Consider the following 288,358-nt stretch of genomic DNA (forward strand, 5'->3'; position numbering starts at 1 on the left):
GTCGAAAAAAACAAAATACTAAAAATGCATCTTCAGTGATCTAGGATCTAAGGATGTACTCACCTGAGCACTTCACGGGTCACCAGCTCCGGTCTGTGAGGGCACCTATCCTACATAATTTAGATGACTCCCTCCTCCAACATCATGCTTCTGCAGAGCTTGCAGATGAGCTGATGATTTGATTTTATGCATAATGATTACTAAACATTTGCTGCAGCATTAAGAGCTTTCTAATGGATAGTATACAATTTACTACTCTGTGTACTTTGATGATATGCAATAATTCTTAAAAATGCAAATTATTCTCCTAAATACTAATGCATGGGTAAACCAGATTAGACCAAAGTCTAATAAAACATAAAAAGGGTTGTTTAGTACAGAGAAAAAAAACAAGACCAAATTGTTGAAGTCAGTATTATGTGTGGAGAAGAAGAACAACTCATGAAGGCATACCACACAATAAACATGATGTAAGTTTATGTCATTTATTTGCCCTACATTGCTGATTGTCTTAAAGACCAAAACAACAGATGTAATCAGTGCAAAAGTTTATTTTTTTATTTTTTTAAAAACAGGAACTAATACTTGATTATGACTCATAGTTTCCAAATGATGGTAGTTTCTAGCTTTGTGAGCTCTGTTTTTGCTCAGTGTCTTTCAGTCATCCATCAATCTGTCGACTATCACCTCTGTCTTCCGTTGCATTCTTTTCGATTGTACCTTTTCATCAGCCTAATCACAAAGCTCTCCTGAACTTTCTTTCACCTTGTAGAAAGTTAAACTTACCCTATTCCTCATGCTTACTAGCCACCATATCAGATTAGTGGTGCAGAATCACACTGTATCACACTAAAAGGTGAACATGCTGTTGAATTAATCATTGTAATTACTTTGTATTACTTTTATAAAGGTGGAATTATGGAAAGCTCTTCTGATATTCTATCCTATGGCCACGAAAGTGTATGTTACAAAAAGTCAACAAAACTTGAGAATTGAGAACAAAGACTGCTGTGTTGCAAGTACTGTATATCTGGCCCGGCTGTTTAATTTATCTGAGGCCCACCATTGAGGTACACACACTGGAGAGAGCGAGCAGAGGTCGATGTAATTGTGGCGCCCTTGGTCAATATACTCATGTGCCGCTGTGGCAGACAGCCACCACTGAACCATTACGTTGTGTATCATACATATTGTTTTAAGACAATCATCTCAGCAGCCCCGATGGTTCCTAACCTCCGGACCAAGGTTGGGCCCTCAGAGTCCTGTTGTTGATGATTGATGCGCTGTCCGGTTTGCTTGCTTGCATACTTGACAAAGTACCAATTTGCCACTGATGGTTAGCAGGAACTAACTATCAACACACAAGTATGAAGTATGTCAGGTTGGACGTATCGAGGTCTAAAAATAACCTGGATGCGTAATACCGCCTACTCAACGTTGAGGAAAAGGAAGTCACAGGCAGCCATCTTGTGTTGCTACTCGCAAATAAAGTGGCTCACTGTAGGGTTTGTAGACCCTCTTGTTTTTTTAGCAAAATGGTAACAAATTTACATACAATACTAATGGAATTTTAAATGTTTTCACCCAAGAATGTTCACAGTGTCAAAAAATTTGAACGTTAACCGGTTTATCGTCTTTATGGGACTCCCAGAGAACGTACGTCTTATATACAGTATTTAACAAAGATTTTATTTTGGCAACAGTTTGACATTTCCAATACTTAATGTGAGTTCAACTAGCATCCCGCCAAGTATTGGCTTTTCCCTCAGAGGTTCTACTTTTCTATTCAATGTCTTCTTCATTAAACTATTCAATATAGAGGCTTTAATGATGGCGTTAGGAAAATTCCAGGAATTCTCAGACCTTGCGACATGGCCTTGAACAATAAAAATATGGAAATACAGAAAGCAGACACGGGAAATGGGATCTCCCTGATCTTTGCCACTGATGTCGAGTTTGCAGATTATTATCTCATTATCCATCGCTTGCAACACAGGAAATCCAAACATTGTCCCCTTTTTTTCCCCTTTCTTTTATTCCTTCCTTCTCAGCTTACCCCCAAGACCAGTATGTCAACGTGGAGGCAAGCGGGGAGACGGGTAATTATGGAAGCATTATGCAAATCACTGCCGCTTGTGGGAATCGTGTGTATTTAAACCTTCATGCTGTTCCCTTGTTTTGCCTCTATGTGCGCTTGCTCATTAGTGAGGGAAATGCTCTAAATTGGGTCGCACAGGAAGGAGTAACAACATTTGCAACATCAGTTGGCTTGTTGGCTTTTTATTTTTGTTTCTTTAAATCTATCGCTGTCTTTGGTCAGGCTACCAAAACTGTGGGGCACTGTGTGACTGCTTTTACCGTAATGGGGTGGGTCCCTGTGCATGGCACATGTGTAGCTCTAATGAAAGGTAGACTCTATCAGAGGAGAAACAGACATAGAAAAAAGCTCTCCTGTAAAGGTGCTACACCAAAAGTTAAAATTGGTATGTGTGCACAGGTCTTGTAGCTCAGAAACACTTCTCTGTTTCCCCTTGGTACACCTTCGCCATCACCTCATCTTGCTTTTGATCACTGCCCTTTTTATTCACAGGATTCACTCCTGTGATTTTACACACCCACACAAACACAGAAGCACGGTGTTTTCTCCTCTTTCTTTTTTCCTTACTCCCTGGGTATCAGACTTTGATCTTCATCACAGACCAAGACATCTTTCCCCTCTTTCTTGATGCCCCTATGTTATTCATCGTCTGCGATACATCACATGAACCTCTCTCTGAGTTCCTCTGACTCTTGTGTTGTATACTTTTACTCCATAAACAGTTTTGATGATTGCGGTGAGTCAAACTACAGCATCACATACAGTAGCTGAACCTTTAAGTTTTGGATCTAATCACATAAATTTAACTACAATCACAATGCAACTTAAAAACAAGGTACACTTGCACATTTAATTTACTTTTGAGTGTCCTTATGAGTCTCCATCCCAGCAAGTTTAGAAGTAACAATTTAAATTCACCCAAAGGGAGAGGAAAATATGAATGAATGAATTTTATTTGCTTCAAACATGTAAACTATACATCATCAATCAAATAAAGACAAAAATAAAAAGCAAAAACAAGGTGAAAGTAATTTAAATGATGACTTTGTATAAATACTCGGTATAAACTTTGCAAACTGAAATATTTACTGCTGTTGGAGGAAGCCTCTGAAATCTTGTGAATATATATTTTTTTTAAAAAACAGGCTGTGAATAGAATCCAGATTCCAGCTAATCTTGCCATTGCAGATTTAAATAATCACATTTTGCACTGTTGCAACTTTGTGTGTACATGCAGCACTCCTTCCTTAATTAGGAAACGCTTATCATTTGAGCCGCTGAGGGATCACTGCAGGTACCTGACACATACACTCCGCATTGTGTTTATTTATTCTCTTATCTAACAAGCAAAACACAGCTTCGGATCAGAGTCAAGGGTGGATAAAGTCCTCCCAGATACGATGTAGGCATGATTTGCACAATAATATGAACTTCAATTGTGATGTTTTTGATTTGCATGCATTGATTCAATGCAAAATATGTGCATGTTAAGATGTCATACTTTCAACATCACTGGCTGAGAAAATTACAACAACAGGCTTTGTACTACTTTTCAGAAAGTTGAATAACCGACTGGAGGTTACCAAAAATACATTATGATTTTATTTTAAAATTCCTCCCAAAATGAGAGAAGTCTGCCTTTGAATTAGCTCTGCCAAATGCCTGTGTTGCTTTACTTGACGGGAAACAATCAATGAACGAATAGAGTGAATCTGGCACAAGCTCAAATGACTTTCCTCTAGCAGCATTTAAATGAGGCCTAAAAAAAGTTAAGGAATTAAGAGGTGAGCAAGCAGGATGGAGATGAATGGAACGAATATCACAGGGTGCTGTGTTTTACATCAGTCCCTCTAATTCCCCAAAGCGTTAGACATTGCCAGTAACCATGGTAACAATGACATGGCAGGGCAGAGCAAGAAGTACATATAAAAGTGAGCGGTGGGCAAGAATGAAAATTGAGTTGAAGGTATGAAGACAGAGGCAAACTCTTTCAGACAAAAATGAGGGGAATGACCCAAAGAGAAACGGTCTGAGAAGGCAGGCGTAAACAAGCAGAGGCATGACACAGACAGGTAATCACCTCAAAGGCCTGACCCAGAGCTAACACCGGGTTTTTCCGGCTGTGGGGAAACTTGAGCCCTATGAGGACACTTGAATGTGTCAAGTCTGAAGAGAAGCAGTTTCACAGACACCCCTGAGCTGCGGAAAGGTCCTCTATTTGACAAATTTGCCTCTCTTGGATGCAAAAAGGGATCTCCAAGTACCCACTTCACAGCCTAGATATGCTTCTGCCATGGCAAGACTCTGGTGCGTGACACATATTGAAAGGGGATGAAACAAGCCACTTTAATTAGCCTTGACTGAAGTCGAATGTGACAACTACTGTAGCACAAGCGAGCAGATCAAAATTGCCAACATCCGGTCTGCGCATCCATGGCTAATATCAGCAAGTATACAGTGCACGCCTTTTCTTGCACTGCTACTCTGGTCATTGTAATATACCATAGTAAACATCATAGACACATTCCATTTACATTTGAAGCAATAAACTGAAATAAATATTGATTTGAAATCCAATCACTCCTGCTTTGCCGTTCCTGCTTCCCTGTGTTTAGTTCCAACTATCTCATAGGTGTCAAACTCAAGGGCCGGGGGCCAGCTACGGCCCGGCACATCATTTTATGTGGCCCCCAAAGACAAATACTAAAACTACAAATTGTCTTCACTTTTATAGAAATAGATATTGCTTGAAATTTTTCTTAGCATTCATCTTTTAAAAGTTTTTTAACAGTTTTCGTCTCCAGTTTCAAACCTAGTCATTTATCAGTTTGTTGTGTAGCCTATACTGTATATAATAAAAGGCGTTGACGGTCATAATGGCCTTCCGAAGAAAATTATGACTACGATGCAGCCCGTGACAAAAATGAGTTTGACTTCCCTGAACTATCTGCACCCCAACCCCACACACCCATTCCGTGTTACAGACAGTCTTGACAAAATTACTATGGGATGAGCTTCTGAATGACAATGGAAAAAAAAAAAAAAAATCATAAGGTCTTTGTAACATCAGAAAGCCTTTGATATACAAACTAGCACAAGTAATGCTGCTTTTATTTTTATGGAGGGACAAATAACCATAAAAGCTTGTGAAACTACAAATTTTCCCGAGTTTTGTTTAACTGAAGGTCATCTGTGATAGCTGGAAGGCTCAATATGGATCCTGGATAAGTTCTATATGCAGAAGGAGTAAGCCTTGCTTCTAGCCCTTGCCGATAGATTTTCTGACTCTTTGACTCTAGTCATCCAAAACTTATTTCTGGACCTAAATTAATGAATCAATCAAATTATTATAGTTTTGATCAGTTTGTTCTAACATGTCACCGATTGACCTCATTGCTTAACAACGATTCCATTTTACAAGGGCTAACATAATGATGGTTTCCATAGTGTGACGCCAGTGTGACCGCAAAAGCCAGATAAATGAGTGGAATGGAGAAGGCTGGAGATAGATTAGGATAAGTGTATCTAATGATGAGCACCTAAAGCATGCTCTCCTCCTCACACATACACACATACGGATGCATGAGTTGATACACACATTTTGTGCAAGCCTGGTGAATGCGCCCAGGGCTGTCAAATACTTGCTTAGCAGTTTGCTGCTAACTTCCTTCTCCAGCTCTTAATCCTCTCCTTTCCTCATCTGGCAGGACTGGGATCTTTCAGTAATTCGTCTGCAGTATTTTCCAGTAAGGTGTGTACTCTTGCATGCGCTTGTGTGTTTGAGTACATTCGTTATTTTAACCACATTCAGAGGCATTGTAAAAAAGAATGCACATTTCTTTCTAGGTCCTTGTAAATGCTGCAGAACTGAACAATCTCACTCATTTAACTGAATGCAGTCATATTCCACTGCAGTCATTTACATTATGGACATTATAACGCGGGTGCCAACAGCCACATAGAATACTAATTGTTTTTTTTCCTAATGCAGATGAAGGTTTACTGCCCCACTTGACCCTGATTGGATTGGTCATGCACACTCTCCTGCTAAAATGAGGTGATAGTAAATATTTTACACAATGAATCTACCTTTATTTTATTTTTGTTTCATTTATTGAAGTTTGATAGTAAATAAACGTATTTTTAAAATATTATTTACCAGTGATCTGCAGTTAGTGTGAATAAAATAATCCTACTGTGCTTTTGTCTAAAAAGGAGAATGGACAGTATCTTACATTGCCATTCAAATTTCCATTAGAGCGACAATCGATGTGTTCCATTTAATGGTTTAACGGTTTATAACTAAAATGAGTCCAGATTATAATTAGTATCATATGGAAGACCTAGTAATATTGAGTAACTGCTGTGACATGCCTTTGAGCCACATATCCTAAACACTTTGATGGACACAGAGAGCCTGTCAGCTTGACAAACAGATGTGTCTTTGTCAAGTCACTCACTCACAATCACAGGATCACACTATTTGAAGGACTCCTCTTTTGAAAAATACATCAGTCAGCAGACAGCCCATTTTTAAGTTGCTTGTGATTGATTGATTTAAAAAAAAAAAGGTTGCTCTCATTTATGGTAGCTCAATTAGTTCGTACTGATCATAGTTTCAATACAAAAAGTATCTTGATCCAATTACAACACTCTTCCAGTAAGAAATAAAACATTTATTGGGTGTTGTCTGAAAATAGCAAAAGCATATTTTCCTAGAGATTTCAGTCATAGGTGCCAGATTCTTCAAGGTCCAAGGTTCCAGTGTGCAATCCACCACATCTAATTGTTTTCAATAGCCGGGTGCATTACACTGATCCTTAATGTCCATTTTTTGGGACAAGTGTGAAGGTAATTTAACTGTACCACCACATGCAAGTAGGCTGTTAACAATGAATATATGAGAGGTGGAGTTAAGGGTTGGAAATGCTTTAAGACACATTTAAGTCTTTATGCAGTTTGCTTTGTGTACTAGAGAAACATAGATATAATTAGAAATAGAATTAGCCCAGTCGTTTTGGTATGATTGATCCCTGTGGCATGTTTGATCGTTTTATTTATTAATTCAAGATAAGGTTAATGTACATCTAATGTAGATGTGACTATGCTTTTTGATTGTCATCGACTCCAGATTACAATCATTAATGCGTTCTCTTATGCGGGTCACTCTATATGCGGCTGATGTTAGTCATTTAATTCTCGAGTGGAGACGACTGAGTGATATGGGAATAGTCCACGCTCATCTCCATACCTCTCATGCCTGTAGCGGATGATTACCTTTCTCATTCTCCCCCCATGTTCAGCCTCTTTCGATGTCAAGTTGTCAGTGGGAAACTCTCAAGGGAGATGTATCGCTCAAGGCAGTACAAGAAGCGATGTATAATACTCAGTGTCTCGTTCTCACTCCCCTCATCTTCTCTTGTTCTGTTGTTGTCACTTTTCCTCTCAATGAGAACAATAGGTACCGGACTGATAGGAGTGCCACTGAACTGGGAGTTTACACTGATAACGATTTTATGTTCATGCTGTTTGCCGGATTTGCTGAGCTCCTCCATTTAGTAAGGAGCGTTTAAATCAGCAAATCAAGAATATGCTTCATAACATATTGTATAACAGAGGACAGTATGATAAAAATATACAAAGATTAAGGAGAAGCACCAGAAGCATTTTCTTTCCAAGAGACACCCTGAGGGTTGTAATTACTAGATACTCTCCAAAACAACAAATACACAAAAACAATGTATGAAGGTGTTATGAATAACCAAAAAACGAGTGACGGGTAGACAACAAAATTCAACAATCGGCAAAACAGAACGAAGCACTTTTTTTCCGGCTCAGAAATGCCTCGACTATAATAACCGGGGATATTTTAGTTGAGGGAGGAGGCTCATTAGAAAGTGTTACCAAAATACATTTTGAATAAGTCAAGATTGTAGGCAACAAAAAACAAGTCCAATCAACCACAGCACCAACAAGACTGGATTCCATTTCTCAACCCTTGCATTATACGTTTTTCTTTACTCTCTTTCTTTCACAAGGCTTCTAGCTTTTTTTGTCACTGGCTATTTTGCTGTGCTACAATGAAACATTTGCAGATACTGTACTATGTTCAAAGAAATGGTGAATGGGGAGGGGGGATGAAGCAAGACTCAGTGATTGCTTGATAGAGGAATGTTGATGCACCAACAAATTCCACGCTTAAAGTCAAATAAAACAAGTAATTAATCCCTTTGATTTTTTTTATTCCTTAGACAGTTTTGGGACTTTGAAATTCTTTATGTACTTGACCCTGTGATGATATGGGTCATTTAAGTTTAATCAATTTATTATCTAAAGTGTTTCTGTGATACGTCAACATGAAAAACAAGCACAATGCCCATGGGGAAACTAAAAGATGTGCTTTACTGAGAAATGCTACAGACTTTTTTACCTTAAGATTTTATAAAGATTTAGGTCACATTAATAAAGAACATATGGTCGTTAGATTTTCTGCAGAAGTGAATGTCATTGCTAATAACATAAAGCTCACATTAGAGCTGTATATTCTCAAAATCCCATAAACAGATGGCGGCTGGAGTGAGTGCAGTCATTAACACATAACTGGAACTTTCACCGTTGGAAAAAGAGGAACTCGGTTATAAATAAAATGAATGTGAATCTGTGCTAGGTCCGTTTTCCAACCTGACAAGCAGTTGAATCATGGAATACATAGTGATCCAATGGACCTACTTAATTTTATAGGGAAAAAATTTTGGATTTTCTCCTTGTAGACACATCAAACATTGAAACACATGAATTGTTTTAGATTTCATTTTATAAAATCTTAATGCTTCCCTGCATATTGTGTTTTTCAGTCCGAGACCTCTTCAACTGACAATAAAGACAATCCGAAAGACAACTGCAGCTCAGCAGCACATCTTATTTCGGATTTTCATGTGGAAAACCTTTAAATTTGTTATGCTTATTTGCAGATGTGGGCATGACAGTAAATTTGTCCGTGGCCAGACTATCTGTTTGTCATGTTCAGTTCATTATTTAAACCGTATTTACGTGATCACCAAATTCGACTTCGTCAGGCCCATCCGATTTTCCTCTTATTCGCCCGCGGTGCTTCAGTGTTCAAGAATCAGGGAGGAGGATGTCTCAACACTGGAATGCAGCTGACTGATTTACTAAATTTTGCAGACACCTGACCTAGAGAAGGTTCACAAACCATTTTTGCAACAGTTTGGTACAGAAAAGGTAAACATTTTTCCCTACTGATTTACAATATTACATTTTATTGGCAATGATGGTGCAAAATAACATATTTTCGGCATGATCGCTTGACATTTTGTCATAAAGAGCGAAAATGATAGTGACAATGGCCAGCTATATATCATGTTGCAAAATTCTTGATAGCGATGTTCTCGTCAGTCGGCCAAGTCAAACAGAGCAGTTTGGGGCCTGGAGCGTACAGATAGCTCCAGCATTGCTCCAGCCTATAACCTCACATCATTATTCCTCCCTTTCCTCACTGCCTGTCTGATGTATCACCCTCATAGCTGGAATCACAAGGACTGGGGAGTGTCCCACAGCTAGAGATGACACCAGATAAGCTGAAATCATAGCCTCCCTATATATTAGGGAGTCAAAAACATACTGGGCTTATTCTGAGGTCTAAATTTGCGTTTTAAATTAAACAGACCGGGATGGGCTAGTGAGACGTGAATGGCTTAAAACAAGGATATATTAATCAAGATGAGAGGGGGAACTACTGTGATGCAGATTGGTGTTTTAGACTCGGAACACAGAAACAAACTGGCTACTACCTTAGAGAAATAAGCTTATGCATTATGCAGCATTTGGACGAGTTAGTGTTTTCTCTCGCTGTATAATGAAGCAGCAAGGCAGAAAAACTAGGAAGCCATACTACAGTGTTTCAAACAGGTACTGTATTTAATCTCACTTGTATTGAAATAATTTGTCAGTCCTATGGTCATATTTTTTTTTCTGTAGTTTACATCATTGAATGTTATTTTTTTTATGTCTAATGCAGTTTTAGTGTTCAGCAAATACAGAGTCATTTTACAAGTGAGTCACTGATGGTGTAGTGGTCGACTGTCTGCCTGCGCCTTTTCTATAGACAGGCCAGTATCACAGCAAAGAAAGAAAAAAAAAATCCAGCACAAGCTTTGTGTCCCTTCTGAAATACAGTGTTAGTTCTAAGGAGTTTGCCTTAACTCTTTCACCGTAGAAAAGGACTTCCGTCATGATTACTCAAGATGGTCATGGATATTTAACATGCATCTCAGTGGTTATGCTTTGGGCTCTATGTCAAATTTGAACATGAGTCCAGATTTAACAAATAAACAAACACGGTGCTAACGCAACCTCCAATGGCATTGAAGCAGTTTATCATAATGCTTCTGGTATTTTTATTGAATAAAAAGAAACTGTTGCACAACATTTATTCCTTCAAAAGAAGGCAAAGTGTGGTTCTGAATTTCCCCCCGGAGATCAATTAAGGATCTATCTATCTATCTATCTATCTATCTATCTATCTATCTATCTATCTATCTATCTATCTATCTATCTATCTATCTATCTATCTATCTATCTATCTATCTATCTATCCATCTATCTATCCATCTATCTATCCATCTATCCATCTATCCATCTATCTATCCATCCATCTATCCATCCATCCATCTATCCATCTATCCATCTATCCATCTATCTATCTTGAACATTCATAAAAACAAGACATCGTGTCAAGGTATACATGACATTTGGTGGCAATAATGTGATATGAAGTTATAATATTTAATTTAATTATACTGTATTTCTTTTTGCATATATTCACCCACAGTTTATTTTCTTTCAATGTGAACGCATCTGTTCTCTTGAAAGCGTGATGTACTGTGCAATTGTTTTCAAAGGATATGTTTGAACTATTCAATTTCTTTGTTGATTCTAACTTTTATTCATGTGGGTTGGGACACTAGTAAAATGCAGACCCCAGCTTGACAACAGCTGAGCACCACTCAAACCAAATGACACTATTGTTAAGACGATGAAAGGATTCTGAAGAAGTTGATGCACCATTTTTTCCATGTCAAGCTTTTTGCAGTTTTTTTTCCCATAGTATTTTTATTTGTGACTATCTGATATTCTCTCGATTAAATGTTGGTCATTATCTAAATAACACTGTGTTCTGGTAAAACACCAAGCTACTTTTCTTGACCCTTTTCAAGCATCAAGGCCCATCACGGCTTGTTTGCCTGTGTCTGAAAATGTGGGAGGAAACAAACAAATTCGAGTTAACTTGTTTATATTTTTGGCATTGTGTTTAACTAATAACTACGACATTCATAATGTAGTCTGACAACTCTGTCTTCATAAGTGGTGCAAATCATAACGATGTAAATCTGTTAGATCGGGTGTTGCAAATTTTTAAGAATACACGGTTAGTTACTTGATACTGCATTTACCATATTTCATCAGGATTTTTTTTTTTTTTTTTTTTTTTTTATGGCTTGGATGTTATGCACAATACATCCATCCATTACTGGGAACATTTTTGAGAAACCCATAAGGTATAACTTTCTCATCCTAATGAAGGCAATAAATTGCTTCTAAAAACGCAAACAAATTCCAACTGTTTGTGACCCAGAGTTGAGTTGAAGAGTAACTCCAACAACAATTGCTTCTGTTCCAACAGAAACTATAGCACATGAGGTTTGCTCATAGACTGGCTTCTTCATGTCCCTCTGGTTTCCTGTCCTCATGACGATAAACTATTAAATTGCAAAATGGACATAAATCTTTGAACTCGAAAGGAAATGTTACGTTTATTTCGTGTTGAGCAGATAGAGTTCCTAACAGTGATCTGCAGACAGACTTGCGGGTTATATTATATTTAGGAGCTAGACTATCACAGTAATAACTTAGTGACTATATGTGGACATGATTGTTTCTACATGTGTTGGCTTTACCATTTATGCAGAGAGTAGAGGACTGACTGGTTTGATGTGACATTTGTCATCTACAAATGATATTCACCTGTAGACAGTAGTGTGGGGGACTGACGAGCTATCGATCACATTCCGGAGCAGGACGGAGGAAACGCAGTCAAGGCTGTCAGATGAGTGGGCGAGGAGACAGATAGGCCTTCTTGACATATTGCAGACCATTAAGGCATGCTGCTAATGTGAGAAAAGTTTCTACGGATATGGTCAGAGCCATGCGAGACAATGTGAGGGTGACGCTGAAAAAGCGGGAAGATCAGAGAAGCTACTTTGTTAACTTTCAGGTTCTCAATCTCAAAGGGATGAAAAATAAAATAGCAGTGGGACATGAAATGATGAGTTGGAAGGGGTTTGGGGAGCTGGTTGGTTTTTTTCTTTTGAAAACAGTGTCAGTTCAAACGGAATGCGGAATAAAAGAGACTTTCTGCTGGCTTACATTGTGGGATGTTTCATACTTTCAGTTACTGGACATCAATAAAAGATAATACGATAAGACATCGAGGGCACACTGATTAAGATCATATGTTAATGTGACATTTTCACATTTAATTCCTTCGAAAAATGTTATACACTTGTGAGTTATCGTACAGAGGTACACATGCAAAGACGGCGTAAATGGCGGTAGTCCAACTTTGATGGCCAGATCCTATGTGGGGTTTGCCTGGCTCTTTTTATCAAGCACCTCCTTCAAGCAGCACAAAAATCACTTTCAGAATTGATTGGTTGTCAACATGCAGAGTAATAGCTCTGATCCATTTGCAGGGGGAAATACATATTTTTGTCCTCTTTGCGCAGTGAGACCGATGCAGAGATGAGGGTGAGCACAGTGATCGATGACTTTCAACCTCTCTAAGGATGAATGTAGAGTGTGAGGATGGAGCATTGATTCTCACATTAACTCCACTTGGGATATTTGGTGCCCCTTCAGTAAAGCGTGCAACCAGCTAATGTCCAATCCTTCAGTAAGTTTAAGACCTTGAACAATAATGGATATTTGATGAAATATGCAGCTAAGATGAGGTGGGAAAACGAGTATGGTCACACTTCTCAGGTAATTTCAGCAAGTACTGCACTTTATTATCTCCATTTACCAGTCAATTAAACTTCATGATTCTATAAGTCCTAGTGGTGTTTTTCTGCAACTATCCTGCAGTCAAAAAATGCTTCATATTCATTCCGCAACACCATTTCCTTCATGATGATGGCACAAATTAAAGTGGTGTTCAGTTCATTACTGGCTGGGGCAGCAAAACATAAAAAAAAAAAAAACATTATGGCTGTAGGCAAAATTTTGTCAAAAATTTTGTCAAAATTTCTAAAGCCTAAATAGGTCAGATTACTATATTGTTGTCATGTAATTCCCCTCATAAATTTTACTCTCGTCATCAATATAGTAATGGGGCACAACAGGCAAACAGATATCTAAAGATGCACTTAAAACATTTTCTGTGGTTACTGGAGTATGACTAAGCCACGCAGAGCCAAATAATTATTAGCAGAATAGCGTCTGGTGCCGAATATTGGACAGATTTGCGACTTCAAAGTGGAGTTCTCATAGTGTGTATACCCACGCGAAAACCTTCTTCACAGACAATGTTGAAATAATTAGCTTCCCATTGTCGCGTGAGAAACAGAGACAGTGTCTTTAAACATGTTTTTTATAAACCCTGCAAGTGAATTGGCTTGTTATTAGTGACGTGCAGAATGGTTTTATGTGTTTGTGTACAGTTGAAAAATGATCATTAGTAGCCAAGTAAAAAGTGCAGGGGATTAAAGCAATCATGGCTTGCTCAAGACTTAAATGCTATTGAAGTTACTTTGAGGAAAGCTATTAACTGCAGCGACTGAGGCCGCTTGGAGTGATATATATTTTGATGTTAGGGGCCCTATTTCCGTGCCCAGCTGATTGCCCAAAGCGCAGTCTAACTGCGTGTGTGTGCGTCTGCGTGTGTGTGTGCGTGTGTGTGTGTGTGTGTGTGTGGTGTTTATTTTCTTTTAGTATTTATGTACACATGCGCAGGTTGTGCTTACTTATTGGAGTGAATACAGCCAACTTGCTTCCTGGCAAATGGTTCCTGTATGATATATTATATATGATCTCTTTGGTTGTGTCACTTGAGACCACACATCACAAAAGTGTCCACTGATGGTGTCCTAGTGGAACAGTGAGATGATGACATAGACCGTATGCTGATGGAAATACTATTGAGGCCCCTTCCTGGCAGAGCTCAGAGGCTAATTGTGAATAATCTTCACCAATAGCGAGGGCAAGTATTTTTGGGTCATTTTCAAAGAAAAACTGCTGGGCAATTTGCTTTTGAATAAGGAAAGACAGAGGGATTTATAAGATGTCAAGGAGAACACGAAGGGTAAGGCATGGAAGTCATTATATGGAGGAAACGTAAGATACTACTTGTCCTACAAGCTAAAATAGGCAAAGGCACTAACGTCCTTGCCATTATTGTTTTTTAGCCTCAAAAATAAGTTTGTATTAGTTCTGAAGAATTTACAAACTGTAACTTTTTTTTATTGATTTTAGACTGCATTATAAGCCAAACAAAGATGATAATTGAACTGCCTTACTGTTCAGCACCCACAAAATATTTTCCAACTTCAAAATGAATTGCACCAGTGACTCAGTCACATCCAATTCAACGGAAACACGCAGATCGAATGAAAAATCCAGTTTAACTAGCGTACTGTACTTTTCTACTTACTGCCAAATGAAATATACTGCAGCTGTAATGAGTTTGTGAAGTGTTGTCAATGAGAAATTTATCCTGCAGCCACACTCCTCAGAGAGATGGCCAGCACATTGCTGCTGTCATTCTCTTGGAAGAAGTTAAAAACAATGTCCAGACTTTCTTATTCCAATGTGAATATTCATTCCCATGAGGGGTGACTCTTCGTTCTCTAATTTACTCTGCAGATAGTGTCCCATTTTCCATTGATTTTTTTCCCACCAACACCTCTTAATCTCATCTAAGAAATTTCAACTCATTTTGTGACCTAATACACTATTACTATAAAACTGATAATACTCTATTTTCATACCATGTAGTATGTACACATGATTTACATAATCATTAGTTATGTGAAAGCTCAGTCAAAAGGATATCTTATTTTATCATTGTGTTTACTATTGATTCAGCGCTAGAGATTTTAAATGCATAAAAACAAGACAAATGTCATTGACTCGGATTTCCTCAGCTATATTTTCTTACTGCTAATTAAAGTCTTTAAGCTTTGGCCTAAAATAATCACATTTCTCACACCGACTGGGAAAAGGTGTGTTTGTCTCTTCAATCTGTCTCTGCCAGGAACGCCTGACAAGTTAGAACAGCTCTGCAGCTTCCAGTTCCCCAAAATAGTGACTAAATAACTCAGGTGCTTTCTTAGGTCTGGCTGAGTAATTATTTTTCACACCCGAATGGAACTCAGTGGATCATATCTACTTAAGATCCACATTACACGGTTGGATTCATACACAAAGTGACATAATTATCACCTGTGTTATTATCATTTTTTACTGGGCATTTCTTTCCTTGGAAGCGAGGAGTGATTACATTAATTAGATTTTAGTCTAAATTGTACGTAATGGGGATTTTACCATTCAGATGCAATGACAATAAAGATTCTAATTCTGTCTGGTCATGGAATTCTGGTCACCTTGATTTATGTGCCAAATTGACCTTTGTTTTTATTTGTTATGACTATAATTGAATTGCTCATCTCCTCTCTGTCTGAGACACATCATTGTTGGCCTCTGTGAATGCCCAAGGTATGTGTGCCTGCTTGGTCTGGGCTTGCCTTTTGCAGACTTTGAAAAAAGTATCCTCTTTAACTTTATATATAAGAGACAAAGGGATTCCTTTGTCTCCATTATAACAGTTGCAGATGAATTCAGCCAGACTAAGGTCCCAGTTTTTTTCCCGAGAAGTTAACCGTCTAAAAACAACAATCTCAATAATAACATTAGATAAGTGATATGACAGGAACACTTAACTGAGGCAATAGGCACCATTATCATTCATCATTGCCTCAGGGCGGTGGTCCCCCTAACAGCTTGCAGGTAAGGGCTGCATTAGAGGAGGCCATTCTACCTGGCCACCTCTCAGTCTAGTCTAGAGGATGGTTACTTTAAGAGGTTAACAATGAGACTAACTACACACATGTCAAGGATGATTGAAGTCGTAATAAACCATTCTGTCCATTAGATGGTTGTTTATGCTATTAACTGGCGCAGGAACCACTTTTTAGTCTGTCAGTGCCATCAGCAATCTCATATTGCCACAATGAATTGATGGGTGGGAGGAAATTGCTGGATCCGCGGAGTTAAAAATGCACAAGGGGGTGATTTGGAGTTTAGTTCGGGGGTGAATCTCGTCCGTCTTTCCTTCTGACATGGGGTATTGAAGGAGAAGGGGACAGGATGCAAACAAACGCCACTAAACGTCCTGTGTGTGTTGTGTTATCCTCCACCACCGCCTTGGTGATCTGTCTCCCCTGTGTCAAACTGAGTTGAGATGACTCCCAGGCCATGTTGACCCACAGGGATGCTTCCCCAAAGCATGCGGACAAACACACATTCGTACACACAAATGCACAAACACTCTCACAACACTCCCAAACTTCCAGAAAAACACAATTAAATGACCCCACCCTCCGTTGTCAGTGTTATCTTATCTTACCCTCTAACCTTAAACTCCCCCCTTCTACATACTACACCCTAGAATAGGCCCTGAGGTGGCCCCTGAATCATCACCTTCCTCCAGACACACAGACAGCCAAACCTAAATTATTACCCCTTAGTCACTGAACTCCTGAAATGTTTTGTATCTTTCTTTTCCTTAAAGTACATGTTTTTCTTTCGAAAGGGAGTAATAAGTGTTGGCAATCTACCGTGTGCAAATTTTACAAGTTTATGAAGTGTGTCTGCTGGATATTTTCATCCATATATCCAGAACATTTGTGAGGTCAGAGGTCACTGAAAAGGACGTGGAAAGTTCTAGTTTATCGCAAAGGTGTTTAATGGTCAGGGTGCTGGCCAGGCCTCTCAAGTTCTTCAAATGCACACATCCAGCAGGAGACAACACACAGACACAAAACAACTTCCCTTTTGACACCCTTACAAAAAACTTTAGTGTAGATCCCTTTTTAGTTTCTTACAGGAATTGCTTCATTACCCACTTGTGAATAATTGTGCATTTCGTGTGTTTCTGAAAAGTAGACTTGAACTATGCATTTCTATCCTCTTGGGTTTACCCATGTTTGGGTCATCAAAATGTAACCGAATGCTGCTAATGACAGTCAAATTGCTTGTTCAGTTTGTTACCTTTCTGGTTGGTCAAGCTAGACAGGAGTTCAAGGTTTTCTATGTGACACTCTTTATGTCTCTGTTGAACAAAGACTCCTTATCTGCTGGTGGCTTTCCATTTCCTTCGTCCTCAGGCTCCCCAGACACTACTGAGACGAAGAGTGTAAATCACCCACTGTATAACGTCTCTTCTCGTTTTCATTTCTTCTTTTAAATCTTCCCCTCCCTCCGTAGCACTCTGGGGGAAATAGCCAGAAATTTCAAGCTGTTCATGCGCCCTTTTGTCCTCTCTACATGCCAAAACAATGCATCATTTCCGACTTAGTATCTTCTCAATTACTTTTGCTCTGTTGATACGCCCATGTTGCCTCTTCCTTGTTTTTCCTGGCCTGCTTCCTGTCCCTTTGCCTCCTTACTATAATGGTTTAATTGGAGGCTATGACACTGGTTGCGTTAGATATGGACAATTGGGGTAATAGGCTGTTGCTGATGCCGCTGCTGCTGCTGCTGGGATATCCATTCGAGCGTGGTGTGGCCAGACAGAGATAAAGCAACACTATGTTTATCTGAGAGAGCAGCAATTAGTAGCCACTGCAATACAGAGAATAAGTGCAGACGTCACCTGATGTTCAACCACATTGGTTCTAGAGTAATGGCAGGATGTTCACTCTGAAAAAGGAATACATAGCTAGAGAGAGGAAAGGACATGGCGTATTCACAAATGTTCCCTCTTTTAGAAAATGTGTGGCTTTGTGGTGGAGCCAGTGATCTTGTCACACATTAGCATACTTTGGGTTGTGAAGAAAAGAGCCACCAGTTAGGTCCATCCAAAGTCAGCTTTGATAGGCTCCAGCTTTCCCGTGACCCTGAAAAAGTAGCTGTCTAGTGCGGAGTCAGGTATGAAACATGAAGTAGTAACAGGTGGAAAGGAAAGAGGAGCTCCAGCAAACTTCCAAACGGAAACATAAATCTGATAGATAGACAGGAAGTTAACATGTAATGATGCATAAGGTATGCACGTATTTGCTGTGGCTGGATTCCTACCTCGTTGAAAAACAAAACTTGCCTTAAAAATACAATTTCTACAATATGCTTAGAAAATGTATTCAGATATAGATACTTGCATAGCTATAATAGTAGCTTACAAATAATTAAAAAAATAGGGCTGACCATTAAAAGAGGAAGCAATATTAATATACATATGCTAACTTAATTTACTTTCACTCCTCTTGGTCGTACAAAACAAATTCTCAAGATGGCTGATCACATTCTCTCTGAAGTAAACATCTGCTTAGGCCACCATGATACATAACACGCCATCTGTTCTTTTTCTCACCTTCTCTCCCTTATGTCCCTTGATCCCTTTTCCATCTTCTGAAATTCAGTAACTGACAGCTTTTCGTAAAAATGTCTGCAGAGACTGGAATATGTGTGAAAATAATTGAGCTACAAGGATATAATGTTGCTGTCACACTGAGATTCCATCCTGGATGTTGCTAAGTAGTGGGTTGACCCAAAATGAGTTAGTGTAGATTTGGATAGCAGTTTGAACACTTGGTGGAAAATGTAGACAATCGCAAATCTGCAACGCAAAGCCTACTTCAGATTTTTAGGTGTGAGTAAACTTGATTTAACACTTCCCTGGTATTTTCCTTATTCTGTCTCCTATGCACTCCCATTTGTTAGTCACCTTCACTGCTGGCTGAAAGAGGAAGAGGTGGGCCGACAGAGACAGGATATGTTGTTTGTCAGCCAGCAGCGGACGTTGCTGACAGAGCTCTGCTTTCGGCTGAGGTGTCAAACAAAGAGTGAGCCAGGCCAGGAACTGCAGGACAAGCTGTGAGTTTGTCCATCCTCCTGCCACCTTTTTCAGCTCTGTGATCGCTTATGCTTTCACTCTCCATGCCGTCGCCTTTTTATCCAGTGCTGGCCCGAATCCAGGAAATCCAACAACAAGGCATACCATCAAATACTATGAGGCCGTGAAAATGAATAGAACAGTGTTGTTTTTGCTTTTTGTTGTCATATCAACTATGTGTTTGGATACTCAAAGTGCAGACAAAAGCTCACAGAAATGTTAAAAAAATGTTGGTCTTTGAATAGTAATGCAAAAAGCCTTCAAAACAATCAACACTTCACCAGTTTATTGGAATATTGGGCTCAAAACATACTACAACAACTTTTAATGTATGTATGTTTCATTTTCTAAATGGCATGCTAAAAAAAATTGTACATAAGATACAATTAAAGGGCATAGTCAATGCCTCGCTTTTGAGATTTTTAAGCTAATTTTAAGCAAGGAAAATGCTAATAACGTTCAGGGTTAAACTGTTCATCCCTAAAAAGTATCTATATATTATAGTGGTTCAGAAAATGGATGAATAGATGTATTATTATTATTATTATTATTATTATTATTATTATTATAACTCTCAGTTTTAATTAAGTGCAAATGTAATGCCTGTTACAGGTTCACCTCACCTTTTTAACCTTTTGTCACACAAGTGTAAAGCGAGATTTCCCAGTGCAAAATGCAAACATTCCACCTCAACTTGCATAACAAGTGGCAACTTGTATGGTAACGCTGGCATCCGTGTTTATAAACACCTGGCTGAACACAGCTGAGTATGCGGCTGCACATGCAAGTACACATCAATGGAGCATCAGCCCTCATTAGTTTCACACCACTCATGTTTGTTGAAGCTTTGACAGCAACACGCCATGGATATCAGAGCTGTCACAAAAGGAAGCAAATCATTGTCATGTTGACCGAACACTGGAGCAATAACTACAAAAGAGCAGCATCAACACATCAACGCTGTACCGGGTCATTGTGTCATAGGGTTTAAAGACACACGCCTGCAGAGCTGACTCCTTTTTACAGTTCTGTCAACACAAGCCATACAAGTGTAGAGTGGGAGTTGGGGATGACTTTCTACCACCTGGCATCTTTTTAACCTAGTCAATTTCCAGTCAGCTATGAATCATTGCATTGTTACACAAGCAAAAGGGGAGTCTCACGAATTCTGGCACACCCCCTCCACTTGTGCATTCCTTGCTAAATCCCTCCATTGTTTAACTACAGTAGAGTGTTTAATCCCCACATCTTGTACAGATTAATTCATATGCCAACATAGCAAAAATGACAGAAAAAGCGTTCATGTTTAAGCAATTAGAGGTGTTTAGTGCCTTGCTCAAGGGCACCTCAATAATTTCTATACCCATTAGGAAAATCAGACCAGAGGTTCTTTTGATCGCACTCCTCCATTCTTAACTACATGGGGTCCGCCAATGAGTTCTAGGCCCATGGTAGAATTCTTTGAAATTTTAACGTAAAAAGTGAACAAATGCATTTTCAAATGTTTTCATTGTCTGGGTCCAAAATACTGCTGTCATTTAAAAGAAAGGCAAAAAACAGTGAATGTAAAATAATTAAAATGCTTTGCATTACCTTGTGCCTCTCTCCTCTAGATATGGTGAGAACAGACACCTGTAGGAGGCACAAAAGACGCCAGATGAGGGCAATGATTGTGCAAGTAAACATTGCACACTGACAAAACAATGTTACACACCCTGCTAAAAAAAACATTCCTCATGTGCCCACATAGATTTCTGCAGTAAACAGTAGCCCTGTAGGGATTCCTTAGATTTTAGGACAAGTTGCACAACATACACACAAAATGTCAATGAAAACAATCAAAGAATAAAAATCTCTCTCTTAGGACAAGAAAACAAGAAATAAATCTAAATGCAATGTAGACATATACAAATCATGACAGTTTGTCTATTAAATGACATGCTATTTTAAACATTTACTTTCCATTTCAAGTCAGATCATTTAAATAATGTTCATTAAAACCTTAAATACATTTTTATTAAAATGTTAAAAACAACTGACTGACAGTTGGATTTGGAGTATGGAAAGCTCATGTTTCGACGCTGACAGAAGAGTGTTAAGGCTTAGAAGTGCTGGACAACCAAATCGGTTTTATGCAATGGGGTTAGGGATTTCTAAAGTGTGTGCTGGCAGGGACCAACCAGATTAACATTCCTGGTGGAATTTTAACACTCTGGGTGACAATTTCTGCAACACTGTGGCCCTTATGCTCCTCCTGTGTGTTAAGGCCAGGACCCCAAGTTAAGAATATGTCATCTGGAAAGTGAGCACGACCTTGTCTTCAAGGAGTATCAATGGACTGCATGATGGTAGTGTGTGTGTGTGTGCGTGTGTGCATGCGTGCGTGTGTGTGTGTGTGTGCGCGTGTGTGTGCGCACGTGTGTAGTGGGCAGGAAATAATCACCATTGAGGGAGGGGATATTTTTCTGCCTCACTGTTCCCACTGACTGAAACTGAGCCTCCTTGTGGAGGTGGCTCCTTCCGTGTGCCAGAAAGTAAAAAAAAAAAAAAATACCGCTCAAAAATTTCACTTCATACTCCTCAAAACCAGATTGTATCAACCCAACCTTTTCAGTAAAACTGACCTTGAAATATTTACTCTCAGCTATGAAACTGCTGTGCTCACAGTGGAACATGTCAGGCTGGTCTTCCAAGTAGTATAAGAACTCTGCAGGGCCCCCACTGCTTATCTGTTAGCAGCTCCTGTGTGAGTCTGGGCAGGGCAGGCGTGGGAGGCGAGACCCGGTAGTGTCATCAATCCACACCAGAAAATGCAGGTATCTAAATAAAGCACAAAGAGAAACGTTGGCATGTGCATAGATAGGCACCCACATGTACTGCAGTCCATATTGGGAGGCCAAACATTCAAAGAACAAAACAACGTTCAGAATGTGTTTTTCCAACAAGATATGCAGTAACTGTTTGCATCGATAGTTATTTTACAAGTCAAAATTATTAAGAAAAAACTCATCATGCCGTATTTTGTTGGTTTCGTAAAACTGCAATTGCAATTTTAAATTCACATCAATAATGCCATGTTTTAGGAAAGACTTTGTTGTCGTGGGCGGGATAATTCAGTAAAAGTGCTCGCTTAATGGTGGTAAAATGCAATCTTTCACGTGCGGTGATTAGGGAGCTTCAATTACATAAAAATGGCGATAAAAATGTTACACACCATGCCCTCATGCTCCAACTCATATAGTCCTCATTTTCTACTTTTGCATTTAAGTTATTCATTAGTCAGGGAACTATTCACCTGCAAGCTCTCGGGTTCAGTGTTATTCGCTAAGCTGACTTTATTGCGTCTCGAACAAGAGGACCTTGCGTTGAAAATCAGATTTTGAAATGCCCATCATATATCTTAAGAGTAAAATGACCTGCTGTAGCACAAAAAAATGATGAAAGCCTGTCTGCTAACAGAGGAAAACACACACACACACACACACCTGTATAAACATGGGCTATTTCAGAACGGTGTGCAGACCAATGACTGATGGGTCATTCATTGCCAGATGCAGACAGTAAACTAGAATGAGGCAAACTGCAATGAATGACCTTTCTACACCGTCTAAACATGTGACAAACATTAAAAATGGTTTGCAGCTACAAAAAACATTGCTAATTTACATAAAACGTAGAGTTGCCAACAAACAAACTGAACCCCAAAAATATGTTAAACACCAATTATAATGACCATTTATTGAAAAATGTCATATGTACTACCATAACTATAAGCCACTACATTTTGCAAAAGCTTTGAACCCTGGATGGTATAATCCGGTGCATTTTATGTGTCGATGGATTTTTCATTATTTTTATGATGTTGGAAAAGGATTTGTTTTGGTAATACAGGTTATAGAGATGAGGACATTTCATTTAAAACCCCTGCAACTTATATGTGAACAAAACAGGATTTTCCCCTAATTTTAGCTGGTGCTTGTAGTCCGGAAATTACGGTAATTTGCAATAGCGAGTGCAACTCTACATAGTATGATGATCGAGAAGAAAACCTGCAGTAATTAAGTTCACTTATCACCAATCAAATATCAATTGGAAAACTAAAATATCAGGGGCAACACGGTGGTGTATCTCCTTTGCATATGATTGATCTAAGAGTGAAAATAAATAAATTCATGCTCAAAAGTACTCACTTCACATTAGGATAAAAAGCTTCATCAAGAATCCTTATGAAAAATAATAAGAGCATACTAATTCATTTAGCCCTCTCTAGGAAAATCAAGGGCACTGGTTTTGTACTTAGGAATCCCAATGGATTAAATTTACATTCTTTGCTAGCTGAAGTCAAATAATCAGGTACTTGAGGCTTTGAAAGGAAATGAAAGCGGGTTATAGAAAGGAAATATGTCCATTGAATTTATATCACAATTACTTTATTAAAAGAAACAACAGATGTAGCAGTATTAAGTTGGTCTGTTTAATGCGTCATGGAAATAGAAGAACCATGATTTCACATAATCCACATGACCTAGAATAGTTGCACAAGGTATAAAAGACACAATCACAGTAAGTGAAGAATACTGATACTGTCTTGAAGCTGCCCATCTATGATTGAGTCATCAATACCACTTTAGCTCTCACCACCATTATCATAGCACTAACGTTATTAATTCATAAGCCGTGGCTCTATCCATTAATCAACGGAGCCAAGGGAAGATAAATAAATGTATTTGGGGACATAGGTAGAGGATGATACTGCAACTGTTGAAATGGGGTTTGACAGCAGGATCTTCACGACTTATTGTATTTTCCTTTATTCTAATTTAATTTTTCATTTTCTATTCATTTTTGCCAAAGCATTGTGGGAAAAGGTGATCACTTACATTTTCTTTTTTTTATCTCAACTGGCTCCTGAAGCTGCTCAAAACTTAACAACCGCCAAAATGTCAACCACTCCCTTAACTTGCAACTCTGCAGATACTCTTTCCCACCGAAGCACACGCGTAACAGAATACCAGCACATAAAATAAAGGTTAACTCTGGAGACAATGGTGTGACACAGTCCAGAGACAGAGTCTTTATAGTATACTGGAGAAAGACCAAGGCTACATGTGGCCCTTTGAACTTAACACCCCGTGTAGTTTGGTGCTTGGTTCTGAACAGCCAAAGAGAAGTTTGTATCCGCCCTTAGCTGTAAATACGTTAGAATATTGGGAAACCGTCAAAAAGAGTTACTAAATTGAATTAATGGTGTGTGTATTATGGCCAAAAATGTGTTGTTTTAAAAAGATGTCCACACTCTAGTCTGAACGTTTCATGCGCACTTGGAAAATTGCACTCGAGTTTGTTTTAAAACAATTAAACATTTTTAGTTAATAAACGGTCACTCTGAAATGTCTTTAATTTAATGCAAAAGTTGTTGCCTGTTCTCACAGTAGTAGTAGTTGAGGAAGATTCCCATATGGTAGGTGCTCTACATTTTAGACTCCTTGAAAAATGACTGTTAAATTATTGAATATGTCTCAAAAAACATGAATTGAAAGTATTCCACAATACGACCAATATAGTCTCTTATGACCAGTATGTCTACCATGTTTGTGGAATATGTTGCAGGTAATTAATAATACTCGAATTCTTAATTCTTAATTCAGAAAACCTTGAATTCTTGAATTCTTAATTCAGAAAACCATGATTTATTGTTAACTTGTAGAACTGCACTTGAAATATGGAGGTGATTTCTTTCTATTGTTTCCCTTTACAGGTTACTTTTAGGCGAGTCCAATTTATTTCAATTCTAAGTTTGAGAACCTTACATTTCATACGTACCTGTATGAAACTTTTAATTGACAGGCCACTCGACCAGGGTTATATAAGTTTCAAATGAAAACATACCCACTCTTGAAAAAGTGGACTGGATACAAGGCCAATAAATTGAGTCAGTGATATATTTCAGTCTTTGTTCCTCCATTCTGTTTGTTATTTCCGTAAATAGAACTGTTGCACGGTGCTGTGTAGCCTGACTTGCAACAAGCACTTCAACCTGACGGTTAAGCCGAGCAGTAAGTCGCTCCCCGGCTCCTTTGCCATTAACATGCACTTAGTCATACAAGTTTACGACCACTCTATTTAGGACAGCCTCTCTCTGACAAATAAAGTCCAGACACGCTATAAGACCGTCAAAGTTTTATGTTGTAATAAACCATGTTTACATGCTGTTTTGCCTGTTTGCAACCCAAGGGCCGAGGGTGAAAGGGTTATCATGGAGCCACCATCTTTGCCTTACTTCAAAAGGAATCTTTTTGTTTCACATACTAGTTGCTTCGGGCCATTTTGATTTCCTCTATTTTTGCCTCCTTTTAATTTTCATCCCAATTTGTTTGCAGAAATTATCTTTAGGACTAATCTCATCTGAAACTTTTCAAGTGTTTGAGAGGAAAGCAGAAGATTTTGACTCATTCTTGCACAAAAAAATATTTGTGTTACAAGGGATAATGATTAGAAATTCAAGGCGGTCTATCTTTCAAGCAAAAGCATTTTTGGTATGGCAAATGAGTAGAGAATCTGTTTGCCTGAGTTTGTTTTAGCTTCTTTCCAATTTTCTATCCTTAACCAGTTCCCCCCTTGTGTGTCAGTAAATTGCTAACATTCTCCAATTACCTCTCCACTCCATGTTCTGCACACTTTTCTAAATTTGCAAAGATATTAGTTAATCTACGTGGTGTTTGACCAGAGTATAGTCCGTCATAATTTAACACCACATTAACTCTGCATTATACTGAATACAAAATGAGCAAAGGAGGAGGAATATCTCCTGAGTTGTTGAATAAAAAAGATTATTATACAAAATAAGCATACACATTAATTGGAAAATAGATATAATTAGAGGTTTCATTTCAACTAATCGTCAGCCCATTTCACAAATTTTAAGTACAAAACCAATTTCGTTGTAATTAGTAAATCTGTTGTTGCAAATATCTACAAGTGATTTATTTTTACCCTTTCAACTGACATTTTTATGCCCATTTTAAAGTGAACATTAATCTTCTCTTGATAAAATATTATAACAGTTCCCTAACACTTTTAATTTGAAGCTGTTTGGAGGCATATTTGGGGGGGGGGGGGGGGGGGATTAAATGTTTATATGGTTAATCTAGATGCAAAGTTAAAACTTCTAAGTATATGATATCTGAAAATTATAGCGAATAAATGCATTTCACATATAAAATATCATCACATGACATTTCACATATAAAATATCACCAGATGACTGTTCTTAAAGTTGACAATATCGTTATTTTCCTTTTTCTCATGTGGCCACTCGTTAGACAAGATATCAAGAAAGTATGCAAATCCAGCATTTCTGCCTGATTGCATTCTCAGACACTAATGTGGGAATGACAGTTTTAATCTGTGCTACTGGCTGAAGACATAACTTCACAAAAGGCCCATCCACTTCTGCAATCTACCTGACATCTCAATTATATAGATAGATGCACAGAGATTGACAGATGAGATGTTTTTACTTTTGCTTGAAAAACAATACACATTTTCCCACTCCTATATCCTTTGCACTCACATCGTTTGACAGTTGGTATGTTGAACTACATTCACATTGCTTAGTGTAGCGCTAAATTTAAGAAAATAAACAGTGCTTCCGTCTGTTTATTAATTTATCAAATTGCTTAACCCAGTGTATTTCCTAGCTGCATATTAGAATTTATGTCAAAACAAATTGCTTTCACCTCATTCACCTTGACTTGACTGCCAAGTTTCAAGGTGCCCTTCCGCTCTAAACAATGTTCACATTTGGCTGCAAAATTGAGATAAAAGCTGATCTGAGCCCAGCACAGGTTTCAATCCCATGTTTGAAGAGAATTCAGAAATTTTGCTCAAATTTCTGCCACTGTGACCCCTCTGTCACCTTTCCTACATATGCTGACTTCTGATATCTTCTTGTGCACCAAGAGGATTTTGGTTAGTGATAATTCTGCAGGCCTCTATCATGGCCACACATGTGCACCCTCACAATATATCCTCCTACTAACATCATCCCTCTTTCTCTTCCTCCCCCATGTGTAATGCTGTCCCCAAGCCAGAATGAGGTCAGGAGAGTAATAGCAAGACATATTGTGCATTTTGGCTGTCGGCAAATGGTCCATCAATGATGAAAAGCCGTGCAGTAAAGGATGTATTGTGTCTTTTCATTTTCACCAAAATTGATTGTGTTGTCTACTTATAACAAAAACACAATATATTAAGACTGTTACTACCATCATCGAATGTCAGCCAAAAATAACTTGTACTTGGCAATTAAAAAAAGACCAAAATCATTACATATCCATACATTGTTGTCTCAGACAAGTGGAAGCGTATGGCACTTGACAAATTGGTTGTTTTTTCTGCAGTTAAAGTGATGAAGTGACACATCTCTGCCGGGAGACTGTTTGACCCCCACTGTTGGCACATCAACAACACAACTTGTCATCAAAGTTCGTTTCAGCCCAAAGAGTTGCAGTTAACCTCTGACATCTCACCTCCTCTGCCCTGTTGTAAAGTGGGTGCCCTTAACTTTGGGAGCCTGACAGCTTTCTAAAAGCGTATTTGCGGCCGGTGGTTCTGGGTCACCGATATTCTGAATGTGTGGGAGTGGGGGGAAGGGGTGGATGAGGGCGGGGGGTGTTTTATGGTGACTCGCTTTTGTGGTTCAAGTCCTAATTATTCCCTCCAGAAAGTTCTTGCTCTGTGCTCTTTTACAAACCACTGATTTAAATATTTACAAACAAGCCAGCACCGCAGCTTCATGTTAGTCCATTTGCTAGTAATTAGAAAGTGCTTGTTTGTGACACAAAACGTCGCTCAGAGTGAAACCTTCCTCCCCAATTCCCCTTGCCAATCTCAGTTTGCGCCCAAGTCACATTCCTTTTTTTATCACCTCTGCAATTATCTCTCCTTTCAGCATTTGACCCCCATGGAGACAGGCAAACATCAAAATTAAACCTAAGCACAACTCCAGAGTTAACGCATTAACAACTTTTCAAATGATTCAACAAAGTTTAACCGTCTCCTCCAGACAACCCTGACCATAAGTACACAACTGATTAAAAGTTGTAAAAACCGCAGAGCTTCCAGGCTGAGATGGAATGAAAGCTGGCATTCGAGACATCAATGAGCGTGGCGGGCCTCTAACAGGAGTGCAGTCTGGGGCTGCTACACAGCAAGATGACGCTCCTTCAAATAGCATGTGATCTGGTTCTGCTTCCCTGACCAAGCTTAGCCAATCAATATTATTCATTTCAAGGCATGTCTTGCCTCTTGCATGCACATGGTTTTATCCATCAGTGTGTGTGTTACATCAACACAACTGTTGTGTGTGCAATACAAAGCAGAAACAAACCAAAATAGAACCTCTGTGGTATGCATATCAGATTCAATTTAAAATTTGTCATAGTTATATTGACTTTAGTGTAGAGTATATTGGATGTAGAGTCCATACCAGCTAGATTGTGACCTCACCTACGTATACACCGTTTCTCATCAAATTTGTAATACAAACAACTCCTCAAAGTGAAGCTGTAGTTATAGCTGGTTCTGGATATCAATCCGACCATCTGGGTGATTCCAACTATGCCTCGCCGGAACCACTCACACACTTGCACACATTCTCTACTAAAGAGATAAAATGCTTCACATCCTTAAAGCTAACCTCTGCAGTTGAGGATTGGATTGCAAGGTCACGCTGCACTTGACTCTCTCCAGCCCTTCCTGCAACTGGTGAGCATATTAAGGTGAAAATTGTTTTGGGCTTTTTTATTTTTACGTTTTTTTTTCTAAATTAATTTTAATTTCGTTATTTTTTAGAGAAGGTTAGCTTATTGTATGCTGAGCACAGTTTTCATTTCTCTTAGTCTTTTTGTAATGTGTTTCTTGTCAGGTATCGTATTAAAAAACATCTCATTATTCTACCTGAACACAACGTAGGCTGGATAAAAAAAAAAAGATTCACCTTGAAAGGTAAACTGCTATCTAAGCCCAAACATTCCAGTCCACACGATAGAAACATTAAGTGCAATATGAGTTTAAAAGGTGTAAAGTGTATTATGCAGTTTCGACCCTGAGGTCGTACACAACTTTTGGGAAACCAGCAAACTCACATTAAATGGATTAAAACGTAAAAACTGCAGAATAGGCAGGAGCAGGAACTTTCTTCTAATCAGTTTTCTTTATTCTTGACTGTGTAATAGACCAAACACAGTTATTTTCCAGCATTTACGCTTATATTTTTTAGGAGAGAATTAATGTGTCCTGCAAGAATAATCTTGTTTCAATTTGTCTGTTCAGCAAGTTCCAAGTGTACGTTAATGACTGTGCTCAAAAATTGAATTAGAACTGACCTACTTCAAGCACAAATAAGCAACAAGGATTGTTTTCAGAAGCCTGCTGTTAGCCAAGCATGACTGAATCAAGATAACTACTGTGGATCATTATGACTAATCGTGCCTTACTTCAGTTTTGCACATTGGAAGCCCGAGCTGCATCATACGTAACAGTAGGTGTCTTGCTGACCTAAGACAGCTGTCAAAATTTCATCATTTGATCGAAAGTCTGTTTTGCTTTGAAAAGGACTGCACATACGTATAACAGGGAAAAAAAATCACCTCAATATCATAAATGGTGATTGGATCACATCTTAACTTGTAGTTATTTTTCTATATTCCTGGTTAGAGGGCGTTTCAATGCTAGTGTAATTCCTAAGGTCAAGTCACAATTAATTTTGGGATGCTGGTCGACCAATATTTCTGTGATTGGCTGGCGGCCAGGCCAGGATGTTCCCCGCATCTCGCTCAATGTCAGCTAGGTTCGCCTCTAACTCACTCACATGATAAAAAATGGACAGGTGGGCGGACAGACGAATGACGCTATGTTTCAAATACAAATAGCAATGTTAATCATTGCAAAACAGATACACACAAAAAATAAATTAATAAGAAGTGACATGTAATGGGACTGCAGCTAGCCAGTCAACCTTCTGCTTTCAGGTTTGCACATTTTAGGAGAAATGAGGTTGCCTGTTTCGACTGCTATATTTTGTGCAACTGAAGATGCTTATTCCACTTCCACCTTTTGATTTTATTATATTCAGTCTTGTGATCATCAGTAAATCTGCTGAGCATACTATATGATTTGATTCTACTGCGATAATAAAGTCATTTTCACCAGAATACCAACATCTATCAGTGCATCAAATTTACTCACCAAAGCCAGACATGAAAATGCAAAGAGGGAGAAAATGTGTTTCTCTTATCTTTCTGCTCACTTGATTTCTTTCACACAAAAAGAGGCCTGCATACAGTGCATGTCGAAGATGCGCTGTTGTTCAAAGAGTCTCAGGAACACAGGTGGGCTATAATGAGGCATCTGTCCACACACATGATGCTGACTTTTAAGTGTTACGTTAATATTGGATGTTGGTGTTTATGTATGTTGGTGTATGTGACTGTGTGTCAGTTTAGGTATACATGTATTCTGCTGGCCAGAAATTTAGTAAACAATGAAGCAGAATAACAGCTGGCATCGAGAGGTCAACATCAGGTCGATGCCAAATTCTAATTATTTTAAAACTAATGATTTATTAATTATTATTATTATTATTAATTAATTTCATTTTAAATCCGGGGTGTATTTTCTGATTTCTACAAAAAAATATACATGATCCCTTTCTTAGTCCTTTCATTACTTGTTTAAATGTTTAATGTTTTTCCAATGGGATAAAAATTAAGGAGATGGTCTGTCTTAGAAATGCACCCTCCACCCTCCTCCCCATCCAGATTTTAAATCTTCTTTGACAACACCCATTTCAAAGATATCACTCGTACCGCACCTTCTTCTCCCTTGTACACATCACACACTATATATAAACTGTCTATCCTTGGAGTGGGGGAAAAAAAAGAAGACTACATTCTTTGGAGAGTGCACAAGATCAATGTTTCAGAACATGAAGCAAATCCTATGTCTGGTTTTAATAATCTTTAACGATATAAATTTATTTATTTTTTACCTTGCACAAAAATAATGTAATGTAATGTAAATAACTCATAGAGCACGTTTTGCTTGAATTTTTAAGGTCAGGTCAATATGAGATCACTCGACTATACAAGAGGATTCTTTAGACTGGTAAAGCAATTTGCATTTGACATTTTCCATACAACATTCAACAGTTGTCTATGACCTTTCACCTAAATCACATTTCAATCAATATTTTCTTTTCTTTAATTCATTTATTTTGACAGGGACACATGGACACTTAGTAAATTAACCCCTGCTCGTCCTCAGGAGCGGAAGCGAGACTTCAGATTCCGATTCATTTATTTGAATCTGTTGTGGTGTATTATTGGATTACCTGACTAAGCAAAGACAGACTGTACAAAGGATCAAAGATGTTTGTCTTGTTCGCATTTTTCCTATTTACATGTTACTTATGTGTGGAATAATTACTTAAATTTAAATCATGTTTAATTAGAATCATCTTCAATTACGGTCATTTTATTTAAATTTATGAAATTTGACATTCCAAAACAACACCAAAAACAAGTAAACAAATCAATATTTTATGTCACTGCTGCAGTTACCTGTAATGTTAAATTACAGACTCACCAATTAACAAAAGTAGACATTTTATTTGACCAATAGGCAGCAGCGATAAATGCCCCACTCCCAAAAATCTTAAAACTGTGTTTTACTCTGTGAAGGACAATCTTCTATGATGATACCGAAAGTTTGCATGTTGTGCGGCATCGCTTCACCGCTGCCAAAGAGACTCTTTATTTTCACAGGTCTCAGTGGAGCATAAACTCAGATGGCTGAATGGGGAGAAGCCCATTTTCATGCCAAGTCTGCCAAGTTTTGAAAGCAGCTCCAACCACATGTTGTTCTAGAACGAAACAAGGTATTCTCTTTGGTCCAGCTCGGATTCACCTCATTTCATGTCAACAAGGCCCTTCAAACACGCAATGGAGGTGTGGGAAAGAAAACAGAAACCCTCATGACTCACAGTTGACAAAAGTGCGTCTTCCTCAGACAGGAAATAGAAAAAATGTGATTTGTGTTGTAAAAACAAATGGGCTCACTTTTTCCTAGCAATACATGCTGTCATAGGAAGCTGGGATTTTTATTTGTGATTCTACGATACCACCACATACTATACTACGTGTTGTTCTCATTATCGCCACTAAGCCTGAAGGTATGCGGCATCATGTTCATGCTTGTTGCTTGGCTGGTGTGTTCGTTATCAGAATTACACTCCAACTACCCCACTCATTTCCATGACATTTTGAGACTATAGGTGGCACACCTCAATAGCAAGTGACAATAAACTTTTTGGACCACATTAGAATACAAATGTGGGAAAATGGAATCAGACATACAGATACTTTGCATCAAAACATGAATACTGTCATACAGATTAAATTAATTGTTAGTTGTAGCCACATTTGCCAACATTGCTAATTCCAGGGAGACGTTCGTAAGGAGGATACAGTGAAAAATAGTTTAATCGTGTCATTGCACAATTTGATTATATCTTCATGTTGGTCTGACTGTGCTATGTTGAAACAGCAGGTCTGAATTTTGTCCATTCATCCTTCACCAGTCATTGCTCTTGGCCTGTCAGCCTTAAATGCACAAGCTTGGCTTTTGCCATTTAATCAATCACATGTAAATGGTGGTCTGGTGGGCGGGGTTGTGTACATTGGGAGATACGTAGATGTCAGGGACAGGTGGCCAGGCTCAGTTTCATTCTCTCGCCTTGGCAGCTTGCTTCCATGTATTTCTACCTGGACAAGGCCCCAGGTACACACATCCACAAATCCTCTCCATATACTCAAACATATTGTCCCATATTTCTGATTGTCCTTCCGACAAAAATCTAACTTTCGTCCGCTTCTATTATTACCTGTTTTTCAGTTCACTAAGAACACCTCTGAAATTTAAACGTAATTCTAAATCAGGGGTCACCAACCTGGGTACTGATTAAGGTAAAAGGCTACCAGTTTGACACACACTCCTGAAATAGCCAATTTGCTCAATTTTGTTTTAACTGTGTGTTATTATTAATTGTCATTTCCAGTTCACTTGTTAGAGTGATTTAAACAAGAATAGCAAAAATAAAATAAAATAAATAGATACAGTTCACTGATAAGTGCGGCTATTTGAGCTAATTTAAGAGCAGTCCTGCAGGCGACTCACGCGGTCCTCACAGGCACCCTGGTGCCCACGGGCACCGTGTTGGTGACCCCTGTTCTAAATGATCACCTCTTCATTATAAAAGTAACTACCAGTAATCATATCACTGGCCCCATATGCAATATTTGTAAGCTCTCCTTAGAAACTTTAAAAAAAATTAACAATAATAATAGTAACCATTATATTCACCTGCAGATCAATAATATATACTTAATAATTATGATCATTAATATGATTACTAGTCTTCAAAATTTTCAGGTTGATGTAACTTGTATTAAATATAACCCTTGTGAGAAATTATTGTAGAAATCATGGATGCATGGAGTAATTCATTTTTGTAGCCAAGGTAAGAACCCAGGTGAAGCAGCAGGAGGAAATACAGAACAAAAAAGAAATGAGTAGGATGTTCATAATTTCCTACTCAAACTAAAACTACAGTGCAACAATTGCACCGTAATGCTATTACAATTTTTCATCTAAAGTGTATTGATTCGGAGAGTGGCTACCAGTCATCATTTTAAATGAGAATTGGTTCTCAGCTATCTTAGATTCAAGATTCAAGATTCAAGAGTTTTTTATTCGCCATGTTTGAGCGTGCCAAACAAGGAATTTGACTTCGGTAAATCACAGCCTCTGTTCAACATTTAGGTGACTAACAACAACACTCAGGACATGTGAAGAACGAAAGATATTCTCAAACACCCCCTGATCTTAAACTCCCAAGAGGGCAAGGAAAAAACTCAAAACTCCAGCTAGGGGAAATGAGAAACCTTGAGAAGAGACCACAGATGGGAGGGTCCCTCTTCTAGGATGACCAGGCTGCAATGGATGCAGAGAGGACACATAGTACAAACAGTGTAGACAAAAAAGGTGTGGCAAGCGGGATGTTATTGCACAGTAATGACTCTGAGACTCTAAGAGTGGTGTGAGTTCATCAGAGCGACAGCCTGGGGAAAGAAGCTGTCTCTGTGTCTGCTGGTTTTAGTGTACAGAGCTCTATAACGGCGTCCGGAGGGGAGTAGTTCAAACAGGCTGCAACCTGGGTGCGAAGGGTCTGTTGAGATGTCACTTGCACGTTTCCTGGTCCTGGACAGGTACAAGTCTTGGATAGATGGGAGGTTGATTCCAATTATCTTTTCTGCAGTCCTTATTGTCCGTTGCAGTCTGTGCTTGTCTTGTTTGGAGGCCGATCCAAACCAGACAGTGATGGAGGTGCAGAGGACAGACTGGATGATGGCAGTGTAGAAGGTCTTCAGCAGCTCCCGTGGCAGGTTGAACTTCTTGAGCTGTCTCAGGAAGTACAGCCTCTGCTGGGCCTTCTTGCGGACAGAGTCTATGTGGCCGGTCCATTTCAGGTCCCGAGAGATTGTGGTTCCCAGGAACTTGAAGGTGTCTGTGGAGAGAATAGTATTACTGCGGATAGCTGGTTAAGTGAGGGTTTAAAGCAGGACGTGAACACAGACAAGTGTACGCTCATGCACACAAACACAGATGCTCACACGGACGCACAAGCAAAAAAGCCTGGGAGGCTTTCGGCTACAGGAATCCCCTGAGGGACCACTCAAAACTATGCAAATGCATGCCAGTCCAACAGTTTCGACCAAGACTGTATTCAGTTGCTTGACTGCCTGGGCATGCTTATTTCCCAAGGTTAAAAAGCAATTAGAGATAAGATAGATACTTCTTTGTGAATGAATCTCCATATCATGAAAGGAAAATCAATACCTGGAGCAAATAATGTGGCAGATGGAGCCAAATGCATCAGTCGCACAAAATCCACCAGCTGTGTGGCATCTTGTGACTGTGCAAATCAAAGGAAGGTGCAATTTATGTAATAATGCATTTGTACATTTTGCTTTTGCTAAAATATGATCTCAGGCACAGTTGCCATGCTCCAAAGCTCGACATGTATATACAAAGAAGGGATTGAAAAATGATTCATATTTAATGTTTATCATATAAGTAGCAAGAAAAACATTAAAAATGCATAGTCCACATACTGCTGCATTTAAAATGAGATTGCAATTAGACTGACAGGCAGGAGAGGGCTGAAGTGATTGACACTGACACTCCTTTTTACACTTGAAAAAAACCCATATTATGGAAGTCTGTCTTTTTCCTTACGAGGAACAAATAATCCTCCACCCCACAAGTATTTACTTGACCTGCCATGTTTTGTTTTTTTTTTTTTTAAACTTGAGTTATATGGATTGGCATAGGCTCAAAAGTGCAAGCTGCTATCTTAAATACTGCATTAATTTCCCTACCAATTAAGTCTTAGCTGTATCTTAACCATATCCCCCTGCTATATGCTTTTACTGACATGTCAGCATATTTTTCATTTTAATTCCCTTCATCAGTGAATTTGTGCATTAAATCCTGCCATCTCCATCTCTATCTCAACATAAGACGTCCCCAACCCAAGACATTAATCACTTTAGCCCTCTGATAGTGGATTTAGTGCCTGTAATGATGCTGAAAATGAGAGTAAGTAGAGAAAGGAGGAGAAAAAAACAGAAAAGTTAAAGAGAAAAGCTCCCTTGTTTCGATTCTGCATAAAAATAATGAGCATATGCATAATTTAGCCTTTTAGTTAAGACGTGATAAAATGTCATCAGGAATCTTTTTCTGAATTAAAAAGGACACAAAGGAGAAATGCATTTTTAAGTCACAATAATTAATGACCTAAGCGCATGTGTCAAACCCAAGGCCTGGGGGCCCGATCCAACATTTTATGTGGCCTGTGAAAGCAAATCTTGTCAACTTCTATGATCCTTGTTATAATCTTTACTTAAATTCCAAATGGGTGATAAATAACCGAGATTTTGCAATAATTTACGCTTCGAATATTATCCTTTGCAAGGGATTGAGATTGTAAACCGTTACAGTAGTTAGCCTTGAGGTGTGTATACATAGTCTATCGAAATAGAATAATGCAGGCCACAAAATAACATGATTTATGTTGAAAAAAACTTCGCTTTAAAATGTCTAAATCCTGAACTGGAAGCAAACCAAAGAGCTCCATACTGTAGGTCCATGGGTCAAAACATAATTTTTATTGCGGAATATGTTACCTTAACGTGAAATTCCTACATTAATCTATAATAACTATTCCCATGTGATTATGATGGGTTCTAATCCCAGAGATACCGGAGCACATTTTAAACAAGGATTACTGCAACCTTTTAGATTCCTGGGGTTTCTCAAACGATTGTTCACTTAGCTGTGACTATTAATCATACGCAATGCAAAGAAGACCCTTTGACAACTGCCCTAGTAATTACCGCACTTACTGTACTTAACATTCTCCCTGTGAACATCATGCATAAAGTGACAAATCACAGCATAAGTGGGCCAATTCTCCATTTTTTGCATAAAATTAGAAGTAGTTATTAGCCTAGGATTGCTTCATGATTCCTTCAGCAATTCTGCAGAAAAAAAATCCCAAAGAGAGCAAAGTCTCAGCTTTAGCAGTGAATGGAGTAGTCTGTATTTAAACCCAGCATGACCCTCATGATTATTTATGAATAAAGTGGTCATCTCAGAACATATTTGCTAATTTACTAACTCAGCCTCGCTTATTGTAGTATGGATGTTAATTACAGAGCGAACGAGCAATTAGATGTTTGAATTTTCATTCTTTCCACACCAAGTGGATGTTCTTTGTGCATGTGTTGAGGTATTAGTTTAGATTGGCACCATGCCCAACATTTGAAAATGAGCCGCTGTTTTCTTTAGAACATGAATGGCAGTTTTTAGGTTTTTCTTTTTTTATTCCATGCAGTGATCCAGTCCATCAAAACTTCCTCTTAGTGGCCACAGATTTCTTGTTGTAGACGGGGTTGCAGCTTTTAAACTGTAATAGAATTTATGAGTGCCGAACTCTTTCAAAGTGAAACAATCTTCAGCTAAAATGTTTGATTAAAAACTGACAAGCAATAGCTATCAATCACCCTCCAGTCTTATGCATGGTTAGAACTTGCAAACAATGAAAACAGGTTGTAAAAGTACCACCCTTCATTTGGAATTAAATGGAAATCAGTCATCCAATACTGAAAAGCTGGGATAACACTGAGTTTTTTTTATTTAAATCAAGTCTAATAGTAATCATTTTGTTTGCTTTTCCTCACGTTAGTGGGCACCAGCTGTTTGATTTATAATTGTGAAGAAGAAAACAGCCTTCTGTTTAAAAGTATAAATCCTCCAGGGAATCTTCCAAATCATTATTTCTGTGAGCTGCGACTAACCTCAAATCCATATGAGGTTAACATATCGCTGCCAAGGTCAAAATGATTTAGTCGACTTTTTGAGATGCTTTCAGAAGAAAAGAGAACTATACTATATAATGGTTTTGTAGAAAAGCTTTTCTCAGCAGTGTTCTGTATGGATTTAATGGTTCAGGTCTGCACTACCAATAACAGTTAGGTCAATTGAGGTCTGCCATAGTTGGGTAATCACAGATGTGATGTGGTTATCTACAATAGCTCATTTTGAGGTACTGTACTGTGTAGAGTATGCAGCGACTGTTGTAAGGTCAAGGAAAGATTATATTAATGACCATATAAAGGTGAGGACTCAGCCGCAGGCTGCCGTGGCATATGACGATAAAGGGTTCATAAAGCTTTCAGGGTGTAAAAAAACAAAACTATGTTCCCAACTTAAAGTTTCACTGTAGTACTTATCAGGTAGTCCGTATTTATTTTTTTTTATTTTTTGGGGGGGGGAGTGTAGATGGTGAAAGCAGTTCGGATCACAGTCAAATGTTTCGAGGTTCATATATTTGGTTCTGCAAGTTGTACTAAGTTTTGAGTTTAAACAACGGGTGAAAATAAATCAAAAACAGCCACTGGGTTCTTTCTTAGTTTTACCCTTTGCACCAGCTTAAAACATTTTCTACAAATGTCAGAAAATGGCCTATGAATCCGAACTGAAGTTACCTGAAGCTTATTTTTTTTCCCAAACGATTTCTATGTACAAGTTAGATTGTCTTGGAATGCAGTTGCAGCATGTTCCTTTAGCGTGCCTAGTTGACACGCCAGACTTAAAAATACATTAAATGAGCTGATTTTCATGCAAATTTAAGATGCATTAATGATTTTCTTCAGGGACTTTTGTCTTTTCTTATGCCAGGGGTGAGCAAATATTTTTGCAAAGGGGCCACTTGAGAATATGGAATGCTAGCGAATAGCCAAAGCCAACATGCTAACCTCAGTTTTTTTTTTTTAGAAAATACATATTGTCTTGCTTTGATAATTTGCTAGATGTGAGGGCAGTGAGTTGTGGAGAACCCAGTAGCTGAGACGGATTGACAGAAAAGGTACCTATTGAACCAATACTGGTGGTGATTGCAGTGATCCAAAGCAGTTCCAGGTCACGGGAATCCAACTAGTAGAAGGGGACAGATCTGCTTCTCAAAGAGCTGGACACCTTCCTAGCAAGCAAGGATCAGGGGAATAAACAGTCGCAGGAATGCTGGGAACAAGGGAGAGTCAGACAAACCAAAGCTCTTGGCGGAAACATTATAAAACTGGTTTGCTGCACACACTCGTGGTGGAGTGTGATGACCTGGCAACAAGGTAGAGCCTGGGACTAGCTTAAATACTACACTGATGATGATTGTTTGCACCTTGCCCCAGTACCACTCATTCCACCAATCCAGCAAGATGACAACCCCTGCCCAAAGCCCGCCTCCACAAACACACAAGAAAGGTGCAGAGCCATGAGACCTGACATAGTAAAATGAGAAGAATGTAAAATGATACAATACTAACTTATAATGCACCCAATATGTATTATTGTAATTTGTAATGCAGTGTATCATGCATCATGCATTTGTCATCTTTCCAGTTTTACCTGCATGAGAATGATAATGGAATTCTAATGCATTCCTTCCAATCCCTTAGCAAAGCATGCATTCATTCAAAGCATCCATCCCACATAAGCTGTTTTATCAGCTTTTTAGCAGCATCCTATGTCAAGTGGCGCTGCACAGGCTGCAGCTCTGTCTGTATCCCATCTTTGAACTGTTGTGCTCTCGCTAATTCTGGGGCACCAGCTCCCAGCTTGCATTGTCTGAACCCTGCCACTGAAAGTTGGGATGCCAGTTTTAGGCATGTCAGGCCTCTGGGCATTGGGCTTGGGTTTCCCCAGACCTCTTGTTAAAGGATTAGCTTTCACTCCGATCGTCTGGTATGCAAAACCGTTTTCTGCTCTGCTGTTTCATTGTTGTTTCCAGTTTGGTGAAATTTAGTCAAATGTTTGTTAGAAGTCTTACTTTGTAAAAAACTATTTCTACATTGGTTTAACCGGACTCTCACACCTCCTTCACTCCTGTCTTCTTTCTCCATCACTTCCTCTCTACTTCAGTCATGTGTTGATTAGCTTCTGCAATGTTTTTTTCTTTTTTTTTTTTTTTCCCAATGAAGGAAGAGGGATTATGCTAAGCCCTAACTCGGGGAAACCAGTCTTATCTTGCCTGTAGCAGCTCCATGCACCAGAGAAAAACAGTCCGGAAGAGCGTAGCTATAGGCTAGGATGGAACAGTAGAGGATAGAACAGGCAGAAAATGGCGAGTGAAAAGTAGCTCCTCCAATGTTTGGTCGATTTGGTAAAAATCATATAGTTTTTTTTAATGGTGTCTAAATTGTTGCTATTCTCCAAGTCTTATGGTCTAGTAGGTGTTTTTCCTTTGCCATTATTAGGTGGTTTTTTTTTTTAGCTGTGTGTTTTCTAACATCGGGCAGCCAATGTCACTCCAGAATGCTTTGATGGTTTTGAGATTTGCACAGATTCAAAACAGGGCTTGTTCATGCAAGATACAAGTAGAAAAACATTATTCTTGCACTTCTTACATTTTGCCTTCTTTAAGTGGATTTTCCAATTATATCCAATTACGGTGGCTCTAATAAAGTCCCAGTCACTGTTTCATTTCCTGACAGAACGTTTCGTCTTTTATCCCATTTTTTCCAACAATGGGCTCTGCGACAGAAGGGAACAAGACTCCACTGTAAACAGGCCGGTGGCCTATTCACCTGGCCTAATTACCCTTACCTGATGGGAATGCATGCTCCTGGGAAAGACTCTGACTCTAGGGGATCCCACTCTGAACTCAGATATCACTGCGGGTGCAGATGGGCATCTGCCCAAAGACAAAAACTGGCTTCCAAGACAAAAAGGGCAAGACTTAATTAGTATTACAATGGAAAGGGTTATATATCTAACACATGGATTAATGTTACAATTTATGAGGGTCTTACATCATATCTAGCTAATTCCTTTTTGTCAGGCTAAAAGTGCTGGAGTGTCAGAGCTGCAGTTCACCAAGAAATCCAAAGCGGCAAGATTAGTGAGCACTTGGGAAGCACTAGAGCTAACAGTAAATAAGCCTCCATAAACCCAAGAACGACATTAGGAAGCCAACTAGGGATTTTGTCTTTCTGACTTTTGAGCAGATGGGGAGAAATCACAATTTGTATAAGCTTGAACATTGTTTCATATGCATTTGCTATTGCAAAGACAGAATCACTGCTGATAACTTAATTCCCTCCAATGTTTCGGACCACTGAGTTCTATTGCGGAAAACTGAATTTTGCAGAACAATTACCCATAGTGTCACTCTCTGAGAAATTAAGGAGAATATTGATTTAACTTTTATACTGTTAGAAGTTGAAACATTTGAAAGTACCGGTAATTATTGAAAGTGTCTTATTTAAAGACATAATATATATTTTTAAAAAGGCTTGGAGGGCCAGGCAACAATCTCAAGAGGGCCCATACATAATTGCAGGTTATTAGAGGGCCAGGGTGTGGTATTGGACAGGTAAGGTAAAGGGCAACAGAGCTTCTTTCTCCAGTCGTCATCTCGATCCCATCACTCTATTCCTTGGACATGTGGATGAAAGACTCGTCTGTAACTAGAGAGGACAGAGCAAGTGGAGGTAATGAGAATGTATAAAAGCGGAATGCAAGAGAATGTTTTGGCAGTAGACAGGGGAGAGTGAAAGAAGGAATACCTTTGATTTCCTCAAATTAAGAGAAGAAAACAGTCCTGGCTCACTTCTCTAACTGGCTTGTTTGATTGACATTGAAGCAATGTGAGGCTCTTGGCTGTAATAACTTGCCTTTGTGAGGAGAATTCAGTTCTTTGTCTTCCTTGGCGGTGGGGCCCGGGGTCCACGGATCAGCCTTGACTTATTATGACTGGCTTTTGTCCTTCAAGATCAGTGGGAAACTTGACTTGCCCTTTGGTCTGTCATCGAAATAGGGCCCCCATACTGGGGTTGTTCCCTAGCAAGGGAATGATGGAATGACAGAAGAAGACAAGGCCAAAGTTTGTAGTTGCCTATTATGTTGCGAGGCACATTAACGGATATAATAGATGTTTGTGGTTAGTAGTTCAGTCTTTAAAACCAAACACTGTACTTTTACTTACTCATTTTCATTTGATGGAGGAAAACGTTTTCATCATATTTTTATCATTACAGTTATTCATTGACATGTATCACGACGATGCTATTAGGATAAAACTTACACTAAGGTCAGACGGAGGCGTCTGATTTGATTCATGTGGCGTAATATATGCTGATAAATTTTACTAAGTTAGTGTAATTAGGGTCACTTAAACTGTATAATGTGGCATTGACATTCTGCCAGTTTATTAGGAACATTTCAGTTGAGGATGATGCATTTTAATGGTACAAAGGGGTGTTAATTTAATTGCTGTGTTTTCATGTTTTCAGCTGCCGGAAGAGATATTTTCCATCACTCAAAATACATTCACTTATAAATGATGGCACAAATCTCAATCAAGTTGTTTTTATCTCTACAGTCAACCTGTAATGATGTAAGTAGTGAAAATAATGACTTTCGAAGCGAGTCAGCGGAACTAGACCACTCTTCAAAAACTACCCATATAGATGTACACAGGCTGTTGTCAACACTGTTGACTTTGAAAGTGAAATGAGTGGGGAAAACAAAATAAAGCTCCCAACCTGGCTCTCTTCCACTCCACCACCTTTATTTCATTTGCATTCAGGTGTCTTCACATCCTATCAAACTAAACGTTAAGGTGTAATTACCTTTGAAGTGACTATCAAGTGGGGAATGGCAAAGTTACAGGGACAAACACAGAAGCTTGAAACAGCGACAGGTGTTTCCTCCTGGGTCAGACTGAAATGAACATGGAAATGAATGTCTGAAACGCTTTCAGCAGGTAGTGGGGCGAAAACGGGAAGGATTGGCGCTACAGAGGTAATTATTCTGCAACTTCTTCACCTGTGACAAGAGGTGGCCAGTGGGGGTTTGTGCACGGGGAGCTGATTGTCGCGTCCTAGAAAGCAACTTCTACTAACCTCCACAATGATTGGATAAGCCCTTCAGCTGTCTATTTTTGAGTTTCTTACACATGCATACACGTTTTTTTTTTTTTTCAATATTTTCATTTTGGCCGTCTCATGCATACGAATAAACGGTCCAGGAGCCATCCGTGTCATAATTATTCAAAGGGGATAAAGAACCCTGTAGCTTGCTGGTTATAATTAAGTGGCTGGGTTAAAATAGTTCAAACTGTTTTTTTTTTCACCCAAGTAATTCACAACTGAATGTAATCACATATGCAGAAAAATTTGAGGGTATCTGTATCGAGTCAATGCCGAGTAACATCATATTTATGGAGAGAAGATAATTGGAATAAAGGAAAATAAAGTTGCTACAAAGAATTATAGTACAGCCCAAACCGTGACCTTGGTCATTAAATTGGAAAACGGACTCAAGTTACACTCAAGCAAAAGAAAAGAACAAAGCTCTGAAACTGAATTTATATTCAGAATTATCCATTTACGTTCAAGTGTTCCAATAACAACATGCTGATATTAATAGAAAACAGAGAACATGTGCATGAGTTCAGCCGGAACGCAGGTAAACAAGTACACAAAGCTACAAACATATTTTATTTATATTGTAATTTGTTACACATATGCATATTATATGATGCTTTACATTTACAGATTCATAATTAATAATTTTGTATCCACATAGTATGATTCAGACATGCATTCAATTCTATGTAGGGGTGAGAAAGGATTAAAAAAATCTACTAAACTAGGTCAATGGAAATATACAGCAAAAAAAAAAAAGAAAAAAGGAAAACAACTACAAACAAACTTTTTAAAATCACTCCATACAATTCTTCCAATTGGAAACGTGAGCAGAATGATCAAGTCAGGTTTAACAGTTCGCAGTGCCCAAAGAAAGGACAGAAGTCCCGTGATGAATTTAATCACCAAATGGAATATGGAGAAACATTATGTAGGGGAAAAGAAGTGAACTCTCGGGGGTGTTTTTCATCCACTTATACAAACACTGAGGTTTTCAATAACTTGAGTGGATTTGTACTGAAATTGTCACAAGAGTGAATTTAATTTAATTTCCCCTCAGCCCAACGCCATGTATGATAAACCGAGCACTTTCTTTTGCAATAGGGAGCTGCATGTTAAGTTAGACAATTACATTGTAAGACAATGGTTATACAAACATTGGCCTTCAAAAAAAAAAAAAATCTCATGGCAATTATTATTTATCACCATAAGTGCTATATGCATAACAAATACTTTAGGAAGTTTACTCCCTACGTACCTGACAACCTCTTTTGATTTTATTGTAATGAATGACCTGCAAACTTAATCTCGGCCCTTCACTGCGTAGAAGTAAAGACCCCTTCTGAGTAAGTGCTGCTGTAAATCCAAACAGTAAGTTGAACAGTAAATCACATAGTGCAAGTTGCCAGAGCACCTTGGTCGAAGTGTATTATCTATGTAAATTATACTGTCACTCTCGTAGGCAAAAGGGCTTGTGTTACCGCTGTTGGTGCCGTATGGAACTTTGTAAGAATACATATAAATGGAGACAGACGGGCATGCAGGGTTGAGACCGAATGTGACCAGAGAGCGGGACACGCAGGGGGGATGGCTTAGGCGTTACTTAGCTTCTAGTTAAACTCTAAGTGCGTGAAGGATCTCATAGTTGGCTAGAAGTGAATATATCAGGTCATAAAACAGGAGAGAGGAATTGCTTTGGATTTAAATAATTTCCCTGTTTCTTTTTAAATCATGAACAATTTGTGCCTCAATGCAAAAGCAAATCTTTGACCTCTCACAAGTGTCTGTCTGCAAAGAATTATATGAGGAAGGGGGAAAAAGTGACAGGGAGTTTTGACACCACAATGTGGAGGGAGAAAAGGGATTCTTCTCTTACTATGCTTCTTCTTTGTTCCCAAAATCAACAGACTCATGTCTAGCCTCGCTCTGAATCTCAGCCTGCTTGTCTTTGGTGCGGCCAACACCTGATTCATGATGTTGGCTCACTGCATTGCATGTGTGCTAACACAATACACTTTCACACCACTTTAGCAGAAATTTTAAGTTTCTATGCACATGGAAACCTTTTTTTAGTCTTTATGTCAATACTTTGCTAGGTTGTATTCTTTTCCCCTTCACGTGCAGACTATAAATCAACCTTGGAATTCACTTTAGACAGTCACACGTATGGAAACTGGAATGGAATCTTTATAAAAGGGAATTACAAGCCATAGATGTACGCACCCATGCACCTGTGCTGTAGACAGATGTGTGAATTAAAGCCCATCCAATTGCATTAAGCTGATCAGTCTGACGGCGGTGATTACCTCTGATTGGGTACCACAACATTGGCAATGGGGAGAAACAACTGTTTCCCCTGGATACATCGCACTGCCGACCATTCAATTTCAATTATACCCACCATATTAGCAGATTAGCAGACAAGCTGACCCCACCATGAATCGGAGCCAAAGCTTCACCCTGACAAGTTACGAGGCAGGTGTTAAAATTCCCCCCTCATTTTTCCTCCCAGGACACAATGGTGGAGCTGCTGCTGGCCTGCAGCTGTAGCAGTGACACTCCATGTGTTAATGATGCATGGCAGAGAGATTCCAAGAGCTTTTAGCAGCTAAAACGGATGCAAAAAGATTCCATCGCTGGTCTACGGCATGTGAGGGAAATAAGAGCCAAATTGTCGATAAACCACTAAAAACTCATCCTGACATGGAGAATGAGCACATTATTGAAGTGTAAAAAAAAGTTTGTTGTAAGAATGTCTGGTTGCAAATCTGCTTTCCAGAAATTAAAGTCGGTGTAAACCCAAAATAGATGTCTTGTAAATTTGACAAAAAACAGAGAGGAGTGGTGTTAATAACCCTGCCAAATTTGAATGATTTGTAAAATGGGAATTCAAAATCGTGTGTGTGTGTGTCACACACACACACACACACACACACACACACACACACACACACACACAAGGTCTTGGAACCAATTATCCGCGATAAACAAGGGATTACTGTATATACATATTATATATATTTTTTTTCCATTACACCAGTATGGAAAGTATAATGAGGCATTGTTTATGCTCTGTTTTCTGTTAGGAACCCATCATAATGAAACTTCACTGTCTCTGTCAGTTTAAAATAATCCATGTACGTATTTCTACATTTCAGAGAGATTCATATAATACAGCAAAATCTAATGGGGGTACGAAAAGCAATTGTCTTGCTAATCCTGATGTGATATAATAAAGGGTCATAGTGCCAACTACATATTAATATTTGGGAAAATAAGATGCAAGTAGTATAAAATTAATTTAGTAAATTAATGAAAATCTTTTTTTATACATGTTTTATAATACTGTGTCACAATATGATCTAGCAGGCAGCAGATTTGATAAATTCATCCAAAAACAAAATTCTGCATTGTTGCAAGTGCAAATTTGAATATTCTGTCATGATCATTCTCTTAGCCTCCATTAATATCTCCCTTTGCCTTTCCTTTTTTTTTTTAAAGCATCTTCATTCATCAGCTGATTTTACCTGTTGCTATAGGATGTTTTATTTTTTATTTTTTTTACAATGGCCTCCTCTTGTTTTTTTTATGTTCGCATATGGGGTGTCTGTAGCATTCATGAGGCTTCAAGAATACAATTCGATGTATTCGATAAAACATAATAAACATTCCATTCAATGTTATCCCTCTGACCCCCCCCCCTTTTTTTTAATACAAAAATCCATCTGTGTTTGCACCCTGTGACTCCTCAGCTTTGACCCATCCTCGACAGTTTCACGTTTCACCGATCACAGTTATTTGACAGACTGTTAAAAAAACACACACACACACACACAAACGCACACACACACACTTTGCAATAAGTGCACCATCTCTAGTGTTGCAACGAAATAAATTATTATCGGACAGCAGGTTAAGGCATAACTCGTCTAGTGGTTTGATACTGAAATCCCTTGGTGGAATATAAATATTAATCCTTTGTAAACAACTGTAAGCTTAATAAACAAGTGATTTTATGCTTATTGTAATGTATTGAATCGTATTATTAATCTTATCACTTAGTCAACCAATTCTGCCTGAAACTAAACCCATTTCTCAGAGACTGAGACTGCTCTCTAAGCAGTAGCACCACCACAGCCCAAAAAATACAGTGTGTGCAGTGAAGCATTTAGAGTCATTTTATTGGGTAGAAATTCCAGCTTGGCTCTTCCAAGCCTGCTTGCCGGGAATGATTTCAGCTGCTTTTATAAGATGCCCATGCGGAGCTGATGTGGTCTGACATGTCTTTCCTGATAACCACCACCCAACTTACTGAACATCTAAGATGGAAGTCTGGTATAGGGGCCCCACATTTGAGCCAACATGGGTGACATGTGAAAAGAGCCAGATGCTTGAGCAGAAAGAACCAAGGCAGTGCTGAGCCCGACCGCTTCGTTCATTTAGCGGGTGAACAGCAGGAGGGGATCATTGGGGGGAGCCAAGATCCCAGGTGATGGGCAGCCGAGACAAAATCCCAGTGGTGAGTTCATAGAAAGATGTCAGGTTGTTTTGTGGATACAGTCTACCCCAGGACATGAAAGTAATTAGAACACAGTTGAAAGGTCAAGGCACTACTGAACTCTGCAAGGGATTGATGTACGATGGAGAGCGAGACTTCCTGGTGCCCAATCAATTCCCTCTGCCTTTATATCAAAAAGTACACAATAGAATGTAAAATTATCTTTGTGAGTATGTCACAGCATTGGCTAGAGTAACTTTATATTCATGTGTGTTGTAGAGAACAGATTGTGTGGGAAGCAGCCTATATTAGGCTGGCAGCCATTGGTTGACTGGTTAAGCAAAGAAATTATTTGACTCTGCCCAATCAAACTGTTGTTGGTATTCTATCATAAATTTAATTCATATTATTACTATCCTCAATATTTTTGGATGGAAACATGTTGAGAAACAAAATAGTTGAAAATAAAATGTGTTTAATTTTAAGACAATATGGTAGCAAAAATTAGCCATATTAAAAATGAGCTATATTAAATATGTAATTTGCTCATTAGCACTGTTAGTGCACAAAGTCTTTTTCCGATGTGTGAGATTGGATATTGAGTCACACAGTGCATCTGCTGGACTATGACCACAATGGGGGCAGAATAGTAACAATGTATCTTAGTCTTGCATCGGACAATTTGTCAGCTTGATCATCATTGAAGAACTGGCAAAGAATAGAGCTAATTGCTCAATTTTATCAAATGAGGCAATTACAAAAGATGCCTGAATGGAGTCTGGGCTTCACTGTGTTACTAAGAAATGAGAAAGAGTCAGAGGAGTAGAGAGGCGAAGCTTTTTACACTTCCATTGATTCCTTTTAGACCAAAAGCATTCGAGCCCCTGTGAAAAATCGATCAGCGCAAGAAGCCTTCTTCTACATTGATAAAAGTAAACCGAGATGCTCCCAAAAAAACAAGAAAACTTTCAAAGACATGAGAAAGAAAAGGGCCAGAAAATTTGACAACATGCAGACATACTCTCATACAACCATGTAAAGAGAGTTTACCAGTGTAATAAAGGATGCCAGCAAATCAAGGGATCATATTACACACAAGTACACAGAAAGAAAATATTTTTAAGGGTGATTTTGGTGGAATGTATTTATACTGGGGTGTGTATTATTCACAGGATTTTACGGTATGTTTTGGATGACATGCTTCTTGATAATGGCAGCAAGTCACCAACAAGACACCTCGGCACAGACTCCTCCATGAAGATGAGTTCTTTTTCTTTGAGGATGACACCTCTGCTGCTGAAAGTCAAGTTACACTGATTTACTTTAATGCAATGCATTTAGAGCAGTGTTAGATTTGTTTCATGATTTTCAACAATTCATTACATTTTAGGGCTTAAGGAACCAAGTAATACCGTCACAAAAATAGGGTTGGTAAAAAGAGAAGTGCATATGTATAATAGCCTACAGGCGTCATTAAGCTATTGTAAAAAAATAAAATAAAATCCAGATTGCAGTCAAATTTGGTTCCAACTTTTTCTTTGTGAACTGATAACATCACAAGCATACATATCCTTAATTGAACCTTAAATGAATTTTCAAACAAATACATCTGTATCTAATGTGGGAACCAGCTGGTTGGCAGCTTGCTGTTGGCTAATCAGTAACACATTTAATTGAGAAGGGTATGATCAGAGATATAATCAGCGACTCTTAAAATAAAGCCTGTTGAGTAAATTGCTGTTTCGTCGTAAAAGCGGTTAACGGCTTGATTTAGAACGCTGATATGCCACATTCCAAAACTTATTTCTTCTCTTAGATTTGCTGAATATTGACTATAATAGAATATCTTGTCCACAAAGAATTTTGTGGTTTATTAATTTATTAAAATAGGCAATGATTACTATTTAAGAGAAGAATGTTGGGTAGTGGAAACTTACCTATGATACTAAATCATAAAAGGCGATTTGTATTAAAAATTCAAGAATTTTTATTGGCCATGTTTGAGCATGCCAAACAAGGAACTTGACTTCAGTACAGCCTCTGTTCAATATTTCTTTATTCAACATTATTTGACCAGGGATTTTATGTTTCACCCTGAAAGTGTATTGATATTTTTTGCAGTAGTAGAGCACAAAAAGCCTGTCACTCAGCACATTTTTCTATTTTGAGTAGCAGTAGGTTCTTTCTGTACCAGTGTTTGCAATAATACATTATGCTCGTCAGTCTGATTTTTTATTATTTGCTGTGAGTAGCGCAGGAAATTCCAGAACTGGTATCTTCTGAACTTCACAAAAACAGTCCAACCTTAGTGATGCGCATTGTGCCAGAAGCTCATTTTAGCAGCTCTTGGCGCTTGGCAGGTGAATATGTTGGACCTGCATGGCAGGAAATGGCTGATAGCCAAGTGGCTTTGTGTGTGAGAAAGAAGACTCTTGAATTATAATGAAAATCTATTCTCTCCCTCTCTCACTCTGGTTTTTTTTTTTTTTTTTACTTTCTGGTCTGCAAGAAAGAACCAAGGGTGGTTCTGCAAAGAACTGAAAAGCATTCATTTTGATTACCGGGGTTTTGGTGCCGCCACCACAGCGGGAGAACTGTGGACATCCTCCTATCCATCTGAAGGCGTACAGAGAATTAAGCCCATCATCACACCATCACTGTCCAGATGGCATCAAGCCCTCATATTAACACTTATACTACCCATTCCAGGGTTCTGGCTTGCCCTCACCAATAAGCGGGAGCACGGATTGACCATGCCAGCAACAGTCAGGACCCAGGATACAAAATAATAGACAAAACCCACTTCCAAATTCCCTCCCGAGCTTTCCCTATCGACAAAATGAATCCACTTCATGGGGTGCCTTAGCTGAATTTATGGCCGGATAAAGTACACAATCTTGATTTTAAACTTGGTACACTGAAAGGAATGTGACAATTTTCCTCATAATATGGGAAATGACACGGATATGAATTTCTTATGCCTTGATAGATTGTCGCAATAAAAATTAGACTTTAATCAGGTGGTCATGAAAAACATGAGTGTAAGTGCTTGTAAAGTAAAGAGCATATTAATGACAGAATGGAACAAATCTCTAATGAAATTCAAGTCCAACATTCCCAGTGGTTAAATCAACCTTGGTTACAAGGGAGGACATTTCAGCCATGGAAGGTGTAACCCAGACTTCCATAAAAAAAAAAAAAAGATAATTTGCTTAATAAAATTTCTAGCTGTCTAACACACACTAAATCCATCTTTGAATCTTCAAATGCTGAATAAGGGATGAAGTTGATTGGAGAAAATATATGTACTTATTTTTCTTGCGGAAAAAGATGGCTATTTTCACACTGCTTTCAAACTTTGCCTCTATATGTGCGATAGCAAAATGCTTTTAGATAGAACTGCTGAAGCAAGACATGACCTTGTCCAAAATTCATACACAAATTTAAGCTTACCCTGGTACAATAATTAGATGTGTGTCAAAGTCATTGTGACAGCAATAATTACTTCAAATCCAAAAGTGGAATGAGAAGTGAGTCTCAGGTGTTAATCTTCACACTTTGCATTTCACCTTTTTTTGCACCTCTGCAAAAAGATTATGGTGGGTGTCTGTGTGTGTCACCGGGGCAAGTTGTGACAAAGAATGGCAAATTGGGGTGAAGGCTTCCTGCTGCTTGCTACCCATGCCAACAAAGGATCAGAGGAATGGAAGCAGCTGAGAACAGACACTTTCACACCAACTGACACACTCATCTTTGAGGTGTGTCATTTCTCTGTGTTTGATGTACAGTGAATAGAAAACAAGCCTCTAAATGAGAAATCGGAAGATCTTATTGATCCATTATGCATTGTATGTTTCCAGAATATTGTACTTTCAATAATATTGACTGTATAGCCTGCTGCAACATCGCCAACATCTTGCTGCACACATTGAGAACGATCTATGCTTCCTTGGGAAATTACAGTCTGCTCAATTCCTTCTAGTAAACAGCATCCTTGTTAGTGCTCCAATCCATTGTTCAATTGTACTTCCAAGTAGTTGTACAGTTGCACAAACTCAATCCCCTCGCTCCTGATGGAGATGGTCTTAGTGGTAACACTAGTCCTCGTAAAGTTTAGAACTACCGTATTTTCCGCACTATAAAGTGCACCTAAAAACCTCAAATTTTCTCAAAAGCCGACAGTGCGCCTTATAATCCGGTGCGCCTTATATATGGACCAATATGGATTCGTGGACGAGGACTGATTTATTAAAGTAAGCTTTACGTGTTTATTTTGTGTGTTGTGTGATATTAACGTTTGAGCAACGTTGAGTTATTGATATATTGTTATTGTTTTCACTATTTCGAGTGTTACTATATTGTGATTGCATTAACGTTTGAGCAACGTTGAGTTATTTATTTCATGCGCCTTATAATCCGGTGCGCCTTATATATGAAGAAAGTTTTAAAATGGGCCATTCATTGAAGGTGTGCCTTATAATCCGGTGCGCCTTATAGTGCGGAAAATACGGTACCTCTTTAGTTTTGCTATTACCTAACTAGATCTCGAAAGATGATTCCCTCTACACCAGCCCCTGAGAGTCCACTAGTTCCCTGTACTCCATTTCACAATGTTGATTGAGGCTAGATGAGATGGGTTTCTTTGATACCGTATGAGCAGGTTTCAGAGGTTCATTACTCACTTTTAGCTGTTAAAGTACCTCTTCTGCTCACAGCTTAATGAACGCTGGCATTCCAAAAGCATTAATTGAGATGGTCGGCAGACATCCTTGAATCTGGCAGCGCGTCGGCTGAAAGAAAGACCACTGAGCAATTTAGGATCTAGTACCTCCAGCTTTTGAGGTTGAGTCTGCTGCAAATTGAGTCTTGCTTTTGGTGGTTACAAAGCAATTAGCCTGAAGGGGTACGGATCTTAGCATTGATCAAAAACTTGACGCCACTGGAGGAAATTCCGTAACCAATCTATCATTGTGAAACGTAATTGGTTTGTGGTCAGAAAAAAACGTGTCTCTGCAAGGGTAAAATGGTTAATATTTGTTATTGTCTTTTTAGAGGGGCTATATTTGATGTTTGTTTTGGACTGGAACTGTCAATATGAGTTTGTAAAGAGTCATCTTAGTATCCCTTTCTATGAGAATACAAGCAACAATATTTATATGCTACGTTTCACACTGGTAAAGCTGTGAAATGTCAAAAAACAGCTTCAGATTGTTTTGGGTATCTCAATGTCTTCAAACTAAGAGTCAGTATGAGTTCTCCCACATTTTATTTTATTAGATCATAAATATGTTGGCAAACTGAATAGTTGGCCTGCCTATTGTGTTCCAATAAGCTGCCATCATCCATCATTCGGGGAGAGACCCAAATGGATTCGTCAAACAAACACCTCAATTTTGAAAAACAAATAAGGCCACACTTTTATGTCAACAATAATTTGCTGCAGATCTAAAATAAAGCTCTTGACATCTCAAGGTAGGTTCAAGGCTATTTCAAGTGGTGACCTCTCCTGGTCCTTCTTGCTTACTTAAATGGTCACAGGGGGACTGTGAATCTATCTTCGCCTAATGGATATATGAATCTTACTACTCGCCTCAGTGATGAATGGCTAGGAATGGATGGCTAAAGTATCACTCTCAGCGGGTTCTGGAGCTTCCTTCGTTCTGATAGGAATCATAAAGCCGTGCAGGAATGCTCTGCTTGGGTCAATATCCTGTTCAAGTAGCCATTAAGCCACGTGCTACAATGAGCACTAATATCATCAAGGTGTACCGCTATCCCACTGTCATTGCATTCATTTCAAGGTGAATTATAAATGGTCGTCGAGCTCCCAATCTGTTCATGATCTAGCCTTCAAGACGGATCGCGATGACGTGCTAAATCACACCATCCATCATGTTTCAATATGAACGTGTGTGATGAGCATACAGTGAAAGTGTAACATTAACCATTCTTCCTGACAGATAAAAGAAGCAGCCATTTCGAGTTTCCTAACATCCATTTGTAGTCAAAGGATGTGATGAGATACCTTTTATCAGTTAGATGTCGACTGCACTAATAAGGCCATTTGCTGAACTTTGCAGCTAAAAATATATAGTATGTCTAGTTTCAAAATTTGAGAAATTTAGAGATTTTGAGGAATTTAGAGCCCCACCCCGTAGCACTAATAAAAATTGCTCCCCCTCCAGCATTTAAGTGGCCCATCCCAGCACAAGAGCAACAAAATTTACTTACTAATGTGCCACCATTCCCAGGGTTGATAAAACCCAAATCCATAAGGCGCCCGGAGGAAACCGTAGCTAATGGTAGGTGGGATTTTGCTCGCGATGTGATGGATTAAACTCAGCGGGATCAACTCGGAGGAAAGAGCCGCCCAAAAGAGATTGCTTCATTTCCGATGCTTCACCCTCACCCCTACATTAATGCATCCACCCTGCACCTGATTCGCAATACCCACCCAATTCAGTGGTACTTTAAATTTCACCATGAATACTCTGGGAAATGTATTCACATCCTGAGCCCTTTTGGATAATGGTAAAGTAGAGGTTACCGGGGCAGTGATGAGAAGCAAACCAGCTGTCAAGAATATTGTGAATGACAAGAAATACCAGTTTGCTGGGAACTAGGTCATCTGTAAGCAAACATATGCAACACAATTCAAGCATTAATGCAACCTATTCAATTTGTCGGTAAGTATTACATGGCACATTGCTCTGAAGCTCTAAAGATGTAGAACTCAGACAGACAGGGACTAATAACTATGTTTCAGTAATTGTAGGCATTTTACCAACATCTTGCATGTTACTTAAAGAATTATGCCTAATATTTCTAGTCAGTGGCAGTTTTTTAAGTTGTACCCAAAACCTTCCTACCCCTTCAATTATGGTGCTGAGCTATAGCGCAAGTTCTGAGTTGGATGGACGCTGCAAAATAAAACGCAAGTGTGTACGTATATTCGCTGCCAATCGAGGATGAACACGTATTCAGCAATGATTTGGGTGCTTGGTCTCCCTGACAAGGACCTTGTTCCCCTCTCGCTTAGGCCAGACTAAAAAAAGTAAAGCTTTCAAGATGTGATAACTAAATCTGTATTCAGGTCTCAGTGAATTCACTAAAAATGCAACAGAAGCAGCAGAGTGGCAGCAAGGGGACTCAGAATCGCAGGGTAGAAATATTTGATCAAAACCCAAACCGACATCCAATATGTTGTCTTGATTATATGATTTTAAGCTGCTCCATAAATACGATGTATTTAAATATTCACCCTCTAACAAATGAATGAGGTTAGTAGGCTACTGTCTATATTAAAGTGGCCAATCTTGGTGTTTACGATATTGCTGAGTTGGGAATATAGATCAAAAGATTCTGTTCTATAATTTTACAACTTTTTCTGTTGAGTTTTTTCTTACCGCAGAGTTTAAAGAAATTAATTGAAAACTAAAATTGCAGTTGACTGTAAAATGCTAAACAGGAATACTGCAGGCAATTTGGAAAACATTATTTATATTAATGTAATGGGCTCGTTCATAAGCATTACAGAGTATAATTGACAGCTCAGATTTGGTGATTAACATTCACTGAATTTTAGTATGTTTAGTATAAAATTTGCATTTGCTCAAGGCGAAGTGTGCCTCTTGCTAACATTGCAACAGTCAACCCGTTATTGTTGCGAAACTAGTGAACACACAAATTTTCCTTTGTCAATTATGAATGAGGGAATTTCCAGTACATAAGAGAGTAGTTATGTTTGACAATGGAATGAGAGAACTATGCAAAATTTATAGCAGTTTGGGGTCAGAGAACACATTTGAGAGAAGCTCTTCTGACTCAGTCTGAGAGCAAGTGTCATCTCAGACACAAGACTTGTCACAGAATATTACCGGGTGAAGGGCAAATACATAGATATGGACATAATACAGTGTAAAAGAACGACTTTTAACTTCATGAGCAGGGAAAGTCATTGCCAGAGGAGCCTCAGAACTTCAGTGGTTCAGCATTTGAAAGAGCACAAAATTAAACCCTAAAAAACGGAGATGGAAACAGCAAAACGATAAGACGGAATAAAACAAGGCAGCTGATGATAAGCTAATGTCCCTCCCTTCCTTGTCCCCCTTACCTCCAGCTCCAGACCAAGTCTTTATGTGCTAACATTTGACACCTCCTTGTCCAAGGTTATGTGATTATTGATAAAAAGTTAACGATGACTTAAAAAAAATGGACGTCGTTTCAATTGGCAGTGTTTGTCAACAATTATCAGTACATACAATGTAAGGGGTTACTGTCACTTCTCACTCTCACACATTGCATATTCACATCGCCAAGAGTGATCCTATTTTATCTCTCTATTGTCAAACATGGATAAAGATGGCCTGTGCTGCTCGGCTGGACGGCAGACAGAGCTTACTGAAGGAGTCTTTTGTCCTGCGACCAAAGACAAGTTCATAGGAAGTAGTGGGAGGGCAAACGGCAGACAGTGGCTGTCCTCTGTCATTAGACACACTCACAGACACACATAAGGCTTACTCAGTGCCGTATTGCATGTCACAACACTTTCCTTACAAAGGCCCATATTTCCTCCTGTGACAACTGTTATAACCCTCACTCAAACACACACACATACACAACTATCTGAATAGTGCATAGAACTAAAGAAGGCCGGTTAACTATCATCAGAGGGAGAAAGGTATAATTTGTCATCAGGCTTCATTTTTCATTTAACAATAAACTAATAAGGCTCGGCCAGATACTGCTGCAAAGAACAAAGCGCAAAAAATTCCCCTTTGTGGGTATTATACTTGTTTTGACATACATGAACTGATTTTTATGTGTAAAACAACGTAGGAATCCGATTAAGATCTCCCTCTCCATTACATCCTGTTAGTGAGGCAATTCCCCGGAGACAAGCTCTCTCATAGCTCTTGCTGCTCTTCATACTGTAGCATCCCAAGAATTTTAATCTCCCCTCTTGCCTGGGAATGCAGTGTCCTGGCACCTCATCTCTCCTGAGAGAATCACACATAGCGATTGAAGTACTTCAGGATGGCTTCACTGATAGCCCCTGTCCTTCGCTTTCTTTCCCATCTTATACTCCAGTGTTCAGCTTAGCACTCTTTTTCACTACTCTGCAACACAATATGCCCCTCCACATGAGCAGACACTTTTTAAAAATATTGCTTTATAATTCAAACAAATCATATTTGGAGAGATTTTGACCCATAGTCTGATTTTAAAGACAAAAATATGACACCTTTGATTGATTTGGTGCTTCATCTGACTAATTTCTTCCATGAGTTTAGTAGTTGTGTTCAAATAGGGGAAAGGCAACCTCGTATTAAGAGAACAGATGCTCTGATAAAGCTGGCGGTTGAAATTGTGTATTCAAGGGAAGGCACATGGAAGAGTCTAGTCTTAAAGCCGAGTTTGCTTTTCTATTTTTTTTGTATCCACTGCACCTGAGGAAGAACAATCTTATTGCTACCATCCTCACCAGTTAAGAGCAAACAGAATCAGAGCTACCAACCCACCCTGCGTTCAAGGCAGTAAATCCCAATTGAGCTGATGAATGCAGATGCTGTCTGTTTAAATATCAGGATTGCCATATAGATTGGCCTTTTCTTTATTTACATCTCATCTTAAATTGGAATAACAAAACTGGATGTCTCTGCACAACTCTATTGGCCACAATAAGGGGGTACATTTTCTTTGCGAGAAGGCTCATGTCAGCAACAAAACAGATTGCCATTTTAAAGTGGAGTTGATTCAAATAAAGCTGCAATGACAAATCTGGTCACCAAACGAGCAGCCAGCACTGGTTTATGTTACAAATACAAAAACAGCCCACTTGGACTACCAGCTTTTCAGTCTGAATTTGACATATTGCACGTGACATCACTTCATATCACTGGCATTAGGCCGAAACCTCCGATGTCACAATTTTTTTTATTTTAATCAAATCTATATTATTAGTCAGTCCACACATGTGGGTATTATTCATAGAAATTATGACTTGCTCCCTTTGATGACCCAACTTTACTGATTAAATAAATGTGAATTTTTTGGGGTCTCCTGGAAACAGATCATTTTGGAGGTAGAAGGATTCCGCACAACTTGAAAATCCCGCAACATGAGTACGAGATTAAACTGTAAACTTATTGAGTTTACAGAAAAGCTGATGACATAGTGCCACTATGTCCTACAAGCAGAAAAAAAAAGTCATGATAAGACTGGCCTCAGCCTCAGGGAGGAGAACATCTTGCCCATGCATAACCTTAGGCTTAAGAGCCCTCTTCCTCAACGATTGCAGTTTAATCCATCTTGGGAGCAGTTCCTGGGCCAGGGCTGGCCTTGAGGGTTAACAAGGAATATGCTGCGTGTGTATGTGTGTGTACCTACCAAAGTTTTGGTTCATTTTTAGAGTTTCTAGTATGTGGAAAAAGTAATCACAATAGGAATTGATTGTTGCAAGCTACTAATTTCTTTGTTTCGTGGTTCTCATGAAAAAGAAAGTGGAGTTAATTTTGAGTCATGTTGGGAAAGTGTATTGAGTGTGGGAAGACTCCAAATGGTCTATCAGAAAGATATGCACAAAAGACTCCCCTGTTCATCTTATCTCAACGAGAGGCTGGAAATAGCAAAGCAATGTGATTCCCCTTGTGTGCTCTCAGCTCCATGACACATCAACACTCGTCTAACGCTGATGCAAGCTCCTCTTCTTGACATTTGCTCGTTTCCCACCCCTCTCATTATTATGCCCACAACTAGTCCTACATTTTCTTGTTTTTAGGAGGGAAGGAGGTGAAGCTCAAACATACTCCCATTAGGTAAAGCATACAAAGCTAATACTGTGAGCAGAATAGTTCTTATTAAGCAAACTAAATCCAGAAAATTTAGTCAAATAAATGTTTGGTTATCTCAATTCATTAACTAATAATACTTGTATTTGCCCCTTGACTGCCAAATTAATGCTATCTATCTGGACATTCATAAGTAGGGGAATTTAAATGATTATTTTCCTGCCACGATAAATATGCAAAATGGGCCTCTCGAGCTTTTTCAGTCAAGCACAGTCTTGTAATTCTGCTTCGGAAAGAGCATTTTTCTTTAATAATACATTAAAATGTGCTGAGTGTAAAAGGAAGAACAATTTATTGAGTTATTTGTGCAGAATGAAGTCAAGTCACAAATGGAACTATATACGTATATATTCTTAAGGTAACTCATACTCTGACTGGATCAGAGCAATACTGGAACAATTCTATTGTTGAGCTTCCTCCTTGAGCTGGTATTTACTCTATGGGGAGGTTGTCCTCCATTTTAGGGGTGGGGGGCAAAAGGCGGATTAGCTGGAATACCATCCCACCCATCTGTCCTCCACATGAGGACCAGACCCAAAGTTCCAAAGATCCTGCCAATTAACCTGTCACTCACTGTGCTGTTTTTTTCTTCATCCCTTTCTGAGACAACATGGCTTTCAGTGGTGAAAGGACATAAGCCCCTTTTGCTTCCCACCCAAAAACTCTAGCATGTCTTTGCATATAGCCAGAATTCTTTCACATAAATTCCACAATCCTGTTTTAGAAATTATCACACTATCATTGGATTTTACTTGTTCTTAGCTGACTGACAGAAACAGACCCAGCGAATGAATATTCTCGAGACAAAACCGTAGTCCACCATAGACATGTGCAACTATATCAGTTTTCCAGAATAGTGTAAATTTACTGCTCTGCCACTGTGTCCCCTCAGAGATGCATTCCTTTTTTATGTTAAATTATTGAGCAAGACATTCACTGCCAAAAGGGGTTCCAAAAATGAGTGGAAGACACACCCCTAGAGCATTCGTGAGCATATTTATAGAGGTCTGTGTGATTGCCGAACATTTTGGTGACATTGCTTACTTGCATTTTTTATGAAACCAAAAGGAAGATCATTAAATAATAACAACCCATATCGCACCTCCAAAGCGTATGTTTACAGTCTAGTTGCCAAATTGAGGTGTGAAATGAGAGCGAGGGGAAACAAATCAATTAAGAACTTTCTTCTAGAACTATGACTTGTAATTAACCGTGAATTAATTCACTTTGTAATTAACCGCCTATCATCAAGGTCTTCCATAGCAGTTCACTGCTTCGTGATATCACATACAACGATAAGCAGTATAAATCATCTGCCAAGCTGTCTTTTCCCAATACTTTTTCTGTTTGCTCACATGCCAACTGAACCTGCCTCCAACAGTATCAGTTTTGATGAATCTCATTTGTGCTTTCTTTCACCCCTCATTTGGGTAAATTTGACTTTTCCTAAGATTGGCAGAACCTTTTAAGTGCTGCTAATTTCTGTTGTACTCAGGCCATTTAAATATTTTGCTCTTTTGGCCATTTCTAGTCTACTGGACTGAACTATTCAAGTGAATGTTGGTCATTTCTAGTCGACTGGACTGAACTATTCAAGTGCATGTTTTTTTTTTTTTTTTTTTTTTATGTCAAGCAATCTGCTTTAGAACACAAGGTTCTAGTTGACCCTTGGTTCTTTTTTACCGTCACCTCATTTCACTCTCACAGTAAACAACCAGAACTACTTGCCAAGCCATCAAGTGTTTGCACTGTTTGCTGTGTGTAAGATGGCCTCACCTCAGCAAGCCACAGCTGTAATATAATTTCATATTGATTCCTTGTTGACCTCCCATGAAGCAGTCATCATTCTGTAATGTGTGCCAACATCGTCCTAATGAAATCAATAGCCCTCCTGCCAAGTAGACGTCCAATAAGACTCTCTTGGAACTCAATGCTATTACTGGGGGAGTATCGGGAACAATTCAGGGTTACAAACACATACACATTAAGGTTACTTTATTTCAAAGGAAACATAGCCAGTGATTGTTTTGCTTTCATTATATCTGTTGTACTTTGTAGCTGAAAAACGGTCCTGGTCTCAAGACCAGACTCAAGCAAACATTTTAAAGATAATTAATCATGAATTAATCATGGGTAGCTTTAGCCCAGACTTTCCTTTCCCCAGGTCTTGGTCTTATTTCAGTTTCAGCTTTTCTCGCTCTTGGTCGTGACTCGGTCTTAATTCTCCAAGGTCTTGGCCTTCTGAGTTCTGCTCGTAGGCAAGTTTTGGTGTCGGGTAGTGTGAACACAACACAAGTACTATGCTACTTGATGAAAATGTTTATTGTCATTTTTGCTTTCATACTCACTTGTCGTGTTGACATATTCAGAACTTTAATACAAATAATGTTTTGATAGTGGGATTAGTCAGAGGCCTGCATACACTGCACTCATATCTCTGTCAAATCTTATTTGGGAACTTTTACGAGGCAAAACGAAGTGCACATTAAGATTATATATCATTCTGGTGAGATTCACTAAATATATCAGTATGACTTATTTATTGCTTTCCAATAATATGGGTGAGATATAGGGCCTATAGGGACAGATGGTGGAAGGGACTTGATGTGTTTAGGTGAGAACCAATATTTCGGTTTTCGGTATATTGCTGAATAAATAAGGGTTTCATTCGGCTGAACACGTGTTAGAGGAACTGAAAATGCAGCCTACACCTGCACTACAATGCCTAATATGATGATATTGCCCACAGATATTGCAATATCTGGCAAAACAATGTCACCTCTGTTTCAATGTTTAAAGTGGCACCCCAGGACCATGTGTGATGTCCTTTAACACGCTTAACACCCCACATCTATTTGGACAGTATTGTTGGCTACCAATAACAACAACACTGTAGCAAAACTTGTGAAGGTGACTTTTGTTCATTGGATCTGATTAAGCCTGTGGTACCAGCTAAGCCAATGTTGACCGTTGGGCTTTTATTTTCTCCTCAGAGTTTAATAATGAAGAGAGGTTCGGCGGTTTATACAACATTGACAAACATGCTTCACAATGTTGAAGTTGACTTAGAGTGTTGATGCTTGGTTCAATCACATTATTACTAATATTACAAATTATATTTACTAAATAATGTACAATACGTATGACTAATATGATACTTCATAACAACTTCATACAGGGTATACAAATAAAATGAAAAAATGCAAGCGCTGATTCTATTCTGTCTTTGACAAAAATATGGGACTTAAGTGGGCTGATAATAAGTCTTAATATACCCAACTGCAACAACAGAATATTAACAAAGCATGTAGAATAAAAATCATTAAATCTTCTATGGCAGAATTGACTCAAATATGGTAATTGCATTGGATGGGAATGTACTTTGTATGCATGTGCAGTAGTGTGAACGCCTCGTGGTATAGACAAAGTGGGGCTCCATGTTGCAGCAGCCTGACACATTAAATGGATATAAAGTGAACAATAGCAGAAAACTGCCATGGTTGACCAAGTCTGATAACATATTTTACATGTCAGTCACAGTCACGGGTGCTTTAAACATAACCCGATGCAGGTTCACAGCCCTTGCACCACAATGCTCCAGATTTGCAATGGAGGTTGGTGATAGAAAACACGAGACGGCGAGGGCACAGGACGAACACCCAATGGTGCACGGTTGATGGGGGAAGGCAGCGGGGTGGGTGGAGGGAGTGTTGAGGGTGGGGGGGAGGTGGCTGAAAGAGCTGGCGTGAAAAATGAAAAGCACAAATAAAGGTGACAGAAGCACTAAAGAGGAAGAGGTAAACGTCTGAATTCTTAATGAGTTTCCTCTAAATACAGAAAGACTAGCTGTGGTAAATTCCTAGATGCATCATTACAATGCAGTCAAAGCAAACATATAAAATGCAATGTTTACATGTGTCTTAAATAAATGGAAAGTGTTGCATGTTGATAATCAGAGTTGACCAAAAGGAAAGAAACGCTCAACCATGAGAGAGAGAGACAGACATTTACAAGGAGGCGTGTGGCAAACTCTTTAAAATGGGAAACAGATAGGAGGAGATAAAGCAGTCACTCGCTGCCAGCGTAATGAGCCACAACGCCGTTGCCTATCAGAGTGCACACACAATAAATCTGGGAGAATTAGATGGAGTATTTTTTTTCCAAATGTAAATTCACTTGAATTAATCCTCAGTACTTTGCCATATTTAACAGGTGAACAGGGTAAAAACTTTCAGCTGTTTACATGATGATTTCTTTAATTAAAAATATTTTGTTAAGTAAATACCTAGATTATTTAAAAAAAAAGGAGAAAAATATTTTTTGTAGAAAATACATATTAAAATATGCAATTTTCTTTATTTCTGAATTTAAAGGCATCCTTTCAGGGGGGGAAATATTGTAAATAAGCAATGTCTGCTTCATCCACACTATACAGACACGAACCAGCTCAGAGATAACAGTGCAACAAAGACCGATGACCTGTGTGATTTCAAATACTACTTTACACAATCGACATTAGATACAATTACCCGACTTTGCCAAAGGTGCTTCAAACCACATGCAGATGCATACTTTACCTCAGGCTGAATATTTTCTTTTGCATGAAGATGTTTAAGCATCCACAACAGTTGCGTCAATAGCTTAATTTCATATCGACCTTAATAAACCAAAGAAGAGCTTTAGTTCTTCCCTAAATGCTTGAACACATCAAATATCTTTACAATACTGGAATCTCTGAATAACCCTTTCTTTATAGTGTTTATTCATAGCATGTAGTTGACATGTTTGCCCTGTAGTTCGAAAGAGGTCAGAGGAATGTTGTATCCTCAATAGCATTGAGCAGTATGTACTTAGTTGCGCACTTAAACATTGTTGGTATCCAGTGGTCACTTATTGAGAAAAGGGTTGAGTGTGTGTGGGGGGGGTAAAACAGATACATTCCCTTTTGTTTTTCAAGTGGGTTCTCATGCTCAGTCAGAAGCGGGAAATCCTTGTGCATTCATGAATGTCATTACCGGTACAAATTTATATTTGGAGACTGTTGCATAAACTGTAAGTATAAATAAGTCGTAAGGAATATCCAAGTGTCGTGGAAAATAGGTTACTCCACTTGAAATTGTAACAAAAGCAAAGTTGTGATAACTGAATATTGATGTGACAACATCTTAGTGCCTGATTACCATTTAGAAGAGTACAGTCAAGGTGACATTGATAGCTATACATTACTCCACCTCAGTGGGCTGATACAAACAAAACTTTAACCAAAACACCATTACTGAGTGGAGATTGCTACATGGCATGTCAACCATATTAATGCAAAAATACACTGTGCCTCTAATGTAAGTTTATTCTATTCCCAACGTATTCTCAGAACTGTGTCCTGAAGTTGTTTTTAAAGAGCACAAGAAGGAGAGAGAGGCACTTAGAGAGAAAACAAGGTCCCTGGAACGTGAGGTCATGGCTCCCCCTATAGTTTGTTGAATGTAAGGTACAATAAGTTGTCTAGGTCTGAAGGAGGCTTTCCTCCTGGGCCTTGCTTTCGCTGTCAGTTGTGCTCCCTTATAGGTATGCCTTATCTGTAACGCTGGCTCCAGACGTTTTTAAACTCAAGTTTTGGCAGGCTGTAACTGGACACAAACATATCTCATCATACTAGATAAAGCTCACATTTTGAGCTGAGCACAAACATGTACATGAGAAATACTGTAAACGGGGAGATTCAAGGAATGGCTTCTTTGATCCTCTGTCAGTAGGAATCTGGCTGCAGAGAAAAAGTGCAAAAGTGTTGCGGTAAAGAGATCAGAGTCTATTTTGGGCCTCAAATATGTCTAACAAGGAGTAACTTTTACCGCCCCTCTGAACACTTCTTGGATTAGTACAGTAGAATGTCAGCTCTTAAATGTGTTGAAGCTCACAACATGAGCAAACAGGGATTTTAAAAGAAGATGCACAATAATGCCCCATCAAATAGAGCAATTGGACTTATTTATCACTGCCGTGACCCAACAGGTAACAATTTAAATATCTATCTACTTTCCTTCAAGGTCACATTTTGGAATGACTATAGTTAATGTTGAAATGTGCATACAGGTAATAAGATGGTGACAGTTTTGACTGTGATTTCAAATAATAGTATTTATGTCATGAAGCATGTTTAACTACGACTAATTCGCTCACCCAAAGTTAGCATGCTGATAGTGATATTGAAAATTTAGTGCTCCAATTTCTTATCTTCCCTCACCATGCCCGTGCTAAAACAACATAAAATAAGGTTATTCAGAGCTGAGTGGAATTTGAACCATATGTTAGAAAGCTTGGGACTTTTATCTTAGCCCTGGTCAGGTATCCCCCATCCACAAAACCAGGTCAAAAGGTTATGCAGGTTGCCATCAAGTCCCATGCCCCCTCCCCATTATCCTTTCACAGAGCTACCTTTTCTGACATATGTATTCAAGAAAAGGCTAACACGGGTTTTTGTCCCCCAATGCACCTTTTACGAGTGGTGTGCGATACTGCATAATTCAGTATAGATCAAATACCAAATAAATACAGCGCAATAAATACCGCAACTTTTATTTTAACGCATCATCAAATTGATAGATTGCAAATCATTTTAGGTGTTTTGTGATGTTTCCTATTTATTATTTAACAGATAAAAAGCAGGAAAAAAGTTTTCTTAAATAAAGTGCACAAGTAGAACACCAGATTTTTTTTCCTTGTACAAATTGTTCAGGATTATCACTCAACAACAAATATGCTAAAATATTTAAGAAACCTATTTTTTTTTAAGTATAATGCATGTTCAGGGAATCCAATACACACACTTCTTAGTTCATGTCCTTTCTCTTCCTGAAAAATACAAACAAACTGGTGATACAATGTATTAAGAGCAAACTAATCAACAATCCCCAAAGGCTTTAGGTTCACAAAGAAGCCACCTTGTGCAGAACAAAGCTTTTGGTTCCATCTTCTTTTTTTTTTTTTTTTTAATGGGAAAGTCCGCCAAGATGCTGCTTACGTCTGTGAATGCATGTGTGTGCTTGTGGGCGGGCGGATCCGAGGCGGTGGCTTGCTTGCTTGTCCGCTCAGTGACATACTAGAGACCGCACAACACAAGAGGAGAGAGGGGGGTGAAAGGGAGGGCGACTGGGAAGGGTGCCGCGAATCTGCCAAGCTGTCGCTGTCACTGTCGCCTGTGTGAGCGAAACTGAAAGTACTGATCTCATTGAGTAAATATTGATCCGATATTAATACAGACTTGGCATGGAGATTATTAATATTTGACTGGTGACCAAGTTCTGTTTTTTGTCATGTCTAAAATCACCTGAGAGGTGATCACTCGCAACTCTGATGAATATAGAAAATGCTGCATCTGCTTAATAAATACCAAGCACATCACAAATCTCTTTCCCACATATTCCGCTATGTCATTTAAACAGCAATTCAAAAGAACAAGCACTTTTTTTACTACGATGTGTTCTCTTTTTTGTAACCAGGCATAGAGAATGGGATAACAACAACAACAACAAAAACAGGAATATGGCCAAAACAAGAACAAGACCAGGCATCTACTCTGTATTCCAGACTGAAAACCAGAAAGAGCAAGAAATTAATTCAACAGCTATATCAATACGTGAGAGAGAGAGCGAGAGAGAGAGAGAGAGAGAGAGAGAGAGAGAGAGAGAGAGAGAGAGAGAGAGAGAGAGAGAGAGAGAGAGCAGACTTTCTTATGAGTGGAGCAGAATTTACTGCTCTTACGCTTCATCAGTGTGCTGCAGGGCTGGCTGTAAATCTGCAGATTGATCAAACTGTAGAGCCAAGAGGATCCAAAGCCTTATCTCCCAGTAAGGGCTCTGCAAAGTCGAAAACAGTGTGAGTGAGTGAGTGAGTGATGGTGGTGGCTAATCTAGCTTCTGCTTGGAAGCCTTGGCAACACAACACTACTGGACATGGCATGGTCACTTCACATGCCTCTGCCTCATGAACAAAAATGGAAATACATGACATTTAAGACAGGGTTCCCTGGTTTGAATATTTGAAGGATATATTCAAGAGATATTCTTATAGTATCTCTTCTTACCCGGAGTAAAAATGACCCCGTCCTGTTCTAATCCATATCGTTGTGTCCACCACACCTGACACGTGTGCCAAAAAAAGGTATAATCTACTACGTCTGGATCTTGGGGGGATTACCTTTATTGGTTATCTGGAGCCTGAAGGCACAGGATACAGGCAATCGACTGTATCTGTATTTGAGGGTACCTCTCTAGTTAACAGCAGTCTTTGCCTCTAGTATCACACAAGGAGTATCTAGAGGGAGGGAAGAAGGTCACAGGTTGGAGGAATACACACCAACAGTCTGCTCCCCCAAGGCTATGCTACTGCCAATCGTACTTGTTAGTGGAAAAAAGCTCCATTATAAGAACTGAAAATAGCTCAGGCACACGGAAGTTCGATAGTATTTATTATTTGTGGGGTATGGGGTGCATTTGGGGCACATTCATAACCTCTGAAAATCCAGTAATATAAATTAACACTTCAAAAGCAGGCATAGCGGTTTAGTGTTCATTGTTGTTTATACAGTAAAGAGGTACAGAATGTTCTTATTTTTCATTACTCCTCTTATTTCTTGTCATCTATTGTGCTGTGCACTATGAAGGGGTCTCTTTTATAATGTGATTGATTATGCAATATTACAGAAATGAGCAAAGCACCCCAGTTGAAAAATATTCCAATTGAAGGCAACTGTCAAACGCATCAAATAATGATTGCACCAAAATATTTGAACCTCGTAAGCAATGAATATTTCATAGACACCCGCTGTGGTTCTCATTCCTAACATCTTCCCCAAATAAGCATAGTACTTCTAATGGAGTGATGTTCCCTTCTTATGGGAGAAAGGTGACTGTAACTCGTTCCAGCTGTATAACAGTAAATAATGGATAGTTGCATGGGGTGAGAAAACCTGAACAAGAAGAAACAAAGAGCTAGAAGATGAGCTCACTTTTCAATTTGTTGCCTATAAATAAAGAACACGTGCTGGGAAAATAGGATTCTCTTTCTATATCGTTGCTATAAATCAGCAATGCCAAGGATAGATGTGTGGATGTATTTCCTAAGCAGAGGGAGAAGGGGGAGACTGGAACTTGAGAAGAGAAAAGCCAGGCCAGGATTTTTCAAATGGATAAAATCCTCCAGAAACATGCTACTCTGCTTCTCCGCCCCTCTTAAAGAGACTCTGCCAGGAGTCTGTTGACGCCATATAGAAGATCCTCTCAAATTTCTTAGTCTAAATCGTTGGTCTGTTTCCTGGACAGCGTATGAAGAAGCATGTCACGGCTAGACTTAAAAGTTGTGAGAGTTTCTTGATCACTGAGATGAATGAGAATGTCATTCACACAACAGAAGCAATTTTCTCACAAATTGTAACATTCTCAGGGCTCTACCCCAGACTTATGATATGCAGACATTCACCGGTCTGAGGATAATCTCAGTTAGAGGTCTCAGATGTCCGGGCCATCTGCTAGAAAAGGGAGCAATTCGTGTCAGAATGAACTATTACAAAGTCCAGAAATCACCGAGGGGGTGGCGAGGGACAGGACTTAAGTCTTGGAGACTTTGGTAGAGATCTGTAGACAAATTTGCACATATGCTGTCGGGGTTTGACAGGCTTCCTAAAATCTTTGGCCTTACAAAGTGACAGTACATACGTCACTGCTTCCTTTCTGTTGTGTCCTCTAGTCTGTATCTTATAATGCTCCTATTTTCAAAGGGATATCCCAGAGGACCATTTGTCAAATAAGAAACCGGGCATTTACTGGCAGCACATCAGAGGAACGAGAAGAAGACATGACACACAACAATAAACAGAAGAGCAGTAGAGGTTACTTTTTGGGCTGTGTGCCTACGTCATTTGGCACCCAATGTTGCCCTTTACTGGTTTTCAGACAATTTAAAACCTGTTATTTTGTCACACCACATTGCTTAGGTCCACTATTTTAGATTCTGTCTGTTTTTTTTTGTCGGCTTGGTTTGAAGGAGAGAAAAAATGTCTCTGGTGAAGTGGAGTTCAAAGAATTTCTTTCTCTTCAAAAAAGAACCAAACAATCAGAATCAGAATCAGAATCAGAATCAGAAAACCTTTATTGTCATTCTACATAGTACAATGAAATTGGAGACCTCCATCCAGTGCATAGTCAAGTAATCGACTAGTAGAAAAGTAGATGAAATAATCAGAAACAGTAGTGCGGACAAAGTGCAGCAATAGTGCAGGAGGAAAGTGTCATCAGTGTCGGCTGGAGTTGAGGGCGGCTATGGCTTGGGGAAAGAAACTGTTTCTGAGTCTGTTTGTCCTGGTCTTCATTTGCCTGTAGCGTCTTCCAGAGGGCAACAAAAAAGAGCACTGGCGTGGAGAGCCGTAAGCCGCTGCGTCCGTGCGCGCCGCCATCCTGATGACAATTATGAGGGACCACAAGACGGCGTGCACTCCGCGATGCGCATGTCAGCAGTTGAAGAAAAAAAAATATTAAAGAGTGGTAAGCCACAGTAATGCAGAATTGATATCGATGTTCGTCTTCTAAAAAATAAAATGCCGGTTTTGGTATACAGAAAATTGCACACGTAAATAACTCAAAGGCTCATGGGGCAAAAGGTGGATTAAAAACATAAAAAGTTATTATTTTTACACAACGCTATTCATTTTGATGTAAATCTTTTGGGATGCTGCCGCCAGGTTTCCATAGCAACCAGCAGTGGCAATGATTTTAGAGAAAGTGTGCAGGTCAACGTGATTTATAAACAAAAGTACAACCCTGTTTACTTAGCTGTAAAATTCACCTGCTATTGTAAATTACATGAGAAAAGAAGAGCATTTTTAATATACTATCCAAATGTACACTGCCGTGTATCATACAAATATGTTGAGCTATGTAGATTTTTGTTAGGTTCTTTCATTTCAAACTACTCCAGGTTTGTAACCAATGTAAGTAAATACCGTATTTCCCGGACTATAAGGCGCACTGGATTATAAGGCGCACCTTCAATGAATGGCCCATTTTAAAACTTTGTCCTTATATAAGGCGCACCGGACTATAAGGCGCACCATTAATGCATCATGTCAGATTTTTAATACAAATCAAATCATTCTCCATTTTATCTTTTTTATTTCAACTTCAGACGCAACAAATTACTTTATAATCACAAAATAATGATCCGTAGTCTTTTTGATTCATGATTCATAGTCTTCAGCGGGCCACTTGTGATTGATTTCATGACACAATGTTTCGGGCCATTTTAAATTTAAGAATTTGGTCCATATACGGAGTATAAGGCGCACCGGACTATAAGGCGCACTGCCGGCTTGTGAGAAAATTTTAGGTTTTTAGGTGTGCCTTATAGTCCGGAAAATACGGTAACGATTCGGATGGTGTATTCCCCCCCAAGTAAAGAGTCAAGACAAAAATAGATGGCATTTATTGACTAATGCATAACAGGTCCCAACTTTTTGTGTCTGCAAGGTATGTCTGTGATTTTCTGAGAACTGAAATGAAAGTCTGCCAAAAGCAGCCAGATGGTTCTGTGGCTACATCCCCACTCTCTCACTTTCAGCACCTCACATTCACACTCTCTGCTCTCCTTCACATGTCACTTTTTTGATATGCAGGGGTGAGGGCCAAATAACAGGCAGAGATTTGGCTCAGTGCGATGTTTGCTTTATTATGATCAATTTTCTTAATCCAAAGCTTCTTCATGGATAAAACCTTGCCAAACTCTCCCATATCAGTTCTTTCTCAAGGCATTTAGCCAATCAGTAGTTAATCAAGGTCTGCAGGTTGTCAAAATACAGTTTGGGAGTATCTACTTGGCCTATATTTCACACAATAATGAGCACGAGGCTACAACAGAAAGCGATATTTCAGTAACAATTTGACTCTTGTTTGTATTGATAAATGATACCATTCTTAGAGGTTTTATCAAAACTATGGCCAGTAAAAAGAGATTATGTGGTGTTCGCAGTTATTTCCTTCAATAATACAATACTGCAGTTTGGTAGATCCTATGGCCCCCTGAGTAGAGTAGTTTTTAAAATGTTATCAAAACAAAATTTCTTAACCATAACCGCTTTGAAAAAAATGGAAAGAGGACTGCAAGTGAACGTAAAAGAATAAAAGAAATCCAAGATTTCCCATTCCTCTGGGAATAATTTCTACAAGATTTTGAGTATTTTGTCCATTTATCCAAAACAACATTTCTCAGGAGGTCATTAATATTGGATAAGAGGATCTGCATTAATCTCTGTTCCAGTCAATCCTTCAGGCCATTCACATCAAACTCATCCAGCCAAATCTCCAAATTTACTTTGTGAAAAGATTTACCATATTTTAATTGGGATTTGAAGGTATTAGGCGCAGCCAAGCTTGGTGGCCACAGAATTAAGGTTAATTCGACTTTTTAACTAATGATGTTACTTCCCAACACCTGGCATACACAAGAAACTAGATGTCTGTATTCAGTCTATACACTTTGGGAATTTTGTTTAACATGTGATATGCACGATACAATATCTGGTTGTTAAACTCTCTTTTGTAGTTTTGATTATCACCCAACAAATAACTTTACGTAAGTCAATTATTTGAATTATTGGCATCAATATTTGCTGTCACAAAAAGCTAACTTATAGAATACCCATCGAAATTTTTTTATCATGCACTATACCATCCATCCATCCATCCATCCATTTTCTGAACCGCTTAGTCCCCACGGGGGTCGCGGGCGTGCTGGAGCCTATCCCAGCCGTCATCGGGCAGTAGGCGGGGGACACCCTGAACCGGTTGCCAGCCAATCGCAGGGCACACAAAGACAAACAACCATTCGCACTCGCACTCACACCTAGGGACAATTTGGAGTGATCAATCGGCCTACCAAGCATGTTTTTGGGACGTGGGAGGAAACCGGAGTGCCCGGAGAAAACCCACGCGGGCTCGGGGAGAACATGCAAACTCCGCACAGGGAGGGCCGGAGGTGGAATCGAACCCGCACCCTCCTAACTGTGAGGCGGACGTGCTACCCAGTGCGCCACCGAGCCGCCATCATGCACTATACCATATAATATAATTTTCTGTGAGTGTATCTGCATTGTTTAAACTGTACTGGGCAAAATGAACAAGATTGTCCACACGTGTTGATCTGGGGCCGTAATATTGTATGTACATAAGTCTCCAGTATATATTCGAGTGTGTGTTCAAGTATTTGAAATCATCTGAATGTGTCATTACGGTTATCTACGTGAGATACTTTGTTTAATAGTACTGTCAGATATGGATGAGATATTATCTGGAATCCTCAACTAAGACTTTCCGATGGGTGTGATTGACTGAAGACCAGTCACTCAAAGTCAGCACGGCTAGGCTATAGCTCGCTCATGACTCTAATGATGAAATTCTGAGGGGGAAAAAAAGTGGACAGGTTATTGATTTGATGATTGTTGAGCATTTAGCTGCTTTTGACCACTAGCCTGATGGGTTTCTCAGTTTCATCGCATTATCTGCTATTCCAATGCACATTTTGGCAGATAGCTGAAGGGTTGGGTCAGTTTCAGCAGCGAGCAGGAGATCAACAAAGTTGGGACCACATTTCTATTTCAATCATTCTCAGCACTGGCAATGCATTTAAATTGAATAATGTCTCTGATTTCCATAAAAATACATTTTTAAAACCAATGTTCAAGATTTTACAAACTGCCTTATGCCCTCTTTAACACAAAGCGGCACACTCTTGTATTGGAAGGAGCCACACACACACGCACACACACACGTAAGTACTTCAATAAACTAAAAGTTCATATTCAAGAGGCGTTTAAAAGTTTCCCTTACAAATGTGAAATCAGCAGCTCTTCATGGTCTTCCCCAGGCAGTCTAGAGGTGCAACTTAAAAATGAGAAGTGCTTTATTAGGAAGACACAGATTGATTTCCTGTCAGAAAGCATTCATGTTGATTAGATCGATGCAGACTTGGTGGAAGGTTGAAATGAAGAAAGCTTGAAGAACAGAATGAACGCTCTTTCCATCCTTGGAGTTGTCTCGCATTGCCTTTGGGTGTAGACAGCCAAGTGACTGGAGCTGTCTTAAGTAATTACCAGTTGGTGTCTATGCATAGTTGATGAAGACCTACGATACAATTAAGGCATAGCCCCGTCTGTAGACGCGTAATTTAAAGTTCTTACCAAAGGGTACCAAATACTGGGTGAGTGAGCTGATGGCTTCTTCTGCAAGATATACTTTAACCCCCGCCTCCCCATTCAGAGCCAGATATGGAAAGGCTACAACTGCTTGTTAAGAGTGAAAAGACAGTTCTGCTCTCCTTGGCTCCCAGAGGAAATGATCGTATCTCCTTAATTGTGGGCTTCATGAACTCAACAAAGAATCGTCACAAATGTATCATGTATAAAGCCATCAGAGAATATTATTAAGTATGAAAAGTTAGCAGTTCCAAAGAGGTAAATGCCCAAAGTTAGAATAAGCCTCTTCATATCATCGTAAATTAGGGGGTTTTTTTGGGTGCAGTTTGAAGAGTAAAATGTGTCATCCAAATTTTATTGGAGCTCTAAAAGATCTCTCTCTGTTTAAAAACCATGTTCAAACTGACTGTGCTGCTAGACTTTCTGAAATATTGACACATGATTTACAGCAGGAAGGCAAATTTCCTTCCACAAAGGTACAATGGAAGATAGGACATTATGTCTTCTCAAATAATAACTAAAATCTCTGGAAAAGGAAGTTCCTCCACTATCACTGTATGAGGTCTGGCAGATCCAAAACCGCAACAAGAAATATTTCTGACAGGCACATGATTAGTGGCGTGTGTGAAAACAAGTAACAGATTGCAAGAGTTATTTGTAGCCAAAAGGAGAACACATTAAAGGATTTAAATGACATTTTGCAGGGGAATCTCAGGGAATTTAAGAAAGGGTTTTAGTAAACGATGAATATGTCAATATAATGGGGGAGTTGAATATATGGCTGCAGCTTTTGAATGTTTCAGCATTCAATGATCATAATGAAATTTTTATTGAATAATTGTGTATTCAGATGAACTATATTTTTCTTAACAACATTTCACTTAAAAACAAATCACTAATTAGTTTCCTGTTTTTTACAGTCAACTGTTTTAGTTCTTAAATTCGCATTTGCACAGCAGCAAACGTTTTCTCGTCTTTAAACATTTTCAGTGGGGCAATTTCAAACACAAATATAAATTTTAGTCTAAACTACGCCTGTCTTGTATCAAGAACATGGAAAAAGACATAAACAGCCTTTGAAGAGTTCAAATGCATGTAAATTATACAAGAATATATATTTTTTGAAGTAGCCTGCTTATAAATGAACCAAAATAAATCATCTCACCATGTTCTTCATGTAGGGAAAACATGAAGCAGAAAATATGATTCATAATCATAATAATATCATAATCAGTTATGCCCATGTTAGTTTGTCCATGTAGTATTTGAGTGTGTGTTGGTTCACTGTAATGTATAACAAAGCAATATTTAAAATGACATCAAACATCAAAATTAATCTATAATAGAGACAAAAATACAACTCTTTCGAGCGAGTAATTGGATAAAACTTTGCAGCACGTGGAGCTTCTCTGGCCTCACTTCACTTCATGATAATGATAATTAAAAAGATGGGGGAGGAAAGACTACATTACAAAACGGGATTAGTAAAATGCCAGTGCTGAGTGCTCCATTCAAAGTCGTTACACTTATTGGAGCAGCAACAGGCCTCTGGATACGGCACACTGACTCAATCGGCCCCCTCTTAATCAACTTCTTCCTTTTCGATTGCATTTACAGTGGTTTAGAATAAATGTGCTTCGTTCTTCACACTATTAAAGTTTCACACATTAAGGCCATGATAAGTTTCAGTTATAGAACAGTGCCTTGGGTTTAAATCAAAACTTCAATAGTTCAATAATATTCAGCCAACCCTGATAATTTTTCACCTCGAGTCACATCAAATGTGTTCTATTGTTCATTTAATCTTAACTTGTATATTTGGGATACCTCAGCATTGTAGTATCAGAAACACTGATGCAAATAAATCTTCAAATATGTAATTTTCTCTCAGTTACATTTCACATAATGCTTTGCTGTACGTGCTGAACTAAATGATAACTTGATGTATGACATTAGTGATGAGACAAGTTTTGGGTACTTCAATTAAGATCTTATAATTTCTACATTATTTTCGTGAGATATTTTTCTTAAGGTTGTAGGCTTGTCTAAGATCATCAACTAATAACTGGGCTCGCTGGTTTGCCGAATGGATGTACAGGCAAGTTAAAATAAATCATCTAACAAGGCTGAGATGAATAACTAAATGAGGACAATTTTCCCAAAGTCTGAGAACATATACTAGGGGTGGAAAATAGCTACACCTTAGAGGCTTAAATGGCTGTCTTTATGTCTGGTCTGAGCGCAGATCATGTCATGCATGTGACAACATTAAGGGAACCCGCAGAGTGTTGCTCTTCAAAAGTGTTATGCTTTGTCATGATGCTTGTATGCTCACTGACCTGAACACAAAGGTCTTGTTCAAAAGAAAGCAAACCCTTCAATAACAGACTGTCGAAGGGAAGCTACAGTTAAAATGTGAAATTATTTAGCTTGGTGTATTTATTTTTTAAACACAGCATTCAAAGCATGCAGTATGTCACTTAGCTATAATTACTCTTTAAGCCGTTAATCTTTATATGAAGTCATGCAAGCTACTTGTTTACACAATGTCTAGGCCTCCTTTGAATCATTTTAGAAAGCTCTTAACACGATTATAATCCATATTTAATGAGTGCATTAAAAAATTAGGCATTTTTTAATATGTTGCTGGGGGTTCTATTGTTCACCACAGACAAAAATTAAGAATTAGTTGTTTCCCAGTTGGCTAAAATTTCCGATATGTAGGAGTTCAGGCGGGTCTAAATAAATGAATCCATCTAGTCTATGTTCTAAACCAGTACAAAGACATAAAAATAAGAGTAATAAGATTTACACCTCGCAAGTCAAACATGATTTGCTCTCTAAATTGTAATTTTAAAAAAAAATAATCCACAGCAATTTTGGAGGTTCGACTTTATCAAGATAAATCATAATACGCATATATCTGTCACTCACTCCAAATTCATTTAATCTGAAGTGATTTTGATTAAGTACTCAAATACTGTCTCAAGATCTGGGGAACAATTTTTAAGAAAATATAGATGATGACCAAGCAAACAGCTGAGAACATTCGGTTGATGGAAAGAACCTGATCAGACTTTGTTGAAAAGCACAAGAGTACCCTCAGGCATTGTTTTAACCAAGCTTGCACAAATGGCCTCTTTGTAGTCTAGCCACATTCTTTTTCACGGACTTTGTTCAAGTTTTGAATTTCACGTTAGTATGAAAAGAACGTCCAGTTGTCATAGTTACTAAAGAGAGATTTGTTTCACAGGGTCAGTGACTTAAAAAAAGACCAAATGCATTCGTATTTGCATATATATAGTCTTAAGACATGCAAGATTGCTTCTAAGTCTTTACATGGATGTTTCCTAACAACCCAATTGTGTTTCGTGTAGCAATTTCATGCTACTCTGAAAAGCCCACAGCTACCTGTGTTTCAGGTGTAACCTGGTCTTCTAACAAGTAACAAACATCTGCCCCTCTAATCCTACTAATTAACCTGCAGAATGGCAACAAGCTAGGGTTACATCAAGCAAGGCGTGTCGATCCTTTATCCTTGCGCGTCAGTCTATGCAATCTTCTAAATCAGGGAAACTGAAGCCGGGACTTCCACCCCCAGCTTTAGCCAAAAAGGAACCGTCACGACAAGGGAGACAGACCAAGCCTTAGTATGTCTGCCACCACTTGTGTTTTAACCTTCATTCAAAACGTTCTCCAAATTTCCCTGCACCAACCTCCCTTTTGTCCAACTTTATGGAAACCCTATGCTTCACATTTGACTTAGTAAGTCTATATTCCAGCCAAAAATAGCATGACGGAATTACATAGAACAGGTGTGATTTACTTTTTGGAGATTAAAAACCAGACCAGTGCCTGGAGCCAGTCATGAGATCTCATAGCTCATTGTTCGAATCATAGTCATACACAACAGGGCACTTACATCAAATAGGGTCATATCCCCAAAAACAAAACTCATTCATATTGATCTGTAGAATATCATCTTTAAAAGGCTCCCTATGGTTCTTATGAATAAATGCAGAAAACCTCCCTTGGGACTGCAGCAAAACAATAAAAGAACAATGTAAGTACACATAGGTACTGTACCTTGCCTTGAACCAAACTTGTCCCCACATTCCTCATGCCAGATCATGTGTGTGGTTATTCCTTATTAAATCATAAGATAAACGGTGTAGAATAAATCAGCAGGTATGGAGTAGATTGGCTGACAGAAAAATCAGAACACTTTTTTGATAGCTGACAAATCCAATAAAGCCTGCAAGCATCGCAAACATTCATTATATATTAGCAAAGGAGTCCAGAACATAAAACCATCCAACTTGGTGTCGCTTTTGTCCAAAGAAATGGGATTAAAGTAAAGCAGCATATTTCCTTAAATGGAAAGATCTTAGTTCTTCTAAAGGGCAGCCTCCACCTGTTGTTTATAATGCTTTACCCATAGAGGAAATGTGATCCACAATCATTAATTTTACAGTGCGTACCATGGCCACTCTGCTTTTATACAGTGTTTTATGTTCACAAGTCAGATAGTCTTGTTCTATAAAAACACATAGGACTCAGCATCTTATCTCCTCAGCCATCGCATAATGAATCAGACCTGCACTTAGGAAGAAAGAAGTATTAGCCATTGTGGCCATCGTGCAATATTATAGTAAACAATTTTTATGAAGCCATTTTAGAGATGAAATTGTGCAAATGGGAACTATGCTGAGCAAAGGCAAAAAGTAGAACCGCCTGACAGTGATTTTTGTTTTGTTTCCTAGTCTCCAATACATAAATATAACATTTCAATGATATCAATGCCTGTAGTATTTGTGTTGTCCAATGTCAACAAAAACTCAGCATTCTTCTTAATTGGGAAAACCACAAGACCCAGCAAAACGAAGAGCTGAAATGCAAACAGTATTAACATAATTCATTATTTTGTTGTTGTTTTTTATACTCCTGCCAAGGATATTTGTTATGCTTATATTTCCATTTCCAATATTAGGCATAAAAAGTGGGAAATTGAGAAATACTTGAGTGAGTAAAAGTGCTGCTATTATGCATGGTTTTAATACTGTGAGTCACAATTGCATTGTTGGGAATGCTTGTCTCACAGCATTCACACAATTACCCCATTTAATTTGCATGCTGTGAAGGAGACAGGAGAGGTGTTGCACTTATCAGTGGCATGGGAGGACTGCCTCTCAAGCCAGGATCATTTGTTTTAGAGGACTCACTGGATCCAGCGGTTGGATAGCCACCCACCAGGGTGACCCTGCTGCCGTTGAATTTGACTACCTGCTGATTTGTCCTCCTGGATATTTATTCTTTCTTGGCTAGGTCGCTGTTATCATCCCTGTAGGCACTTATATTCCTTTTGGCTACTTGCCCTTACTCCAGCTTGCATGTGACCATAAAGCTCGCTGCTATAGACCCCCAGGAGATCATCCAACATGCAGGCACAGTGCCTTCCTTGGTTGCTTGTCAATACAAAATTGTATCTCTGTTTAAAGGATGCAGCATTGCAGCCTACACTATGTTGATTATATTTTGTTGAATATTTTAACTGACCTTTCTGCTCCTTTAAATACTGGGCCTCCAAAGTCCACCATAGTCAGGAACACTGTAAACATACACTAAATCCATTTGATTTGTTAGCTCCTGTTAATTCTCCTCTAGTTAAACCAAGTATTCCCTGTGTCTGTGCACTTTTAAACTTTCAATCTGTCTAATAAATGTTTAATTCTTGCAGATATAATTACATCCCATAACCTTGAGTCCCTATTCTTCACCAAGAAGTACGCCCCACCCCCCCCCCTCCCTTTCCCGATGGCTCTCATCCCACTCTTATAAATTTTTTAATGCTGTTGGAACTTTTAAGAAAAGTTTTCTAAAGCTGTGCATGCTTATACGCTCCTGATTCAAGCATTTCTGTCTGATTCTGCGCTCGAATATAATAAGAAAGTTTTTTTGCTTGCTCAAATGAAAACAGTCATGTGATTCTGACAATGTGTCACCAGACTGCCTTGTGAACTCTGGAAACAGGTTAATTTGCATCATTCCCGCCCTCTCCCATGTCACTCGATACACAACGCATCCTCCCAAGTCGCCAACCTTTGTCTGACAAATTTTCCCAGTGACCCTCCATCCTTTACTTGTTTCACAAACACATGCTTCTTCTCTCCTCATCTCCCTTGTCCTGACCATGGAGGGATTAAATGATAAGTCACCCTTTATTCTCCTTTGGTATAGTTAAGGGCCTGATTCCACTCTTGCATGTCTGATCCTCTTATATCAATGCATTCACCGAGGTGTTTTCGAAATTCCTCTTTTCCCTACTTTTTCTGCTGCTACTTAAGCCCACGTAGGCTTTGATGTGCCAACAAGTTGTAGACATGCAAGGCATGGTGTAAAACAGGATTCTATTGGTTTGGAGTGAACTTCAGACTGGTATTCATTGTACCATTAAAGAGCCAGTACGTTTAGGGCTAAACTATCTTTAGAGGGACAGTAACCACAAGGGTAGAATCTGTACCAGACATTTACAGACTCTATTTAAACCCTAACTCTCCAAAAATATATATTTTCCAATATTTCCATATTTGGGGCATATGACAAAGGTCATATTTTTCTGAATAACTTTCTAATTTGATGTATTTAATTTAAATAATCCCAATCTGTCAGTACTCTAATGCTGCTCACAGCTCTAGTGTTAAATTGCATCTATCATTATTATTAAAATGCTTGTCCTGTCTCTTAATGACAAAAATGTTTAAAAGGCAATATAATAATACCTAATATCAATAAAGTTGATGTTCTGGTTCAATGGTTGAGAAATTGGAAAATATGTGCTATTTATTTTGTAATATTTTGGTTTTTTGTTCTTATGTTATAATCTTTTGAGTTTTTATTATAAGAAATGTAATTTAGTCATGAAATATTCTGGATATCAGTACAATAACCTCCAGATGCAGTGTAATTCCATCTACCTTAAAACTCAACTCAACATGTTTATATGACAGAAATTGAATCTAGCACAATTTGCCTTGACTCCATGTGACCGTCCTATTGTAAAAGGAGGTTGGTGAGTGAAAAAATATTGTAAATCAAGGAAGCTCATTGGAATAGTGCTCAGTGAGAGTGGTTGTACTCAATTTTAGCTAATACCGCTTCGCAATTTCTGAATATTTTATTTTTGCAGCTCAGATATGAATGAGTTGGTGTCGGAGAATGAGCGCCACAATTACCAAGCAGTGAGTAAAGACTAGGAAATAGGGAGGTAGAGGAGGAGGCAGTTGCCATGGAGATGATGGTAATCCTGGACATGCTCGGATGGTATTTTGTTCTCCCCGATTTACAGGCAGCCTGGATGTACACACGATGCAAACATAAACATTTCTGGTTAATCTTCATTTGCCTCACTGACTTCAGACAAATGTGTAGACACAGGGGCTTACATATGGAATAAAGGCTGGGCGTGTCTCCAAAAGCACTAGAGACTTGCTTTGTTCCAATAAATGAGGACATGCGGTTTGAAAAATAAAAGGCTATATGGACAGACAAAATTCCCACAAACGCCCCAAAATGTTGTCCTCGGAAAAGGAGCTACACACTTGTTTTTTTTTTTTTTTTTTTCAAGTAGGTGTAATGCAATTAGCAAACTACTGCCGGAGATTTTATTATAGCACATTCTGTAAGAGCAATAATTTATTCCAGGCATTATGCCTTTAAATAATTTGAGATGAAAGATTGGAAACTCGTCTTACAGACAAAAGTTACATTTCTGTGCTTCTGTGTCATTTTTTTATGTCAAAAAACAATCAAATTCAAATGTATGTGCATCCCGCTATGTGCCCTACCTCATCAAATACTTGCCCCCAGCTCCAAGCCCCCCATCTTTTCATCACAATGTCTTTCAGGCCAGGCAGAATGAGGCACACAAGGAGAAAGCGAGTGGGGGAGAAATGGAGAAACCCCACCGCATCCCAATCAGCCCAGCTCACTGAGGCAGAACTCTGGCTAAAGTACTGGAACTGAGATGGCCTCAGCTTCACATCCTATTTCCAATTCACAGGCAACACAGTCCAATTCAATTCAAATACTAATAATAACAAATGAGGTACAACTGGATAGTTACGTGCGACATGCTGAGCTTATTCAATGTATTGTGTAAACCTATTTTCACACCCAGCGCAATTCAAATTACAGTCTAACTGCATATGGGTGGAGTTTTCTTTCTTTTGATACTTTCAGGTGCTTTTAGAAAGGGATGTTTGCGCCGTTGGGAGAGTGAAAACAGACTATTTGCTTCCCGGCCGGCCAATGAAAGAGACTCCTCTTAGTCCCTTTAAATTCAGCGCAAGAGAGGTGCAGACAAGCTTTGACGTGACAGAGACTCTTTGGAGTCCATGCAGGAGATTGACACAAGCAAAGGACATTTAAGTACCATGTTTTTTTGCATTTTAAAGTATTTGTCGGGTGGAAATCAGAGGGAGAATGTCATGTGACCCACTGTAAAACTGAACATGATGATGTTAAACACTCAGTCGTTCAGGCATGAGCTAATGCTAACAGGTCTGCACGTATCAAACAAAAACAAATGTGTTACAAATGACACAATTATCATGGCGAGAGCGAAAGTGTTTAATCCTGTCAAACTTCAGAGTGCACAACACAGAGCCCCTCTCCACGTGCACAATCAGGCATGACCAAATGCAATCCAAGTGCATGGCAAATTGAAAACAAATTTCTGGGCAATTTTCACACAATGAAACGATGATAATCTGGTCTAACTGCAGAACACAAAGCGAGGATAAATCTCCTCTCTAATCCTATTGTGTTTCGCCTACCTGCTCACAATGACTATGGTTTGCATCTTCCATTTCCACAGCATTTTGTTTTCAATAATAAAAACCTGTTAGAACAAGTACATTTACTCAATCCACTTCATTGTTGCGACTCAAAACACTGCCATTATGACAGTCTCGTTCTAAAATCCCCAATCCAACACAATTTGCAGCATAGTGTTCACCTTCAACGTTTTCTGTACCGTATGAACTGGACGTTCTCATTGTTCTATTGTTTTTAGTTGTACACTCATCAACAAGCGGAACAAAGCTACACAGCCCAATGACTTCAAAACCCACACAACCTTTTTCTCCGTGTGCAGATGCGTTCCTTCAAGTGGCACAGGAGCTTACAACAAGGTGCTGCATCTGTCTGGCAGGGGCAAGGCCAGGGTTGGCACTGTTAGGAGCATCAGGTATAGTACTCCATCAATGTGTTGGTCCTGATAATGCTGCAGCAGGCAAGGTTAAGCTGTGCTCAGCGAAGCTGCCAAGGCCCTAACCGTTTGGCTTGTTTAGTGTGTTGTGCACTCAGCGATATCTTTCGGCTGAGGGAAAAGAGGGTTTAGATTTTCATTATGAACCATTTTGTTTGAAGCACATAAGTGCAATATCTGTGGTGGGTTTTTAAATATTAGTATGGGTTATAATATCATAAATACAGAGCGGAGTTTCAGAACTCAAAGGAAGTCACTGGATAACCAAGTTGAAATAGAATTTAAGAAGGCAATGAAAATGATCCAAAAGAGACCATATTGGGAAAGCACTGATTTTTCTGGCTGTTTTGTCAATCTGATGAGACTCTTGTTGAATGATTGCCAGTGTGCTGTAAATCATTGCTGTTTGTTTAGTATATAATTAAAGGCCTGGCCAAACCATTGACTAATTCATGATTAGCGTTTATCTACAAAAGAACAGGCAAAACTACAAACTGAATGTAATTCACAGGGGTTGCCAAGTTTATCAACAACAAAAAACAAATATCAGGGCTAATGTTGAGAAGATAATAACTGCAACTTCTGGTCAGTCTCTTTGATATTATATAAATGAATTCATTTGAGATTCAAATTAAGTTAGGTTTGTCTCTGACTTTTCTGCTCCTGGAAAAGGATTCCAAACCAATTCTCATGGACAAGCTCGAGTCCCTGCAGTGATCTTGAAGGTCATAAATGGTTATGTCTCAACCAAATGAATTAAATAAAAGACAAACTCACGGCAAAAACTTTTATATATACATGTTAGTCAGTGCATCCTGAAGTTATCATTGACCTAAATAAAAATGTAGCTTTTAGTGGCTTTACTAAGCTTCAGGGCTTTCGGGCTTGTGTCCTAGATTAGAGGCATCATCTGTGAGCATCTCAAGACTGATCATGTCATAATAAGCTTGGCGTCTTTATCTGCTCCTATTAGAAATTAAGCATGCTTTTCTGCACTATATTCATTTGCTTAAGGCTCAGATGACATAACTAGTTTCCACATTCCTGGGTATACAGGATTATAATAAAACATTCTAGACAATACTTTAATCCAACTTTGCTTGCAGTTTGCTGGATGTCCTTCTTTGTTTCAGCATGACTATTCCCCTATACGAAAAACAAAGTCCCCTGCCATTATGGTTAAGGGTTATAGGCTTTGAGATAAGCTTTTTTGTTTTTGCCTACAAAAAGAGATAGCCGCTGAACTGGATCAGTTTTTGCCAAAAAGAGATTAGTCATGGGGAGAAATGAGAACCACAGGCATTGCAAAAAATTAGATGGCATATCAGTGTATTATTATATTATAATCCCCCTTAATTCAAAAAGCATTTAGTTGCTATAATTACAATTTTTTTGTTGATTGGTGAGTGCTATATAATTCAAATGATTTGTTTTCCCCTTTTAGGTATCTGAAGAAAATATCTTTCGAAGTCTGTTTCTAAAGAGGTTAGTTTTGGCTTTCATTTCCCGCCTTTGTTGATGGAGAGTATATTTTCACTCTTTGTAAAGACAGCTGACTGATCTTTGATGCCATAAAACAAAACTTTATCTTTGTTAACAAATAGTGCTGGAGGCTACTAAAAAAATTCCTTTGAAAAGGCAGCATGGTGGTGCTGATGTTGTTCGAGGTAACACATTTGTGTTCTCTTTGTGCATGGGTTTTACTCCTGTTTTATCCCATGTTCCATAAACATGTACGTTCAATTAATGATTGTTTATGTTGCCTGAGATTCTGAAATACAATAAATATTAACTTGGGCAGGAGCATCAATGTAAAATAAACTCAAAATGACTCTTTACTTTTTATCACAAAGGAATGCAAGATAGTTTCTTTCTTCAAAAGTGTATGTTTTGCCAAGGAAACACATTAATTGTTTAGTGGAGCCTTTTGTTGCAAGTCCCACTGACTGCAAAATTGTATTTCAACTGTGCCTAGGCACCCGTTTATTTTCCATACATTAATTATTTCTACAGTTTCTGCTTAAATTAATTAGTGATTTCTACTGAATCCCACAATGTCTTGAATACTAAGCCTCAATTAATTAGTTTAGAAATGTTCTCAGAGTATAAATGTACTCTTGTGAGCTTAGCTCAGTAGGAGAAATGCTGCACCCTTCTTCATAATTTATCCGGCAGTGAGATCAATAAAGGCCGGCTGTTATGAGTGTTGGCTGACACTGCCAAATGCCGTCTGCCATCACTTAGATCCAACACTTTGGCTAATTGACTCACAGCGATGTCAGGTGCAGTGTCATTTTGAAGTCCGTTGTGACCTACATGAATGTCAGATATTAGATGGCTCAAATGATCATTTCGGGATGTGTGACCATGCCTTTATTTCGATTTAATACGTACTGAGATTGAAAGAAAATATGCTTTCATCTGTTGGAACTGAGCGTACTTTGAGGAAGCTGAAAAAAGAAGGGGGAAAAAAGAAGCTGCTGAATATCATTTTTTGAGCTTTTCATTGAATTTCACTTTGTCTTGTAATGTATAGTGGCATTGTTAATTTAGAAGTGCTGAAACTGAGCCAGCGCTGGAGTTAAAAAAAAGACTGTGTCTCAAAGACAAAACTGTCAGTGCTCATTGACCTTGGAGAGAGATGATCCTGATTTATCTTTCCCTAATTATTGGCAACTTTCCACAGAACTGATGTTAATCACATATCTATCTTGGTGGAATTCACCTCAGGTCAGTCTCCTCTGGGGTTATTCAGTCTGAGAAAACAGCGAATGGGCCATTCCTCATGTTATGATGGCGGTACTGCTTAAATTTTGGCGGTTAAACATCTGAGGTTAAAGGTCACAGAGTGGCTGTAATTATATAAGCCAGCTACTGTTAGAAAATTGTTGAGGTGTGGCATCGTGTATATGACAGGAACCGTGCCGTGCTTTTATTAACTACCCTTTAAATCAGTTGAACATTTATATTTTATTTCCTTATAAGTAGTTGCCTGTGGTGCTTATTTCAAATGTAGAGAGGACCAGACATCCTACGGGTGGGGGGATGGTGACGTTATTTGATTATATGACATTCATTGTCATTTTGACTTTACTATTGCATTAGCATAGATTAGTGATGGTGACTTTGTGTGGGACAACCTTCATACAAAATCATACATTGTTGTCCGAATGGAAAACCTGTATTCGAGGAAATACGGTAACTAACAGCTGACACACATCACTAGAGACTTTCCTGAATCGTAACATTTTACCAAACCAACCACACTTTTATACTGAACACAAATAAGGCTTTGCGATTGACCACATCTGCCAGTGTTATAGTCTGTGTCTGTAATGAAAATGTCCAGGCAAGGATATTGCACGCCCACAATGCCTCAGCACAGTGACTGTGAATCAATGCAAGCAAGGTCAAGAAAGACAGGACATCAGCAGGACATTCCTCTGTCGGATCAGACAACTTGATGTCGTCACACTGCGATTCCCGAAAGGCTCTGGCAAATTACAAAGTTGACGATGGGTACAGTTTATGGTCTGTGTCAGTAGCGTGTCATTAGCATTTACCGCCTGGTCCTAAAATGGCTGATTGAACATAAAAGTGAGTGTGGAAAAAAATCATGTTTACTACCGAATTACATCCCTAAGTTTTGTCTGATAGTTAAAAATGGATTAGTTGTAAAGTGATGGATTGATAGCTTATTGCTTTTTAGACGATAACAACCTTGTGAATGAAATAGAAAGCATAATGTGTACAGGTGCATGGCGAGGGATGTGAACTGAATTCAGGTTGCAGGAGGTAAGGGAGGGGTGCAACGTGCAAGTTTTATATGCCCCTTCATTAGCATCGGAGGCTAGCTCTAACCCACAGGTATCAAACTCAAGGCCCGGGGGCCAGATACGGCCCACCACATCATTTTATGTGTCCTGCGAAGACAAATTGTGCATCAAGTTCGTGTGTCATTACTAGAATTGTAAATTGTCTTCACTTTTAATAATATCTTTTTTTTTAAATATTTGACCAGTTTTTACTCATCTGATTTGAAAATGAGTTATTTGTCAGTTTGTTTTGTAGCTTTCACTGTATATAACATGGTGCTCATACATTTATTTGGGTTGGCAGTCATAATGGCCCTCCAAAAGAAGCTATGACTACAATGCGGCCCGTGAAAAAAATGAGTTTGACACCCCTGCTCTAACCTATATCAGCTAGATTTTGGGCATCACTAATATTTATAAATCAATCTCACCCTTGTATTTTTAAATTTGTGTTGAAGTTATTCACTTCAACACAAATTTAAAAAAACATTTCCAAGTAAAGATTTACAGTTTAAATTTAAGTAGACAGTGGCTGATGATCAGAAAAAAATGTGTGATGATCAATATACTGTTTGAATTTCCTTCAATAAAACATGCATGCTTTAATCACTACAACCATGTCTAGGTGAAATAAATGTAGTCATTTAGGTATTTAACTATGCGATTGTCAGCATTTGCAAGAATATCCATATCATAATTGGCAGAGCTTTAGGAGTAACATGCTTTCTTCCGCCTTGACTTTTAAACTGAACTCAGCACCCTGCAGAGCTCAGTATAAATCAGAGGTTATAGATCAAGATAGAGTCACGCAATTATCAGCACAGAGTCCAGGACCTGAGATGAATGCCGCAATAATCTGCTGATGCATGAAGATGGGAGTTAAAATCTCCTTCTCCATTTCAAAGCATTTTTAGATGTTGAGTTTAATCACTTTAATTGTGAATGTGCTGTTCGAAAGACAATTATTTTCAAACTAATTACTATGAGATACTATTCAAATTATCATTGAAGTTTCATTGTAATTAAAAGTTAATGTGGTAAACACACACACCGTTTATTCCAAAACCATACAATAAAAAAGGGGTTTAAGAGGAATTTTAAAAAATGGACATAGAACGGGTTTTCCCATTGTTTCGCAAGAAATCATTCCAAAAAGAGGAACTGGCAATGTGCATTTGTAATTGTTACTGAGGAAGAAATGTGAATTTCCTAAACAAGCGATGCTGCCAAGGTAATTGCGCTGAGCTCTCTTTGCTGATGTTTTCTCCCATCTGTGCAACACAAGTAAAAGCAAGATAGAGTGTTTGGCTCACTCAGAAGAGAGCCACAAAAGGAAGGGGCGAACGGGGTCAATTACCTGAACACAATTACGGAGACTAACAACTGTCATCCATCACTTGCATCCTCTCTCAGCACCTCGCCAACGATCTCATCCCCACATTTTGGTTGGCCTTCCCGCTAGATCCTCGAGACACTCTGTCATCCCAAAGAGGCCCCTCCTCTTTCCAATTGAAAACCTGAGTGGCATTCTTAAACAACCTGCTCCTCCTCACCCACTTCCCTGTCTTCTTTTCACCCACATGTCTCTCACTTGAGCCACCCCTGCCGGCAGAGGTAAGCTACCCTTGACAGTGAAGTCTTCCCGAGGGGGAAAAGGCCAAACCTGCCAGGGTCTGTCAGCGGAGGCTGCTATAACATCTCACTGCCAGCATATCAGGTCTGGAATTAAGACAGGGCAAATTATTGCCGGTGGAATAACTGACCTGATCGCTGTGAATGATAAAATAAATTGGAGATAATAGACATTATCCCAACGTACAGTAATCAGAAACAAATACAATTGATCCAGCAAAATTAGGCTAAATAAATTTCAGTATTCTTGTTCTAAAGCTAAAGTTTTATGGCAGTTGTGAACATTGAAAGACACATTTGAATTTAAAAAGCACATCAAACTGGAATAGAGTGTGTTTGTTTTATTTTGTCTTACCTAGATGGCTGGTTGAGCGCATTGAATTTTATATAAAATCATTATTATAATGCTTCAATATTTGAAGTGTCTCTCTTGGGTAAAGCTGTTGTAATGATTTTTTTTTTAAATCATTAATGATTAATAAGAGACAGGCTGTTCCTTGCTGTTTGGATTGCAGTGAAGTTTGAATGACCATAACAATCTGCTCTGAAAGAAACACCCAAGGACAATTGGGTATACAAACCACAGAGAAGCCACTCAGATTGTTTAATCTGTAATAAAACAATGAATGCTCCCCCTGGATCATGTGCCGGGCCATTCCAGCAATATTAAATTGATATTACATTGGAAGCAAAACTCATTTTTAAATGAGCCAAGAGGAAAGATGTAAACATTCTTCGGCTCCAATTTCCCATTTTATTTCCCTAAATATATTCTAATACACAAACCCATACCACAGCAGGCTATGGAAAGAATAGGAGGTGATAAGCATGATTGGAAATGTGATGAGCAGCCAAAAAGACAAAGCTCATGCTGCTGCAAGACAGAAGAGTCTGGCAAGAGGAGTGTCTTGAGTCCAAGGTTAAGGATTTGCATGACTAATATGTGTCTGGAGTAGCAGTCTTAGGGTTACTGAGGTTACATGCTGGTTACATGCTGGGTTCACTGATTAGTCATTACACCCATCAGTGTGTGTGGATGTTTTTGTTTTTGTATTTTTTTTTTTTCACCATGGTTGCCCTTGTGAAAGGTGCTGACTCAAATAATAATAATAATAATAATAATAATAATAATAATAATAATAATAATAATAATAATAATAATAATAATAATTACAAGGCACCTTTCAAGGCACTCAAGGTCGCCAAATGTAAATGTGATTTTCACAACAGTGTTTATGTGCAGGCTTATTCCAACTTCCCTCAAACAAAGTGAAAGATTCCTCTACAATTCCAACTATAAAAGCTAAACTCAAAGATCTTAGCAAGAAAAGTTGAATGACACTGAGGTTGTTACCCTCTCAGAGACCAGCCAATCTAAAAAAAAACACCTTAAGGCCTACCAGTCTTTTATTTTCGTACTGGCTTTTGGCTCGTCTTCTGACAAGCTCTTACTTTACCTTTCTTCGAGTTTGGATGTAGCCCCGGAGGCCAATTACTCAGCGTGAGCACAAGATCCTATTACAAAGCCAGGTCACGGTCCAATGTTCTCCATACACAATATACTGGTCTGCAAAATTCCCAAAATACCTGCTTCTACCTCAGCCGTGGAGTTGACGAAACAGCAGCCAACACACCTGCAACCAGGCATTGTGTCCAAATTCAACTACCACTTGCATGTAATTTCCATTTGCTTCATAAATATTTATTCAGGCAACACTAATACAGCATCAATTAAAGCCTTGTGTTTGGTGAGTCAGAGTTATCGCTGACGCTGTTGTATAAGGATAGATGTTGTGACTACAGAAAAATAAAATACAGTAAAAGAACAAAAACATGAGATTACAAAACAAGCTAAAAAAAAAAAGCTAAAGATTGTCAAACATTCAAACACAAAGGAGCCCAATGAGGTGGGAAGAATCTGTTTTTGACACCTCCCTGGGACTACCCTGGACAGGCTGGGATGCATGGATGAACGAACGAATGGATGGACAGACTGGCGGATGGGCGGACGGAGATACTTATCACAGAGGAAATTATTTGGAAAATCTTGTGCACCGTGCTTTGAAAAACAGGTCTATTTGAAACAAATTCTTTTTGAGAACAAATAATCATTAGAATGATTTAGCTGTAAAAGTTCAGGCTTGCCGACCTCTAGTGACACCGGAGCCTTGGGTATATGCCAGATGATGTCACATTCAACAAACTCGGGAGCCTGTGTACACTGACACAAGAACACTAAATTGTAATCAGGCTTGACAGTCCACCGGCTGCCAGAAAGGTCATCTCCCAAGGCTATTCAGCATCAAGCTTGAAGAGAGCCAAAAAGACAAATGTGGGGGTTGAGTGGTAGTTCAGAGTCCAAAGTGTGAGGTCCAACGAAAGCAACAAGAGCAAGCGTGGAGAGATAGCAACAAAATTGAGAAAGCCAAGGAACCAGATTGCTCTCATGGCTTGAGGCTGCTCACTAACAGCTGACTGTATATAGGTCAACTGCATCTCTTCCGGGTCAGAGCATGACAGTACATTTAATGGACCAAAAATGGTAAGCAGCCAGTGGCAGAGGGTCAAACCTAAACAAGTATTTTGCTTAAAGTTATGTGGGTGTGACTGGTTATTTGTCTCAATATGTGCCCTGTGACTGAATAGCAACCAGTTCAGAGTTCTGTCTGCCTTTCGCCCGATGTCAGCTGGGAGAGGCTCCAGCACCCCGCGCGACCTTGAACAGGATAAGCAGTGTTGAAGATGGATGGATGGACGGACGGACGGATGGACGGATGGATGGAACACAAAATTTGCTATCTTCCATAGGAACTAGAATCTGTGATATTTTTATTTATCATTATTTATTTTTTATTGTTATTACTTTTGCTTTTGATGACACATCATACATGCTGCAAATTAAAAACTTGCTGAGATACTTCAACACTGCGTAGTCAATGGAACCGCTGACAATCATTTCAAGTTGAACTGTAACAGCATTGCTTTCCTGATGCTTACACATCAAATAAAGGCCTCGATGAATAGTTATGTTGTCAAGAAGGAATAATTGTGTTGTTAAATACATAACCCTAAAGCGACTCGAATGAGAGAGGAGTAATTAAATGTAGTAGTGATAGGAGGGGTTGTGATTGCTACCACATGAACATTAAAAACCAGAAGGTCTCTAAAAGACATTGAACTGGAGCACGGAGAGGTAAGTAGAGTACATGCAATTTTGTATTTATGGTGTCTGGGGACAAATCTTCTCTAGTGTAGTAAGTAGCTACCCTGTGATTTGCACATCTGTACCACAGTGATAATCTTTGTGGTCCCTTGCTTTGATTTAAACCCACTTCCACAATACACAAACCACTTGCACCCATATTTGGAGGCCACCTCCCAGGCATCTTCTTTTACAAAGACACAAGTGATATATCACTATTACAGCAGCGGTGGGTCGATTACCTCCATGAAGTAAAAGAAAAAAAAAACAAACAGAAAAGTTTTCCAGAGTCCATACCTCACTAACTGCTACACTTTGATATTGAAACAAGAATTTGTCAATTTTACGAGAACACTTCTTTGGCCTCTGTTTGTATGGTCTTATAACCCCAGGTCTTAGTTTGGACAAGGAAGGTTTTTCACTTTAAAACCACATAATGACCATGGACTTTCTCTGATGGAGTAAGTGAGTCATGTTTTCTCTCGTGCAAATAAGATACTCTTGAGTGAACCATTTACACCCAAATCACTGCACTGGAATAAAAAAATACGTGGGAGTCGATACAACTACTGACTATTTAATATATAAACATTGTATTTTTCTTTTAAAAGTAAGATTACTAAAGAAACAAGGGAAATTGGGACATAATGAGACGTGACAGCACATATTTACAAATATAGCAACAAAAGGATTAAGTCGAGGATGACCATATGAAATACGTACTTTGGTTCCTCAACCACCTTTTTCCAATTTACTTTATTCTCTTACCTTTTCTTGTGAGCGTCATCATTTTCTTATCTTGCAGATTCTGTGTGGGCGAGTAAGCAAGCATTCACACCACCTTGAAAATACATTCTCCATCCTGACAGGACCATGATCAGATATTGCGTAGAGTTGTCCCTGTCGTCGTGCAGGATTAATCAATCCTGTGAGGGAAAGTTAGAATAAAATGCACATAATACACTTTCGCACTTTCCATTAATTTATTATAACTGACTATTATAGTGTCAAACACACAGCAAAAAATTCCACTCTTTTGACAAACTTTTGTCCTCATAAAACAGCTCTGATTTCGTCTTTGCAGCTTTTCTAAAAGATTCAAGGCTCAGTGGACCAATATTTAATTTTATGCTATCTTTCAAACAATATTGATTCTAAAATCCATGGTTTTATTCCAGTGCCTACACAGCTACCGCTGGCCTTTCTAGAATGGTACAGTGTATCTATGCTGGTGGGGCTGGGGTGATATGTGACAAACCAGTGCACAAACAAACCATCTTAAACACACTGTTAGGATTGGATCACAGCGCCTTATCAAGGATGTGACCAAACAACCTTAGAATTGAGACAGTCTGCTGCCTGAGAGTATCTTGGTGTATAATGCCCTCAGCAAGACTGGTGATGCATGGGGCAAACTATTACGCAAGATTGTGATCTGGGTGAAGCTCAAGATAAACTCGTGTTTAAACAAGGCCAAAGTTGTTGAGTCAAAGTGGTTAAGTCAAAAGAACATAGCATTTCTAATCACATATTTTGTTAGATTGGCATTAACCTTTTTTTACTGTTTTAAAAAGTTGAACTTTCTGTATTTTGACAGTAATATACTGTAGCCTCTTTCTGCTGCTTTGAATGGAATCCTCAGCCTTTACTATGAAAATTGAATGAAGCGTCTATGAGCAACATGCTGAAGCAAAAACGTTGCTGCATTATCATGCAGCTATGATGTCAGCCTCCCTCATTAAATAAATATGTTATCAGATTCTGCTTGATTGGAAAAGGCTGGCGTTCTTGGGCGGCGATACCTTGAGGCCTTGATCAGAGAGCCATATGTGCTTTATGTCCCTTGTGAGACAGTTTTGTAAGTTTTCCGCAACCTAATAGCTTTATTTATGTGTTCCAGTGCATGTTGAAAGAGGCAGCATGAATATAAAAGTGCAGCAGCTGAAAATAGTTTTTGTTCTTTGGAGGCCAAATTCCAAACAATAGGCATCTGTGATATGTGAGACTTTCTGGGGTTTATTGGGGAAGATTATTTTCAGTCTCTAAATGGGCTGCACATTAAATCAGATTGGGCAATATATCAAATGCCTGATAATCTGATATGAACAAACGTACAGTGTCGAGTCTTTCTTCACTGGTTGTTAGAACAGTACCCTCCACAAAGCAATTTCACAATTTTAGGGTTTGAGGTTGAAATTCTGAATCACGGCCAAAGTCTAGCAATTAAAGAAGGGCAGTTTGTGCTGTTGTGGACATAAATACAGTCAAAGCCATTGCCACTAATCATTCCATTGAACTGTGGTGTACTCACATCTTGCATGGTGACATCTCTTTATGGGATTTGATGCAGCAATCCATTTGTAACCTGAGCATTGTGCCAATAGACAAATACTATAAATACTATAACTGTGTTCAATCAATCTGTTTCTACAAAGTTTCAAAGGGTGTAGCTATACATGGAAACGGAAAAGGACAACTTTAGAAGTCAAGAAGAGGTAGGAAGCAAGTGCTCAAGTGGCAAATTAAGGTACCTTGGAAGTATCTGTTGTTTGTTGCTCCAACAACTGCCGCCAGTCAAGAATTCCACAAATTACTTTCTGCTCCAAATTAGTTCTGTTTGCTCGTCATACCCTGGAGTTCTGTCCATGTCTTTCTCTTCAGTTTCATTTTCTTTGAGCTTTGCTCCATTTTTCTTTGTCACCCTTAGCAACCAATTATTAATATTGCTGTGTGCCTTCCAGAGCCTTGCTATGTCATTCCAGTTGTACCACTTGTTAAGTACAGCAATGATAATGATGCAGCTTTAAAACATAAAGGGAAATTGAAGAAAAAATAACTAATATTAAATTAATGACATGTTACAAGAAGTAAGGTGTAAGACAGACACAAAGTTGACTACGGTATATACAAACAGATTGGGGAATACTATTCGTAGACAAAGTTTTAGATCAAGTGAAACATACGTATATAGTACATTGGACGTTTAGAAGACTCTTAGCAACAGCAGAAAGACACTAAAATAAGGAGAGAGATGGCAAGGGCTGTTCCGTTCATCCTATATCCGAGCCGCCTGCTAAGCAGATGATGATGAATGAGGCGGCGGGGAGGCCAGCTCCCCTCTCTGTTTGCCGGATGGAGAGTTGCGCATGAGTCGTTTTCTCTCTAATTACCTCTCACTTACCATTAACGCTGCCATAGCCACTCCGTTCCACCATCAGTTGCTGGCCTATAGGCTGCCACTTCCCATTGGGAGCCGCTAACAGAGCAATGGTATGTCGCTCACTTTTGATGCCTATGTAAAATAACTTGACTTCCACTGAGGTCATTTCTCTTCAAGTTCTGGTTTTAAAGCTCTGGACTGTGCCTTGAATAATTATTTTTTCATCGTACTATATCATTGTGTAGAGTTGAAATCAGATGAGGCAAAATGGTCACGTAATGAATTAAAATCCAGTGTCAATATGTTCTGGTCCAATTTGATAGATTTAATAGAATCTGCAATTGATTAGCTGCATAAAACTAAGTCATGTGATCCACAGTGCTAGCAATGGGAAACACAGAGTCATGGACAGATTTCTTCTACAGTGTCAATGTTCAGTGACATAAGGAATATTTCTTCAAACTCCACAGACACTTTTCTCGAAGTACCTCTGTCAAAATGGGATTGGTTGATTTAAACGAATTAGGACATTGAGTATAATTAAACAAAACTAGACATGTAAAATTAACATCTACGTCATTACAATTTAATGGCAGAGAGAAAAAAAGAATGGGTGCACCATTGAGGACTAATGGCTGAAGGACAATTTAAAAGGAAGGAACTTGGAGAGATTAAGGCACATTGTAGATGCGTCTGAAACGTAAATGGCCTCATCAATTCTTTTATGAACCACAATACGCCAATAAGCCAATTACTTATTTACTGAACTGTTGGATTTTATCCATTTATCCATCCGGCCCTCCGTCCGTCCATCCATCCATCCATCCATCCATCTTAAAGGCAATATCCTTTCAAATCAAAAAGACAAAGTGCACTTGTGCCATGTTATCAGTCATCTTAGATCCTACTGAAAACGATTTATCCTTCATACAGCATACTTGTAGGTGGCCAGGAATTGTTGACAAACATATCCACTGAAAACCAATAGTCTTTCAATTTTAACTTGCCCTCTAGCTCTTAATCACCAAAGATAATTAAGAAACACAAAAGGAACTTTGTAATTTGGGATTGATTTCATACATTTTTTCTCAGTTTACTAAAAATACATTTAATTTCAAATACATTTGCACAATCACAGAGATATTATTTCACCTCTATAGTCATTTTCTACTGAAACCTTAAGTAAACCCAGTGCCGAAGGCAATGGAGGCTTATTAATATTACAGGACCGTCTTTATTCATTATGAATGAGAACAAGTGTGAAGACTGAGAACAGGCTGCAAAACAGTAAGACCGTGGCTGTAACAATTCGGGTCACACCAATAATCAATACGCAAGACCGTGGCTGTAACAATTCGGGTCACACCAATAATCAATACGTCTTGCTCGCCTTAGTTTAACTGACAGCAAGCCTACTTATTTTTTATCCTCTTTGTCACATGCAATCACATACATTTTTTGTTGCATCTCTTCTGTAAAAACAGGAATAATCAATTAAAATCTTTTGAATATCAGTGTCAGTTTTAATTGATATATCTATGTACACTATAAATGTGTGTGTCTGTATTTGAAAAGCTGACTATGTGGATTTTTTCAGCTTCTGTAACATTGCTTTATAAATGATTAATCTTTTTCCATTAAAATGTCGTGTGACATCTGAGATGCCTGACCTGGCAAAGCAGATGGCGGCAGAGGAGTGCCACAAGGTGCTGAACCAGGACCACTTGCACTTGGCCCACGTGCATGTCAACGAGAGCTCCAACAACTGTGTTAAAGTGCTTCCCAATTTAGACTTCCTTAAAGATGGTGAGGATAAAATAGTATAAAAGCCTCCAATACTTCAATTTGACAGTAGCACACAGCAGTACAGTGGTAGCTTCACTTACAAGTGCAACAAATCACCAACTTTCATCCGGTGGATTTCTCTCGCTTTATTTAATAGCATTACATTAGATTTTTTTTCAACTATTAACAGCATAATGTTTTATACACTTACATGACAATTTGTTTAAAGCTTGAGTTTAAGCTAAAGTAGTTCTTTAAAAAAATGTGTATATTATTTCAAAGTTTTAGAATGGTGATAGCAATTTAAATGGGAGAATTCATTTGAAATCAAAACAACATGAAGGTTGAACAGCCAGCCTACATAAACGGATTACTCCAATGGTGGAGAACTTGCATTAGCTACGGCCGGTCTATTTGAGAGGTGATTTCAAGGTTTTGTTACACATAAAATATTACACAGCTTAGCACCTTCCTATCTTTCCAATGGCCTTTCTGAAACCGTTTGTTCAAAACACTGAACATTCAAACCTGGTAAATGCCCTTTACCTTCACCAGCTGAAAACTGTAACCTCGCACCTTGAGTATTCATCCGACTTCAGCCTGTATGAATGCATTCATGAGTGCACAGTCTCCCTTGTTTTGCCTTCACCCTTGCCTTCTTCGAACTCTAATGTGGAGATTAATTCCTTGTTGCCATCTGTCCCTTAAGCACATCCATATATTGGTTTGTATGGGTGTGCCGTTAGTTCTCCGCTGTAGGAAATAAACATGTATGTGGTGCCAGGTGTGCTCTCAGCAGTGGCTGTGACCCCAAACAGAAGTCTTTCTGCTGCATGACACAACCACATGACACATTTTCCCATCTGTGATTGCAGCCGTCTTTGATAACTTTTAATGACAGGAATGGCTTCTTAAGATCCTTTTATATCACTTAAATAATATATGCAGTTTGAAATTGGGTTTTTGTAACAGCATAAAGAAGGAAGGGCTTTGGCACTGCTTAAAATATTTGTCTGCATTTTGAATGATTGCGTCTCTTTGTAGTGACAGATGATTGTATGTTTCCACTTTGGTTCCCAGGCCGTGATCTGAGAAATTAACATACTCAGGCTGGTAAAATCTTTTTCTATGCAACAAGTGTCTTTTACTAGCAATTTGCCAAGTGAATAATTCACATAGCTCTTCCACCTCTAAAGACACCTATCGTATTCATTATTTAGTTGCCTTTTCACTGGGGCAAGAGGGATGTTCAATTATTTAACAACAATATCGAGCACTGCAAGGGGTTAATAGGTCTTTTGCTGGCAGTGAGCACAAGAGGTAAAATGGAGAGTGGAGGTGATGACATGAGTAAAGAGTAGAAGATTTGTGATAAAGGTCTTGTGACCGAGAAAGCTTTTAAGTGGAAATTTTGAGTTTATGCAGATCATGATCATATTAATCACACTTGGTTTGTTTCTCTCAAGTGACATGCATCCCTTAATCTGTTACATTTATATAGATGATGATCTGCACTATAACTGACCAAAAGCTATAATTTTGTAATGTTGGCATTATCATCACTAATTGATTCTATGAGCCATAGGTCCTATTAATATTGCAGTGTGGGGTGAATTAAGAATTTAACTGCCCATGGTCATTAGTGTGATTGATCAAGATGTAATAAATGATTGAGCTAGATTTAATCTAATCAAAGTCACTAAGGCTCTCTTGTTTCAAATCGTATATCGTCGTTGGTAGGCGGAAACCTCTTGCCCAAATATGGTCAAATTTCTCAATTCTCACGATCCTTCTCCACGTCTTCTGCAATTGAAGTACCCGCTGCTACCAGGTGCTGTTTGGACTATTTTAATCAACGCCAGTGTCATTCTTATAAATAATACAAGTTGAATATATATACATATATTTATTTAAATATATTTTTGTAATGAGTGCCCATTAGAATACTGCGATTGAGTTGAATACACCTACTTTAATGAATGCAGTCTGTTTCAAGAAGATGATTCATAAACAAATGATGGTTAAAGCCAAAAATGAGGAAATTGCTGGAACCACATTGTGCCTTCTCTATGCTGTTACAAAGGTTGCAGCGCCCCCAGTTGGCATAAAGCAAAAAAAAAAAAAAAACTGGTTGGACCTCATCTAACAAAGTCGTGGCTTGTAATGGTCACAGCCACCAGGAAAGCTTTTTTCTTTTCTTTGTACTGCACAATGTATGGACTTGTGTGAAGTGACCATTATCATCAGTGATCTGAGATCTGTGGTTTCTGTAGAGGCTCGGCAGTGCCTGACTTGTCTCCCAAATATTCCATGTAATGAAGTCAATTTAATCTCAAATGCCATCAATAATTGCCTCAGTCTCACCCTACAGCCTGGAATATTTTTTTACATGATCATTTTCATCAGTTGAAATACATCAAAGAGCAGAGGAAATACTTTATCTTGTTTAATTAGTGAGACAAAGAAAAAATCCTTTTTACCTTAACATTTGAATCTCAAGTGCTCCAAACATGAGCTCTCTTTGAGGCTGCTGCCTGCTTGCCTGTCATCCACGTTGAGGACACTTCTTGAGAGGCTGACACCTTTCTTGCGTGACATCTCCAGAGAAACCTCACACGGGTTCATCCTAGGAAGTGGACACAATTGATGCTCTTTACATCGGACTCCATTCAAACTTGAAACTAACAGGCGAGCAATCCAAACAGACTCTCCACTCCACCACTTTCCTGTCGTTTTTCCTCTGTGCTGAAAAAGCAGATGGTAAACCTTGATAGCAGTACATTTGTCTGTCTGAATGTATATTTGTCAGCACAGACTTGGAGTAGAATAAAAAAAATAAGTCATTGCAGGGAGAGGGGGGCCAACAACTGAAATTTGCCCCAGGTGATGGTGTGCATAAACTCACACAAAACCTACTGTCAGGAGAGTTGCATATCGCAGAAACACAGAGAAACAATGAACTAATTAAGATGAAGCTCTCGATGCAGGGTTCATCGCAAGTCCTTCAATGGATGTTGGCCAGACTGTGGAATGAGCAGAGACAATTTTTGTTCTTATGAATTCAGATCAAGGGAGCTGTCATAGTCCGCCTTTGTTTATATTTTTTATGAATGTTTCCAATTATTACGTAGACTTTCACTGCAGTAAGAAGATGCATCCAATTTGTGTGAATTTTTGAGAAGACATGTTTCTTTCCAGAATGAGAGTGCCCCAGTTGTGGAAGAAACTCACATCATGACCTCAACCCATTTAAACACTGCAGCGAGAAGGACAAGGTGAAGTCTCACAACCCAAAATTTTGAAGATAGTCGCCTATGAAGAATATAATAATATACACTGTCCTCCATTTTCACTTTTTGTTGGTCTTATAGACATGGTGCTGAATATTTTTGTGCATAAAGAAAATAACTATTATACAAAAGCTCATGTATTGTATTAGTCCCTCATAAAACGAAATCAGGTGAGTGTGCATTGGTGTTTGCATTCAAAAAAATGTCCAGTAAATCGTTAAATTGAGCAAATAAACCCCCAGATTACATCTATAGACCCGATTTATCAAGAGGAAAGATGGATTTGGAATGCAAACAGCGGCATATGGTAAGCATTTAGAGATTATGCTCTGTTATGCATTACAGGTGTGTGAAAGTAGAGAGGCGAGAATATGTACACAAATCTAATGAGCCCAGATTTGAATCTGAAGATAGAGTCTATGAAGTTTTCATGTGTAAAATTTTAATGTATCCCCATTAAAATCTTTGAAATTAGTCAACCGGAATACCGTATAGGCCACGTTGACTAAATGAAAAACAGCAGTTTGAGCAATGAACAGTGATATGGTCAAGTTTAGAGAAACTAAAGAAACCGAAAATTATTCTCAGTTGTTATTGTAATAGAAAAGGGGAAAGCTAAATGAGACTTTTGAGATTTTTTTAGTGTGAATAGTTTATGCTAGTTTCATTCTTTTATTATCTGAATGACTTTACCACAGTGTCCCTCAGAGAAGAGACCAATCTTTGGTGCACATTCAGCAAAGAGGAAGCATGAGTCACTAGTATTTGCTGAGGCAGAATGAAAAAAAAAAAAAAAAGGAATACTTTTCTTGTTTCTACACAAGAAATTAAAAGCTTCGTGTAATGTCTTTCAGTCAACCTGATTTTCAGTACAGTAGTCCGCAAATGTTTCATTGTTTCAAGGTATGTGAGCAAAATTGATAACTGACATATTAACTTGGATGAATTCTTAATGCAGTGAAACTGTGGATAAGTGTAATTATGTCTGTTTCAATTCAAACTGAATTATTAATTACACCTAGTTCAAAATTAGCCTTGGTAGACCTTGAACAGATAAATATAGCATTCTACTAGAGCTACGTATAATGATGGCAGAAAAATGGGTGTTTACAAAAAAGAACCCTTGTGATGAAAAGAGGAAAGCAAAGCATGGAAATGAACTGTGGAAATACTAACTCAAGAGGGAAACCTAAAAGTAATAGCTCCTTGTGGTGCATCTCAGGCTTTGTCTTGTTGGCCTGGCGGGATTTAGCATCACTTCCCTGTCAGCGTTTTGTTTCCGGCAAGGAATTACATTTTGAAAGCACAAATACAACTGCATCTATTATTTAAGAGAATGAAAGTATACAAATATTATTTTTGCAGCTGAAAAAAAAATGCATCAATTTGGTTAGAGGGGCCTCTTTGTTGTGTGATTAAGTGGCGTTGCACCAGGGCTAGGGAAAGATTATAGCTCTGTCAAAAATCTGTGTAGCTCCATTTTAGCCGCTAAGCATTTTAAGGGAGGATTTCAGTGTGAGCTATGGTCAGCTAAAAGTAATGCTTTTTTACAGAATTTTGCCTCTGGCCCCAGGGAGGTCAGCAACAGCTCCACTTGGCACTAACATCCACTCAGCCGGGGCAGGCCTGGGAAATATACACAGGCTGTCTGTCCACTTGCTTCATGAGGTTCCTCACAAGTGACAGCTTTCCGTTCAGCAATCTGCAGCTGATTTGAATGAGATTGTTGTGTGTGTGTGTGTGTGTGTGTGTGTGTGTGTGTGTGTGTGTGTGTGTGTGTGCGTGTGTGTGTGTGTGTGTGTGTGTGTGTGTGTGTGTGTGTGTGTGTGTGTGTGTGTGTGTGTGTGTGTGCGTGTGTGTGTGTGTGCGTGCGTGCGTGTATGTGCCTAGCAGACTGAATTAGCAAAATATTTTCAGATTCTTGACTTCATCTGGCAGAAACGAGTGACTTTCATTGCCAAAAATAACACAAGTTAGCCGGATAGAGGGGGAGACGTCATCACAAATAATTTCATGAACTATAAATCATTTGTCCCCTTCAATTATGTCCATCACCTGTCACATTTCCCAATTTTAATGTATTAGAGGGTAAAACAGTTTGCACATCGTTCACACATCAATTTGATTAATTGTGGACGTTTCTACACTGCAGACCAGGCAATTTATCAAGGATGCAATTTGACGTGGCTTGCTATTTGTCTATTTTGAAAATCTTATTATGCTCATGACGCTAGATTACTTTTCTCTGAATATGCATGCAAATTATAAGAGATATGAGTCACACGGAATCTGAAAGATAAACCTCCCCTGGAATGAAAGCAGCCACACTATAAACACAGCTGCTGGAAAATAGTAGACAGTAAGTTTGCATGTCCAATTTTGTATCTTAGGCAAGCAGGCAGCCAAAGCTATTGTTTCGACATCGCAGTTGATCCGACCAACATTGTAGACTGAAAAATCATGGATGACTTTGTTGTTTTAAGGATCTCACATATACGTACAAAACAAAGGCTTCAGGAATTTTTTCTAGAACAGGCTCCAGATTAGCTGTCTGAAATGTCTCAAACACTTTGTCAGCATGACTCATCTTTGCAACTGCTGGATGTATTGGCTGTCACTCTGCAGGCACCGTTGCCATTTCTCTAGGTGGTGGAGAAAACCAAGATCAAGGCTCGCGTAACCAAGATGGATTTAAACGGCTGCTACGTGAATAAAAGTCAAGTCTGATTCGGAGAGATCAAAGAAGAGTTCAAACCCTTTCGACTTTTATTAGGAACAAGGAGCAAATCTAGAGAGACCTTGTATTGTCTTCTACTCTGGTGTTCAAGGGCTACACTCACTTTGAGGTACTTCTTTGCTTGGGCCACGACCATGAAAAGGTGAAGGTTGGGGACTAACCGGGCAAATTTAAATTAATTAATTTAATTTAAATTTACCGTATTCGGCAGGTCTGTGTTGGCAATGATGGGCTACCGTTTCCAAGCGTCTTCGGGCTTTGGAAATATAATGCTAAAGCAGTCACACAAACAAGACTTTCTGTAGGGGCCCATTTTGTTTGCACCTTCCATTTTAGCTGATAGTTTGTCCTTGACAAATAAAATGTTAGCATAAAAGCACAGCTGGCTCTTGTCAAATTGCAAATACAAGCGGACTTTTGTAAATGTCCTCCTTAGGTCAGCCTCACAGCTTTATATAAACAATTGGTAAAACTGGCCACTGTAAAAGATGTTGCAGACTGCAACACAATCCAAAATATATGAAGATCCTCCCTAAATATCTGTGCACTAAAAAAGTGTACTCCTTGAATGCATACACTTTAAAATACTTAAACGCACAGTGCACTTCTTTCTCTCTCTTTCTCATGCTTCACTTCAGAAAGGATTTCTGGTGCTCATAGACATCCCTTTCTCCCTTCCACTCTTTTTATCTGTTTGTTTTTTTTCCCATGAAGAGGTTCCTGACAGGCAGTAAAAGAGCTGCTCAATTCCCCCAAAATCGGACTGATGTATTCTGTCATGATTGGTTTGTTTGCCATCCTTTTTCAGTTATTTGCTCCAGTTTTAAGCCTCTGCATGGCGATTCCTCTAAACAGGCAAATATTCCCTTCCCACATTAAAAAAAAAAATGAAACTATTTTTTGAATACTTCGATTTCATGCATTAGCAAGCAACTTCAAATCAAGTGAGACAATAGCAGCACCATGGAGCAGCAAGAACAAAGCTGCATGATGAGAAACCGACGACGCTCCCCTTAAAAACTGTGAAATCCTCAATGTCCTGTGAATTCAAGTGCAACCTTTCATGAGGCCCATGAATATTTTCTAGCAGAAAGCTTCAAAAGACTCTCAGGGGGGTTGTTTGTTGTTTTTGTTACCATTTTATTTGTCATTTGGCTTCCCTTTTGGACCTGAGCTCGAGCTACATCACTACATACAGCGCTTTTGTTCTTTGGTCTTTTGAGTCAAGTTATGAGTGGTGGTCCATTGAGAAGAAAACCCTTGAGCCAGAGACATCACATTTCTAATTGTTATTCTGCGTACAATGTGTTTGTTCAGTGGAGTTGCCAAGAAAAACAAGATGGGATATATATGGGACATGACATGAACTGCCACAAATCCGCCAAATGCGACTTACTTTCATGCGGGTAGAATTGCCACTCTGACTAGCCACTTTGGCTAGCCTAGTTTATATGTATTGTGGCGATGGTGAGTCATAAAGATGACAAAGAGGCACTGTTATTTCTGTGAGGCACATGGAAAAAGGACGTTTCACCATGCTGGAACTGTCTGTATTAGTCGTCATCAAAAGTCGTTTTTTTGTGTTTATTAAATGTCAATTGCTGTTGTTTTTATTGTTGGTGTCAAGTGAATTTCTTTATTTAACCAAGTTGTAAAGCAAGTAAAATCAAACTGATTAAAACCAATTATTTAGAGAACCTACTGATGCCCACTCATTAATAAAAGACAACTACATTGTTGTTTTGGAATATTTTGCCTTTCCACACTTCATCCGGCAAGAATTTGAACAATTATAAAAACCACACCTCAAGAGAAATCATTCAGTCGTTCATTATCAGTATAAAAAAAAGTTAAACTAAGGTTGCAACACTAATTTGCACTACCTGTCACCCTTGAACTTTCCCTTTTAAGATGCATGTATCGAATATGGATAATCTGCGGTGCTGCTGAGTCAGCAATCAGCACTGGTTTATAGCCAAACACAATCAGGGAAGATAAAATGCTGATGGAGTGAGAAAAAGGAAGCTGTGAGCTTGGATACATTTTGATAACAGAAACAGAAATGCTGAGTGAGCTGGTGATCACAAGAGAATGACAAAATCTGAAAAATGTTAGGATTATTATTGTTCTCTATCGCTGAAGGCACTGTACTGAGATAATGATTATGTCATTTTAATTTACTCATTAATTCACAGTTGCAGTGGCAACAAATCCAAACTGTCTGGTCACTTTTAACTCACAACGCTGACAGTAGACATCCAGGATCAAATTTGAGTAACGAATCGCATTTGCCTCAATGCTTTAGAAACTTTCTTCCACTTTGCAACCGGTACACTAACACAGATTTTGATACTTCCTAATCTTTAAAGCTTCTTGATGCTTATATTGTACATTTAACCCTTCCCCAAGGAGCATCGGCCACCAACCGTGTCCCGCCATGTGATCTTACATCAACACCTTGCTTGGTCGACTGGAAATAAACTTACAATTCATTGTGGGAGGAAAACCTACACAGACCCACAAGGCAGAGTAAAAATGTCAATCAATGCAAGAGAACCGGCCATTTTAAAACAGCTCTTTCATTGATGTATGAAGTAACCTCATTTTGCACTTTATATTCTCTGACAATGCGGGCACCAAAGTAGAACACTTTCGTAGTTTTTACTCAGTTGCGGTGATGGAGGTGAAGATCATCTGACCCTTGCAGCATAAAGGCTACTTCTATCTTTTATTACTACAGACACATAAAGATAACAAATCCAACCACAAAGTCTAAAATAGAGTGCTTGTAATGAAAGATTTAAGGTGTTTTTATGCTCTCTGTTAAGCTCAAGAGTCAAACGTCTCCTTCAGTGATCTCTCGCAACTGGTTTACTGCCCTCAGTTTTATTGCTTCTATGAATTGTTTCTAGGGTGATTCAGTCAAAGATGTTCATACATAAAAACATTATTTTTATTCCTAGGACGTTTTACTTCATGGTTCAAGGGGGACTTACTGACTTCTCGGTCTTATACTTAAGGGAAATGCTGCGGGGTGGTCGATTGGGGACCAGTGCAAGTGTGCGGTTAAAAAAAAAAAAAAAAACAGGACTCACTTCACAACAAAAGCAATATTTGTGAGAACAGCATGAAAGCAAACTATTCCTCTGGATCTAATTCACTGCAGTGTCCCCAAACATGTTGCTTAAACTTTGGATGCACTCTTTCCTTTTTAAGTCACAAATAAAAATAATCAATGTTTCCAAAAAGAATACAACAAAGTTTTATAGTTTTAACTTCCAATTTGTTTGTCAGACTGATGATTAATTTATTGGAGAAGGCCAGAGCTTCTCTGGAAAATTAAATACAAATGATAGAATGGCACAAAGATTTCAAAACTGATTGAGAATTATGATGATTGACCAAATGGGCCCACAAAAAATGTTTTATGAATGCATTTTTGTTTGTTTGTCTTTCCCATTTAAAGTTACTCTTCACTAGAGGTCAGGAATTCAAAGGTGAACGGTCTGAGCCATGTCCAATAAAATCTACCATGACTTCCTGAGAGGAAAGCTTTGACCTGACCTCAAGTTCTTTTTGAGCTTGCCAGGCACTTTACACATTCTACACATAGATCTTATTCAGCCATCAAACTACTGTCTGCTGACTGTATTTACGCCTGTGTAATTACTAAAACCAGATGACAAATCGTCGTCAGAGGGTAGAAAGATGGGCCGCATCCTTGAGTTTGTTGGACTGTTCATCACAAATGTACAATGCGGTAGTGCCAAAATGCACTCACTCGTATAGATTCCTCACGCAAGGACAAAGACATTGCAAATATTGCAGCAGTATTACACAGCCAAAATTTAACAACATGGCAGTTTTGACTGGAGAAGCAATCTTGTACTGGCACTTTCCTTGAACAATAATAAAGTATTAGGACAGAAGATTGGCCATTACACAATCACACAGGAAGTTAAAAGGTCTGGCTTAAAATGTTTCAGTTAATCCTTCAACACCAAGCTCAACCAACTCTGCATTTATGCACATTCATGTGCACAAAAGCACAGGTAGAGAAATAACTGTTTGGATTAGCAATTATTTAACATAATGCTAAACAACCGTACTGCAGCCACAACTTGACTTAAGAGTGCCCAACATGAGGGAACGTAGGAGCAAGGCAGACAGTTAAACATACGCAAATGCAGTAATACATCATTTGATATAATCAATTCAAAACATTACGGCTGTCATACCAAATAGATATTAATATAAAAAATGTGTTAAGTTTGTATCCATAACGTCATGGGTGCCATATGTTTCTGTTATGGCGGCAGTGATGCAAAGCCTACCGTGCAGTTTCTGCTATGAGCTGGGCAAACTGAATTCAGGCAGTTTTGACTTAGATAGTCAACTGTAACCCATCCATGACATTGCAGGAACTAGCTCATAAACCCATCATAATCGCGTCACTGCTGTATTATTTCAGCTGCGAAGGTCATACGCAGGAGAGCGGAGATGTAAAAAAACAACAGCGGACCGGATCAAGAATTGTAAAGGTCTGTGCCAAAAGACAATACACCTCTACATAGCTTTCACTTCCCGGGCCATAGACATTGATTATTACCAGTCACGTGATTGATGATTTACTTGTCATTTATGTGGCCGTGAAGAATTCATATGTACAATAATGGAAAAATAATGAAAAAATATTTGAAAAAGAATGCACTTTGACAAAGTTATTTTTATGTGTCTTTTTAAATAAAAAGTTCTGTTGAGCATCACACATCACATATGTGATTACAAAGAGAAAATGAGGAAATATAAGCAGGCTTCTTTTGACTCTATTTGCATTCAATCAAATGTAAAATATTTACCAGTGACCTTTTAATTTGCTGCTTGGTTTCAGGAAATCTAAAAGTTTAGACAGCCCTTTGTTTTATTGCTGTTATGGTTCAAGGAATTCATCTGGCTGGAAGATTATTAGTTCTGCTTCCAGAAACATAATGCAGAGTGTTGGCTATTGGAATGATGGGTAATCTATTTTATGATGAAATATTGTCTTCTGACAATCTCGCAATTCTGTCATGACATCAGCAACGAAGAGGACGGGTTTCATTATGTCAAGTTTGAAAGCGAAATTACATGTCGTCATTCACATTGTAAATGCTTGCCCGTATTGACCCGCCATTGTGTAAGATTTTAACACATACTATAGTGAGGAGATAGATAAAAACAGGTAAGATAAAGTAAAAAAAAAATAAAAAAATGTGGAAATTATGATTGGCTGGTAACTTTAGATAGTCACCAGCCACGCAGTTAATTCTGAACCTGGATGATAACCAAAGAAATATGTATAGGGGCTTGACGCTGTCATTCCATAAGGTCTAAACTTGAGCTACAATCTGACACATGCAGTTTATGGACTTTACAAACAATAAAGCAGAATGAAACACAATTTAAAATAACCCTACAGCTCCTGCTGGCCCCATAAAATGGTATGCGGGCTGGATTGTGTCTGCGGGCCTTTACTGTTTGACGTCTCTTTTTTGAATTACATGTTAAAGCAGTCATGTAAGTCAGACTGAATTTCCGAAAGCTTTTTTTGCAAATTTGAAAATTGGTGGCTGCAAGTACATGCATAAACATAGTAACCAGAAGATTAAATTAGAGGATGGAAAACAATATATTAAATAATCACCAAAAATGCAAATTGATCAATTCCGACACTCTCTTCCTCCACAGCATACTTTATGCTTGCTGGATACAATTTTGCTTAACGCTTAAATACAAACTGACGTTTCATGCACGGGCCTCACTGTTAATTGCAACAGCTGCAGGCTAATGTTGACTAAAAGTACATTATTAAGCTCTCTGCCCGTGAATGGTTGCACTGTATGAACAGCAGTCTCATATGTCAATCTACAGGGGCAGTTTCTACTTAGCCACTAAGCCTCATCATTGTTACAGTTGCTACTGTTGGACAGGGACACGCTGCCTGCCTGCTGGGTGTGTGCACATTTGTGTGCATGTGTGTGCATGATACGCTCATGGGCACAGTTGTACATCAGCACTGTTCAAATGTTCATATCTAAAGGTTCCACTTTCCACTAAGTGTGTTTTGGCAGAAGATCAGATCTTACGCCAACAACAACAGGACCCCAAGTTTTAGAGCCAAGTCACACAGTGTCCCCCTTTAATTCCCCATGATCCACCCTGACTCCAGACAGGTGATCCATGTGTCTGTGTGTGTGTGTGTGTGTGTGTGTGTGTGTGCATGCTATGCCCAACTCTTAATCAAAAGTATACTTCAGCGCTCTCGCTCATAGAGCATTAGAGGTTAATTTTCCTATTGGCCGATCACTCTTTACAGTAACCAATGAGGTAAGTCTGTCATAGAACCACTTTTGGGCACTTCGTCTCTCAGTGGGAGAGTACTGAGGATTGGATATCAAAACAAGGCCATTTTGGTACTGACATCAGTCAATGTGTCAACATGTAATGCACTGCTAGTGTAGAATTACCTTATAGAGTCTATGCACTGCAAATCTGCATTTAGCTATTAGTAGTTAAGTGTCACCCATAGTGTGACGTTTCCAAATGTCTTCACCATTACAGATAAAATGTAAAATGTTGCTATGTATAGAGGGGCTCGCCATATGGGCTCCAGCTCCCCACGACCCTAACAATGTGAGTAGGGTTGTAACCATACACCAAAGTTAAGATTATATTCATAATAATATATTATTTTTAAATTTTTTCATTGAGAACAAGGATGTATTATTTATGTAATTTATTAATGATGAATAAATGCGTCAATGCAGACTGTGCATGTGTTCCATGACCCACTTAAATTTAATTTTAAAATAATTAAAGATGGTCTGGGACACTGTTCCATCTCAGTTCCGATCTCTGTTCCCACCTGGGAACTGCGTCAACTGATTCAATAAAGAACTCTTGTGGCAAGGAAGACATAACTTTTCATATTTACCCTTCAATTAAGGTTGTCGCTTTGGTAGAGTAGTTTAGTTACTTCAGTGGTTTGGTTTGTTTTGGTTTGGTTTGGTTTGGTTGCTGTGAAATAAAAAAAAAAGAGCTAATATGGTACTTGAATTTGGCTTTGTGAGTTACTTTAAATTCCTCCAACAAGTGCAAAACAACTGAAAGTAAAACTATACAGCCCTTGTTTGTCCATTTTCACTATTCACTGTACGTATCGTTTTACTTACCACTACTTTCCAAGCTCTCCACATTGATACACTTTGTATATGACAGCCATGCTGCCTTTCTCCCGACCTTTGGCAAGAAAGTGAATAAATACATTTCCAAAACGATGAAATTATTCCTTAAATGGTGTCAAAAAAATTAACCTTGTTCTGTTCTGTTAAGATGATCATCCAGCATTCACTATTAATATTATGTACAGCAAAATTGCATTTGGCCTGTCAGAGGATGTGTTACATTACCTGAAAGTACTTTCTTGTTTAAAATCTTTCCAGATGTGGAAGAGAAGCTGAGCCGCATGGGGGCTTTGGCTTAAGCTCATAATGTTCTCTCCCAAACCCTGAGTCTTTTTGTTTTTAAAATAGCTTCAACTTAGTGTCATTTCCCATGAGTCTCTCTGCCTGGAACGGCAAACACAGAGCAACAGTTACAAAACATAGCGTGGAGACTCTATGAATTATAATAACGATTTTAAATGGTTTGGGAAAGCGCAGTCTCAGCAGGCCTCACAGCCAAACAATCAATCACAGCACAGCGAGATGAAGAAGACGGCAGGAAAATGATGAGAATGATGATGATGAGGAGGAGGAGGTGAGTTGGAGAAAAATAAGCAAAGGGGGTTTTGTAATTCAGGGGTTGAGAAAGCAAAGGGCAAAACACATGAATGAAAGCTTCTACTCGTCTAATAAAGGTTCAACTTACCACAGCATCGTTTCCTTTTGGGGTGTACAAAGGATAGTTCTTCAAATCTTATCCAAATACGTCGGCTGGGTTCTGGCCACTGTCAGAAAAAGATACAATGGAGTAAAATACACAGTATTTAATATTCAACAGGCGAATCAAATAATGAATCAATACAGGGCGAGGGATAGACCTCTTGTTACCCCTGGAATTTAACTACTGTATTTTCCGCACTATAAGACGCGCCGGATTATAAGGCGCACCTTCAATAAATGGCCCATTTTAAAACTTTGTCCATTTATAAGGCGCACCAGATTATAAGGCGCACCTTCAATGAATGGCCCATTTTAAAACTTTGTCCATATACTATAAGATATATACATTTGGCCCGCGGGCCGGGCTTTGGACACGTCTGGTGTAGTGGCTCAATATTGGTCCATATATAAAGTGCACCTGATTATAAGGCGCACTGTCGGCTTTTTAGAAAATTTGAGGTTTTTAGGTGCGCCTTATAGTGCGGAAAATACGGTCTTTGTTTTATTGAAATATTTTAGGGAATTGTATGCTTCCAGGGAACAGGTATTGATTGATCAAGTTCTATGCCTCGGTGACATCTTGAGAGCTTTGCAGACATAGCCATTAAATTGTATTTTCTCAGGGTGGATTGATCAGGTACCCCAATAAATTTGAATTTAACAATTTGAAAACACATTGTGCATAGAAAGTAACTCACTGTAAACTCTCGGTAAACATCCTCATCCTTGACACCTGAACAACTTTTTGCTCTGATTGCTGCAGGCAAGAATAGTGTTTAGCTTCCTAGTGCAATGGAGCTGCAAATGTCACTCTATGCTCTTTCGGGCAGGCTCGACAGCAAACAGAGGAATGTTTATTTTATTTTCCATCCTGTTTCCATCTGAATATTAACATCAAAATGTATTAACATATAGTGTAGGGAGTATTACTGCATTTGTTATGGACCCGGTTTGCCTCCAAAGGGATGATTTAATACAGATTAGAGTTAATACAGTTATTTTGAGATGTGCCAAGTCAAGACATTGGAGAAACATCTCCAGGCTGTCTTTTTATATAGCATTTTATTATTGGTGACATATTGGATTATTTCAACATTTATCAAACTGAAACCATGGGGAGGTGAAAAAACACTTATGGGTGGAGTAGCTCATTGATCGGAAAAATGACTAAAACTGCACACTGACTTATTTGAAAAGCTTCTCCTGCATCAGTTTGCAGGAAAACCTTTGGTATTTGAGTGTCCAGTTATAAATCTGTATAGTATGTAAATTAATTCCTTCTGAAATTATCCAGAGAATGGTACTGTCGACGTATATAGATTAATGAAGTTCAGGTCACAGGTGAGTCACACATCTCAATCTCAAAACTCAATCTCAGAATCCTAAACAATTCTCATCATCCATTGGAATTTCAATCTGAATTTCTCGATCAAGCCATGAGTCCTGCAATGTATCAATCATCAAACTGACGAGGCAGTGCAGAGGCCAGCCAGGGTGCACAAAAGCTTCCCTGCTGCATTCTAGTGTGAACTCCTCACCCATAATGCACTTGGCCTTCATCCAGTCCTCCCACCGCCTCCCAACTTTATCTTTTTCTCTCATGGGTCACAACAGCAGCATTTATGGACTCTGATCCATCACTCAAAGCTCCTCAGCGCATCCCCCGCCCTTGTCTCATTTAGGCTCTCATCCAACAATTTCAGGTATTTATCCTGAGTGACAGGGTTTAATCTTGTGCCTCTGATGAAATTGACATTGGTGGGAATTTAAAAACAATCCATGAGCAAAGGGGCTAAAAAAGGACAGCAAAGTGAGCAAATGTGTTTTTCGACCTTTTAAGCGGACATGGAAGCGTGATAGCATCCACTTGCATACCCAATCAACAATTTTGCCATTGAAAGACTTGCATTCTTCTTACTTTGATGATTTCAGTACTGATAATGAATCAAATAACAGATGGATAGTAAGTTTGTGTGTAAGAGTGACACCAAGTGAACATCATAAAAGGCATTACTCCCCTGTCTAGGAATGTGTGCTCACAGTTGATGGTAGCCAATGATAAGGCACCATCTGTTACCCATGAGTGCAACTTGTGTGCCGTCCACGCACACAAATACACATAAAGGCCAGTCTTGTCACTTGTTCCAAAGCCTCCCTCCATGCCCGAGATTATGGAAGGGTTTTGGTGTATCAGGCTGCTTGGTTTCCATTCTGTTATTGTAACGTCTTTGGGCGTCACATGTTGCCTTTCTTCCTCTCTTCGGTTTCTTACTGGGATTACATGAAATAAAAAAAGGGGGTAAAGGGCTGGTGACAAGTGGAGCCACGTCTCTGGTGATCCTCTTCTATGAATCGAAGGCCGCAGTAGAGCAATTTGGCTCCGCTTTCCTCAGGTTTAATTTGATCGGATGTGCCAGCAGGGGTGAAAGACAGAAAGGGAGAATGACAATAAAAGTTTAAAAATAAAAGAGAGATATTATGAGTGTTTTCTTAACGCCGTGTACGGTGTCCTCTTGTTGTGTTTGGATGGCGTTCAGAATGTGAGATGGCTGCAATGGGGCACACAGTGAGGATAAGGTGACTCCAGTTTAGTAAAATGGCCATGGGATTGTATTTCTACAAAAAAGCTTTTACAAAATAACATGCCGATCTGTCTGACCTCACTGGAGTTTAATTAAAATGTAAGCGAAATGACTGTCAGTCCAACCAAATGGAAACGTTTTAAGAGAACCCGCACCCCCCTCCCCTCCGTGCCCACGCCTTGCCTTGTAGTCGTGCATGAAAGCCAACAGAGAACTTGTCTTTCATAAAATCAAAGTGCCTGATTTGCATTGTTCTCTTATCTGATGCTGTTTCACAATAAAAAGGCTGTTCTCAAAGAGCTAGAAAAGTCGAGTTGGAAATAACAGCACACTTAATAGCTGGACTGTATGCTGGCCTGGATGTATATGGAAATGTAATATGGAGACTAATTAGGTTACTCTTAGTCTGTTTCAATGATGCTATATCACTTGGTTGTTAGAACAAAATGTCAACACCTCATCATCTCGCAAGAATAATATGCGTATTGACAAGTAACCTACATATGTTTTAATACTTTTGTGTTAACCAATTCAAAACTTATTTTGGTTTGATGAGAAAACCTTTCAAGACCACATTTCAGTCAGGGTTTTTCTTGACCCACATACAGATTGGGATGGATTTTAAGACTTGATACATTTGGGGAGAGTGTCTTTTTCTTTTTTAAGACATTACACTTTCTTACAGTTGAACCTCTACAGTCAGACACATCATAAAAGGTAGCTACACTGGATTTTTTTCTATAAGAAATCATGAATATTGAAATGATCCGAACTAGAAGGCAAACCATGCTGAAAACCTTTATTTATTGCAAAGGCTGTATTGTATGTGACATTCTAAACCATTCATGCAGAGGGAAGATATTTCCTTTGAAGGAAAGTCATCTCATAAATGAATGACATTTGGAATAATCTACAAAAAAAGTGCAATCAATCCTTTACATGCCCACTGAAGTCAGGTCACTCAAGAGATGGGTGGTGGCTATTGCGGGATTTTTGTACAAGGAAGAAATTTACCAGCATTCAATACAGATGTTTTTTCCTATTATTTCAATTCTAAATCTATGAGTAATACTTTATTTTTGGACATCTTAAAATAGTATGAAATATAACATAATGGAAAAATAAATATAATGGTAATGCAAATATTAATTTTGTGGAAATAGCTGTTTTAACTTCCCCCTGAAACGTTTTTGCACAATCAAGCTTCGTTTCCCATCTCACATTTCACCTGGAAGATATTCAAGGTATTCTCAGTGGATCTCATTCCCAGTATCTTTCCCCAAAGTGCTGGCTGCCAAAACCTGCCAACAGGGGAAAAGAGTGCTTGGCAAAGGAACAACAAGGTCCTGACTCATGAAGGTTTCAGGTATTGGAAGAGAGGTTTGCGAGAGGTTTGGAAAAGAGCTGTTAAAAATTCTCCTGTGGTCAAAACTGAGAGGTTGTCACAACTAACTTTCAGCTATATATGGGAGAAGAAATCAAAAAGGAACTGAAGACTGTTCTGAATGAATACATCTGCATTACGTATAATGTTTGTTTTTCCAAACGAGACTGAGGTTACTAAAGCCACATTTCAATCAAGAAGTACAGTATACAATGTGGAGAACATTCATTGTGTTCTAATCGTTCTTCTGGCTGTTATTTCTAAGATCTATTTGAGAAGTTCATTTTCCTAGCGATTGGAAACGACAGTATGTGAGTTCTGTTCTTCCAGTAAATCATTCATTTTCTGGAAAATTTGTTGTACAAGTTCAAATAAATAGAAACATTACTGGAAAAAGAAAATGTGGGTGATAATTAGAAGTGTCAAGTTTTGGGGGTTTTCTTTTTGAGAATATTCCCTCACTATCTTTCATACACTCTAATTTCTAAAAAAAAAATATATATATATATATCCAATTTGTCACCCCACAGTACTAATTCAAATCCACAACCAATTTCAGGATTCAGCAAACACACAACAACAAAAAACCCACAAATCCCCCCCCCCTAAAAAAAAAAAAATTTGATAGGATGTTTTTGAAATTACAAGCACAAGTGCATATCAGCATTTCATGAGATTGTAGAAATGAGCTATCGGGTGCCATAAAAGCAGAAAATATGGGAAGCGGATCAACTCGCTCAGCCCATTCGGTTCATTCTCACCTCAAACCACAGACAACTCAGCTGTCCTGCTTCGTCTCTGCTAAGGTGCTAACCACCCGTGAGAGGAGATCCCCTGACCAGATTTTGGCGTTCACGTGAAACCTGTCATGCATGTGCACATTTTGGGGCCATCTGGGCTAGGAAGCAATGCGCGTGATTGCAGGCCCAGCGCTCTGTGAGGGGAACCTGATGGTGGGCCAAACAGTTTGAAACACTTGGATAGTCAGAATCTCACTCTCTGCAGATGTGTGCAGCACTTTGAGATACAAAATGGTGCCTATCCAAACCTGACAATCTGATAGCAATTAACAACAACCATTTACAATGAAACGGTGATTGAGAAAAGACAGAGACAAAAAAAGTTGAGGTGTAGGAAAAAGCATCAAGTGGAACAAGAAACAAATGGGCCAGGAGGTTCCCTTTTTTCACGGTCAAGACATTTTTATATGAACCGGACCGGCCACCTACTGCACGTAACTAAGCATAAAAATGTGTATAATAAATGCAAACACACCTTAAGGTAGAATTGTTTCAGTGTGTAAATCACCTGTTGGAATAGCCAACAATTGAAGTACTTTTGGAATTTTGGTATTTTCTTTTCTTTGTTCTTGGCAGTATATTAAAGTTGTTTGCTTTCTTTTAGTTTTCAACAAAAAACTGCCTCAAAAATCAAATGTCTCTAAGTTTTAGAATTTGACTGAACCACTGCTATGCCTCACTTTAGCTTTGTGAGTATTAATTTCAACAAGATCATTTTGCTTTTTTTTTACACTACCACAGAACATGTGCCAGTAAGAGTTTTTTAAAAATGTGAAAAACCAGAGCCAAAAATGGAACTTGGTGCAACATAATGAGTGAGCTGCATTATTTTTTTAGGATGTGACAGTGACAATACTATAATGTAGCCCCATTGATGATTGATATATATCAATCAATGTCTATACTATTTCTTATATTATATTTTACCTTTAAATGTTGTCAATTATTAGAATGTGAAAATAATGGTCTTTTTGGCGTTGAATAATATTGTATTATTCATGTCTGTTAAAAATGTATCGCAACAGAGAACAAGTGTATTTATGATGCATTATTTTTTGCTCCTCTTATTTATTTATTTATTTATTTATTTATTTATTTATTTATTTATTTATTTATTTATTTATTTATTGTGTTATTTATTCATTATTTATTCAGCACGCTGCTGTTATACTTATTTACTTGTTTGTCTGTTGTGGGCCATGTCTTGTCACCGTGGGATAGGGGGGAACGAAATTTCGGTTTCTTTGTGTGTCTTTGGCATGTGGAGAAATTGACAATAAAGCTGACTTTGACTATTGACTTATTTCCTCTACATTTAAACAAAAATTGCAACTTGAGTAATTTATTTGAACGTTTTAGTACCTTTCTGTTGTGAGTTTCCTGAATGAGACATCAAAATTAATTGCGATATTGAGATGAGGTTGTCAGTTTTGGAACCAAAAACCCAGCAGAGCTTGATTTTTCATGAAGTGGTAGGTTTTTGTTCGTTTGTTAGTTTACAATTTGCTGGTTTGTTTGGGCATTTTACCATTTAACAGTGGTTAACTTCTTTCCCACCACTCCTCTCTTTCTCAACATCATAAGCACCCAAAATCTACGGTGATATACTGCCTTCTTGTGGTCAGAATATGCAGAATACTATAGACATGAGTTTTTCCAGCTCTTTTAGCTAATTTCAACCAGTGACCTCGCTGTGAACCTTGAGTCATTCAGAGTTCATGGTGTCTGAGTTGTTGTGTAAGCTTCTTTTATAATAATAAAGCATCAAACACTTGTGACAGGCCTTGTTTGGTGGAATCATCATTTGGGTTTATGATCATGTCTGGCTTGGATACAGATGGAACAAAGAAAAATATGGTTTGCAAAAATGTAGGAAAGCTTGTTTTTATCTGGAGGGTTTTTTTTTTGCTGCATAAAGAAAAATGTATATGTATTTTTTTTCTGTTAAATTGTACTGGTTGACAATGAAATGTTCTAAAAACTGCAATATGGACTCGATGAACATACATTACCCGTTGTCTTTATTTGTGTTATTGTTATCACAAACTTAAATTACAAAGAAACTATGTCCTTCAGTTTTTTGTCTTTTTTTTTGTCTTACATGCACATTAGGTGTTTTGTTGTTGTTGTTTTTCGTTAACATGCAGTAAGTAAGGCATTGAAAGGGGCTATACAAAAAGAAAAAAAAAACCTAAATTAAAAAAATACAATAAATTATTTTTGCATCGATGAAACAAAAGGTTTAAAACCAAGAAAAGCAAGAAAAAGAGATTTTAGAATTAATTGCCCTCATTGAATATACTTGTTTTTATTAATTAAAATTTCATCAACTTAAAGTGAATTAAAATATGCATAATTTTTTTTTATGGAAATGAATAAATGCAGTCAAATTAAATGTTAAACGTGTGCACATAATGACAATTTTGAAAAGAACAAATTATATTTCATATTAAGCAGATTTATAAATACAATATAATACAATATAAATAGAACAGAATATGTTCACATCTTAACAAAATATATATAATAAATATAAATAAATATATAAAGAAGTAAAGAACTAAAATATCATCAAATATTTGATTTTAGACTAACAAACAGCTTCTAAAAGTTAAAGAATAATACGACATTTGTCTTTCATAAACAGGCAAGTGTGTGATAGTATTTAGGGCAGATTCAGCCAAGTAGCCAAAAGCCTGTCTTGTCCTGGGAACAATTCAAATTATTATCAGTGGGCCTATGTGTCACCTGACTGATTGAAGTTTAGAAAACTAAATCCTGCAATTAAGTCAAGCGTTCCCATCTTGGGGCCAGTAGCCCAGAACAGCTCTAACCTTATGTTGTGGCTCAAAATTGCTTTAGGAGGCTCTGCACAAATCTCTTTCTTTCTTTATGATCCCATTTGCCCCCTTTCCATTTATACAATAGATACATAAAATATTAGCTAGTGTATGAGGGTCTTATCTCTTCGAGTATCCTCCTTGGAGATTTAATGGAATGTGGCACAAATATTGCTTCATAAAATGTTTAACACGAGGAGTCATATGCAGAACCGATTACCTTACGTATTGATATCCTTTGGAAAGAACCACTAGCATTTCTAATGGGCACAAAGTGTGTTCTACAGTCCATGGATCTGAAATCAATGTGCTACTAGATGAAGATACAATCCAATAGACATTTTCTTCTGGATTTAATGTCTGACTGTTTATACCCTACTTCACGCTTCATCTTGGGGCCACTAATGAGGTAACTTCAGAGTCACAATAAGATCAACAGAGCCCCTCAGAACTTCTTCTTGCCCCCCCCCTGCCACGCCTGGATTTTGATCTTCAATCATGCTGCCTCTGGTATTTAATAGTGCTGCCTTAGCATGAGTGTGTATTGTTGTCAGAGAGGGGCATTTTAAAAAAAAAACGCTTTTATGCGTATACGCTTACAAATGCTGGGTTAAACAACCACCCAATTTTGTTTAGAAAATTAACCCAACTTCCTGGGTTGTTTTGGGAAACAAAAAAAACACATTGAACCTACAAATTGGGTTGTTTATTGAAAAACAACTCAAAGTTAGGTCAAATTTACCCAATTTCCTCATTCGGTCCAATTTTATATCCCAGCAGAATGTGGGTTGCAAGGAGTCTGGATTCACTTTGGACTAGACAAAGGATTGGGCCTCATTAAGATAAATCACACCCGTTGTAATAATTGCGGTCAAGGAGGCCCCCGAAAGGCAATGGCCCATTTTCTTCTTCCCCCTATTGGCTGTATACTCTTAACGCTTTGCCTGCAGTGGGCATGTTCAGGAGCGACTTGCGTCCCTTCGCCTCCATCACATCTATGTTGCTGTCGGTCTTATGATGATAAACTTTGACGTGCAGGGGGCAGATGTTTTCCGTGCTATGGAGCAGAAGTAAATGTGAAAAGCTCGGCACACAAACCAGCAGCGCATGACTTTATAGTTGAAGCATTTTCGTACTTCAGTTTTAAATTGAATATTTATGAATAGCGGGACCCTGAGAGTTTAAAGGAATTAACACGTCTCCTCTGGGAATAGGACATCATAATCACATGGATGATGGGATCCGTGTATCAAAATGCAAGCAATAGACTACGAGCAAGCTAAAAACGAAACATACATCTATATCCCTTGGTAATTATTATCAATGTTTCCATTTTGTGTTTAGGGAATTAGTTTTTATTGTATCTTTCTAACAGACTTTAGCAAAAATATCTCTTGATATTAAAAAAATGGGGGGCATACGCCAACAATTATGAATTACATTTTAAATAGAATATAAAACAAAATATATCATTTTGAAATAAGGTGGTCATGATCAAGGGTAAAACCTAGTAACACCAGTTTATTTGTATTTATTTTTTATACATATATAGTATATAATTATTTAAGTCTGGTCTATGTCCAGTGGTCTTATGTTAGAGGTTATTGAGAGGCCACAGAAGAGGGAAGTCATCCTTTCCAATTATCTGGCATTTGTCTTTGCACCGCATGGGTGTGACTCAAATGTCTGTTTGACAAGTGAGAGTAAAACTATTAATCTGAGCAGACATTAATTACTGTGATTATGGATCTGCGTGAACAACCGGTCGCACCAATTACACTTTTAGCATTTCACAAGCTGACCACCGGTCGTTTCCACTACACTGCTGAAGTCCAAAGATTCTCTACCGTCATGGCTGATCCTGCCACGTTTTCAGAACTTAATATATTTATATAAGAATATTAATATATTATAATACATTGATTTTCAAATGTATTATATGCGTATTGTACCAGGCTTTCAGACAATAATGTGCAATGACAACAGACGTCCACCCAGGCCAAACATCAGCTCAGGGTATGGCAGAGTCCCCCTATAGCTTAGCCATTCATGTAATACAAAGGAAATAGAGCATAAAATGGCTCATTAGATGATATTTTTAGATTTGCTCAGTTAACACGTGTTCGGCGACTATTTGCCAATCCTGTGATTGACTGTCGACAACTCAAGGGTGTACCATGCCTCTTGAAGTCTAACTATGGCCAAATATATATATATTTTTTTAAAGTGTTGAAAAAGGATATCTCCCAGGTAATTATTTTGATAAAAACTTCAGATTTGTATAGTATTTGTATAGTGAGTCACCTGCTCACTTGGGATCAGGGCATCATTCAACAGGAGAAGCCAAACTAAAGCTGCATCAGCCATATGCACTTTCCAAACAGTCTGCCTCAATCTACTGACCCCTAATTGGATTTAATGAGTGATTTAACAACATAGCACTGCCCCATCAAATCAAACTGCTACTGTCCTCTGCACTTACGTTTGGGTCAGCGCTCCAGACAACTACAGGTTCTAGTAGCCCCCTTTCTGCAGGACTCCCGCCTTCCTGGCTCATTCCTCTATCTTTCCTCTCACCCTCCATTGCTCCCACATAGTTGTCAACATTCTCACAACACGGGTGGCCCCTAAAGATGGCTGTTTTGGCTTGTATTGGTGTTGACCTCATGGTGCGATCACACCTGTAGGTTAAAGGAGATTAAAAAAAAAATTTAAAAGTTCGATAACTGCTAGATGGCTAATTTAATTGGTGTATATTATTTTGTTCACATCACAGCAGTGTAACACAAGTCAATTTTATTTATATAGCCCTTAATCACAGAAAGACATTTACTGTCGCGATTACTCGACTCCTCAAATGTGGCATCAGATCAGACTGTTGATTGCCAAAACCTTAGAATACCCTGTTCACTAAACATAATTTTCCTTTTTGGTATCCACTGACAAGTGCATCTTAATTTACCAGATGAGTTATGCATGGATTTTCATTGACATATCAGTCCATACAGCTTTCATTTTCTAGTAGCTCCATTTCCACAGAAGTACCAACATTACTTTTCTTATGCCACGTATTTTATTTTTATTTTGTTTCCTTGTGACATTCACATAGTAGTTTAAGGGCCAGTTTAGAAAATATGCTCATCAGTGGATATTCTGGATGCTCACGAGCATGCATGAATTGAGGACGGAGTAGCTCTCGGCTACATTCCTAATGCTTACAAGTTACAACATTTGCTTTTTAGGCCAAAGGAGAAAGGCTCCTCAGCTGAGGGAGGGCCGGTGCCCTGCTGGGTTCATTACGAAGTTCAACATGTTATTTTCTCACCATTTGTTGGGGGATGTTATTGCAAAGTATTCTCTACATCCATCCCAACATACCCAATCTGTTAAGCAGAGAGTGAGACACACTGGATATTAACACATGTAGTAATGTAATATTTATAATATATTTACATATAATAGTATTTATAATAAATATTTAATAATACAATAATAGTCACATAATAAATCTGAACCATTCCTATTTAAAAATCCCTACTGAACTTGTTTTGTAATTGATATGTTTGTATAATTAATTATATAGTTGTTCTAATGGAGGCAAAACCATCCCACAGAGACCTCAAACAACAATTCAATTAAATCAGACTTAATTTTTTTATAACTAATGTGATTTATTCTGATAGAGCTTCAAATCGAACTCTGCTCTATAAAACTGGACATCAACCAAATAAATTATAACTGAACGAATGAAGTTAAGTAAAAAAAAAAAGCTTTAAAAGAAAAAAAGCTTTGTTTTTTTGGGGGGAGGCTTCACAGAAATGACTTGCAGATTTCCTTGAATATTCACACAGAAGTTACAACATAGTATTTAATGGAAAATCAGTAAACATGTTTCATGTTATACCAGAAATAATTAGTAAATGCTTTTATATACACAATGAGTTAAAATTAAAATAGATGTTTTAATAAATTATTAAAAAGCCTGAAGGCATAGTAATGTACAAAATTGTTTCCTGTTGGTCACAGAGGTACTGTAATATGAAACCCTACAAAATGGCTACTCCCCAAGTGAAGGCACAGTATGTATCAATTGTTTATTAAGACAAATCCGATGTGCAGATTCAGCCGAACTACAGAACAAGTAGCACCAGCATGGAAGAGACACACCATCCTGTTTTTCAGTTTGTGCACTATGCACATCATTTAGGTGACTATGAGTGAATTATTAAATGAATCATGTTAATTAAAGTTTAACCTGATAACTAGTTAAAACCGTAGAATAATGAAGTTTCATTGTTACTACTGTTTTACATTATTACTCTTTCATACAAAGCAATGAATGCAATATCCTTTAACGGGTAGAGACTGTGAATGATAAATTAAATTCTATTGTGCCTCGTGGCCAAGGTTTGATTGAAATCTAAATTCTCAAGCTCGTCTAATGAACACAATACAGGAAAGGGCTCCAAGTCTTCACTGTTCACTGTGTGATAATAACCTCGCTATAATAGTAACGGACTGTTTAATAGCCTTGGCTGGACCCGGCGGCCATGCAGGGCTACCATCATCACAGCCCTGAAAGTCACACAAATTTATGCTTTACTGCTGGAATCTATATTGCTCCTGACACTTTGTTTTTATAGCTCTACCACCAGATTCATGTATCTTTTTTTCTCATCCATTTAGTGGTGGGGGGGACGACTAAGGCGTCTTCTATTCTCACTGCTATTTGCCTCTTCTTTTTTTTCCACGCTTCTGCTCTCATCATCCCTCCCTAAGTTCGCCCAATTTCTGTATGGTTCAGTGGCAGGGCAGTGGGTCACGACACTAGCTTGATTTTCACACTGTTCCCTCTATTGAACGACACATCACATTAATCGGGGTTAACAACTGCGCCGGTGCCTTGCTGAGCAGGGCTCCCATCGGCTTAACGCGGCCTGGCTCTGGTGATCCAGATGGGCAAGTAATCGCTGCTCTGGTTGAGAGTGGAAGCACATCTTGGCAGGCTGATTGCCTAGCTTTGGCTGAGGGTGATATGGTCAGTTGAAAATTAAAATGGTGTCACAGGGGCTCAGACATGCAGTTAGAAATACGGTGACGAGACAAAATAAGACGAACTTGAGATTTTTTTTCTATTTGTAAAGCTGCCGTGCTGTAGTATTTACAAATGCAACATTCAACCCAGTTAAACAGTTTCCAAATTCATGAGGTGACAATAATGTGGATATCAAATAATCATTCTATTTTTAATTGGAAATTAAAATTTGAAATCACAAGAAATAATAAAATGAAAAAGTGGCAAATTTTGTACTTCCTTTTCATTATAACATAAAAAATTCAACAAAGAAGCTTGACTGACTTCTTGAATGTGAATGGTTGCCTCACACACTATCTGGCATGGATATTTTCATCACCACTGTTCGTTTGTCTGATCGCATTATTTCAACTTCATGTGCACGCAGAACACTATACGTGGATTTCTACACATGTGGCATACCACTGAAACAACATCTTTGTTTTCATTCTTTTTTTTTCAACCATTTCACTTCGCTGGTTTCGGTTTCTAAAAAGCTAATGTACGTGCTTTTACCAATGCTCGTAAGATAACATCCAGATCACATAACCACAACCAATTAAATATTAAAATATAAAAAAATTCATATTGTATTTTTTTTTTATTTCAGCCAAAATTAGAATTACAAAAACATTTATCAGTCAATGATATACAGATTCATTAGCACTTTCAAAATAATAAATTAAGATAAATGATAATTGTTATTTGTAATCCAAAATAACACCACCAAAATATGCCTTATATCACATCTTCGAAGGGACCAAAAGACACGGATTACGAGTGGGATAGTCAAAATAGTCTATCCTTAAATGTGCTTAAACAAATTAATTATTATTATTTTCAAAATATAGTTTAATTATCACAACCTTTGCAGGCCCTGTAAAATAATGTGGCAAATCTGTGTTTCTAAAGAGCTAAGTGCATAACTAATAAAATAAGGCACTAACAAATTACAATGAAAGTCACATCTACCCTAAACAAAATGACAAAGCTCACATGGGTCAAACTCAGGTTAGAAAGTGTATTCTAACGCCTTCCTCCTAAAATTAAAACAAAGTGCTCTTCAACAACTGAAACTGAAAAGAGCCAGCACATAGATGCCCACACAATGATTTAAAAAGCATTAGAAATCATACAAGGAAGAGGTTTTGAATACAAATCCCATTTAAGTATAAGAAAACACAGTCTGTTCTCTGGTGTATACTTTGAGCAAAGAGAGGGGTAAAGGGAAGACCGACTTAGAATTCACATCTAAAGTGGAATTTCTTTTTAAAAACACTGAAGACGGGGATTATTAGAAGGAAGAAAGGATGACTGAAGCATGACCTGTTCGGCAAAAATATTCTGTAACTCTCAATGCAAGAGAAGCTGAGAGTTGGCCAGTTTGCATTTGATTCAATAGCTGTAGGCTGAACATATTTCATTATTCATTTATTCATTTATTCTGAAAAATATATACACATACTATATATATATATATATATTATTATTATTATATATATGTTATATATAATATTATATTATATTATATATATATACATACATACATATACACACACATACATACATAAATATAAACATCAAATAGCTTTATGTAGCAAAACTAAATAGAGTTCAAGTTTAGCCAACATTTTAAATTAAAACTGAAGTCCTCCACACATCTCTAACTTTTATCACTGTGCACTCTTAATTTTGCTGCTATTCTGATCCACTCTTAAGAGCTATAAACGTCTTGTTTTTGAGACATTGCTCCTCTTCAGAATGACACGTTTTATTAATTCAAAAGGATTCGAGTGCGGCCCATCGTGAGGACACTCACATCCTTTCACAGGTTTCCGTTGGTGCCACCATTTTGATTTGACTGTGTGGTGGAACACCTTGACGAAAAAAGAAAGTGTGACAAGTGCGCAGCTAAATATTTTACAAGCCTGACATTACTTGCTCAAGCTTTTAAGTACACCTTTATTTATTTCCCCTTTTGGTTAGTGTCATAAAAGTCTAATACAGTGTATCCTTTTTGAACTATGAACTTCTTGCCCATCACATTTATCAGTGCGGAGGGGGGTAAAAAAAGGTGGAAATGGAGGGAAATTATTTTTGCAGTGCGGTTTTACTCGTAGGATCGGAGGTTAACCCACATTCAGTGTAAGGCACAGCACGTCATCTAAATGTATCCCAGCCGAATCATTAATGAAGCATAGAAGATACACACACACACACACACACACACACAAACAATAAAATACTTAAGCTCTACATGCCCTCGTTGCCCTTTCGAGAGAAAAAACACAGTTCACCAAAAGTTCACGTCTGTTACCATTGGCAATCCTGCCCTTATACGCCTCAAACTATTCCTGTGACTGGCTGGAAACAAGGAACCAAACATACCCTGACTACTGTTGATATGACACTTGACGTGTTCTACACCTCTGACCCTGATATGCAGGGTCACTGTTCGGTCAGAATGCCGCTGCAGGCCAAGCGTGATTGGGGTTTGTTTATGTGTGTGCGGTTATAGATGGGGGTGACACTTTCAGGAGGGGAGCGGGGTAACAAGAGGTAAAAGCTCAAAATATCACTGTATCTTGCTGTGTGACATTTTAGAGTCCATATCGCCCTAAATAACGCAAGTTCAGCGAGAGTTCACGGTTGAAACCACACCCCCTCGCCACTATGTCGTCAGGCGAGCGCAGTGACGTCACGAGCAAGAAACGCCTCCACTTGTCGCCTGTTTCCAGTTCTGACACGATGATGACACCCAGTGGACCTGAACCTTCAGCAACTGTAACGCTCTTGAACTGTTAGGAAAGCCGCAGATTTTATGTACGCAGCAATGACAATGTCTTTTTTTCTCATTCTATTTTATTTAAACGAATATACATTTATCAATTTGTTTCTGTACATAAATTAGTGCATTTATTTAAACGAATAAACATTTATCAATTTGTTTCTGTACATAAATTAGTGCAGTTTTTTTTTTTTTAAAACAACAAATATCAATATTTGCATAATATATGAATATAATGTGTCCTAAGTTAATAAGAGTGATAATTATTAATAATGTTATGAATATTTAATGGCTGTGTGCGTGTGTGCGTGCGTGCGTACGTGCGTAAATTACATTTTGGGCGTAATCAGGAAATGTATTCATTTCATACAGTATAAATGATAGAAATGTAAATAGCATTTTAAAATTATGTTTGTATATGAATGCTAATTGGGAGAGTTTCCCCATGAGATTTTTTCAGTAATATAGATCCCACAATTTTTTTGCTCATGAATAATATATGAAAGTAAATATAAAATGGATATAAAAGTATGCACTAAAATTTGTGGCAGTTAACTCACTTCTGACTACACAATTAGTTTCAGTTATTTGCCTGTGGTTATAGCAATAGCAACTTCCCCGTTACATATGAATAATCAAATTATTCAATTTAAATAATAAACGATATCAAAATAAGGACACAATGTGCAGGTAAATCATTTATAACTTCTTGGATTAAAAAAAATCATAGCAACAGTTAATTCAGAGATGCACAAAGCAAAAGCAATAAATAGTTTCGCCGATATTCATAATTACTATTATTCAGAAAAATATATTTGGCATAAAAACAATTGCATTAGCAAAAACAATTGCTGGAGATTTTTAGTTTGGTTGAGCTTACTTAAATTATTCAATATTAAAATGCTTGCTTTGGCTTTTAACTGAATGTACAAGTTTTTGCTTCAAAAAGTCACTGGAGCGTTTGACATTTCATGACAGACTTTCTTGGAAGCCTTGTCATCCACTTTAGAAGTCCAAGTGCGCTCTCTAGTGTTAAGTATAAGTTCTACACCACCACCAGAAATCTTTTTTTTTGTTAGGATGCCTTGAAAGTAGCTAATGCATAGAATGAGCATTAATTGCAATAACAGTTTATATGGCAGGCATATATAACTCACACTTGTTAATAAATACAGAACAATTCAACAACATGGCATTTTCTAAACCAATAACTTAAATCAGGAAATATTGCAGTGCTGGAGCACATATAAGATGACAATTAGACATATATGTCACTTGGATTCCATATTTCCATGGGAAATGTACATATTCAACAAAGCGGTTCTTGAATGTGTGTGCAAACATGCCCTATGGTGGGAGCCAGGTAGAAGTGGACCTGCCCAAGGAACTTAGTTCAACATCCCACTCTTCTCTGGTAGGGTTGTTAGAGCAAATTGATTCAAGAAATCCAAGCCATCTCCACACTCAAACTAGTATATAAATAAAATTTGGGGTAACCTTTTGTTTAAAAAAAAAAAGAAAAACAGTCACTGCAGTTACTTTGGAATTGAAAAGGCAGAATAATAATACATTTTAAGAATACAAATTTAAATTAAATGCTTCAACAATATTTCAAAAACAAGCTGATGAAACTGGCACCGTTCCAGCTGTCTCGGTTTCATATTACACAAATGTTATTTTTTGTTCTTATTTTCCTAAACAGTTATTGCACTGAATAAATAAATTGACTGCTATGGACATAAAAAAGGAGAAAGCCATGCGAGACCATCCTCCCCTGACCTCAACCTGTAGAGAACGTTTGAAGAATCTTCAGGCAAAAGAATGTGAGGTAGTTAAGATGCAAACATTCTGCAATAAACTCCTGATAATTCAGTGACCATTTGGGGATTTTCTTTTAAAGGTCTTTTAAATTTTGTCCCATTTTGATAGCATTAAATTCAATAGTTGTCTCAAGTTTTAGATTCACCCCAAACAAGAGTAAAACAAAAATATAGTATATGAACTTGCAACTGATTTCTATCAAGCTCACCAAATAAATTATCAGACATCTCTGCTCTCCGCTTCTTCCTCTCGAGAAGGTTCAATGAGCCGCTTGTAAGAGAAGGCCAGCATCATCTGCAGAGAAATAATACGTCACGTCCAAGTTTCACAGTGTAATAAACTCTAGTTCTCATTCAAATTTCATTAAATAGTATGACAACAATTTCCCCATCTTCAGGGTGACTCCACAATTATTATTTTTTTGTGAACATAGCAAGATTCTATAATGTGTCGTTCAAAGGCTTCCTTTATTTTCCTTTGATATCGCTTACCGTTAGGAGTGACAGCAGCACCATCATCACACCCATCATGATATACATGTTGTCAGTGAGGCCACCGGCCCACAGCGGGCCCAAAATGGTTGCCAGACCTCCGACTGAGCGACGAACACCCTGACTGAAACCTGCAAGGCCAGCAACACATTATAAATACTAATTAGCGCAAACAATTAGAATTCATGGTGTCATCCTTACCTTGCGTTTTTTCAGATGTAACTTTGGAGAAGAGGGAAACCTGGGCAACAGCTACAAATGGCAAACCCAGAACTTGCAGAAACACGCCTATGACAAACTCTGCCAACTGCCATGGGAAACCACCTACACAAAGGCACAAACCAGAACAGGTTCATGAAAGGCTCATTTTTAGAAGGGGCACTATTATTGCAGCTTTTCTTTAGGCTTCTGACACTTTGGAAGAAAATTAAGCATATGATGCAGCGGTCATAATGTGGACTGACCTATTGGGTTAGCCAAGAAGATGAGGCACCAGACGCAGGAAATGTTGCAAATGCTGAGTCCAACAGCCAGAATCGCTCGCTCAGCAACACGCCGACTCAGCCAGCGCACAAACAGGAAGCCAGCAATCACTTCAACGCCACAGAGACAGTACATAATGCTGTTCTCCAACTCTCCATAGTTGAAGTACTTTTGGGTCAGTGGTGTCACCATGGTCTGGGGGAAAAAAAATGGAGCATTACCAATTCCCATGTGTCATTTTAGGATGTAGGATCAAGACAGCAGAGGAAAAAAATGTTACGTATTATACCTCCAATGCCGTTTGATTAAAGAGTGTGATGAATTGAGCCGCTAGCAGCACGACCACCTCTTCTCTTAGGAACTCTGCAGAGTTACAGTTGAGAAAGATCACAGTCAAAGACTCCATGGAAGTGCATGTCGGAATGTGTGAAGTTAATTACAAACCTACCTCGTGAGAGACTGAAATTCTTAAAGGGACTGGAGGACTCATGGGACACTGACGGCTCAGGAGATGATGAAATTTGATTGAAGGTTGCATCAGAAGTTTCAGTAGTGTGATTCCTGTGCGAGTCAGTGGCGGGCACAGAGCCGTAAGAGCCCACCAGCTCCTGTGATTGCATTAGTGGCTGGACCTCCTCATCCCTCTCCTCCTCACCCTCGGCTTCCTCTCTCTCTTCCTCAGTCCTTTGTTTATTTACTGTGTCACTACACTTGGTTTTAATAGTCTCTTTCCCACTCTGCAGAGGTGGGACATCCCAGTACATAAAGATCACAGCCAATTGAAGAAGAATCCACAAGAAACACATGAATAACTAGAGGGAACAAACAAAGAGGTTCCACAAAATTAGTGTTAAGCATTTGGGATATGTTCTCATTGTGTTTATTGTAAAAACTTGATTTTGCTTTTCAAACTTGTTTTCATCAATGATGACTAACTAGCACATATAAAAATGACAAAAATGTAAACCTACAATGTATGATTGAGCTGGTTAAAGCTACTGTACAACAGACAAGAGAAACATTGTGTAATTAAAAATCCATTTAGACAAATTTATAACTTTATTCTATTTTGAGAAACTCGTAATTTAATTCAATTTAGACAGACTTACTGACTACTTACCCCTGGTGCAGTGAATGTATTGACCACGAAAGGACCCAAATGGAAATCACAGAGTCTCAGAAAGATGTTAAATGCTGGACCTATGTCGAAGGTACATGTAAAATGTGGTCAACGGCGGAAAAGTCACCATAATACAATTACTGGCGTTTCTACCTAAACAGGGAAATTTACAAATTGAAAAATAACCAACTGATGATTATCAGCATTATAAGAGAGACATCCATCCACTAATGCTTATCTTGTTCATGGTCACGGGTGAGCTACTATCCCAGCTGACTTAAATTACAGAGCAACAGACACATTTACTTAAAATTGTAATCATTGCACTATATACTCCATGGTGAGCTACAATTTAAAAAAAAAAAAGAAACAATTCATTTTATACAGTAGCCTCGTAGCACTCACCAATCAGAAGGCCCACTTGTCGACAGATCATGACAGCAGCAAACACAGTGGAGCGATCTTCTGAAGCTGTGCTTCTGGTGAGGAAACCAAAGATGGACGAGCCAGCGCCTGTGCCAATGCCTGAAGAAAGCATGCCCAGCATAAACACATTACAGTTCTGGAAATTGGAACTCCAGAGAAAAAATTAGATCGATGAAGTAATCAGGATTGGCAATCATAGTATGAATAATCTGCAACTCGCATGCACTTCAGTTAAACCTGCAGGAGTCTCAAAAGTTATATCTTGCATAAATCAGTAGTCAATAAGTAGCTTGGGTTAAAAAACGGTATTTACACAACTCAAAGTAAAGCAAACCCTTCAAATAGACCAGAAACAATGACAAACGTATTGTGAGGCCTTACCTGCCACGAGTCTGCTTGACAGTAGGAGCCACTTGGAAAAGCCCATAAAGTACATGAAGTTACCTGAACGGTCAAAAGAAGGGAACAATTAAATATAAAACAGAAGAAAAAACATTTGCTTTTACAAATATGAGCTAGTCAATGATTGCGTCCAAAAGAAATGCGAACTCACCCACAATCTCAAAAAGGTTGGCAAATAAGATTATCTTCTTGGTGGTTCGCGTTCTATCAGACCAGTGACCAAACAGTGGCCCCGACAGCAGGCCAGTCAGGCTGAATGCTGATAGGGTCAAACCCAGGAAGTATGATGGTGCCTCTAATGTTTGCAAATACCTCCATATTGTGGGCAGTATCACAGCTGAGGACAAAGAGAAGGATTTGCATGAAACAAGATATACAAGAATGGTGTCAAAGAGATATGTAGAGAGGCCTGCGAGAATACAAGAGCTGTAACAGCTTTTAGACAACTATAAAATTATTGTGTGACTTTTGGACAACATGATGATTTGAAAAGATATTTTATAAATTAAGATTTACTGCGCTGTACAAACAAATACCAAATCTCCCCATACTACAAATGATTCAAGGCCTATCAGCGCACTTCTACACTAACTTACTTCCATTCAAATCTTGTCATAAATGGACAAAAGCAATTTTGTGACTCATTGATTCACATTACTTAAATGGGTGTGCACAGGAAAAAGAAATTTGTAGACACGTCACATGGTGAATGTCATTGTCACAGATCACTGAGAAAATTTTATTTAAAACCATAAAACTGGACCTGCCCAGGAAGTTGGGTCGATGCGACCAAACTTTGGGCAAAATAACCCAGGAAGTGGGTCAAATTGGCACAACGTTGAAGTTGGGTCAAATAGACACTTGCTGGGTCATATTGACCCTACTTTTAAGTAGGATCAAATTGACACAACTTCCTGGGTCATAAAGCAGCATTTTTAAGCGTGTATGTGAGACTAATAAGAGGATGGGTTCCAATGTGTGCGAGCCTGTTTCAGTGGGACTTCTTCAGATTGGGAATGGGAATTTCTGCAAAGATAGAAATTTGGGAATGCTTGTATAGCGACGGTGCTACAGCCCAATCAGATATCTGTAGAACCAGTTTAGCCCTTCAAGCTTTTATTCTAACCATGTATACACACAACATGTAGTTAAAGTATAATGTGATTAACTTCGAGTCAAGATTATGGTCAGTATTTATTTAAAAGGATAAAAGACTAAACATACAAGACTTAACGCCACATAGCATTTTCAAAGCAGTATTTACCATATTCAACGCCGCTCAGCAAAAAGATGAGTCCAATGGTGAAAAATGTGAGTTTCCTTTTCCGTCCATGATCCATAGTGATGGGCTGCTATACACTTTTAACGTTCATCCTCATTATTCCGCAGCTATAAATTTTAGCGTCACCAATAAAACACCGCAGTGAACAAAATCGTATCGAAACTGCTTCCAATTACAGCCAGTGAGTAACTGCGTCTTTGTAGGACACAAATAAAAATGTCGGATGGATTTACTTCTCCTATGAGTAGCTAAAAGTATGCCTAGTTAAATTCAAAAGTCCTACGAGTAGAACTGCCAGTGCATACGTGAAAAAGGGCAACCGGCCCATTCCTGCGCATTTTAATCCCGCAAACATCACTTCCGGGTATCCTGTTATACCTCGACCAATAACAAACCCGGATTCACTTCAGAGCCGTAATAAAAGGTTTTCAACGAAACATTCAAATATGTATTTTCGTAACACGAAAATATCGCCATGCCAACTGTTTTTTTTTTATCCGACTTTAAAAGGTGCACGTCATCTCTATCGTCTTTGTGGAATTCCATGCATCTTCCATGCATCTCCAGCAACTCATTTTTGTTGCCAGCATTTTACATATTCATTGTTGTTTTGAGTTACTTTGAAGTAACAATACATTTACTTTGCTATCCAAGCTCGACAGTAACTACTTAACATTGGATCAAAGTGTCATTTCTTCAGTGTTGTCCCATGACAAGATATAATTTAAACATTGCAGAAATGAGAGGGGTGTACTCACTTTTGTGAGATACTGTACATACTGGAAATAATGTCATGTGCAAGAATATCTGAACACTTTTATATTGATACTACTAGAACAGAGGAATAAGTCCATGTTCATTCACATTTAAATGTGCAAGCTTCTTCAGTGTTCTCATGGTGTCACCATCCTGTGACATCCATTACCAACGTGACATTGTGCTGAAATTCCACATAACACTCTGCCCCTTTCAGTTCTACTCTAAATTAAATTTTGACTCTTGAGTGTCCACTGTTATCAGTGTAACAGGCTCCAGCATGCCAGGGACTAAGTAGTTCTCTGCCAGTTAGGGAACAAAACTTTGATTTTACAGTAGAATCTGCAATTTCAGTATCCATTGTGCAAGGACAGAAGAGGTGTTTCTATTATGTCATGGGTAAAGCGGTGTATGGATTTTTTCTGCATTGTGTGTGTTAAAAATGTGATGAGGAACTATAATGTTTTGGCAGTAAAACTATAATTTGGTTTAATAAAAATACTTCAACATTTTGGTGTATTAACCATAGGCCTAAGGAATCAAATTATCTTATTTGGGTGGTGGTCAAATAAATTCAGGGGTTCACATACTATACTTACTTAATACTTAAATGATTGTCCAAAGAAAAACATGAAAACATAATGGTCAGTGTGGTATTACTTAAAGTAGACTGTTTTGTCTATTGTCATGTAGATGAAGATCATATCACATTATATAATAAATTTATGCAGAAATCAAGGTAATTTTAAAAACTTCACTACACTGAACATGAAGATAATGTGCGTTTGTTCGATTATCAAGGTTTCACCTTGTTTAAAATAAAGAAAATCCATCAAAAACTGCAGTTTTATAAACCTAAATCCACAACAGTTTTTGCAAACATCACTATTCCATAATCCTGGGACCACAAAATTGATTCAAATGTACATTATTCAAAAAATAAAGAGCCCTTTTGTGAGAACATATGTATAAAAAAATCTATTTACAGATTTTGAGGAGATGAGGGGTGAAACAGTTTTTAAATTTTACAATCTTTTCACAATCCAACTTTTTTCCAATCTATGAATGCAAAATAGAAACACTACTTATATATAGCCTCAGTTTGTTATTTACCACTGCACTTGGTTCAGTATGGTTTTGATGCAGACTGTGATACAGGCAACAATGAAAAGAGGGGAGTGGTTTAAAAGGCCAGTTTCTTCATGAGAAGGTACACCCTGGAGTCCACCTCGAAACCATGAAGATTGTTGGCGTCTCCCTGCAGCCTCATGAGGAGGCCACCGTAAGAGACATATGCAGACCTGAAAGGAGAGAGAGGATATTCAAGAAAGTTCATAAACCTTTAGCATTACGCAACAGGAAAAGAAAATAACAAAATAACTCACAGGCGTGTTGCAGCTTCTGTTGACGTCTCATCACCCTCAATTTTATAAACCTTCCCATACATCACATAATCAAATTGGTCTGATCTGAAAAAATTACAAAAATTAAATTCAAACTGAATTCTGTGTCCATAGAACACGCAATCTCTCATAACTAGACAAATAAAAATGAATAAAACAAATGTCTCATTGAGAATTTGTGGAAACATACCGAGATGGTCTGTCATCCTGAGGATTGTACTCCCCATCATCTGGCGTTCCGTCTTCATATAACGTGCTGGCGATTACTAATCTGAACTTGTCACCTTGATAAGAAAAAAAAAAAAAATGTTTTTTTACTGTGCACTATCATGTGTTTTTGTATCACTGACTGACCATACATATGTTTTTAATGTCCTTACTCCATGATAAAAACAACCAATTAAATGATTTATGCACTTTTAGTATGAAGATGTAAGATCTCACCAAGATCTACTGGATAGATTTGAATATTCACATCCAAGATGAGGTCCATCTTAAAAGACTCACTTTCACAATGCAGACGAGATACTGTGGAAAATAAGCAATAAAATGTAAAAACATATTTAGATTCCCTAGTAAATATCAGCAGGTATAATGTTTACAATCAGTTTGGATTCATGATCAAACATCCATGTAGTCTTAAAGGGAGCAAATAAAATACAAAAATATTCTGTTACAGTGTGTGTGATTTAAGGAGCTTTTCAACAAAAGACATAACACACCTCTGTCAAACTTCTTGCCATCTGGATCAATGTCCTTTACGTCGAATATATCCTCAAACAAGATTCCTGCCATTTGGTTCCCTGTTTCTGCACACAAATGTACAAGAATAACAAAAACATGCAGTTTAAAATTATGCTGGAAAATTGTGTGGGGCAACAGTGCACAACAGCGTTCATGTTGACATGAGCAGAAAAGGTGTCGTAGTTATGAAATTATCGTGGTTAGTCGAAAATTATTAAAAATATGTCACTACAAAAGATCCCGTGAGGGCTAGTCGTTGATTTTAAACTTCGATTGTCCATAATGTTATATGGTATATGCTAACTGGTAGCTTTAGCGTGTTGTGCGCCTATTTCCCGAAGCTTACCTCTTGGACGTTAGTGTACGACCTTCTTCTATATTGTACACAGTAAGGCTTTTACGGTGCTCGGCTGCAGGTTGTAGTGAAAAGTGAAAATATGGTGTGCACTAAATTTCTTGCTTGGTTACCTCGTCATTCATTCAAAACAACATGCGGCGGCTAACCCAAACAACGTGCTCAACCTTTGACACATAATCTACTTCCGGCGAGTTACATTTGCTTTTATTATGTTAAAATGAATATTGCAACATATTCAATCTATTTAAACCACCACATACATCTATTTTTTGGGGGTTAAACTATACACACATACATAGGCCATTCTTATGGTAAAATGAACAAAAACAAAATTTTCCATTGTTAAATAATTGTTTTACGACATTTACTTCCACTTTCCAGCCTAAACTCTGGTTGCTATGTAGTCAGCGTCCCTTCCGCGTACGGTTGCTAGCTAATGGATGTCGCAGTAATATCGAGGTACCGTAGAAGATCATGAGATTTTTTTCAATAATTTGGTATTGGATTGTGACGTTTGGAGCAAGGATGACAGCGCCCGTTTAGATGTTATCTTTGTTATTTAGAAGAGTGACGGCGAGAATAAGATCTGGTATGCAGAACTGTTGCTGCTGCTAGCATATCATCGAAATGTTCATTTCATTTTCGTCGGTAATGAACACGCTGGAATCAGCCAAATCTTTAGTAGAAAAACAGAAACATTCAGCTACCAAGAAGTGCAAATTGTTATTTATGTGTGGTTTAATTAACAACTTGTGGATGCTCAGATGAGTTCCAAGGAGGAAGACAGAATGGGGGACATTTTAGCCACTGAAGCCAATCTGCTTGGGATGATCATGGAGGTATAAATCAATCAATCAATCTGATGGAATAAGTCAATATGCTGTGTCCACATTAATCAAAATGTCATTGACCCCTATTGCTTGTTTATTTTACCTACCATAGTACTTTAAGGTTGAACAATTTGATATCACAGTAAACAGTTTTGACATGGAGTGCAAAAGTAAAGGAAAACCTGTGTCCAAACCTCAAGGAAATGCGCTGAGAGACGTAAAGACTCACATCGTCCAGGTAAATTGTAAAACTGATGCATTATACTTGGTTAGTAGAATCTGTAAAATGACAAGTTTAACAGCTTTGTCTTGGATCTAGAGTACATGGCCAATTTGATTGTATATTTCAGATGTCTGACTATTTTCTCTTCTAATCCCATCTGTGTGCAGAAAGATCTCCTCGGTTCTTTCGATGATGGAGCCCATAAGGTGTTTTTTCAGTTGTGGGAAGAAAATATAGATGCTGATCTAGTTTGCGCCGATACTAAGGCCCAAAAGCTGGAGTTCTATCTTTATATCCATTTTACCATCTACCCACTGAGAAGCCATTCTGAAAGACAAGTATGTATTTTGTATTTATACTGTGGGATGAAGTGTCTACTGCTCAACATGTCCACTAAACATGTTGCAGTAGAGCAATTACAGCCAGTATTTACTTATTGTTTTTATTTTAATGAATGCATTTTATGAGCAAATTATGCAGAAATCCACGTGATTCCAAAGGCCTACACTTACTTTTTATTTAAAAGCCATGTAGTACATACACGCAGTTACTTTCCAAAACGGTGGCCACTGGAGGGCGTGTGCGCTGCTGCTTGGTCGGTCCGCTCATCATCAGCAAGCGAAATAATTGAAATAACTAACTTGAGACAGGTCTGCTCCCTCAAAACAAGCTTTGTAATGGTTACTGATCAAGAGACACATTTATAATACTAAATAACGTGTAGTATTTTTTGTGTGCTTTAAATTGGTCTTTCACCTAAAAGTCATTGGAATCTTGGCATGACATAACAGATTCTATCATCTACAGGACCAGGCGGAGTTTGAAGAGAGAATTTCTTATTTCAAAAAATACTTGGAGACATGTGGAAGAGCACTGAGTCAAACCACCGAGTTTCTGCCTTATTATGCTTTGCCTTATGTGTCCAACCCCACTAACCATCCCTTCTTCAAGGATCTCTTTCAGGTTGTCTATTAAATTAATTTATTTTATGTTTGTAATGATTTTTGTCAGGGGAACATTTTCAATCAGCTATTATCTTTTCTAGGAAACCTGGGTACCAAAGTTGAAGAATAAACTTCAAGACTTTCTGTCCATGACTATGAAGCCTCTAAACTGCCCGAGACTGCTAACATTATATGTATCCTTTGCTGCAAATTAATATAGGAAATAACTTGGTTAATGTACCTAACGCTTGACAATTCAAGGTCAAGGTCCATGAACATTAATTATCACTTAACAGAAGAACCCGTCCTAATCTGGTCATTTCATGTCACACCAACATTCCCTGGGTGATTTGTATGAAAAAATATAGCTACAAAAGGAACCTAGAAATATCAATAGTTACTCATATTAATGTAATGTGTAACGTAACTATAATCACTCCATACAACATAACCCAAACCACCATTAAGCTCATCTGACGCATATAATAGTTTCTTATGCAAACACTCACACAGCTGACGTGTCAAATGCTTATATATATATATATATATATATATACACGTATATACACACATTAAAAAGACTGCTGCTTGGAAAACCTCTATTTGTCTTACAAGTTAAGTGTAAGAGGTCCACTCTAAAGTGTATGTAAAGTCATGCATGACAGCTGTTGGTCAATGAAAATTTAAAAAGAAAATGAAGTGCATCCCTCCCTACAAAACAAACTTATATTAATCACATATTGACACTAGTTTGCCGTCACACTATAAAATGAATTGTCTTAATCTTGTACAAACTGTCTTAGTGAGGCCAGTGGCAGCTTCCAACAGGATATAGGACCTTCTATGACTCACTTATCATGTATTCTTTACGCACCGTTATGTGACATTGTGAGAAATGGATACACATTAGAAATGTTGAATGAGTGTGATGACGTGTGTTCTTTAACAGACGGTATGCAGAAGGAGGGTGGAAAAAGCTCAAAAGGTAAATGATGCTTAGTATGTGTTTAGTGATGAATGTAAGACTACCTTGTCAATTTCAAATTTATTAACTAACACTGGACATCCCTTGTTGCATTACCAATTACAATTGATACAATATGAATCTGTTGTACTCATATCTGTATGCATTGTAAACGCACGCCCCCCCACCCCCCCTTTCTTTTTCCACAGAAGCTTTGCAGCAACTCGAGGTGCAGCTGCTTGAGTCAGAGCGCCGTGCCACCTCTTTCATGCGCAAGTTCAACAAGATGCAAGCAGACTACTACCAGCTCCTTGGCATCACAGCTGAGCTGGTTGACACCTTAATCAGTGGAAAAAATGTACTGCTGTTTGCAAATTCAAATATGCCCACAACATAAATTTAATACTGGCTAAAAGTTTAGTGACAAGTACAAATGAAGTGAAATGAAGATACTAGTGGAAAATGCAGTTTTCATGGCTGTTTAGAAAATGATTATACAATGATGTGCTACTGTCACCTACTGTGGTGGATGTGCAATTACAGTTAGAAAGACAAAAATGACATTTCAAGTCAAAGTCAAAGTCAGCTTTATTGTCAATTTCTCCACATGCCAAAGACACACAAAGAAACCGAAATTTCGTTCCCCCCTATCCCACGGTGACAAGACATGGCTCACAACAGACAAACAAGTAACAAGTATAACAAAAGCGTGCTGAATAAATAATGAATAAATAACACAACAATAAATAAATAAATAAGAGGAGCAGACAAAAAAGGAGCAAGTGCGCGTACAGCAGACATTCCCGAAAATAGCGCAACAGTGCCACACGCTACGCAGAAGGGGGTAGCGAGTTCAGGGCCCTAACAGCCTGGGGAAAGAAGCTGTTGGCAAGTCTGGTGGTGCGGGAGCGCAGGCTCCTGTACCTCTTCCCAGAGGGCAGAAGGTCAAACAAAGAGTGAGCCGGGTGACTCACATCTCTGGCAATCGAGGTTGCCTTGCGGGCGAGATGGGAGGTGTAAATGTCCTTCAGGGAGGGGAGCGAAGCACCAATAATCTTACCAGCCGTATTCACTATGCGCTGCAGGGCCTTCAAGTTCTGTTCAGTGCAGTTACCACCCCAGACAGCGATGCAACTGGTGAGGACGCTCTCAATAGTGCCACGGTAGAATGTAGACAGGACTGCCTGAGGAGCACATGCACGCCTGAGCTTCCGCAGGAAGTACAGGCGGCGCTGAGCTTTCTTTGCCAGTGACGAGGTGTTTGCGGACCAGGAGAGGTCCTCACTGATGTGCACCCCCAGGATCTTGGTGCAGCTCACCCTCTCCACCACAGCACCATCGATGATCAGGGGCAGGTGTGTTGTGTGACCCTTCCGGAAGTCAACAATGATTTCCTTGGTCTTATTTACGTTCAGCAGGAGGTTGTTGTCCCTGCACCACGTGGTCAGAAGGTCAACCTCCGACCTGTTACCATTTACTTATATTTATACTTATTTATAGAATGTGGCCTACTATGTTTTTGCAGATATCGGCCGAGTACCTGCAAAGTGTGTGTGCTCGCCTGTTGAGCAGCCAGATAAGGCAGAGCACGGTGCAGATGACTGACCTTACCAGGCCTGGCACTGTGAGTAGAACAGCTTTTTTATACTTAATCTGGTTTGTTGGGGGTTGTGATGAGAGTCACATAAAAGTGGACTTGAGGGTAAAAAAAAATCAATGCATTAAATTTGATTTGCAGGCAATTATAACGTGTAGTGATTTTGATTGTGATGCAAAATAACGAGTATAGCTGCTCAATTCCGACACAAACGATGTTCTATCTCTTAAAGGTAGACTTTATTTTTTGAACTGAAAAACCTTTCTTTTTGTGTTTGTACGCGTGTGTGACACTTTTGTCCTCAAAAGGGATATTACTCTCTGAGTCCCTATGATGATGTAAGTTTCTCATACTTTCATCTGTATTTCACTTCTCTTGCTGAGTTCTTCCGTCGTTACTGTTTTGCTCTTTTGCTCTTGTCATCGTGTCCTCTTCCACAGAAAAGCCACATTGTACTTTGCGGATGTTCCAATGTTAACACCATGATTAACCATAATGGACGGTTTGTTTTGTCTCTTTGCTTGCGTTTTACATGCTGGAGAAAACTCGTAGCAGAGCTGTCAGTGAAGTCAATAACATGAACAATAAATGGCTTTACAAGATAGTAAAGGTTACTTGACAGAATAGCCAGTGCTTATGTAAACCTTGGGTTATGTGGAAAAATGTCATTTGAGACCAAGCTCAGTTCTCGGCAATATGAAAGCGTAATAATATTCGTTATGTACTAAATGACGTTTCTCAGACTTGTTTCAGACTGTTACCAAGATGACATTTATTTACATACATAAAACATGACCATAATATTCGATTCATGGTCGTGGTTGCGCTTTTACTATTAACTCCAACAATCCTCTCCGACTTTATATATATATATATATATATATATATATATATATATATATATATATATATATATATATATATATATATATATATATATATATATATATATATATATATATATATATATCTTTTTTTTTTTTTAGGCTTCCTCAATACTTCAAGCATCCATTGCACCATAGTAAGTGTTTTGGTCTTGTACACTTATGGTTCTCTTGAACATCCTGATAATGAAATTTATTTAATCTTTTCTGACAATCCTCAGTAGACATAAGGATGTGCCAATGCTGCCCTCTCTGGATTATGTGAAACTGAAAAAGGACCTGCTTGAAGGATCAGACCGTCGAAAGTCACTTTTGCTTCAGGCGCTGCGCTGGGTTTGTACATTTTACAATTCATGGTTAAAAAAATAAAATAATCGAGCACTGCTTTTGTAAGAGTACCGACCTTTGGCATGTTGTTTCCTGACCACTTATCCTGATCCTCTCAATCTGTCGATCAATTTTAGAGACTTACTCGCTCACTTCCTGGTGAACAGAGGGACACTGCGCTTCAAGCTTACATAACCAATGATCTATTGGAAAAGTACAGTACCAAGCAGGTGGAGCCCTTTGAATATTTCCTTTTGTGTTTTACTACTTTATTATGAAATGTTGAACAAATGTGAAACGTCAACAATCCTGGTAAAGTAAAAATGGTACATATCTAGCAATTAGTTCCAGGTTTGATTATTTTTCTTTCCTGCAGTGGCTCCTTGCCAAGTCCTAATTGCATTTTTTGAATATGGATTTCATCTCAAGGCATCTAATGAAAATCAGACTGCACATTCTTTCTCGATAGGAAACTGTGCTTCAATTACTGACTTCAAAGAACGAAATGGTGAGGCAGTACATGGCTCGTCTCATCAATACGTTTTCCTCCTTTGCAGACGGTAAGTGTCACATAAGAGTTTGGTATGGTCGTAGGCATGATTCAGGAATTGAAATAACAACAGAGGTGGTTTGTAAGGCAAGCCTTTCAACATTGGTTGACATTTTCATTTGTGCTTTGTTGTAGAATAGTTGAAGCGATGGTATTGATGTTTTATCATAATTTATCAATCATAGAATAAGACCAAGGACAGCAAATAAGCAGCTTTAAAGTAAAAAGTGACGTTAAAGACTGACAAATATGACAAATGTATTTTACAGGTCGAGTTTACCTCTCCCAAATCCCATCACTTCTGAAACTCCTGATGCAAACACTCAGGGAGGAGGAGGACTCCTTGACCAGAGAGAATGTGCTGGTGGCTCTGCAGAAACTCAGCCTCATGTAAGTGTGAGTTTGTAAACCCTACCGCATCAAAAACAAAGTCTCGATCAGCCATTTTTCAGCGGTCAATGCGTAAATATGTGATGTCATTTTAGCCATTTTGATCGCTACATTTGTTTTATTAGGAGGAGCCAGCAGACAATCATGATTGAAGATGATCTGATTGGCTGGCTGGTAGATGAATTGGATGACTCAGACTGTCTGAGCGATTACACTCTGGAGTATTCTGCATCTCTTCTCATGAACTTGTGCCTGCGAACAAAAGGTACATGAAGAAGAAACATGAATAAGTGAGATTGTAGTTTCACGTGTATATATATTTAGAAATATTCAACTAGTGCATACTGTGAAGTCATGTGTTTGTGTACATTTCTAAGATGGCTGTCTTTGTACAGGAAAAATGAAGTGTGCAGAAAATGCCAAACATGTGCTCAATGTACTAACTAACCTCCTCGGACATGACAACCATGAGGTGATACATTAGGTCTTATTGAAAACTGTGTGCCTGTGTGTATTTATGACAGTAAGGTGTTTCCAACACACAGACTAAATGCAATTATTCTTTGTTTGCAAATGGATCTGTGTTGTTTTCTCTAGATTCCTACATATGTGAATGGAGCCCTGTACAGCATCCTGAGTATCCCCTCCGTGAGACAGGAAGCAAAAGAAATGGTGAGATAGTTCTGAAGATGTCTTCACCCTTCTACAGGATGCCGATTTAGCCTTTTTCTTTGCTTTAAATGTCTCAACACACCCAGCAGATGTTTAGTCTTTGAAGATATTTGCACTTGCATTGTGTTTTTTTTATACTTGTTGCTCGGGTCAGATTGATAATGTGTGTTTTGCTCAAATGCGTTAAGAGTGTGGAAGAGATCCTCTGTTGCTTCTGCAAGGAGGATAATCCAGTTCTTCACAGACAGATTGGCTGTATAATTAAGCAGCTCAACTCAGGTCAGTGGATGCACTCATACACTACTTTGAAAAATAAATAATGAATCATTGCAATGTAACACAATCACATTTCTGGGATTTTCAACTTATCCAATTTGGAAACAACACTGAATTTGAATTTCACTTGCTATTGTGCAAATCAAAGTGGAAATGAGAGGCAATAAAACTCCTATTAATGAATGGTTCCCTAGGTGGAGGTCACATGCTTCACCTTACCTGTCCTTATGCTTTCTGGTTTACTCTTTGGTAATGTTTTGCATTTCTTTAAGATGGGTAAAAAAAATCAACTTGAAATGTTCCATTCATTAATATCTAGATTTTGTTATTCAGGCCCCTCGCTGCGTTAGTTGAACATATGATTGAATTTGAGAATTTTCTTCATTAAATGCATACATGCTGTGTTCCATCCAGTGGATACAGATGGACCAGAATTAGACGATGACGATGACGAGGATGAGGATGACTGTGACGTAAGTCTGATGTTAATACTTTACTGCATCTGTTTCCACAAGTCTGTTCTGTCATCTTTGTAACATTTACAGCAGATTTTTCTTTTCAGATTTCAGTAATAAAAGCAACCATAGCAATAATAATTTTCTACCCACTATGCATGTGTCTTAGGCAATCAAACACCCCCACCTGGATAAATTTTAATGAAAGGTTTTGTGCGTACACATTTTAAAGGAAACTAATTTTATTATTAGAACTGCTCAGTGAAAGGTTGTCAGGGAGATTTTTATTGTTACAAAATGCAGATTAGAAAACAGCAGATGTTATACTTAGGTGCTGCGTGGTTTGTGTTGCGACAGGAAGATTTAATCGAGTCAGACCAAGATAAAGATGAAGTCCTTCAGCCAAAGCCCAGTGAGCTGTCTGGCGAAAGTCTGCTCACTACAGAGTACCTGGGTGTAAGTGCAAAACACACACACACACACCAAGAAGTTCTCTCATCTTCTAAATGAATGGACAAATTCCAAGATTTTGTTGAACGGTGTTATTCTGTTTTCACTGTGTTTTTGTTCATAAGATGTGGGAATTGCTTTCTTGAAATTGCCGAGTAATTATTTTAAAAAATAAAGTCTGCCATGCGAATTTTCCTGGGTTTTGATTGTGCAGATTATCACCAACCTACCCAAAGTGAAGAAGAAGTCGAGCCCGCAGCACCAACCAAGCATAGATGAGCCTCTACAGCGACCGGTGACCCCAAGCTCCCATCGTAACACAAATGTTGTGTAAGTGAAACAACAAAATATGCGTGCTGTGTTGAGTTTTACTCTTTCTTTTATTATTTGTTATCGGACCTTGTGCGTTTATGCAACCGCATTGTGCAGTGAATAGGATAACAATGAAATTAAAGCCTGTTGGCTTCTGTGGGCTCTGGTTGAGGTATGAAATACAATTTTTTTTTTTTCTAAATCGCAATTTTAGGTCAGCACTTATGCTGCTCTCACTTCTACTAGACTGCCTTATTAATACTTATGTATGAGTGCAGACACGCTTGCAGCTCAAGACAAAAAGAACATGATAATCAACGATTATTGCATTTTATCTGGACCTCCTTACAATCTGATCTGTATTTATGTTCCATGAATAGGAATAACTATCCAGGTATCCAGGGTGGCATTGTTGACCAAGAAGTGGAATCCCCTCACCTTGGACACAGGCGCGAGAAGGCAAACTCCCCTCTTCCCAAGAGCGATTCTCGACCTCACACGAGCTCTGGCAATCGCCCATACACGGCCGATTCCCTGCATCAAAGCCTGGGTGGGTAGAACATTGCAAATACACATAAACTAATGACAGCAGTTTCAGTACTGTGAGTTGATGGGGGGGGGGGGAAGCCACTCCGCTTCCTGACTACTGTCATGGTGCATTTCATTTTGTAACATCATTGCATGTACCGTTTTTCACAAACATTCAGACTTGGAGTCCGGCCGGCAAGTCAAGGCTTCTGACGTTGAGCACTCCTATGAGGTGCGAGTCCGAAAAGGAGCCCTCAGAGAGAAACACAATGGACATTTTGTAAGGTAATCTGACACAAAAGTACATAATCACAGACTATTTATAATATTTTAAGATATTTTGGGGTTGAAACTTGTTCTTTTTATTCTATTCTATTTTAACTATCTGATCTATTAAGAGAGCTACAAGTAAGTCTTCCTGTCTTAGAGGGAGACTTAAGACTCATTACTAACTACTTGCAATTACTCTGGCTGAAAGAGATAAGTTGTAAGACAATGAATGGTCTGTTCAAGTTCCATACTTTTAACTTCCAGACTAAGTATATGAGTTGATGATGTGGCTTCATGTTACAGTATTATGTCCTTCCTGTATCTGTTTGAACAGCCATGAAATTGGGACTGTCTGTACATTCCTTAGTCTAACCAATGCTTGCTTGCCTCACCTTTTCTTCTGGACAAAACTGAACCAACTGGCAGGCAAATTTGCTCAACACTACATTAAATCAGTTGTAAGGACTTTTTTAAATTTCTATTATAACTACTGCTACACTACACCTTTCGAAACCCGTGCCATTGGTGAAACCAATATATATAGAAACAAGAGTTTGCGGTATGATCTACCGACTGATGGCTAACTCCAAAATATCAGTAATCAAGTCTGGTATGAAGAAGCAGAGGTTTTAAAATGAATGAGTGCTCTCACATGTCAACATCATGTACAAGGTGAATTAAAACTGATGTTGCAAAGTGACTCGATAACATTCTCAGGAGATGACTCAGCAATTATAGCCCAGTTCACGTTGCTTATTTTACGTTTATACCAGTAGTGGACAAACTGAGTGACCAACCAAACCTGTACATATTAACTTGATTTCTCATCTTTCTTGTCAACAGTGGAGATTCAATAAAAGAGTTCGCAAGCAGGCCGAAGTTACCACGGACTCCTGACCCAGGAGACATTCAAAGAAACACTGCATATAGTCTGGCGCCCAAATTTTCCCAGGCTGAACCTCGGCAGTGCAACCGGTGCTCCACATGCTCCACGAGCGGAGGAAAACAACAAAGTAGAGGTAAGCATCTATTCGTTTAGTGTAATCATGAATAAATGTCACAACGCTTAAACAGTATCTGTAGCTGTAGTATCTTATATTTTGCCTCCATCTTCATAATACCTCTGGCCGTAACCTCACCCATTTTTATTTATTTATTTCGAACATTTAAAGAAATACAAGAAAGAAAGTAACAATACTGAAAATAATAACTCCATAGTACAATAGAGAAGAAAGAAAAGAAAAAAAAACATTGCGTTATAAATTTTCACTTTATCATAAAAAATCTTATTTGTTCCATCAATCATGCAACCAAGCATAAGTGTGTTTGTGAGGTTCTGGCATTTGTCATACATCAATGAAGTCATACGGAAGTCACTTAATCGAACCTTTGAGGCAAATAAGCAGAAGCACATGACACAACAAAGAGAGTAAGTGGACATTTATTCTGCACTTCCATTGCTTTTATCCTCAACTTGTCTGCTATCAGTCCTATTAGTTTACACGAGTGCAGTTTCTGCTGCTCATTGGGTTTTATTATCAGTAATATCTGCAGTTTTGCTAGTTTCCTGATGTAGCAGCTGCATGTTGAGGCACATAACCCTTTAGGCTTATTTGCTACACAAGAGACATGTGCCTTGCCCCAGCCGCCCACACTGCAAGTAAGCAAAGGATGATGGAAAAATGGAAAGACCATGAAATGATTTCCACATTGTGTTAATAATACACTTGCACCATAGTGGCAAATTTCTGTAATATTGAATTCATGTTTACAATTGAGTAAGCCCATTTTAGAAATAGCTTATTAGCCTGTGAGATTGTGTAGTTTAGAATCAGTCTACATTTTCGGGGGAAATTATGACACACCTTTACGACACAATCAAATCTCTTTGAGAGAAAAAAAAAAAAAAGGTCCTGGTATTGTTTAACTTCATAAATGCCTTTGATCCATTTTCTGTACCTTCCCCCCTCCAAAGCTTCATCCCTCACCTCCCAGTCTCCCCCTTCAGGCAGCCAGTCAACACGGAGGTGAGGAGGCCGCTGTCACCACGGCAAAGATCTATCTCCCCCGGCACATCACGCTTCCTGTAACATCATCCTTCTAGGTTTTGATCAGGGTCAGGGTAACGAGGGGGTTGAGAATCACCAATGGGAGGCGAAGGGGCTCGAACAATGCAAAGGATTGTGATCATGCATTTTTTTTTCCCCGGCTTCAGCACAGACATTTGTAACCCAATATGGGGTCAGACAATAATCACATCCCCCAGCCGGCCAACCCCGGTGCTCGTTGCGGCCTCGTTTGGCCCTCAATTCTCTGCTCTGTCTTTCTTTCTCAACAAGGTCACTTGGCAAACTCAAATATGCGGAACCTCCTGACACTATGACAGAACTGATAAGCCTTAGTTTTAAAACTGGAGAGAAGCCCAATGTTTAGCCTACTGGTACTTTATAAGGGACAATGGCAAAACAAAGAGCTGTAACATTAATGGTAAATTGTTAGCCTTTGGTTTGATTGTGATATCGGGCGAACTTTTCTCTCCTACCACACCCGCACTCGGTCATGTGGGTATTTTGCAGCTTACTTAAAGGAAAAAAAAGGAAAAAGAAATTCTTCTTTATTTTCTGATCACAAGTGAAACATTAACTCTACCAGGAACTATTTGTTTAATTTTTCATCACATTTCAAACAAGGTATGAGGAAGTACTTGTAGTATAAATCACACTGGTTTAAAGTGGTGCGTCATAATCCAGAAAAAAATTCTGTGTTTTCTGAATGAGTTAAGCATTTATGCTGTCACAAAACAATGAATGGTTAATTACTGTTTTTTTTTCAAACAAAGATCAGTTTGGTCAGTCAATGGGGTTTTATGTTTTATGTACATTACGATATTGTAGTTGTAGCATGCTGTGATCATGATTGTATCGCAATAATCAGAATTTTATGATCATAGAAATGAATTTGCTGACGACACGACTCTGGTGGGTCTCATCACGAAGGGCGACGAGACTCGGTACAGGTCGGAAGTTGACCTTCTGACCAGGTGGTGCAGGGACAACAACCTCCTGCTGAACGTCAATAAGACCAAGGAAATCATTGTTGACTTCCGGAAGGGTCACACGACACACCTGCCGCTGATCATCGACGGTGCTGTGGTGGAGAGGGTGAGCTGCACCAAGTTCCTGGGGGTGCACATCAGTGAGGACCTCTCCTGGTCCGCAAACACCTCGTCACTGGCAAAGAAAGCTCAGCGCCAGTGCATGTGCTCCTCAGGCAGTCCTGTCTACATTCTACCGTGGCACCATTGAGAGCGTCCTCACAAATTGCATCACTGTCTGGGGTGGCAACTGCACTGGACAGAACTTGAAGGCCCTGCAGCGCATAGTGAATACGGCTGGTAAGATTATTGGTGCTTCGCTCCCCTCCCTGAAGGACATTTACACCTCCCATCTCGCCCGCAAGGCAACCTCGATTGCCAGAGATGTGAGTCACCCGGCTCACTCTTTGTTTGACCTTCTGCCCTCTGGGAAGAGGTACGGGAGCCTGCGCTCCCGCACCACCAGACTCGCCAACAGCTTCTTTCTCCAGGCTGTTAGGGCCCTGAACTCGCTACCCCCTTCTGCGTAGCATGTGGCACTGTTGCGCTATTTTCGGGAATGTCTGCTGTACGCGCACTTGCTCCTTTTTTTTTTTTTTTTTTTCTGCTCCTCTTATTTATTTATTTATTGTTGTGTTATTTATTCATTATTTATTCAGCACGCTTTTGTTATACTTGTTTACTTGTTTGTCTGTTGTGAGCCATGTCTTGTCACCGTGGGATAGGGGAGAACGAAATTTCGGTTTCTTTGTGTGTCTTTGGCATGTGGAGAAATTGACATTAAAGCTGACTTTGACTTTTGACTTTGACTTTGAATTGCTCTCTGATTTTAATATGTTCAGTGTGACCCCCACTAGTCTAAATATTGTTTTCAAATTAATGTTGCTTTTCTGTGAATTAAGCAGCAAAAAAAATTCCATCACTGAAAATGACTTCAGTTGCTCAGGGCTCAGGTAACCAATCACAAAAAGTCAAAAAGTCAAAGTCAGCTTTATTGTCAATTTCTCCACATGCCAAAGACACACAAAGAAACCGAAATTTCGTTCCCCCCTATCCCACGGTGACAAGACATGGCTCACAACAGACAAACAAGTAAACAAGTATAACAAAAGCGTGCTGAATAAATAATGAATAAATAACACAACAATAAATAAATAAGAGGACCAGGGGAAAAAAAAGGAGCAAGTGCGCGTACAGCAGACATTCCCGAAAATAGCGCAACAGTGCCGCACGCTACGCAGAAGGGGGTAGCGAGTTCAGGGCCCTAACAGCCTGGAGAAAGAAGCTGTTGGCGAGTCTGGTGGTGCGGGAGCGCAGGCTCCTGTACCTCTTCCCAGAGGGCAGAAGGTCAAACAAAGAGTGAGCCGGGTGACTCACATCTCTGGCAATCGAGGTTGCCTTGCGGGCGAGATGGGAGGTGTAAATGTCCTTCAGGGAGGGGAGCGAAGCACCAATAATCTTACCAGCCGTATTCACTATGCGCTGCAGGGCCTTCAAGTTCTGTTCAGTGCAGTTACCACCCCAGACAGCGATGCAACTGGTGAGGACGCTCTCAATGGTGCCACGGTAGAATGTAGACAGGACTGCCTGAGGAGCACATGCACGCCTGAGCTTCCGCAGGAAGTACAGGCGGCGCTGAGCTTTCTTTGCCAGTGACGAGGTGTTTGCGGACCAGGAGAGGTCCTCACTGATGTGCACCCCCAGGAACTTGGTGCAGCTCACCCTCTCCACCACAGCACCGTCGATGATCAGCGGCAGGTGTGTTGTGTGACCCTTCCGGAAGTCAACAATGATTTCCTTGGTCTTATTGACGTTCAGCAGGAGGTTGTTGTCCCTGCACCACGTGGTCAGAAGGTCAACTTCCGACCTGTAGCGAGTCTCGTCGCCCTTCGTGATGAGACCCACCAGAGTCGTGTCGTCAGCAAACTTCACTATGCGGTTGTCGCTGTAGGTCGCAGTGCAGTCATGCGTCAGCAGGGTGAAGAGCAATGGACTGAGCGCGCAGCCCTGGGGGGCCCCGTGCTCAGCGTGATGCTGGCGGAGATTTTACTTACTTAGATTTTACAACTCACCTGTTAACTATTTGGTCACGTGGCTATGAATGAATGTGTACGTATTAGTTGGTATTTGGGTCACAACAACCAGTCGCAACTTTTAAAGCAATCATGAATCTATTTGTTGCCATTTTGAATGACGTGATCCAAGAGGCTTGCTTTCATGGATCGTAACTGTCTATTGTCAGTCCTTGAATTCAAATCTGTAATGTATATCGCTTATTGAAAACTACACGGCTACTTTTTAGTCGTATGATCTTTTTAAATGTTTATTTTTAGATCCGTGGCAATGTTTACGCAGCACCCCCCCCCCCCCAAAAAAAAATGAAATTGTGAATGTTTCAGCTATCATTCTTTACAATGTACATTTGCACTGTTCAAACTCCAGTCATGTATATTTTTGTGGAATGCAACACCTTTTTTATTGTCACTAAATAATAATAATAAACAGCTTGAAATCCAACTTGTATCTGTCATTATCTATCTACTCATGTTATGTCATGATATTTAAATTATTATATTTACTTTAGTATTATATACTTAGATTTTTATGAAGTGCGATATGGCTCGTTTTGGCTTTTCCCTGACTCACTTTTAGTCTCCTGAGGGATGACGCGTCCACTGATTCTCATTGAGGATGCTGCCAGCGAGAAGCAGCACAATGTGAGGAAATAAGTCGCACATGACACATTGACGCACTTGCATGCAGGTGGCTTAGTAACCCTTAGCTCTAGCATGCTGGTACCGTCCAGCTGTAATCGCAGCAGAGAGGAAGCCGCTGCTTTTTATCAAAACAAAACAATGAACGAAGAAAAAAATAGATGTATATTCTGTCTTGTAACACAAAAGGATGAAAAACACTTCCCATTGCATTATGCCTGTATTGCAGAGTCAAGTGCGGACAGATATGTGTCACATGTGCTACGTATTTCAGTACGGAAATGTCAAGCTGGATACAAAGAAGACAACTGGCATCATGTGCCGGAAAGCTCCCGCTCAGATATGCAGGCTTTGCCTTCTTTCCATTTGCCATACTTGTAAAAACAAAAAGGCTCATCTGCTGTTTTGACTCTAATGTTGGAGTGTTTGTGAGAATTTTTTCGTCTTATCTACAATGAAGCACGGTGATGATGTAGCTCATTCCTTAAAACAACCAAGTTTCCGACAACAATTTAAGGTGTTAGGATCGGTAGAATCCCACTTAGATGTTTTTATCAGTAAACGGCCATGTGCGCTGTTGATAATGGGTGACGCAAACCAAGAAGAGCATTTCAGTGCGCCTTTCTGGTAAACCTCCTGTTTCCTCTTAATCAGTCCTGGGAAATAGATAGGTCCAAGTGACCCCACCACCCATTCTCACAGTGACTTCACTGCATATTTGGTGGTTTTGGTGAGCACATCAAATAAAAGGTCAGTAAGACAATGGACAGTGACATTTTGCTGTTTTATACATCCAGTAGAGGAGAGCATGTTTAGATACCACACGCTCTGCCTTCTCAGGAATGTTTCTACAAATTCAACCATTAACCTTTTGCATGAATGAAAGTGTGTACACTAGAGCGAGTTAGCATGTTTGTGGGACACAGAGTCACTCGGCAGTTATATTGCTCTGTTGACTTGTGAACAGGAATAAGAATCAGTGTCACAGCTGGCGGCTGCATCAGCTTACCAATGAGGACTTGTGCACACAGGATGGGAACCTTTTTGTTGTGTGTATGACATCAGTCCATGCCTCGGGGTGTTTGGGGAAAGAGGATGGTATCTCTGTTCCTAATTGTCAGACAAGAACATCCTCACTTGATGGCTGAATGGAAAAGGTGTGTGTGGAGGGGGTCGGTATACCCTCGAGCATGTCCCCCTCACACGCCCCCAGCTCAGCAGTAAAAATTCCTTCATGGTGAACACCTGACAGACTTCAGGTAATCCTCTCTGGTGGGCTTAACACAACAATAGGATCAGGGTAAACTTCCTGTGGGTTAAAAGATGGAAATTTCCGCTTCATATTAGCAGTCTGTTTTTTTTCTTTCATTGCTGACATCTTTGTTGTTCTTGTGTAAATAACAAAAGATGAAAAGGAACAACTGGTGGAAACGTAGCAAGGCAAAGATGTCAACCAAGTCATTCTACCTGTTTAAAATTCAGCATTTTTTCTCATACAGGGAATCTGTTCACTAATTATTAACCGCATTATAGTCATAGCTTCTTTTGGAATGCCATTATGACTGTCAACCCAAATAAATGTATGAACACCTCATATTATAAACAGTAAAAGCTACAAAGCAAACTGACAAATAACTTGTTTTCAAGTCAGACGAGTAAAAACTGGTCAAATATTTAGAAAAAAATATATTATTAAAAGTGAAGATAATTTGCAATTCAAGTAATGACACACAAATTTGATGCACAATTTGTCGGGCCACATAAAATGATGTAGCAGGCCGTATCTGGCCCCCAGGCCTTGAGTTTGACACCTGTGCTGTAGCGTGACGTGAACAAAAATGTTGCAAAATATTCATATCCATTAGTATCTTTTAAACTAAAAATAACCTCCTGCGCTTGTAGAAACCAAGGTGACGTATGCGAGCTATAAAAGTAAAACAAAGAGCCAAGAGGTGCTAAAATGCCTCGTGGAGGTGAGAAAAGCCACATTGTATGCGGGCTGCCATGCAGCCTCTTGATGAGGACTGTGGGCCGTCACTGATGAACAATGTCACTGCTCCGCAGCTGCAAGAGAGGGGGGAGAAAAATCCAAACGGGAAAAAGCAGCGTCGGCAGGCAACAGGATGCACATGGCCCTGAGAAGGATAACTTGTAGGATGCAGGAAATAGAGAGAACGATAGGAAGGGGGCCATTGGGATCACAGCTGTGTTCGGATTGAGAAAATTCCTATTTTGAAACACACCGAGGCATGTTGTTGTCCTTTCACGAGTTGACAAAGCAGCGGAAGACCACTGTTGATCCCAGTATTGTGCTTGTCATTGTTGCTTTACGTTTTGATGTCAGATTAAACATAAGAAACTAAAAACAATGCTGTGCATGGCCTGGCTACATATCTTGATTTGAAAATTTGGCCCCACTGTATTCGTAATTGAGTAGCCCTGCCCCAACCCTAACCCCAGTATAAGCCTAAATCACACAGTGACCAGGAAAGGTCTACAGGCTCGTAAAAACTTTGGGAGTTTGCACTGTCACTGCTCATTAACAGCAGGCCTCTTGCTGATGTCACAGCAAGCTGTCCACTCCTTATTGAATAATAATAGTTAAGTCAGTCATTGTGGCGCACGTGTAATGGAAATCCTAATATGACATCCAACTAAATTGATCTTCTGCAATCTTTATCAGATACTTTTATGAAACAAATCAGCACACGCTCAGGTTGATCGGCTAGGATAATAGATGGAATGATGAATTACTATTACTGTCGTTATTATTATAGTGCAGTAATCCTTCGTTTCTTACAGATAATTGGTTCCAAAAACCACCCGCAATAAGTGAAATCCGCGAAGTACGGTCACCAACAAGAAGTACTGGGTAGGCTAACGAGTTAGCGGAAATATGCTAATTCGCGATCGTGCTAACACGCGAAAACGGACTTCTTAAGGAATGTAAACGAACATTTGGAGCAATACTATATTGTCCTAAAGGTTAGACACGTTTCCTCAATTTACAGGTTTTATTTAGACTTTTAAATGTTTTTTTTTTTTAATTTGGAAAAAAAATCCGCGATGTAGTGAAGCCGCGATAAAGGAAACGCGAAGTAGAGAGGGCTCACTGGATTGCTGCTGCTGTTGAGTTTGGTATTACCACAATTGATACAGTAAGTAGGAAAGCATATGCTATATTTTACTTTGTAAGTGAAAGAAGCCAAGTTTCCAGACAAAAGAATAAGAATATGATTTTCGTCCCGATAATATCAGAAGATGCTCCATAAAATATTGATGAATTGTCATTTGTTTGCACTGTTCTGGTTGGGTGGGCTTTTGTCGTGTGACGTATGCGCGGATGCGGTGCGCGCAGTGGGTGCGTGTTGAAAAGGCAAGTCGGAAGGGGAGTGAGCGGAGTATGCAGCTGCAACATACACGTCTTCTTTCATTTGTTTGTCTGTCTGTGTTTGCAATAAGTTGCAAGACTTTTCATGGAAAGGATTTTTACCATCTTCTTCTAGACTTTTCTGCGCTGATTTAACTGGTTTGTTTCCTTACATCACCTCGACAACTCCACAGACCCGAGCACAATGTAAGTGTTTTTTGAATGATGGGTAGAACTGTATTTAAATCAAGTTTAAGGTGAGGTGAATTTTAATTTGAAACAAAAGAGCTAAGGTCTCATATAGGAGTGTCTTTGGAAAGCGCAACGAGCCCTGACATGATGGAAACGTGACAATTACAAATTCTTACAAAAGTGATACCATACAAATAAACAGTTTTTACTCTAGCACTTAATGTCATCATAATAATAATTTTAAAAAAAAAGGAATGGTGGGTAGGGGCGGGGGTGGGGTCAGTTTTCAGTATGTGACATCTATTGTTTGCACGCAAAAATGAGTACAGTATTAATGAAACACATTCTTTGATTTGCAGGCTACATAAAGGAAAACGTATACATAAGAATAAAATATGTGATCATGGCAACTAAATTTTATTTTACTGAGCGCACATCAAATTTCTCCTCGAGAAAATGCAAATGAATAAATGGGTATTTATTCACCCATTGAATTTTCTTTAGGTATCAATAGTCACATTCCTAAACAGCTATTTTGTTATCTTCAAGCAAAGTTTAAAAAAATCCGTCTCCACCTGTGAACTTCCATCGGTTGTCCATCAGTAAAGTTGTTTCCAAGTATGAAATTTACAGTGGAGAAGCATCAGGCACTCTCATACCAATCCCAAAGTCTTTACAAAAGTTCTAAGTAGCCACTTGTGAATGGCAGTGAATGAGTTTTAGCTAAAGCCATGCCTTGAGTGTCTGGCTGCAGTCCGAAATTTGTGGTTTTATCTGACTTCCTTTGTGATTACAGTTCTTGTTCAATGGAAATATTTAAAAAATACAATGCACTGGATTGAAATGTATTGCTTTGTCTTGACCAGGATGAACAACAGAGATCGCTGGAAGGTGTACAAGAGTGTGGCTGTCATGTTCTGCCTTGCGGTGGTGGCACTGACTGTTGTCCACAGGGGAAGCATCAACATGGTGGCTCAGTCCCAACTCGAGAGGCTGGCTCGCATGGATGCCTCAGACGGAGCGCAATCTGGCGCTTTACACTCCTCTCGGAGAATAACGAGTTTTTGGAAGACGAGCAAACACCGGCTTTTTCCACCTGGTCGGTCAACCACCCAGAACTCGCATGTCACTGAAGAAAAAACTCCTACAACCTGGGGTGTAACCAACTCCAACTGTAGCGCCAATCTCAATTTCTCAGGCCAGGATTGGTTCCGGGGCTTGGAGGAAAATTTCAAGCAGTTCATGCTTTATCGACACTGTCGTTACTTTCCAATGCTCCTCAACCATCCTGAGAAGTGCTCAGGGGACGTATATTTACTTATGGTGATCAAGTCGGTGGCTACCCAGTATGACCGTAGAGAGGTCATTCGGAAAACTTGGGGAAAGGAGCGAGTGTTGAATGGCAAGAGGATAAAGACCCTTTTCCTTCTTGCTACACCATCCAGTCGTGCCGAAAGGGCAAACCACCAGAAGCTTGTGGAGTATGAGAACCAAATCTACGGCGATATCCTCCAGTGGGACTTCTTGGATAGCTTTTTCAATCTCACCCTGAAGGAGACTCATTTCCTCAAATGGTTCCACACCTACTGCCCGAACGTTCGCTACATCTTTAAAGGGGACGATGACGTCTTCGTCAACGTGGAGAACATTTTCGAGTTTCTCGACAGCACGGGCCATGTGAGGAATCTATTTGTTGGGGATGTGATTTTTAAGGCCAAGCCAATCCGCAGAAAGGAAAACAAGTACTACATCCCACAAGCTCTGTACAACAAATCTCATTACCCTCCATATGCTGGCGGAGGAGGTTTTCTGATGGATGGAACGGTGGCGCGGAGGCTTCACTGGGTGGCAGACACCCTGGAGTTGTACCCCATTGATGACGTCTTCTTGGGTATGTGCCTCGAGGTGCTTCAGGTCACTCCGATAAAACACAACGCCTTTAAGACGTTTGGCCTCGTGAAGAACAAGAGCAGTAAGTTGAACAGAGAACCTTGTTTCTTTAGGAGCATGATTGTTGTTCACAAACTGCTCCCGTTGGAACTTCGACACATGTGGAATCTGGTCAACAGTGACCTGGTATGCTCGCAGAAAGTTGAGATCCTATAGCTTGACGAGGACAAGGGAATGGACAGCGCCCAGAACGTTAGCTGAATGTTGATCTCTGCTGAAACTGGCGAGCAATGTACGTATATTCTCCTTTCTGTGGAGAGAAAATGGGACAGCATTTGCCAGCTCTGCACTCTGCAAAGAGGTTCTTTAAAATCCCCTAACTTATAGAGTGGGAAATTGTGGTATTTATAAGGTAGTTCCAAGACCTAACACTAACGCTGTGGCATCAATGGAAACACAAAAGAAGACATAGTAAAGTGATCTTTGTGATATTCGCCTAGCTTGGTGCTCAGTGACACTGTGGGCCTCCATCCTTGAGAATAATTAATTAATTGTCTAATTGGTCAATGATGTAACTGATGATAAACCCACAAATGTGATCTCTCGTAAACATAGTTATGAATGTTTATGCCTGTCCAAAGAAACAAATCCTTCTTCCTTTTTTTTTTTTTTTTTTAAATGACTGTTAGCAATAAAAATATATTTTATCGGGGTGTAGGAGCGTGGCTAAAAGGCATCAGCCTATATCATAAAATTACCAGTGCTCTTTGTTTGGACAAGCATAAACATTTTAATCAATTTTTGTATTGCACTTGGCAAAGAATGTGACTGCCGTGGACATCTACTACTCTATAGTACTGGGATTGTTGGTATTTCAAAAATAGGTTTACATTATGACCCTGTACTAAAATTATTAGCGGTACGAATATGTAAGACGTTAATTTAAGAGTCCTGTCCTTGACAAATGGGTGTCAAATGTGGGGTTGATGTTTAATTTTAAAGCATGGAATCCACGATAACTATATTGGGAGTGGATGTTAAGCAATATTCTATATGTGAATATGAAAGTGTAAATAAATATCTCATTTTGGTGCCAGCAATTATTTTTGGTGTTGTAAATATGTCCTCGATCAGCAGTTTTTGACTTGGCTCTAAATAATCCCAAGTTTCCTACGGCACCGTTTAATTTAAGCCATTTAAGGTATTGAGATTTCAGCCCTTACATTCTGCACACACAATTTCCAGCTGTGATAACTAAAATAGGGAATGATTTTATTTTTTTAACCTGGTGGAAACAGCAATTACATATCATGGTTGTCTCTGTGGAAATTTACATCAATCACTGGCAATTTTGCACTGTCATACAGGGTAAATTTGCCACTCAAGATGTTCCACTCAAACCACACATACGGGTTCCCAAAGTAGCCTGCTGATCAGCACCATGTTTGTTGACATGAATTGGGGGAGTCTTCTGATGTCAGTCTGGTTAATAGGTTAACTGGAGGGCACAGCAGTCTTTCACACTACCACTCAATCTTTTCTTAAAGGCTCAAAGAATAATAACTTTGTTGGTACAAGGAGAGGTGAGAATGTTAAGAACTTGGGTTCAAATTAAAATCATTCCTTAGTTGCAGAACTGTACTGTTAGATTATAGTGAATGAATATATTCAGTCACTATATTCATTCACTATACTGCAACATTAGTATAGTCTTTGTAGCGTATTTAATTGCTAGTTTAGTTCATTTTAAATTTTCCCAAGACTAGTATTTAGTAAAGCACTGACAGGCATCACGTGGCCAGATAGTTGAAGCACATCACAGCAAGCATCAAACATTATGGAATGGGGTAAGGCTGGACAAAGTAAACTAAATCTGTATCAATAAATGCTAAGTCTGCTCAAGCTTTACGAGTCCCATTGTGCTGTCATTGTTCTTTTAAAATAATATAGCAATTATTACACGAACGAGATCCCTCAGCTGTCACTTGACTACCCCCTAGTGGTCGAAATTCACACAAGAAAAACAGCGCATTTCAAAATCAATGGTTTAGTCGCTAAACCATTGATTTTGAAATGTGCATATTGAGAATCTTTTCAACTTGCATTCTGAAGAAACATTAAGTGCAAGCCTAGATGCACCTAAGTCAGTATTGATTTTGAAATTATAAAAATTGACAGTGAAATGATCACCCGGTTAAAAATCACCACCTTCAAGGTTTATTCATTGAGACATTGTATTCTCAAATGGGAAACAGTCAACACTACAAACATGTTACACAATTGCGGTGCAGTCTTTCTCCAAACTTAACACACGTCCCGATAAACATGAATATTCCAGCGCCGTAACACTAAACTCTTGGAGATTCAAATCCTATCAAAATGCTTTACACATTACAGTAAGACTAAAGCAAACTAAACGACAAACAAAACCAAAAGTGGATACAAGTGTATTTTTTTTACAAAATGGTAAAATAGAAATTATACAAGCAGTTTAATTTACACATGTATGTCTCGGAGGGAGAGGGGTGGGGGGAAACGGGTGGAGGACTAGCCTCGGTTTTCACAGCAAACTTGTTTTGCCAGACCCAGTCCCTCTTTTAGAATTATAAACTGAAGAGGTTTATGGGCACAGGTTATATTACTCAGGACATTCAGTACTCGAGCGAGTTGAAAGGTCATAGCGCCATATTGGCACAGGAGGGTAGGTGAAGCTGGCGGATTCTAAATACATGGGCTAAAATGCCCGCTTACAGTTAAATATTTATTAAGGATGCTTTTTGGAATGTCCAAAAGCTCTGAAAACAGATTAAACCAGAGTCCATGAAGTAAAAAAAACGAAAAAAAAAAGAAAAAAAAAAAAAGAAAATTAATTTATTCATCAAACTTAATTCTCTTCCCCTGGGGCTTGCCTCCAAATCCTCCACCACCGCGTCCACCTAAAAAGACAATGGTCTGTCAGAAAATTTCAATCCTACAAACACTACAGGATAACAGGAACTGTGTGTGTGTGTGTGTGTGTGTGTGTGTGTGTGTGTGTGTGTGTGTGTGGGGGGGGGGGGGGGGGGGGGGGGGGGGGGGGGGCAGTTTTATTAGATAAAATAAATGGGCCCAAAACTAAATGTATTTACCCCCAAAGCCGCCGCCGCGTCCGCGTCCCCCTCCACGAGGACCTCCTCTTCCTCTGCCGCCGAATCCACCGCCGAATCCGCCGCCGCCACGGCCGCCATAGCCACCACCGCGGCCGCCACGCCCACCGCCGAAGCCACCACGCCCACCTCTGCCACCGCCAAAACCACCTCCACCGCGCCCACCACGGAAGCCACCTTCTCCCTTGGGCTTGGCATAGTCCAGGGTCACGCTGTTTCCGTCGATTTCACCTTGGTCCATAGCCTCCTTGGCTGCCTTGCAGTCATCTTCGTTATCAAAGTCTACAAAGCCAAAGCTAAAAAAGAAACCACTTCACTTTAGTCCTGGAGCACATAGCTGCAACTTATAACATTATTATCACAGTGAGACAGGAAAGTGTCCAAGACTTAACATACCATTTAGAATACCCCGTTTCTCGGTCTGTGACAATCCTAGCACCCACTGCTGTGTCAAATGCAGCCTTAAGGGTTTGATCCGTGGTATCTTCTGAGAGACCCTTGACAAAAAGAGTCTTTGTTGGACCTGGTTTTAAAACACAAAGTACAAAATTGTTACGCTCATTTAAACTTAGAATGAAGACAAGCCTCAAGGTACAGTGTTAAGATCAGCACTTGACTATCATTGAACTCATCAGAGTTTCAGACTATGAAGTTTTCATCATGTTTGACCAAGCACAGAATCCAAGTACCCTGTTTGAAGACCTACCTCCTTCTGACCTGCCGCCGCTGTTCTGGCTAAATTCAAGCCTCATTGTGCGACCCTCAAGCTCTGTGTTGTTCATTGTTTCAATGGCTTCCTTTGCATCTTCTGTGCTTTCAAATTCTAAAAATGCAAACCTGTGGAAGATGAGACAAAATGAGCTCACCGGTTTCAAACTACACCACGCGTTAAAACACTGTAGCACAGCAAACGGACAGTCAACTCCCCACATGACTGGGGTAAACCTGCATAACCCGTGCAATAGCTCTGCTTCTCTTACGAATCCATGCACAATCATGACAAGATTGTGAGGAGCTCATGAGAAGGTGCAGCAAAACTGCATGCTTGAATGTTACCAAACAATTTACTTACCCTTTGGGTCTACCATCTCTCTGTGGGATTCTAATGGAAACTGCCTTCTCAAACATAGCCTGCAGGGCCTCTTCAGTGGCGCTAAAGGCTAGATTATTCACCACTAGTGTTTTGGAGGCTGGAGCTGCTGTTGAAAGAAACAAAATGCACATTAGACCAACCAAGTAGATGCTCCTTTCCACTATATTCAACACCAAGTTTACACAAGGAAAAGCAATCTGCTGTGCATTTACCTGCAAATGCATTGGGTCCTTTTTGGCTTTTTTCTCCTACATAGTCAAGAACAATGGACCTCCCCTGAATGTCAGAACCCTGTGCATCTTCCAGAGTCTTCTCTGCTTCGGCCTCACTTTTGAACTCTATGTAGGCAATTCTGGAAGGGAGGGGAATGTTAGTCAAAATAAACATTTCATACCCGAAGTAGGTACATTTACCAAGTCTTTAGTAAATGCTCTTACCCTCTACCAGTTCCATTCTGGCCCAATGGCACCCTGACATCAACCGCATCTTCAAAAACCTCCTTTAATTCATCAGCAGTGATAGCAAAGGGAAGGTTTTTTACAAAAAGTGTCCGTGAGTCCCTTTCTAAGAACACAAAATCAACATGGTCAATAATGTCATCCTAGTGTAATCTAGTGGGCACCTGTTGTACCTTTCTTGGAATCCTGGGAGGCCCCCTTGGTTTTGGCCCTGTCTATCTTGATTTCATGGCCCATAACCTTTTTACCATTGAGTTCCAGTGCCTTTTCCATATCTTCCTCACTTGAAAATTCCACATAGCCAAATTTCCTGTTGAAAAACAGGTGAGAATCAAAATGACACGTCTAGGTAAATGTGGCGGAAAATGCAAACATGTTTCGTCTTAAATTTCTCGCAATTCTGTCAAAACAGTTTTGAACAGGACATCTGGATCAGTTCACTAGTAGACCACCAGTAGAAATGTTTCTAGAATAAAAATAAGATTTCTGAATTTAACCTGTTAATTGAATTTGCAATAAAATGTCTTACTTGGAACCACCTAACCGGACATCAGAAACCTCAAGGTCATTCTTGGTGAAGAATTTCCTCATTGCGTCTTTGATTTCATCAAACTCTTTGTTTGCGTTTAAGTTGCCAACATACAGACAGAAACCTTAAAACACAAGTTAGAATGTTCGTTAGTACTACAACATCAGCCATTGTCAAATGACATGCCTGAAAAAGACATTTAATCAGCAAGTTAGAAAATCCGTACCTTCTCCATCAGACTTTGCCTTCTTGGCAGGAGGCGTGTCCTTCTTGCCACCAGCCTTCCTCTTCGCAGGAGTCGCCGGGGCGTCTGTTAATTAAGGTTAGAGACTTAGTTTTCAGGCTTTCAAATTGCCCAAGTCGGTTGGGTTGGTACAATTCAAGAATATTTTGAAACCAGCCCCTAGCAATTTAACAATTTGTTGGGCAAAACCCACAATGAAAATGGAGTCATGTAAGCTGAATTTACTGCGACGCCTTGAACCTTAATATGAGCCCTTCAATTCTCCATGTTTTCATATAGCTTAAAGATTATTTAAAAGGGGCAATTGCAACACTTAAACCTGTTTCAAACACCATTTCAATGTCATAACCCACCCTCTGCCTCATCATCCTCATCTTCATCCTCCTCCTCCTCGTCGTCATCTTCATCCTCCTCCTCCTCGTCATCTTCATCCTCAGACTCCTCCTTAGCTTTTACCATGCCCGCCTTCTTTGCTTTGGCAGCTGCTGGAGCAGGTGCTGTGTCCATTTCCTCATCTGATTCTGAAACCACAGAAAGTTATTCAGCCATTGGACAATGTAGGGGGCCAAGCATAAACTACATGTTAATGCATCAGATAAGCAAATAAGGTGACATCATACAGTTTAATGTCAGTATTAAGTCCCTTTGATCATCACTTGCAAAATACCCCAAATCTTAAGAAATTGCATTTGCTTACCATCTTCATCCTCTTCCTCCTCATCATCCTCCTCATCCTCTTCCTCCTGTTTAGCTGGCTTAGCTTTTGGCTTAGCAGCTTGTTTTGCAGCCTTTGGAGGGGGGGCCTCTTCCTCAGATTCTTCATCGTCGTCATCATCATCATCATCTTCATCATCATCTGAAGGCTCCTTTGTAGGTTTGGCTTTCAATTGCTTGGCCTTTGCAGCAGGCTTAGCCCCTTTCTTGGGTGGTGGGGGCTCCTCTTCAGACTCCTCATCTACAAACACGCCAAATTAGACATTTTCCCAAACTAGGTGCAAAGTATGATGTTATCTTGAAAGCATTTGTCATGTCACAGCGATTGAGGATAGAACTGGTGGACAATGAAACACACCAGCACCGAAGACATAGCGCTGTAGGTTACTTTTCCTCCGAACATTACCCGCATGAGTACAGATGACCACATGCGGACCAAGAAATGGAGGGTGGGTACATACTGAAACAACCTTGCAGGACATACCTGCAGACTCTGGATAGAGTATGAACATACAAGTTTTTTTTTTTTTTTAACTACAAACATTAGGTGGTAAAGCACAAGGCTTCCCTTATCCCTTCCATCTTTATTGACACGTAAAATAAAAACTCACCAGACTCATCTTCATCATCTTCACTTTTTGCTTTCTTGGCAGCTTGGCCATTTTTGGCATTAACCTTGGCAGCTTTAGCTGGTGTAGCTTTTTTTACCACTTTAGGTGGCGGAGTCTGTAAAATGTGACAATTAGGCAAGTGGTTAATTATCTGACAAAACATTCATGACAAATGGAGTGAAAAGTTACCATACCTCCTCCTCCTCCTCTTCACTGTCCTCTTCACTTGATTCTTCATCCACTTCTTTGGGAGGTGGAGGGGCTTTTTTCTTCTGGTTTGCTTGTTTGTTTGCTGCCTAAAATTAGAAAACAATAAATAATATCAAGTTTCATTCGAAGTCATTTCATTCAAATCACTTAAATAATATCAAGTTTCATTCGAAGTCATTTCATTCAAATCGCTTGGTATGTGGAACGTTCCGCCTAAATAGAATTACTGTATTAGAAATATTCATAAAATTGAATATTGTACATCATGTTTATGTTCAATATAAGGTGCAGTATGCCATAAGTTTGGAGGTCTGGCGTGGGCGACGCGTGTTCTGCCTCGTGTGTGACGATGGAGGAGGCGCAAAACCCACGTGGAACACTGCCGATGAGCCCGTTAGCATTGAAGCTAATGTGTAAAGACATTCAAACCATGCTAGAATAAATAATCTACGTTGTTTACCAAAGAAATGCGATGAGAGATGGCGCTAAATTTTAAACAACAAAGCAGGATAAAGAAAGCACGTCGCAACGACTGACGTCAAAGAAGAGCCACCGTAATACATGAGATCGGCTAACCCTCGTGTAAATGCAATCGTTAAACATTTTCCTCAAAAATATTATTAAGATATGATGAAAAAGTTATTATGTGCGGCATCGGAGTCGAAAGACACAAATCGGGCTGTAAACAGAATTAATCTTTGCACTGAAATTGCGGGATCGAGACGAGGACGCGCATGTAAGCCATCTTGAATTGCTAACTATTAGCAGGCCTCGCTGGCAGCCAAGAGGAACGCAACATGGCCGCTCAAAATCTAGGAAGATGCGCTTATTTTAGTGCAATTATATCAAATTTGCCTGGTTCATGCCTGGTACTCGACATGGGTTTGATTAAATACAACATTTACTGGCAGAGGTGAAATGTAACTTCCCGCAGATTATAATCGTATTTCTGAAAAGACGCGACTACAACATTAAGGCCTCGTGCGCGGGATTCGTAAAGAATACGTTTTCTTTTTTTTTTTTTAAGAAAAAAAAAGAATTTTTGGTTGCCTTACCTTCGCTAACTTCACCATCGTGATAGCGTGTGTATTTCGATGAACAGGACGTAGAAAAGACCAAGCAAATAACTACAGGATGCACGTGGTTGTGCCGACACGATGGGGCACTGCGCAGGAAAGACAGAGAAGAGGACGCGCTCCTTACTCTCTTACTAAGCGCGTTCACGAGAGGCCCCTCCCACGTGGTTGTGTCGTCCAATCGGACAGGAGTTCCTTTGAATCGCGCCCGCGCTTCGCCTTCATGGAGAAAGCAGGTTTTTTTTCCCCACAACCAACTATTTGATTTGTACTACATTTAAATAATACAAGTTTGACTAGTGGTTGTTGTATAAAAATAAATAAAGTTGGAAAAAAATCGTTTACTTCTGTATGGCAACAATTTTGGTGAATTTCGTTCAGGCAGGCTGCATTTCACATGTGGCAATGCAGGGGACCAGATGCAACTGTCTTAAAGACCACGTGGTTTCCATATAGCACATGTTTGCTAGTTGAAGTTGTACAGTTGTGTTGAACTGTTTGGATTGTTCTTGCATGGATGGTTTATTGCAAACTACTGTTAATAGACCATGCAAATATTTACACGTTTATAATGACATGAAATAATTTAAATTTCATCTCTGGCTCAGAGTAGTAATAGAGTAGTAGTAAAGGTGGGCCTGCACTCATATTTTAGAGCATTTAGTCTGGTATTGATCTGTGTGGATAAAATTAAATCAAGAAATCGATATTTTAAACCAGAATATGAGATCCTGATTACACGGTCTGGTTAAGATTGTAATATCCAGAATACTGATGAAATGTTGTTTTGGGGTTTTTGAAGCATTCAATTGCAATTGGACTCTTCTGGACATTTTGCCATTCGTCCAAACAGGGCTTCATCAATTCTAGCTGTTGACCTGCACCTGAAAGACAAACAACACACTTTTTTTGACTAAAAGTGTGCATTTTCTGGACAAAGAAGAAAGTTGTTTTGAAATAAGAGTGAGAGGTCATCTACTGTACATGAAGGTGGGAAGACCATCGCTAAACATAACAGGGGCGTTACAAAACCACTTATCATCCACATACAATGGCATCCTATCCTCCATTCCCAAAGACTCAGCCATTCTGCTTTTACCATATAGTTGTATACATGACCTCCTTTGGCTTGGAGGCAGCTCCATGGCCCTTTTACAGTGGAATGGAATAGTAATGAGTTTCCACCCACCAACTCATTGATGGACAAAGGCATCATAACGACTGTCATTATGCATTCCAAAACAATGACACCATTCGTAGTTTGGGCGTGCATCTAACTCAGGGCATGAATGGTTAAATTTCAAGTCACCCTTCAGATGCTACACAAACATCATGTTTGAGTAATTAACCATCAAAACCACACCGAGGCAGCATTGCGTTATGCATTGCTCAACTCTTGATCTCTGCGCACACTGTGTAGAGTGGACATCAAACTCCTCTCAACATCATCAATGCATTTTTTGTGTAGTTGAATCTATTCCAATTTATTTACAGGCAAGAGGCAGATTACAAATTGGACAAGTTACAGTTCTGTCAAGCGCAGGGCAGACAGTGTACAGACTATTCACCCTCTCTACACTATAAATAAAAGTACAAATATTCCAGGTTTAGCCACATGCTTGATATGATTTTTTTTCATTTCACTTTGCTATTTGGAATTATTTAGAACCTGATAAGTACAAAACTCATTATAGGATTATGAAATGTAACTGGTGTCTTAGTGCTCCCTCAGATTCAGTCTGCCCTCCAAAGGAGGGCCCCAGTATTACACTTTATGGACTTGGACAGCATCACTTGTAGTACTGCTGCACTGTACACTTTTTACAATGTAAAAAAGTAAATGCTACATGCCTCTTATTAGGTAAGCATGTGTGAATGTGTTGGTTTTCAAAGTGTCACATTATTTAGCATTAACTCAGCAAATCTAAAATGTGTCAAATGATATTATAAGGGTAACTATGTGGGAGACAAAGGGGAGTGAACCATGCCATCTGGTGGATGAACATTGAATTGTTCTGCTTGTCACTCTACTACATAAAATGCATAAGTTTTTAATGAAAAACAGTAATTTTTAGAGAACTTAAATGAAGTTGGATAATTTCCTGCAGCACTGCTGATGATATTTCACGGGACACTTGTGCGCATTGCTGTCGTAATGGATCATATATACCGTAGCTGGATTCGTCCAGAAGTTGCATCACACCTTTTACCCTGCTTGGGAATTAACTACTGCACTTATACTCCATTCATGAAAACATAAAAGCCCGAGAACACATGGGATATTCTTTCTTTTTTATCATTTTTGAAAACAATCACAACTGAGACAAAAGAAAAACTTACAAACACAATTGACCTGCAGTTTGCATCATTTTTCAAAATGTGACATAAATAAAACATATTTATAAATACCTCTTTTTTATAAACATATAAATAGTTCTTAACATAAATACATTTTTGTAGGGGGAAGATGTAGTACATGAATGTACAGTAGCAACAGTATACAGCTTTGCAGTTGGTAGTTTTTACACCTTGTCTGAATATTTTTTATGGTATATATCTCTTTATATACAGGTAACTGCATATTTATTTGATATATTTATATGAGGTTTTTGTAGCACTGTCAGTCTCTTTTTATACTGGTCATGATGACTTTCGTACAGAAAATCTGACACTTGTTGAGTTTTTTTTCCCTTCAGGTGAGAACAAAATGATCTTTTCCAAACCCATCCTTCAGAGATCTGGGGAAAAGAGAAGAGATGAAATGTTAGTGGTGTCAACTCATTGCATTGCATTGTTCCATATCACAAAGTGACTGAATACTTTCATTTTTGCAAGAGGAGAAGATACACAAGCTGACAAATATGATGCATTTGAAATTCATGGGAGGACTGGTGGGTGTTACATGATCACATATACACACACCCCATTATATTACAATGATGACTTACTGTACAGGTGAGTTATTTAGTTTATTCAAGATAGGTGTATGTACTTCCGCAATAAGATTTTTAAAATGTGGCTCCAGTGCTGCTGCAACCACCACATTTCTTTCTACTTTATTATCAGTAATGGTGGTAACATTTCTTGATAGAAAATGGAATGCATCCTACATATAACTTCAAATAGCTTCCTAGGCTTTTTAGCGGAAGTGATCTGTCATGAGTAGAGCTGTAGTACTCTTTGACATCCAAGATGACAAGCATGTAAGCTTTAATGACTGCTCCACCAAACAACAAACAATACAAAACACATCACGAATAAAATGGTTGTGATGTGTTTTTACATCAACCCAAACATAAAGTATGGATAGTAGAATAGAATGTATCTCCTTGACAGGGTTAGAATAAATGTGTGTCCTGCAGTAGGATTAGTAATTTATTCCATAGGACTAATTATTGAAGCCAAAGGTAATAGCTTTTTTGCAACCAGTGGGATTCACACATACGTGCCCTATCTTCACAAGTCAAGTGTTGAAAATATAAGCAGTGCACCTGTTAGGGAATATTTGGAGATGCTCATTTTTCTGCAGCCAAGAGGCTACCACCTATTGAACGCATTCGGGACGTTCAGTTATTCTTTCAAGCCTCACCCTCCATCTGTTTTTCTCACTTTTCTATGATAGCGTTTGTGTTTTTGCATTAATCTATAGGCTAGTAATGCGAAGTGCAAATTTGATAAAGGGTAAATTGTATATATGGTCAACACTCACCGTCAAATAGCTGTGATCCATTACTAGCAGCCCATACCACTGATGGTCCCTATCCTATCCATCTTATGTCCGAAACAGCCACTCCGCGCCGTGGAACCCCCTTTCTTGCTTCCAGATTTGTGCTTCCTCGGTGGGGGCTGGTCGTTGAGCAGCCGAGCCCACATCCCTCTCCGGGTGTCCATGCGTAAATCTCGCAGTAAGCGCATCCGAGCGCGCACAGCATCTACCCGCCTGTCCTGCTCCTCTGCCTCCAGAAAATCCGTCAGCTCGTCCCCCAGCAAACTTCTTAGAGACTACAACACACAAATATCAGAAATCGATTATTAATGACGTCACAACAAAAACGATTTTGGATAACGGTAGCAGCATAACAACGTTGTTTGGGAAATTTAAAGTTGGAGCAATGTGCACACGTCTTCGAATGCCGCAAAATATCACCCAGCTCAAACCCCCGTTTTGCCATTTAAAGGCTTAGTTCGCCGGGCAGGTGCTTTTTGTGCACGCTCCTCTGGTCTGGATCGTTGTGTCTACTATAAGCGGTACAAAGTTCTGGTTTGTGCGTAATGGTGATTTTACGAACAAACAGCAACAAATAACTCGTATGTTGCATTCTGTCGCGGGTATAACTAGAAGTGCATCTGAAGTGCAGAAAAAATATTTTAAAACGTTCATGGAAGTGGGCGCGGACATGACTAAAACGCAAAGGATAACTCAACAGATTCCCCCGCGGCAGCATCAGCTCCCCACTCAACAAAGCGAACATTCTTACCTTCTGCTGCGTCTCAGATAAAGGTTTTGCGCGCATCCTCCCCGAAAGCAACGTGACCATAAGTCCACAAGCTACCAAGTAAGACAAGTTCATCTTCAAAACTCTACTCTGAGGGGGATTCCTCTGGTTAGAGCGCAACAAGAGGATGGGCGTACGATTAGTGCGGGAAGCCAATAAAAGCTTCGGATTCGTCCTCTTGTCCAAAGCTTCTCAAGTGCTCCTCTGGTTGTGTGTATGAACCCATAGAGCACTTTATAGCCTGCCCACGGTGATGTCATGCATGACAACCTGCGTACTAGCCGTATTTCTTCGCCAATTCTGTTTTCTGTACCTGCCCCTGAGTACGTCACGCCAAGGATTAATTGAATGATACAAGCTCCGGTCATGGGGGCATCGGAGGAAATGGGATATACTTTGATCTATCAATATGCATAGGCTACATTTTTTTAAAACCCCACTTAAAAACTCTGGCTGGGATGCAGGATCTGAAACTGAAGGTGGTTTCAAAGGCTGGGAATTGTAGAAGCAACTTTGGTGCAAAGAATAAAGGCAGAAATGAAAATCAGGTGCACAAGTTCACGTTTCTTCTCTAAGTGGACATCACAAATGATTGCATTTGTGAACAGCATTATGTTACCCTTTTGACCTACAACCAATCTTGCAATTGGACATTAATTCAGCATGCACTGAAGCAAGTTTGTGGGAAATTTGACATTTATGCTACAAGGTCTTTCATTTTGTTATTATTATTTTTTTTTTATTCAAAATTTAGGATGCTCATGATATAACATCACTGCCCATAACCACTGGGAACACTTTTAGAGTCTGAAAGTTGGATTCTCAAGCAGCACTGTCTGTTTTGAAACACAAAGTGGCAGTGTTTGCTGTGCCGAAAAATGGAATTGCACTCGTGCAAATTTAATGGCTCGCTATCATCCAAAGTGAAAGTGATTAATAGCAGCATGTGAGCATATGAAAACACTTAGTAAGTTTGACGTATACGTGTAAGAGATTCAACCTTCAACCTGTCTTTAAACGTCATTTCACATTACACAAGACCCTTTTTTATTTTCATGTCCATACTTACAAAATGTGCCCTCTGCTTTTAACCTAATCATCAACACAGACATGAGTGAGAAAGTGGAGCAGTGGGGAGCTTTCCAGCTCCTGGAGAGCAGTTGGGGTATTTCGGTGGCATAGTCATACTACCGAGGACTTTTATTCATCCTAATATTCCCAGAAATAAATGTTGGAATAGGTGAGTTGACTTTTCTGCGGGAGATAGCAACCAGACACTGTAACAACTGACCCTCCGCCTTAACGTTTCATGAACTGGGAAAACCCTATTATGTGAGACTGAATCAGTATATTGTACAAACCACATTGATGGATATGAAAACATTGCTTAATTTGACTATGAATCACAGAGCATTAGACATTAGAAGTACACCAGCGTGTGACAGGTTTCCTGGATATTATGTTAAACAACTGGTGAATCAAATATTACCAAGCATGTAGATTGCCATGCCATTGTAATTTACACAGGTAATTTACACAGAGACACACAAGCACATGGCCTGAAAAAGAATACAGTGAAATAAATTATGAGAAGTCTAAACAGTTAGTGCAGTATCACCAGTTTTAGCCTCCAATACCAGGATAAAATTTCGACTACCATAAGAGCCTGTCCTCTCAAACTTCATGTTTCCAAACAATATACATGGAATAGCGTTGTTTTTTAATAAAAAAACAAAAACAGAATTTAGAAGTATAAAGTACTTTACAATTTAGAATGCAAAAGTGAAAACTAATATTGATATTTTTTTTATTCTATGTAATTTTGATAAGAACAGGTATGTTGGAGTAGCTTCATTGGAGTAAGTTGTTGATTTGCAAATGCATGGGAATGGGAACTGAACCAACGTTGCCTGCATGGACATCAGGTGAATGTACCACATTAGAAGCATCCAAATACAGAAAAAGAATCCAGGAAACAAAGGCAGGTGAAATCCCAAGGAACATTTTTTTTAAAATAATCAATGAAAAGTAGAGAGGGCAAAAGAAGCACACACTGCAATCACATACTGAGGATCTGATAAGGACAAACCAAATACACAAAATATTTATTACAAGGCTATTAACAGCTGTGGAGGACACCAGAGAAAAAAAAGGAGATGATTGGAGGAGACAGAGAGAGAGAGCTCCACTGTCAAGAGAATAAATGACAAGCCATGGGTAATACTAATAAGAGACGATGGCAGAAGGGAGCCTGGAGAACATACAGACAGAGGGCTGAGCTCGAAAGAGCCTGTGCTGGGGACCCACCAACAAGTGCTTTGACAGAGCCTGTCAAAGAGTCAGTTGAGATGCATGCATTATGGGGTTCTTAAAACTTCTGGGGAGGGTCTGGAAAGTGCCTCTGATACTAAACTAAGGTAGATCTGTGCAGGTCTGGCTGAGAAAAGGTGGAACGGCTGTGACCACCCAGCTGGGCAGGAATTGAACAGAAATTGGGCGAATCCTGCTGCCTTAATCAGACTGGCATTGCCTGGAGTCGGAACTAGGTGCCTGGGCTACGATGCAACCAGAACTGGGGCCATTGGGGTGGAGCAGAAGTAAGTGGGAACTGGAGCAATTGTCTGCTTTGCAAAGGAACTGGGATCAGAGCCTGTGGGGGAATTTGAGGGATTGATGGCTAGGGAGCCAGAAAACTTGGTACCCCACAGGGGAGATTTCCAACCAAAGTCACAGGGTCGTATTTGGTGCTACTACTGTATGTAAAAACGGTTGCAGCAGTGCACAAAACAAGGAAAACCACATCCGGTATGAACAGAAAGCTCCATGTTCTCTACAGTGCTGGAGTAAATTTAAATCTATGTTACATACAGTCCATCAAGAAGCTGCCGTAATACGAACCCTCATGATGCAGACAAAACACCCTTGTTGCTAGGCTAATGCTGAAAGGCTGCTTCTGATTGGGCAGAATTACCTTGCACATGCCCCGTATGGATTCTATAATAATAATAATAATAATAATAATAATAATAATAATAATAATTATTATTATTATTATTATTATTATTATTTTTCAAAATAATCGACCATTAAAAAACAAATGAAAAAATATTAAAAACAAAAGAGTATTATACAAGTCCCTGTTTGGATATATAAAATTGTGAGATTCTGTAGAATTATATTAAATATAGATTATAAATGTATTTAATTTATTTCTGATAAGTGAAAATATGCGTTGCCAAAGAGTACAGTTCACCAACTTTATGGTTTTCTCTATTCACCAGCTAATTCCAAATATTTAAATTGACAATGTAATTTCAACAAATATCCTACAATCTAGAAATCATTATTGTCAAGTATTTTTATTGCCATTTTAGTTAATGTATATATCCCCGTTTGTAAATTTCGGCCCAAGTGATCTGTTTTGTGCTGGGAGGTCACCTTTTAAAAATTAATCAAATTCCTTGTTTTAATGGGAAAAATTGACATGACACAACATCACGCATCATATAACGAGGATCTGACAAGAACTAAATAACAGCAGGGAACCAAACACATTGAAGACATTAAGATTGTGAACAGGTGCACAGGACACAAGGGGAAGGAAGACACTGAAACTGATCAGAGGTGACATAGTTGAGACTAATATGACTAATCAGGCACCACAGAAAACAAAGCATGAACAAAACAAGGAGAAACATCAACTTAAAAATCAAATGAATAATAAAAAATGAATACTTAAAATTTAAAAGGCCTTACATTTTAATGAAGGGCATCTTTTAAAATTCTAGATAAAATAAATCTCCAAAAAGTAATTATGCACTGATGTGCCTTATCCCTCCAAAGTGCTCAGGAAGTTCTAAAAGAACGTGTGAAGAGAATTGTGAATAAACTGCACCCTCAGCGAATATTATTAATTACCAATTATTAATATCACATTTTATATATACAAAATTTGAATGTAACTGTCATTTATCAAGGTAATAATGAGCAGTCGGGGAAATACGGATGTCTATGATTCGTGATGTCTACAGTCACTAAAATTGTACAAGGTTTTCTTTGTCAAAAGATTATTCTGCACGTCACCACAACCGAGAGTGCCAAAAACAAGAAGTCTGATATTGCAGTCAATCAGAAGAAAAACGTTTGCGATAGTTCTGGCTGACTGGAAATCTGGTACCATTATGATGTTGCATTTTCAAGTCTACCTGGCTGCCACTGGCTCCCGGGATATCCCCACCATTTTAATGTGACCGTAATCATGCGAATTCCTGTTCAAATCAGACAAATCAATCAAGTCTGTTATGGGCAGGTAGGAGGGGGTTCAAACCAACACTCACTCCTCTGTCCCATGTGTCTGTAATTGAGTGGGTGATTGCTGACGTCAAACTTTGTAGTTCTGTACAAATGCCACTCATGTTTATCTCGAGCACGTTTGCATACAGCATCGAGAAAATATTTGCATATATTTGTTTTCATTTTGCCATTTGTTTTACTGAATGCAACACGTTTACAGAGATTTGGCTCATGAGCTTCTTTTGCTTCAGGTTTAATGTATGACCTCAGAAATGATTTTTGAACTGGTGTTTATTGAATGTAATTGTTTGAATTACATGAACATTGTGTGTGACAGACGGAACAGGGCACAAGAGTAACTTGCTGGCATGAGACCTGAGAGTTCCTTTTGCTTGATTGTAGGTAACTTTAAGTCAGCACTTAATTCAATAAAGATCAGTTTTCATCACATATGCTGCACCAAAATGTGAGAAGAAAGGCGGCAGTCATTTTAAATGCTGTAAAAGGGCGGCTGACTGGAAGTATTGAAGACAATCTCAGCTCTGCTGTCAAACTGCTCACATAACCTCTGAGTGACCTCTTCCCTTGCACTTTTCAGGGTCAACTGCAGTTGACTATTTTATCTGGCTCACTAGTGGACATTGCATGTCTAGGTTCCCTCAACTTGAATTAATCGCATTCGCGATAAAGTCAAGTAACCACAAGCGCATCATCAACCAGCATGTGAGGTCATGTTGGATTCCAAGTGAAAGATCATGGCCAGTAAGAGAAATTGGGGTGCGGTTGTGGACGTGTATGTGGCAACACATTAGTGTGTTCACATGAAGTCATTCACTCACTCACAGATGTTGGAGGACACAAAAGCAATGGGTATTATTAGTAAAACAATCTAGGATCCTCTGCTTTACAGCAAAGCTGTTGGCTTTACACAATGTAATGCGTTTCTGCAAATATAATGGGGTTTTCGTGCAAGGGGCCTGAAAAGAACACAATTTTTCTAGTTGGTTCTTTCTGCTAAATAAGCAGCGTCGAGCATCACTTGCAAGAGTCTGCCTCAGTCAATTTGCTTTTGATTTGGTCATGTTTTTGAGTGATGCCACTATCAGTGAGGTCAAGTGAAAAATATTTGACAATAATATTGGAAAAAGAGGAAATGGAACATAGAGAAGAAAGTTGTACTGGCGGCCTTGGTGCTCAGTTAAAAAATAGTTGACCGTAATATCAAAAGAGAAAAATATTTCAAAGGTCTTAGTATTTTTATTATTTTATTTTAACAGGGGAGGTTGTTAAAACCACTTAAAACATTGTTCATTTGGTTCGATGATGGGAACAGTTTGAAAGTCGATATTTTTTTAATGACAAAAACTTCGACTGTATGTATAGCTAGTGAAATATTTTCGTGAAATAAAAACAGCGACAATGCAAAATTAATAATTTGTTGAATTATATGAAGATCTGTTCTCATGCTTGTCTAGCATTTGTAGTGATGTCATTCAAGTTTAAGGTAAAGTGTTTTCAGTTTTTTGCTCCCTCTATTATAGATTTAAACCGTCAATACCTTGTCCCCACTCAAGACGTATACAAGGTCGGAGAGCCACAAAAGTGTTGTCAACCTGTCTCCAATAATGATAATCTTCATGTCATTGGAGCAATACAATATAACACATTCGTCAGATGGGTCTACAGTTTTTTAACATGACGTGGCGATTTTCTGCTTTATGTCCACTTCAGGTGTACGGTTTGCCCGAGTCTGTTTTCTCATAACACGACTGACTCAAGAGGGGTTCGAACCAGCCTGTTGTTGCATGTTGCTATGCAGACAGACTTTTCCATTGGCTGAGTTTTACCAGTCGTCCTTTAAGACGAGGCTATTCCTGATTGCTCCGGATTGTTCAGCGGAATTAGGAACTGGTAATGGCCCTAAAGTCCATGTCTGAGGCATTATACTCAAGGGTGTGGGCCACCTCACATTTCCCATCTGTGTTTCCTTTGGTTCTTGCTCCTGAGCTGGATTGCCAGATTTGTTTCATTACGAGCTAATCTAGAGGATTAGTAACTAAAACAACAAACAGATAAAATAAAAGGCAGACATCAATGGGAGAAAGTGATGTTCCACAATTTAATTATGTTAGTAATTGGCTACTTCATCCATCCTGCTTGTTTATTCCATGACTGGAGCCTATGCTTTATAGTGCTTGAAAATCCTGTAATACCCTGAAATGTCTCATGTCAGTAAGGGTTAAGATAGTTGTCCTAATCTGTGTGGAAATTCAGTCGTCAATTTTTTCTTGTCTCTCTGCATATTGTATGATTGTGAACATAACATCCATGACAGTTCACCCCCCCCCACACACACACACACACACATCCATCCATCCATCCATTCATTTTCTGGACTTCTTCATCCTTGTTAGGCTCACAAGGGAGCTGAATATGACAGGGTATATCCCGAAATTATCATCAGTCAATCACAGACTTCTTCAAAAACAAAAACAATTGAATGCAGGGCACTGTCCCAGTTTGATGGGAAACGCCAATACAATGGACAATAACACTGGCAGTACAGATTAATTTCAATATCAATTTACCTGATTATTTAATTTGAGGATCATTTTATCCACCAAAGTCTGTGATGTATTTACACCAGAGAATAAACTATTCCACTTGTGTGCAAACTACTCTCTATTAAAAGTTAGATCATGGTTTAATCTTATACTACGTTCATAGAGGTGAAACCATATAACTGGTGCAACAGTGCATTATTACGCTTTCACCTTAATAGCCTCACAATATATGCTTTTTAATATAGAAAGTCTTACAAAACATGTAAAGGTAATTTCTCACAATTGTGGGTTGAATTCTGAATTATATGATTTCAGGGGAATTTGATTGTCCACTGTATGTACTTTACATCATAGTGCTATTGCTACTTTGTGCATTGACAGCGAAACATAATTATAGGAGCTGATTGGTTGATGAAACTCCTTTAACAGTTTTCATATAACAATTCCACACTAAAGCTCTATAATGGTTGCTTTCATTTAATGTATTGGATAGCATGAGAAAATCAAAAGGATATCCGTTGGGATACATTGTGGTCTTCAACTATGAGTTTCTAGTTCACAATGGTCTCACTTACCGATGGTTCATTTGTGGTGCACATGACAGCTGTATTTTGAATTTCATCTGTACCCCATCTGAATTAAAGTCATTTGGCCGAGTGAATAGACAGGAAACACACAGCAGACAGAAAAACACCAAAACCTCCGCTCTAACACTCAATGAGAAGAGGCTCCTCCGAGGGCTATCAAAGGTTATAGGAAACACGGCTGGAGACCTGCTGGGCCCAACTTGTATTTGGAGAGTCATCTGAGGTAGACCATTTGTTCTGGGCGGGAATGTTGATCTGAACCAAAAAATGAACGGGAAACCCAATATTGGTGCTACAAGTAGGAAGAAACACCCAAAGGGCATTAGGCTAGTGCAATTTGGCACTGAATAAAAAGCTCTGTGTCATTAAAGCCAAGGCCATTATATCACAGTGATAATATATTTCTGCATTACGTCACCAAATGACTTTTCATTGCAAATGTGTTATTTTTCTCTACTATTCATTTTCACTTTTTGATTGGAATTTTGTGCTCGTTGTGGTTCTATTCATGCCATCACTTTCCTTTCTAAAACTGGTTTGAACCAAAATGTCATGTCTTTTTTACTCTATTTAGATGGAGAGCAAAAATGACCGAACAGTAAACTTCAGTAAATGCCTCACAAATAAGATTTATAGTGACATTTAGGAGTTGTCTAACTGTTAATTTGAATACCACCTCCAGACACGGAACATGTTCTGGTTTACACATTTGTTTGAATATGAGGTAAGAATGCCCTTCGAGGATACGATAAATCCTACACGACAAACACTAAATACAACTGTCATACGACAAATGTTTTTAGAATATTCTGTTTTAACTGGACTGCGACTGGAATGTTGCTGAGTGTTTTCCAGCGTGTAAAATATGTGTTTGGGCAGGTTTCTGTGTTGGTGTCCAGAGCTAGAATAGACAGTTTTAATTGAAGTGGTCCAAAACTACATTAAAATCCTCCACTGAGATGAAGCATAATGACAAATAAATGAAGTAAATGAATAAATCATGCTTTTCAGAAGCCAAAAGGACACTGTAATCATTTATGTGTCTTTCTAGGAATGGGGTCAGTAAGTGTGTGTCATCATTTTTTGTTTGAATAAGTGTGTGTTTACATAACTATTACTTTATTATCAATTTGTTTTAATGGAAAAATTGTGTTCTTCAAGTGAGGTACAGTGTTTTCGCACCAAACCTTGCAGCAAAGCTTTGGGAATTGTGGCCAAAATGTCTTAGTGCCATTAAATCATGACACATTTTCCCACATTTTGTTTTCAACATATTTCCAAAAGGTAGTTGCTATGTCGGTTCAACGACTACAAATACCAACGATCATTCAGCCAAGTTTTTTGATTGATAGTGTAGAAAATCCAAATCCACCAAGAGCGCTGAGTGACTAGTCATCCCTTCTCGGACGGAGTCCGCTCCATTGCCTGCAACCCTGCCGTCTGTTGAATGTTTCTGTTTTGCATCACCTTAGTTTTCCACATAGCTACTTTTGTGCAGCTGCGTTGTGTGTGTCAATTGTTGCGACCATTAAGGAACTGAAATTTTATGTTTATTTGGGAACTAAGAAAATCATGGATAGAACTTATAGCCATTAGCCACTTTGACACCGCACTCCTGAAAAAGTGGCTCATCACATAGCTGATGAAAGTTCCCTATTAACATAATTACATGTGTGGTGATGGCACCGTAACAATAATAATTGCTTTCAAAAATGCATACTTGGCTATATCGCAAATAGTAGCCATAATAAAACAAACAAATAGAACGAAGGTAAATAAAAGATATTACTTTTTTGTTCAGGTAAAAAAACGTAGTTCATAAATGAAAATAGAGATACGTAGCCCTTCAAAGTTTCCTCTTTTTTAACTGCACTAGCCAAACAGTTGCAGGGTTATTACTTAGTGGTCTCGCTGTACAAACCAACAGGAAAAGGTTGGAGATAGTGGTCGCGTTCTCACAGGGAGTGGTAAGTTCTTGGTTTCCTGAAACTAAACACCGAAGCTTTGTTTCCAGTATGATTTTTACATGCACGGCAAGCTGAGACAACTGCATGTCACCATGAGCAATTTCCTCTACCAAAGAAATTGCTAAAATAAAAGCACAACATTTGTGTCATGTGACTGTGCTATATATGAAACTCCTACGTATATGTTTTTATGGCAGGTAGTAGACCACCATGTTTTTATTTTCTTTCTAATACAACTTAACAATGCTCCTTTGGATGCTTTCTAGCAATGTGTAAGTCACAACAAAATATTCTAATTGTTGCATTTCAAATGAAATGTGTATAGCAGTAATTCTATATTTTAACACTAACACGTACTTGCTGGTCAGGAAGCTCGACAATTGTTTAGGAGGTGGAAATCCTTGGGCTTCTTTGATAAAGTCAAACCAAGACTATCCCTTTTCCTGCCTCTACCCCACCTGTTTTACTTACTTTTTTACTTCCTTAGATAATCTTCTCTTGATTGGTACTTGTGAACCAAAATACACACGTTCACCTTTTCCTCTTTATATGTTGTACTCACACACGTCCCTATTGCATTCTCAATAATTCAGTATTCTGTATTTCTGTAGACTGACATCTCTTAAATACACTAATATTCCTTGACCCTTACTCACATTCCTCACCTTTGGCTTTGAGAAATTCACGTTTTTTTCCACATAAATAAAAGTGGCAAGTTCGTAGTTTAAGATGCTGAATAAATAAATATATAACTGAATTTGATATATTATTGAAATTGTTGTAAACTAGTGTCATGAAATTAAAACTGCTGGGACTACTTAATTTCTATTTCAGACCAAGTCACCTAAATATTTTCAATGTGCAGCAAAAAAATGAGTTACCTTGTTACAATACTTTAGGAGGAAGTACGCACTGTCTAATAGTAACCTTGCTTCAATCATGAGACTCCTTTCTCTCCAACCAGGTTACATTTTGGCTTGCCCGTTTGTTTACGTCAAACCTAAATGAATAATTGAAACAGTAATTTTCACAAACTGAGTGCAGGAAGAAAAAAAAAACACTTTTTGTATTTGCGACCTTCTTGCAAAGAAATTAAGGCCCAAAAACACAAAAAACGATTTGTGTGTATTTGACACTTGAAAAAATATTAGGATAGTGCGTATAAGCAGTCTAGGACTCAAGAAGAAACTAAACCATAAAAAAACAAATTACTTGTCATTAAAGCCAATGGTTTGCATATAGTACATATTGTCAATAAAAATGTATTACTGGTGCTTCATTTCATGACCAGTCTCCTTACAACTTGTGGATTGGCATTGTAATACATGAATGCAATTTTATGTATATTACCACTTGTCTAAATGGATTTGGGCTTTGGAAAAACAAACAAAAGTGTTTAATATATATTTTTATATGTGATAGCATGCAATCAGAAAATGATATGAAGACCTTTTTGCAAACCTCCATCCATCTACTATGAGACCTCCATTATGTGTGTCGGGTATTAAAACAAAATGGCTGACCACACTGGGCAAGGAATACTGACAATTTAAATATTGAGTTTGACTATCTGCAGAATTTTTTGTCCTGGTCAATTCACATTTGCATGGCCACTTGTGACCAAGCATCGTTTTTAGGCCTCAAACTGAAATATGTACATTAAGAGTCATCATATTTGGTTGTAAATGGTTAGTCTTATGTATATAGGATCTTACTAGACCTTAGTTATCTTTCCAACCAGATTAGAGTCAGACTTTTTTTCAAAATCCAAAGGAAATGAGAAAAAACTGAAATCCTTGGTTCATCATGGGGAGCATTAGAGTAGAATATAATGAATATAAATGAGAAGGGCATTCACCACAAATAATTATATGAGTGACTCTTTGAGGGAACACCTGAGGGGAGTTGTCACTTTTTGATGTCATTTGATGGCCCATGGCCAACTGCCTGGGTACCATGAGAAAGTGAATCCCAATTCAGAAAGCACTTTTTTCTTTTCGTCATCCTGCAACATCTCAACTGCTGGGGATGCCCCTTATCTTGGCATTTTAAGTGTATACCCAACAGGAAGAGACTGGTGACACAATCTCTCGCTCCATGTTGACAATCTCCGTAGTAGTCCCTGCAGTTCCCTGAGTGCTCCCCATATCCTTCCTAAACAAAGTGAGTTAAAGGTTGAAGCCTTATTTTCAAATCAAGATTGACTATTGCTTAAGAGGCTGGGCTTTACTGGTACCGTGAGTCAGAAAGGAAATGTGTGTCAGTAGACGATTGATGAACCCTTTATCATAGCTTATTCAGTGGTCACAATGATGAAATAAAATTTGGCTAGAAAAAGTGAAGTTATTCAGCAGTTGAGTGCAAGGTGACATAAAATGTGTTGAAATAAAGTACGTAAGTGAGGAGTAAGGAGTTAGCAACCTTTTTCTTTTATCTTTACAAGAATCACTGTTGTGATGTGAGAAGTCAATACAGCTATGCGTTTATATGTTTTTATAAAATGTGTTCTCACTAAAGTTAAAACCGATTTGGGCTTAACAAGGAGTATTAAACTACCCTATTTTCCGCACTATAAGGCGCACCTAAAAACCTCCAATTTTCTCAAAAGCCGACAGTGCGCCTTATAATCAGGTGCGCCTTATAAATGGACAAAGTTTTAAAATGGGCCATTCATTGAAGGTGCGCCTTATAATCCGGTGCGCCTTATAGTGCGGAAAATACGGTATGCTTATGTACATACACAGTATCTCAGCAAATTTTTGTGGAAGATACAACTGCCTGTTGTTGTTTTTTGCATTATCCAAAGTTTTTCCCAATGGTTTGATAATTAGTGGCCAATTGAAGCCTAATATTTGCCCCAGACCTCTGGCTAGTGGCTACTTTGTTGCAAAGAATTGCAAATGAAACTGAGTCAGTCCAATGCTCTATGCAACTGGTTGGTACCCCAATGACTTTCCCAACGACTCTGTATTACCGCAGTACTTGGTGCAACGTGCAACTTGTGTCTGAATTCGGACACCACATCCTTGAAAGAAAGCGGAAATGAGCATTCTTAAAGGAGAAAGTCTGGTCTATGTCCCCTTGAGTCACTAACTTTTCCCACATTTACCATTGCCACACAAAGCAGCCTTGCTGGTCGCTTAGCAACCTTGACAGATGACAAGAGCCAATAGTCAGCATGAATGTAGCGCAGGCGTTCCGGATAGAGTCAGAAAGTGACTTTTGGATCCCATTGACTCCGTTCATAGTTTTATTAATCCACAAAGTTATTAGCAAACCTGATGATCTCGGGAATTACTTAGAAAAGGTGCATACACAGACAGTGACTTGCAACAAACACCAAATTAGAGAGTTTTGTGAGTCACAAAAAATATTCTTGGTAAGAAAAAAAAAAAACATTTGAAAACAAAAACTAAAAGGGTATTCATTGTGCATATACTATGAGAAAAAAATCTGAAATTATATGAAAATGGCCTGCCAAATCTCATGTGAGGAGATAAAATAAAGAGATATTATTCATACCAAATGTTAGGGTACCACCAATGGAAAATACATGGAACAGTTGTGAGGTGAGCATTGCAATATTTATGTCATGATATATCAACCAGACCACGGACCCTGAGCCAGGCCATGTGGCGTGCAGGGCAGACACCCGGCGGACTGTGGTCTTTTGTTAGATTTGTTGCTATTTAATTAGTACTTTCCTCAATTTTACTCCAAGAGACCAGCCCACATTTTATTGGGAGCAGCTCATTAACCCATTTGCAGTACAGACTGGCAAAAGAAACCCATCAATATCAGTGGTAGCCAGGGGTGGTGAGGAATCATGTCTTAATAAAAAAATAGAATAAATGAAATATAATAAAAAATAAAATATAATAAAATGAAAAAAGTCTTAATTATAAGAATCTCTCTTTCCAATATAATATTTGATTCATGCAGTGAAAGTGAATTATATCCATTATTTTGACACACAGCAAGCAAACACCCTGGCTGAGAAGTAATTGCTCATCATTCATGATCGTTGCATGAAATCACATAAGAATGCTTTTTTGGTGCACACATACTTGTGGTTGTCAGTGTTAACTCACGACAAATTTTGAGAAGTGAAGTGCAATACAAATGAGTAGCAAACAATAACAAATTGGTATTCCTTGCTGCAGCTTTAAAGCGTGAAAAAACTATATGGCACTTTCTTTAGATCTTTCAACAGCCTTCAAGCTTGCTTTTGGCAACGTGAGCTCAACACACATAATAGCGGAACGGGGGGCATGGGCCTGTCTTTAATCCTTAGAGGATATGACCTCAGAGAGGCATGTTGAGCCACTTACCACTTGAGAAGCAGCGGTGACAACATTATTAGCACTGAAAATAAGTGCTAATTCACTGAGCTGTCCCTGTAGACTCCTGCAATGATTCTTCATTCAAGCCTGCTGATGTTTTTGAACTGGACGTGTTTTTATCAGCTTGGATTTTCTTTCATTTAGTTGTTAAAAGTCAAGTTTCTGGGGGTTGATGGAGTGGGATAAGTCATAGTGTGTGATCCAAGAACTTCATCAGGGCAATGACCTACCTACAGCTATCTTTAGGATCTGTGGGCATTTCAAGACGATGTAATTTGTTCCATGTGAATTTTGAAGAAGGAAATTTCTTGTCAGGGCTCTTGCCTGCTTTCATAAAACCTTTCAGGTAGAGCTCCCCATGTTTGGCTGCCACTAGGATACGCACAAGTTTAAAATACTATAATGCAGATCAACAAACATTGGGTTTCTTTATTTTTATTCATTTATTTTTTTGTTCAAATAAACCATTACTATTTGACATATTAACAGTGGGAATATAATAAACTTTGTCGATCCAGATCATGCAAAGAAAGCCTTCTTTCGTAGTATTAGTTAGTTAATCGACAGTATATGCGTTGATTGACCATAATAGCCCGCACACAATGAAAATAAATGGTCCATAAATGACATGTATCATATTTATGTTGGAAAAAAACATGTTGTGGTTTATGTTAAATCAGCAGTTATTATCACATTATCCTTTGGGGAAATAAATTGTGCAACCAGGAAAAGGAAATGTTATCCTGCGCACAGAGTATGTTTCTTGACTTTCTGTCCTCACGGCCACTTTGTAGATTCCCTGTGTAAGATGCCAGGGCAAATTAGGTTTGAGTGTATTTGCATGGAATTATCTCGTTTGCTCCAATTTTCTCTGCAAGATACTAAACAGGAGATTAAACTATATTCACTGATCCCAGAAAAACCTGTTAAATCTCTTGAATCATCCGGTTTGACAGAACGCTGTGCATTTAGGCTCTCTCAGGGAGGAGTTTAACAGACTATTATCAAACTGATAAAAGTCAGACACCACTTCATTATTGCTGCTTAAAGCTCTGTTTGAGCACTGGAGGAGGAAGGCATATCTTAAGCTTTAAAATTTTATGAAGCGAAACATTGAATGTGATCAGGGTAATTTCCGTTGAAGCAATTGTTCTTCCTGCTGCGGCAGTTGCCACAAGACAGAATCCAAACACAGAAAGACCTCTCTGATCCCGGCCGGCTCTTTTAGTTCGCGAGTTGGTGTCCCTTCCCGGGAAAAAGGGAGTCCCGGGCAGGTCTTCAAATTCTAGCCGGCAAAGTTTCCATGTGAATTCCATGAGGCAACTGCTTACAGTGGTGTTTTCCAGAGAGCCTGGTGTACTTCTGCTCCTCTTGTTTGTGTTTTGTTTTTGTTCAGGAAATTGGAAAGTATGAGTTTCCATCCCAGATTAGCAATGCCAAAGACCCCTTGATGATGCCTAGGCCTTCACAACCATTCCCAGAACCTTTGCAGGTTTATACACTTTCCTCATTATTCTGGGCTTTATTTGTTTGGCACCCTGCTGGCTGTCCATAGCTCACCAAGGCACATCCATAATTGTTTTTTTTTTTTTCATTCGGAAATGTTGAGAAAAGTCACACTGCATTTTATGTATCCGTCATCATGCAGAGGTGTACGTGAGCACATGATTTTTCGCGCTATCAATGTGCATTATAGAACAGGTAATAGGTCTGTTTACGTGACATTTACTTTATTTCCGTAGTCACAAACACATTTTAATGTTCCCTCTTGAATACAGTCAATAATCATTTAATTACACAAAACGCAGTAAAAACGTACAGTAACGCACGTGAATTCTGGCTCACGCACCAAATCCAAAGCCTGTGGGTTACGTTGGGAATGTGTTTTGTTTCACACGACTTTAATTTGTGCTATATTAAACATGTTGATTTAATTATAGTACTCAAAATAGACTCCCAGTAATCTGATAATTAGACAATGTTTGGTTATTTTTAACATGTTGAACTAATTACATTTACAGTTCTTGTACAAATATTATTTTCAAGACACATTTATGTACAAATTCATTTACCGTATTTTCCGCACTATAAGGTGCACCTAAAAACCTCAAATTTTCTCAAAAGCCGACAGTGCGCCTTATAATCCGGTGCGCCTTATATATGGACCAATATTGAGCCACTACAGCAGGCGTGTCCAAAGTCTGGTGCACGAGCCAAATGTATATATCTTATGTATAGACAAAGTTTTAAAATGGGCCATTCATTGAAGGTGCGCCATATAATCTGGTGCGCCTTATGTATAGACAAAGTTTTAAAATTGGCCATTCATTGAAGGTGCACCTTATAATCCGGTGCACTTTATAGTGCGGAAAATACGGTACTAGATAAACATGGGCTTGGAGAGATTCATGTACATTCAATATAACATTTAATCAGTATTAATGCTACTATTTTTGTTTTTCTATGCATGAGCGACACCAAACATTAAATCAAATTCCGTGTGTGTTTTAATGTATTTGGTGAATTATTTTAGATAAGGAGTTCAACTTTAGTGGTCCCCATGTGAAATATAATTTATCTTGTTTGATAGTAGCTCAATGTGTCATGACATATCCTGAGAAATGATACCTTCACAACAAAACACTGATTAACCCTGAATGGGGAATTAAATGGTGGCCCTGGTTTGCACCCACTACCAGCACCTTATAGAGATTACTAGCAGGTGATGCTAATCGGTGAAAAGTGTCCCAATTCAACGTTTGAAGGACAGATGATTGTCAACAGATGGAAGCCTCCGAGTCCAAGAAAAAAGGAATCAGGTTGGAGTGGAATGTGGAAGTTCAATCGGATAAGAAAAGCCCTCGCTACCAGGTATGATGTCAGCCCATCTACATTTAAATGTGGCCTTAAGGAAAGCTGATGTAATCCCCTTAACATTATTTGTCTCAGAGTGACGTTTTACAGCAGGAGTGGAAGAGTTACAAGGAACAAATGAGCTAGATAACTGTAGACAGGTGCCATCAAAAGTATATATTTTTTAATTCTACTGGTTCAGTATTTTTCATTCCACATGCCTGTTTTGCCTTTTTGATTAAATTTTGGAAAAGAAATACACCTTGCTTGCCACTACCACCAACACAACAACTAGCAATACAATAGCTCTAGTCAGTAAAAATATACAACTTCAAGTGGATACAGTTTAAACAGTGAATTATTATAATATAGAAGGAAATCTAATTAAACATTGGCATAGGTACCACTATCAGACATGTCAAAAGGTATGGTGGTACACCTGGAATACTTCCCAAGTGGAAGTAGCTCTGGCAGCTTTGTTGTCATGATCTCATAATGATTTTAACATGGGCGTTTATTCTGGCTGTTGCCATAACAGCCAGGATACATATAGCTTACATGTACAAAAGCATTTCTAGGAAAGATAATGAGCGGATGGGACTTATTTATTTACATTTACATCTTACCATGCAAGCACAGATGAACTCAGAAAATGACATCACTAACGGATGAATAAAATCAGAATTTTGCTAATGAACAGCAAAGGTTACGACAGCAAAACCACTTCCTTTCCTGTTCCCTTCAGACCTTTCACTTCCATTTATTAAATTAAACACATGCTCAATGGAAACAGCTTCTGAGATTCACATACATCTTTTTAAAGATCATGACTATAGTGGGCACTCTACATTTCCCATCATGTAAAGGGGTTCTGCTCATCACAAATTGTTTCTTTAACAGCAGAATGGGATGGAAAAAAAATATACACATCTATATACTATATCATATCTATTATAGTATATATAGCTCAGATATAGTACATACAGCGGAATGGGATGGGAAAAAATATACACACCTATAGTATATATATATATTTATTGGTATTAAATATACAATATAATATATAATAATGAAAGGTTGATTGATTGAGTTCTATTCTTACCTTGTTTTTAATTTATCGTACATCTGTTAAGATTATGGCACACCACATTAAATTTGATATTTTCGGGAGAGGAAACATTGGCTCAGTCATTCACCAGAAAAAAAATATATACACTTGTTATTGAAAAAGTGAAAAGTGTAGCGTAAAAAGAACAAAAAGAGATTGTGGTTTAAAAATGTGTACAGAAGCTCAGATGAACGAATATTTCAGTAAATGTAAAATCAACCAGGTTTATTTTAAAGGGGTCTTCTATTTTGATAGTAATTTGTGCTGCTCATTTCATAATGTTAGTGTTGGACTGGATTTGGTGAGAGTGCAGAGCTGTAGCAGATTAACCATCTGCACTGTGCAAACACAGACAGACATATTGTAGATGAAAAGAAGTGATGAGAAGGTTGAAAGTGTTATCTTTTGCGTGTTATCTCATAAAAGTGAAAAGGAACATTTCAGTTTCACGCCCGTACAAGAAAGTCTGCCATGATGCTCTCAAGGCATTTGGGGAATTGCACAAGTTTGACTGAATGCCATCACATTATTTGTGAGTATAGTTCAGTCCAGTGTGAACCCTCCCTGTTCTGAGCGAAGCAAACCTGGCAAGGGTGTTGTCCATAAAAGAAAATCCTTATTCTTATAAATTCAGCCTTATTCTCAGTTTGCCGGTGTTGGAGAACTGCTATTTAGGTGGTCTTGTGGAAACTCAGGTACATAAGGTCTCCTGGGGTCTGTAGAGTGTTAAGCTTTTTTTCCCTTTACTTTCTCCCTTGGTGTAGTAACAAAGACTAGATGTTTTTTTTCTGCCCTTTTCCTTGTTTTCTTTCACAGTCCTCTTAATGAGACAGCAAAGACATACTGTATGAGCTGCGATTGTGATTTGATATTTTCTGAAGTTGCTATGCTGAAGTGAAAGTACCTAATGATGTTGCTATTTAATCCTTTCACTGGGATGTAAAGTGCTACGAAGTTGTATTGGGCCCACACTGAAAAGAGACAATTGTGTGGATAAAGTAATACAATTGATTACAAGAAACTTATAGAGTATATGTATAAAGTCTTTATTTTACTAGAACATTAAAAATTCCAAAAGTAAAAAAACAGCAACTGCTACTATTCTTTGAAAATCCAGACTTTCTTTTTTTTTTTTTGTGAAAAACAAATTTATTTTATTTATTACGAGTATTTTGCTTGCGATATGGCAGTGGCCCCAGTACTCATTTGCAATTGTAAAAATGGGTTAAAGATGTACAAAAAATAAGAATATAAGAGCCCTTGATCTATAAAATCTGTCTTATGTAAAAACCCTTATGCAAGTCATTGGTAATTGATATCTGTTTGTATTACCTACTGACTCATTTTGAATCCACCTGATAAGCAACTTGCAGTACAATTAAATAATAGACAACATGAGATGAGATGTGGCTGAAATTGAATGTGAGTTCTCACATGTAATGTGAGCTCAGAGAGTGGCCCCGAAAAATCTCTTCATTTCCTCTTTCCTTGCTTTCACACTTTGAAGTCCATCATGCTGACACATCCTTTCTAGTTTAGATAGGGTGGGTTTTTCATCTCATTTTTTAATTCTCACGCGTATATATGTGCCCTGAATACTATTTGAATAAAAACATAATGATGCTCTAAGTCATCAATAGGAAAAATGTTCTGTTCATGAATCAGAATTTCCTGAGGGAGCAATCCCAAGGGATGAATAAAGTTGAGTCTAAATCTAAGCACTTGGGTAAAGAAAGTGCTCGTATAATAAGATAATCAAGTTTAATAAACTCGTGTAATAATCACTTCACTGCACTCTGAGACTTTATAACAGGGATTCTCTTTTGTTGTATAATGATCTGTGATTTTCAATGATTTTTATTGTGATATATCTGACTTATATGAGCAGTTATCTGGACAGCTCATCCCTCCTGCCCCTCCCATCCTGTCAGCATAATTTATGCTAATTGCCCGCACCTCATTTCCACACCTGCTCCCAGCTCATTAGCCACCCTATATAAACTCACACCCAGCCCACTGTGTCACTTCGTTCTGTTGCTTGACCTGTTAGCCGGGTCTCCACTACAGAGGTCGCCTTAATAAACCTTGGTCCAAGCTGCACTTGGTGGCCCTGTCTCCGCCCGTGACAAATGTAAGTTTGTCTTCAAGTTTGCTCTAATTATAAGAATGACATTCTTATACTAAATCAAAGGAATATAAATCTGAAGGCATCTGCAAGTTACTTATGCACAGGGAAACAAACTAGAGCTATACACATGCAGGATATGTATGTATACAATTGATCATCATGACTTGTAATGCACATTATTGAAGTATGCAGTTAATTTGAAGCCACAGATCGTGCAATATATTTGAGGTTTTTCAGTTCAGTATTTACATTAAAGCTGATTAAATGAATATCAAAAGTCAAAGTCAAAGTCAGCTTTATTGTCAATTTCTTCACATGCCAAAGACACACAAAGTAACCGAAATTTCGTTCCCCGCTATCCCACGGTGACAAGACATGGCACACAATAGACAATCAAGTAAACAACAGCGTGCTGAATAAATAATGAATAAATAACACAACAAATAAATAAGAGGAGCAAAAAGGAGCAAGTGAGCGTACAGCAGACATTCCAGAAAATAGCGCAAAAGTGCAGCTCGCTACGCAGAAGGGGGTAGCGAGTTCAGGGTCCTAACAGCCCGGAGAATGAAGCTGTTGGCGAGTCTGGTGGTGTGGGAGCGCAGGCTCCTGTACCTCTTCCCAGAGGGCAGAGGGTCAAACAAAGAGTGAGCTTTAAATACATAGCTGTTTTTACTGTTGTTCGGGTGTTATTTCAACCATTCGGACTGTCCGTGCATTGCCACAAATCATGTCATTTAGGACATTAAAGCTAATGAAATGAATATGATGTATACATAGCTGCATTTTCTGTTGTTCAGGTGTTATTTCAACCGTTTGCACTGTCCTTGCATTGTCACAAATCATGTAATTTATGAAGTGTGCATATTTTTGAAGCTTGTTTTAGTCAGTGGGAATCTTCAGGATACAAAATAGGTTAACACATTGCATAACTGCCCCGAGCTTCTCTGTCTGACACACCTGCCTAATATGTGATACGATATTGGAAGAGACATGAAAGGTTACATCAACAAATTGTACCCTTTTATGCAAACGTGCTCTTTTTCACCAATCATTGTATATGCAGGACAAATGATCTGATGATATGAGAGTCTCTGTCTCTGCCAACGCATGCAAAACCGTCAGTGTGTACAGTAGGATCTGTTACGCACCACCCGAGATCCCCAATGCACAACTACAGAAACAGTCATTTGATCTGCCACCTTTCCCCACTCTGCAGATTTATGCACATAAATCATTTCCTACGCAGTGTTTGGGGGGATTTATAGCAATAATAGGCCATCTTTGCCATTCCCATCCTGTTGCCTCAGTGCAGTTCTTGGGAAAAACCTCACAGGTCTTAACATTTGGTCACATCTGGGTTTCAGTTGCACTGTTACCTTTTCCTAACCTCGCAGATCCTAAACCTAATCATGTGTTTCCATGGAGTTACCTGCTCAATCTAATCTGGGAGAGCTTTGAAACAGCGGCAGGCCGGTGCGTAACAATGTTTTGAAACATGTCATTCTTCTGTTTGATCATGTTGCTGTAACAGGGTGGGTCCACTGGTAAAACATCAAGACTGCTTGTACAATAATATTACCACTGTCACATTTAGTCTCTGCATTTCATGTCATCTGCATCAGTAAATGCAAATGTGTAAAATGATGTGACTTCAGCTCAAGTGCACCTGCTGAGCTGTAAAGTTTTTTTTTTTTTTTACTGCAGACGATGTATGTAATGCTTAGCATTGTGTATTTTGAACATAGGTAATAGTTTAATAAAACATTCATAAACTTGTGTCTGAGATGCAAAACGAATGCCAGGAAGAAATATTTTTATGTCAGGACACGTTTTTTTTTTTTTTTCATGTCGAAAAAACGTTCCAATATTCTGTAGGTGAGCGCTTCTTGATTTAAATAATGGCATGCATAGCGGAGTTTGTTTTCAAATACTAAATCAAAGCGACTCCTCAGAATGTATTCAAATCAATTGGTGATTTTATTATATTTTTATTGGCTTTTGACCTGAGCGCCATAACACCAAGAGTCCAGACTAACTTCCTCCATGCAAATTGAAAATGTTCCAGCAAGTACAGATTTTAATCCACGTCTTTCCTAAATTCAGCTATAGGACAGGCTCCAAATCACCCAGAAGATGACAGGATGGATTAAAATATTAAAGTAGAAACCTATAGATAATGGGAAGGGCAAATGGAGCTTTTGAAGAATAGCATTATGGTGACTGCTTGACTTACCGGCCAAACATTGATGATGATGAGACTATTTATAAAAACATAACAAGTAGTTATTCTTTTATTATAATATAGAATTTACATCTAAACTTTACCTTTTTTTTTACCTCATCAAAGGATAATCTGGCCTATCTGTCTGTTAAAAATTAAATGTGGCTATTGAGCACAAATGTGGTCTCCTGATGTACACTGATGAGAAGAGGCAAGGTCAAATTAAATACATACACAGGTAGAACAATTTAACATTGACGTCACTCGGCTTGGTTTTCTATAACCAATAAAAGCAATCTAGTACAGGGATGCTGGAAGACACATTTTATCCCATCTGAGAAATGAGCAAACCATTGTCGAAAACCCGCAGAAATATTTACACTGGAAATACTGTAAAAATTATCCTGTGCCCGAGACAGAATTATTCAAGTCCAAAGTCTGAAATGTGTTTTTTGAGCTTTTCGTAGCTATTGCTATGAATAGATGATGATGATTGAGGTGAACATGATAATTAAATGAAATGGTCAGTAAAGTTGTCAGTAACAAGAAACAGGCACTTTGATTCAATGAACTAACCACTGTGACGCATGACTTGGCCATTGACTATTGTCTCTGTGATTTAGTCAGCCATGTTGTATATTCCTGCTGATCTCAGATGTCAAACTTAAATTTTGTTCTTCAACACAAATATTTAATGAACAGTAAACTCTGAGTGTGATCTGTACAGATGTGCACATCATCCCTTTCAACATCTACTCTGTGTTTTTGATTGGAATGGCAGAGTTTACCTTTGCCCAACTCAAACTCAACCAAACCTGTGTGACCACAGTCTAAAAATTAAAAACGGCATCAATTCATTAATATTAATTTTACAGTGTTTTATTTTCAGAATATAAAATGTTGGACTCTTTGAGTGACCATGTGGTCATTGACGAACTCACTGACATCACGAAAGAGCAAAAATGAAGCCCTCGTGCGTCGAAGCTCATCAGTATTCCTTCCTCTTTATGACCATCGTAAAGGTCTTGCGAGTACTTATTTCAATTGAAGCACAAGCAGCGATTTTTTTTTTTTTTTTTTTTTTCTCCCTCTCCATGTTTAGGCCTAAAATAAGATTTGCTGAGCGCACGTGTTGTCTTCTACACATTCAACTTTGGCAAATTTGCATAAAACAGAAACAATGCTGTCCAGAATTATGTAAAATAGGATTTTTGGGAATGTGGGAGGAAAAACATGCAAACGCCACTCAGGAAGGCAAGAACCTGGATTTCAACCCTCAACCTTTGTGAGCCTGATGTGCTAACCAGTTATCCACCATGCTAAAATTCTTGTAAGCCTTTTTTGTATTTTTAAAGATTTTTTACAGATTAGACATTGCTGTGCCCTTCTGAAGTGAAAAACCATGCACCAAAGTTGTCCGAGAGGCGTTTTGGTGACATCATCAAGGAAGGCACCCTCATTAGCAAAAGGGAGGTAGAGCAATTAGCCAGTGCAATTAACCTTTAAAAGGCTGCTCATCCGGAATGAGCAAGGATGAATAATAGTCAAGCTCTCCCGTATAAATCCAAGGCATTGCTGTCCAGAGATCCTCCCTAGAGACTGAGGTAAATGGTTGCAAGGGCAGTCAGTGTTGGAGCGTGTGGTGAGTCAGGAGTATGAGAGCTTGCTAACTCACACTTTGGCAGTGATGGTAGACACCATAAGCATGCACAAAATATTTGGAGGTTGTTGTTGAGGAGGAGGAGGGGGGGGGGGTCTCAAATGGTGTTAAGGGAAATATACTGTGGGATTAGGATGTCGCTCTGTAAAAAAATAAAAAATAAAATAATCGTTAGCAGCACAGTAGAGCAAATCTTCCTCACAGCTCCTTTACATTTCTATTTTTGCTTGCATGTCACTGGCAATCAGTTCTGCGTATATCCTGCTTGTCACCCAACGTCAGCTCCCCCATGGCCCAGAGGTCAAGACATATTTAGCCTTTAATCACAAACGAGGCCCAAAGGGCGTCACAGGCCCTCAATGACAAATATGAATGTGACACAATAGTAAAACAGGAGGTGGCACGGTATGCGGGTTTGATTTCGTCGCCGGTCCTCCCTGTGTGGAGTTTGCATGTTCTTCCTGTGCCCGTGTGGGTTTTCTCCGGGCACTCCGGTTACATACCATATCCCAAAAACATGCTTGGTAGGTCGATTCTCCAAATTGCCCAAATGTGACTGCGAGTGCGGATGGTTGTTTGTTTCTGTGTGCCCTGTGATTGGCTGGCAACCGGTTCAGGGTGTCCCCCACCTACTGCCCACCCGATGACTGCTGGGATAGGCTCCAGCACGCCCCCGACCACCTGTAGGGACAAGCAGTAAAGAAAATGGATGGATAGTAAAACAGGCCTACATGTAGTTTAACTAAATGCAAGAGTAGAACAATCTGGATCAACAAAAGACCGTGTACGATTTGAATAATCTGTTCCAGGTTGATCCTATCACCATCTAACTTTATAATAATATAAATAATTGCTTTTCTTTCCAGTCTGATTCCTCATGGCAACAACCAACTTATGTTAATATTGTTCCTTACTCTGAAAGGGATATCCAAAACACATTCACAGGTTTGTTTGAACAGTTGAAAAATGATGAAAAAAACTTTCTGAATAATTTAATGTTTTTTTTTTTTAAATAGCTGGTTATCTTGTTCAGGTATGTAAGAGAGAGTCAAAATCTGATGCAATGCAGATCTTGACTGTTGCAAACACTATGATGAACGTATTTGTTAAATTAATTTCTGACAGTGTCATTTATTGTCAATAAATCACACAATACATTTTTAAAACATTGCAACTGTGAGAGGGGAAAAAAACTGATTTGTACATTTGGGATGGTCCAATTGATTGATTGTTGCCCTCAGATGTCATACATCATGCTCACAATGCCTTTCAATGACATACAGGACAGTGGGATGCCGTCACAGTGACGTCTGAAAGTGCCGCTGCTGCTGTGAAAGTAAGGCTTATGTGTGTTTTTGTATGATAAGGGTCAATGTGCGTTTCGAGTCATTGTTGTCTCACAGCCACAATCTACTCTGACCACCCAGCTGCTTTATTTCCAAGGAAAAGAATAGAAACATTTAAATGTGAGACAATGAGGATTTTTTTTTTTTGCACTTTTGAATAAAACCCAGCATAATACAAAACTGTTGACAAACATTTTGCAGTAACGCCAAAGTAATGTTGCAGCAGAAACATAATTGTGAGAAACAAAGACAATGACAGGGACAGTTCATGTGAGAAAGCTAGTTTTTCATTCATTGGTGAACGCATTTGTATAGTATGTGCAATTTTGTGATCTATACAAGGCACTGAAATTTGTGCCTGCATGTTCATGAACACCTCCAAATATCTTAAGATATAACAGACAACCACCGAGTTTTATGGCGTGTTGAATGTAACTTGGAACAATTTCCTTAAGTGGTTAACATTTGCAACTGACCGGTTTGGTTTAATGGCTTTTGGATGGTGTGATGTTTTTTTTCTGGAAGGCAAAGAGGTGCAGAGTACCGACAGAAACGCCCATTTACTCCCACGACTTGATGATGATGCTCCAAGCTAAGCACATTGATATCTCAGTCGAATGGCTTGCTTAAAAATCTGGAATTATTTGAGGAACCTCCTGTTAAGGCCTCATCTACTTTCTATCATCTAATTGTCAGGTGCAAAAGGAGCCTGTGATAGAAGATGCTTTTGGTTTGGTGTGATTTAGATGTTCCAATTTAATGTTTATCATTACAGTTATGTTTTTTTGCAAAACCTACTAAGCAGTGAGAGTATTGTGGTTTTCCTGCTATGCGACTTAAGTATTTAGAGCCCCACCACATTTTCATTTCAAATAGCCACTCTGCATATTGATGTTGAGCTACGTGTGTTCATGTTCACACTCCTCATCCAACATGTTTTCAAGAACTCCAATTCAGCCAGACGAGATGGGGGATAAGGCACGTACCCCCATCTTATCAAGCACATTAAACTTGCAGTTGTTGTGTTAAAGAAACAATTACAGACATTATCTTTACTGCCAGTTAGTATGAAATCATGTCGAGGAGAATGTGACCCCACAGAATTTGGCCGCATTCACTGTAGTTTGCCAATTTCTGTCAAGCCGCTGGTAACTGATAAATAAATATATGAAATAACTACAACACTTGAGATGTTATGCCTTAACTTGCTTCTGTATAAATTCAGTTGCTCACATTAGCAGATGATATTGCGGGTTTTGAAGTCTGGGCTCAACAGATGTAAGCCATTATTGCTCTCATTACCCCTCTACACACACTCACACACATATATATACATACACACACACACACACACACACACACACACACACATGCATGCACACACACACTAAGATCCATTGAAGATAAGTTATGGGGACAACCTGGTGTAAGCTACAGAAGAAAAAATGCAACATTTGTTTAGCTCCTAATCTAGTCATCTTTTGTGTCACGTGTCATTTATACCAGGGAGTTTATTGGTCAGATTATTATTTGGAGTAGTTTCCCAGAGCCATTATAAATGGTTAAAAATGTAAATATGAACAGTAGTCTATGCAAATCACAGATGATGATGTTGTCATGAAGCATCAGCTATGTATGTAATTGAGGACTCCGACTTTCAAAAAAAAAAAAAAACAATTTCCCGAAGTTGCTACATGCATTGTGTATAATATTCCAGAAGCATGAACGTCAAGACAACTCTTTTGGCGCAAAGTAAATTGTGAGTATTAGAAAAATAAGTGTAGGTAAACACGTTCACAAGTTTTGTTGGCCATTGACATTTCAGGAATTAATGAAATTTTTTTTTTATGTAACCCTGTGTTCATTTTTAGATATATCTTTAAAATTCTTAATCACACAATAATTTTAATACTATATACTGTAGTTATGTATTTAATTACTATTGTTGAGTCACATGCAAATTCGGCATTATACAAATTTTCTGTCAATACAGACTGTTTGCAGTATTTTAACCAAAACGTCATCTTTTGTTATTTTTTTTTACAATTTACTTTTCATTCAAATTTCTACTGATAACCATTAAGAACAAGTTACAACACCCTACAAGTCAAAAATAGTCACACCAATATTTTGGCACTGATATAGAGGACTCAGTTGCCCCCGAACCCCTTTCAAGTCAGTTTCTTTTCAAAAGTTTGAATGCTTGTATCACAAAAGACATTGAACAATATTCTAGTTTTCTTCCCGAGTGCCGTTTCACACGTCAGCTTGTGTCCTCACTGACTTTGGGGTGACTGAGAGTGAAAACGGTCTTTGAGGGCATTTGTGGCAAGAGATGAAGCAAATAAAAGAGGTGCGCAGGGATGGAGCTAGCAAGAGTACACCAGTGACCCTTGGCTGAGCTCTCCCATCCACAACTTTGCACCGGGCGGAAATGGGGGAGGTTGGGGGATCACTCAAAGACTGAAGGAGCATGGACGAGAACAGAGCAAGACATGGGGGAGGGGGAGTACAGCGGAGGGGACAGCTGGAAAACGCAAGACAGAAGGCACAAGAACAATTAGTGGTTTGGGTTTACCAAAACATGACACAAGCAATTAACAGTGTGCTCTCCTTCGCAAGGTTACTAAGAAGAGGGGTGAGGAGTGCTTCCTGAAGGCATACTTCCATGTAGCAACCGCAAATTGTTATAAAATAACTGCATCCGATTGGCTTATTTCATATTTCAGGTGCCACTAATGACTTTCTAAAAATGGTTCAATGTTTGGGACCAGCTCGGTGAGAGTGTTCCCAAAGAGGGACTTTGGAACGTATGAGATCATCGCTTAAAAGTATATCCTCGTCTATCCTCCACCTTTTCCTTTTCTTTAGTCATTTTTTAACTCCATGACCTGCAATGATAAAAATTCGCATTGAGCCTTTCTTATGTTGACTTTATAATTTTTTTTTTTTTTTTTTTTATCTTTCGTTCTTTCAGGTACATGTTGCATTTGTGTTTCAGTTTGATATATTCACTGCATGTGCTACATACACATGTCTGTGGTAATGTAATCATTGTAGAAATTAATTGATAAATGCACTATTATTGTTTTTGATCAATTTTTGAAAAGTAACCCCCCTAGCTATCAGTTGGTGGGTCAGGGTTAGTCAAACGAAGGTGGTCTCGAAGTGCCCACTTCACAGCAGTCAACTTTACATCATTTCCAAGTGGAGATTTTCTTGCCGTTCCTTATAAGCGTACTTTGCTCGGCTTCAGTGAGTACTTTTATGATTGGGCCATGTAGACAGCGCACCTTTCCTGCGCTGCATTCAAAGGGAATGCGAGGACCCGTTGCTATTGCCCAGGAAGGACTGGAAGTCGACTGACTTGACTCTCACAACGGCGCAGACACCCGTTTTTAAGGTCACCTTAAAACTAATAGTAAGTATAAATCCCAAAAGTACGAAGGATCTGCCACTTTGCGCTAGACTTCCGCTGAGCACCAAAATAGAGCTCATAACTAAAACCAGTTCATCTGTCTGACACTGCATGCAATGTTCATTTCACCTCTTGTATTGTTGATGCAGACTTTCAAATGTATCAACTAATTTTACAACTATTTTGTACTTCACCTTCAAATCAACCTGTATTTTCTTTCCCTCACTGTCTGCAAATATTTTAAACATCAGAGTCATCATACACTTTTTTAAAGTTCTTGGAATGGATACCAGGTTGGCAAGCTCAGCATTGGCACCTCAATTATCCGACCTTCGTCAGAGAGACCCCAGGTTTTTGATGACATTTTTAAGTTGCCTTGGAAAAGGTTCCACTGGTAGATGAGCGTGCAGTTTTGTAAAGTTATTCTGACATCATGCAATCTAGAATCAGCCACCATCTTGCCATCCCCTTCAAAGAGCTATTCACACAATTTTGAGCCATTAATGTCAACACCATATTACCTAATCAAAACATTAATTTTACATTAATTTGACCGGTGTTCCGTTTTGTGACTATTTAAATCCAAGTTCTATCTTTTCCTCTTCTTCAAAACAGATTCAAAACCATTAGTGTAAAGACTTACTTTGGAAATTGTGATGCAATGTTAGCTATAACCTACTTGAGAGTGTTTCATACAGTTGACATTAATGCAGGTGGTCAGCTGTGTTAGGTTATTCTGCATGGTTTTAAGAAGATAGTCACAAATGTCTTTATATTGAAATTGGATTGTCTTTTTATTTTTATTTTCTGGAGGAAGTGAAGCGGTTTTATAACAGCATTATCACAAACAAAAGGCTCCCGAGAGTGAAAAGCGAAAGTGCAAGACAAGAGGAGGGAAAAAAGGGGCCTTTGAATCTGTGATCGATGAGGTAGCTTTATTTGACTTCAAAGTCCCCTAGAGCTGTCCAGGCCAAGTTTTGGCCCTCGATTTGCTCTTTCAGTGGTTTAAGTGAATCACATGATATTTCTTAGACCTTGCTGGAAGCCTCCCCCTCCTGTTGCTAACAAAAAAAGATCCAAACAATGATACTTTCTCTTCGAGCAGTGCAATATGTCAATGGCTATTTTCCCCCATTTGTTACAGTTTCCCTTTTTTCCCTCCTTTTTTGGCATTCATTTTTAATGGCCTGCCTTGTTTTGCACCCGGCACCCCAGTGGTCCCAGGCAAATCCGGACAGCTATACCTTTTTGTGATAGGATGCGTGCAAGGAATATATATATATATATATATGGGTACTCGTATCCAAAGTCATACAAATGTAGGCTTTGTAATAGTATCAGTTGTTCTTTGCTTTATTTGAGTGATGTGAATAATGGTGACTTAATTATGCAAAAACTACTAATCAAAAAGAAGAGGCAACATTTTTTTATTCTTCCATGAGGTAAGTCTGTAGTGGTGTGAAAAGTACATCAAGATAGAACTAAAACACACCTTATGTAATATACTGCTGTCATACCTTTACTGCTTTTGTAAGATATTACAACACTTTACTGACAAATAGTTGACAGCAAAGTACACGACTGATGAAGTGCTATTCAACCCTGCTAAAATGTCTTCAAGTATGACACCAATTGCCTAATGTTAACCCTCCTTGCACACCTTCTCAGCATCATATAAGATGATGAAGACTGATGACTAATTGATAGATTGAGAGCTTAGCAATGAAATCATCCACTAACTCAAATAACCACTCACCTATGTTACCTTAATTTATAGATGGTGAGGATAAGTAAAATAATGTGCTGTAAATTGACAATTTGAGCTTATGTAAATGGGAAGCAAAACAGACTTCATGCTGTTTCACCATTTACTGTAAGTTACTCTTGCAGAAAGGTGTTACAGTAAATACTTGTCTGCACATGTGGTAAGAAACACCAACACTTTGATCTCTCACTTCCTCGTATTTGTTTGAATCACTGAAGAGGATGTGTCTGTTTATATAGGTGGGTGATTCACACACTTTAACAACCACCGTTCAGTTCTTACTAGTCTCTAGTAAAGGAAGATCGCTGGTGATGAAAGGTGGTAACACAATCGGATGCAAGTTTGGATGTATTTGATAGACTCTGATCATTTACTGAGACTAGTTTCTCAGTCATGTGTCATGCGTTGCCATTTGAAAACCTTTGTGTTTTCAAATTGTTCTTGTCTCACATCCATCAATCTTTTCAACCTTTAATTGACATAAAAGTCATGTGGACTTATTTAGTGTGTGTGCGTGAATGTCCCATTCCGATGACATCATCTCGGGGGCATATTCACACTAAAAGGCTTTACGAGGGGGATGCTAATTTCCCTGGCAACCTGAGCCACCGGGAAGTGGCGCTGTCATCTAATAAGCTACTGATTCAAGGAACATACTGAAGCTGCCCTCCAAAATATAAATGAACTATTATAAGCTTTGCATGCACCATAAGCACGTCAAAACTAATGTAAACATGTAACTGCAGTTTTAATATGCTATATATGATGCAATCCAATATTAATATTTTGACCTTTTCAACTTTGCATGTGTGTTGAATTAGTACTGAACTGTTAAATACATTAACGTTGTGGTTGAAGTTAACCCTCTGAATGGGGGGGGTTACAAAAAAGGAACTCATTCTGAAATAGAATGTGGCCTGTATTTTATTTCACTTATCTATTTTGAAGGTAATCAACATAAATTGGCGATGACAGGTGGAATATATGTAGTCTACTATATTTAAGTTGATGTTTTCACTAGTCTACCTTGGATAGTGGAACATTTGTTGAGTGCATTTTAAGATACTGCAACAATAATCATTCAATTGGTCAACTAGGTCACTGAATTCCAATTTCCAATGACACATTTACAGAGTGGGAAACTATGAGAACGCTCTCCTTCCCATTATAAAAACAGCACTTGTGGAATTGTGCATCTGTCTGAAGCTAGTATTGCCAAGGAAGATCGATCACAACAGTCCAAGGCTCCGTCCGTCCGTCCGTCCGTCCGTCCGTCCGTCTGTCCGTCCGTCCGTCCACTGATCTCAGGTCTTAGATCTGCTCCTAATGTCCACAAGGTATCTGTAGATGCTCGAGCAACTTCATCTGCCTTCTTTCAAAACAGCAGCCCAACTTCGAAATAAGTTGCTCCATCCACTTTGCCAAACTCCCAAATTGAGGTCAAACTCCAAACCCACATGGCACAATCTATTTTTCTTATTCTAATTTTCATCCCGGCAGTTTCATATGCAAATAAAGCACCCAGCAACACTGAGACCAGATTTTTGGCCCACCAAATTCAAACTCCATGCCTTGGCAAAGCAGGCAATTCTATCTATAAAGCTAATGAACACTACCTTACTTTGAGCAATTAAATGGGAATTCAACTGTGTCCCCCATGGACGTCTGTCACGGATGTTCCAGGAGTGCAGATTGTTGAGCCTGTTACTGCGATCCACTCTTGCATGAACAGAGAGGAAACAAAAACAGGCAGGGACATTAAAATATAACCCATCCCTTGCCCAAACTAAAGTTTAAGACAGCATTGTGCAATTGAAATCATCAAAATTCTTGATGTGTTGTGCTGGAAAACAATAAGAGGGACTCCTCAGGAAGGCCGTGAGAAGGGCTTTCCCATTATATAGGAAGTAGAACAGATGACATGTCATCTGTCATTTCATAAAGTGCCTCTTGCCCCTGCCACGTTTCAAACGGGTCACTGAGGCTTCCCAGTCAACAACACAGAGCCAATTTTAAAATGTACAATTCCCTTTTCCTCTGGTTTTATATCAGATCATTATTTGCTTAGTCATACGTTCACTGTGCTTTATTGGAGTTCCTGTAGAGGTTGAGTAGCTAATGGCCCCATAATATGTATATCCTCAGACATGGGCACAATGGTCCTGTACAGACATATTGAAGAGTCATTTGTCTTCTCATTCTCAACCCATATGGGGATTTATGTCCAGCCATGAGTGAGATGTTAATTTTAGAGTGCTAAAGGAAGGATTGCGTTTTGACATAGACAATCGTTTCTGAGGTACGACAGGGCTAATGCATCACTACAACTGGACCGTGTGAGGGTGATCCTGTATAACTGCATCCACTGATTACACAAGGGCATCTCTGTCATTTCCATAGGGTGGAAATCCCTGTGACCAACGTACCCCAAGTTAGATACCATCGGCATTGAGGCAGGAACTTCCACCTGTCACTGTGATGTGTTAATTGCAAATTTAATTAGCATTTGACTTGCCTGTGTCATGATTTTCCAGCCATATTACATCATCTTATTTGGAGGTAGGTGGGTTGTTGGTCCAAATAAAAAACAATATTGCTTGACAACCAAAAATGAACGGACAGGAGATGTAAGTATGTTTTTCTGTTCAGGAACATGTTCAATTAGCTTGGGAAAAACACACAGATGTAGAGTTTTTTTTTTTTTTTTTTTGTAATGGTGAGGATTTGTAACTTTGGACCCTAGCCCAGATTCAGAGTTTTCGGAATTTAATACTCAAGACCAAACTCGAAGTGTCCCTTCCATTTACATTTTTTTTTTTTATTGTTTATAGTCATTATATTATATGTCAACATACAATTGTTGACGGTTATTATTCTGACTTTAAATGTATAAAACAAAATGATGCTCATTCAGTAGCTTAACATTAGTTACATGCGAGAACAAATAGTTTTCTCATGGTGTCATGTGAACAGGAAGGGAGCTGTTCTTCAGCACCTGAGTCTTATGCAAAAGTTAATTTCTCACACACTCATATTTATTAGTGGTAGTTATTTTCCAATAAAACTAATTGCCGATCCAAGAAGTCAAAGTGGTCATTTATTGGCATCAGTTTATTACGATATAAAATATAAATGTTTGCTTTCCTCCTTCACATTTTTCTTAAATTTTTAAATCTATATCAGATTACAAATGAGGTCATGTTTGAACTTTATACACATCCCTTGAATGTGTATGTTAAGTGAACTCTGAGGTCCATCTAAGACATATTACAAAATAGTGAGTCACAATTGACTCAAGGCTTAGTTGTCTGTTTTGAAAGGGCACCTCCCAAATAATATCAGTTAGTTTAGTTGGTCAGATGTTCAGACGAATTTCCTGTTTCTGCAGTCTGAGTCAATGATGGGAGTGGTAGAGATTTCAGTCCCCAAGTGAATTCAAATACCATGTTAACCTATGGATAATAAACTGAAAGATGAATGACGAATTATTTGTGTAAAGGTAGCTCCTGTGGGAAGTGATAGCTACAAATAAAGCACGTCGTCTAAGATCTTCTTTATCTGACTTTAGCTCACCTCTGCTCTTTGCATCTTATCATTGAACATTTTGCCCCTAGTGGACAGACATAGACATTAGTCAAGAACTTATTCTGGCTCTCAACATGATTCGACATTAAGAAACAATTGCCTCATCCAACTTCTTTGAAATCTACTTTAATGTCTCAAACGGGTGTTCCCAGAGTAATAGGCTTAATCTTTTGATTTGAATAGCCCACTTAGTGCTTAAAACTCTTTTCATGTACAACTTGGCGCTGGCCCCTTTAGATCAAACTGTTGCCTGTAGTCAAAATAGTGACATCATTAATCTAAGACATTCTAGATCGAATTTTGGTAGACGGAGATATGGGAAAAAACTCAAGGTCAAGTCTCCAATTACTGCTTTTCAAAATACTGATGGCGCAAAAGATGAATAGACAATACAAATGTATTTAGAACAACCCTCACCCCATAACATAATTTGCTTATTGTGTGACCCTGAACAAGATATAAATGGAGTTATCTATCAATGTGCTTCAGAGGGCAAAAGAGCCATAAAAATAAGCCCGAGCTGATTGTGTCAAAATTAGATCACACATGATAAATGACAACGGACAATCCTTTGAACATTATATCTGCTCCTGAATGCTGGCCAACTTCTGATTTGTTCAAATTGAAAATAAAATAAAAATGCCCATTGTTGTTTTAGTGTCAACTTCCTAAAAACTTTTATCAAAGTAGAATTTCACTTTTTAACCTTTAAAGGATTACAGAAGGCAAGATGGCTTGCATTAACATTAAACACAGCTCATGACTTTCTGATGCACTTTCCATTCTTCTCATAGTTGCATTGCTCATAATGTTAGTACCAGTGTGTCATAATGTGGACCAGTTTTTGAGGATTCAATTATCTAGCCCCATTTTTATAGTGCTCCTAATTCCTTTTCCCCTCTTTCAAAATATTTGTATCCTTCATGCAGACAGTCACATGCAATAAATAAAAACTGAAGGCTGGTTGAGTTCTGGAATTATGTGTACTAATAAATACCAATTTGTATGACTTCATGGGCAATTGTATTTAGAGAATCATCATATTTTGCTCGTCTCTAAAAAAAAAAATGTTTTTCAATTCTGTGAAAGCATTTAGTCGATATTTTGTTTTAAGACTTTTTAAACAACCCCATAGCTGCCACATACAACTCCTCATCTCCCCACATTTATGAATTTGAATCCTGGCTTATGTGAAGTTGAATGAATGTAGCTCAGTTAAAATTGTAAAATCCAGAGTTAATGTACAGAATCAAACCCAGAATCCATGAGAAGCTTAGTCAGTTTTCAAAACAAAGAACTTGCATGATGTAACAGTCAAAACGAATCACAAACGCAAAGTTGGCAAGAATCGCTTTCCCAGGGTGAGAAAAGCAGTTTGTATTTGGAACGAGGGCATAACTCAAATCTCCTACTGATATAATCACTCTCAACCTGCACATGGAACCGCATGACCCGGGCCACCATCAATCTCCAGCACAGATCAATCAGAGCTCTTCAACACTAGCCCTTTCAGCAACGAGACCACCCTGGCTTGCTATGATGTTTTATGTACCCACCACACATGTATAAACCTAATAGAAACAGTTGGGTCATCATGAAAAAAAGCAACCAATCAGAAAAAGACAGCATTTAAGTATACTCAGCAGATTACACTAATCAACAGGACTCAATTAAGGGAAAAATAATTTCCTATAAATCTACTGGAAAGTCAGGTTGGAGCTATCTTCAAACTGAAGAAAATCAACCCTCCAAACTCTTGAATTATGTTTAATACTTGTAATTATTTTTTGTTACATGGCTTTTTTTTTGTTCTTCAAAAGCAAGCGGGAGCAAGATTATTTGAAAGGACAGAGAAGAATATACAACGATTATGACATAAACAGATCATGCCTCACCTGACATATTGTAACTTGTAGGTACAGTTAGAGAAGACTATTTGATTGTTTTTATGTTTTATAATTGTAAAAGGCGGTAATCCCTTTTGAAGCTGTTGCCCCCCCCACCGTAAAAAAAAACGAAAGAAGACTCAATAATGTCAATTCATGGACATGATAGAAGTTGGAAAAATGTTTTGTTTCATTTTATCGAGTTGGCATATTGATAATGTATTTAAATCTGGCACATTTTGATTTTCACTATACAGGGATTGTAGTTTCTTTTTTATACTTGGATGCAACATGTATGATCAGAATATGCTTTTATTGTTATCAGGGTCAATATGGATTTATTGTTTTTACTGTACAATTCAACAGAAATCAACATTTTAATAATTATTGAGAATGAATATACAGTATGCTATACTGTATTTCAGAATTTATCTGATCCAGCCTAGTGAGAATAAAAAAACAGGATTTAATATTCAAATAAAGTCCTAAGCATTGGCATTTTGGTGTTTTGGAGTGGCTCAAATAATTGTTTTTACTTTCCGTTGACTTTGAACCTGGAATTTGAGGTTCCCGCAGAAAAATAATCTGTCACTTTCATCCTCCCATCAGTCTCATTCACTTTATCAACCCTCATGCTATATTTGCTCTCTCTCTTTCTTTCTTTCATTCTTTGCCAGTGTTTCATGCACTCTTTGTCTCAGTCTTCCTCACTCTCACCTTTCCCATGTGCTGCAGGCGTGGTTTTAGCCAAAGCCAAGAGGGAATGACTGAGAAAACATCTCTGGTTACCTCTGCCTCTGTGGTTATGCTCCTTACCAATTTTTACAACGTGTTTCAAGTCATGAATGAAAAATGACAACACTCTTACTTTGACCCCTCACAAAAAGACTGGTGAGAACCATCCAATGGTGTCAAAACCATGCATCGGCCTTTCATTTAAATGTTGGGTCATACAAAGATCAAAACACTAGGTTTAACGCTCTGATTGTAAAGGGAAATCTAATTGGTCAAGAATCTGCTTGGCTGTGTTCACGCCCACAACGGTGCAAACTCCCATTTCCAATTGCACGCATCAATGAAAATACCAAAAGAAATTATGCGGACAGTGAGAGTGTACATATTGCCAGACTTGCGTTGTGCATGAAAAAAGAGTCCTTACTGGCTTTTTGACACAGATCCTTCTCACTTGAGATTATTTTGTTAATATTAGTACATGTACAAAATCAAAGGACGTTGAAGATGTAAATTAACATTTATCAGTAAAACGCAGTATAGATGCTCTCTCTGGCAAAGAATAGGAGCAAGAAAAATGTTCTATTTCCACTTCTGGTGGTGTATGTTCATCACACTTTAACATTGTCTATTTAATGTCATTTTTCTTTGATTTTGATTCTGTATTGATTTGCCAATTGAACTATTTTCTCTTCTGTATATGAAAAGTACAACGTCTATTAGTTTGTTTTGGTGCTACAAAATGGAGGTTCCTTTTTAAAAGTACTGTCGGAGCTTGACATAAAACAAGACATAAAATGTGAGGCATTCCTGTTCCTCACAAAACATGTCACATATTTTCTAAAATAGTGGTTGAAGTCCCTGAAGCTGAAGATAAAACATTTCCCTTCTGTATGAGAAACAAGGTTCTAACCAAAACGACTCTTTGTTGTTTTCCATAGACAAAAAATGACTCGCCTAGAATTTCTTCATTAAATGGCAGAACATTAACAGCATTGAAGTTCACAATTAAAAACCAAGCTTGCGGGAGTGATTGACTAATTTATCTTTAGGTGTACAACAATGCACTAAATGCACACCGACGCATTACTCCTACTCCCTAATAGGCTTTGCCCCCCCCCCCCCCCCCCCCCCCCCACACACACACACTGGTTCTTTATGCTTGTAAATCCATTCCATGTATACAAATATGTGGTCGCAAAAGAAAAGAGGATGCGGTGTTAAATGCTGAGTTTGCCTGTCACTGAAAAAAAAAAAAAATAAATATAATTCTAATGTGCTCTAATTGTGCTGTGGTTATTAAAATAAGACACGAGTAATATGTTCTAACAATATTATTACAGGAAGTATTGAGTACTGATGGATCTGATAATAACCAGCTTCAAACTGTCATGTGCCATTTGATGGTTCGTACAAAAAAAAAAGAACAAGAAAAGTCATGTGTGAAGTGGAAAAGAGCGTTCAAGAAAAAAATAAATCACAAGAAGGGAACATGACCCTATTTGTCCTCAAAGTTTGCATCATCTCCACTACACTACACTTGCCATGATGGGAAAAAAAATCGTAATGGTCAGCACAGGTTAGATTTAGTGGTCATACAGAATTTGATCCAATGCGACCCTGAGTAAAGCCCCGAATGTCCACCGCCCAGTCAGGGTTTTTTTGTTTAATTGCATATTGTACAAACAATATAAAGAAGCTGTAGTCTGAAAGAAAAATCTGCAGGAACTAGGTCAGCTCTAGCTATACTCAAACAACCCAGAAGGTTTTCAAGAGAATATCCTCACCCCGTTTGACCCTTTATTATCTTTCCTTGTGGGTTTTGGGAGTATGTCGAACACACTTCCTGTGAAGCTGTGTGGTATTTATTACAGCCTCTTTTTTTTTGTATGACTTGAGACATATGGACTACAGTCTATTTATCCTAGAGGTTATTTGCTACAGAATAGGAAGAGAAAAATGAAATCTAAGATGTTGAAGTTAAATTGGTAGCAAATGTATTGCCTGCAACCAGCACTTGTCCTCAAGTAAGGACATCTCTGAAACGATATTTCAATAGTCTTTGTGGACATCTATGTGCACCCAACATAATTGACTTATTTAATTTCAAGAAATATTTATATTGTGCTTTTATGTATAGTGAATAGGGCAAATGAGCTAAAGGTTTACAATAAAACATTAATTGTTGGGACAAGGTGGGCAATTTTAATAGGGAAATAACTACAAATTTTTCGAGTACTTACCAGCTTCGAATATTCATGAAATAAACTCTTTAAAGTATAGAAAACTTCATAATGGCCCAGATGGTGGGGGAACATGAAATGAAGGCAAAGTAAAAGTGTCTATGTGCAGCCACACTGAGCAAAACACATGCTGTTTTGTGCAACAACAACTAGTTCCCCTCAGTCCATTGGCTTTTATTGAGCTTTTTGGGGCTGCACAGGGAAACGAGAGCAAATGTGACCCCATAGAGCCATTTGCATGAAAATGAGATTTTCAAAGTCTCTTTGAAGAGACTTTAACAGCAGCAGTGCAGCGATTGAGCCTCTATGCAAGCATCTTTAGTGCATTCATGACAAACTGAGACTTTTATTTTGCAAATGGATGCAAATGAATAGTCAAGGCATTAACATAAGGTGCCAATTCCAATATGATTGTATTTTATTCAAATTGCTTGGGAGCACATTAGTGGGCAACATACCCATGGGAGATCCGTTGCTATATGATCTGGTACAAAATAGTGGAAGCATAACAACAAACTTTTAGTGTGCATGTTGATGTTACCATTTTATTTTTAATATGTAATTTTAAGTGCCAAAGCTTTTATGTTTTTTTTTTTGAAAAGCCTTTGCAGGTTCTTCCCAAATGTTAAGCTTTGACAGTGTCGGGGACATGAAAATTCAGCTTTTGGGATTCCTTGCCAGGAGATCGCCACAGGAAATTGTCTATTCAACATCCCTTTAATTTGATTCATAGATGGTGAGTGTAAATGTGTTATCACCGTCATAAAGCAAAACTTTATGGCTTAGTGCATGTGTGTGTTGCTTGCACATAGTGTACATACTGGCTTGTACTCCGTATGGACCTAATCCGCGCGTGTTTATCATCCTCCCCTTGCAACATCTACTGCATTGAGATTTATGTTGGGCACGTGGGCCTACAAGTATTACCATTCAATGTGGGTTTTAACAACAAACGGATGATGTATTGAATACTTCTATACTCTCCCAAGAAAGTTGCATTCTTATGTGTGAGTGCATTTTCATTGGAAAATTAAATGGGATTCCAAGTTCTGAAAATTGTCTCGTGATGTTCCAACTGTGACCACTAGGCGGACTATAGTACTTAGAAACCGTTGAGAGGAAACCCAAGTGCCTTTTAAGAGTATAGTGATATATACATTCTTGAGAAGCATATTACAGGAATCCCCTTTGAAAAAATGGGAGTAGCATAGTACCAGTGCCAACACTGATAGAGAAAACCCTGTTGATTAATGTGTTGATCTGGTAAATTGTATAAGCTGGAGAAAATATTCAAATGAGATCTCGAAGCTGCATGTTGCTGCCATCTGCTGGAAAATAATTATCTGTTCCACTTCACTTTGGGATACATACACTGATTTCAAATAAAGTAATGTTTGTCTATTTAATTCAGATTCAAACAATATGGTAATTATAAATATCCAAAAGACGGTCCATCTGAGTTAAAGTATTCATCAACTGGTTGTGCTGACAAAGAAGTATGATAAAAATGTTGCTTTTATTGGGTATCGAGGTATGGCATAGTCAACAATTAATTTCTAATTTTACATATGATCACTACTATCAGATAACCATTTTTTTTTAATTGTTCTTTTTGGTTTTGTTAAAAACTTACAGTTGACGTACTTAAAGCATACAACTTTTCAGCAGATTCTCTTGTGCTTTACATACCTCCCTAAATAACTCCAAATGTTCCCATGAATAAACCTGAAGAAAAACTGCTACTTCTTCAGTATAGCTCTTCAACACTTACTACCATCAGTTTATTTTACCAAGTCATTTTTTGAGTGTCAAGAAAAATTGGAATGGAAAAAAAAATTGACCCCTGGACACAGTTCAATCACTGTCTGATCCACTCGAACTGGTGGAGCTTTCCTCTTTCTTCTTTCTGTGTCTCTTCTTATGCTTTCCGTGATCCCGTTTGTTCTTCTTACTTTTTTTCTTGTGGCTTTTCAGTTTCTTTTTCTTCCTTCGCTCGTCATCATCTGACGCAGAGAGGGACCTGCTACGTTTCTTTTTCTTTCTGGTAGCTTCTTCATCACTTGATGTTGAAGAATATCTAAGAAGAAAAGAAGAGGACTCGATACAACGCAGACCTTCACAAAGTCCAAATATTGACAACTCTATAGAAATAACATACCTTCTTCTTGATTTTCTCTCTTTGTTCTTTTTCAGTTTATGCTTCTCTTTTTTGTGGTCATCATCACAAGTGTCTGAAACATGCAAAGTCAGTCATAAGTCCAGTCACAATACCAGCATGAATGCAAATACTGTGATCTTTTTTACTCATTCATTTTTTCTGACATTTAAAAATCTTCTGACATTGATGCCACTTCACCAACCAGACACTTCTGGGCAGATGGAGTAGGAACCATGCCGTGTGTGTGGAAATACTTTAAGGTAAACGTGGATTATGTTATGAAATCATTATTTTATTCTTCAACTCTCTTAAAAATCTATTTACATTTGTGTCTCCATGCTTGCACTAAATCACGCTGCCCCTAAGAGGCCATGATTTGTTTGCTGTTTGGATGTGTGATGAATATGATGTCTTACCTCGACGACTTTGCCCACATCGATTCAGAACTTCTTCTTCACTCTCCTCAGTGCTGGTGCTACTTACATCCAGAACAATGTCTTTCTGGGGGTCAACTCTCACAAAGTTTCTGCACTCAAAGGTCAAATGGCCCGCTATAAAAGAAAAAAAGATTGCACAACAATTGCAAAAGCATGAGCATGGTATGCACACTAACTGAATGGCAAGAAAATAAGACGGAGGGCATCCTGCGACTTACGATATCCGCATTTCTTGCATCCGGCTCTGATATTGTCCTTATTCGGGCCTGTTCAATTGAAAAGGATAGGTAGAGTTTAGTGTGTTGCAAACAAACCTGTACTGCGGGCTAGTAAAAGGTAGCAACTTCCCGGAAGGCTAATCCACGTCCGTAGTCCAAAATAACAAAATGTGTACTTGGGAACATAAAGTTATTAAACCAATACGTACCAGGAAGGGCCATAGTCGTTGTGTTGACGAAGTAGATGAAAGCGTTAAAGCGCGAGAACGACCATCCGAATGGTCCGGGTCCTCACCCAAAATAGAACCGGGTTGAATAAGTAGTTCCGGATTATATATTGTTCCCACCTTCGTGTTTCACTTCCTCGCTTTCTTCTGGAAAAGCACAAAGAGCATTTTTGTTGTTGCGATGATGAATCAATTATTAATTCCTATTCACAAATATTAAGTGTACAGTCATGTCCTGGATCGTACAAATAAACTCCTGAAGAAATAAGTGCAAGAAAAAAAAACTGTAAACCCAAAAGGCCAGTACTATTTTTCTACCGCTGGATGACGCACTTCCAGCGTTTTCTAATCAAGTTTGGTTTTGCTTTAGAATACAATTTTGTAAATTGAGTTGCAATTAGTAGACTAAGGGGACAGATTGGCAAATATTGTTTTCTTTGCATTTGATTTCTTTGTGTGTCTTGGCATGTGAAGAAATTGACAATAAAGCAGACTTTGACTTATAACCTGGCACCAGAAGTGTGATTCTTCCTTATCTTTCTGATGTTACTCATGTCATTACGACTATTGTTTCATGCTGGAAATATTCATCATATTAAAATCAAAATAATTAGGTTCGTTAAATGCTTCCATTCTAAAAATTATACCTTTTTATATAGCACTTACATAACATCTAGTTTACTGAAAGAGGCTATTAAAATATTCTTAAAAATGATAATAATAACGGATTCATTCATTCATCTTCCGAACTGCTTATCTTCACAAGGGTTGCAGGTTTGCATAAAAAAATCATTTTCATTAATGGAATATGGCCACATGCACCAAACACGTCCGTGGAGGTCTGTCTGCCTATGCCTCGGTGAAATCCATCAAAATTGCATTACACAACCTGTGGCACAATTTAGAGCTGCTTTTAGCTAGTTTAAAATGGAATCTACTTTTGGTCACCAAATTGGCAGAATGCCCAGCAAGGTGCAACGCGGTCTGCCGATTCTAAAACACATTAAACTAGGCTTGCCCTGGCATGAAAATTATGATGTGCATGTTTTTACGCCAAGCAAAATAGGGCCCAGAGTCTCAGGGGATGAAAACAAATCTTGACTTATGTCTTCTTGGCCCTGGATCCAGGTGGTACACTATTAAAATGGACTTTTAGACGTCATGACAGAAGACCACAAAACCATCTGGATAAACTATTTTACACAGGCTTTGTGTGACATGGATGCTTTACTTTGAGAACTTGGTACTGTTGTGAATCAAATGCTTAACCAGAAAATAAAGTGTGTTTTGGATTTACACCTTACTGTTTATAGTCTTTTGGGGTTTCAAATAGGCTGCAGCGCCTCATAGAAGGTAACAAACTTGTTGACAACTTTGCCTTCCCCACCTCGAGCTAGAATAATACAGGCAGTATAAACATTTAATAGTCTCTATTTCGGTGTGCAGTAATTTAGTGCATCAAATGTTCATCCTTAGTTTTCAGAAATAATATTTGCCATATACCTGATTGCTTTTCCAGTTAAGTCTGTTGTGGTTCTAAAGCAAGAGTCACACTGACATATGGAAAATGTTGTCACAACGCCCCCCGCCTCACCTCACATACCACGACCCACACACACACATGATCACATCATCAAGCTAAAATATAACAGACAGTCTTACCTACTTGCGTACGTTAGTTACATGAGGTCTAACCACAAACTCAAAATGGAGCTTAATCCACAATACCTCCAAATGTTTTTCCTAGACAATTCAGTCAGCGCTAAGGTTTAAAACCAGCATCTTACTCATTCTGACCAATTTGAGACATGGGATAAAGAACTTTGTTTCAACACTACTCTTTCTTTCATGCTCATACTTTGAAATAGCAGCCTCTCACTAAAGAAAAGAGGTCTATGACGTTTTCATAAATATGAATTAGCAGCTACAGACAGGCTTGTTCATGTTGATGTCTCTGCCGATATAAGACATTCTGTTGTGTCTTTCTGCTGCTTCATTCCTTTCATGCTTATCTTAGCTTCGTTGCTATGACTTGCCTTCTGTCATCGGTTCAAATAAAGTACAACTGACAGTGTGTGTGTGTGTTGTTTTTAAACAATGTGACAGCGTTAACTTACTTGGACAGATATACCATATTTTCCGGACTATAAGGCGCACCTAAAAACCTAAAATTTTCTCAAAAGCCGACAGTGCACCTTATAGTTCGGTGCGCCTTATATAGGGACAAAGTTTTAAAATGGGCCATTCATTGAAGGTGCGCCTTAAAGTCCGGTGCGCCTCATAGTCCGGAAAATACGGTAATTTTAATTTTTATTACAATAATACTGATGTGAGCCACTTCAACATTTTCTGAAACTTTTTCTGAGAAACTAAAATACCGTTTAATACATGGTTCACACATCCCCCCACCCCCACCCCATTTTGTGTCCAATAAGCTGAGTGGCAAGAATGGCTTTTTACTGATTTTTTTGTATCCTCTTAATTTTCTGGCATTCCATCTTACGTACCTCTACTCTTGAGGTCAATTAGAGTTTGACACATTGGTTAATTGCTGTCCTTTTTTGCCTACTATCAGGAAGAACCGTTGAATGCAAGAGAATAATCATTTGCTTATGAAAGGTGACTTGCTCCTGAACAATTTCTTTCTCTACTTATGAAATTACAGATTCACCCCTGAGGCCGAGGCTGATAGATCACACTTCTTTGTAGTACTATGGATTGTATAGCCTGTTTATTTTATGCTACATTGATAAGCTACAAAATAGTTTGTGACCTAAATGCTCACGGAAATAAAATGTCAGATGCTCCTCATCTCACAGTGCGTCTGGTCAACACCTGGCCATGGTGGAGGATGTTTTTGGACCAAGGCCCAACCAGGTTTCAGCATGGCTCCACCATGTAAATAAACCTATGTCTGACCTCAAGCGCCAGAGTGAGCAGTCTCCTGACCACTTGACACAATGTTCCTCCCACAAGTTTGATCCTCAAGACTGGGTGGCCGTTGAAGGAAAAGGAAACTGGCTTTGGCATGGATTCGGAAGAATAAACACAAGCCCTGTAGAACAGGCAGTAGAATCCAAGTTTACACCCGACAAATGATTGGACATCTTGAATTATTAACATTATTTGACTTGGCTTTCATTTATTGGTATTTGGGCTGGGACTGAGATTTAAAAAAAAAAAGTACTGTTCTGATGGCAGAGGGAAAATATAATGACCACCATCCATCTTGGTCAAAAGGCAGGCGAGCGCAGACATTTTGATGTCAACGTGCCCTTCAGCTGGAATTGCGAACATCACATGACCAAACTCAAAAAGCAGGTGAGCTGCAACACATAGAGGTCACATTAATGATGGGAACATTTTGAAATGATTTTGCGTTTGAACAATGGCTTTTTATCGACTGTACATACGTATGTATATAGAAGAGGTGCAAGTTGCTCTACATTCCCCTGATGAATTGCCACCTACCTGCTTCCCTTCGGGCTACCTCTTTCTTATGAGATTCTTTCTGCAAATGTAGAAGTTCAGTAATGACAGGCTTTGATGTGGAGGGGATCTAGGCTAAGCACGGAGCTTAGTGATGAGGCAGGAGAGACAAAGAATATGAGGCAGCTAGTCGGATACAGCACGGATGTGTGTTGATTAAAATGATCTTCTTTTGCCACAGTTCAATGCCTTAATTCAAATGTTTATTTTTCTGCTTAAGCCCTCCTTTCAAGCCAACAATTAATATGTTTAGCTGCAAACACCTTCCTTATGTAAAGGACTCAAGACTAAACCCTTACTTTGACTACTCAGAAAACCACTCGGACTTAAACATTACCTGCTGCAAAAACTTATTTGATAAACACATTTGATGCAATGGTGATAGAAGGGCAAATTGAGCATACTATTATTATTATTATTATTATTATTATTATTATTATTATTATTATATCTGGCATCTTAAGATGTTTAGGAACCAAGAAATGTCATACTGGGTCATATGTTTTTGTTTTTCGAATGTGCCAACACATTCAACATTGTTTTAAAATGTGGGACTATTCCCTAAGAAAAATCTCCTATGGAGGGTGAATGTCATCCTCCCAACTGGAAGAGGAACATCCATAATATAGAGTTCATGTCACAGAGGCAGTTTTGATAAATTCCTCCACAACCATTGTGCTAGATGATATGTACAGAGCAGCCCCACATACTACTCGTGGTCAGCAACCGGAGATTCACCCATTGATGGATTATTTTCAATAAGGCTTATTCTTTCATTCCAGAGGTAAAAAAACAGAACATTTTGGTTTAAGCACATGACATTATTTATGTCTGGTCAACATTTTTTATTGGACAATATTCATACAGTTTGTGTTGAGATTTAATTGATGATGCTTAAATAAAAGTAATAAACCAGGGCTGATTTTATTCATGTCACAAACCTATATTTATAATTTTGCTTAGGTGGTTTGATTATTATTGTTATTTTTTTGTAACAACGATCTTCGGTTTTGGATAGGTGTTATCCTGGTTTGGCCTCTGAGCTCCAAAGAATGCTTTGGGCGTTTTAACACATGGATAATTATAGAGAACATTGGTGGATGGGTGGATCTGTTTGAGATAAAAACCAAAAACTCACATTATTATGTTTTGGATGCTGGAAAACCAACAACAAAAAAATACGCAGTTGACTGCCAGTGTACAAATCCTAACAGCTGCTATAATAACTAACTGCAAGTACGTTTTCTTGCATGGATGAGCCACAGTGAAAACAGCCCGCAGCTCTATACACTTATGATTTGGACTTTCTCTCAGGAGCCAACCCGTGACAAATGGACAGAGGAACGTGCCATTACAAGTTACTGTATCATGTTCATGCATGCCGCCGGTGGTATTCCCACTTCATGCATTGTTGGCCTCTTTAACGCCTATCGCAGCTCTACAATACAGTTTCACCACAGTTTTGATTAAGCACTTGACTAACCATAAAGCCTTGTTGGCAACGGTTGAGCGGCTGGCAGAAAGGAGAGATGCTGTAATGAGGTTCACAAGGTGAGAGTCGCTGGGCTAAAATGTGATTCCTCTGGCCGTGTTGAACAAGAGTCGGCTCAAATCACCTCATTTCACACGTTGGCTCTTGTGCATGCGCAGGAGAGAAGCATTTTCATCCTGCAGGCGGTCGCTACTAACTCACAGCAGGAAAATGCTAAATGTGGAAAAAAAGTACTGAGTTGATTTGGTGAGAGGGGAAATATTGGTCTATTTTAAATGCAAAGCTAGAGAAAGGAAGTGGCAATGGAAATGCAACCATTTTCCACTCATATGAAACAGAGCACATCAAGACTCAATCATTCTCAAGAATAGCATAAACTTTCTTCTCAAGGGGAAGGGGAAAGAAATGGAAAGAGAAATGGTTATGATTTGTCTTGTGGTGCGTGCCAAGAAAAATGGTGTAGCGGTTTTCCCGCCTGCTCGTTTTTCTCCCATATTTAAGCCGGCTGCGTGCTGCTGGTAGACATTTACCACATCAAGGGCCCATTCAAGTTTCTATCACTCGCATTTGTGTGAGGAGGGGAAGGGGAGGACTGCATTAAAGTAAACCCTTTAAAAAAAATAAAGACAGGGTGGAAAGGGCCTGCGATGCTACAGTACTCCTGTGTGGTCTCTGCCCCCCCCCCATTTTCTCTCTCTCTCTCTCTCTCTCTCTCTCTCTCTCTCTCTCTCTCTCTCTCTCTCTCTCTCTCTCTCTCTCTCTTGTTCTCTCTCTCTCTTGTTCTCTCTCTCGTTCTCTCTCTCTCTGTTTCACATAGGTTCCTCCCTCTCTCACATTCTGTCCAAACCTATAAGCTGGCGAGGGCCCTTACTTACTACACACCCAGCAGGGCTTTAAAAAGGCACGTCTCACAGGTCTCATACTCCATACTTTTTGGTTTTGGCGTTTTCTTCTGAACACCGGTCAAGTCCAGCATCTTCAGCCTCCGACTCACATCACACCAGGGATGCAGACGCCACATCGCTGGTCTCGGAATCTCCCACTCATTTTTCTGGGAACTATGTTGCTGGCAGGAGATTGGGCTGCTGTGGAAAGCCAAGGTGAGGAGTCAACACAGATACGAGTGGTCCCTGTGGTTGGGCTATTTCTAGCACTGTGTGTGCAGATGCAGGTAAACTCAACATGTTAATGTGTGTGAGGAGTCAGGACAGACTGTCCCTCAGAACAAAATACACAAACTCAGGTTTGTGTGCAGAGAGAGAAGTCTGCAATTCTGCACATGAATAAAAAGTGTGGTTGAGCACATTTTGGTTTGTTTTTCTTTAAGTTTGATTGCATTCTGCTTAATATGTAAAGCAGATGGTTAGGTTGAGTACAGCTTGGTCGGTAGATGTGTTCTTGACAGGTAAAGCACTAACACTCCTAATTTTTTATGACATTGTGTCAACATATGTACTGATCATATTTTTGCTCATCTTCAACAGTCCTGTACGAACATGAAAGAGAGGCAGCCTACTGGGATGCCCAGGCCAAGGCGACGCTGGATGCTGCGTTGAAACTCCGCCCTCGGGATCACCAGGCCAAAAACATGATCTTGTTCCTTGGAGATGGTATATATATATATTTTTTGTCATTATTCTTGGAGTATTTTTCTCTGAAAAAGCAAGTGTGACATTGGTCAAGGGCAACCTCAAAATACGGGATGACAAACTGTCGGAAAATGGAGCCTTTTGAATGCAGGACAATGTGTATGTGTGGGTAGATAAGTACTCGATTCCATTGGAATGAGTGGTTGTGGATGGAATAAGAGGGCCGTGTGTGTGTGCTCAGTAGGAAAATGATGGTGGACCAACCATCTGGAGCATATTGTGAGAAGCTCACTGAGATTCAACGTCTAAGACCTGATTAATTGGCTTCATTCCAATAAATATTGCTTTGGTGGAATGAGGCCGAGGGGGCTCAAATTTTTCCACATTAACGTCATTCGAGCATATCTTTATGGGCGTTGCCTTGTGCACTGAGAAAGTCATGCTGGAGCAGAAAAGACCCTTCTTCAAAAGGGTCAGGGTTACATTGATTAGGATTTTATTCATCAGGTGGCCAATGGCATTGTGTGAACGATTATGTAAGTCAGGGATGAGGACTTTAGGATGTGCAGCAACAATTCAGGTGGCAATGTCGATTAGTGCAGCGATGGTTGTCGGATTAGATCAGTAAGATGTGACCTCTTTCAGCAATGGAAGTGTGGTAACAGCGATCAGTGAGGGGGGAAAAACATTACCATCAAAGTTAGAATGGTATCGTTAAATCTACGTTTTTTTTAAAAAAAACATATTTTAGACTTCCCTTTAGCTGAGTTTTAAACCCAACCTTTCTTGGGTAATGGTTGATGTAGCTTTGTTCCACCAGTAGCACCAGGACATCTACTTTAGCTCTCTTCTTGGAGTCCTATGTAAACATTAGATTGTTGTACCTTCCCCCCTGCTTTAAAGAGGTTATTGCTGATGTCTCTAGCAGATGTTGGGGTCTCCCACGTTTTCCTTCTTATCATCATGGACTGTTGTTTTCATTAGTCTACCCGTGCAACTTTGTACACCAGTGGTTTCTTCACAAAATCTACATGATTGAAAAATATTTACTCAATGGTTCTGATTTGATCAGATTTTTCCATTTTCTATTATTCTCATGTTTTTCCATCCTCTGACAGCTTTATCGCTAAGGTTTTAATGCTACTTCCACCGTAACCGAGTAAAGATGCAGTCTTTATTTTTAGTCGAGTCTTGTTGGCAAAACTGAAACCTAAGACTGAGAATAGACATTCCATAGGATTTAAAATTCAAATGATTAATGTAATAGTTTTGGGCAATGAAACCAAACCTGTTTCAGTTTATCGTAAAAAATAAAATAAAATAAAAACTTCACAGTTCTAATACTAATAAAGGTGACAGTGTTTATGAAATCCAATTTTAGAAATAGGCTCCAGTACACCTGCGGCCCTAGGAAGTATAAGCACTACAAAGAATGGGTAGAACACTGTAATTGTTCTAAAAAAAATAAATAAAAGCAAACACAAGATGAGCTGTTCCATGCTGTAAAGTAAGTTCCATGATGTTGCACAGTAGTAATTTTGCACATGTTGACCCATGAGGTATTCTTTAAACAGTGGTCTTAATACTTGCCAAGCGCTGCTTTCAGTTGATGGTAATGGCATAAACTTTGTTTACTTGGAAGATGGTCAAATCCTCTTTTCACCTCAATTTGACAGGAATAGCCCTAGTTCTTCAAACAAACTTTTTTTTTTTCTTTTCAACCAAGGATGAAAATGTCTGCTTTGGATTTTGGATGCTTTTAAATTGAGAAAACCTTTGGAAACTTTCAAGGGTCATTGAGGTCATTAACTGACAGGAATATACAAAATGATTATATGACTATGCGAAATGACTATGCAAGTCAGTAACCTAACCAGTCATTGTCTTCCAGGAATGGGCGTGTCCACTGTGTCGGCCGCTCGAATTCTGGAAGGCCAAATGCAGGGCAATGCAGGAGAGGAGACAGTACTGGCCATGGACACCTTTCCATATGTGGCACTTTCAAAGGTGACAACACATTAACGCCACATATTTCAAAAATACAACATAAAAACAAATATTTTGCCCTTATTATGTGCTGAATTTAATTGATTCATATCTTGCTGACCTGAGCATTTGAGTGTTGAATTGTATCTCATTACATTTTCTAGGTGACATTTTTTTATTTTATCACAATGTGTCAGCTCTGATCCAATATTTGTTGCAGTATGTATGTGAAACAAGATCAGTTGATAGTGCGTCATGCATATATATATATATATATATATTTTTACCAATTTACTTTCTTTAACGTGTTGTCTCTTGCCTTCTCACTAAGACATTGGCCTTCAAACCTGGGTAAAGGCAACAGTTTAAGTCAAAATGCTGACACCGTGGCAAAATGAGAAAATAGATTTAAGGTGGGATCAAAGTTGAAGCCAACATCATAAGTCTTTAATTATGGTAACCATAGAGAGAAGGAAAGTTTAAAGCTCTACTCTATATGTTATGGTAAATACTGTAGTTTCTCATCTGCTAGGTCTTTCTGCGGAATAATCTGTGTACCTTTTTGAAAGGGGAACCAACCCTCCCCTCCTTTTTTTTCCAAAGCAAGAATACGTTATATGTGGCAGCACAAGTGAAATCACAGTACACATACTCACCGTTCGTCACATGCAAATTAACTTTATTTAATGCACTTGTTATCCAAAGTGTCTTATACACATTCACAACAAAGGATGTAATCCATTAATCACCATTCATTAATATTTATAGTTCATTAAGCTACACTTACCTCTTTAAAAATTATCTTTGCAATGGGTCAGTTTGACACTGAAGCTAACAGGAAGGTTTAATGTTCAATCTTGAGTACACCATGTCTGAGATGGAAAACAGAATGAATGAATTGCACATCAACTTCTTGATGTCAAAGAAATCTACAAAAATAAATCCATATTGGTTCACATATCTCAGTAAACGTAGATGTTTATGATCATGCTGTATTTGGTAGTTTTTATACGTGACTGTAGTGAAATTGAATACTTCCCACCTTTATACCTGCAAAATAACAAAAATAGTCTAGAGGTCTGCGAGCAATTGAAGTATTCATTCATTCATGCATGCATTCATTCAAACATATTTCTTTTCACCAGACCTACAGTGTAGACAAGCAGGTGGCAGACAGTGCCAGCACTGCTACAGCCTACCATTGTGGAGTGAAAGCTAATGCCAAAACTGTTGGACTGAGCGGCAAGGCAGTGGCCTATGAATGTAACACCACCTTTGGCAACGAGGTCTACTCTGTGCTGCGACGTGCAAAAGCCAAAGGTAAAGGGTCAGCACGTTTAAGAGTTTCTTATCTGTATTATTGGATGAATAAACCAATCATCTGATAAACATGTTACTGGACTAACACCGGTTATAGTTCAATGTTCACAGAAGGCTAATAAGGAGATGATTTTCCATTGCTTAGCAAATGTTTGGATGGCTATGAAAAAGAAGTTTTATAATATTGACTTAGTCCTTGAGTACGTATGATGGACATCTTTTGGTGTCCTTAAATCACAGATAATGCTTTTTTATTTTTTTTTACGACATTGCATAGCCAGAAAAGGATAAGACAATACACTGTAAGCCAAGAATTTTTTTATTTCAGTTTATTACCTTACTGCATATCCAATTTTAATGGCTGTCTATGTTCTTCATGTTCAAAATCTCTGTGTTTATCCAACACCTGAAACAACCCACAAACTGTGTATATAACCCTAATGCAGACTGACATTTTTCTCCATAGCCTTAAAAAATTGGTGACTTTGACATTACTCCAGTGGGTTCTGTGTGTGTGTGTGTGTGTGTGTGTGTGTGTGTGTGTGTGTGTGTGTGTGTGTGTGTGTGTGTGTGTGTGTGTGCGTGTGCATGTGCATCTGTGTGCGTGTGTGTCAGGCAGTATCAGCAATCTGCTTGCAAGTACCGTATTTTCCGCACTATAAGGCGCACCGGATTATAAGGCGCACCAATGAATGGCCCATTTTAAAACTTTGTCCATATATAAGGCGCACTGGATTATAAGGCGCACCTTCAATGAATGGCCCATTTTAAAATTTTGTCCATATATAAGATATATACATTTGGCCCGCGGGCCGGACTTTGGACACGCCTGCTGTAGTGGCTCAATATTGGCCCATATATAAAGCGCACCTGATTATAAGGCGCACTGTTGGCTTTTGAGAAAACTGGAGGTTTTTAGGTGCGCCTTATAGTGTGGAAAATACAGTATATGTCATTTTCTAATTTTTGAATTTTAACAAACCATGTCTTGTTTTCACTCTCCAGGTAAATCAGTCGGTATCGTGACTACCACTCGGGTCCAGCATGCATCACCGGCTGCTGCCTATGCACACTCAGTCAGCCGGAGCTGGTACAGTGATGCAGATCTTCCCAGCAGCGCACGTCATCAAGGGTGTGTGGACATCGCCACGCAACTAGTCACCAACGTTGACATTGATGTGAGATTATTTTTGTATTCTTATATGTATGAGGATTGTACAGTTTAATTTTTTCCCCAACAATTCCAAGCAACTGTTTTGAATTTATGGTACTGCATAGGCTGGTGGTACAGTGGCGCATTTGACTCATAACCAAAATAATTGGCTGTCAACCTCTTCAGGAAGTGCCCGCTTCTTGGTTGAACATATTAAGACCCATACAATTTATAGATGGAGAGATGGACTTGCACACGCATTTTAACTTGTCCCCATTATACTGTACATTGTACTGATTTTGTCATCACATTCACCTTATAGAAAACACTTTGCATAAAGTTTATTGGTTGACGGTACAGTTAAATGTTTATTATTTTATGACGCAATTTTCATACAGTGTGATGATGGCTGTGCAAGGACTTTGGTCTGGTTAAACGATCAAAGAGCATTGACAAGACAGTTGTGCAGAAACATACTGTATTGTCACAATTATGAACACGGGTAGGGTTGTTATTATGCACGGGTTTTTGGTGCTGTTCACTCAGTTGGATTTGAGCAAATAGTATCAATGATACTTGCTGCCTTGTGCAGTTTTCAGGCAGTTTTGCTCAGTTGACAATTCTATCAGCTGATCTGAAGCCAAAGTTACTATTCTTTTTCCCTCAAGGCGTCCAATTGGCTCAACTGAGTCCTTCAACATAGTACTTTCACTAACGTCATCCAGGAAGCCTTGTTCATCAGTCTGCCAACTCTCGTGTCTGTCTTGATAAATTACAAGCCACTTTTTTGTGATACTTTCTTTGCTCTTGATTTCCCATGTTGGACCGCACGGTTGAAGGCCAATAAACCACGTTGCCAAATATCAAACATACTATTTATCGTGAGGAAAAAAAAACAGAGCTTTCTTTTTTTGACTGTCAGTTAATCCTGTTTGGCTAGAGTAGACATCCACAACTGTCATTAGCATCTTTTACACAGAGGTTGCATAAGAGTGCCATGAACATGAAACTTACATTGTGCCACCTCTTTTATTTTTACAGGTTATTCATGAACACAAGCAAAAATAGCATTCAAATTTATGAAGCATTTTGTGTGTGTTTAATTACACAATTAATACACTCAAATAATGATGCAGTGCAAAAAGACAATACTCTTGGTGTCCTTTTTTAGGTGATCTTGGGAGGAGGGAGAATGTACATGACACCAAAAGGAACTTCCGACCCTGAGTATCCAGCCTCTAACTCTCGCAAGGGGGACCGCAAAGACCGGAGGAACCTTATAGACGTCTGGTTGAAGGCTAAACCAGTAAGATCATCTTTTTTTCTTTTTTTTTTTTAACACAAGTAGTATGTTTTTCATTACACACAAGGAGATACGTATGACAATGTAGATTTTGTCTTTGTCTATGTCTTTCAGAACAAGAATTCACACTATGTTTGGCACAGGAAGGAGTTTGATGAAATAAACGTTGAAACTACTGATCGACTCATGGGTGGGTAACTTGCAATGCAAATAGGACATGAAACTATATTAATGCACTGTCAACGTTCTACACACACATCCAGTACTTGCATATCTGTGTCTAGGCTACCTAGTTGTTGACATTTTATCTTATGTTGTGAAACTGTTCCAAGGTTCAAAAAGAACACATCCACTTGAATCTTAACAGCTATATGAAGTCATCAAAGCGTGCAACTATTAATTGATAGCTGTATGTCGTTATCGCCTTGCCATGGTGATAAGAACCCAAGGGCACGTTTCTTGTTCTATGCACCATGCACCATCGTGTCTGTCATCTTCTGTTTGGCCAAATAAGTAAAAGTTTATAGCTCATTATATAGGTTTGGAAGCATAATTTTACCATGTTGCTTCATCGCTATTTCACTCATCACCATGTTGCTTCAGCACTATTTCACTCATCACCATTACTTTGCATTTGTATGAGCACTTAGCCACAACTATTTATTGATGCATTGGTCGTCAATATTCATTTTCAGCCATTTCAGATTCTAGAGCACTTGGTGAATACCATGGGCCAAATATATTATTTTCTCTGTTTTGTTTCTATTGCTGTCATAGTGCTACAGAATTTATTTCTAAGTCTCACCTTCCTTGCATGTGAACAACTTAGCATTTGCTGCCAACCTTGCTAAAGTCACCTGTTAAGAATTAAATGTGTTAACAACATGTTTTTCCAAGCATTCACTCCACGTTATTAAACTTATGTTTCCACCACTTTTACTTTTTGGGTGTTGCTAAAACAAACAAAAAACAACAACAACGCCAGATGAGTGTCCTTTTCAGTCAAATGTCCTGCTTTTCTTTTTAATGTAAAATTCTGGCATATATTTGCAATATCATTTTTTATTGATCTAAAATGTACATGTCTCATTAAATCTTTGAAAGACTACTCGAAACAGCATCTAGCTTCTCGCTTTTCTTTGTTCCAGGTCTGTTTGAGCCAAAGGATATGAGATTTGAAGTTTTCCGAAATGCCACCAGGGACCCTTCAATTGTGGAGATGACTGAGAAAGCCATTCAGATCCTGAGCAAGAATCCAAAAGGCTATTTTCTTTTTGTGGAAGATGAGTACTTGATATTAATAGTAGAACTGATATACCTATACACTATAAATAGCAGAAGTATTGAGAAATACCTAATCAATGAACTACGGTAATTTGAGTCTGAACTCATTATCTGCTTTCAGTTAATATTTAGCCTGATTTAGAACTAAACACTTATCAGTACATAAATTATATTCTCTTCTTCCATCACGAGGGAGAATTGATCATGGACACCACGATGGCATAGCCAAACTTGCACTGACAGAGGCCGTGATGTTTGATCGAGCAATCGATCGAGCTTCTCAGCTCACCAGAGAATCTGATACACTGACTGTCGTCACGGCTGACCACTCGCATGTTTTCACTTTTGGCGGTAACACACCCCGAGGAAATCCAATCTTTGGTATGACTCATTTAAATTCATGTTCTGTAAGACCGGTATATGATTATTCTCAATCACCACGTTGTTATTTTTTTTCATGTTGGCAACTCAGGGCTAGCACCAAAAAAAGCAGATGACCAAATGCCTTTCACCAGCATCCTGTACGCCAACGGCCCCGGTTATGTGCATATAAATGGAACCAGAGGGAACATCACGATGGTGGATTACTGTAAGGACATGATAATAACTTTCAGATGCAGAACTTGTCTCTGCTTGGGTGTATTGATTTAATTATAGCTTGCGTTCAATCACTGGGAAGCAAAAGTTCAGCTATAATATTTATAGGATTTGCTCTGCTCTGCTCTGTTTAGTTTTAAACTCTTGGTGTAAATGTACAGTTTAATACCCACCTAAAAAAACGTTTGCGTTTCTTTGTGAAAGACTGTACAAGCACTGATCCGGTTCCTCCTGTTCTGTCCCATTTGACTTAGTCATTGCATTATATACTTTGTGTATGTGTTACACTTTCTTAGGATGAATTATTTTGATAAGACATCAATTTTGTCTGCATGAATATAACAATCGTAAAACTATCTGTTTTGACAAGTGAAACGCATCTGGTACCTCGGTTAGCTTGTGATTACAGTTGAGGGATTCATTTGTAAAATATATTTGTTTTGAAAACATGACACTGTTTATTCTGATAAAAGTACATAAAATTTTGGCTTTTTTGTATATATGATAGAAACCATCATCCTATGGGAAAATACTAAAAAAAGAGAGGGGCCCAGATTTGCTTGATTTACTGAACATGGGTTCATTGAACATTGTCCATGGGTGTCTAAAAATATACCCAGTGCCCAGAAAGACACATGATAGATTTAATAATATGAACTTAGGTAGTGATTCAGTTGCAGTGGAACGGATCATATTCACACTAGTAAATGAGGCTTGCAATTATGGTTGAAAAGTTAAGCAGTTACTGGCAAAAGCAAGATCTCACCCTGAGGCCTGTGGATTTATGATGTTTCTACGTTTTCTTTGTGCTTTCATAAGCTTAGAGCTCAGTTATATTCTCCTTTCTACCAATTTTATTTGCAGATGACGAGGAGTACATGCAGCAGGCCGCCGTTCCTCTTGATGCTGAGACGCATGGTGGCGAGGATGTCGCCATTTACGCCAAAGGCCCCATGGCTCACCTCTTCCACGGGGTTAAAGAACAGAACTATGTGGCTCATGTTATGGCCTATGCTGCTTGTTTGGAACCCTATACAGACTGTCCTCCTCAAACTCATTCCCACATGTCCAGGGCATGTGTGCACACATTCTCAAATCTATTTTTTTTACTAATTGCCTTCTGGCTATCCGGATGACATCAACAATAGAAATGGATCAATTCACAGAGGTAGTATAATGCAAGTAAGTGCATAGCATCTTTGCGGCAAGGAATAATTGAAGTAAATGTGTATTGAGCCATCTCACTTGAAATTCAAGCTATTTAGACATCATGCATATATGCAAGCAAGAAAAACAATGTTTTAGGTAAACACCAGTCAACCATTGGAATATGCAAAGCTTTATGTGGTTATTTCATATAAAGCAATATTGTCATAGTATGTTGTTACAAAAATATGCTGGTCAGGTTTCTGTCCTACTCTCACCATTCCAATTATTTACATATGAATCTGAGGTTGACACACCGAGAATAACTAGAAGTCAACAAGGATAACTGTTCACTTTGTTGATGCACATGTTGACACTGAATGAAGGGCTGGACTCTGAACCAGGAACCAGCTTGCCATGCCAAGCTCGAACACCAATAGAACTTAAGAATTTGTAATGGTACTGTATGTATTTTCCAGGTTTTTATGATTTTTTTTTAATGAAATTTTATCACATCTTCACCTCATGGGCAACACATTTAATTTTTTTGTTTGTCCGAGTTGCTGTCACTAATCTATTTTCATTGTCCGTTAATGTATTATAAATGCAAAATGTATTTTTATACAATGTCTGTGCAGAATGTCAGATTGAAAAAATAAACAAATTAAATTAAATACACGTTTTTGTAAGTTTGCATGTTCCTTATCATTGTCCATTCATAATAATCAAGTACATCCGTATCTTTTTAAGTAATTGACCTTCACCTCGTTAGTTACATATTTCTCAATTTCAGCAATTACCTTAACAAATGTACATTATACTGTAATCTATTTAAGCACAACGTTCTGATTTCACTTTCCAAGTTGTTTAAATAAATCTAGTATATTTTCCTCCAATAAACTGTCCATAAAGTTATCTACTGGAAATTTGAAACTCTACAGTTATGATCATCATAAGCATATAATGATCATGAGTACAAATAAGATAAATAAGATAATAGACCACTAGAACGCCACTAACACACCCAACGTTGCGCATGTGATCATATTTGCACGTGGCGATTACACATATCATATATTGGAAACATTCGTTGCATGCTATTTCCATGTTTCTGGTCATGTTTACTGGAAGCCTTGTAAAGAATAAACAATGAAAGGCCAAGAAACCTACTGATTTAACGGCCCTACTCCAGTCCCATATGTGAGCGTTCTTCCCTTCTTTTCTACCTGTTGTAAAAGATACGTTGGTGCCCTTTGTTCCTTAAGTGTGGTTATAAAAAGACCAAGGTGTGTTTGCCCTTGTGCATTATTTACAAAGACATGGCTGCGTTGTATTTGTTGGTTTCGTGCGGATTACTGGTTTTCATTTCAATCCAGGGGACTGACTCTGTTAACGGTAAACATTTATCACTCATTTCATAATTGCACATTATAGTTATTTATTTGGAATTCTGGGAATACATATGGACCTGAACAGTAAAATGTTGACAGCAAATTATTTTTCATTCTCTTTAATTATCGGAATAGTCCAAATCGGCTTCTGGATGGTACTCACTCATTGTTTCTTTCGTCCATAAAGAGGAAGAGCTCCATGCTAGTTACTGGAATCACAAAGGGAAGGAAGCCCTTCACACTGCTCTCAACATTCAGCCTAATCTCCACCGAGCCAAGAACATCATCCTCTTCCTGGGGGACGGTGAGTTGAGAGACGACATTACCTCCCTAATTAAAAAGCCTATTTGAATTAGTAAGGTAAGTGAGCCATGGAAGTGAAAGTTTAATCACTACGGTAGTACAGTTCTCAAATGAAGTGATCAAATTATATTGGGGTATTATGGCAGAGAGAGGTGACTTATGACTTGTTCTTCAGCAAAGGTCTTTGATAGCACACATTTTCTAATAGCCTTGTAGAGAACAGAAACATTGGAGTATGGATGGAGGGATGGATGGTATTATTGTGGCAATATCCATAAAATGTTTATTCTTTTATGTCTTCATGAAGGGGCAATTAAAGGTTCATTTTCTTCTCCTAATTCCCCTTCCTGTCTAATCATATTGTACAATAACTTTTATTGCTCATCTTCATCTGTTTATTCTTTGAGCAAAGATCAGTAATCTACATTTCGTATCATTTCAAATCTGTGCATTTACGACATCAAATTCAAAAGTACATGCTGAGAACCACTATTTAGATTTTTTCTGTTTTGCTTTTTCTTTATTTGTCGTTGCCTGTTGTAGATAACATTTGATCGTCCTATGAAAATCGTACTCTTGAAAACAATTTGGAGAATAACTCCACCATAACAGGCCAACAATACAGAACTATATCCCTTATCCATAATAACTAACATGGGAGTTTTGTGGTGTTCATAAAGTGAAACGGCAGTCTTGTAGTGTGGTTGTCGATGTTATCTAATTCAAATGTCCCACCCGTTTCCAGGTATGGGAGTAACAACAGTGACTGCTGCCCGCATTCTCAAAGGCCAAAACGCAGGACACTCTGGAGAAGAGACCAGTTTGGTCATGGATACCTTCCCTCATGTGGCATTGTCTAAGGTTAGTACACTCATCATAACTCGGGTTACAAATACAAGATGCTGAACATTAGGACCATATATGTATAACCCTAAGCATCATGACAAAAAATGAGTTTGTTGTTTTGCTTGTCCTTGCAGACATACAACATAGACCAACAAATGCCAGATAGTGCTGGAACAGCCACTGCATACCTTTGTGGAGTAAAAGCCAACTATGGCACCCTGGGAGTCACTGCTGCCACTCCAAGGTACAACTGCAGTGCCACCTATGGGAATGAAGTCAAATCTGTGCTGTATCGGGCCAAGAAAGAAGGTACTATTCGGTTTTTGCTAATTATTGTTAGTCAGCTACTCCAAATCACCTCACAGAAAGTAATATAATAATAATATAAACAAATATATAACATTAACAGCCAAGAGGTGTACCACATACTCATCTGGAACAGTCTATAATAAATATGTATCTAATAATACCACATAACCACGGATATGTTAAATCAGGGGTGTCAAACTCATTTTTTTTCGCATTGTAGCCATAGCTTCTTTCAGAGGGCCATTATGACTGTTAACCCAAATAAATGTATGAGCACCTCATATTACATACAGTTAAAGCTACAAAACAAACTGACAAATAAATTGTTTTCAAATCGGACGAGTAAAAACTGGTCAAATATTAAAAAAAAAAAAGATATTAAAAGTGAAGACAATTAGCAATTCTAGTAATGACACGATTTTGATGCAAAATTTGTCTTCACGGGCCACATAAAATGATGGCCTTGAGTTTGACACCTGTGTGTTAAATGATGATTAACATTAAATGTATTTGTTTGTGTAAATTCTTATAACATGTTGTACAGACTTTACTTGCTTTGATTAACCGCGCAGAGGACATACATTTTTAACTTTTTTTTTTTTTTTTTTGCATCTGGGTTGAATTTTGAATCTGATTGGTTTAAGGAAAGTGTTTTCTTCTGTTTTATTGCTTTTAACCATAAGAAGTAGAGTACAGTACAGTACAGTACAGTACAGTACAGTACAGTACAGTACTTTTTCTCACATCTACCGTGCTCCACATCAGCAAACTATAAAAGCAAGAGAAGACGAAGGAGACCATGTCACATTTATTGCGAAGCTGTATTTCAGTTTTTATAGTACAGCAGACGGAAAATGATTCCAAGATAATTACCCTGTATTCAGAGGACGCAAGAGAATAATTGCTGCACAGAGGGGGGGGGGGGGGTCACACGTCAGATCCTTTGAGTCATCTTACCACCCAAAATTGCACACACATGCACATACTATATACAGATGTACGGTAGAATTAAATATATCACTCTCATTCAGTCATTTGCATTTTGTGAGGTCTTGCTTGCACAGGAAATACTTTTGCTGATATAGCTGTTTGCAATTTTAAATGTGCAAAACGTTTTGGGGGGTTAATTTTTTTTTTGTGTTCAATATAAACTTGATGCCGTGATAATTTGGGTTGTACAATGGTGACTATCAATCGTCACAATACAGTAATTCCATCTCAGTCGACTGCTATCTTTAATAATATTGTAATTGTAATGCCAAATGTATCTCTTTATACCAGACAGAATGGTGTGTCCATGACAAAACTCTGCACAGAAAAATTCTGTATTTGGTATTGATATGATCATCTACTACACAAGTGTCAAACTCAAGGCCCGGGGGCCAGATACAGCCCGCCACATCATTTTATGTGGCCCGCGAAGACAAATTGTGCATCAAACTCCTGTGTGTCATTACTAGAATTGCAAATTGTCTTCACTTTTAAAAATATCATTTTTTTTTTTTATTTGACCAATTTTTACTAGTCTGATTTGAAAACGTGTTATTTGTCGGTTTGTTTTGTAGCTTATACTGTATATAATATGAGGTGCTCATACATTTATTTGGGTTGACAGTCATAATGGCCCTCCGAAAGTGCCTATGACTACAATGCGGCCCACGAAAAAAATGAGTTTGACACCCCTGATCTACTACATTATTGATATGACTATGATTTTTTTTGTTTCAGGGAAATCAGTTGGGATCGTCACTACAACCCGAGTTCAGCATGCATCTCCAGGTGCAAACTATGCTCACACTGCCAACCGTGGTTGGTACGCTGACTCAGATCTCTCCTCTGAGGCTGTTGCAAATGGTTGTCGAGACATTGCATACCAGCTTGTTCACAACGTTGAGATAAATGTAAGTTTCAAAGCAGAGAACGTATATTTTTTACCACTACGGTTCATTTACTGTTATTTAGTACTTCAATCAAACAATATTGCTGCTGAAACTGCTAACGTGCCTTATCTAGGTCATACTTGGCGGTGGTCGAGAGTACATGCTTCCAAGGACCATGCAAGACCCAGAATATCCCAAAGTCCTAGGAGATCGAAATGATGGAACAAATCTTATTGTTGAGTGGTTGAAGAACAAAAAGGTAAGGGGACCATTTTACAAGCGTGCGTGCTTGTGTGGAATAATCTGTGCAGCGTGAAAGACAATGAAACATTTTTAGCATAATTTACCAGACAATCCACATCTTCTATAATGGCTTTATTTGGGTTCTTTTCATGACCAACAGAAGGCTAAATATGTTTGGAACAAAAAACAGTTTGATGCAGTCGATCCTAAAAACACAGACTTTCTTATTGGTAAGTATGACATCAGGCTTGCATTGTGCACTTTTGTTGATGATTCATTTATTAATCAGTTCAAACTTGTCATCCTCATAATAATTAGTATTATTCTCATTGTCTTTTAGGTCTTTTTGAGCCCAAGGACTGTCGCTATGAGATAGAGCGCAATCCGTCAAGTGACCCATCCCTAACTGAGATGACAGAAAAAGCCATTAGGATTCTTAGCAAAAACCCAAAAGGATATTTTCTTTTCGTGGAAGATAAGTATAATTGTTTGATATCAGATAGAAGCACAAAATATACATATACAGATCAATATAATATATGACACGTTTGACCTTACTGAACTTGTAGTTTGAGAAAACGTTTGAAAAACTGACCATTTATTTTATTTTGTTGTTGTTGTTGATGTTTTTAAGAAAGTAAATACCATTCTATAATTTGACTTGAAGGCCGTTATGCGAACCAGTCAAGCTTAAACTCAGTAAAAACAGAAAAACAATTTCAATAAAGCTTTTTTGAGATCATGTGTAACAGGGATGAGTTGATTTGAGTGACGCACATCTGTGACCTTAGAGTGTTTTGTCTTTGAAATTCAAGGGGGAGAATAGACCACGGCCATCATGCCGGAAGGGCCATAAGATCTCTCACAGAGACTATTGAGTTTGATCGAGCCATTGGGCGAGCTGCTGAACTCACAAGTGAGCTGGACACCCTGACAATAGCCACTGCAGACCACTCACATGTCTTCTCAATTGGTGGATATTCAGCCAGAGGAAACTCTATTTTAGGTGATGCTTTTACATTGTGCAGGAGTTGAGTCAAGAATCACTTTCTGATGCTAATTTTATCATGATCTACAGGAGTTTCCAGGACCATTGCTGACGACAACAAGCGCTTCACTTTGGCAGGATATGCAAATGGTCCAGGATACCAGTTTATTAATGGAACTCGTCCAGATGTAAATAAAACTGTTTCAAGTAAGTGGGCTGTCCGCAGAGCCAAAGTAATATACGTAGTAGCTCCATCTTGTGGTATAACATGTGGAGCCCTGGATGTTAGTGCAGTCTTCCACAAACTTTATTGCGCTAAGACACCCAATTTAAGTGACAAAAATATCATAGCACACCAGCAAAGAAAACTCTAGAATAATTATGATGTTGTATCAATTTACATAAAAACTGACTCAGTCTACTGGGCAACCTATTTAACTGAACACTAAGCTATGTGTGATATGTGGGTGCTCAAATGTATACATACAGAATGAGAGGTACTCGATGCGCCATTCCTCCTTAAGCTCTCAATTAAATTCAAATCTGCAAAAGACAAATAGTCTTTCGTACTTGAATTATCGTCCATGTTATGCCATCATTCCAATGTACTGTACGCATTCAAATTCAATGTTCTTCAAAAACGTCCGGAGGACATTTAATCTAATCCACTTTTCCTTTCTCAAATTTCAGTGGATAAGGAGTACCGTCAACAGGCCACAGTCCCGCTGGATTCAGAGACCCATGGTATTGAGGATGTGGCTATATATGCCAAAGGTCCAATGTCCCATCTCTTTCATGGGGTCCAAGAACAGAGCTACATTGCCCATGTAATGGCTTATGCAGCTTGTCTGCCACCTTACGACAACTGCAAACTCAACCATTCGAACCGTGCTGGATTCTTCTACCCTAGCTTGCTACTTCTCCTCATTGGCCTAATTATTTCCTCCGTCACCTCGCCATAATCATGTCTGACATCACTTGTTCTAACAAAAATATGGATGGGCTATTGTCGAGAGTGGAAAATACTACTACAACTTCCTTTTCAATGTGTATTTATTGACCTTGATCGTTGAGATAATTGTTTGTTGTACATTCAAATCTGATGTTTTTTTGTGGCCTGAAGCCATTGTGCTCACTACAATATTTGCAATATTATACAATACAATATTATTTATTTTAAAGCAATGTTGCAATTTTTTTGTGAGAATTTGTTGACTATTCATCAGAGACATCCATCCATGCGCAGAAGGAGAGTAAACTAAGTGGATATCAGAAATAGCTGAAAAGAGAACGCCACAGGACTTCAATTATGTCTCCACAGTTTTGGGGCCTACTGAGGTGTCATAATTTCCAAAATTAGTTGAAGGGGAACTCTGCAAAGTATTAATCAGTTAATTAAAGTAACAAAAAAAAAAACATCAGAGAGTAGAATATTTTATTTCAGTGTGTGTGTGTGTGCGTGTGTGTGAACAGTAAAAATGTGGTTGTTTTTGCCCTTTCAACTGTGTAATGCTCCAGTCCGGGAGGTGGCGGTAATGCGCCTAAACATTGGTAGATAGAACAGGACATCCGCTCTCGTCATCAAAAGGGAGGGTTCTTTGTCTTCGGAGGGAATTTCGTTTGTTTCGGAAAAATATGAAGCCATTATGTTGTTATGATATCAACTTCTAAAGTGTAAAATAATCTTGCATTTAATTATGTAATCGACGCGCATTGAATGCTTAAGTCTTCCACTGTTGTGCATTTTGCACGAATCGTGCCCGAACGCAACTTTATTGTTCATGTTGCTGCAAAAATGTAAACAATCCCTCCGTGAAATGCTAATAACCGAGAATAGATTCATGTGTTGAACGAATCTGGCCATGGATCGGAAGAAGAGGAGCCTGGAAAGTCAACTGTGTGCAGCAGTGAACAATGGAGAACCAAGGTGATGTATGCATGGCTTCTTTGTTTACACAATGTCCGTCCTTCCCACCCAGTGAACCGAGGCTGGTGTTTGCTTGCACAAATAATTTGTACGTCAGATTGCTGATTTTTACGCTTTCGTGGCCTTCGTCAAATTGCACGTTGTTTGACGTATAATACGGTTAAGAGGCATGTTGGTAAGTCACATACTGATCCCATTAAAATTCTATTGTGTTGGCAATGCCGCCACAGTGTGCGTGTCTAAAATTGACTGCTATCATCCTGTCTGCAACACAAAACAAAATAAATCAAAACAAAAGAAGAAATCAAGAAAAAAATAAGCCCAAAACAAGATGTGGAGTATTTTTCGGTAAGAGCGTAATCACAATAAGGCATCATTCAAGGTTATTTTGTTTGTTTTGTTAGAATGAGTTGCGTCCTTACTGATGAAGTATGACAAAGTGTCTCTTCTTCTACAGATCTGTGCAGCTACTTCTATCCCAGGGTGCAATCCCTGACCTGGTGGGGAGTAAGGGGGTGGCCGCCATACATTTGGCTGTTGGGAAAGAAACTGAAAAGAACATGCGATGCTTAAAACTGCTCCTGCAACACGGTGCTGACCCGAATGTTAAGTGAGTACCACACAGCTTGTATGTTGGAACCAGACTTTTGTGATCTTTGATCATACTTAGTTTTATGGACAACAAGAAAATAATTTCATTGGACAGCGAAACTGCGAATTTGGCAAATATTTTTAATAAGGAATGCAGATAATATATGGCAATATTTTACAGACATTTAAAAATTGCTGGATGTAACAATTGGATTTTTAATGTCTGAACACTATCAAGTTGAATAATAGTGTACACAATACATATGATAGTAATTCAATTACAGGTTTGAGCCAAATCAGAAGGCAGCCAATTGCCACAAGACAAGAACTAATGTGAATTGCACAATACATGGACCATCCTTTTTTGTTTTTTTTTTCCTCATAGATCATCTGACGGCCTAACTCCTCTTCACGTCGCTGCAATTTGGGGATGCTATCAAAATCTGAAGTTGCTTTTGAAGAATGGTGGGAACCCCAACGTAAAAGATAACGTAAGGTCTACTCACTGTATATTTGGCCACAGAATGTACAATGAGTTTATCATAAAGCACTTCTTCATTCCTGCAGGAAGGAAATACACCGATGCGCCTTGCAGAACTAGAAGAAAACGGAAGATGTGCTCAGCTTTTAGAGGACTACCTGTCCAATTATGTGGGCACAGAAGAGGACGACCTGCCTCAATTCAAATACGGTAAAAGAATGTTTTTGGAAAAGGAGGCTTACAAAAATGCAGTTTATTCAAATTGCAAAATATTACATTAGGTATCGTCATCCCAATTTAGCATGTGTGATGTTAGTGACTGGAGATTGGTAGATTATATTTTTTTTAGAGGCTCTAAACATTGTATTTATTTTGTGTTGTATGACGCCATCGTACACATGATTTTAAATGCACAAGCTTTGAATTGAGGTCATTGCATTCTATTAGTTCACCACTAGATATCACTAAATAATATGCATTGTACCTTAAAGGTGGTATACCTTGCGATTAAAATTGGTAGATAATTGCACTTATCTACCACTTTTAACTGCAAAACAACGCTCTGCTGTGATATTTATCCTTTCCATCTTATATCTCTCCATAGCGGTTTATTCCGACCACACAGACACATCTGGCTATCCTGAATCTGGCTACAGCTTCACTTCTCAATCGTCTCTAATAAGCGATCTTGGTGAAGCCCCTTTGAGCAGCACAAGACGGTCATCATTTTTTAACCGCTCAAACATAAATGGAAGGACAGTTTGTAAAGCAATAACGTATAACAGACTTTTTGATGGCGACGCTGAAATGCAACATAATCCGAACTCCAGCACATTCTGGGAATCTGAAGGTGCCTCCTTTTTATCAAGCACTCGGATATCTACAGTGGAACCCGCAATACCATTTCCAAAGGAGAAAGATTTGTTTGCTGCTACTGATGTGCTTTCGTCAGAGGGAGATGTACAAATTAGAGATGGACAAATTACTACTGCTAAACTCAACACACCTCCCACATTTCTGTCCAGACGAGCGAACCGTAAAAGCGTCAGCTTCTGTGACGTCGACGAATATTTTCCTGTTTTCAGCCCTCAATCTCCGATAAAAATGACGGCTGTTGATGGTACACCGGGTAACGGCAGCACATCTTTCAACCTTTCTGAGTATTCTGGTTTCCTGGATTCAGAACGTTTGGCAACACTTCTTCCGCAGCAAGGCATAGATGTCACCTCACCAGACCATGTCATTGTTTTCTGTCGGGAAAGTAGTGAAAGCACAAGCGAAGAGTTGGAGAAAACAGTCATCAGTCACTGTAGTTCAGAAGATGATGATAAGAAGGGGGATGAGGGTGTAAATGACGCTTTAGGTACTAAAGAAGAACAGACAGCAAATCCAAGTGGGCCCAGCAGTAGCAGTGGAGGCAGCAGCAGTTATAGTAGTTGTGAGAGTGACCATTACACCAGTGCACTGGATTTTGCCGTACAACCTAACCAGCTATCTCTATCCGAACAAACTACCAAATACCCTGAGGGAGATGTCCCACAAGTTCAACATAAACCTCAAGTTGATAAACATAGCTTGATTGGGGATAATCATGTAATCACGAGTGTGGTTAAGGCTTGCATCGATCCTGCTATACTTACTTCAAGCCAGGCGAACGACCTGTTGGATGACATTCAGTCAGATAATGCATCTGGAAGCAAAGAAACATTTACACCAAGTCCATTTGTAACAGGCCGAACGCAGTCGAGGCAGAGTCGCTGCTCACTTAGAGAGAGCAGAACCCCTGAGAGCTTCTTTTCCACTTCTTGCCTATTTGAGGACATTTTTCCTAAACCAGTGCGAACTCGGCGCACAACTCCCAGATCGCAGGAAAACAACTACAGTTCACCACGTACTCCATGCTTCATATCGTCCAATTCAGAGAATAACACAAGATCCGACTCCTTGCCCGGAGGGTACTCAGACACTCAGTCCAGCACCAGAGCAGGTTCATGTGAGAGCTCAAGCCAGGCTGATACCCTCAGCCTTCCCCAAAACACCAATGGCACATTTGTTGAGTCACAGACTCTTTGTGACACTGTTCTGTTAGAAGAAAATCATGAATCGTCAGCGGATTGCTATGAAAGAAATCTCGCAGAGGTTATCCAGGCCCTTCAAGAAGGAGAGGTTGGGCTTGTCGAAGGTAGGGATTTTTTGACAGATGATGTGACAAGTCCAGATGAGGCAATAACCACGGCAAATGATATTTCTGAAGTACCTTGCCGACAACAGGAAGATGCCTGGTTCACGGAGGACACTAGCTGTCATGCAGGGTCTGCCTCGTCATCATCCAGCTCTAGCTATTTTTCTCCAAGGAAGTCAAGAGAAAACCCAGAACTTCCATGTACTCCAGGAACCGGATGCACTCCCAGATACAACATGAGTCTGCTCTCAACTCACCACCGGTCACAGCACCTGGCCAACCTGTCTTACACTCCCGGGGGACGTCCACACATTGAAAACGCAGATGAACCAGTGGAGTACCTTTACATTGATACGGAGCAGGGTCACAAACTGATTGAGGCCCACATTCCACCTACGGCTAATACCTCACGCAGCTCCAACTTGAGTACCACTAGCAGTGAAGAGACCATCCTCTATGACTGGCGCTCCATGCAGACAAATTTACAAGACTGCAAAGAAAACCAGAAGCCACCAGAAAGCCCCAATGACAAGAAGGCTAACAATGTTTCGAGTAGATTGGTCGAAGGACTGACGGATAAGGAGCTCAGACGGAGGCTCATCGAGATGGGGGTGAGTCCGGGCCCCATAAGTCGTCGAACCAGGCCAGTCTACGTTCAAAGGCTTTGCCGCCTGTTGCAGGAGTTGAACTCCAAACCATCACAGCAACAAGATCAAGAAGAACAGCCACAAACAGGTAACAGTATTGTCAGACTTATAAACAGTCTATATAATCACAAAATAATCACTCTATTCTATTTGACCTGGCCTAATAATCTTGTTTTTTTTCCCCCCTTCTATGTGCAGCACATTTCGGTTATAGCGCAGAACTAAATTTAGCCCTGCGGACTTTCAAGATGCCTGACTGTCATGATAACGAACAAGCCTTGTGCCAACAATTTGATCAACCAGATCAGAACAGAAAGTGGAGAGAGGGCAATATCAAGTCCAGCTTTAACTACCTGCTGCTTGACCCAAGGTGATTCAGGTTTTAAAATATTTTCTACAACTACAAATGTTTGCAAGCTGTCTTGCATGACATGAACTGTGGAGAATAGATTATCAATGTACTTGTATGAACTGGTCCGTGCTTTGTGTTTTTTTTCACCTCCATCAGAGTCACACAAAATCTCCCATTCCGGAGTCACGGCATGACCCTACAGGATTGTTTTCAGACATTTGTCAATGCCATTTTTTATGTCGGCAAAGGAAAACGCTCGCGCCCCTACAGTCATCTCTATGAGGCCTTGGACTACTACAAAGGCGATAAGACCTCAAAAGTAACAATTCATTTCATATGTATAATTAAATATGGAATAATTCCAATCTAAAAAGCATCATACGCGGAAGTCACTTAGACTCATCATATATTGAATTGTTTCTTTCGACTGCGACAGAAACTTTGCCCCAAAGTCCAGCAAATACTTCAAATATGGAACGCCAAGCAGGGGGTCATCTCACTGCATTGTTTCCAGAACGTTATTCCAGTGGAGGCCTACACAAGAGAGGCCTGCATGGTAGAGGCCATGGGTAAGTAAAAGAAGGAACCGCCTTCTTTTTAATGCATGACATACTGTAATTGACATTTCTGTGATATTTTGCCTGCAAAATGCCCTTGCTGATGCCTAGTTCATGTTACTGTCATGTCATATGCAAATCACACCCCATCAAGCTGTTAGTCATCAAATCTGGTTTGTCAACCCCCTTCTTTTGCTCCTATTCATGTCACAGGGTTGAAGATGCTCACAAACCTGAAGCGTGGGGATTTTTACGGTGTGGTTTCAAACTGGCAGCTGAAGAAAAAGCGTGAGCTGGGTGTCCACCTGCTTTACAGGGCCCTGCAGATATTTCTGGCAGAAGGTGAGCGACAGCTCAGGCCAGCAGATATAAGACAGTAAAAAATGAACAGAAACAATGTTTGATTGGCTTTAATCCTGGAATTATGTTCTTATTGATTATATAAGGAGACCAACCCCCGATATCTCCCCCGCTGTATATAGTCCATTGGTGAAGTTTCTTATAACTGGGGATGTAGCTGTGTTCCAAATTAACGAATCATGATTGAATTCATGTTAAATGAGCGTCAGACTACACAAGCGGGTTGGCATACACACTTTTGGAACGACATTGTCTCAGTTGTTTATTCTTACTCTCGCTCTGAAAAATAGTGTATTTCTTTTCACTTGAGTTATACTGTATATAGATTTAGATCCTATTAATGGTGGAAAAAATTTAGCACGGTCATGTTTTGTTTTATATCACACAAAAAAAAAAAACACAAGGGTGTGTAGGATTTAAAATCACCGTTTTGTCAACGTTCCAATGGGATTCTATTATTCCTAGGTAAGGTGTTAATAATAATGCTGGCTTCTTTCTTTGTTCATACTGAAGTAGTAATAGGGTTGGGACAAGATGTCTTTTTCCTCATGTTAAATAAATTTGTTGGAGAAGTATCAATTCTGTTAAATTTGCTGAAAATTACTAAGGTAATCATTTTGTGACATTGATCTTTGTGTAAATATGTTTTTTTTTTTAATAACAGTGATTTTACTTTCTTTGTTTGAAACATTTGGAAATTTTATTCCCAACTAGCCATTCCATGCAGAATGTATTCTCAAGTCCTTTTAAATATTTTGAAATGTTAGCCATAGCACAATATTCAGATGATTGTTAAAAATAAATTTACATTTCTGCTTTTGAATCTGAGTTTTTAAAATTTGTTTTTGTCCCTTCACATGAACCAATTGAACATATCTGTTTCAATGAAATATAATGAAAGTAAATTGGATAGTTATATGTTTAATGTCTTTCCCTTCTTTGCTTAAATTGATATTGTGACGTATTATTGCTATTGCTATTCCACCACGTGGAATAAAAAAACAAAAACTGAGTTGTATGAGTGCTTATGTTGTGCAGTGCTGGAATTTATGGAGTCCCTCTAGTGGTCAATGGGAGAGTCACGCAGGGATGCTCCAACTCGCCTGATTTAAGTGGTTGAGAAAATGGATCAATAGGTGGATGGATTAAAAACACATTTTATTGGACATTATTTAATAAAATACAAGTACCATAGATTGCAACATACAATGCTGTTTTAATAAATAAGAAACAAAAAAAATCAGTCTATTCATGTTCACCCTTAATCATATAAATTGGGTAATTGGAAAGCACACTCTTCAATTTATAAAATGGTGTTGGGTGCTTAGAGGCATCTTGAGGCAACTCATTAACTTCAGTTGAAAATTTCAGCTATTTTATATCAAACGTAAATGCAATTTTTTTAAGGTCATTTTTTTCCCCCCCAAGTATCTCTGCATCTTCACCCCTCCTTCTCCCCCCATTCCTGCTTTGCCTTTGTTGCAAGATTCAAACCCCTCCAGCACAGCCAGTGTGATCGAGATGCAATCTGAACTTCCTGTCAGTCTGCGCAGTCCGTGTTTGCCTGTTATTGGTGGAAGGCTTGGAGCAGGGCAGCCACGGATATAAACAATAGCATCATCAGCATATCGTGACATTATTCGTTGTGAAGTCAGCTGAAATCTGGGACACAGTTGCATTCATCGTTCAGTGAGCTCTTCTATACAGTTAAACCCACCGACAGCAATGAATGTTGATTGTGACCTTTGTGGTTGGTTTTTGTAAACAACAACAAAATTGTGTCATCTTGCTTGTGGAAAAGGGTCGATGAGTCATTTCCAATGCCTGTGTGCAGATTCTGCACCTTTTATATTTTTTTCTGGCTAACTGCCTACCACAGGGTACAATCAACGGTCGATGGTTCTTCTATTAACCAAACTCACCGACAGCGTTGAATGTTCACTGGGGCAAGCACAAACCTGATGGTGACCAGGGAGATCAAGAAACGTGGGTTCAATGTTTCACACAGTTTTGCCCGACTTATTGGCCTATGCCACAATCTGCAAAAGCATGAATACCATCCTAATTCTAAACACATATCACATCAATAAGCTTACTTGACATCTAAATATATTTTTCTATGCATGTGCATATATCCTAACTTATATCCGCCACCCAAAAATAATCACTGTGGATTTTGTTTTTAAAGGAAACTGTTATGTTGATATGAATAGAAAAAAAAAAGTATTTTAGAGCCTCTGCATACTCCACAATCAAGGGCTTTGCACAAAGGACTGGCTTTGCCTCACTCATTGTTCAAAGTCAGCAATGTTAATGCTGGCCTGTCATAAACTGTCACCAAGTGTTGTATGCACATAGCAACTCCTCTAACACATTCTCATTATGACACTAAGGATAGAGTCGGTGTTTAGCAAAAGGCTTCATTTCCTTTAAAATGGTAGTGGAGAGATGTCATTTTGAAACAACTGAGTCATGGCAGTTTTTAGGTGTGGTCTATAGCGGGGGCACTCTCATGTCATCTCTTGCAATGAGCAAAATGAAACTGCTGACTCACCCAAATTACAAATCGGGCTAACTATCATGCAAACCTTCCTTTTCGGCGCTTATAGCCGCCCAGGGCCGTGCATGAAACATTTTACTGAACATTGAAATGTTGTTGCTCTTCCAGGCAATGTCAGTAGTCAGCTCATTAAAAATCATGCAACTGTTCATCAGAGGCCATGAATCAAGATGAGGCCAGCAGATAAATCTGCAATTTGGGATACTTTTAAAGATTGGATGGTTGCTGAGTTGATTAGGTAATGTGAAACAAAATACCATGCTGACACAACATTTTCAACCTTAAAGTACTTTAGATATTAATTTTATTCATGGCTGCTGTTAAAGAGTGCTGCCTAATTTCCCTGCATTTTCATCTTCTGCCTCCATGCACACAAAATCCCAATTAAAAATAAAATGTTTGCTTTTCACTGCAAACTCTGCTCACTGGCAGACAAGGATTTGAATGACAGTGTTGGAATTGACAGAAGTGGATGAGAAGGATGTTGCTTTATAAGGTCTTCTCTGGCCGCAGGATGAGGGTGACAGGAAGAAAGATCTAGGCCATGAGAGAGGCACAGAAAGAAGGAGAGAGGGAAGGGCCCTGAGCTGACATTGTTACCCTAATGTGAATGACAAGGTCTACGCACACATCAGCCCTCAAACCAGCCTGGATGTGCGGGAGACGGATGATGGCGGATGAAGGCAAAGTCAGAGTGGGAGTGAGAAAGGAATAAGAAGAGACAGGGGGAAGTGAGGGTGGGGTTTCAGGGTGTCCAGCCTTCAAAGACGTTGGCCTTAATGCCATGGACAGCTCTGACATTTAGCTACTGAGTCATCTTTAGATAAGCGTAGGTGGTGGTTTCTTCAGGCAAATGTAAATCTTCAGGAGAAGCTTAATGACAATGTTAGTTTGAAGAAAGGAGTCTGTAAATCTGCACAGGAGAAGGGAATTGTTAGCACTACTTATTTAGTCCAACCTAAAGAGTTTCCCAGCATTTAGTTCTGCTTGGAGACTATAGTTAAATTCTCACAACAGATCATTTCCCCGCAGAGTTCCCACAACAGCGAACTAGCAAGGCAAGTCTTGCAAATTGATGCCGTCAAAGTTTCCCCAATTGATACCAGTTACCTCGTTGGAACGTCCTCGTAATTCCAGACGGACAAATTCATGCAGGGATGATCAAATTACTCCGAAGTAACAAAAGGATTGCCTGTAGTCAGTATCAGAGTAGCATGTGAATGTGCGCTAATATAATTTCAATACAGAGGATTTTCTTTCTTTATATATTCGAGTTCATTATGTGGGTGATATTCTTTGTTCTACCTTTATAATGACCACAAATAGCAGGTCATGCGGGGTTGTCATGGCAGCCAGTCTACAAACAGTGGTTTTAAAGCTTGATTATAAGGTAGAATGATAGTGTTACTTCAAACGTTTGTTTCCCAATAATCAAAGCAATGGTTTTGTTGATAATTCTGTTTTATCTTTCCATCGTTGTAGATTTGCTGTTCTAAATGCAAATTACATTTCTGATGACTGCTATAAATTTGAAGACCAGATCACGTAGATGTTTGAGAGGAAAGCCCAGCTACATTTATGTGTCTCACAAGTGGGAGGACATTCCTGGTGAGGGTGCTGCTGACTGCCTGCAGGTATAGACTGGCTTCCTCTGTCTGTCTGCTGATATCAAACCGATCTGTTTCGTTGCCTGACTTAATGCTCATCTGCTCACGTGCCTCTGGCCTTGTGTGTGTGTGTGTGTCTGCGTGTGTGTGTGTGTGCGTGTGTGTGTGTGTGTGTGTATGCGTCTTGACTTCCTCAGTCTCACCACAGCTGGAATGTTGCCTTGTCTATTGGTGCCCTGCAATTACAGACATACAGACACATACAGGAAATTACAGATGAATCCCTGCTGTGAGGACAAAAGCCTCAAATGGACACATCCCTGTCTGCACAGGATAGACATTAGGGCACTAATTGGTCACTTGATTTAGTGACACCTGCACAATGTTAAGAAAGTCAAAATACCGTATTTTTCGGACTATAAGTCGCACCGGACTATAAGGCGCACCTTCAATGAATGGCCCATTTTAAAACTTTGTCCTGATATGAGGCGCACCGGACTGTAAGGCGCACCATTAATGCATCATGTCAGATTTTTAATCCAAATCAAATCATTCTCCATTTTATCTCTCTTATTTCAACTTCAGATGCAACAAATTACTTTATAATCACAAAATAATGATCCATAGTCTTTTTGATTCATAGTCTTCAGCGGGCCACTTATGATTGATTTCATGACACAATGCTTCGGGCCAGTTTAAATTTAGGAATTTGGTCCATATACAAGGCTACTATAAGGTGCACTGGGCTTTTGAGAAAATTTTAGGTTTTTAGGTGCGCCTTATAGTCCGGAAAATACGGTACACCAAACATACTTATATAGTGGTACCTCAAGTTACAAACTTAATTTGTTCGGTTACACCATTTGTAACGTGGAATGTGACTGAAATATTTTGAGTGTAGTTTGTTGTACTTTTAGGAAAAATGATTACTTTGCTCTCTTATTTAATTTAGGCCAAATAAAATAAATTGCATTCCTTGTTATTTACCACACAGCATTTAATATAATGTAATTTTCTTTTCCTCAAATGTAAACATTTGTTTTCACCATAACTGGGAGTAGCCTACATTAGAAAGCATGCCGACTAGCAGTGCATAATGTCATGAGAGAGGCGTGAACCTGGGAGGAAGAGGGAGAAGTGAATAATAGCCACTAGACTGCAGGAAGAGTAAGAGTACCTTGCTCTCACGTCATCCCTCTCTTTCTTTGACATACACACACCTAAAAAGCATGAGAGACTCCTCAGGGCACCAAATAATAATGTTCCTTGTCATTATCGTCACCCAGCCAAAGCACCCTCCAGTCTCCCGCACAATTCAAGCTGTGTCATTTACATTGTGTGTTAAAACGGGTGCATCAATAGATTCATCCAAAAGCAGAGCAAGTCCTTTCCTCTCTGATTTTCGAGTGCTTTAATAACCGGCAATCAAACCCTTGAGTTATGCCTTGTCAGGACTGGGAAGCGAAGGAGCAACACTTAGGCAAAACACAACTGATGAAAAAGTACTATCACGGTAGCCAATGGTTGCCTTGAAAAAAGTAGTTTGAATGCGATCAAAAAGAATCCTGCATTTTTGACAGGATTTCATGGATAACCTCACATTAATTCATTTTGTCAGTGGATATACAAATCGGGGGGAGGTGTACTCGGACATTGTAATTTGGGGCTTGTGCTTTTGGAGGAAGGCTGCAGGATGCTGAGGTTTGGGAGGGGCACCGGTTGGGGAGCCTGAGGGGGTTTGTGGGACATGTGGTGCAGCTGTTAAACTTGAGGAGATTGGTTGGGGCTGCTGAAAATAGACGAGGTGAAGCACGCACACTTAAGGGGCCGCACTTTAACACGGCTGTTTACGTATACAAAATGATAGTGAATTCTGCTCTGTCTGGATAATTGTTCATTGAAACTAGAAATGCAGGATCTGCTTGACTTTCGGTTAAATTACATCACTTTGCATTTGTTTATTTAGTAGACAGACATTTTTTAAAAATAAAGGTAAAGTAATTGCGTTACAATAATATGGGAGGGATAATGCAGAAGTTATATCACATTTACAGCGTTATCTTTTTACTCTATGGTCTCATACCGTAAAAGGCAATAGTGTGTGTGTGTGTGTGTGTGTGTGTGAGTGTGTGTGTGTGTGTGTGTGCGTGCGTGCGTGCGCAGCAAGCGACAACATACTGGTGGGGGTGGTATGCTGGCGTTAGACCGCCGACAGACCCACGGTGCCTTCGTATGTGTGTGGGTACCTCCATCATGTCTGGACCTGGACAGAAAACAAACAAAACAAAAACTGATCATTTTAAAGTCGAAAAGATACAAGCAGTAATAAAGCACACATGACAAATTTAAGATTTTTCTTTCATATCATTTCATCACACATTTGTAGTGGTACTGTGTATTTAGAATTATTGGCTAATGAGTAACAAAATGAGATCAAATAACTTCAAAAATGCCCTTTATCTCCCGTTTATAAGTCACACTGTTTTTATTTTTTTAATAAGTACAACAAGCCCACTTGCAACCTATAAACACCGTGGGTGGTCTTGAGAAACAAAGATGAAGAGCCTACTTGGGTGTACATTTGCACGTGATCCGTCTTTTTTTTTTTTTTGCACTCCTTAAAGTAGTACATCAGTTAATTTTCAGTGAGCTCAGCATGTTAGCCAGAATATCTAAAATTATGTTTTGGGCTGTTTTATTTTACAGCTTCATCACAGCCAGTCAGTGAGTGTCTACAAAATGTTCAGAAGTTGTATTGAAATGTTTGCAAACAAAACACTTGAGAGTAACACAGAGAGAGAATTTGAAACCTATAATGAAAGGGGTGTCTGCTGAGAAAGATCCAAACTTGTCTTCAATTGTAAGTAAAGCCTGGGCTCATTTGTGGCTTTTTCCAGTTGAATGTAATATTTAGAAATATATTTTAAGCCACTTTGAACACAATACTTTAGGGAGTTTTTCCCATCCCTATTCTTTGCCATAAGAATCATTTGTTTTTTGGCAAACATTCGACAGAATTTCATGTGGTGAGCGCAAGGGCTTCTTTCTAAAAACATCCCAAATTGTACAAATGCTGTGTTTAAGCATTTTTGGTTTGCCTACACAACGGGCCCGTGATCTTAAAGTACAAATTTGCATGCAGATGCTAAGGCCAATTTCAAGGCTCTCTTTTTAGCCTTATTGCAACTCTCTTTTCTTTATAGACATTAAGTCTTTTGTTATTTAAAACAGTCTACACAATGCTCTGTTGAAACCCGTGCTGCACACAAACCCTGCTGTAATAAATTAACTTGATAATTCAAAGAAATAATCTGTAAACGCAGTTGCTAAAGAAAACAGAAATCTCTCTCAAAACTGGTTGAAAGGTGGCTTGCAACAAAGGAACATGTCAGTAAAATATATTTCTTCAGAATTCCTCCCAGCCGGATCACGGAGTAGGAACAATGGCTGACCTTGGTTGGATGAAAAATTGCCTCAATTGTTCAAATTTGGCTTTGATGTTAAAATAAAGTGAGACAGGTCAGCACAGGAAGACTGGCACAGGAGAAATTACATCTTTTGTGATCTAATGGCTGATCTTATTTCTAGTTCTTAAAACTGAAGTTGGAAAGAATTTTGTTCTTTAAGCTCCCCATACAGTTAATTTCTCTTTTGATTACCGTATTTTCCGCACTATAAGACGCACCTTCAATGAATGGCCCATTTTAAAACTTATATATAAGGTGCACCGGATTATAAGGCACATAGAATAAATAACGCAATGTTGCTCAAACGTTAATGCAATCACAATATACTAACACTCGAAATAGTGAAAACAGTAACAATATATCAATAACTCAACGTTGCTCAAACGTTAATATCACACAACACACAAAAGAAACACGTAAAGCTTACTTTAATAAATTAGCGCACTGGATTATAAAACGCACTGTTGGCTTTTGAGAAAATTTGAGGTTTTTAGGTGCACCTTATAGTGCAAAAAATACGGTACTAAAAATGGACAAAAGTTAATGTACATTTGAAGAGTGTTAGAAAGTCTTTAGTTACTGCTAGCCTACCGAAGCCAATACTGGACTTTGTTTAAGGGTATGCTATTTTGCCAGTGCTCAAGTTGCACAACAAATTCCCTGGATGCTGAAAGATTATTTTGGGCTATCCCAAAGAAATGTTTCACTCCCATGACAGCAGGGTCAGACGGCAATAACCCTGCTTGAAATCATCAATAAACTTTTTAATCACAGGGCTTACAAGTTATCAAGTGTGAGAATGAGCTAAGGAAAACAAACATGATGACAGTCAGTCTTGATGGATTGATGCATTCTGTAGAAAGTAACCACTTTGGGGGCTTGGAATATAATTTAACAGTTGACACGCGATTCAGACGCATGGGTAGAAATACTAAATGAGTTCTTGAGTCAAAACCAAATAAAGGTTCCGTTTTTTTGTTTGTTTGTTTTTATTATAAATCCATTTAGGCCAGAGCTTCAGAGCTTGTTTACGTTATTTACCCCATCTTGTTAAATTAGCCCACAGACTTTAGTAGTTTATCTGCAAACTCTATCGGTGTTTTGAACCATATTGTGGTAAAAGCCTGTAGCGCAAGACCACCCAGAACTACTAACTTGCCAAATTTACAAAATCATCACAAGACTTACATTAATTATATCCATCCTCTGGGTGTGTCTCTTTGCTTAAAATATTTGAACCACCATCACTTTTGAAGATAATTTGGGGGTGGACATGTTCAAATACTACAAAGACAAATACAAATACAAACGCACTGTAAATTAAAAGTCCCAGCACTTTGTCGTAGACAACAATGAAAATGTAGGAGGCCAATTGCACACCATCTGTAATTTTGAAACATTGTGAAATCCTAATGAAGTTTGATAGAAGTTACGGCAAAAATAATCCTGCCGTATTTTTATCACATAGTGATAGTGATGGCCTTAAGAAGTTACGCTAGTAGACTTGTAAATGGCCACTTCCTTGCCATTTTATAGCAGAAAATACCCGTCTCAAGTCAAGAAAAGCCTGCTATGGCATTTGTGTACACTATACACTGCGGCTCTCGAAGCCAACGCCCTAAGTTACATAAAGCTAGATTCACATGCTGGCGTGGCACTTTGCCATCATTAATAAAATCTGTACGTAAACATTAAGGCAAAACTATGGTGGGCTCATGTTTACAATAATGCCACTCAAGCTCATTGTAAATGAGGCAATAAAGACATGAAGACAGAGTAAGCGTTCACTCAGAGCTTTGATCTTGTGCCCACCCGTTCCTGGGATTGTTCTTTCTTTTTTTTTTTTGTGAAAAGCATTTGGAGTCCACCTAAAAATGAGGACACCCAGAAGCAACTGATAATCAGTAGAGCAACATAGACTCACAGCATCTAACTTAAAATGGAAAAGGCTCCCAACAATAAATGTCCATTATCCCTGTCCACTCGTTTCCTCATAATGTTTCCAATGTGCTATCCGCCACAGATCAATGGCTTAATCGTGCTCCTGTTGTATTTTGGCCGCGATGCTATTGAAAGCTATTTGGAGCAAATAGGCAGGCTAATGACCCTGAGCTGATGCTCGGTGTTTGCCAGAGAGCTCCGATCAAGCGAAGGTAAGTAAACTCATATGTTCTCTCAGGGCCATGCTCGTGAGGGAATGAGAACACAAGCTATGGTTCATCATCTACTTAGTAACTTGGAAATTTGACCTGCTCGTACAATGATTATTGCAGGACAGCTCTAATTAAATAAACAAACGATTCTAGTCGCAACCAAATGTTGACACTTATGATCATCCGTAGTAGCTTGAGTTGACAATAACATACGGGTATTTTAGTTTTTATTATTTCCCCTATTAGAGTATATTTGGAATTCTTTTTTTCTTGCTGAATATTGACATCATGTTGCTGTGTGTGGATGCTGATGTGAAGTGGCTTGAGAGGTCGCTTCGATTCCGATCAAGTCTAACTACCTCTGACTACTTTGGCATGCTCGCAAATATTTAAGCCTGTGAATATTAAAAAAAAAAAAAAAAAAAAAACGGGGATGGGGGATTGTCTACAAGAATATGGACCCAAGAGCACTGTGCATTTGTGTGTGCATAAGCGTTTTAGTGTGTGTTGGTAATCCCAGCACCGGCAGACTAATGATAGGTCTTATCGACACCAAGCAGTCAATGTGAGCCTTTGTCTCCTCTCAGGAGGCTTGACGGAAAGCCTGGGGGGGGCCCTGGCTCTGAGTCTTTTCATTCTTTCAGCCAGTGATAAAAATGAATGCTAAAATGGCCACTGTTTTAATGCTTCATCAGCACAAAGCATCCCAGTTTCTTCTTGGAAAAAAAATGGCAGACAGGGGAGTTCATAGAATAATAATCAAACGATTTGCTCAAAGTGTCAAGGTTTGGATGTTCAGGCAGAAGTGTATATTTACATACACCCACACACAAGGCTTGGGGGAAAAAAGCTATTTTGGTAATCAATGACTTCATTTGAGGAGCAATTTAGTTATTTTTAGAAGCTTTTTTTGCACATTAATCCCAGGGACAAGGGTTTTATTCAACAATTAAAATACAACAATATAGCAGCCAGGTTGAATGTAGAGCTGCAGCTTTTGAATATTTCACATGCAGGTATCCTATCTTTACCTTGGGGCACCAAATAACTTGCTATGGTTATTTTACGGTTATTTACGGTTGTAACCTTGCACTGAGCAAACACATGTGTGATTGGTCATGCATTGATGAACAATAAATCTCAACAGATTGAATTCCTTTTAAATAACATCACCAAGTCAATATAATATAATATAATATAACATTATATAATGTAGTGAAGTTGTTTCCTTTCATGTCCGTCCAGCTAGTGTTTAATGCTTCATAGTGAACTCGTGAATCAAATACTAATATCCACCCACCCCTTGAAGCATTTTGAAGCTACTGCAATGATAGAGTATTTTTTGGTGGTGCATCCAGATGTAACACCACTGTTAAGACTTGTCCATCAGATTTATCATTTATAGCTGATTTGAGAGTCATGTTTGTGCCCCTTGCTGATATAAAGCACCGCCCATCTTCCGCTCACCCCTTTGGCGCGAGCGTGAAACGGACAATGACTCGCTGTGTCTCGTTGTGCTGCATTGAATCAATCGGACTTGACTGAGTGACTCACTTGGCTGTCACTTCCCGTAAGCGTCTTTTGAAATATGACACCATGTGACAACGTGTGGCATTGAGCTCTCATGCCTGTGCATGCAAAAAGAAAGCCACCCTACTTCTTTTCGGCCAGCAGGTTTAGAGAGAGTTGGACACCCCTCAAAGAGCAAAATGAAAAGACACTCAAGAGGAAATGAGTCGTGGGTGGGAGGTTGAATGCTCTACTTTTTTACTTTTTTCTTCGTCCCTCCCTGGCTTCACGTACCTCATTTCAGCCACTCCTAGAACGAAAAGGAGGGTATGTAATTGTAAATGTCACTACATTCGTTCTAGTTTGTTTATACGCGGTGCATCCATCAATTTGGATGAAAGGAAGAGGTGGCACAGCCCAAATTCTTCATGAGGTATGAGGATGTGTGTAAAAAAAAAAAAAAAAAAAAAAGGTCACATCAAGCAGTCACGGGACCTCTGACCTCTTGTTTCCTGTTTTTGAAAAGGCTGTCTTTGGTGGCCACAGGAGATGGAAAAAAAAACCTGGACCAATGCGAAGGCAACAGTCCAGGCGACAGTAACAAAAATGATGAAAACAGAAAGATGGCACGCATGTGTGTGGGCAACCAAACTGAGGGAGACCATGAAGCTGTGACTGCTGAAGAAAGAAGGAACAGAAGGGAGGTGTAACAAGGGAAAAAAAGAGCAGCAAAAGACTGAAAATAACCATTGAGCAGTATTGCTTTCATACGAAAAGCATTATGATGAGATGAGCATATTTTATACGGTAGAAACGTTTATAACTGAAATGGTCGTTTTGGTGATGTATGCTAGTTTTTAACAGTTTGCGGTCTTATCATTCTTGGCAAAATGTGATTGTACCGGAACTTGGATACCAAAATATTTGAGGCGCATATGCCTATAACATGATACAAACTCGAATGAAATCTGCAGTGTTTATTTCAGTGCCCAAAACGATAAAAGCTTGGACGGTGAGGCAGTCATCAAAGTTGGTAACCAGAGAGTGCGTTGTCATGACAAAAGGTTAAAAGCAGCAGAATGTTTGCAGAAAATAAGAAAATGCCGGAGTTGACGGAAAAGATGTAGCAAGTGAATCAGGCAGGAGTTCAAGTCTTCACCTGCTTGCTTCAACTGTTACTCAACACCAGGTACATATAAATATACACAAAACAAACGCACGAACGCAAAGAGCAGAGATCCCAGTTCTGGGACCGAGCCGACTGAGGCAAATTGTAGGAAAGGGCTCCAGAAGACACACCAACCTGAACAATGTGTAAGCCTAGGGCAAAGTGAGTTCTCTTACCTCTCTTTCATCATGGTTGTCTTTTCCTTGTCATGTTCGTCTCTCGGGGCGTGCGTCCCTTCTTCCCCCTCCATGTTGGAGGCATTTGGAGCTTCTTTTTTTTTTTTTTTCTTCTTCCTCTTATGGCAGCCCTGTACATGACCTGAACGGAAAAAGAGCAAAGAAGCAAAACGAGGGATGAAGTCAGCTCATAATAACTTTATCACTAACTGTAGAGAAAAATGAAATATACTTCTATTTAATCAGTTATTGCCAAGTCAATCACACTACAGTGTGTTAAAAAAAATGTATGAACAAGATAAGCGCAGATGGTGGTAGTTCATGACCTACGGCAGAATGTGCCTCCATAAAATCCAGAGTATATTTACTTTTACGTTTTGTATTATATCCCTGTTTTTAGTCACTTTTTTTAAGGTAGATGATAAAGATATAAAATGCTGTTTGAGGAGAGGGATAAAGTTTGCTCAGTGTAACAACCAATGAGGTTCAAGTTAAGGTCAGCTATGGCACATTAGCAAAATAGCAGTACAGTGAGTACTTCTATTTGAAATACGTCTGCCCCATTGCCAGTCACAATTTGTAAACCTGTGTTGACTTGCTACTCTCTGCACAGTGCTGCATACTTCATCTTCTTGCTATCATCATTAACAATTGTCCCACTGGGACGAATGTTTATCGTCGTGCCACACGCTCATAAACTGACAGGGCTTGTGTGTGCGTACAAGCATGCATAAACAATATGTGTTCAGGCTGTATACAAGACCTCTGAATGAATTTGCTTACAGCTGTGACAGCTGCCACCACGATCACACACACGTTCACAAGCGTGTCTTCTCATTTGTTTCATACAGCTGTACAGATAACACATAAAGGTTACGCAAATTGTGTATAATGGCCAGTAGACAATGTAGCGTTCCCATTCATTCACCCGCTCACACTATCGGCAGCTTTGCCAATTTGTGTTGGGGGAAAAAAAAAACGGAAGAAAATAAACAAGTGACTTGCACTGTTGGTCCTCTTTATTCCTGTGAACAAAACAGATAGCCTCGCTCGTCTCCTCATTCATTTTCAAGATAAAACCTCCTCAGTCACACTCGTTTTCCAGCTCCAACCGCCCCCCATAACCCGCACCGCACCAGTCGGTTGGAGACCCGCCCAAAAATCCACAGCCAGGCAGAAACACTGATCCTTTGTTCGAAACCCCCAAACCCACCCACAACACCCCCACTCCACTTCTTTTCTGCAAGCCCTTTACCATGCTATGGATGATGCTGTTCAGCAGTGACAAAGACATGTCTCAATACGAACACCATAATGAAGTGAGAGATTGAGTGCTGGTATGGAAGCTGGAGTTAGTTGGGCAGAAACAAACAAAAATGCAGATGTCCTATATACAGTATATATAGATAGATAACCAAGTAATGAGAATACAACAGGTTCTTTATGTGCACTTGGGCACAGATGGTATGGCAAGTCACATCATGAACCCTAATTAATCAACACACATATTTATCAAACGTCTTTAGCTTTTTTTCAGTAGTCGGTGTCTGTGCACCCTCTCAAAATCTACACGTATGTGTCGTAGCCGCCTGCAGTAACAGACGCAGACGGAACACGACAGACAACGTGTGTGTGAAGTGCTTGTGTGCGTGTGTTTGTGTGTGCAAGTCCCAGTGATGCAGCTCAGCCTTGATCTAGACTCCCGCCTCCCTTGGACTCCCCCGCTGTGCATCCTTCATTAATCAATAGGACAGATGAAGACAGACTTCTGCTTGGATGCGAGGAAAAACAATAGATGGCGTGTGTGAGTGTGAATGTAAAGGAGGCTGAATCGTCCTCAGGGAGAACCTGGCAGACATGATGCAAGGCTTCAAGGCTTCCTGCCCACACAAAGATCATTCACACTGGATTTGCTTTCTTGTACCAGCCGAAAAAACAGACTGAATTTGATAGATGATTTGCATACATTATATGTCTCTAAGCGTGTGTGTAACAACCCAAACCTACTGAAACGGCTTCACTCCAAAAGATGAGGCGGGGGGAAAAATGCTTTGATCAGGTGTGAATTTCACCCGTCCAACTGTGCAAGCACATAAAACAGTAATGGCTTGTTCCGACTGATGTCAGTCTACACTCTTAAATAATATTAATAATAATAATTGAGTAAAAAAAAAAAAAAAGGAAATTGTGATAAATCTTAATTTACGGTTGAATTATTTGTGGCTATCTATATGTGTAGGTGGCATACTACATTATGCTTCTAACTAACGTTGACATTTGCTTTATATTGGCCAGTGGAAGACTATTGGTTGGACAATTACTTTTGATGTAATCTTTGATTTTAATCACATGGTCCAGTGTATTTAAAGTTTTTGTTAATGACCTCAGTAAATCAATTTCAAGGCTTTATGTGAAATTTGCAGGACATGATTGTGTAGTTTCAACAAAGTTACAGTTGAATTCTCTTGTAACTCATCTGTCTGCTATTTCCTGGTCTTTTGAAGCAATCGAACCCTATCACATAGTATACGACACTACAGTAGATGACTATATACTGGATGTAGTTGTGTTTTGACTATTGTGTTTACACTTAATTGGACTGGGTTAGCTAGCCCCATTGACTTAAATATGAGGGTAGCCTTATTTTGCTGGCTGCTGTCAGCACTTATTTGTCAACAGCTATTTTCATTTCGAGGAGGGATACACTAATGAATGATGACTAATTGATGAATAATTCATGCAATTATCACAACATATGTATTTAATCATCTGTGCTTTGGCAGAGAATGTTTGTTCTTTTGGGAAGTTTGGGCAGACAGAAATGGTGGTATTTTGCTGCCATCAGACTCGTATTGACGTGGTACAACCAATCTGTCTGTTTACACCGAAGTACTTTGGCAGATATCCAATACACATCTAATTTTTATCTACAATTGGAGGAGGCATGAAATCGTCCTGACCATTATAAAAAAAAACACAGGAGAATCAATTTTAAGTGTTTGTGTTCTCTTCACACTCCTATGACTCCCAGTACTAAAACTGTTGAGGAAAAATATCTGAATTGTGTCATTCTCATGTTATCTCAGAGACCAATTTAAGAACAATAAAACTGTGAATATTGAGGTTAATAGCACTAACCCAGTCTCTTGTAAATATGTATTACCGCTACCAGTTCCCTATCATTAAACCAATTTGATGAAAATTACAATGCAACCTAGACATGAAATCCTGTGTTCGTTCTTCACCCGAGATGCCCTTAATGTTGCAGCTCATTGTGTACTGTGACATTGTACCCATGCCTGACACCCAGACAAAGGAACCAATGCGGGCCTCGAGGGGGCAGATGACAAACACTCCTAAACCATGGCCAGACATAATCCCCCCCCCCCCCCTCCCATCAAAGCCCACAACAAACGCACAGTGGAGGGGGGCCTATTCAGAGCATATTAGGGAGGTGAAGGAGGCTAGGCACTGGGGGACCCTCCCCACATGGCTCTCCTAATCATCTGAGACAACTCCAGAGGCAGACCGTTACCAAATTCCCGCCTCAAACCATTTGCCGTCGCAAGACTCCCCCCTTTTTTTTTTCACCCCACCCAACATATGACCCAGACACATCCAGTGCTTACAAGGGTGGGCGGCCATGAAGTGGAGAAGGTGATGAGCAGTCGCTTGGGAAATGTAGCATAATTGTCCGCCTTCTTTGGCCAAATTAAACAAACTCGACTGAATTCAAGTACCCATAAGTCTAATGACCCCCTTGTCATTTTAGCAAACGGGCACGTTCCATAGAGCGCACCATTGATGCAGAATGATGAGCGAGACCCTGTTGTCTCATTATATTGTCTTCAATTAGGTAGGAGACGATGAGAGACAATGAGAGAAGCACTGGTAATCATGAGGCTTCCCGATTCACGCTGGGAAACAGAACTTCATTACGCGCGATGGTCCCGCATCGACGATAAAACCCCAAATATGTATGGGTTCATTCATGGGAGGTTTTTTAGCATAAAAGGCTCAGAAAGTGGAAAAACTGAAAATCTCGCTGAGGGTTCTGAAACAAAGGCTAACTAAAGATATCTGCCAGAGTAATTATGTGTGCTGTCTTCATTTTAAATGACCTGAATTCTTATCCTTGGGCTTTATTTTAGGTATAATTTGTAGGTAAATTGTAACAGACTAGTTTTGGCTTTGGCACACAAAAGTCAAATGAGTGGGACAACTGAAGACAGGATTGTCATCTTTCCTATTGTGTTATGACTACAAAAATGAAGAGATCACCTAATTTCATACTTCAAGTCCAGCTCACTTCAGCCTGTTGAGGTATGAAGTGGTGTTACATTAAAAACATGCGCTGACAAACTCTTCGAATAGAAATTTTACAAGAAGGAGTCAGGGTATTTTTAGAAACAGATACTTAGAGTGGAAGAAGAGACAAGTGCTTGAGTGAACTTCTAGGGAGAAATTTGCTGACATGAAGTGAAGCGATGATGTCTTTTCATCTTCACCGCCGCATAAATGTTGTACAAGCTTAGTTTGAGAGGAAAAAGCTCAGACGGTGCCGATGTCAGCTCAAGAAAAGTTGAGAGCACAGAAGAGGGTTCATCTGAGAAATGACTATGAACCGACATCTCGTTGGCTTTGTGGCAGACCTCCTCATTTAAGGACCATCTTGACAGATAGACTATGATAAAAGTGAAAATTTTCTCTAGTCAACCTGGTAGCTGTATTGTCCAATTCCAGCCCTCCAAATTTACACCTTTGATCACAGTACGAGCTAATCTGGGATGAGAACTCACACCAGCTCCAACGCTTTGTCAAAAACTAAGAGGAATTTATTGTTTATTATTAAAGTGAAGTATACATTCTTTAGATAGGCCAAAATGAAGGTTTTGAGAAAGAGCTCAATTTATTTCTTCCCATTCATCCAACTGGGATTATTATGATCCCCGTTCATCCACCTCAGGTGTTTTTTCTGATAAAATGCTGCTCACTTTTGCTTTTGTACCACCAAGCAGGGTGTGATTATCCATGGCAACCTTTGATTTGTTTTCAATATGTCCTTGTTTTCACTCGGTTTCAGTCATCACAGGTGGTCCTCAGTGTGCTCTTACAGTAAAAGAGTGTATCAAGAATGTTCTTATTGTAACACAATCAACCTGAGGACAACTGAGTTATGGGTTTATATCTATCCCCTTTTTATGTCCGCTTTGATCACGTCACATGTATTGATTGTTTCCTAATACATATGCTGACAACAACAACTGTCAATTAGGAAGGCGGTTTTCAAATTTAGGAACAGATTTTTCTTGGGGGAAGAAGGCTGTAATGTGAACTGTGATTGTTTCTTTCTTCGTTATGGCTTTATGTGTATAGTATAATGCTGATCCAGATTAGGATTATTGGGCATTTTCACTCAATGATGAGTAAATTGCAATAACATGGAACTGCCAATGTGGAGTAAATATATGTGACTGGCAAATACATTTGAAGGTACTTGCGAGTACATTTGAATGTATTTGCAAATATGTTCCAACATACTTGTAGTTTAAAAGCTAAAAACAAAAATGTTTTCCCATAATACCACAGGGTATTGACTTGCACATGCGCAAGTTAAAACAATGCTAATTTCTTGATAATAAATTAAAGTAAACATTGTTTACTCCTAATTTTTATATATTAGCTTTTTCATTTATTATTATGTCTGCAGTGCATTTTTTTTCCAAAATGCCATGAGGTATGCGCATGCGCAAATCAACACCCCTTGGCATTATGAGAAAAAATACATATTAGAAATTATGCACTGCAGACATAATAACAAATGATAAATATTTTTAAAAAATCGCTTTTTTTGTATGTGCAAGCCATACCTCGTGGCATTGTGTGAATTTTTTTACCATTTAGCCTACGAGTACTTTCAAACGTGTTTGCAAATTCATTTGAAACAATTTCTTCCACATTAGCAGTTTTATGCATTCGTAGTGAACAGAGAGGAACATGAATGCTTTAACCACAGGCTAAATGTTAAATGTGTTCATCAAGCTGTATGGTGCTGCCATGTTCCTCCATGCATGGTGCAACAGTGTAGAGCAGCGAGCATCTGCCTTGTCTCCCTGCCCCAGATGGTAGCGGCAAATATGAAGATTAGTTCATTAACCTCACTGTGCTTTAACCAGTGGGCCATGCAGAGGGCTTGCTCCTTCCACGTCTTCTTGAAATTTATTAACACTTATTAATAGCGGAAGGAAACTTTCACTAATGGCCTAAGGTGATTTGCGCTGTTGTTATCAAACACTGAGGTAATTATACGTGACATGCTTCTGATTAGCACTCTTGTGATTATTGGACCATTTAAAGTCATCATTTTTTTTGCTCCGTTTTGGAAAGGGGTAGAATGGAATCAATTTTCCAGAACAGAAAACATTATAGAAGAGGACAAAAAGTATTATGGAAAACAAGGGGCAAATTAACAAAAAATAAATTACATTTAAAAAGAGTGAAAAGGATCTGTTTTTATCGTCTCGTGCTCACAGTGTGAGAAATGAACTTGTAATGTTTGTGTGTGGGCGCTGAAGGCATTGAGGGTTTGCACCTGGAGGAAGGAGGAGCTTGTGAGAGTCAAAGGTCATCTTGCGGGCTAAACAGGAATGAGGTGCTCCCTCTCGGTGCAAGGAGCAAGCAACTCTCGTGGTGGGTTCACACAACGCGAGCCTTTCACACCCCTGCCTTGCATTTCCGCCTTTACCATTTTTATTTTCTGAAGGGTTGCAGTAATCCGTAGCCGGCCCAATTATCCCCCCCTCCATTCTCGTTCCTTTCGTCCGTTTTCTCCCCTTGGATGGAGATTCAAAAACAATTAACCTCTTCACTGCTGGGGACTTTTCCCAGGAAAGGGCACGGTGGTAATTGAATGACTCTGCACTGACCATGACTTCACCCCTTCACGCATAAATCTGGTTATTGAAAATCCTAATCTGTGTCTTTGTGATGGTCCAAAGTCATTAACATGGAGGTTGTACCATCACACTAGGAAGGCGCTATTTGACTGCAAGGAGGATTTAACCGGACTGTTTGCATCTGACCTACTTAAACTGAGTGTTTGCATAATATGTGTTGTTCTGTGCAATTCTGTTACATTTTTCGTACCAAGTGACGGACCTTTTTTTCTCCTCCACCATAGCTGGTTTGCGTTGGACTATTTCACACCAAGTGTCTATAAGTTGTAAGAGCATCCCCCACATCCTTAGCCTTCAATAAAATGTTCTCTTTTCCCCCTTAGTTATGGAGGGGCCTCCTATTCATCTCCAGGTAGAAAGCCTCAAAGTGTAGGAGGGAAGAACAGCTTGTTGCACCCATTGAACTTTTTATTACTTCCCCCTTCAAAGGGTGGTGGCGGAAGGAGAGATATCCTCAATCTCCTTGACGCCATGACACACGTCAGTTCTCAGCAAACGCATATAAACAAGTGTCAGCATTGAGACTGGACCCCTGTACATATTTTTTTACACTTGTCACATGAGACAAGATTACGCTGTTTTGGAAGCTGAGGCTAGAAATAATCCTCGAACAAACATGTTTACCAAAACTGTCAATGTTTGGCTTAACAGCGTCAATGTTTTTTTGACAGCTGAACGAGAGACCTGAATAACATGCTTTTTTTTCTGGGTTGTGGATCTTGTTATACATAGATCTAACTGCCAATGTAAAACTAGTTTTCTATGAAATATCCAGTCTCATTATCACACAAATGCGGCAGGGTGATGTAATCCCGAACCAACACTTCAAGATGTCTGGCCTTCTCTAAAGGAAGATGTTCTTGAAGAAGAATAAGTCAAAACGAAAGTGGTCTCATGCATTTTTATCAATGACCTGCTTTAATTAGTGTTTCCTTCTGTCTGACTTCAGAAACAACTTTCAGCCCCCAGCTGAAAGCCCCCAAGCCCCCTGAGTAAAGTTGAAGTGCGCCAGTCAGCAACTGAGTCTTATTATAAAATAATTAAAATATAGACAATTAATCAATTTAAAAAAACCTCTTCAGATGAAGATGAAGTCTAAAGTTTCATCTTGAGTCCAGTATCTACAAACATAGAAGGCAATAGAATGCATTTTATATTTTAACCTATTGAGCAAAAAAAAAAAAAACAGCACAATAACTCCAGGTTTCATGTCGAAACGTGTTTGATAAAACATGCATACACACACATGCACTCACACGTGAAAGGAACTCTTTGATGTTTCCTTGTGAATGTCTACTGAAGCTGTGTGAGTCACCCATCCTCCAATCTCAAATTTTTGTACAGTGCATCCCTGCATATTCACGGTTCGGCAATCCATAATACCTATTCACATATTTCTTTTATTAGTAACCTATCTTCCCTTATACACAAAAAAAAATTGCGATTTGTGGCAAAAATAGTCAATAAATTATTAATTTCTTAATGTGGCAAAATATTGTCATGGCATGGTATAATAGTGTTTCTTTAATCTAGAGAGCAATTGGATACTGTCAGGTGTAAGCTAGCAAAAGAAAACATCAAGCAAACTTCTCTGGTGGAAGGTGGAAGTCCACCTACACACACACTCACTTGCTCCACTTCCAGCCCCCAACTTGCTCATCCAATCACAAATCTAACAGTGGCAATGTGAGATGACAAGTCAGAGAGAATAGATAAGATGGCGTCCACCGTGTTTGCAGTGGTTGCTTTTGCTCATGACATTATCGCCATGCTGGGAATCCGTAATAACATTAAACAGCCTTAATTTTACGCAACTTCGGCCTATGGAGACACCGCACTTCCCAACAGCTCAGTAGTACTTGCAGGATTGATGTAACACTTTGTTGTTAATTTTTTATTGTTTTACATCACATTGCACTGCTACCGTAATTCATAATTTGAATTGTTGACATATACGTACGTACAGGCATTGAACATTGTCTATTGCCAGCTTAGCTGTAAACTAAGTTTCCTGGACAGTATTTTTATGCGTACAGATGTTTAAATATATTTGTGTTTGGAATGTTGTTAAAGGTTTTGGAATCATAGGTTGTCAACTGTTAGTGTATAAAGAATTTTAGGGGAGCATCAATTATTTACAAAAATTTGCTCTTCGGGCTCAGTCGCTGTTCCCAATGAAGAGCAGGAGTTCTCTGTTGCGGTAGTGCATAAACTGCATACCGCTGCCACTCGAGACACAACTCTTAACAACATATGGGCCTGGAACTGTCGGCAGACATATGAATAATAGAACCCCGCCTCCCAAAAAAAAAAAAAAAAAAATCGCCTTTTTTTCTGGTGAACTGAAACATCTCTTGATCATTATGTCTCGCTTCCAGGTGTCTGCTGGTTGGAGCGACTGTAGGTGGTAGTTAGATTGAGGCTGGTGGTGGCGGTAGAGGGTGGGGGGTTGCACGCCAACAAAGCGGGAATAAAAGCGTCGCCTACATACCACCAACATCAAGGAAGGGAGGGGGCGAGAAGGGTGCGGGGAAAGAAAAAAGTAGGTTCATAAAAATTTGATAAGAAGATCTTCAGCTAAGTGACATTCTGTGTTTCTTTCCTCTTTTTCATACATCAGTTCCCCTTCTTTGTAGCTCTTCAGTGCGCCTGGAGAATAGGGTAGACAGATTTTATAGGTCCTAATTAAAGCCATATGACGCCTTTTCCAACATCAAATGGCGCTGGTCCTGCATGCCATTCCCTGTTATTGTGCAGAACAAATGCACAATCACAAGGACCCCATTTTTAGTCTAGACTTTAAAGTGTACACCGTTTCTACATCCCCCACCGCACAGAGCTGTGACCCCACCAATTTCAAATCGATAAAGAGGTTCTGGGAGTGACGTGACCTCTTAAGGGTGCGGTGGTTGTGGGGATGTAGAGGGGGGGGCAATGTTGCACGGTTGAAAAATGGACTGAAGTCTGTTCTTACTGAAAATGTATCTCACATTCTTTAGCTCCATTGGAAAAGTATATATTTTTCTTTTTTTATAGCGCTATTTACTGAAGTAGCCAAGTGCTTTGGACCTGACAAACGAGGTTCTGGACTGTCCACCCCTGAGGGTTGAAGTGAAGTGCAGCCCTGTTTATAGAGTCCTTTAAGAGTTCTTTTTTTTTTTTTTTTCTGGCCTGGCCACCCCAGCCCCCCTCCCTAATTGTCCTCATTGAGCCTTGTGGAGCGGGTGCACAGGCAGCCAGCCAGACGGCCAGGCTTGGGTCATCGGGTTTACCGCGTGCTTTTTATCTATATTTCATGCTATGGCGCTGTGCAGACAGCTGAACCCCCCCCATGCATGTATCACAAAGGGGGGAAAAACTCATGTGGGTGCACAAAGAGAGGTGACATGACAAGCACATGTGCAAATCACGTAACACGTCGCAAATTTTGAACTGCATTTCATAATGTTTAATTTTTCTTTGTGCTCACGCGTCCGCGCAAAAAGTACCACATTTGCAATAAAAACGCTTGAGCAAGCCTTTAAATTGCTGACACTGTTTTGTTAAATTAATTTCTCGATAGCAGAAATCAGAAATGAAAGTATATCAACATGTTCTACTTACGATTCATTTCAGCAACTTATGGGCGTTTATGTCTCGCCCCCGTGCGTCTCCGGCCGTCTGCTTGCGGAAAAAAGTCTTTCCTTCTTCGGCAGTAAGAGTCATGTGCACATCTTCATAAGGTGTTTTTTTTTTTCTATTCTTTTTTTTTTTTTTTTTTTTTTTTTTTTTTTCCAAGCACAAATTGTCGCTGCACATACCGTAGATGCTTGTCGTCCGATTTGGCCGGTGTCAAGTCTGCAATGATGCCTGGGCTGGTCGCGATTGAGCGCTGCGAGGAGAAGCAACATATAGAAAGGCGTCATGTGAGCAGGAGGGGGCGTGCGCCATTGGCCAAGCGCGCACACTGCGACCAAGCTGGGCCGTGTTCCATTGGACCAGGACTCTAACCGAGGCGCCTCCTCACTTGGCTGTGCACCACAATAGGAGTGCGCCTCTTCCGTTCGTCGTTTTCGTCAGCGGCGGCGGGGAAGGGAGGGAAGGGGGGTGAGGGGGGCACTGGTGCGCGCTCTCAAAATCAAAGAGAGTCAAAATGTTTTTGGAGGACGCATATTTTAACTGTTCTCGCCACCTCATCCCTAGCTGCCAACCTGATTAGTTAGGTTGGACAATAGTGGTGATGAAAGGAATTATTGCAACTATTTATAAATCACACAAAGCCGAAATAAGGGAGTACGCAAGAACACATTTTATTATTTGTCTTCATGAATTGGCCATTTAGTATTTTTATTAGTTTGGTGTCATCACTTTTGTATTTTAAAAGAACCCTCAGGACACTTTTAACATTGGAGTTATTCTATATAAACTACTGCAACAATAACAATATTGTCAAATAGTATTTTTTTTTCACATAAGATGCCAAGCAATCACAACAGTAGCTTTTGAGTTCAATGAAACTAATTGACGCTATAAAATCACGCATAGGTTGGATAGACTTAAACCAAGCGTCCTAATTCATGTTTGATGCTAATGAAGTCTGAAGCCATTTATTATTTAAAAGGCACGGAGCTAATTGAAAGGCACAAGCAATCGCCAAGGAGATGCCTTGATGTTCTCCAGATAAACAAAGAGATCATTATTTTACATGCACTGTATATTTTGTTCTCATCCTTCATGGTTTCGACATAGTTGGACTACACAAAAGCCAATGATAGAACATCTTCTCAGGAGCTCCATTTGGTTCTCTACAGTGTGGAGGCTGAGGAACTCAAGGTTCTGTATGAGTGGGAAATAGAGCGCAAGTAATCTGGAGTGCACATCTTGCCGCCCTCCTCTGCTCCGGCTGCGGCATTAAATCAATATTCCGCAAAGCTTTCTCTTGTTTTCACATTCACTTGACTGCTGCCAAGATGCGCTGCAAGGGTCGGCCGCCGCTCCCTGATTTTTGTGGCACTTGCAACCCCCCCACCATAATGACCTCTCCTACCTCTTTTTTTGACTTTGTGGGACGGTTACTGCGATAGCTTCAAGGCAAGGTGCCTGTTCCGTTTGTCTCAAATCCTTAACGGGAAGTGGCAGGAATAAGGAAATACGCTATGGTGACACAGAATATAACGTCAGCGACACCCCTCCACTGTTGTGAGAGAACGCTTAATAAACGCTTGAGGAACATGTTCACGTCAGTTCGTTAAATACAACGTAACAATTTAGCAAAATTATTATGACACTTATATGAATATTCTCAGCTTGGAATTTTTTGACTTGATGGCATGTTTTTGAGTGGACGTTTTTCTTTTTAACCAAACAGGCACTTTTCAAGATTTAAAAAGCCTACCGTGGTACATCATCCTGTTGCAAGCTACTGGATATGCATTCATACACACATGCGCTCCTTCGCACTCCATCGTTATGAAAGCAAAAGCCTGCCTCTGCAAAATGGGTCAAACATACCGCAGTCGCTCCATCTCAGCAAATGCATTGTGTCTGTGTAATTGTGCGAGTGGTGGGCATGCGCATGTGTGATTGCACATCAAAGGCAAGAATTCAATATTAAAACACGCCGAGTCTTCGCCGAACGAACCGGGGTTTGAGAACGTCAAAACGTTTACTGTTTTGAAAGGGGGGGGGGGGTGTCTTTGTAAATCTGCACTACATGGTTCTCCCCTAAGGATAAAATGGCAGTCGATAATACCTTTAAACAGCCAAGAAGATGTTCACCCTGGGAAAAAAAACTCCAGTAGCGTCATATTTCTTGTACCGCATTGCGTCGCGCGCCCTAGACATCCACCAGACATTTGAAGGCACTGGATTTGCCCCAAACCCTGAACTGTTATTCACCCTTGGTTCTTACGAGAAGATACACGCTAAGGCTCCTAGGTAGACACGTACACACCCACAGATATTTACTCACTGAATTCAATCCGTGGGGTTCAAAGCTGTGCCACTCAAAGTGGGAAGAAAGCTGCATGCCGCCCGTCGTCTTCCAGAGCCATCACTGTGTGGCGTTAATCTGTTTCATGTTCCATCCCTATATTTAGAATCGTGTTTTGTGAACACTTGGCTTATAATTCTCTGAGACGAAAGAAACCTTCCGGAGCCGTTAACTAGCTACAAGAGTCATGTGGAGATTTTCAGTTGCGCATTCCAACAAACACCTGTTCTGGCCTTTGTTAGGGCTAAGAAAAGAAAATGGCTTATTGTGAATGAAGATGATGCAATTTGTCCATGAGAGATGATGTGATGATCTGGTTGATTGTTCATAAACTGCTTTCCTTTTCTTTCTAATTATGCTTTGATCAAAAAGAGCTTTGTCCAGGTTATCCAAGGCTTAAATAAAGGTGCGAGAGAAATAATTGGCCTTAATATGTCCTTTTTGAGCCCTGATCTGATCCGTGTGAAAATGGGGATTTGATCCTTCTGAAAGCTGCTCCCTTCATCCTCTGCACATATACACATGGACACAAAGATATCCTATGAGGTTCAAACACGTGTCCCTTCGGCAGTAAACGCTACAAGCTTTGTGAGCAGTAACAGGCCACATTGGGAGCCCGCATGGCATCTGCCTCCCAGCTTCTGGAGCCAAGGCATGGGGCCAAGGGAGGGGGGCCTGGAGCCCAGATAAGCTCTTCCTCCCCTGGTCACCACCACGCCACAGGGACCGGACAAGCCTGGAGCCTCAGCTGAGCACAACCGATAATATCCACATGAGTATGAGTATGGGTGGTCGGCCGGGTGCATGAGCGTGAGAAGCTCGTTTCAAGTGGAGTGTGTCTGCCTTGGGTAGGATGCACAAGTTTGCATGCTGCTCTCATATTTAACTGCTAAAGCAAAATGGCCCTTCCCGATCATAATAAGTCATACAGCTTGTGTTCTCACAGATTTCATCACAGGAAACCAGATCGGTGTGGCACCAAGCCAATGAAGACACAATGTTTACCTCTGCATGTGTAATCAAGAACTTAACTCTGTTATTGTATATGGCCCATGCCAAATATTTGCATCATAAATGTATACATGTTTTTTCTAGAAGGAATTACTAGCACTTTTTAAGCACATTCACTACTTTGTTTTTTTCCATGTTATGATTAATTGCAACACTGCTTGCACTCTTTTATGTTTCTCTCATTCATTGTTTAATGTCGTACTTTGACAAAAAACTAACCAGCGTTTTTGCGCAGCAGTTCTGACCTTATTATCTTAACTTGTCATGTTGCAACACTCATTTACTTGTCATGCTGAGAGTCACCGCATAATGAGGCAGTGAGGCAAATTATTATTTTTTCCAACGTTTCAAATAATCGTACATTGAAAGGAAGATGAACAAATCACTTTTTAGTCAAATGTGCGTTTGGTGTTTTCATTTAATTGGAAAATTGTGAATCTCTTTCAGATGATTGCCAGTTGTTAATACGTTTAAAAAGACCAGAGTAAGATAGAAAAATATGACACAGGAGCTTTTGAAAAGATGACTGGCGGTAAATTCAACAAGAAGAGTTCAATTAGTGCTAAATGCACTAATTATAAAATTCACAAACACCGATGGCTACACATAGACAATATAATGAGATTGAATAAAAAAAAAAAAAAGAAAAACATCTGAAGATAATTATATTCGTGAAAAATCAACACTCTTAGAGTGATATCAAGCTGTGCAGTATGTGTGAACATTTGTTTGGTTCAATTGTGCTGATTAGAGCAATACAATTTGCTAATAATAAAAGCAGGTGAGAGTCAACACATTTAGGTGTAAAAAATTAATTTATCTTATGTGTATCTTCAGTGTCAACCCAAATTGAGAATTTTTGCTTTTGTTGTGAGGGGCAAAAAAAAAAAAAAAAAAAAAAAAAAAAAAAAAAAAAGAAAAAAAGACAGCTCTAAAGATCTGTCTGATTTTAAAAGCCCACATCAACTCCAATTCCAGTATATTTTCAGATTCTCAGACATCATATCGGCCAGGTGGCTTTATTTGCTCAGACTTCTGAAAAGCCCTATGTGATGAATAAGTCAGTGGCATGTCATTTTTTTCTATGAAAGTAAGCATGTGAGGTTTTCTTTTATGGACTTTGTTTTGAGATCTAGGATGGGAAATAATCCTGCATGTTTGTGGTGTTCTATGTTGGGATAATTGCTGCAGACCACACACAGTATGACCAAAACGTTTACCTCATTTTATTTACTTATGTGTGGGCTCTGTCATTGATTTTTTTTTTTAAAGAAACATTTTTTTTTATATGTGCACCAAGCCTTAGGTGCGTTCTGTTGCACTTCACTATATTGTGTGAATGACAAAACAAAGCCTTAACATTTCAAAATGTTTCAAAAGCGGCAAGTTTAATTGCAACCTGCATATTCAAAATGCCTTATTAAATCAGATGGCGAACATGAGAGGGAGCCATCCAAATATCCAGGTCAGCTTTGAGGCCTCAGCTGGAGTGGAGGCCTACACCTGTCAGCACCCGGGGGCCTCTCGCTCTCTGTCGTCTTTCTGTCCAGCTGGACGTGTAGAAGCCCCTCAAACCCCCACCCAGGCTTCACCTCCTCGATCCAGGCCAATTCAGTTCAGCCATGCATGACCATCTCAGGGAATTCATTCTGGATGTTTCTTGTTCATTGCATCCATTCCTCTCTCTTTCTCGCTTGTCACTCTATCCCCCAGTACTGTTGTCTTTCATTTTGCTGGCTGTCCTATAGATTATATGTTATTTCTATCTCGTATTCGGACATGTGGCAGAACATTTCATTGTTACCACTACCTTGTAGATATTATTTCAGTTGACTTAGGTATCTATTTGTGTGTAACAGTGTTAGTTTGATGTCACGCTATTCACATAGCTGTTAGCTATTGCCATCTCCTCCATGCTTCATGTAGTGGAAATTCAAGCGAGAGCAGGGTTAATCATTTCTAATGGAAGTAAAATGTTGGTGGAAACGTTGGTCACTTCAGGTTAAATCGCTTTTTAATGTTGCTTGCTGTGAGCCAGCTGGAAATACAAGGATGGGAATTTAAGCTACCGTAAATGCATTATTTCTATAATTATTATCCTTATTCCGTACATCTGCCTGTTCGACCGTCCATCTATTGTGTCTGTCCATCCATCCATCCATCCATCCATCCATCCATCCATCCATCCATCCATCCATCCATCCATCCATCCATCCATCCATCCATCCATCCATCCATCCATCCATCCATCCATCCATCCATCCATCCATCCATCCATCCATCCACATATCTGTATCTATTATTCCATCAGCATAAATACATAAAATTTGTATCTCTCTTGACATACTGTGTACTTTGTACTCACTTAAGTTAAGAGACTGTTGAAAATTGGTTCCCTGAGAGATGTACAAATATTGTAAATGCAACTTCAGTAATGCCATTGAATCCTCATTTTGTCCTGAAGCAAGACAAATAAGAGAGTTGAATACGAGCGAGTCTATTCTTTCTAGCTGTATTCACGCTGCATCCTATCCGACATATTCCTGCTGAATTATTTAACTGTTTGTACCTGTGAGGCAAGCAGGCAGTGTTCGGGGGCTGCCCCAGTATGATCTATAATTAAATATAATGCAACATGAAAGTGCATAAGTCATGAGAGTACGCTTTGGACAAGTCACTCAGACTTCCTTCTTGTTATCCATTTGGTTCGTATGCTGACTCCAGCTGTTTCCCTTTTGAGTCTTCATTTTATAGACTTTTCCACCACCGTTTTTCCTTCTGTTTGGTTACTTGCTGAATTAGAGGTCTTCAATGTTTGCTGTCAACAGTTGACGCTCAAGAGACAAACAATATCACACCATGTTTGATTATGTTATTATTGCCTCGTTGCTCTCTGAGTACACACCATTACATCCAAATAGGGCCCTTGTGTCTTGGAAAATGTTTGTCTTGTTCCTCCTGGCAACTCACTTCTAAAATCTTTCAAGGTTTGCTCATGTAAATAATCCTGGCGTATGTTTTAAAATATGGCCAGCTCAAAAACGTTTAGGGTCAATTTTGATTTACCATTTTATAATAGTCAGCATCCAAGCATAGGTTTCTGGGTTACATTGTGGGCTGTGATTCTGACCAAAGCAATGCGTGTCCTGTAAGCAAGCCCGCCGTTGTCTGCAGCTGCTATTTTGGTAGCTTGACTTTTCCGTAAAGGAGTGTTACTATAATAATATTACCAAACTAATGTTTTTTTTTTGGAATGTTTAAAACAATCAAAACTGAAATCATGTTCTTTTTTTAAACCATTGCATTACTGTCAGGTCAAACTGAGAGTTTAAATAAAAATGACAGAAAGTGCATTTTTTTGGGAGGGGGGAGTGGATAAAATACTTCCCGTATAAATTGACGGAATAATTTCACTCAGCACACTCATTTGCAGCTCCAAGCACCTGTGCTTTGTCCCTCCTCCTCAAGCCAAAAATGTTAGTGTGGAGGAGACATGTCGACAAGCTGACCACTTAGTCTGTACAGCCCCTGAAACAGAGACTTCTGGTTATTTTGGTCTGTTTAACAAATCACAAAGAATTCTGACCTTAACCAAAATACTACAAAGTGAAAGTTCTTTCTTGATAGACAATTGCAAAAACAGATAAAAACCTTAAACATGAACAAGGCATGCACACAGTGTTGTGTCCGTCCAAATGTGAACGGTAACGGTAACGGTATCTCCGCTTTGCAGGCGGCTGCGGGGAGGAAAGGCTTAGCGGCTTGCTGACTTTCTTCCTTGACTGGCTGTGAAGTGGAGTCTGAGGTGTCAGTAGTCCCCCCCACCTCCCCTCCAACCATCCCCAAACAATCTCCCCGCATGTGTGTGCCTCTCTGTGTCGTTTTACTGTAAAATATGTCATCAAGTCTGTGCTTTACAGAGAACGCTGTGACGGCCTGATAAGAAGCTGAAAACATGTAGGTACATCAGAAGACAGTCAGGAATGTTGCATGTAGAAGCTGGCTAACTATCTAAAATAAAATCTACTAGACAGTTCCGAGCATTTATCTCTAAAGAATTACAACAATGTTTCTAATTGTGGTTTCATTGACACTCACGCTACTGTTGTGCCGGAAAAAAAAAATCGATACTTATTCTGCTCAAATGACAATATGAGCGTTATTCCATTCTGAAGTCATGTTGTGTTGAGAGATCTTAATGTATGCACCAACACAAAAAAGTGTTTAACGCTTTCCTTTAATAGAGCCAAGTAATTACTTCTAGTTTGCTGACACCATGAATGCCGATACAACAATGCCTCTACTCTGTCTTTTTGACTCCCCCACAAGCTCACAGTCCCCAGCTAAATACCCCCTGCTCCCCCCCATTCCTCTTCCCATGTCCAATCCAAAGTTGGCTACGGTTGTCATGGCAACGGGAGTTGATAATTCCAACTCTTCATCCCTTGAAAATTATCGGGAGGATTTATTTTCAAGAAGAGAAATAGAGTACGAGGGAGTGGTAGAGGGAATAAGACGGTGAAGCAAGGAGAAATAATTTGCTTGAGGGAGGAAGACGGCTGACGTAGGTAGGAGGCCCGCACCCCTCTTCCACTGCATGTCCCACCGAAGCAGATGGCGTGACTTGATGGTCTGTGCCTTCTGAGCGCTGCAACCATAAGGAGGCAGGGTAGGAAGAGATTTGGAGTGGCAGACTTTGGCAAAGGCTACAAAGTACAAAATGCAAGGTGGGGGATGTCGCTTTGTGCCTTAGGCTGGCACAAAGGTGAGCTGCTGTGATTTAGGGCCTTATGGTGCAAGTAGTGGAAAGCATTTGGGTTTAAAGCTTCAACATGGTCATGTTGGAATGCGTAACAGAATTTCACTGTAACTGAGAGATAAAAGAACGGAATCAATGGGAGGCTTTGATGCTCAAATCACGTCATAGAGTTTTGAATTTGAGCGAAAAATGTACATAAGACAGGAATTTTACCTTATTTTACCGTCCCTCACTTCTTTTTAAAAGCAACTACAAAATCATTTAATGGTAAATTATTCTTGAAATGTAAAATGTTAGGCTTTTTCCCTGACTGAGAGGTTTTCACAATACTGTCCACATATCTTCTGCACATCCTCATCAGGGTTATGGTTGAGTAGGAGTTTATCCAAACTGACTTTGGCTGAGAGGCAAAATACATCCTGAACTGCTTCGAATTCTGAGAGCTGTTTACTTAAGACCACCGTCTCACTATGGAGCTGAGGTCACAGCCAGTTGTGGTCAATTGACTGCCAACTTGGGGCGCAAGAATGTTGCGCCCCACCTTAGTCCTATGCCATTGTTATTTTAAACAAGAGTGAAAAGGGAAGATTTGTACACCCTAGAGAGGAAGTGCAGCACGACATCATCCAAAACAGATTCTGTGTAAGATTTATCCTTTTTATGTAAAAATTGATTTACATATATTTATGTGGTTGGAATATTATTTTCATTATTTAATTTTTGTTTTGTACAGGTAATGTTTTAACTAACATTTAGCATCGCTAGTTGTCACAAACTAAGTAAGCAACCAAACAGAATGAAACCTTACTTTTTAGTGAGTACCACTTTCAGCAATACGTTTCTGTTTTATTTGTCATCACAACCATTCTCTGGTCTTACTCGTTATTGCTACCGAGACAAAAATGTTAACAAAACTCACTGGCGGTTTTTAGGGTTGTTCAGATACCCTGCAAACTTATTTTATGGGATGTGGCAAGGACGTTATTTTGGGTTGAGGAAAGGGTGCATGGGGTCATCTGTCTGAACACTCTTGCACACATCCTGACATATTGTCTCTGTAGGTCTCCCGCCTAGCTCTCTCTGTCACATGCACCAAATGCATGCACTACACCTAAATCCATAGAACGCAGCTGGCTCCTAGGACTTTTGCACACACACACACGCACGCACGCACACACACACACACACTCCACAAACTGCAATGTTCTAAAATACATAAAGCACACTCAGCTGCAGTCTTTGCACAAGTTTACACACGACTACATTCATTCCAACTTTCTAGCTGAACTTGTGCACTGTCTGCACCAATACACTCTTTAACATAGGCTTAAAAAGCCCCCACTCCCCCCCCGAGCTTGCAATTCATGGCCTGGAAGAATGGAGCCTGTGTGAGTGAGTGAGAGAGCCAGCAGGCAACGACTGGGTCTTTTTTTTTTTTTTTTTTTTTGTTTTTCAATAGGCCACATGTGTCAAGATGTAGAAGGTTTGAAAATATGGTCATGTTTTGTTTTGGGAACCACCCTTGACTATATATTTAAGAAAACGGGAAGAAAAAAAATGACAAATCACTCTGCAAGTCATACAACAGCAACCCAGGGGATCTGTCATCACTTTTCCAAAGCACTCCATTTGAAGTTACAATTGATTTTAAGGGCTAGTTTAATAAAATATTAAAATAATGGGCGTTTCCTTGCTAATTTTAGAAAGCCGTCAGGAAGCAGCTCTCAAAAGATTCGCACATAAAAGCACTTTTAAGGAAATATTGAGTGCATGATGAAAATATTATGGTCTGCTCGCCATTTGTCAGTCAAACCTGCAACTAACATTAAAGAACAACCAATGGTAGTCAGGTTATGCATATATGATACTGACAGCAACAGAGAATTAACACGATTGTCGAGGGGGGTCTGCAAATTCCATGTATTAAATGAACTATGATTTAACCCCCCACCTATTTTTTTTTCAACACCTTTGGAAAAGCTTCTGAGTTAGATGAATTCCCTAAATTCCGCAATAACGTATTTTATTTATTATTTAGAATATGCAACTAAATCTTATTTTATTTTTTTTTGCTCCTTTTTCTTTGAAACTTTTTGATGCTCAGCTGACATTTGAATCAGAAAAGATTCCAAGTAAGTGAGCAGGTAAAACGATTACTGGTTATGCTTCTTGTGTTTCTTGTGTAGACTGGATGATGAAATCTGCGACAAATACCTACAGGGTGACATCATATTAGGACTGTAACTGTAACGCTCCCATTATATACTATAAATATTTATAAACAAAGTAGATAAAATGCAAATGTGGATGACAGCCAGAGAACTGGAAGCGCACATGCTCCATTTATCCTGAGCGCCCAATGTTCTCATCATTCGCAAAGATTTCCAGGGACTTAAGACACACATGCCTGGTAAACGGCTGCTGTTACCTCAAAGGGAAGCGGCAAGGACTGTCTCGATGACAACACAATTTTGGAATTGTGTATATCATCACTGCTGTTGGGAATCATACAGCCAGAGCTCTTTGTGTGTTTTCCCTTATGACAAAAGTATGAAAAAATACTTACGTGCTCTGCTGTTTTTCTGGCTATATATAGGATATGATTCAAGTGAATCCTTTTAGAGTATATGGCTTTTTTTTTTTTGCAGGCGCCTGTACATTTTATAACTGTAAATACAATGAAAAAAACAAATCAAATCGTATTTATTTATTTATTTTGTTATTTTGTTATTTATTTTGTTATTTATTCATTTACTCATACCATTTATTATATCTTATAACTGAGCAATCTATATGTTGAAAACGTTTTCTCTCTGATGTTGCAATGTAAATGATGCAACAAACGTTTTTTTTTTTTGCTTACTAAATTGTGATCATTTTTTAAAGAACCAAGAATGCTGATAGATGCCAGTGATAGGCATCGTAAGGTTCAGAAAGAAGTCTACATGGGACAAAGACAGATAACTAAATAAATATAGATAGAAGAGCATCACAAATTCGTTTAATAAAATGTTTAATTGCAGATTATTCTGTATGCTTATTTTCTTTTAGGTTCACATTTCACTTCACAGAAGTGTTGCAGGGAAAAATTTAAAGGGAGGACACAAAGATAGAACATTGGAAGTGTGAACCAAGATTACTTGCAGCGTATTAGATAAGATGACTGGTAAACTAGATAGTGAACAGATAAGCATCTAGTGCCTTGGGACTAATGACTAAAACGTGGCGAGAAGTGAGGAAGGTCTATCTTTCAAGAAAGGGGTCGAATAAAAATCCATAAAAAGGGCCATATCTTGAATAATGTGAATACTTTTAAAGGGTTCAGCATATTTGCCTTTGAGCCATTAGATGGAAAACATCAGATGTAAATAATGGCCTTTCCATTTTTACTGCATGAGTTATTAATATTATTCAATTGTTCTCATTTTGTTAAACATCTGCTTTATCCACTGTGAAAAAAAGACGACATGACAAACACACTCTATATGAGTAAGAAGGTGGAAGTGGTAACAAACCGTTGAAGACGTGGTTTTGTGGTTTGGCCTATGTGGCTGAAGGAAACAGAAAGGTGGGGATCCTGTTGGCACAATGGAAACCAGTGATGTATACATATCATATACAGTGTAGGCCTACTGTAAGAAAAGTGTGGGCTGAGTGAGCAAAACCAGGGAGAACCTGATGTGTTTCCGTCAGCAGAACTCAGTTGAGATCTAACTTGATTGCTGCATATGTAATGTGCGTGCGTGATGTAAACGTTACTCAAGGAGGAACGTCCCCTGTTTGCAATTTCCTCAAATCAAAAGATTTTGGGGGTTTTTCAGTAATATTATGACCAAATATCTTGAAAATAATATTTCTGTTGTAGTTTGGTACTGTTAAAATGACCTTAAGTCCCCTGTCAACAGGATACTACCATGGGTCCCCTGTAATACCGCTTTGCGTGTATGTGTGTTCAATAACAAAAAGCTAAGCAGCAAAATTCACCAAAGGTGTTTCATCTATGAATCGACCAATATACTTTTTTTGTTCAATTATTAAAACAGTCCTCTTTGCCAGGCTTCTGAAATTGCTCCGCTTCTGGATGAACGTATCAGTGAATGTTATAAATCAATTCTTTTTTTTTTTAAACGGCTACAAACTAACCAAATTGAGACTCTAAATACAGTATAACCTAGTTTCATAATTTTCAAGCAGCCTGCCACTGTGTCAGCGATTGTCATTATAATCCCGCGGTGGATATCTTTCGGTCAAAGTGTTTCCTTTCTTCTGTGATATAACCCCAATAGATATCTTCCAATCCTCCTTCTGTATAGCACTCAGTGTTCTCATTTAGTAGTTGGATTCACATTAGTTTCACTTTCACATTGACTGAAATGGCTCGAATATAGACGTGATGATGAACCTGATGATGAAGGTAGTTTGCGCTTTGTTGAGATAAGAGTTAATTGCATTAAGAAACCATGGCTGCGGAGCGAGGTCTAAATGTTGCTAGCGGCGTGTGCAAGATGGGGGCATGAAGGATACGAAAAGTGTTGCACGTATGTGTGTGTGGACCTTGAAAGTTTAGATCAAATAGGAGTCAGATCTCTGTAGTGCCTGTTGTGTAAGATCTTATCTGAACACACATAATCCCAAAATGTGGATTGATCTTTTGACTCCTCCCTTCCCGCTCAATTATTCCATCCTTCCTCCTCCTATCATGGTAGAGAGAGAGAGAATCAGATTCCACAAAATTTCGCTTGACACTTGAATAAGGAGCTATAATTAGCCCACATATATCTATTCGTATTTAAATTTCCATCTAATCTCACCATGGATTTATAATGAAGGAATGGAATAGCTTGCCCAGTCACGTCAAAGTATATGATCTGTTGTATCACTCTACTTATATTACCCCTTTTTTTCTTGATGTAGGCTCATTTAAAAAAAGGTATTTCATTCCTCTAAGATGTTTACACATTGCCTCATTTCGTCCATTTTACTTGTTATGGACGTTTACACATTTCCTAATTTTGCCCATTTTACTTATCCATAATATTTATAATGTGTTTATTTTCTTTATTCACAAATTTCACATGTAAATATTTTTATCTACATATATTTTTGTGCTCATGATGCAAATGCATTCTAAGAAAAAGTATTGGCACTTAAAATATTGGCCCCATACCGACTTGGTATCAGATGAAAACCAAATCTTGCAGTTTTGCACACCACTATGACCATAGGATGTGATGCTGGAAACAGGTGAGAAACTCAACATCATTTTAATTTTTGTGGCAATAGGAGGCCATCAAATTCACCAACTTGACCTAAAGGGTGTCACCTGAGGGAGTGTGTATGAGAGAGAGTAGGGATAAAGATTAGAAAATATCCCTGTGTATTTCTTAACTATGACATGATTGCAGCACAGGAATAAGTAAAACCTCACCACTTCAATTTTTGTCACAGTAGGAATTCACTTCAGGATAAATATGAAAGATAGTTTGACTTTGAGGATTGAACCCCATGAAATATATCCAGTGACTATAAAAGATTTAAACTGGGGCAAGTATTAGACTTCCTCAGGAATAGAGGTCAATCGAGATTGCGCCTCAAGAAATTGTTTATTTTTGGACTATCTGAAAAATACAGTGAAATACAATGGTTATTAATTATGGTTAGATTAATTTAAAAGCATAAAACACGAAAATTATTTATAAGACTAAGAAAGACGTAGGGCTCTGGCTAGTTTGAAAACGAGTGGTTGATCCTTGTCGGGATAATCGTTTGTGTGCAGTTCAGATTTGAGCTATAAAGTAGAACATTGCACCTGCAGTAAATTAGCAAAATAGTAAAAACAGCATTTAAACAGCATCGGTGTTTCATTATTGCTATAATAATGTTCCATGTAGATAATCCATTTTTATTCAGCATATAAATGACTCAACTCTCTGGTAGCGGTTGTGTCACAAGAATGCAGCGAAGCTTGCTTGATGTGTGTGTGTTCAAAAAAAAAATACTTACTACCTCAGGGTGTATGGCGCATCCAATGGCGAATGGCCTACATGCTCTCTCAAGCATAAGCTGATATTGCCTCGGCCTCCCTGGTGATGCAACTCAAGTAATTTTCATTTACTTTGCAAATGGATTTTCTTGATTGTGGTGTAAAACATCTATCTATCTATCTATCTATCTATCTATCTATCTATCTATCTATCTATCTATCTATCTATCTATCTATCTATCTATCTATCTATCTATCTATCTATCTATCTATCTATCATTGAATTTATGATTATTATTATTGCCTATCCTGTCTTGTGAGGAAAATGTCGGACACAATCATATTCAGGCTGTCATGTTATGACAAATATCATAAATTTGATCCATCATCTGTCACAGTGATCTACGTTTTCTCTTGTTTGGAAAGCACAATGACAAAATCTCAAAGAATGAAGTCACCTATGACTTGGTCAGTGCCACCTTAGATTTTGTTCATCCAGTGAGTGACAGCAATAACATACCATGGCTGTGAGGCATTTTATCTGAATCAAGCTTGACCTGCTGCGTCCTTCCCCGTCAGTATTTCTGTCTTGATAGTTTATGTCAACAGTGTAGATTTTGACCTGACATGTTCTTTGTTCATGCTAAATGCTGTTCAACTGAATAAAAACTAGCACTTTTAGGTCAAGAGTACCATAGGTCAGAGTTTTCAACAATGCATGAAAAAGCCTTTAGTATATGTCAAAGGTGATCAATACTGTAAACCACGGGTGTCAAACTCAAGGTCCGGGGGCCAGATACGGCCCGCTACATCATTTTATGTGGCCCGCGAAGACAAATTGTCAATCAAATTTGTGTGTCATTACTAGAATTGCAAATTGTCTTCACTTTTAATATCTTCTTTTTTTAAATATTTGACCAGTTTTTACTCGTCTGATTTGAAAACGAGTTATTTGTCAGTTTGTTTTGTAGCTTTTACTGTATATAATATGAGGTGCTCATACATTTATTTGGGTTGACAGGCATAATGGCCCTGACTACAATGCGGCCCGCGAAAAAAATGAGTTTGACATCCCTGCTTTAAATAGACATATAGCAGACAAAATTGCAGCAGCGTATTGAGATTAAACTAAACCTGTTTGGGTTTTTCTTTAATGGAAAGCTTTGAAACTGTGGTGTCATCAAAGAACCTTTAAAGTTCATCTTCATCTTACGAATAGCTTATCCTTACGAGTCGTGGACGTGCTGGAGTCCATCCCAGCTGTTTTAGAGCGCTAGGACTAGTCGTGAGCCAATCGCAGGGCACACCTAGACAAACACTGACACACGCACTCACACCTACGGACAATTTGGAGCAATCAATCATTCAACCATGCATGTTTTTGGAGTGTAGGAGGACATCAGAGTATCCGGAGAAAAAACATGCAGGGTACGGTGAAAAATGCCACACAGGAAAGCCAAAGCTGGAATCGCACCGTGCACATCTGAACTGTGAGGCATATGTGCTAACCAGTGCACCACCTTAAGCCTTAACGTTAATAGAGGGGGTTCTAAATGTATAATTGAAGATAACTGCTGAAACCATGCAAAGACTGAAAACTACATATGTTGTGAGGATATATAACCTTATATTGTTTTTCACTGTTTCAGTAGTGATTCACTGGTTGGTAGGTTATTTAGTCATAGGACATACATCCACCAGACCATCGATATTCAGATGTATGAATAAGGTGTTTACATTTATCACATTCACGTTAATGAACAACATAGTCAGTGATCAACTATTGTGTTACTGGACTGTGGTGGCCCGTGAAAAATACTCAACAAGATCAACAGCACTAATTTTAAAAGCAATCAAAATAACACAGCATTTGCCGTTTAATCATAAAAAAAAAAAAAAGCATCATACGAGCCTCTTCTAAAAAATTTCATTTTCCTGGGTTCAGTAGGTCTTCCATTATGTGATAGCGAAGCATCTGGTTTAATTACAGCAATGTTTGTGATGACCTGACAACATCTTGAGCTGTGGTGGTCAGGATGGTAATTACCGACAATTTAGTGACTGCTCTTGGCCTGCTGGTCCACAGTTAATTAGGACAGAGAAGAAAGTAAATGTCAGTGATCTATTTTCTGAGCTGAATTTTAATGTGGCATTTAGAGTGCATTTGTGTAGTGTATTTTTTTTCCCCATGTTTGTCATCCAGCCAGTTGAACTTCCCCTTTTTGGCTAAACCTTTTGACCTGTCAGTGCCATCACATTTATGATTCACTCCGCCTGCTTGATGATTAGAGATTTGTTTTCCAGGCCACTCGCCATACCTTCTGTATATGGATCACAGGATAATTGGGTAGTGGAAATTATTTTGCTGTGATGTTGATTCTGCTTCTGCCCCTCCAGGAAATCGATATATGATGGGCAGATGCTTCTTCTTTCGTAGTTGACAATATCAGAAAAAAAAGTAAGTGTACACAAATGAAAGGTAAGCTTCATGGAATTTTTGTATTTGTGTTTGATTTCCATATTCAATGGATTATAAAAGTATTTTTAAATAACACTTGCAACCAGAATGAGCCTTGGTGCAAGTCAGGATGAACGTTAAATACCATTCGGTTAGTTTCCAAATGTAATTTTGAGATGCGCAGAGAAAACATAAAGTACAGTAATACAATTAGCTATGAAGATTGGCAATGTCAAGCCTTCAGTCAGCATAAGAGGATACATTTTTCATCTGCTTCCTCCATAATGATAAAAATAGGCAGCCAATTTCTTTCTGCTTATTTAAAATATGTACACTATATCTGTATTTGCACACAAATATTTTTGTTAATGTTATCATGTTTCCAGAGAATTGATTCACACTAAACTGTGGGCTTAAAAAAAATATACTACTGCTATTCCTGTTACATTTACCGTCAATTCTTGGTTTGAATACAGAGTTAATTAGTAATTATTTGCTATTGACCTTGGTCATGTGCTGTATTCTGCCATCAGCCTGGTCATCCTTCTTCATGTACTGTAATGTCTGGCTCCTTGAAATCTGACGGTCACCACACTTTCCTGTTCCGTGTTGACGACCTAACGTTAATGTAGTAAAAAAGAAACAGGGCAGCAGCCAGGCAAGCAGATGGGCATCATATCACACCACTTAGCTGACTGAGCATCGTCCATTCCAGGCACTGATAATACATCTTGACATCAGTATTTTTCAAAAGACATCAATTGTCCTATATATTTTGTGTTTATGTGGCATCTTCATATTAAGTAAAGAAAACTGAATGTTTTCCCCCCATCAATTTATCTTTCAAAAAATCATTTTCAAAAAATGATGCAAAAAATGATTAATAGCCTATAGTGGCCAACAAGCAAACAGAACAATTGTGCTTATTTTGTATTAAAAATTTTTTTGGTATTGTTGTCTCGGTCATTTAAGTTAATGGTTCCTATCAATATGGTAAAATGATATATGCATAGAGATGCTGCATTAACCCTGAATGCATTTTTACATCACATTGATACTTCTGTGTTGCATATATGTTTCTCATCACTGATGTGTTGCAAGTGTGCTCACGAGATCTTCCAAAACTGCTCTACAAATTGTAGATACTGAGAGACCGGCCTCCACTTCTTGGCTGAAACCCAAGCCTTGTCGTAAACTTTATGGAAACATCAAATAAAATTCTTCACATTTGCGGGAAGGTTCCTGCCACAAAGAATGCTTGGAATTACTGTAGGTTTAAATTGTAGCCAACTTTCCACTGATGGGCCGTGCCGCGTCTTTCCAGATGTTCGATTAATGTCCCATATGAAGTTTTTTGTTTGAGTCGGCATCTTCATACAGTGGAAGTGAATTAAGAAAATAAAACGCTTACACTCTAAGACTCTATCAGAGCAGTTGGAATGGATCAAGCAAAACGCCTCTGGGATGATCTCTGTCTCAATTTGACAGAATATTCTCCGGATTCATTTCAGACTTCTCCTCTAGCCACCATTTCAGAGCTCAGCATGGCTTTGATACAGCACATTTTAAAAATGGTCATAAAGAGATGGACTGATGCCGGGAAGCCAGGCCCAAAATAAAATGAACAGTGGATTTAGCCCAGCTTAACTCGACCCATGCCACAAGTCAACAAGACCCAATGAAAAGAGTTCTAGGGATCTGCATGCAGGCTCAAACTACCTTTGAATCTTGTTGGCAGAGAGAATTTAGCCTCTGGCTAAACGGTAAAAAGCACTCTAGCCTGTTATTGCTGTCCTTTCTTGAGGAGAGAGAGCATGCTAGTGTCTCAGGCACACAGTCGTAATTACGGCCACCTTCTCCTCATCTCTTGAACCGCAAGAGATAATACAGATGTGTACAAAATACCAACCCCCATCTTGTTTTCTTTTTCACACACACACACACGCACGCACACACACTCAAACAAACACACACACAAGGCCAATTCATTTGACGCACCATTTGTAGTCATGCACAGAGGCTGCCTGAACATAAGATGAAAGCGATGAAAAATCTCAGTAATGAATTGAACAAGTAGGCCACTACAGTACCCATTTGAGATGCATTTGTGTACTTGCGGCATTGAGAGCTCAATATTTTCAGCTTCAAGAAATTTCTCCAAGTGCATATCCAGTAAGCAATGTCAACATGTTAACGTGTGAAAATTACTTGGTAATTTGTCAGGATAACAGGTTTTTTTTTTTTATAGAAAGATGCCATTTATAAGGTTGGTAATGCCCCTATCCATGTGATGAAGCGTTTTGTCTTTTTCATATATTGTACACAAATAGTAAACAATAAGATAACCCCATTCTGAAAAATCTAAATATTTATAGACATATTAATTCAAGTATGTTACGTTGCTGAAGTCTCCAAGTTTAAAAGCAGAACCTAATTTAGTGTATAAAATGAACATAACTAATTCTGCTTATTTCAAAACGAAACAAGCAATGTGTCGACTAAGTCACAGAAATGCTGAGGCTCTGGTCCATTCTCGAGCCAGGATTGCACTGTTTCTTTGCTGCCTTATAATCCTCATTGAATGGACACTTCCTGTATTTTAGGGCTATAATTAAGCAGCCTGCGTGCTCCTGAGCACTTGTCGCTTTTGTCATCACTATGACGCACTTCCCCCAGAGAGAGAGCGCAACAGCAGGACAACAGAGAACACGTAGGACTTTGCAAAGGAACAAGTACAATTATGTGAAGCAACCCCCTGCTTCCCTCTCTCCATTGTGTTTTGGGAAAGCAGTTGACTGAGACTTGATTGCAATAAAGTGGTCAACATGTTTAAAGCCATTATGACCCTTTTCAGACCAAGGCCTTCAATTGCAATGCTATTCAGACGACTCTTCTGTAATTAAACACAAACCTTTCTGCACGTGGCTCAGTTTGAATGGTTCAACTGACAAACTTATAAACGTAAGCTTTTATTGCGATTGTGGTCTGTGACCAAGCTCATAACTCGAATAATTTGTATACCAAATCAACTTTCACCATTGAAATGAATAGAAATGTCAGTGATCTGTTCCAATCCCCAATAAACACACCACCATCACATCAAATTAACAACTACAAATACAAAAATATAAATAAATGATAATCCAATGAAATAAATAAAGCTAATTTGCAGCAAACAAAAACAAATAGTATACCTGAAATATTACTGCCTCAAGCAGTGGACAGCTTGAGGCTTACTCATAAGTCAATTACAGTGTATTTTTCTCACCTCTTTGATATGATTCAAATTATGAATGGTGATTTTTCTGAAAATCATTTCCAGATTTTTTTCAGAGAAGTGAGGGATGCAAAAAAAAAACAAAAAAAAAACAAAAAAAAAACGAACAGTGTACAGTGTAATCTAATGTTGGACTTTTTAGGTTCTTGCTGTCATCATGTTTTTCACCATTGAAGATGAGGGACCGTATGATAGTTGAAGCTATTCCAGTGATGCTTCTTCTTACTGCAAAATGGGACTTTCCATTTATTTCAACTAAGTTATCTCTGCCAAGTTTATTACAGCATACAACCACTTCACAAGATTTTTTTGTATTTCTACATGTGATTGCAGCAATTCAGTTGCCAGCACTTTATTTACCCTAAACAAAAACTTGAGCTCTTCATTTAACTGATATCAAGTGCGTGTGATAGCATCTCATACACCCTTTGTCTTGAACCAATTCTTTCGTTTTGTCCTCAATAAAAGCTCTCACACTTACCATGTTTACAAAGGCCCTCTCAAGCATGACCCCTCATTATGTCCAGCCCCGCCCCTTACAACTGACAAGACCCCTCAGGGCATCAAGCATCAGCGGCAGATAAAACACATTTGCATGTGATTTGATTATCCTTCATGGTTGATTCATGGCCATGTGAGCCTCTGTTAGGGGGATCGTTTGTGCAAGCCTGACACACTTATTTGTGCATGCTGTTTTTGCTTTTGTCGTTGAAGATCTAAATATCCTTTTAAAATCTTTTTCCCTGTTAAGTAAAAGTATGGGCCTGATTGTGTCAACACTTGTTTGTTTCATCGTTTGGAACCCAAAGTGGACAGTTCAAATGTTCTGTTCTTGTTATGTTATATGAATAGACAAACTTTTAAGGGGTCTCTCACTTCAAAATTAAAAAAAATAAAAAGCTAAAAAAAAATAAAAATTAAAACATTAAAAATTAAAAAAATTAAAGATTGAAAAATTAAAAAAAATAAAAATTAAAAAATAAAAAATTTAGAAATTTAAAATTTTTAAAAAGTAGATATTAACTAGATATACATGATTGTGTATCCCTCTCAATACTATGTTTTTTATTTGACGTTTCCCAATAGATAAGTACAGTTTTGATTGTATTGATTGGTGTTGAAGACATCCCATTTACAGGTCATATTAGATAAAAGTTCATCTTTGGTTAGTCTCAAACTATTTCATTCTGCCCATATTAATGTAACTCCTACTATGAACGACACAATATAAAACAAATATTGAGTGGCCCAAAGTAATGTCATTTCAAAGTACAGGCATTTTTAATTTTTTCAAAATATTTTAATATTTCAACAAAAAGACAACAACTTTGCGGTATAAATCAGAATCATGTAGAGAAAACCGGCAGAGCAAGTTGGACTCATGAATATCGGGATACATGCAAATCGTGAAAATTATGCATACATGCTATATTTATGACCTTATTAGTGAAGGACTGATACAAGTAACTTGCTGAGGAAAAGGTTGTCATATTCTGATCCATACTTAAAAATGGATGGATTTTATTTCATTACTGAAATTTACTAAACTACCAAATAGTTTTGAAAAATAAATAAATAATAGAAAAAATGCAAAGCATTTTTTCTGCTCCGAGGTTCTTCAGATGTTTTGCTTTCCTGTCTGTGCTTGTGTGTGCATATCTGCAGGGCAGCTGTGTCCCCAATATGTGGGGACCTGACCCAGCTGTCACTTAGCGTACTGTGAGAGGTCGTGCTGAAAGCACGGAAATGTATGTTCATGTCTCAGCACAAACTGCCAGGCAATTGTCACTACCAGTAGTTAATGTAAACAAATGAGTCTCTTCCCAGCATATCTCAACCTTCATTTCACACATTAATTAACATACAACATGCCCTCTGAGGGTCCGAAGTGGAAAAAAAAGTAGTTGCTGTGTATAGCGTAAGTTGAATGCCTAATTTCTACAAACTTTCTTTTAAGAAAGATTTCTGCTTGAATAACACAATTCCACTACTCAGTTAAACGTGAATTTCTAATAATGGTGATATTCATGAAATGAATAAGAATATTTGTTTGAAACAAATGTTGCTGTTATTATTCTACCAATGATACATTGGTGCTTTTTCAAGTCGGGTTGCAAAATGTTTTAATGTCACATACTAATTAGATCTTCTCTCCTAATCATCATGTATTCCTCCTATTGTGGAACGCTGCATAAATTGTGCATCGTCTGTTCGTTTTCCCTTTAGTCTACAGTGCACACACAGTGCTCTAGGGTTAAACATAATGCGGATGAGCCCTTTAAAGCAAATATGATCTGAAAGGCTGGCAAAGGCGAGGGGACGCAGCTGTCGGCGAAGCATGTCTTTTTTAAGGGCTGCCCCTAATGATTGCAGACAGTTGGCAGTTACGTAAGTATTCACTTTTAGGCCATGGGCTGTACGCTGTGCCGAGCCCCCAGACCCTGGCACACAAGCAGAACAGGAAGGAAAAAGACAGCGAGGAAGGTTGGGGTTGGTGAAAAAAGAACAGTGAGGTGGGGGAGTGCTTGGCAAAGAACCAGCCAGGGAGACCAAAGAATGGCTCACCATAGTATATTGTAGAAGAATTTAGATAAATGAATTGGACAATCACTCACCATTCTTAAATTGATTCCAATAGTAAAAAAAAAAAAAGAAAAAAAAATGAAGCTGGTGACGTAATGTTTTTTGTCAAGGTTCGTTCAAGGTAACCTTTTGCAATCTTGAACGAACTCTGACACAAAAATAAATAAAAAAGAACATTCACTTCATGCATAGACAAACACTCACAAATTTCAGTATTTCAGTGTTTTTTACAATCCCTTAACCACAATCAAATAACAATTAGAATGAGGACAATGAAAAATCAATTTTCTGTATTACAAACCATCATATCAATAAAACCACAAGGGAGAATTAAATTTAAAGGCAAATTTCCTCTTTTAGGAAATACTAAATCATTTGCCATGTATTCAGTGAGTGTTCATACGTGTTCTGAAATTTTTGCAGCGTGACTTATTTGTATCGTGTTTATGGAAAACTGAAAATGAATTATCCTACCAGTCAATGTTTAGTGCATTATTAGCAACATGGTAACTATTAGTGATGTGCATTCCAGTTCTTTTAAGTGAACCAAATCTTTAGAATCAGTTTACGCAAAAGATTCGTTCAAACGAATCGTTCAAACGAATCGTTCAACGAATCGTCCCCCCCCACACACACACCGATCTTTTTTTTTTTTTTTTTTTTAACTTCAATAACACACAACTAAGCAATACACCAACAATCAAGTAAACGCACGGTAATGTCGACAACGGCAACGCACACATTTTTCTCTATATTACAACATCCCGTGGGAACAACATATACATCAAACAATACAACTACACCCCCAAAAAATAATATATATATATATATATATATATATATATATATATATATATATATATATATATATATATGTAATTATGTGTAAATACATAAGGTGACCCCGGTCCCACGTTGGCGGAGCAAACCGATGGATCACGCCCACTACTAAGAAGGCGGGCTTGCCTGTTATTAGGTACACTTGAAAATGGCGGTGTACCTAAAAGAGTGTCCAAGAGACGTCACAGATCAAACAGCCAATCAGAAAGTGTGGGTGAGGGCAGGTGTGGCACTTTTCACTTAAACCAGGGGTGTCGACCTCCAGTCCTCGAGGGGCCACGTTCCAATATGTTTTCCAAGTTGCCCTCGTTAAACTCACCTGCGTGAAAAATTTTGTTCATTTTCACGTTCTGCAGGAGCCCAACTTTTCACACAGGTGCACTTAACGAGGGAATCTTGGAAAACATGTTGGAATGCAGCCCCAAGGACTAGAGCTCGACACCTGTGACCTTTGACCATGATATTTCCCTAATAAAGTGGCCTGTTATTAGGTATACTTGAAAATGGAGGTGTACCTAATAGAGTGTCCAAGTGACATCACAGATCAAACAGCCAATCAGAAAGTGGGGGTGAGGGCGGGTGTGGCACTTTTCACTTAAACCAGGGGTGTCGACCTCCAGTCCTCGAGGGGCCTCGTTCTAATATGTTTTCCAAATTACCCTCGTTAAACACACCTGCGTGAAAAGATTTTGTTCATTTTCACGTTCTGCAGGAGCCCAACTTTCCACACAGGTGCACTTAACGAGGGAATCTTGGAAAACATGTTGGACTGCGGCCCCGAGGACTAGAGCTTGACACCTGTGACCTTTGACGATGATATTTCCCTAATGAAGTTATTAGGAACACCTAAAAATGGCGGTGTACCTAATAGAGTGTCTGAGTGACGTCACAGATCAAACAGCCAATCACAAAGTGGGGGTGAGGGCGGTTGTGGCACCTTTCACTTTCCGTGAAGCTTTGACCATGATTTTTCCCTAATGAAGTGGCCTGTGATTAGGTACACCTGAAAATGGTGGTGTACCCAATGGAGTGTCCGAATAACGTCACAGATCAAACAGCCAATCAGGAGGTGGGGGTAAGGGCTGGTGTGGCACTTTTCACTTTCACTTAAGCTTTTTCTCTAATGAAGTGGCCTGTGATTAGGTACACCTCATGGACACTTCAATAGGTACACTACACGAGGTAAAACAATAATAATAATAATAAATAGGAACCACCTACCCTACTTTGAAACGCTAACTCTCTTCGCCCCGCCCCCTACACTCTTGGATTTCACCCCGCCTTGGTAGTGGGCGTGATCCATTGGTTTGCTACCTTATGTATTTACACATAATTACTTGCATATGCGTGCACATATACAAAGCGAGGTTCAAATTCTAAAAGCACATTTAGGTATATGCCCACACCTGGGATCGAACCAAGTTTTGTTTTTGTTCTCTCTACCCTGGCTGGGGAGGGGGTTAGGTGGCGCAAAAGCTGATAGCGGCTAGCTGGATTCTCGGCGACCAATTTTAGGAAACTGCAGCTCAACCTCCTTGAAGACACTGCCAGGACAATCGAGGGCACCTCCGACATCCATGTTTTCATTGATTTTCATATTATGTATTACTTGTGCCCTCTCTGCATCCATTACGACCTGGTGATCCTGAAAGGGGGATCCTTCCATTTGTGGTCCCTTCTCAAGGTTTCTCATTTTCCCCTGGTAGGGGTTTTTGAGTTTTTCCTTGCCCCTTTGGGAGCTTAAGATCAGGGGATGCTTTGGGAATAATTGTCAATTTTTGTCTATGTGAAGCCCTTTGAGACTGTTTGTGATTTAGGGCTATACAAATAAACTTGACTTGACTTGACTTGACTTGACTTGACTTGACTTGACTTGACTTGACTTACATAGTTCACGCAACACGTTCACTGACTGATCCGTTGATGCACGGGAAGGCAATTCACCCATTGACTCGTTCTCGAACGGGAAAGGCAGGATTCGTTCCCTCACTGATCCGTTCTCGCGATGAACTGGAAAAGCGAATCACTCACTCACTGATTCGTTCACTCACAGATTCGTTCGTTAGTGTTAGTGAACGGGAAATGTAATTCACGACTCGTTCGTGAACGGGAAGTTACGTCATTTTCTTCTTCGTTTTGTTTTACGGCGAGGTGGCACCAGCTTCAATGGGCATTACCGACACCTACTGGTTGAAGTCATATGAACTGAAAAAAAACCGAATCACTCTCGTTCACTGAAAAGATCCGTTCTTTTGAACGAATCGTTCACTCACGAGCCAACACTAGTAACGATTACATGGTTTTGGTGTCGTTAAAGCTGAAAGTGCAGGCGTGGCCCCAACACCTGTTATTCATTTACATTGTAAATGGGGTGTCAAACTCGTTTTCGCGGGCAGCATTGTAGTCATAGCTTCTTTCAGAGGGCCATTATGACTGTCAACCCAAATAAATGTATGAGCACCTCATATTATATACAGTAAAAGCTACAAAACAAACTGACAAATAACTCAAATCAGACGAGTAAAAACTGGTCAAATATTAAAAAAAAAAAACTCAAGGCCCGGGGGCCAGATACGGCCCACCACATCATTTTATGCGGCCCGCGAAGAAAAATAGTGCATCAAATTCATGTCATTACTAGAATTGCAAATTGTCTTCACTTTTAATAATATATTGTCAGAAGTGTGCCAAAGAAATCATGTCTCATAAATATGAATATGAGGTTTGGGCATTTGCAAATACAAGAAACTACTAATGAAGCAGCTTATAAACATCTGTGATAAAATGTAGTTGCTTTAAGAGCTCTTTTATCATATCTGTTGGTTCTAAATGACCAGCATTTGGAAGCCAGAAGCCTGCAATTGTTTTCTCATATAAGTATATTGCATGCATGGTAATTTTTTTATCTTGATGTTAATTAAATGTCACAGCTATTTTTCACATTTTCATCTGTAGTTGTATCTTCCAATTTTCCACCTCACAAAGCCCAACTTATTCAATTAGAGTTGAGAACAAGTTAGTAATGGTGACTGGTGTTCACTTGCACCCTTTGTTTAGCTTCTCTAACAGATTAGGAACGAAAGATCTGTTTTAATTCCTTTGGACGACGCTTGTCTCCTGTGGTTTGTTTTAGTGTAAATAACAAATGTTATCATTTAATGACTCTTAATCGCATGAATCAAACTAAAAGCAGATTATAATAAATATTTCCATATCATTCACACTATACAGTAAGACCTCCATCCATCCGTTTTCTATACCGCTTGTCCCTACGGGGGTTGTGGGTGTGCTGGAGCCTCTCCCAGCAGTCATCAGGCAGAAGGCAGCCTGAACCGGTTGCCAGCCAATCGCAGGGCGCACAGAAACAAACAACCATCCACACTCGCACTCACACCTAGGGGCAATTTGGAGTGTATGTTTTTTAGGATGTGGGAGGAAACCGGAGTGCCTGGAGAAAACCCTGGCAGGCATGGGGAGAACATGCAAACTCCACACAGGGAAGGCCAGAGGTGGAATCGAACCTGCACCCTCCTAACTGGGAGGCGGACGTGCTAACCTGTGCGTCACCGTGAAAAGAGTTTATTAACTCAAGCAAGTTAGCGTGTCTTAATTGTCTGAAAAGTAGTTGTGCTGGAGATGCGTGGATTCCACCCAACAAATATGTGATAAAAAGCTCCATTTATCTAGGGCAAATAATGCAAAGAGAGTAGCAATTGCGTCGACAGCAGCTTTCAAGCCCATAAACCTCATTTGCATGTTTAACTTTCTGCATCCTCAGAACTCTGTGACACACTGGTGAGTTTGTCTTCTGCCTCATCACACTAAATTTCCAAACGGATTACCCTCACCGACACCCCCCACCAATCTCTGACACGTGGGTAAGAAACAGATTCGATTAAAAAAATTAATAAATAATAAGTCACAGGGCCGCTTGTCAAGGCGCGATTGCTAATCTGTGAGGGAGGATTTGAATAAATCCTCAGTGGCTCTGTGCTCTCTCTCTCTTTCTCATCACTTTTCAGTCTCTCTCATCCCTCTCTTGGCGGCCGCCTAAGAAGGAGGGCGCGCTTTCGAGAGCCCATCGCGCTAAGTGAGATTAATTTCAACATCATAAATAACTGGGAGCAGGTCACAGGGGGGGGAGCTCAAAGTGTGCATTGCCTTACACTAACAAA

The 288,358-nt window shown here is 38.9% G+C and overlaps 10 protein-coding genes, 2 long non-coding RNA genes and 1 other non-coding gene across 23 annotated transcripts; 5 read left to right on the forward strand and 8 right to left on the reverse strand.

Moving 5' to 3' along the window:
* Positions 1-19,718: 19,718 nt before the first annotated feature.
* Positions 19,719-108,648, reverse strand: LOC125976101 (uncharacterized). The gene is made up of 6 exons (XR_011087543.1): positions 108,577-108,648; positions 97,819-97,964; positions 91,162-91,319; positions 21,908-22,103; positions 20,877-20,915; positions 19,719-20,159 (listed from the first exon to the last, which is right to left on the reverse strand). It is a non-coding gene; the product is annotated as an uncharacterized lncRNA (long non-coding RNA).
* A 685-nt stretch (positions 108,649-109,333) lies between these two features.
* On the reverse strand, positions 109,334-132,208 carry mfsd8l1 (major facilitator superfamily domain containing 8-like 1). Of its 4 annotated transcripts, none has more exons than XM_049731986.2 (12): positions 130,763-132,208; positions 129,650-129,835; positions 129,478-129,540; positions 129,076-129,195; positions 128,671-128,750; positions 127,999-128,362; positions 127,840-127,913; positions 127,532-127,745; positions 127,269-127,391; positions 127,068-127,198; positions 126,785-126,870; positions 109,334-109,352 (listed from the first exon to the last, which is right to left on the reverse strand). In XM_049731986.2, the coding sequence occupies exons 1-11, from the start codon at positions 130,836-130,838 to the stop codon at positions 126,796-126,798; spliced, it is 1,506 nt and encodes a 501-aa protein (XP_049587943.1). In that variant the 5' UTR covers positions 130,839-132,208; the 3' UTR covers positions 109,334-109,352; positions 126,785-126,795. The 4 variants fall into 4 exon arrangements, with proteins under 4 accessions (XP_049587943.1, XP_049587942.1, XP_049587941.1 ...); XM_049731985.2 differs by lacking the exon at positions 109,334-109,352 and adding an exon at positions 118,438-119,574; XM_049731984.2 differs by lacking the exon at positions 109,334-109,352 and adding an exon at positions 125,441-126,540.
* Positions 132,209-132,486: 278 nt separating this feature from the next.
* Positions 132,487-134,231, reverse strand: polr2h (RNA polymerase II, I and III subunit H). The gene is made up of 6 exons (XM_049731987.1): positions 134,030-134,231; positions 133,662-133,748; positions 133,384-133,467; positions 133,130-133,223; positions 132,922-133,005; positions 132,487-132,837 (listed from the first exon to the last, which is right to left on the reverse strand). Exons 2-6 carry the CDS (start codon positions 133,732-133,734, stop codon positions 132,720-132,722), a joined length of 453 nt encoding a protein of 150 aa, XP_049587944.1. The 5' UTR covers positions 133,735-133,748; positions 134,030-134,231; the 3' UTR covers positions 132,487-132,719.
* A 118-nt stretch (positions 134,232-134,349) lies between these two features.
* On the forward strand, positions 134,350-147,973 carry LOC125976097 (lisH domain-containing protein ARMC9). 6 transcript variants are annotated; one of them, XM_049731978.2, is made up of 26 exons: positions 134,350-134,500; positions 134,806-134,880; positions 134,984-135,109; positions 135,262-135,432; positions 135,902-136,057; positions 136,140-136,232; positions 136,999-137,023; positions 137,212-137,360; positions 138,528-138,626; positions 138,908-138,937; positions 139,586-139,620; positions 139,705-139,816; positions 139,948-140,040; positions 140,280-140,370; positions 140,630-140,750; positions 140,876-141,015; positions 141,146-141,222; positions 141,348-141,422; positions 141,611-141,701; positions 142,113-142,171; positions 142,511-142,609; positions 142,818-142,933; positions 143,296-143,465; positions 143,623-143,728; positions 144,557-144,732; positions 146,664-147,973. In XM_049731978.2, exons 2-26 carry the CDS (start codon positions 134,806-134,808, stop codon positions 146,747-146,749), a joined length of 2,571 nt encoding a protein of 856 aa, XP_049587935.1. In that variant the 5' UTR covers positions 134,350-134,500; the 3' UTR covers positions 146,750-147,973. The 6 variants fall into 6 exon arrangements, with proteins under 6 accessions (XP_049587935.1, XP_049587938.1, XP_049587939.1 ...); XM_049731981.2 differs by having other exon boundaries at positions 134,426-134,689; positions 145,689-147,973; XM_049731982.2 differs by having other exon boundaries at positions 134,426-134,689; positions 145,722-147,973.
* A 4,903-nt stretch (positions 147,974-152,876) lies between these two features.
* b3gnt7 (UDP-GlcNAc:betaGal beta-1,3-N-acetylglucosaminyltransferase 7) lies at positions 152,877-157,430 on the forward strand. Its single transcript, XM_049721246.2, has 2 exons — positions 152,877-153,098; positions 153,950-157,430. Coding segments are annotated over exons 1-2 (1,242 nt in total). The 5' UTR covers positions 152,877-153,096; the 3' UTR covers positions 155,190-157,430.
* On the reverse strand, positions 157,168-163,201 carry ncl (nucleolin). Of its 2 annotated transcripts, none has more exons than XM_049721230.1 (15): positions 163,034-163,201; positions 161,966-162,064; positions 161,769-161,883; positions 161,141-161,398; positions 160,797-160,964; positions 160,426-160,509; positions 160,200-160,323; positions 159,844-159,980; positions 159,650-159,776; positions 159,425-159,564; positions 159,192-159,318; positions 158,826-158,956; positions 158,516-158,642; positions 158,102-158,415; positions 157,168-157,909 (listed from the first exon to the last, which is right to left on the reverse strand). In XM_049721230.1, the coding sequence occupies exons 1-15, from the start codon at positions 163,049-163,051 to the stop codon at positions 157,845-157,847; spliced, it is 2,034 nt and encodes a 677-aa protein (XP_049577187.1). In that variant the 5' UTR covers positions 163,052-163,201; the 3' UTR covers positions 157,168-157,844. The 2 variants fall into 2 exon arrangements, with proteins under 2 accessions (XP_049577187.1, XP_049577176.1); XM_049721219.1 differs by having other exon boundaries at positions 161,963-162,064.
* Positions 161,469-161,606, reverse strand: LOC125976524 (small nucleolar RNA SNORA57). The gene has a single exon (XR_007484397.1). It is a non-coding gene; the product is annotated as a small nucleolar RNA SNORA57 (small nucleolar RNA).
* Positions 163,202-164,546: 1,345 nt separating the features above from the next.
* On the reverse strand, positions 164,547-167,865 carry nppc (natriuretic peptide C). The gene is made up of 3 exons (XM_049727126.2): positions 167,533-167,865; positions 166,764-167,056; positions 164,547-165,792 (listed from the first exon to the last, which is right to left on the reverse strand). The coding sequence occupies exons 1-2, from the start codon at positions 167,623-167,625 to the stop codon at positions 166,787-166,789; spliced, it is 363 nt and encodes a 120-aa protein (XP_049583083.1). The 5' UTR covers positions 167,626-167,865; the 3' UTR covers positions 164,547-165,792; positions 166,764-166,786.
* A 39,881-nt stretch (positions 167,866-207,746) lies between these two features.
* On the reverse strand, positions 207,747-209,439 carry srek1ip1 (SREK1-interacting protein 1). Its single transcript, XM_049725356.1, has 5 exons — positions 209,272-209,439; positions 209,063-209,110; positions 208,824-208,958; positions 208,408-208,480; positions 207,747-208,326 (listed from the first exon to the last, which is right to left on the reverse strand). Exons 1-5 carry the CDS (start codon positions 209,282-209,284, stop codon positions 208,104-208,106), a joined length of 492 nt encoding a protein of 163 aa, XP_049581313.1. The 5' UTR covers positions 209,285-209,439; the 3' UTR covers positions 207,747-208,103.
* A 5,609-nt stretch (positions 209,440-215,048) lies between these two features.
* Positions 215,049-225,326, forward strand: alpi.1 (alkaline phosphatase, intestinal, tandem duplicate 1). The gene is made up of 11 exons (XM_049726107.1): positions 215,049-215,370; positions 215,755-215,880; positions 217,751-217,866; positions 218,991-219,165; positions 220,171-220,343; positions 221,490-221,624; positions 221,736-221,811; positions 222,770-222,904; positions 223,095-223,286; positions 223,378-223,494; positions 224,367-225,326. The coding sequence occupies exons 1-11, from the start codon at positions 215,277-215,279 to the stop codon at positions 224,636-224,638; spliced, it is 1,611 nt and encodes a 536-aa protein (XP_049582064.1). The 5' UTR covers positions 215,049-215,276; the 3' UTR covers positions 224,639-225,326.
* Positions 225,327-225,935: 609 nt separating this feature from the next.
* On the forward strand, positions 225,936-232,026 carry LOC125967974 (alkaline phosphatase-like). The gene is made up of 11 exons (XM_068652263.1): positions 225,936-226,043; positions 226,227-226,343; positions 227,088-227,203; positions 227,323-227,497; positions 229,226-229,398; positions 229,511-229,636; positions 229,781-229,850; positions 229,961-230,095; positions 230,435-230,626; positions 230,699-230,815; positions 231,299-232,026. The coding sequence occupies exons 1-11, from the start codon at positions 225,968-225,970 to the stop codon at positions 231,568-231,570; spliced, it is 1,569 nt and encodes a 522-aa protein (XP_068508364.1). The 5' UTR covers positions 225,936-225,967; the 3' UTR covers positions 231,571-232,026.
* A 150-nt stretch (positions 232,027-232,176) lies between these two features.
* Positions 232,177-238,528, forward strand: zgc:85936 (ankyrin repeat and LEM domain-containing protein 1). The gene is made up of 9 exons (XM_049718750.1): positions 232,177-232,535; positions 232,993-233,145; positions 233,512-233,617; positions 233,694-233,817; positions 234,212-236,524; positions 236,635-236,806; positions 236,945-237,107; positions 237,225-237,357; positions 237,559-238,528. The coding sequence occupies exons 1-9, from the start codon at positions 232,471-232,473 to the stop codon at positions 237,723-237,725; spliced, it is 3,396 nt and encodes a 1,131-aa protein (XP_049574707.1). The 5' UTR covers positions 232,177-232,470; the 3' UTR covers positions 237,726-238,528.
* Positions 238,529-238,846: 318 nt separating this feature from the next.
* On the reverse strand, positions 238,847-261,365 carry LOC137840672 (uncharacterized). Of its 2 annotated transcripts, none has more exons than XR_011087553.1 (4): positions 260,905-261,365; positions 250,346-250,487; positions 243,050-244,135; positions 238,847-242,108 (listed from the first exon to the last, which is right to left on the reverse strand). It is a non-coding gene; the product is annotated as an uncharacterized lncRNA (long non-coding RNA). The 2 variants fall into 2 exon arrangements; XR_011087552.1 differs by having other exon boundaries at positions 244,051-244,135; positions 260,905-261,325.
* Between the last annotated feature and the right edge of the window lie 26,993 nt (positions 261,366-288,358).

This window comes from Syngnathus scovelli, chromosome 10 (genome assembly GCF_024217435.2).
Source record: "Syngnathus scovelli strain Florida chromosome 10, RoL_Ssco_1.2, whole genome shotgun sequence".
In the NCBI taxonomy this organism is placed as follows: domain Eukaryota; kingdom Metazoa; phylum Chordata; class Actinopteri; order Syngnathiformes; family Syngnathidae; genus Syngnathus; species Syngnathus scovelli.

What these genes read in the sequence shown, in the direction of transcription:
- polr2h (XM_049731987.1), bottom strand. Translation starts at nt 133,734, where the DNA reads ATGGCAGGAATCTTGTTTGAGGATATATTCGACGTAAAGGACATTGAT. An exon ending in AATCTATCCAGTAGATCTTG is followed by an intron (nt 133,224 to 133,383) that starts GTGAGATCTTAC and finishes TTTCTTATCAAG; the next exon opens with GTGACAAGTTCAGATTAGTA. An exon ending in CAGGATGACAGACCATCTCG is followed by an intron (nt 133,006 to 133,129) that starts GTATGTTTCCAC and finishes TAATTTTTTCAG; the next exon opens with ATCAGACCAATTTGATTATG.
- srek1ip1 (XM_049725356.1), bottom strand. An exon ending in ATGTGGGCAAAGTCGTCGAG is followed by an intron (nt 208,481 to 208,823) that starts GTAAGACATCAT and finishes TGCATGTTTCAG; the next exon opens with ACACTTGTGATGATGACCAC. An exon ending in GAGAGAAAATCAAGAAGAAG is followed by an intron (nt 208,327 to 208,407) that starts GTATGTTATTTC and finishes TTTTCTTCTTAG; the next exon opens with ATATTCTTCAACATCAAGTG.
- LOC125976097 (XM_049731976.2), top strand. Translation starts at nt 134,669, where the DNA reads ATGTTCATTTCATTTTCGTCG. An exon ending in CGAGACTGCTAACATTATAT is followed by an intron (nt 136,233 to 136,998) that starts GTATCCTTTGCT and finishes GACGGTATGCAG; the next exon opens with AAGGAGGGTGGAAAAAGCTC. An exon ending in CTGCAGAAACTCAGCCTCAT is followed by an intron (nt 140,751 to 140,875) that starts GTAAGTGTGAGT and finishes TTGTTTTATTAG; the next exon opens with GAGGAGCCAGCAGACAATCA.
- zgc:85936 (XM_049718750.1), top strand. Translation starts at nt 232,471, where the DNA reads ATGGATCGGAAGAAGAGGAGCCTGGAAAGTCAACTGTGTGCAGCAGTG. An exon ending in ACCCCAACGTAAAAGATAAC is followed by an intron (nt 233,618 to 233,693) that starts GTAAGGTCTACT and finishes TCATTCCTGCAG; the next exon opens with GAAGGAAATACACCGATGCG. An exon ending in CCTGCCTCAATTCAAATACG is followed by an intron (nt 233,818 to 234,211) that starts GTAAAAGAATGT and finishes ATCTCTCCATAG; the next exon opens with CGGTTTATTCCGACCACACA.
- nppc (XM_049727126.2), bottom strand. Translation starts at nt 167,625, where the DNA reads ATGAACTTGTCTTACTTGGTAGCTTGTGGACTTATGGTCACGTTGCTT. An exon ending in TATCTGAGACGCAGCAGAAG is followed by an intron (nt 167,057 to 167,532) that starts GTAAGAATGTTC and finishes TGTGTGTTGTAG; the next exon opens with TCTCTAAGAAGTTTGCTGGG.
- mfsd8l1 (XM_049731986.2), bottom strand. Translation starts at nt 130,838, where the DNA reads ATGGATCATGGACGGAAAAGGAAACTCACATTTTTCACCATTGGACTC. An exon ending in ATACATTCACTGCACCAGGG is followed by an intron (nt 128,363 to 128,670) that starts GTAAGTAGTCAG and finishes TGTTCCCTCTAG; the next exon opens with TTATTCATGTGTTTCTTGTG. An exon ending in TTAATCAAACGGCATTGGAG is followed by an intron (nt 127,746 to 127,839) that starts GTATAATACGTA and finishes TTTTTCCCCCAG; the next exon opens with ACCATGGTGACACCACTGAC.
- ncl (XM_049721219.1), bottom strand. An exon ending in GGAGGAAGAGGATGAAGATG is followed by an intron (nt 160,965 to 161,140) that starts GTAAGCAAATGC and finishes CTGTGGTTTCAG; the next exon opens with AATCAGATGAGGAAATGGAC. An exon ending in TGAGGATGATGAGGCAGAGG is followed by an intron (nt 160,510 to 160,796) that starts GTGGGTTATGAC and finishes CTTAATTAACAG; the next exon opens with ACGCCCCGGCGACTCCTGCG.
- LOC125967974 (XM_068652263.1), top strand. Translation starts at nt 225,968, where the DNA reads ATGGCTGCGTTGTATTTGTTGGTTTCGTGCGGATTACTGGTTTTCATT. An exon ending in GGGGACTGACTCTGTTAACG is followed by an intron (nt 226,044 to 226,226) that starts GTAAACATTTAT and finishes TCGTCCATAAAG; the next exon opens with AGGAAGAGCTCCATGCTAGT. An exon ending in CTCATGTGGCATTGTCTAAG is followed by an intron (nt 227,204 to 227,322) that starts GTTAGTACACTC and finishes TTGTCCTTGCAG; the next exon opens with ACATACAACATAGACCAACA.
- alpi.1 (XM_049726107.1), top strand. Translation starts at nt 215,277, where the DNA reads ATGCAGACGCCACATCGCTGGTCTCGGAATCTCCCACTCATTTTTCTG. An exon ending in TCTGGTTGAAGGCTAAACCA is followed by an intron (nt 221,625 to 221,735) that starts GTAAGATCATCT and finishes TATGTCTTTCAG; the next exon opens with AACAAGAATTCACACTATGT. An exon ending in CCGAGGAAATCCAATCTTTG is followed by an intron (nt 223,287 to 223,377) that starts GTATGACTCATT and finishes TTGGCAACTCAG; the next exon opens with GGCTAGCACCAAAAAAAGCA.